Source organism: Syngnathus typhle, linkage group LG12, assembly GCF_033458585.1.
Source record: "Syngnathus typhle isolate RoL2023-S1 ecotype Sweden linkage group LG12, RoL_Styp_1.0, whole genome shotgun sequence".
NCBI lineage: Eukaryota > Metazoa > Chordata > Actinopteri > Syngnathiformes > Syngnathidae > Syngnathus > Syngnathus typhle.
The window spans coordinates 2365946-2654303 of record NC_083749.1 but is presented as its reverse complement, the minus strand read 5'-3'; the positions used below and the strand labels follow the sequence as shown (position 1 = coordinate 2654303).

General features: G+C 41.4%; 6 protein-coding genes and 1 long non-coding RNA gene across 17 annotated transcripts; 3 read left to right on the top strand and 4 right to left on the bottom strand.

Moving 5' to 3' along the window:
- Positions 1-22711: 22711 nt before the first annotated feature.
- LOC133163751 (leucine-rich repeat transmembrane neuronal protein 4) lies at positions 22712-60296 on the bottom strand. The gene is made up of 3 exons (XM_061293967.1): positions 60293-60296; positions 54022-55583; positions 22712-23035 (listed from the first exon to the last, which is right to left on the bottom strand). The coding sequence occupies exons 1-3, from the start codon at positions 60294-60296 to the stop codon at positions 22712-22714; spliced, it is 1890 nt and encodes a 629-aa protein (XP_061149951.1).
- Positions 60297-151310: 91014 nt separating this feature from the next.
- Positions 151311-205811, top strand: rxraa (retinoid X receptor, alpha a). Of its 4 annotated transcripts, none has more exons than XM_061292454.1 (11): positions 151311-152089; positions 162857-162970; positions 183764-184002; positions 191842-191992; positions 192128-192307; positions 194473-194657; positions 198595-198724; positions 200046-200178; positions 201160-201251; positions 202017-202122; positions 202191-205811. In XM_061292454.1, exons 1-11 carry the CDS (start codon positions 152062-152064, stop codon positions 202336-202338), a joined length of 1506 nt encoding a protein of 501 aa, XP_061148438.1. In that variant the 5' UTR covers positions 151311-152061; the 3' UTR covers positions 202339-205811. The 4 variants fall into 4 exon arrangements, with proteins under 4 accessions (XP_061148438.1, XP_061148437.1, XP_061148440.1 ...); XM_061292453.1 differs by having other exon boundaries at positions 191833-191992; XM_061292456.1 differs by having other exon boundaries at positions 151315-152089; positions 194488-194657.
- On the bottom strand, positions 173493-178203 carry LOC133162975 (uncharacterized). The gene is made up of 2 exons (XM_061292458.1): positions 177253-178203; positions 173493-175352 (listed from the first exon to the last, which is right to left on the bottom strand). The coding sequence occupies exons 1-2, from the start codon at positions 177773-177775 to the stop codon at positions 175270-175272; spliced, it is 606 nt and encodes a 201-aa protein (XP_061148442.1). The 5' UTR covers positions 177776-178203; the 3' UTR covers positions 173493-175269.
- Positions 205812-205939: 128 nt separating the features above from the next.
- On the bottom strand, positions 205940-209158 carry wdr5 (WD repeat domain 5). Its single transcript, XM_061292457.1, has 14 exons — positions 208956-209158; positions 208340-208441; positions 208152-208260; positions 208000-208073; positions 207835-207924; positions 207670-207759; positions 207509-207592; positions 207347-207402; positions 207237-207283; positions 207078-207153; positions 206958-206991; positions 206773-206847; positions 206618-206705; positions 205940-206541 (listed from the first exon to the last, which is right to left on the bottom strand). The coding sequence occupies exons 2-14, from the start codon at positions 208412-208414 to the stop codon at positions 206441-206443; spliced, it is 999 nt and encodes a 332-aa protein (XP_061148441.1). The 5' UTR covers positions 208415-208441; positions 208956-209158; the 3' UTR covers positions 205940-206440.
- Positions 209159-213177: 4019 nt separating this feature from the next.
- LOC133163452 (bromodomain-containing protein 2-like) lies at positions 213178-216848 on the top strand. Of its 2 annotated transcripts, none has more exons than XM_061293367.1 (10): positions 213178-213417; positions 213659-213978; positions 214039-214176; positions 214249-214381; positions 214455-214498; positions 214576-214872; positions 215186-215314; positions 215397-215555; positions 215747-216005; positions 216105-216848. In XM_061293367.1, exons 2-10 carry the CDS (start codon positions 213778-213780, stop codon positions 216209-216211), a joined length of 1467 nt encoding a protein of 488 aa, XP_061149351.1. In that variant the 5' UTR covers positions 213178-213417; positions 213659-213777; the 3' UTR covers positions 216212-216848. The 2 variants fall into 2 exon arrangements, with proteins under 2 accessions (XP_061149351.1, XP_061149350.1); XM_061293366.1 differs by having other exon boundaries at positions 213187-213321.
- Positions 216849-219659: 2811 nt separating this feature from the next.
- Positions 219660-288150, top strand: vav2 (vav 2 guanine nucleotide exchange factor). Of its 6 annotated transcripts, XM_061293365.1 has the most exons (29): positions 219660-220764; positions 240172-240288; positions 267605-267663; positions 271216-271284; positions 273309-273414; positions 273937-274035; positions 274711-274779; positions 274981-275081; positions 278341-278440; positions 278929-279024; positions 280261-280329; positions 280407-280493; positions 280904-280989; positions 281051-281183; positions 281441-281455; positions 281867-281976; positions 282053-282154; positions 282696-282784; positions 282861-282874; positions 282971-282989; positions 283123-283250; positions 283399-283470; positions 283544-283605; positions 283829-283945; positions 284072-284159; positions 284238-284361; positions 284795-284881; positions 285290-285444; positions 286332-288150. In XM_061293365.1, exons 1-29 carry the CDS (start codon positions 220561-220563, stop codon positions 286377-286379), a joined length of 2625 nt encoding a protein of 874 aa, XP_061149349.1. In that variant the 5' UTR covers positions 219660-220560; the 3' UTR covers positions 286380-288150. The 6 variants fall into 6 exon arrangements, 5 of the variants coding, with proteins under 5 accessions (XP_061149349.1, XP_061149346.1, XP_061149345.1 ...); XM_061293362.1 differs by lacking the exon at positions 284795-284881 and having other exon boundaries at positions 219661-220764; XM_061293361.1 differs by lacking the exon at positions 284795-284881 and having other exon boundaries at positions 219661-220764; positions 280901-280989.
- On the bottom strand, positions 256202-259961 carry LOC133163931 (uncharacterized). Of its 2 annotated transcripts, XR_009716472.1 has the most exons (5): positions 259424-259961; positions 259287-259331; positions 257695-258899; positions 257519-257600; positions 256202-257422 (listed from the first exon to the last, which is right to left on the bottom strand). It is a non-coding gene; the product is annotated as an uncharacterized LOC133163931 (long non-coding RNA). The 2 variants fall into 2 exon arrangements; XR_009716471.1 differs by having other exon boundaries at positions 257519-258899; positions 259424-259960.
- Positions 288151-288358: the final 208 nt, after the last annotated feature.

Here is a 288358-nt window from a genome sequence, read left to right as displayed (position 1 = left end):
TATTCTCGTATTATCTTTTGAATGGCTCGGTATCAAAGCGGAGACTCAAATAAAAGAATGACACTCACGTCTAAAGTGAAAGCGGTTTCTGTAAGACTCCATTTAGGTCCGGCAGATAAAAATGGTAAACAAAATGTAGGCCGTGCAATGAAAAGAAAGTGCCGGGCTGCACAAAATGTATTCTGTCCTGTCAGGTCACTTCAGATGCATACTTGAAAGAGAAGAGGTCAACGTGACCCAGTTCGTGCTTAAGATGAGCGACTGGAAGCCAAAGCGGATGGAAAAAGTGTCGAGTGGAATAACGAGAGCACAAGGAAAGAACAGGAAGGAAGTTTCTGTGTCTGAACTATAGCAAGACGTACAACTCCTATAGGCTTAAATATTCATTTATGTTATATATGATTTATATTATTTTTTATATATTACATATTTATTTGGATTAAATATATTATTCATATATACATTTATTATATATATATTTATTCGTATATTTGTCTGATTTACTAGATTTGAACTGACTCAAAAGTGAGGCTCAGTCATTTCACCCATTTCACAAAGTGAATTAGCAACAGTTTGTAACACCGGTCAAATCTGTTAGCAAAAAAAAAATGGCTCGGTGCTTCAGCTTTAAGCATGACAACTATGCAAAATAGCCAGAATGGGCTTCAGAAGGAGAAGATAGTTTTCATGCCCAGACTTGAATTCAATTCAGAACAACAAAATGTGTGAGCTGACCTGACCTCCCACTTTGACAGATATGCAGCATGAAAATTGAACAAATCTTGACTTGACAAATATTGATTGCTTTGTGCCCCTAACCTAACAAATTTGGAAGACTGATTGACAGGTGACAAGGACCAGCGAATCGCCAATCAGACCTCTCAGAACATAAATTCCCTGAGGGAGAGTTAGAGTGTTGAAAAAGAGACATCTAAGGCAACCACTGCCTAAATGGTGAGTCTGAATTGATTTAAAAAAGGTCCCTGCATGGATGTCTTCCTTCCAGAAAATTCAAGGTATGCTATGCTGAACATATTTTATTGATTGACTACTCACCACACATTATTCCACCCGTCATGTTTGAAAAGTCCGCAGCTGCTGGGCTGAAAAGTTTTACTTGCAAAAGTAGTAATCAGATGGAAGACTCCCAGAACCAAAGACTCCTGACTGGCAGATTCTGCCGGCCATTTTTATTTTTTTATTTTATGCAATGCATGCAAGGGAACTTTTGAGAGTTTGCAAGAGTGAACAGCAATGGCTGCTGGTTAAGCAAATCATATTCTGATGAATACGTTGGAATCAGTTCTACTTAGCCGCCCTAATTGACAAAGCGTGTTTCTGGTGTTTCACAGCTCACAAGCTTCGGTCTCCCCAGTCGACCCCCCCCCCCCCCTCCCTCGCAAATTAACTGTTATCACGAATTAAGCAAGTGCTTAACATTTAAGACAAATAGTAGCGCTTGGTTTACTTGATGCAATTTCATTAGCACTCATCCAGATGGCATTATTTATGCGCTTGCTTATTTCCTCATTATTTGCATTATTTCACTTGCAGTATCTAACACAACACGATATGCGCGACATGTAAAAGTGCCAGACATTTTCACAGTCATTCTATTATTTATTTAATGAGAAACTCTTGTATGAAAGAAATCCCTGCTATTAAAAGTTTGCGAGAAGAACTTTGCAGAGGGAATATGATTAAAGGATCTGCGCTTATCAAATACGAGGACTGACACCCAAATATGAATTTGGAGGTCTGGATAAAAATGAACTGAGTGGGAAAATACACACATAGAATCCATCAACTCAATTCAATGTTACTTAGACACTCGGAAATTATTAGACCTCATTCGTATTCCGGACCTTCATCTCTTCTAACTCAATTATGGAATTCAAAGACTTGGGAAAGTTTTATAGTGGAGGTATGGAACTTTTGAAAAACAGACCTGTGATAAAGTTGAGCTTACTAGTTAGGTCACAAATCTGAGAAATCTTCCTTCATGTCCTCTTTGATTGATTGTTGTTATTAGCTGCCACCCCCCAAAAAAATTAAAAAGCTACATGTAAAGTTAACTCGCTGTTAGTTGGGAGCAGCGGGAGACCTGCAGTCCTTAATCTGCATAAACAAAGCACGGGGTAATTAATCACTCAAAAGTGGAATTTTACAATGATGCTCTGTCAGGAGTGAAATTTGTTTTGCTTGATTAGCTGGAAGAAACATTTGCACAGAAACACAGTCTTGGAAGTGTATCATCGTCGAAAAACGGGATACAAGTAAGTCGCAAATAACCCGCAGTAACCACGAACAAGTCTGAAATCAAATCTTAAACAAAAATCATTCAGTAAATTAAATCACACAAACTACTGCAGGGAAAGAGCATGTTGAGATCAACTTGATTAACTTACCGGTACTTCCAAATGATGTGGTTAAGAGCGGCTCATAAAAATGATCTGAATAAATAGCTGTCTTATCACTTTTTAATTTAATTTATAAAGTGTGTGACCTGTACATGAACTGATACAAGGTTACAAGTTCTATAATAAAAATATTAACCGTTTAAAATTTTAATTAGTGTGTTTTTGTGATCTGTGTGTGAAAAGAGACCCCTCAGGGCTCCGTCTCGGATCCTTTCAAATTTTGCCCTTTTCGAACGTATCCTGCAGAAAAATAAAACCTACGGGCCAACTTTTGAAGTGAGACACTCAAAAATGATCCCATTTGCCTTGAGCTTATTCAAGAGGTTAGCTTAGAAAGTGTGCCGCTACATGTGCAATATTCTTTGAGAGGCGCTAAGCTAACTTGAGGGGAATACATGTTGAGCAAAGGACAGCCGGGGACAGATTTCATTTGTTAAAAGAGAACAAAGAGCGCTATCTGGCCAGGGGAAATCGATGGGAAAAGAGGTTATTAGCCGCAAGAAGACCCTTGAAACATCGATCATCATCTACATCCACTCCAGGAATGTGGACACTCGAGGGTCAAAGCACTCTATCAATCAAAACCACACAGTGGAAGAAGAGCTGAAATGTTCAAGAAGATTCACTTGAAATGTTCATATATGGTCGGAGGATGTATTTTAATCAAAAATAAACGCAGTGATAAATCAAGAAGCAGATATTATGTGTAAAGATGATAAATGCATTTTGCTCCTTTGGCTTCTTAGACGGCTTATCCTTGTCAGGGTGACAAAGGAACTGAAGCTTTCTTCATGTGAAAGCTGCCGTAAATCCTCGAATCATCATCGGCCAATCGCGGGGTTATCTCGATTCGCGCACTTTGACTCGATGATCCTCTGAGATTTGAATACTCGTAAAACTATCCCGGCTGACTTGCCCGCGACTGACATGACTTAAATACTGTTGCTATAAATACATATCGTCGTCTTAGGAACCGAAAAATGTTGCAGTCATTTTTTAAGGCGCAGATGTATTGAGGTCAGCGTGGTTGTGGAAGATAAATCTATTTGTCTCTTTAATATACAGCAGGCACAAACATTGTCTCGGGTGGATTGGAATGGATTGTGATTAATCTTATTCTAATTTTAAATCATAAAAAATGAATGGAGGATGAATTGGAAGAATACAAATAGAAGATACGGCAAAATAATTCTTGATACTTCTTCGATTGATCCTCATCAGTGGATGAGTCGATCCGAGTCTCAAGCTCAGAACTGAAAATAGCTCCTGAGACGATTTTCGAGTATTACACCAAAAGACCCCAAAAGCTTTCCAATTGCTTCATGGACTTCAATCATTTTTCTAATCCTATATGTCCCTCACGTGTTTGTCTCTGAAAACTAAAATCAATATGTCCCAGCAGATCATCAAAAGTTGCAACCTCTAATTAACTCTCAAGCTCAGGTATGTTATTTTTTTTCCCAGCTTTCTCACATTCTCAGCATTTGATGCTGCTGCTGCAAAAAAAAAAAATCTATAACTCATCCTCTAAATGGAAACCGGCGTGTACAATGCAGTTTAGTGTAGGAGTTTAGCACCGTCCTGCGGCTCTTGGGCTCATCCACTCAATCACAAGTAGGCTAGCGAGCAAAAAAGAAGGCGGAGAGATAAGGAGGAACATGATGGGATGAAAACGTTACAGGCGCATTTCATTTATCCGTTACGTATATGAAAGGCTGCCTTCTGAAAATGAAAGGAGTATGGGAGATAGTGATAAGCGAGGGAAACAAGGGGGATCATTAAAGAGGGGGGAAAAAAATTGTGCAAGGATTCATTAGCATTAGGCAATCTTGATGAATGACTCTAAGGAGCTAGCAAAAGAACAACCCCGCTTTACAAGTGATGCCAGAAGATACTGAAGCAAAACTTGTAATCTGGAGACAAAAGTTTGAGGGGCTTCGTCACGGATGACTTCGTGAAGTCCTTGTCCGATGCACGGTCAATCCATCAGAGGGAGAAGTGTGTCATGGGAATGGGGCGGTACCGGTCACCTTGATCATTGGGTGGAGGTTGGTTTCACGGCACGCTGGATATTAACGCTCCTCCCTGGTTATAGTTCAATAATTCAAAACAGTTGTCTCTAGCCACCTTTACAAATGATTGGTTGGTGAAGGGACTTCTCAAATTCTGGTTGGATCCCCCATCCTGAGTATTGTTTGAGCCGTCTGTGTCTGTGCCTTCGTCGCTGCTAAATATTGTGACCCACATTACTGCAGTGTAATCCATTCTTAGATGATGATGTGGAAAGCCAGCCAAGCGCGGCACTTTAATCAAAGCAAGTGATCCATTTCCTGCTCCATCTATCAGACACACGGGAAAAGTCTGGTTTGGTTAATGTGCCTGCTAAAAACATACCAAGAAATTGGACTCGTTAATTTGTTGCTGTTGCCGCAGCATAAAAGATATTTCAGTTTGCAAGCTTTAGACTCTTCTGTTTTTTTATGGATTCAATATTGACAACAGACTTTTGTCTTATCTGCTGTGTCTTCAATAACCAGCAGTAATCCATTAGCCCGATAGGCTGGTTCTCAGAACGATGCCATCCTGTGACGGATTATTTGGCGCTAACCAGATAGGCATTGGTGGATGAGACCGGGCGAGGACAACAATAATGAAAAGAGGCTTGCTATTGATTTTGGTCTTATCAGACAGGCGGTGTATTTTTTTTTCCCCCTCCATCTTGCCGTGAGTAGCACATTCATTCAGCAGGCATTGCGCTAACTTGATTATTGTTTTTACATTTCATAACAAGGGCACTTTGAGATCTTCCTTGTCTGATTATTATAGTACAAAAAAAATCAATAAATATAAAATAATAATTAAAAATAATGAATAAAATATGATGAAAATACAATAATAAAATCAAATTCCAATAAATGAAAACTAAAAATACAAGAATGAAATAAAATTCCAATAAATGTAAACTAAAAATACAAGAATGAAATAAAATTCCAATCCAATGAAAAATGCACTGTTAATTAAATAATCACACCTGTAACTCCCCCCCCCCCCCCAACTCCAAAACATCACCCGTGCTCCCACCAGTGCTATGATGTCTTCAAACAGTTTTTCCTTGCTCCGATTGAAGGCTCAGATGTGCTACACGTCCTCAGAATGCTTTAAGTTGAACTTCTAAGTCCAGCCTGCAGGTAAGTGGGGTTCCTGCCAGGATCAAAAGCTCTCCTCGGGTGCAGATGGATATGTAATCCAATTTTTTTTTTTTCCTCACCCGCCAACTCTTACGGATCATGTAGTGACCGGTGAGAGGTGAAACAAATGCCGTTGCACTTGATCTCGTCGGTTTCAATAACCAAAGCAGCGAAATGCATCGTGTAATAGATGAATCTTCTTTGAACTCAATTTATGATTTGATTCATGCGGTTTCAATTTGTTTTCTTTCAGAAAAAAAACCCTGATTGTGTTTTCCACGCCACCAATTATGCAAATCAGTGCTTATTAAGTACCACGCCAGTTTCAGTTCAGTTAATTTCATAAACGACCATCTTGGCTTCACCCACTAAGCTACAAGAAAAACTATTTTGTCCATTTCCTTTGCTTTTGGCAAACATCCTCCCCTTTATCGACATACTGCACAAACAAGTTGTCACTCAGGCCAGCAGTCACCACTAATTAGATCGCTCGCCGCCTTCATTTAACATGCACGATGCTTTGTGGTTTACATTTAAATTCTCACCAGATTTCAATAAACCGCCAAACCTCGACTCTAAAGTATATATATATATATATATATATATATATATATATATATATATATATATATATATATATATATATATATATATATATATATATATATACACACACACACACTACCGTTCAAAAGTTTGGGGTCACAAAATTGTTTGGGTGACCCCAAACTTTTGAACGGTAGTGTAAATATTATTATAATAAAATATTATGAATTAAATATTATAAATTACATTTTATATTTGTAGAAAATTATATATAATCTATGAATATAAGTATACATATATATTATAAGATTTTTTTATACAAAAGATTATATATATAATCTATAAATAATTATCTAAATAAATATATACACTACCGTTCAAAAGTTTGGGGTCACCCAAACAATTTTGTGACCCCAAACTTTTGAACGGTAGTGTGTATATATATATATATATATATATATATATATATATATATATATAAATATATATGGGGTGCTAAATTGGTCCATTAAGAAAATGCTGCCGTATTTAACTCACATGAGAGCTCTTAAAGAAAAGTGTCTGTCAGGAAGCCGTGCAAAAGTGATGCTTGATGGCTTCCATTTTTTTTTTTCCCCCCATTCTTCAGGCATCTCCACTAAGTTGGAAGGCCTTTCAACTACCAATTTCTTTATTTATATTTGGCTGGGAAAGGAAGACAGGTCAAGGTGTTCCATTAAATGGTAGCAATTTAGAAAAGTGCTTTTCAGTCGGGGCTTTCTGGTGGCAAGCATAGGCAGCAGTTGAAAAGGAGTCGAGAGCGAGATACCTGCTCCAACAGGGTCACCTTCATCTTGGAACCGGATGAATAGCTGTGTACAGTTTTGTAACTTCAACCGCAACTTTCGGAATCTAACTATGCATTAAAATCAAGGCTGATGTTTTCTTTTATTTCACCAGCAAATCAAAATTAAACTACCGTATTTTCCGGACTATAAGGCGCACCTAAAAACCTAACATTTTCTCAAAAGCCGACAGTGTGCCGGTCCGCCTTATAGTCCGGAAAATACGGTAAAAGCTGTCTTTAGTTTTTTGAGCCCACTTCTCAAGATTCCCTTATTGATTCCTGTTCTTGTCCGCTGTCACTAGGTGAAATGACAAGGGGTATGTCGATGCATCAAAATGTCACCTCCTATTTTGTTACGCCTTAAGTGTCACAGTAAAAGTGTAAGCGAGCGAAGCAATAAAGCGCAAAATAAGAGCAATCAGCAACTTCTAAACAACCGTCTGTCTTGGGAGGTTCAAATCTCTCTCGATGAAATGGAAGCAATTTTTAGACTGAACCTTCACCTCCATACGCACCAAAACCTTTATTGCGCCAATGCGGCTCCCTGGACAACCATCCCCAAGTAAAACATAATTAGAGCACTTGGCTGTTGTCCAGGCTGACCTTTGAGAGCTTGAGAGGACAGAGCAGAAAGAGTATGTTTTCTTTCAACGCAACGGAAATGAAAAAAAAAAAAAAAAAAAAGAAAGGCAGGAAATGTCACCGTTTCTTTTTCCCAAGAAGATTGTTTACTTTTGCCGTCTTAAAAGGCCAGATATCATCGTCATCCATCACCGTTCCGTTATAACCTTTTTTTTTTTCCCCAGGAAGGCAGTTTCTGGATTTGGTGCCGTTGGAACACAATCCTTTATTTAAATTGATTGAGGCCTGTCAATGGAGACTCAATTAATCACTACGGTTGGGCTTCAATAGAAGAGCGAAGATAAATCTAATTGTGTAAGTGGGATTATAGAAGTCTAGGTAATATTAAAATCAATACAAGAATGGGGAAAAAACACCACCACAGCAAAATAGCCTGGTTTCTTGGCTCTATGGCTTTGCATTGCTTCCAAGAAAATCTATTTAAGGACCTCCCGACACATAATAATTCAAAACTCCGGGGATTATTTCCTGCATGCTGCTCTGGCTGATATATACAGTACGGAGGCCTCGCATAGGTCAACATTTTTTCCTTTTTTTTTTCCTTCCCCCTGCTTTAACCACCATCTTGGGAGCAAGTGTAAGCTGTGCAAAATTTACTCAGTCATTTTAGCACCGCTCATTGAAGCCGGTGCCATTTGCCGATAGCGGCTGCCGGTTTGCCGATGAGAGTCGGAGAAGAAAAAAATATATATTGCAGAAAACACTGCGGCAGTAATAGGCAAATATATTAAATGGGAATGCATGGAGACTCTCGCGACAAATGTGAGCCGACTGAGGTAAATGAATTCAAAATAAACACAGATTGGTTGGTTGAGTAATACCTGCATGACGGCACAGCGCCTGCATGAAAACCGGTCAGTTTAGTGATTAACTTTGCGGCGGCGCTCGCAGTTAATCACGACTCGCAGTTAATGCGGAGGTAGGGGCGTGTGATAAATAGCGTAACCGCCAGGTTTGCTTGCATATAAGAACATGGAGGGATAAATTCGAGTACGGTGAGTTGTGCAGAGGAGTTTGTCAAGCTGAGAGGAGGGGAAGGCATTGCAGCAGCAGTGAATCCTCCCACTCAGAGGAGACACCTACAATCTCTCTGATTTAATAGGGGCTGACAGAGAGAAGTTAGACGGAGGCTGGGAAAAAAATAAATAAAAAATAGAAACCCAAAAGGGGACTGTATATTCATACATTAGAGTGAAGGGGGGTGGCAAGTTGGCAGAAACATAAAGGAGAAGAGAGTGAAAGATGGCTGACATCCGTCAGGGATGGAGCAGCCACCTGGACTGACCCAAGCTCAAATCAAACCCAACGACTGTTATGAAAAGGAAAAAAAAAATATGGTGATGCTTTGCTTCAATGTTTTCTCACAAATCTTCAAATTCACCTATGCCCCCCCCCCCCACCTCTTGGTTTCCAACTCTCAAACAGCATTAGGAGGATTAAAATGTAAAAATATAGTAGCATCGAAATGCCAGCTCTTGATGGAAGGTTAACATCAAAACTTTTTTTTTTTATTTCCTTGCTTTTATTTAATAATGTATGCTATTTTATCTCTATACGGCAACCTTGAGTGCCTTGAAAGGCGCCTTACAAATAAAATGTATTATTATTATTAAAACTGTCATATGTCAAATGTCAACGCTAGTACGTTTTTCAAATACATTTTACCATTTGGTTTCTACTAGTGGAAAATGAAGCTTCAAATTTGCTCCGTGAACCAGTTTTATTTTATTGACTCATCTAAAGCACATTTGTAATGCTAATGTTTCAGGTTCTATATTCATGGGTCAAAATATTAAAATAATTATTAATTATTTTTAGTACCCGTTCTCATACACACATTGCATCACCTATGGTTTGCATGCACTGAATAAGCTATTTTGGCCTCTGCCACTTACACCGTCCCTTCTTGTTGCCATCCCTCAATACGTGTTGTCACTGGAGCATGAAGTCAAGGTCCGCCTCCGTCCTCATCCTCTGGTGTCCTGCAGGCATAGCGGCAGTCAACAGACAGCGAAAAGAAGGAAAACGAGGGAGACATTGAACTTATGAAAACAAAAAGCAGTAGCACACAGGGCATCTCGCAATCGCCTAACTTCACGGTGAAAATATTTGTGGTTTTGTTTTAAGGGTGCGATACAGGATAAGGGATTCCAATGTTTGTCTTTCCCTGAGGAGAGAGCAGAGGACTAACAGAATTAGGCATGAATTCCAGCTTGATCTTTTTGGCGTCATGAGCCAGAAAAAAAACTTTGATCTGGATTTCAAAGGGCATAACATTCAGTAGATGCATTACATCTTCCCAATAAACAGGGAAACCAAAAAGTTTGATCTCATAATTGTTTATAAAAATCAATGTGACTTTTAATGATTGTATATGTAACCTGGGATCAATTGTTGATTGGGGCAATTGCCATTCTGCCCCAACAGCGGCCAACTTTGTTTCCGTATTCCACTTTGGTCAATTGTTTATAAAAATCCATATCATCGATGGGACTTTCAATGGTTGTCTGTATATGTGATCGATTTTTGATTGGGGCAATTCCCATTCTGCCCCAACAGTGGCCAATTTTGTTCCCGTTTTCCACTTTCCTCTTGGCGTGCTCTCGCCTGCCCTCGTTTCCACATGGCTTGAATTATTGGCCTGCCGGTTATTTGCTTTCGCCCAACCAGGTGGCAGCTGCTCACACAACATACGGCGCCACCATTCGCCATGCAGCTAACAAGACAGGTTGCGTTTTCCTCCTGTATCATTTCCACCGGAGATATTTCCCCAGACTCCACATCCAACTTCTCCTCCGTCAGCTCTGTGGAGGCTCAGTCTATCGTGCCAAAAGAAACAAGTTTCTGCAACGTTTTTAGTTTCCTAATTTCATGCCTCTGCGCTGCATTCCAGGAACTCAGATGAGCTGGGAAGTTTACCTGGCGCCGGACACGAATAAGTACAAAAGATTCTGTTGTTGTCCCTTTTTGTCTGAATCCTATTCAAACATCCCATGGAAATTGTTTCGTAATCATTCCGCAGAGTTGGCAACTACCAAATACATCAAATTGTTTGCAAACACACTCATTGGCCAGAACAAGAGCACAAACATCCAAGAGCTCAGAGCTGCTCGGCAATTAGGCAATTCACTTTTATACGATGAGTGTCCCAATGGAAAAGACAAACATTTGTCCAAGTGCTGTGTGTTGTCATCTCCGATTCAACTTCGAGTGGTGTTTGGCCAACACGCTTTGACGTGAAGATGCCACGACTTATCCAGTGAGAAAGGAAAATACTGCAGTCTCAATCCTCCCTGGCTCATTTCACATTTAAACAATCTCGACCGGGTTTCTCTAATCCCATCATCGGGGATTAGTGGGTTGCACGGGGGACCATTACAGTATGTAATCTCAATTTTATTGCTGTGAAGTCACTGTTATAGTACATTTATATAATAATTCAAAAAGCCTTCAAACTTATTGCACAAAAAAATATGACAGCAAAAGAATTGAAGATAAACAAAATATTTGTCCCAAATGGGAGGTTTTATAATGTTTCAATAGAAAAAGTGGATTCAGGAAATTAGCCACTTTTATAGCATCTTTTCTAGCAGACTGAAAATATTTTTTTTCTCCTCTGCATGTGAAAGTGAACACAATTTTATCAATATCACAAAAATGAGAAAAATGTAGCTTTTCTCTAATATTCTTTGGCCAAACATTGCTGAATGAGCAATCAGTCACAAGGCTAGTTTGAATTCAATTTATCCTGAGAGCATTTTCACAAATTGCATTTTTCTCTCGCTCTCTCTTTTTTTTTTTTTATATAGCTTCATATATTGCTTTTATGACTAACCCCTAACCTCACAGGCCACCAAGGGCATGGATGTCACTTTGTTTTCTCCTCCATCCAAGGCCACATTGGCTTACATTTGTTGACAAAGTAGTTTTGAGAGGCGATGTTTAAAAAAACAGATGTGTGTGACGCATGCTGTCAATAATTAAAAACAGTTATATATTTTTTATTTAGGGCTACAAAATGCCAGTGACAAGATATTAACAATTAAAAATATATATATTTCAAATCGTCAACACGTGATTACAGTGTGACTCCCGCCCTGCTTCTAACCACGAGTGAAATACATATTGCGCAACTGCTTTGCAATAAATTCAAGGTTAAACGCCCCCCATTTGTGCCTTGCAGGGTACACAAAAACACTTAGCGGCAAAAGCTGCTGGCCTTCCAGAGAGAGAGAAACAGAGAGATGATTTTACCAACTCCTGACTAATCCCGTTCTTGAATTATGATACGCCATAGAAACAAGCATGATACACTCGGTGTAATTCCAGAGGTGACTATATGTCTTGTCATGTTAACGACACAAAGGGCAGTCTCCTCTCTGGCGAAGCACGTAACCTCGGGAATGGTCCCTTAGCTGTGGAGTCATCTCGTGTTAAGTCACCCCAACTTTGGCTTTAGGACTAATGTATTGGATAAACGGCGCTCCGTCTGTCCTGGAGGTAGCGTGAGGTCACGACAATGTCTGGAGAGGCCCCGTGGTCATGTCAACACAATGACTTCAGGCCTTTCTGTTACACTCTGGAAACAGTTGGCTTTCAGGTGCTTCAATTCTTCTTCCTTGTCTCCACCTTCTCATTAAGCAGCCTCCGGGGACAAGCTTCTGGGCAGCTCCTATCTTGGCCCACAATGATAATGTTGATCCTTCAGGCTTACAGCCAAACTCAGAGAACTTTCTATAATTAGAAATACCACCATAGGCAATATCTGCAATCGTACTCCCAACATAGAAATGGGGAAAATAAGGCTGAGCAAAGATAGGAGGGGGATATTCAAGCTTAGTGGTTAGCATCGGGCAAAATCATTTCAGAATAATGAGAACAGATAGATTCTAGCTTTAAGGGGTGTAAGACTATATTGCCGTTTACTTCCACCCCATTATATAGTTCATTTGCCATGTGTCAGCTCGTCGCATAATGACAATTGGCCTGTATGTTGCGGTGTTAGAGTAATAAAAATAAAATAATTCATAATAAAATGTTTTTCTTCACACCATCTCAACTGAATGGCCATTGTACTGCTACGTCTGGTGTGGCCATTTTCTTTAAGATGGATATACTGTGTATTCAACTCTCTCAGCTCATCAGTACAGCACTAATACCGTCGTGTTTTGCAGAGGATAAAGAATATATGATGGTGAGTACTTCCGATGTCACTATTTTTAGCCACCCACATTAGTCAGCGGGAAAAAAAATAGACCAGAAAAACTAATAATGAAGGTCATGAACCGACATTATGCGCACAGGCCTTCTAGGGCACAACAGCAACCGGTTAAATAGAATTTACAATATAGAAAGACAATATTTCAGGGGCAAAAGTCAAGGCTTTGGCAGGAAGGAACCGCATTTCACCGAGTGCTGCGCAACTTTGACAGGTGAACGTGACTGTCAGGGACAAGCAAAGATTGATGGAATCTTTTTCCCCTTGCCTCAGCAGTCTTTGATCTTCGCAGCGTAAGAGAGGAAGTGGGAAAGAAGGCAGAGTGATAGATAGGAATTCATGTTATTTATTTCCCAGAGTTAGTCCATCACACTCCCGCTGAAAGACGCTAAGCGACTGACCCAACAGACCTCCTTCCTTCGCCGGCTTCTTCTTTGTCATTGATGTTAGCTTTGGGGGATTTATATATTGATTTAATAATACTCCATAGACTCAAATATACAAATATCAGGGCGATGTGGACTTATTGTTTACGTCTTTGCTAGGGCTATATTGTCATTGTTTTCCTTCTAAAGTTTCAGTATAGTGTTTATGAATGCTTCGGGGTGGGATTTGCGATGTGTTCATTTTATTGCGAGCCCACAAAATAAAAGTTAGTGTAGCAAAGTGTGCTAGGTGCAATTTGTCACACAAAGTCTTTGACACACTTTGGTGAAGCCAATTTTCAACCTCCAACCTGCACATTATATACCGTATTTTCCGCATTATAAGGGGCACCGGATTATAAAGCGCACTTTCAATGAATGGCTCATTTTAAAACTTTGTCCATACGTAAGGCGCACCGGATTATAGGTGTGCCTTATCGTGCGGAAAATACGGTATTAACAATTATCAATTTCTGCCATAACATTTCCGCAGCATGTTACATGAGAGATTTGTGTCTTTATTTTCAAATCCTTGCCAGGTTAATTCGACGTAAACCCACCAGCTGTGATGAGCTGATCTTTTTTTTTTTTTTTTCCCCCATTCACGTCCTCCAATCCCAACACGCATTATTCACCTCATGTGTGCACCCATAGCGTGTAAGCACCCAGAATTCCCCATAAGGGAGTATTTTGTTGAAATGCAAATGTGCCTCCTCTAATCCATGTTGTTTTGAAAATCCTTCAACTCAACCCAGCACCTCGCTCAACCATCTTTCATCACACGAAACAAAAGCTTTGCACATGATTCGCGGTTGCAAGATTCTTGAAGCACTGCTGGGAAGCAAATTAGATGCCAGGAAAATGGAGTCACCAATAATCAATTTTCCATGCATATTCACACAGTAAGATGCCTTCAAATAAATCAGAATAAAATGTCAAGGCATGCTAAGTCCTTGGGGTAAACAAAGAGTTGATGAAATACAAAAGTTACTTGGAGGAAGGCGGGTCTTGCTTTGGTATACACCAACAGTAGATACAAGATTGAATAAATGCGACTATAATGAAAATGAACTATTCAGCTCTCACTTTTCAAGGCCTCCCTTTCTATTATTACATTTCAATTCATTTGATAGCATTTCAACTTGTCCTCGTCTCCTCTGCACTCTTTTCTCAACATAAATTATAGTACCGTAATTTTCGGACTATAAGTCGCGTTTTTTTTCATAGTTTGGGTGGGGGTGGGGTGGGGGGGACTTATACTCCGGAGCGACTTATATACATATATTTTTTTTTTCACTTTTTTTGGGCATTTTATGGCTGGTGCGACTTATACTCCGGTGCGACTAATAGTCCGAAAATAACGGTATTTGTATGTAGAGAAATGAATATCAAATGAATGAAAATGAATATCTACCGTCATTTGATGAAACTCCTCAACACATTTGTGTCGCTTGTCGAACATTCCGCTTGTTTATAATTCCCTTGCTCGGTTGCCTCATTTATCAAACGGTAACCGCGACCAACAGGACATCATTTAATTTGCTTTAGTTCCAAAGCGACAGAAAACGACACCTTGTTGCTATTTCCCCCGGTGTCCTAACTCAGCAGGTGTTGCTTCATGTTGGCAGCTTCAAAACTTCTGAAAAGAAAAGCGGCAGACAGAAGGCGGCGAAAAAAGAAACACGTTGCACCGATTTGAACTCGTTCCATTCATCCGAGTTCACCGAGGCTTAACAAGAGGGACACCTTTGAGGAATCTTTTAAAACAATCCCGATTGGAAATGACAAGTCTAGTGGCGCGTTCAGGCCTGCAGGGGAGATCAAAGAGTTGGCGCACCATGAGACAAGTCGCTATGGATCGGAAACAAACTGATAGCCTCTCACCTCGATTAATTAACACCTGTTTTGTACTAATTAGCTCAATCCATTGACATAGCAGAAAACTGCATACAATTTACAACGTAGTGTTGGACCCGGAGTGATGTCCCGTGAGTCTGTTTGGTCTTTTGGATTAAATACACAAACAGGTGTTCGACTTGCTCTCACGACAGAATACCAATGTTCAAGTTTGGCGGGGGGGATTAAACGACATTACGACGTACTATTGTTTGTTGATGATTTTTAGCATGACTGGAAATTCCTTTCGAATACACTATTTGTACGATGTGTCCTTTCTGCATCCTTTGCAGCCTGGTCATCCTGGAAGAAGGGTTGCTCCCATCCGTGGTCTCTTCTCAAGGTTTCTCATTTCCCCTAGTTGGAGTTTTGAGTTTTTCCTTGCCCTCCTGGGAGTTTAAGATCAGGGGATGTTTGAGAATATTTGTCACTTTCCACACATCGAGTGTTGTTAGTCATACAAATGTTGACCAGAGGCTGTGATGTACCGAAGTCAAATTCCTTGTTTGGCACGCTCAAATAAACACTCTGGAATCTTGAAACGGATAGTTGGCTTAGAAAAATGCTACTGTCAAGTCCAGCGACAACAACTCCAGGTCGAGAAAGTCAAAATCCGACCACAGTTTGGCTTTAGCCACAAATGCGAAACTAGGTTAAATTCTGGTCAAGAAAACAAAAAACCCAGCCAAAGCTTGGTTTTCGCCACAGGTGCTAAATGAGGTCACAAACTCTGCCAAAATTTGGCTTTAGCCACAGATGGCAAACTTGTTTACTCGGTTGATTAGAAACTGGAAAGGTCTCGACATTCTGGACCAGGATTTGACATCTCTGGATCCACGATCACAGATCACTTAGTGAAAAGAAGTCCCTTCTCACCGACCGTCCGTCAAGAGTTAATATTTATCAAGTAATAGAGATTGACAGAATATTTTCTCAACTGTCCCCTAAAGATTTGGTCTGATCTGTTGTTTCAAGTGATGTTTGAGATAATAAAGTCAAAGGAAAAAGGACAGTCAGTTCTTTTGGTTGATGACAGGCGGTAATTAAGACACTGATTCTGTAATTAAGCAGCGGCAGGTATCTTGCGCATGGAATGCTTAATTTCCTTCCCCGCAGTCAATTTCCTCCCCCTACCTCTTGTACTTTCCTGTGATTGAGGCAGCGTGATACGAAAAAATTCTTGGCACAGGTGATCAACCTTCAAAACCGGCCTCCGCTCCCCCCCAATGTCAAGGAAGCATTGTGTTAAAGCCTCCATGCAGATTGAAATGCGTTCCACCTTCTTTTGAAATCATTTTGTAAAACAAAAAACTCCTTAACGAGGTTCAGTTTGAGTTATGCTGCTTTTTTTTTTTTTTTAAATGATACGGTGAAAACCGGATCTCGTTAGTCTCGAGAGGAGTGACTCAGTTCTTCACAAGTTAGCAAGAGCTTTCATGCAAACAAGAACTTTACCAAAAATAACAGTCGACAAACTTTCAAAGACAAGTTCTTCAATGGAAGCTAAGATCTATTTCTTGCATTGAGCTCATGTATTTCTAGAAAACCCGTTTTTTTTTCCTCCCCCAATGGTAAGATGAGAGGAAACGAAAACATGGACATCAGGAGGACAATTGGGGAAGGGAATTCTTTGGAGATATCTCCAAGATTTTTGCCTTTACTTATAACGTGAACTGTATGCTATTTAATTTTCATCAATATGTAGATGACACTTCACAAAAGAATTCACAATGTTTTACACATCAATGAAACCTGATTTGTCGCTCTCTCAGCCTCGGCCCAAATACCCACGAGAAAAGCAAAAGTGGAACCCCGACAGCCTAGTGACACACTTTCAAATGTTCATCAAAGGGAAAGATTTAAATGTATTAATGATATTAAATGTGCATGCGGCAATTCAGCTCGTAACTATATATTTACAAATTTTGCTTCCGTCATATTCATGTCCTTGAAAGCAGGCTTATTAGCATATCAGACAATTTGAATACAAATTAATGATTAATATAGATATGAGTGGACTGTGTGAATGTCAAGCATAAGAAGGAATAAAGAAATATGAGCCCAGCCTCATTTTAAAGCTGACCCCTGACACGTGGCTTTTAAAAATTCACTTCTCATTGCAATTCAGCAAACTTAATTAGAAATCAAGGTCACACTGCACATATATATACCTTAAAGCAGCTATAGAAGACTCTTGCTTTGTCTTGACGCTAAAGGGCACGGACGGAGACAGGTGGAAAAATGATTGATAACAGTTCATTTAAAAAAAAAAAAAAAAAAAGGGGCTGGTTTGCTGGAGGATTTTGTCAGAGAACTACAATTTTCCAGTGCAAAACAGATTACTAACACCGGGTATAAAAATAAAAAAATAAAAAAATACCAGATTGCGCTCTACTACCGACCAAAATGAAATCATCTGGCAAAATCTTGCTTGCAGGTCTTTTATAGAGAAGCTGATCGCTCAATGAAGCCTGGTGTGCCTTGTCAGCTTGTGGTCGTGCCCACATGCCTGACTTGCCAGGAGGAAAAAAAAAAAAAAAAAAAAAAAGACCTGCCATGCACACAAGAGTAACACAACCATGACAAACTCATTTTACTTTGGAGCCTTTGCCATACGTGCTGCAGAACACGCAAAGGAAGGTCATACAAAAGTTTAACACACAAAGGCTGATATGAAGCGTAAAATGCAAACTATTTTTAAAACATGACTGCTCCTTTTCGGGTCAAACGGGAAGGCACGGTGCAACGTGTCAAAGGAAAGCGCCAAAGGGAAAGCCTCTCTTCGGCCATCCATTGAGAGCAACAAATGTGGAAGAAATGTTCTTTTTATGCCGTATCTGGACTAAAAAAATATGAGATTGAAAAGGCGGCGTAGGTTCTCTGAGGACATCTCAAACGCGAAAACACGTTTGGTTGCCGTCCGATAAAAATCAATTAGTTTTGTTTTTTTATTCAAGTGTGTGAATAATTTAGTTGTGTAACCTGAACAGACGCAAAACAGCAAAGACACACAAACTTCATATTGTTTGGATGTGTTGTTGAGGAGCCCGGGGGCAATAGCTCAGTATGTAGCATAGCACAGTTTGTCATGGAAATAACAACAATTACAGCACGGAATGACAAAAACAAGATTTACCTTCTCTAAAATGGAAAACAGCAAATAAACCCTTGACGCATAAACTCGGGTTGGGAAAATACATAACTGTGAAACACCACATTTTCCATCTCATATGTTTATTTTTTTTTAATCATCATCAAAATTTTTACAAAACATTTTCTGACAATAATTTACTCAAAGAGCCATATGTTTGCACTTGGACCAGATCTCCACAAAAAAAAATGCTTTAGGTCTGAGTACAATAAAAGCAGTAAAAAAAAGTCCAACTGAGAGTGGAAAAAAAACAAAAAGCAAAACAACTACCAAAGAAAACAGTGCAGCACATATTTACACCCTACGGAAATTGACGCTCTGCAGAAATTAGATGGGAGGGAGACAGCGGGGGATTCCGTTGTTTTGCACATTTACAGTAGGAGGCTCGGAAATAAAGGGAAAGTGCTTTAAGCTCGCATGAGAACAAGAACGTCTTCCAATATTGCTTTCTGTCAGCTCCCCTCTGCTTTCCCTTTTCACTGCCACCGCACATCAAATCCAGGAATAAAAATCCCCCTTCTTTAAATTCAAACCTCACCTTCTTGGGTGTTCACATTAAATACAATTAGGGGCGTAAACGGGTTCTGTCAGGCAAATGAAAAAGTGTCTTTTCCCCCCTCGGCAAAGGTTAATGACCACGTCTTGCTGTTCCGTGTGCCCCTTGACATGAGCAATGGCAGAAAAACAGTGTCGGGACAATATGAGTCACAGGTTAAAGACCTCGTGCTAATGTGGAACAGCATCGGAGAATAACAATCAATGGGGAGCGAGCGGGAGTGAGCATGAGTGCTAGTGACGTTGGCCAAAAGGGATGCAGAGATGATGTCGGCACGCTCAGGCCCGTTGTATCGTACATGCAGACGATAGCTATCTGGTAATGGTCGTAATATTCATCAAATACGACAAAAATAAAAAGACTACTGAATTAGAATGAGGGAAAAGACCCCAGGGTGGGGTCAAAGTGAAGCATTGGCTGGTGGATGAGAAAGTAGTGCACAGCAGAGCAGGAAAAGCTGCAAATCCGCATTTGACTCGGAATTAATTTCTCAAATCGATTTATTAGGTAATGGATTAGAAATCACCGAAGCGTCAAAGATTGCCTTCGGTGAGCTCAAATTGATGGGCGCACCAAAAGCTGTAGTACGTTTAAGTATGATTAGAGTGCGTGCACTCCTTTAGTGCAGTAAACATCCACAATAGATGCGAGACTCTCCGCAATTGTTTGGATGTGAGCATGCATCTATTTAAATAGGTTGCAGAATGCAGGCAATTCAACAATAGGCTTCGTTCGCCGTACAGTAGGCGTGCTCAGCCGTGGGCCGACGCCAGGCAGTTTGTAACCTTTAAGTACACTCGGAATAAACCTGTCTGGGTCGTTCAGGGATGTAACAAAAGCTTTCATTGTGACAAAAGAAATGGACTTGCACTTATCCATTTGTCCACCGGAATTTACAGTGTTTCCTGTTTACCCTCTGATCTCGGCTGCTGCGTTTAGTTCTTGCTGGAAAGCGAAGATGAAGAAAAAGATGAGAAAAAAAAAATATATATATATATATATTTTTTTTAAATAAACAAATAAAAAAATATATAAAAAAAGAAAGAAATCCACAGCATGAATGTGGGAAGCCTGCTGTTATATTCCAAACAGCCAACAATTGGACGGAAGAAAATAAAACAAATTGCGGGCTCCAGCACAGATAGCCTTTAACTTCAGCTCCAACATGCATCATTAAGCATGCGGCGCTTTTGCATCCCACTCCTCAATGGTGACCGACATGGACAATAACAAAACAAAATAAAAAAAACAATTACTCTCAGGAAGACTGTGCATTTTCCAACGTCTATGAAGAGAACGGCACGGATGTAGCAATTAAATTTATGTGCAGATACGAGCATACGAACAAGGACGGAATTATTGGTATTCTAGAAGCAAAACACAACAATGGTCACTTAGATCACTTGGCACTGAAAAGAATGGCAATGCATAAAACATGACTAGAAAATAAATAATTAAAAGCACTCATTGCTTTATTTTCAACAATTATTCAACAGAAAGATAGAGAAAAAGAAAGATGGTGCCTTCGAAAGGTTCTTGTTTGGTACCATGGTGTACACTGAACATGGACCAAAGAAAGCTAAGGAGAGAAAAACAATATAAACATTCCTTACCTGTCAGTATATGTTGATTTAATAATCAATTTAGAATTGTCACTGTGTGGATTTTGCATGAATAAAACACTAAGCACCTTAAAATCATTCTTGCATTACTGTCCAATGAAACAAGACAAAAACAAATCCGGGAACTTTAGCCTTGGGGATTTACGGACGCTTTACATGACTTGTTTGCTGGTCAAAACACGACAAAAACTAACCTGGAGAACACTGCAGCCTTTTTTTTTTTTTTTTTTTTAGTTACCATGCTGACGTTTAGCTCAGAACAAAATGCTGGCAAAGCATGGCCGCTGACATTATCGCAGAGCAATTCAAAGTGATACCGCAATTCCAACCACCAAGGTCCAGTATGTGACAAGCGAAGCCAAACAGTGAGCACTACCTTGGAGCAGGTCCTCGAAAACAATCCAGCTCCCAACTATAGACAGCTATGTCCTGCACGGTCAATTTCCACTAACAAGGTATTAGCATGCACAGATAACTCATTAATCAGGTATCTCCAGGTCAAGAGCAAGGCAGACAGTATATACTGCATGGACAAAAATGGACAGAATTGAAAACGGGCCCTTATTCTAAATATATCGCTTTTACAAATTAAACTCCACCAGCACTAAGAAGCAATTGGACTAAGCGCATTTTTAATGCAATGTACTGTACATTATTTTTTTGTTGCCTTGCCAAGTTCTTGTGAATGTTTCGGGGGTTTGTTAAAACGCAAAGGAATGATGTGAAAAAAAAATTGAGTCGCTGCATATGGCCACTGAGATGACACACGGATGGATACATCACAATGGGGCTCTGAAACTTCCTTCCATCGTGTAGCTTTGGGAGATGATTGGATGATGGGAACCACTTTGGGTTTGAATACGGGAGCAAATAGAAAAATATGAATCATTGAAACCAGTTTGAACTTTATAACACATAAGGCTCCTCTTTTTGTTCACGTTGCAGCAGAAAGTCGTATTTTCTTGCCATCTTTAAAAGATTTTCTATTTACATGATAAATAAGTTCTATTTGATTTTCACCTCGGCTATAGAATGTCTTGACATCATCATTGCACACCGCCAAAAAAAAAAAGTGTCTCTTCTGTTCATGACAACCGACGAAAAGAAAAGATAAATAATTACCCAGGTTCTTATCTTGATGACCAGTCCATGTGGAAAATGTTGGTCAAATTTGTTCAGTTAAGCGTTCCGATCCTTTCGGGGTCGATCGTCACTTGCATGTGGAAATAAAAGGATCCCTGTGCATTGCTTGCTTTGAGTCTTTCTGGAAGTCAGTCAATAGCAATGCTTGGCGTCTTTGCCCAAAAGTTTACAGAGAGCCGTGATGTCACACATGGGACAAGAGGGAGATGTCGGGCATTATTCCCAATCCAGCCCAGCGGGTTCGTCCTCAGGCCGAGCCGGCGTCAACGTGATGATTCAACATGTCCCCACGAGGCTTCGCTCTGTAGTGGGCAGCGCTGTCGGGGAGATGATGCTCTCCTGATTTTCCTCATGTGATCCGACGTGATTCCAAATGGGGCAGTGAGAGTGGTCAGTGGACCTCTTCAAGGGTAGAGTATGTACAATACATTATTTTGCTTTTAGTTTTGGTAAATTGTCGAGAATGTGAATTTCTGCCCGTCTTTTAAAAGGATAAGTATGGAGCATGCCCAATTTGCAGTTTAAGGACCGACTCAATTATCTCATCACAATTCCAATTTGTTAGAAACAAAACCTCAGACATTGAGTTAAGTATCTAAGAACGGCCGTTATTAAATACACTTGAAATTTAAGAATGCCCACAATTAATATCCAGTTCAATGGAAAAACAAATCTTTGGTTTGATATGTGTATTGATATTATTAATTAGATCCCAAATCCAAAATTAAAAGTCAAAGCAAATACAGTCGAAATATTTTTATAATCATTTGCTGAATGTAATCACAGTTGAAAAAATAATTTTGTGTGAGCCCTCCTTTCCGTCCCAATACATGCAGAGGCAGAATTTTCCAAAAGCACAACCCAGGTTGTCGAAATAGCGAAATAAATATAAATAAACTTCCGTGTTACATCTCTGCCCGTTCCATAGAAAAAAACAAAATCACCGAACGACATCTGTATTTGCTCAGATTCTGTGTGTTGATACCAAAACATTTCGGCATACTCGTGATCCAAACCCAAGGTCCATAACCAGCTCAGCTGCCCCATTATTTCCAAGTCACAATTCATCACCGGCTCACTAGCGTCCAAATTTAAGCGTGCCGGTGCGCTCGGAGGGAAGTCCGCCGGCGCCCGGACCTTCGGCGGTCGGCCTGAGCGCCGACGGAGGAGGAGAACGAGGCCCCGGTACCGATGGCCCGATGACGGCGGCGGTGGGCACGGCCGGGAGCGCCACTGTCTGTATAGTGCCCCTCTCGCAAGGCCCCAGGTCTTCCAGGCCCTCAAGACCTTGAGGGGGGCCCTCGTAGCCCATGTTTAGCCGCAGGGGTTGGTGGGCTTGGCAGTAGTCTACAATCGGCTGCTCGTATCGGTAGAAGGTCAGAGCGCCCATCTGATGAGGAACCTGTTGCGAGAAGAAAAACGTGTTATTGGAAATTTGAAGAACAGTTTAGACATGTTTGATGTGCTTTTGTGGTTCAAATCTTTCAGCCCAATTGGCAGCATGTGTCATGTCACATCTGGCCACGTGTTTTAGAGTGTCACCTCGCTTTCTCCCCAACCTCAACACCATGCCAAACAAGCACAAGGGACTGTTTTGACAACTCATCTTTGGTAATTTTCCAGCGCATAATAAGCTCTGCTAAAAAAAGAATAAATGAATATATTGTACCAGGCAAAGGTGGCAGATGACCTGGATAAGAAAAAAAACAAATAAGCGCACACAGGCAACAAAAATCAGCGAAAGATCCACCACATGGATTTTAAAAAATACCCTACCGTATTTTCCACACTATAAGGCGCACCGGATTATAAGGCGCACCTTCAATGAATGGCCCATTTAAAAACTTTGTCCATATATAAGATATATACATTTGGCCCGCCGGCCGGACTTTGGACACACCTGCTGTAGTGGCTCAATATTGGTCCATATATAAGGCGCACCTGATAATAAGGCGTACTGTCGGCTTTTGAGAAAATCTGAGGTTTTTAGGTGCGCCTTATAGTGCAGCAAATACGGTACATGACCCGAATCTCAGGGAGCACTGAAACTAAATCTAAATTGGAGTAGGAATGCAGTAGCAAGACAATAAATAAAATCATTCGAGACAGTTCTAGGAACTCACCAAAAAAAAAATAACTTGTATCCTCAATCATGCTGATTATGCCGACATGATGCAGTTGGTTCAGGAATTACCCCGGACCACTGCTCTCTATACCAAAGCCTTCGCAGGAAGCATCTGCAACATTAGGTCTGTTTTAAATAAAAACGGTTACTCCTAGCCTCAAGCTCGAGCATAACATGATTATCTCAAGTCGTGCCGCACTATATTCTACAATTGTGCAACACTGCAGTGATATAATGTTATAAAACAGCCACCGCGAGCTAGTGTCTGGTTGGCTTTTAAGAAGGATAGCAGACCTCGTCTTTCTGTCAAGCGAGAATCTCCGTAACCATCACCTCTCTTGCTTCCTCAACCTCCTTCTTCCTCCTGAAATGATCTCCATTAAGTCAGGCTGACTCATTACATTATAGCCACTCAGTGGATTACTCCCATGATTTTGCTCTCAGTTTAAACCCTTCACCAACTTGGCCTCACCGGCCACGCCGCCACCTCAGCTGCCGTTGCACGCACGTACGTCGTGGTCCACTTCAACCTCGCTCACGGCTCCTTGCCCAGTGCATTGAATTAATTAACTGATATTAACTCCAAAGCGTCTCGGTGGACGCTATCAAAGTGCCAGGTCATTAATTCGCCCTTGTGGGGAATAAGTCCAAAAAATGGCTACAATGGCTCATACTGTAAATATATTTTCAAAGTAGAGCGTCATGAAAGTTATAATTGTTCTGTCCTTGTCCTTTAAGCATGAAGATTTTTTTATATCGGATGTGGAAATGAATGTTGAGTTCAAAGTTCAATGGCTCCTTTCACAAATTCATAGTTACACAGGGCAAAATATTGAAAAAATATTTTTTCCAGAAGTCATCGTTTTTGCGTCAAACTTCCCACACGGACTTAGCTGCATTATGTATGAGAGAATTGTTTGGGCGAGTTTTTCGATTGCTTATTGCGCACGTCGCGCTTGCGAGTCATTTCCATAAAGGCGCAAAAATAACGGAGCCACACGCGCTGCAACGCCGTATGCATATTTGCATATTTTGATCTTTTGGATGCTCGCCACCAATATCTGAGCTTCTGCTTACAATGACTGGCAACCCGCCTCCACCTGGATCCTGCCTCTGTATGCATTTGGTGACCTTCAGTCCCAAAGCTCTGAAACAATCGGTCTCAAAGGCATCCAACTATATTTATACAGTAATGTATAGTCATCTATATTTTCTGTCAGGGAATATTTTGTTGGTAAATATTAGCAAGACTAGAGTGGATAACAATAAGCGCCAATTACATGCTGGGCTTCAAGATAATGCAAACGGGAAGAGTGCCTGAATTTAAAACGCTAGTTCAACATCTATCAAGACATTTCAGTTTGCAGAAACAAAAAACAACAAGCCGTCGATGCTGTCGAGATAGACGAGGTATCCAAGAGTTTAGTCACGGACTAAAGTGTAAGCTAAAAGGATGTTGCGACCCTCCCTGACCTTGCTGACTATAAACGGAAAGCTGTCGATGTTCATATTCATGTTGATCCTCGTGCAGCCAGCCTACAACAGCCTTTTTGTCTGGTGAGTTATCGGAGCTGACTTTGTATACAAACCTAGTAGGAAGTAGGAATTTCATCCAATTAAAAAAAAAAATCTATAATATTCATGATACACATGAGTCATGTAAGGGTCTTCTGATTTTTATTCTCATGGCAACTTCTAAAAGCCAGGCTTAATGCGCTGCTTCCAGAAATGGCAACAGAGTGTGTGAGTAATGAGCGTGACCCGAAATCAACTGTGGTTCAACAATGAGAACATCAGTTCCACACTAATCATGAATATTGGGGGGGATGGAGTGCGTCTGGAAAGGCAACCAGAGGCTTTTAAAAGCTGTAACTAATAAGATGCACTATGTTGGAAGGAGTTGGGTAGCAGCCAAAAGTGATACGCAGAACCTCTTTCCGCTCTCCTTAAAAATATTCAGACACAGATGTCCTTTCTTTATGATATCGACATTTGCCTTTGCAAACAAACTACCACAAGTGTGCCAAAGCAGGATTGGGCATTCAATCATGAATTCCATCAGTCCGTCCGTCCGTCCATCTATCCATCCATCCATCCGTCCGTCCGTCCATCCATCCATCCATCCATCCATCCATCCATCCATCCATCCATCCATCCGTCCGTCCGTCCGTCCGTCCACCCATCCTTCCATTACGTCACCTTCATGACTAATAGACTAATCAATTGGCTCCGATTCGCAACTCCCCTAATTTTGAATCGAGCTTAATTTGCACTTTGCATGTCCAGCATCGTTTCAATTACCGATTGGCTTTATCAAGAGTAAAAAAAAAAAAAAAAAAACACGCACACACAAGCAAACAGCTCGGGCCGATGTATCATCATGAGTCGCATTAAGGCAAGTTGCCATGCATGCTTTTCTGAAAATGTGCACCGAACGCAAAGCAGCTTCAAACACCGACAAGCAAATTGCAGGACCCATAGCAGTGAAGGAACCTTGTTTGATGCCTGTTTACTAAATGTTAATTAAAAAACGCCTGGATCCTCAAATCCCCGATAAATATTTCATCATCAGTTATTGTAATGGAGCAACGTTATTTAGATTGCCTTCGGTGAAAATGCCAATCAGCACCACTTGTTTATGATACTCTGATATTTTTGATTCCAATTTAGAATATGCAACAACTACAAAGGTCACCATGCCTCGTCTTCAAATTAAGCATGTACATTTAGATTAAATTCCTAATCCATGTAGCTAAAATGATATGCAAGACCTAGCATGAAAAACTTGATTACCTCCGCCAAGATTTTTTTTTGTTTAGGCTTGTCAGTTTGATTAATTAAATAGTCCCATAGGAAAAGGTGTGGCCAATTTTCACTCTGTCCAATTCAATTGTTGAGATTTCTTTTTTTCCTGAATAAGTTTATCTATTCATCCATCTGTTCCTTCCCCGCTAAACAATCTTTTGATGCCGGGAAATTAATGTATTCATTCAGAAAAGGCACATAGCAGCTCAGAAACACTTGGGCACAGCAGGGCTTTGAGCTAAATGGTGTTTTCCCCGTGTAAATGTCTCTCTTTGACAATTGCAATACATTCTTTTTAGCAGGTTGAGGGGAAACACATGCTGTGCCTTGTATCTAGCTAGACGCAATCGCTCTTGCGACACTTTTAAATGATTTCACCTGTACGGAACAGATCACTGGGTTACTGCATTTCTTTTTTTTTTTTTTTAATAATTCTGAAAAAATTGACATTAGCATTGCAGTTGCATATACATTGGACCGAGTCCTGCAATGATCCATTTCATGAATTGAGTTCTCCAAGGAAAAATCAGCTCCGTAAATTTGAATTGAACAAAAACACACTTTCGGTCCTTGTAGGAATCAGCTTCTTATCAAACTCCAGATTATTGTCAACACAACATATCGCGTTGCGATGTCACAATGTAACTGTTGTCGCGTGTCAATAAACAATACAACAGCAAGATCGAGAAAGAAAAGGAGAGAAATGAAAAGACCGTCTTTCACTCCTCTGACGATTCCGATCGTTCACTTCCTGTGTGTCATTGTAGATAGGAAAGCAGCTCTGGGCTCTTTCCTTTTGACTGAATATCTCCCAAGGTAATTGCTCTTTCTACTTTACTTTCAAAGCCATGTCAGTCTCGCTGAGCTAAATGACAGCCTGGTAGTAAGTGAATTATGGATGGGGGGGGGAGATTCACAAAGCCTTTTCTTGTCGTGCTTGTCTGGTTACATGGTCATGTACAGGTCATCAAGGCAAAAATATGTGGCCACGAGATGAGTTAAGGCTTGGCTGGTGGAGTGGTCGCGTCTCAAAGCATCCCGAGTGTGGTGAACCAACTCAGATAGAGGGAGAGGGAGTTTTTTTCCCCTCTATTTTATGCACATATTAATGAGGTCTTGCCAAGAACGTGCAACGGATGTCTCATTAAAATGAAAAAAGTGAGGTGACGGTGTCTTGGTAGCTTGTGTAACACTGGTGGCACATTCTTGTGGATTTTTGCTGACAGCCACCGACATTGGAGAGGGGCCAAAATACAACAAATAGAAACGGGTTTAAAATATTCTATGTAAGTAGTGCGTATCTGCACGCGAGCTTCCCTTGAGGGTAGGTAGAAAATCAATTCTTTTCGTTTGCTTGCTCAGAGCGGCAATGCGCCACGGAAAAAAAAAAATAATGGTCACAAAGTGCAGGCGGGGAAAAAAGCTGTTAAGAATGGTTTTTTTTTGTTTCCTTGGCAGAGGTATGCACGCTTAAGTGTCATGACGTGATTGGTTGTCTGCCAGGGGAAAATCACCTCATTAAAATTCTACTGTCATGTGACTGTCAAAATAGCTTCACAATAGAATCCAAGAAAATTTAGGTGCACTCCAAAAAATTGGATCCCACACTAAGTAGCAGCAGTCGCGTTGGAGTTGTTCAATTTATTTTTTTTTTTTTCAGTATTACGCTTAGACTTATGTCATAATGAGTCTGACGGGAGCGAATTGGATGTCATCGAGTCTTAAGATTATAATTTAATCTTCAGGTAGGTGCCCAATTTTTGGTTGCACCACACCCACAAAAAAAAAAAAAAGATTGACGGTGGCAGGGAGAGCGACGAGAAAGTCGCTGCCAGTCGAAGAATTGAGGCAGAACTGCTTTTGTATTTCAGAGGCTAAATTATGCCGTGTTTGGCATTTCACACATTGTCAACAATCATTTCTGACCAACAAAAAATGCTTCAAATATTTTCATTTCCAATCTTTTATACAGTAGCCTACCACACACAAGTTTGGACGCGCCTTCTCTCCTAAACACAAAAAAAAGCCTTTCATACTTTTCACCCCACGAAACGTCTCTCACATTTTTACACAAAGCTTCCATCAAATCAAATTTTACATGGAGGACTTTTTCAATCTCTTTTTGTGAGTCTCTCCCCAATGCAGCAAAGAAATGCACAGGTCTAATGAATCAAAATGTCACGCCCGCCAAGAAAAGACGAAAGAAAATCTCCACTCAGGGATGTCAGTGATTCTCACGCTCAGCCTTTACTGTAGGAATTTCACTTTCCTCAAGTAAATTGGCCCGGTGATTTATTTCACCCCTGACATCCTTTCGTCGGAATCTGGGTATCTGCTCTTTGGAAGGCGATGACAGGACTATTGTTAGGGGGGCGGCCGTCATGAAAAGCTATTCTCATGTCACGTTTGCTCTCTTTTTCTCCCTTCTCGCTCCTTATTTCTGCTAAAAATCCCATCCAAAGATGATAGCATCCATTTAAAGGCCAAGTCCATTTCACCCTTTTAACTCATTCACTGCCTTGACGTCTATAACCATCAATGGCACTGAATGGCTTCATTTCAATATTCTATTTGACTGTATTCCAAATCCAGTCAAACTGAATCATTAATTCCTGATAAAAATGCACATTGTGACAAATGACGAAAAAAAATTTGACACTGTCAATCAATCCTTAGGTACAATCATTCCCTATGAAGTCTTTTATCCGTTCATATTCATCATTCCGTTTGTGAAGCTTCTCTCCATCATACTTCTTATTTTAGTAGCGACGCCCAAAGCGCGCCTCAAGACAAAAGCGCGGCAAATACTTTGGTGACAAACATCAAGTCAAACTGCCACGACGCGCTCGCTTTAAATTGTCAGCCGAGACCGACAACAGACTACAAACGCAACTTTTTGCGGATTGGATAAAAGATATGATTATATACAGACGAGGCACGGTGACCCGTTGTCGGCTCCGTCGGCCTTGCGGAGACTCAAAGCTAAACGCAACCATTACAGCACATTTCCGTTCCGCCTCTTTGTTCATCCCTGCTGCTTTTTGCTAGATAACACAGATGTGACCGTGTGGGTGGAGACATGTGGAGAAAATAACACGAGAGTGAACACATGACAGTATTTGCGTGTCATATAAGAACCGCCTAATCCTAAAAGGACAATGGGCAAAACGTCGGAATAGGTTTGTAGTCTGAATTGTGTGCATCATAAGAGAAAAAACACCTACGCTGCAATACCAATTAAATAAACGCATAATTAATCAAAGTTGAATAAAAGTGAGCGCTTTATATGTCAACAAGCAATTATATAAGCGGCAACAATAAAAAACAGTTCGGTTGAGTACACGAGTCACTGCACTGGAGGGCACCCTGAGATCACTTCCTTTGTGCCAAATAATGCCGGGTGAGGCGAAAAAATATTTCAAGGATCGTGGTAAGATCTTGATATCTTGCCTCTTCTCTAGCAGAAAGAAAGATCCAAACTAAAGCAAACACAAAAGGTAATTGAAAGAGCTTCATTGGAGTGCTTTCAATCTGGAAATGTTCTTACAAAAATGGTTTATAGAGTAGAAATATTGGTCAATTCTTTGAAAAATAAAAATAAGTGGAAGCATTATTTATGAATTTAGTGATTTATTTGGAGACAACAATATGCATATTTGTGTCTGAATCAATCTTTGGCTTTATTCGTGAGCTGGCTTTCAGGGAAGAGATGAGGACGAGAAGATAAGAGCCAAATTCCTAACTGGATTGGAAAGAAAACGTAAACACAATCTCCTCCAATTTGACTATCAACCGGAGCAACATGTCTGGGAGAGAGTGGTCCTAATTACGCTCCAAATGAACATTGACTCTTTCCTAATGGAATTAATAAGCTAGACCATATTTGTGCATTTTAGCCCTTTCGTGTTAAAGTTGCAAATCATTTAGATTTCATTTTGTTTTTTTTATTTAGATTAGAGGGTTAGTGACTTTTTTTGTCTTCGAGTTCAGAAGGCAGATCGTTAAAAAACAACTTGCTCTCCCTGGATGACTCAGCCGAGCCAACTCTACTGACCTTATTTTTACCTTTTTCTTTTGGATGACCGTTATTAGCAGCCTGATGAGTTGGGTAGTGAATTGTATCTTCTAGAAGACAAAAAAACAACAACAATCGGTATACTAATGGTGGAATTTTTTTCAAGCCTTGGGGGAGTATGAGATGAGCATGTCTGGCTCTCAGATGGAGGTTACAGCTTTAGACCTTGTGTAATATGTTAGGTAAAGACAATTACCAAGGACGATATGAACTAAGTTGGGGTGGACTCTCGTGAATGGATGATTTTCTTTTCTTTAAAGCTTATGTTACATAATTAGAGTCATTTGATTTAAAATAGGTTCAAGCAAAAAGTAAAAGGACAGTGGGTTTAGGGTGGTGTGTGCTGGAACAAGAACTGCACTGTCAGAATGTTAATGAGCCGAGGGATACGAGTAGGCGTTGCAATCTGTTGACTTCTGCTGCTGTCACTGTAAATTGTTCTGAGAAACGAACCAGAGGGAGAGAATGAGCAACAGTATAAGCGAGTGTGAGTGCTGTGGGCTGTGGATGTGAGGATGAAGGACAGATTGAAATATTCCATTTATTCTCGTGGGAATTTGCTAGGAAATCATAAAAAGAGAAATGAAGTCTTACATTAGTTATTAAACCGTTTTTTTTCTTTTTTTTTGCTGCGACTGCTCTTGAGTATTTTCTGTGTACAAACACGAAGAACAATAGTGACCGTTCTAGTTTTTCAATCTTTGTTCCCATTCGGTCCAACTAAATTTCCTATAATTCATCTCAGGACAAAGTGAAGAGATATTCTGGGGGCTCCTTCAGATGCAGCTCATGCAAGAATGCCAAATCATCTTTGACTAGACTCAAGTCAAGCTTAACAAAAGTCATCATTAAAGTTGCATAATGTCTCCTGACTGGCAACGACAGTAACTCATGACATCTGCCTTCGTTTTCCATGTTGGCTGTCACAAGCAATTACCGACTGTTGCGAACCGTAATCACTTGAAAGATGGATTGTGCTGGATTTTAAAGAACGTTTCAAATTGAAATCTTAGTTCTTCTCATCACCCGTAAAGTCCTTAATGGTCAGGCACTGTTACATCTAAAAAAGAATGTGTTTTAAATGAACCCATTGGACACGATAAACCCAATTCCAACCATATCAACACCGCTAATACAATTACCTTCTACGCTAATGCTAATTAAACCCAAGCCAGAGAATCAAAACCAAATGTGCTGGCTTTGGAAATATACTGAACGGAATTCATTCAGATAACGCTCATAAGGAAACGACGCCATTGCCTGAAATACCCGTCATTCGGCATTCCGTGATCATAATTATGGTCTGGCATCCAAGAAGTACTCAAGAATGACGGTGTTGGGATTCTGGCCCAAAAATCCCAACACTAGTTTGTCTGTGATGTGATTGGAAAGCGAGCTATGTTTGCGTTTTGCAGGTCCTCGTGTCGTAATTATCCGTCACAGCAAGTGTTACGGATCGAGCGTCCTTTGCGAGTTACATATCCTCTTTAACCAAATGATTTTGTAATTGGTTATTTGTTTCCGCGGTGGTGAGAACAGCTGCATGCAATTTGGCGATGTTAACCACGCGCCTGTGACACCCCCCAAATAGCAACTTCTTCAAATACCAATCTTGGAATCAATCAACTAGCGCCTCTTCTCCTCTGAAGTGACTCTCCAGGTATTTTTTTTGCCAGATGTCTTATTTGGATTTCATATCCCAGAGCAACGAGTGTGTATCTGATTACCGGCGGTGCACAAACTTTCAATTCCTCCTCCATTTCCTGAGAACGGGGTTTCATAGGGGAGCCTTGCAATGCTGATAAAAGTCACTCAGTTCCTTATTTGCTGAATTGCAGGGGCAGAGAAGCCTTGTAAAGGCGATGATAGCTTCATCTGTACAACAGAAGATGTGAGACCCTTCAGCTTTAGCCTGTTGACCGGCGGAAATTGGACATACACTACCGTTCAAAAGTTTGGGGTCACAAAATTGTTTGGGTGACCCCAAACTTTTGAACGGTAGTGTAAATATTATTATATTAAAATATTACATTTTATATTTGTATAAGATTATATATAATCTATGAATATAAGTATACATATATATTATACGATTTTTTACACAAAATTTATATATATATAATCTATAAATAATTATCTAAATAAATATATATACATATATAATAGATACAATATATTGAACGGTAGTGTACGTGAGTTTTGAAAAAAAAAACTTAAAGTGGGCACACAGCTGAATTTCAAGGATATATTTGGGGGGTAAAATACAAATCCCTTTTTAATGATTTTTTTTAATGCTTTATTATTATTTATTTTGAGAATGAATTACCTGCAGCAGCAATTAAGAACAGTTTAGCCTGATTAAAATGTATTACCATGATTGATGAATTGTGACATAGGAGCGTCAGCATCATGTCATTATGTTAATTCTACAAAACACAACTAAAAATTACATTCTAGCAAAGTCAAGAGAAACACAGGAACCGGTTCCATCGGGGCAAAACCGGAATTTGAGGGGGGGAAAAAAAAGCAGTCAGATTAAAGGGTGGAGCTGAGTAAAAGAAACCCATCAGTGGCGGTTGTTAAGAGAGCAAAAATTGTGGCTTGCTGTCACAAACAGTGATTTGACCATATACTCGTAGTATATAATTGTGTCATCCCGTAGTTGAGCCGCAGTTAAGAAGATTCACGGGCCAATACGCAAGCACTGCAGGAAAGTGCTGTGCTAAGATTGCGAGGGCCATCTCAAGGAAGAAAACAATCACCATTTTTTTTCCTGGCAATATGACACATCTTTAGGGCAATGTAGCACTTGTCATTACTCATCGGAACAGGCGAGCTCAAGAGCTTGTGCTGGAACACCAAAACGGGAAGATCATTAAACGCAGCATTGGAAACAAATAGATCAATGACAATTCCAGAAAGCCTTTTGGTGCAGATGACGACGGCGAGTCAAACTATCAATTTCAAAGTGGATCATTTGTTTATTTACTCTGAATCAACTCGAATCCGTGAGGCGAGGGGGAGGAGGGCTGACTTCTACTTTCTTGGAAGGAATTTTCAAACATTTCAGCCTAAATCTATTTTTTCGTGCTTCTCACACACACACACACAAACAATGGGGTCACAAGGCTGATTGCCTATTGTCCACTCATGAAAGGCTCGCCACCTGGCTCCCGCTCACCTTCAATCGAGTTCATTATAGCGCCTGTGCACTCGTCCAGCTGCTGCTTAACACCCGAGAGATGGATCTGTCTCACGGTCCGAAACCTTTCACCTTGTTTTGCCGCAAAATGACCCCGGGACTTTGTCCGGACACTAACTGCCCCTGTCACTTGTCTCGGTTTGCTCCCCGAAGGCTTCAAATAGCATCCCGTCGATGGCCATTCCTCGTAATCTGAGGATCTAGAGCTGTCCTTCTGTAAATTGAATGCTGCGAGATTTAAACCGATTCCCTCTCTAATGCATCCCCTGTTAAAGATTACGGAGGCATGTAACAGCCTTTGAGTGGTCTGTTTTTTTTTTTTATCATGGTTAAATCAGTCAGCCAGGATGATTTGCATTAAAGACAGAAGGGATTTTTCACGTCGGAATTTGTACGAGGTGTCAAGAGCTTTTTCCCCCGAACTCGTAAACAGACCAGCCATCCACACCACATGCAATAAAAGTAGCATGGTAGTAAATAAACATTAAACAGACAGCTAGTAGCACTTAGATCGCTTCTACGCAAGATTGCAATATATTAATTTGTGATTAAAGGGTAGCTCAATAATGGGATACCGTATCAAGGCGCATGATTGATTTTTGAGAAATTTAAAGCATTTTAATTGCACAAAAAAAATATGACGGGATAAGTGATCATCGGAGCCCGGTACAGTCGAGGTGTGGAATAGCGTGCTAGCGCCAAGTCATATTAGCACGCTTGAGTTCTCCCCCATTTGTATTATTTTTTCCCTGTAAAAACACACCTACACCAAAAGTCGCCCTCTGTCTTCATCTATTTTAAAGAGAGCCACAAAACACTAAAATATTAACACAGTCCTTTCTAGCAAACCCACACACAGAACTTCCCACAGGACGTTACATTAGCCGAGCAACTTTACCTTCCCCCTTGTGCTCAAATTGCCGAAAAGTAAAATCGTGATCATTAGCCGACTCACATGAGGCTCATTACGCAAAGACAAAAGATGCATTGAGTTCAGCCAGACTAGTTTAACAAGGTATTCTCTGGAAGGGCAACCACCAAACCATAATTCAGATAAATGTGCGAGCGTGTGTGAAAGGCAACCGATATTATGTGTCCCTTTCTCTTTTCCCCGAGGAGGTGACACGGTTGCAATTGTAATTCCACTCTAATTTCCTGTGTTGCGGCAGTAACTGCAGACTTGTCACTCACGCCGAAAAGAGAATAGGCCTGTCAATCAACCGGCGACCTATTACCGGAGCCTGAAAAGGCATTTTTAGCATATCTACATTTTAACACACTGTCCAACTGCAGATATTTAGATTAGTGAGATGTAATACGAGAGAAAGCGAATCAGCGGAAAGGTGAAAACAACCCTAGCGACAGGCCAAAACAATTCCACTTCACGTGGTTACCGGGGGGACGAAATTGAAAGGGAAGTTTCCTCAGAGGAGCCAACGGATGCATATTGTGCAGTTGATAGCCGGTGTCAAGCCTACAAATACATCGGATGTTGTTTCCGCCCCGAAAAAAAAAAGCTGGCAGTAGGAAAAATACACGTAATACAAGGTGACTTGAGCAGGGTGAGCAATGTGACGGGTAGATTGCGAGGCACCGGGGGTGCTCGCTTCCCAGCTGTGTGCCTCAAACCAAGCAGAGCTCTAACCAGAATACAATCCATCATGCAGTCAGCCACAAGTATGACACGACAGGCAAAGCCGTTCCAGTCAAGGCAGGAAAATACAAAACAGAAAACTGGACCAGAAAACCCCCAAAAATTCTGACAAGAGCAGCTATGAACAACATTGCTACTGACTGACACGGTTGAGGAAAGAAACTCCTCGTTTGTCATCAGGAAGAAGTAAAAGTTTCAGTGGATTTGGGATTTGGAGTATCTCCCCGACTGCCCAACTTTTAATTTCCCCGTGTCAATCTATCTCTGTCTTAACATCTCCCCGACTCTGCACTTTCTGGCACGGGGAGCAAAAAGGGCTCCACAGGGGGGCTCACTATTAATTGAATTGAGTCAGCTATGTCCACTTTAATTCATTAAATTCCGCTGTCAATACCCATTGGGCAATTCCAATAATGCATCCAGATGAGTCTCGGCCGATACATGAGGTGTCCTGTGGAAGGACCAAAGCAAAAATGAAATGTGTGGGTGAGGGGGCGGAGCATAAGGGTGAATTAACACCCAAGACATGAACGAGACACGTCTTGCGTCATCATAAAGACACGGTCATTGACTCTGTCGAGCCAAGAATGTAAGTCTATCAATAGATTGTGACAGATTATTAATTGCAACTGGAATGGAATCTCAGGGAGGTGGAGGGCTGGGAGGGTTCAACAGCAACATAAAGAATAATGCAAAGCTGATCCGACTGGATTTATCTTCCATCGTGGCGTTGCGCTGTTTCATCTTGCTTTAAAAGCCAAGTGCTATCGCCAGCAATGTGATTCCCTTTCAAAAAGAAAAAAGAAAAATTGAATGGACGTGGAATGCAATCATATTACACACTTGTCAGCTTAAAAGGTCAACATATCAGTTTGTGCCCTTCGGCATTTGCAAGCTAGTCCAGTAAAGAAAACATATATGCGTTGCATATTTAAAAAGTATACACGTATGGATTTTCAATACGCAGAGGGAAAAAAAAACAAAAAACGATCCGAGTGAAATATAAATTTGACAATCTGGAACTTTTGTTGTTGCGCTACTGCGAGGGTGGCGGCGGCAATCAAACGAGTGCATCACAGCATGGGAGCATCTTCCTTCGCTTTGAAAACATCAGATCGATAGCAACAGCGAGCGGCATGCATGCGCGTGTGTATACATGAATATTATGGACTGAAAGGCTTTTATCAAAACTACTAAGTATGAGTCAATCGTTGAGCTAACCCAGCGAGAAACGTGTGTCTCGATGAAAGCAGCCGGCTCCCTCTAGTGGTGCACTGAAGTATCCCTTCATTTGTAAGACCAAAGCCACTGCTAACATCAATATTCAGTACAATACATATCTATATATTTTAAATAATATAATTTTGACGATTACTTGGGTTTTATATGCTCCTATTTTAACGTTGGCCACAATTGTAGCATTTCTTTCTGCTTTTGATTCGTCTCTGGATGACATCCATGAAGCCCCGCAGTGTTTGACTGTCCCTGCACGTGCTTGCGCTTACCTCCCACTCTAAGCTACGAGTTTAACATCGGCTCGTGGAGGCTCGCTTCTGTTCGCTTAACTCACCCGGCCTACTTTTGGAAAGAAAAGGACGGTTTCCCCTTTCTGAAATTCTTTCCATCAATCATTACAGCTGAGACAGAAGAGAGGAATGCAATGATACCTTGGCATTACCTCAGAGCCCTACCAAGCATTTTGTTAAAATTGCTTTGGAGTCCTGTTGTGATTGCATCCTAGATACGATTGGCCCTTGCTTTGTGTCTGGCGATCAGTTTGACTTGTTTGCTATGTGGACATTTAGAAGTCAAAAATGTTTTCATGGCCAGGAAATGTTTGACAAATTGCAGAAGATAAATAGTTTAAAATTTCGCAATTGATGGGAACTGAATCGCAGGTGAGTCTTATCACTATTAAAAATCGAAAAATGATTTACGTTCACAGAAAAACTGATTTTTTTTTTCAAAATGGGTTAACCCCATTGGTGATTTTATGCAACGTGCACACATGACCATCTAAAATTTCCAGTCCTGGCCTGAGTACACTGGTTGCATACATGCTCAACCATCTATGTGTGTGTATGTGTGTGTCCGTGTGTTTGGCCTCCCCAGGGGGATGAAACAGTGGTATTCAGCAGCCCTTATTAAAATGCAAGTCTGACCTAAAAGAGTTCAGAAAAGCACACGGGCAGCTGTCCTTGATTTTCTCATCACCTTCCAACCCCTACACACACACACACAACCCTCGTTCACATTCACCCTGCCGTTAAATCACACACGCGCGTCTCTCAAGTCTCTCGCGACGGGCTAAGATCCGATGAACTCGGCTGTTTTCTCTCGCTCTTGTTCGCTTTGTCGGTCTTTTCCTCAGTACAAGATAGTCTTATCAGTTGAGAGGGCAGACTACTCAAATCCTTACCTGCTTAATTTATATTTTATGAAAGAGTAATCTTCTGAGTTTTGAAAATCTTACTGGATTGAGGTTTGTGCAGACATTTCAGACGTACATGATTTTTTTTTTTTTTTGAGGGAGGGGCAATTATTATCAATCAAGGCAGTCCTCAAATTGATGCCATTTATAATATTTATAAATGATGTACAGATAGATCCCGTTTGGTGACATCTACAAAACATATGGAGCTCACACTTGATCTGCATTCCCGACCGGCTCGAGAAGACAAGTGCTACTAAAGCACCGCATCCTCAGACAGAGAGCTCACCTTCAGAGCCTAATGAACACGCTGAAACTCAATGAATTTTAATTTGCCATTATATTGAGACAAGGGATAAAAGCTTGTGAATTTATTAGGGAGGAAATTGAAACGTCTTGATTTTCAGCACAATCTCCATTAAGAAAAGAAAAGGGAAAAAAATAATTAGCTTTGAAGCTGTAATCTCCACCTTAATGGATGTCGAGGTGCTTGGAGGGGTGTCTTTGCTCATCTTCTCAGTTTCTCTCATGCTTCTCCGAATTGGCCAGAGTAACAGACACGCAAAACTCAAACAATATTGAGTAAACAAAGTATGTACTGGCGTTCGGTTGTCTTTATAAAAAAATAATGCATGAAAAAAAAAAATGGAGTTACATAATAGCTCTAGACTAAATCAATGTTTTAATAATTAATTTATTTTAAAAAAAAATCTAATTTATTTTGGCTAAATTTGTCATGCTAATAGTGTTATATATATATATATATATAAATGTATTTTGTGTCTTGGAATCTATTCACATGTTACTGAGTTGATTTAGTCATATTAAATTAAATAAGCAAGAATGATCCCAATACATGAACCATTTCTACTCCGTATTTACACTCCAGCCGGGCCTTGTCTGTGAGCGTACTCGTGCAACGTAGCGTGAATATAATTAACAACCGGCCTAGTAATTTCATCCGACATCTCTCATACCATTCCTCCAACGTAGGTGGTTGTAAAACTGGGCCGCAGCAGGACATTTTTAGAAACCACCCTGTTAACGCACCGCTTCATGGAAGTCTTTGAAGCGCGGGACTGTGGAGTGTCTACTGTGGGTTAGCGAGGGAGAAATCCTCATCTTGTGTTGATGGTGCGAGCTAATTTCCTCTGTGTTGATGAGATACTCAGCTGACACACCCACATATGCTTCACGTATAAGAAGACCCCAGTGGGCACAGTTATTCATTCATCCCAGTATTGCCACCACATACGCGTCTTGGGTGTGATACATGAACACTGACACCTACTCTGTCAGTAAAAGCCTGGGAGGAGTGGAGATATGAGGAAAATCACATCTTAAAGGACAAAACAAAAACACGGGCAAGAATTGGCGTGAGACCCTAATCTGTTTAGGACTGGTGGCAAATATAAAGTCGAAAGCAATATTCTGCACAAAAAAATGTTTTCCTATTGAGCTATTGATAAACAGATGGTGGTTGCTATCATGCACAGTTCCAATCTGCTCGTCAGAAGTTATTAGATGCTTTGTCGCTCAAGGACACGTCCGCATACAGTTTGTGGGCACTGACAAAAAGAAAACACTTGTATGACTCAACTGCTTGTAAACTCGGATCATGTTTGACTTTATGAAAATTGAGTTAACACCTGCGGACGATTCATTTGGACACCGAATTCTTCTGGCATGAATAATATTCCCGTGGAGAAATCATTTCCAAAACACTGACTCACATTCAATTGACGATAAAAGAATCGAAATGACCAGAGATGAAATCCACAGGAACAGCACAGAGACGAATAAAAAAGTGGATCGATTCTAAATATCAGTCACCCCTGTTTATGTGTAACTGACACGAGAAATCCCCACACGTGCGGGACAAACCAACCTCTCTCGCTTCAAAAACACCCAGCCTTGTTTCTGTGGCAACTCATTTGCGAAGCATCAAGGCTGAACACCGAGCATCATGAAACAAGTGGAGCCTGATGTTGGTAAATAGCTGCAAATTGACGGCCCGGTGGATGTAAAGGAGGATGGACTAATAAACCAGAGAGAGGAGGAGGAGGGTGGGGATGGGTACTGGCAGTCCCGATGCACCACGGGTTGTATAAATGTAGACACACGCTCAAGGCAAAGCACACTATCCTAGCAAACTTTGCACCCGTCTTTGATTTATCTCAGTGGGGGTTGAGCCTGCGTGTCATGAAGCTCCACCTATATCTCATCCGCCTACTCTTCTTTCCTTCCCATCACTTGCGAGTCCTCCCACACACAGCTAGCCATCATTCCACTGGTAAACATTTCATCAGCGCTCAAGGAGAGCCTTAAAACACAGCCGCGTGAGGAATCCACCATACGTGTTTTACAGTAAGACGACACGAATTTTAGGGTTGGGAGTATTTAAAAGGGAGTATTTCCAAAGCGCTTCCTGGAGGGAAAGAGGAGAAAAATCAAAAAGAGTTCTATGGTTTTCCTGTTGCCTAGATACAAGCTCGATTCATCTCCCTGTTGGGGAGCTAATGTTTTATTTGAAACATTGACACAATTCATCGCATAAACTTTACAGTTGGCGAGCTTCGGCCCTGCCATTATCTCCGAGCACGTCGCAGGAAAAAAAAACAACAACACAAAAAAAACATTAGAAACACACATTTGTGGTGGAAATGAGACTAACGAGGCTCTAATTTGCAGAGATGAGGCTTTGTTTGTGTACCAGTGTCTGGTTTCTTCCAAATGGTTTGTCATGTGTTCACACGGATTAGCATGGCCTCTCCAAATCGCTCGGCGGTAAACATTTCGAAAGAAGAACACACTGTGTGTGTCAAGTTTAGATTTCTCATTAGCAACCCTTAAAGATTTACATCCGATTAAAAAATAGCTCCAACTGTTCATTTACTGACTTGTTTACCTCAAACCATTAAAAAGAAATCTAATAAAGGTTCATTTTGAGAGTTTCCAAAGGCAGACACGATGAGTCAGCACAAATTTGTTTTCCTCTAAGGTTTTTTTTTTCCCCCTGACAATAAAATCAGACGGAAAAAATAATTTTGGTGGGTGAAATTATGTGGAAGTCGAGAGAAATGTCATATGTCAAACATTATCTGGTGGTAAAGTCTCGGAATTACTTTTGGACAGCTTGTCGATGGTGGAGTCGGAGCTGCGCCGAACAACAGTCGCGCATATCATCCATTCATCCGTCTGTCCATCGCTCTGTCCGTTGTTCAAATTGAGGACTGCAGATGTATAAATCTTGCGGCTTCATACATTTGCTTACATAGCCTCGCATCTACTGAAGCAGAAAATTGGATGTTCAAGCCAAGTTCCTTGTTGCGTACTTTAACTTTTTTTTTTTCCGCGGCTTTCCGTTGAATGGAGGGGACTGACTTCCTGCTCTTCAGCTTTGGAGAGTTGACGAGGACACTTTTACGGTCCGTCGAGCCGTCACCTTTCGGTGAATACGTCAGCACTCAGGTTGAATGACAAATACGCTCATTTGCATTTCAGATTCTCTTGCTGTTCATAGAAAAAAAAAAAAACTACAAGGTGTCTCCGCCTGCAAAATCAATTTCAAATGCAATGCTGTGATCATGTCAATAAATGTCGTTTCTCACATGGGGGCGGCTTACGTCGAATCGATAAGATGACCTCGGTGACGGCATTTTGTATCTGCTGCAAATTAAAATGGATACTACCTTAGGATGAGTATTGTCAGCTATGGTCGAGACATTTTCTTTTTTAAATGAACAAATAATTAGAACAAATACCGTATTTCAGCTGCTGTGCTAAAGAAAAAGACCATCAAGTCCCGTTGTGTCACTGCAGGTATGCACCGCTTTGGAATCAATAACTCAGCTAGCAAAAGCTTTATTTAGGAGACCCCCCTCAGCTTTGTCTTATTCCAAGCAGGGAGCACGGAGTGAAGCTCTTCCACTCCGAGGTAAGACAAATGTCCAACTGTATGGACGAAGCCTGAGCATGAATCGATTACAGAAGAGAATCGGCAAACGCTGAATCAAATTTTTCAGACAACGCTAACTGGCGCTAACGTAGAAACAACGGTATACGAAAAAATTACCCGGATGGAAACGAGAATTCCATCAAACTCATGGATGTCTTCCAAACTAGAAATCCACAAAATTTCTAAATTGTTGTTAAAATTCAGGTAGGGTGAGTTATCGCCACCGACCGACCAAGGGTAGAGTCAATTAATCTTGTCTGTCCCCTCTCTGAAAACACTGCCAATCGCTCTCCCAAGTGTCGATCAATAAAGATATCTGTCAGTCAAGTTGATGATTAGGTGTCCCAGAATGTCCGGCGGTGGCTCGTGGCATCGTGAATTCTCGGAGATGTTAAATAAGAGCGTCTGGGTTGATGTTCTGCCTTAGCCAGAAACCCCCCCCCCGTCCCTGTTCCTGCTCCCCCGCTGTCTACTCCGATCCTCATTTACAGTCAGCTCGAGTTGTCCTGATGTGATCCATCTTATCCCGCCCTGACACGGGCCTCCGTGCTTCTGTCTGCCTTGTGTCCGACTCTCCCAGAGCAGGATTTGGTGGGTGATACTTGGTGAGTGGAGCAAAGCAGCATCATCAGCAACATCCTCGGTCGTAGAAGACAACCATAAACGGGGACAACCCCCAGCCGCCCCGAAAACTGTGCCAGTTTCCAAGGCTCGCTTGTTTCGGGGGCGTAAACTGGGAGAAATCCAAACATGAAGAGTTACTTTGCATATGCTAGGATTTGCTTTTCTTTGAAGAATATTTAGCTTTAGGAAAAACCATGATGCATACTTAAACAGACATCCCCTCCAGCTTTACACATCTTCCTATTTTTGGGAGTGTTTGTTCAACTGACTAAAATGTTCGTATTCCACAAACATGTATGTAAGAATGTGAGGCGGACATGGTCACGATGCAGTCGGTAACAAGTTTTGGAAAAAACTAAATTTTTGCCTGACAAATGATCTAGAAATTCTCTAAAAAATGAGTAACCACCAAATAAGGAGAATAATGTGCCAAACAAATTACCGTATTTCCCAATGTATGGGACAAATTTCCATTTTTAGACAAATAAACCAGGACAGCAAATAAGTCAAACTTTCAGTTCCACGCCAAAAAACAAGGCACTCCTGATTATAAGGCACACTTTCAATTTTTGAACAAAAATTATATCTGTGATTTTTGGTCCGATAAATACGGTAGCGAAAGAATTAGCGACCAGAATAAATAAAACAAACTGCCCCCTGTTTGCTCAATTGCTCCGTGCAAGAAATGTGTTTCATAAGAAATTAGACTTGACTTCCTTCTTGTATTATTAACGGCATATTCAAGTAGTGTCAAAAAGTCAGCCAAAAAAGCCTTAAGAGCTACTGATTAATATTGGAGTGATCTTTACAAATACATATTTTACAGTGTGACCCTGGACATCGTGTGTCTCATGTCTTAAAAAAAAATACAGACACGTGCATTTGTGCGTCTCAAATGAATAAAACATACGTTCCTAATCAAAACTTAATCATAAGGGATAAGCACATTAATTAAAATGAATAATATATTATGAATGTAAATCAGGATTGAGTTTTAGCTCAAGGATAATAAAAGGCAGATCCAATATATGACAATCGTTAATCGGTGATTGATATGTTGCGTCAGAACAGACACTGATGACAAGTGAATCTGTCAGACCTGTGTTCTGGTTAGCATCACTCCTATCCAACTTAATCCGACAAGTACGTGTTTTCATTTCCTCCTCCGTGTAGCTTCATCATCAAGCATGAAGATTCCGATTTGGTCTAAACATGCAGATTCGTTCATTTTTCTTCATTTTAGTGCTTTTCGGATGACTTTTATGCCGCAATGTGATTTGATGTTCACACCCGCTTGGATCCCGCGGTAAATCGTTTCCTCAACAACTACTTTTGAAAGAAGTTAAAACCTGTATTTCCCCTTGCCCTGTTCGGGGAGCTTAGCCAAGATAGAACGTGACAGGGAATCCTAACAAGCTCAGAGGTTTAGAGTGAGATATGGCCACAGAAAAGTGCTCCCACCTGGGGACTCAAATCTTCAATGACAGTCTGCTGACTCTTTTTTCAGGCTGGAAACAACTGGCCAGCATGTTCCATTTTCATGTTTGAATGCTGACTAATAAGCATAATAAATTAGACTGTGTGGCATCTCTTGTCCAACTAAAATTTTTACCAGATGGAAAGGGAACAAGGACATTCCATTGTTTGAATACCGTATTTTCCGCCCTATAAGGCGCACCTAAAAACCTACATTTTTCTCAAAAACCAACAGTGCGCCTTATAGCCCGGTGCGCCTTATATATGGACCAAATTCCTAAATTTAAACTGGCCCAAAGCATTGTGTCATGAAATCAATCATAAGTGGCCCGCTGAAGACTATGAATCATGACTCAAAAAGACTATGGATCATTATTTTATGATTATAAAGTAATTTGTTTCCGTCTGAAGTTGAAATAAAAAAGATAAAATGGAGAATGATTTGATTTGGATTAAAAATCTGACATGATGCATGAATGGTGCGCCTTATAGTCCGGTGCGCCTTATATAAGGATAACGTTTTAAAATGGGCCATTCATTGAAGGTGCGCCTTATAGTCCGGTGCGCCTTATAGGCCGGAAAATACGGTATATATATATATATATATATATATATATATATATATATATATATATATATATATATAAATGTTTGAATAAATATATATATATGTATAGTATACACTATATTCCTATATATAAATAGAAATAAATAAAGTAAAAAAAATGAATAATATATATAAAAAATATATATACATACTATATACTACATACATATGTTGTTGTTTTTTTATTTACCAGGAGGCTCATTAGACAAACATCAGGTTTGAGTCAGAAACAGGGAGTATTCACCTCCATGGCGCTTGAGGGGTGTCTGACGTCTTTGCCGTCCACCTCGTGCCTAGTTAATGGCCACGTGTGGTCATTACAGCCCACCAATGAGTCATTGCCACTCTGGCCTCGGCTCCTTCGGGGGCTACCCGTGCGGGTTCATCTACAACGGCGCTGGCGTCAAAATCACTGCTGCTGTTGCTTACTGTGGCAGTTGTTATTGATGTTTACTCTGTTTCGCTGCACGAAAATAAGATAGTGACCCACTAGTATGCCTGCAGTCATGCAAGGTGTTGTTTATATTCCAACTAGATAGGTCAAACACGCACAGAAAATAGGGTATCTAATGGAGGATCCTCTCAGGTTGTTTCTTCCTGCAGAGTATATCCTTTTCATTCGGGTTCAATCCTATCCCTCTTACTCCAAATAACTTCTATTCAATCTATATCTGTCTCTCTACACTCCTGGGAGTATAACAGCCCATCCCTGTGCCCAGCTGTGGATTATATCACGATGGGTAAACTCATAGTTGTGTTCCATCAGTCTTGAGAAAGGTGGGCCGCTTAATCAAAAAACTCATTCCTCATGTGAGAGCCAATGCACTGAAGGTGAATTCCTGCCTGTCCCTGGTTGAGGATATGTGGCTGCAGCTACTGCAGGATGTCTGATAAAAAAAAAAAAAAAAAAAAGTCCTAGCTAAAGAAAGAAGCACAACCTAAAAAGAAATGATAATTTATCTACTGGCAGTCTGAGCTTACAGTGACTTCATCTTGAGGTGGACGGCTCAATGTAGGACATTTCTACATTTTTTTTTATCACATAGGTGTGCCAGTCCCCATCTTCATTTTCGGGATCCTATCCGCTGTTATTCACCGGGCACTAATGAGTTTACGAGAAGGATGGTGTGTTTCACCACCCGCCTCCCCACCCTCTGCAGGTCCCAGCAGGCTCTCTCAAACTATAAAGCCTTGCCACCTCCCTGTGGTTTTGGTTATTACACCACCCATCAAGAGAACGAATGAAGAGGAATACCAATTAGTCGAGAGAGCGTGGACAACAAAGATGCCATTACGACGCAATCATTTACACGTGTGAGGACAAAGCTAGGTGTCAATTTCTAAAGGAGTCAAACATTTGCAGACGGAGTTAAGAACTACAAATCAATTAGCTACGGGTGGTTGGCTGAGCAAAATCCTGACTTGGAATAAAACTGATTCCATTTGACAGGAACCTTTCCTTAGTTGTCTAATCTTTGTCTAATCGTTGGCTAAGCTTTTCATAATTTCTGACATCATTTCTGATGAGGCATCAATCATACTTGGTCAAATTCAAAGCTTTGGGAGAGTCCAAGACTGGAATGGATGATTGGAATCAGGTATGCTGCAGCAGGTTAAACCTGGAAAACAGCCAGGACCTCAGCTCCATAGGACCGGACTTCCCTACCCCTGTTTTAGACAGCTCATTATCTGGATCAGATTGTATGACCTCCACGACAGTACAATGCCTCGTTCTAAAGGGAGATGGACAAAACTGAGAAAAGGAGAACTAAAGACTTTTCATGATTTTCTTAGAAGAAGCGGGCAGTTGCCATTGTGCTAGGTTTTATCATCCAGACAACAATTTGTCTCTCCGGGGGAACTCGCCCTTCCAAACTAGCGTCTGCCTTTTCACCCGTAGCGGGCAAACACAGAATCATCTATTTGCTTGCTTGTTCGGCCTTTTGCTCCGTCTTACCCTGACTTCCCCTTCTCGTTTCGAGGAATGAAGTCACTGACAGGCAGATGGGCCGATGGGGATCGACTGAGTTCCCCAGGCTGAAAGCTAATTGGGAGAGGCTGAGAAAAGATGTCGGCGCTACGAATACTCCTGACATGATAGTAAAATCGATGCACATTGTATATTTGTATCATGCTGTGTTGAGGGAGAAGATTCTGGCTTTGGATCTGCTCGGATTTATTAAAAAGGCTTTTGTTTGTTTTTCTGAAATGTCCCTCTGGCCAAACCTAAACTTTTGAGTGATAGTGAAGTTCCTGTGGTTTCTGGGTTTTTTAAGAAGTGTATGATGAAATGAAGAAATGTATATTATGATTTGGAACAAAGTAATTTAAGTGGATTGCACAGTTGCTTATTTACAATACGTGGCTCAACTATTTAAGACTCTGCTTTGATAAATGATATTTTCTAAGATGAAGAAAAACAGAATATCCTTTGGTTTATCACTCTTCGGAAAATAAACCCGAGGCGGGAACTGGGTGCTCCCAACTTTCGACATGATTATTTAGCTAGCAATTACAATACCTCATTAAATGGATTTACCTAATGAAGAGCATTAATCCTGAGTAGAATTAGAACAAAAACATAAACTGTAATCACACCAAACTTTCAGACTTCTCATTTATCAGTGCGAGCCGCAAATGCCCCGTGTTTCAAGAACTAAATAATGGCATCCATTTTTACTGTCTGGTGAAAAAGCAGGCTCTAAACACACTGTAGGTTCTCTCCACTCGTGCAGGTGTGACTTTGCTAGTTCATAACTAAATGTCCTTGGACATGCCTGTGGAAGGAATCTTGATGTGATGACACTGACGGATGGACATGGTTATAACTAGCACCCAAAGTAAATACATCTGGGACAGGATGGTGGCATTGAGTCAGTACCTGTGGCTCAATACCAGGAATCAGATGGATAAGGGAGTTAGAGAGCCGTGGTCCTGAATACAGCCCATCTAAAGTTCTCAAAATGAAAGATGGTGGCACGAAACATAATTGTTCCTCCTGAAAATCAGAAGGTCTTAGGGGGGACTTTCTCTCACCGCAAGGAACTGATTGGCCTCATCACTTTCCAGCAGTGCGTGCAAGAAAAAAAGCCTTCCGATTCTCGTGATACTCCTCGGGCCTTCCCGAGTCAGTCCTGATTGTGTCAAAGGCAACAATACCAACCACAACATCACCTTGTATTGTGTTTTATGGGAGATGTTTTTTTTCCCCCCGAATATCCAATAATTGTATTATTCATAGCCTAATCACACATAAATCAAGAAGCGGATACATTCTCAGTTGCCGTGGAAACAGCATGTCCTGATGACATTAGCCTCTCCGTGTGACGGGTTCTTCTTTTGGAGAGACAAGTGACATGAAAAGTGGACTATTCTCATCCCTACCAGTCAGCCATCATACACAAACCCGGCCCATCACTTTCACTTGGCAACATCGGAAGGCAAAGCTTCACGATGACTCGTTTTTACACACAGGAAAAAAACACAAACAGTGAGGTTGAGTTGTTTATAGTGCTCAGGCAGCTTCCTCTTGGGTTCTGATGTCCCAGAAAGCCAAACACAGCGGGAGATTAGTGGTTTGACATGTTTTTCCTTCCGTACTCGGTAGAGGGGGGGCATGCAAATGTTGTGAATGATGCTGAATGGCGGATTCCAAAGTTATGGATTTAAAAGTTTGATAAAGACTTGTTTTCTTTGCTGTCTGCCTCGGAGGGAGGAGAAGTGTGATATAAAAGATGGATGACAGACAGACAGCTAGACGATAGATAATCAGCGGCATTAATATTTTCTGCATCTCGGAGTGACGTACGAGTCGGGCTATCAGTTCAAGTGTCAACTTGTAGATATGAACCAAACTATCTACGAAAACTAGGTCATGCAAATCAGACCGACCAGGCTTACAGGAAAGAAAAATATAGATATTTCTGGCATCATAAGATGGATTGTGATAGTTGTGAAGAAAAGTTACAAGGGCTGTGAATCACTGCAGGAGACACGAGACGTGGGTGAATAAAGTGGGGTAGACTCAACAGATTTACAGTTCCAGATATATCTACAAACTGCACTGTGGCGCTGAGTCAGCAAGAAGTCAACAACGGTGCATTGCTTTTCAAATCTTCCAGATATAACACTCGCATATTGCTGGGATCCCCTCAAAGGAGAGTAAGAAGTAGTTGTAGATAACACCACGCGGGATTTACATCCAGAGGTTGCGAATCCACTAGACCTGGATTCTCCATTTCTGATTGCATCTGACACCCGATTAAAGAAGCTTGGACTCTCTCTGGTCTCTGAAGGTGATTGATTGGTGGTGAGCCAGTTTACACTGGTTCGACAATTTCTGCAGTACCTGATTGATACAGTCCAGATGAAACCATAATGACTGCTAATCTAGATAGAGACTTACAAGCATGTATCTGTCCTAAATTATTTTTTTGTGTTTCAGAGGCTTGGTGGGTTTTGCCTCCGATGGGGAATCGGTATCGATTCCCAATCGATGGCTTTAAAAGTACAGCTGCGACAGATAGCTAGCGCTCTGTCGGACGACTCATCTCCTGTTGCTTCTGTTAACATTAAGTACGCACTTTTATTTGTTAAACCTTGCACAATTGGTCTTGAGTCAATTTGCTGGGATCCACATAAACAGCTTAACCGTTCTTGACAGCCTCAATTGTATAGTGAAGGCAATCACATCTTTGGATTGACATTTGGCACCCTAATACAGAGTGACGGTTAGTTAGCATGAATGGTAAAATATTACCAACGCATCTGCATAAACCAATCGGGTACAACACTAGGAATTGAATCATCACCTCTAATAAACATATTCAACAGATTACTGAACACTGAAGGGAGGATTTATTGCGAGGTGGTCGTGTTGTAGAGCATTAGTTTTTATCTTGGCACACCTAATAAATTGGCAAGGGAAGCGTATAGGATGGGGGTGGTGAGGGGGAGACGGATGACGAGAAAATTCAATGGAGATAGTCGTGAATGCAAGCTGACCTTGATATACTGTACTAAAAAATCTAATCAACTTTAAAGATTAAATCCGCGGAATGGAAGAAAATACAAAGATTACTCTCGCTGGCTAATTAGCAGATATGTGAGGAAACAGCAATGATTAGACTATTGTATTTTTGTATACAAAATGGTGTAGCAATAAAGTGCCTCGGAGTCATCAGCACAAGCAATGTTGGATTCTTTTGGATTCTGGGATGTTTTCAAAGCATTGCTTTTAACGTATACTCTACATTCATTTCACACCTGAGATTAAGATTTCCAGTGATCACCTGCATTGTGAGACACAGCACGTACATCTCGACAGACGATACGGTTCAGGCAGTCTCTGTTCCCTGCAGCTGGACTTTTGTTTGGTTCTTTTCATGGCAACACGGGCAATGGTGAAGACAAGCTCAGGCGCAGCAGCTTGCGCTTTGCTTATCAGCTCGCAACATATTGTCAGCATTTGGTCCAATCCAAAAAAGATGGCAAAACGTACAGGGAAAGCTCAAAATGAGGAAATATGACAGGAGGGAGAATGTTTAAAAAAAGTGTCATGATGGAAGAGTAACGAATTAAGAAGAGTTGTTGTTAAATACATTTGCAGTCTTTCTGTCTGTCATACTCCCACTGAGCAGATTTAAACCAAAACCGACCCTCGACAGTGTGCCCGTTTATTGTTCCACATATTTTACATTCATTCATTGGAATGTGTGTTTTACTATCACTCCAAGCCACCATGGGGCTGTACTGTAATTGCTCATTTCAAGCACAAACACAACGAGATGCTTGAGTGCAATTCATAGACACACATGCCACAATTATAGGTTGCATTGTGCATTTAAAAAAAAAAAAATTAATATGTACAAGGGGGCTACCTGCATTGCAGTTTCACCGGCGTGCATAAATCCCGATGTACTTGGGCTGTTGCATTCATCAGGCAATAATATAATGTTCATGTCAGCCACAACCCCTCCCATCAAGAATAAATTTGCAACTTCCCTGTAAGTGTCCTTCACCTAAATCCTTGGCCCTGTCTGGGGGGGAAACTGAAAAACGATGTGCTGAATATTTATTCTTAGTCTTGACGTTGATGAACTGAAATAGAAAGTTTGTCAGGTAGGAACGAAGCAAAATTGAAAAAGCTGCTTCTACCAATTGTGACCTGATGAACGGGCCAGCCTGCAGCATGTCATCGATTCTGAGGGAGAATCACGAGTATTCCTATCTTCTCTCCTAGTGCAACTTTATGATTATCCAAATAAATTTATTATTTGCTGCAAAGACATTTAAAGGTAGTCGATAAATCAGGTGGACGATGCCTCTCAGGTTAGCGAGGGGACTCTTACGGTCAAACTATCAATTCTTCTTCAACTTGGACATCATTCTTGGTCCACTTACCCATTCCTTTTTTCTCACCCCTCCCCAACCTTATCTGATTCAATTTATAATATAATGCCCCCGAAGGTGAATTAATTCACAGTCGAAAAGACAACCAGATTAACAGCCACCAATTTAATAGCACTCAAGCATACATGTAGCGAGAAGATTATTCTGCCTTCATCAACCGTAATGGTCAGAGGTTCCAAACATCAATATGCTAACCCGAAGCGTGTTACGCTAATGTTGATTGATGCGTTATTTTCGCGATAGAGGATAAATTGACTTGATGGTCCTTTTTACCATAATTGCCGCATTCTTACAATTGTGCCTCAACAATCCAAATTGTTAAATCCTCCAAATGCTCTGTAGTTAATCCATTATTGCAAAATTAAAAAAAAGGGGGGGGGGTCGATTTTGGATTCATTCTCCATTTGGGGAAGTTAAATGCTACGCAGCACAAAGATATCCTATCAACCGCATAACGTTTCAAAAAGCCTGAAACGGCTCTTACTCTATAGTCTATGGGATGATTTTCTATTACGTATTAAAAAATCCTTTAATTTAAATAGATAGCGGTGAGTATCACTCTTTAAAATAAAAAAAAAATGGAGCCATGACTAATCACAGAATGGACAGCCGTCAATGGGCAATGACCTGTGAACTGATGCCTGCCAGTCAGGCTGTCAAATCCGACTGGCTGCTTCATTTCTGGAGCCTTCTGTCTGGCCCTCTTGTCCGCCTGTCGACTGCTCCGTCCCACTGAAATGGCTTCTCAATCCCCACATGGGCAGCAACCACTTGCCGATCCCATATGCTTTAACCAGCTTGTATGTCAATTCCGCTTGTTAAAGTCGACGCTGACCTATACGTGGCAATAAACTCTTCTTGATTAGTTTGTCTATTTTTAAACTGAGCTGAGTAATATTTACAGTGCCGTGTTCTGTATTGGGAATCTTGGTACATGATTAAATTTGGGTTACTAATTTGGGTGTAATATCCTAAAATTTGGTTTTCTTCAAAGCCGTGTTGGTCAGTTATCAAACATTTTGTTCACCGTAAACTCAACTGCGGCTTTCTTGAGCCAATCTGTCCAATGTTTCTGTCTAACAAGATTTGAGAAGCAGCAGCAGCAAAGGAAGCAATTTGCTATATGTCAAACAGGCGAGAGACGTACCAAACGCAACTAGTATTGCATTGGAGTGAATTAAATGTACCGTCATTTTCGGACTATAAGTCGCGGTTTTTTTCATAGTTTGGGGGGGGGGGTGGGCGACTTATACTCAGGAGCGATTCATATACATGTGTTTTTTTTTCACTTTTTTGGGCATTTTATGGCTGGTGCGACTTATAGTCCGAAATTTACGGTATTAGAGTTGCAACCAGAGTAAATAATAAATCAATTAAAAAGTAAAAAAATCGTTTTGCATTGTGCAAGGGGGGGGCAAAAACAGCAATCTTTTCCGAGTTTAATTGCAGTATTGGAGCGCTAACATCCTCATTAAGCATGGATCAAAGTGTGAGGTGCAGAAAGCAGTGGCATGGAACCAGAGTGTGAAACTGATAGGATTAGTGTACGGGAGCAATGTTCTCCCGAGCAAAGAGCATGTTTGATGTCTCCCACATGGCTAATTGAAGACCAACGGATCCAACTTGAGGGAGTTCATCTCCAAGAAAATACAGACAGCTTTCTTGCCCTTGCCTACCTTCCCATATATATAACATTATTCTGTTTTGATTGAGAGCCTGTATGAAAACGTCATTAATGGAGCTGTGTATTAAATCCACAGGAGCTGAACATCTGGCAGAGGTACACAGCGATGGAATAATAGAACAGTCTCAGAGTGAAAAGATACAAATGATCCCTTTTGTTAAACCCAAATTCATTCCAAGAGGGCTTGAAAATGGACAAAAGATGTAAAGGTCAGGTGAGTCAGGCTTCAACTCAGAATGAAAGGTTAGATCAAAGACAACAGAAATAAGGAACTCAGAAGAGATGAACAGATTGAAACCCATCCAGCCACAAGGCCCATGCAGAGACATAAAGGCTGTGAGGTGGGCGAGCATGTGCCGCCGAATGATTTATGTCTGTAAAGGGGCAACTAAATGTAGAAACAAGATCAGAGCACATTTTGAAATGAACTGTGGACTTTGCCGACTGCTGACTGATAGTTACTGTCTGCACTCCAAAACAGTAATAGATGAATCAGTGAGACAGATAAAGCTAGACATTCAAAAATAAAATCAAGTGGAACCTCATGTTTATGCATTCAATTACTTCCTGGGTTGGCTCAGGATCAAACAATGAACTATTCAGAAGTGGCCTTGGATGAGCTCACCCTGAGACAGAGCCCGCAGTTGAAACAACTTTCAGGCGGCTAGAGAGGTTCGCTCTCTTCAAAATGCATGTACGTATTTGCAGTGCATTCTACAACATGTACCGTATTTTCCGCAGTATAAGGCGCACCGGATTATAAAGCGCACCTTTAATGAATGGCCCATTTTAAAACTTTGTCCATATATAAGATATATACATTTGGCCCACGGGCCGGACTTTCGACATACCTGCTGTAGTGGTTCAATATTGCTCTATATATAAGGCGCACCTGATTATAAGGCGCACTTACGGCTTTTGAGAAAATTGGAGGTTTTTAGGGGCGCCTTATAGTGCGGAAAATACGGTAATAGTACGGCAAAAAAACAGCACACAGCACATAAAGAGGACATGAATAGGAAATCTGCTAAATGTATCCTTTTTTTTTTTTTTAAGTATTCTATGTGGAACAGCTTGAGCACAACTTACATAAGGTTTCACAATAAATTGTCTAAAACTATTGCAAGGGTACCCAAATCCAGTCCTTTCTAGTCTGTTTCAGATGTTTTATCTAAAATAAGGGCGATTGAGGACCAGACTTGTGCACCTCTGAACTAATCTTGTCTGTAGCTCAGTTTAGGAATTAAACACTCAATGTAGAGTAAATAATTACCTCTGGTGGTTTCCCTGTGGACAGAGTTTTGTTTAGGAGGAGCGGCGGTGGTGCGGGTCATACCTCACATTCTCGGGAGCCTGAGATGGTGTAAGTGCAGGTTCCGGTCCCATTGACAAGCACATCCATGGCTTCTGAATTGTTGGGTTTATAGTCCACATAGTACTCCTGCAGGGGAGAGCTCAAGGTGCGCTCGGTTTCCTTTGACTTCTTGCGCCGCTTACGGGCCGTCGAGGAGTTCTCCTGCAGTTGCTTGACGCTGCTGGGGTAGCGTTTCCACGACACGTAGATCACGAGTAGGATCATCGCAACGGAGAGAAAAAGGGCGACACTTCCTGCAACGATCTTGTGAAAGGACACGGGCTCCAAATCTTGATCTGGAGGTAGTGCCACTGACTGGGTCACCGCTGATGAAGTCGGACCCCTGATAGAGCCTTCAGCTCTCTTTCCGGAGCGAGTAGGTGAAACCAGAATTGCCGGGTGATGTTCGGGCTGCGCGGAGATGTTGGATGGAGTGGGTGGAATGCTCGCGGTGAGCATCGTCACTTGGTTCAGTTGACACACCCCGAAACCTTCGACGGCATCCATCACTTTCTCACCTTGGGCTTTCTTTGGGGAGGCGCAGATCATAGTGGTTTCCTTTGCGCCCCTGAATTTTCGCAGCCAAGAAACCAAAGGACAAATGGCTGGACCGCAGTCCCAAACATTTCCAGCCAAGCTAATTGTAGTGACAGAGACCCAGGCATCGACCACCTCTTGGGACACATTGGTCAACTTGTTGGAGTCCAAATTGAGGGTTTGCAGGTTGGGTAAATACTGGTAAATAGCAGCATCTAATTCTGACAGATCATTCCCAGATAAATCAAGTTTTTGGACCGACGCCCAAATCCAGGTTAGGCCTTGGCTCATGGAGCGAATGCGATTCCACTGTAGGTAAAGTGATCGCAAATTGTAGAGACGGGGGAAGTGTGAAAAATTGATCTTTGAGAATTGGTTATGTTCCAGGTGTAACTCGGTGAGCTTGACTAGGCCGGAGAGTGCATTCCGACTGATACTGCGCAAGCGGTTGTAACCCAGATCAATAAACTCGAGATTTCTGCAGTCTTGGAAGAGACGCAGCGGAAGGATCTTTAGGGAATTGGAACGTACGTGAAGACTGAGAAGCTTCCGTAGTCCTTGAAATTGCCCCGGCTGCAACACTTCCAGTTTGTTGTACGACAGATCAAGGTTGCGCAAATTGGGTACGGGATGGAATGTGGTGTTGAGAAGGGAAGTGATCTTGTTGGAGCTCAAGATCAGTTCTTTTAGCCTGCGAACTCCCTGGAACGCCATCCCATCCACAGTTGTGATGTAATTATGGTCTAAGTAAAGCCAGATGAGGTGGTTCAAGCCGACAAACTGGCCGGCCCGAAGGTTGACGAGGCTGTTGTACCTCAACGACAGGCCTTCGCAACCGCCCGACAGGTTCTTGGGGACATCGCGAAATGCACTCGACTCACAGTACACAATTTTTCCATCGCAGCGGCAGCTTTTCGGGCATGGACGCTCTGTTTGAGCCGGACTTGCTGCTAGCCACACCTGCATCAGCAGTTGGAGTATTATCCAACGACGTTGCAGAGCAGAGCCTGAAAGCCAGAAAAAAAAAAAAGAAAGTCAAGCAGATAAGCTACAGCAGAGAAAATTAAAAACATATCAACATCGCTGCTACCCTTCAAATGATTTGAAGGAATAAATCACTCTGCCTTGACCACTTTAGCCAGTGTCAGCTACCTGCAAATATATCTGTATGGCTGACATTCACTGCTTGTGAGAAATCCTTTCCTCACTTAATCCACTCAGTGGTGATTACTTTATCACATTTTGTGTGGTGCCACTCTCTCAAACCTAATCCCACAATTTCCTCTTCTCTCTAGACCCGGACGGGGCATCACAGGGTGTGACACTGTTTTTGTTTCTCGTATATAGACGAATTGAAATAGTCACACCCCATTACCGTTATTGTGGTTTTTGTTGCAAACTGAGAAAAATAAGTTTTGTTGGAATTCATCTGTGAGAATAGCGCGCTAATGAACAACAATGAAGGAATCCAATTTACCGTATTTTCCCAACGATACGGAACACTTTAAATGCTTTAATTTTCTCAAAATTTAGCACCTTATATATGGATGTCAATCTCAAATTGAATAAAGTTTAACTCCTTTGCTGTACTGGTTTGTTTCCATTCATGTGCAGTCATACGCCTCCTAACCTGATATAGACTGAAAAATACGGTAAATGAAAACAAATGCTGACAAAAGAATGTTTGCACGTGTAGTGAGAACCACCCGTTGGATGGAACGCTTGCTTTAAAATTAAGAAATAAAAATCCTGTTCAGCGGAATGGTGTCATACCACTTGACGTTCAAAGACGAGACAGTCATTTACATTCAAAGTGTTCCTCTTTACAGAGCCGCTAATGATTTCTCATTAAAATATATTGATTTCCCCTTGAGAAGGTGGTGCGGTGTTACAGTGTGTGCTAGTATAGCCTTTCCTACCATTAACAAAGGGTGATATGAATGGTGCATACCGTTTAACTGCTTTACAAAAGTTAATACGGGAGGTTGGCGGACATGATAACTCGCTAAAAAAAAAAAAAAATGGCTCCCGTTGTTGCCGACCTCACCTGAACTTGTATTCTTTATGTCTACATTGATACTTGTAGTTGACGTAGAGAGCGATCATGGCTTCGGCATAATTTCCTTCGGATTTGTCAATTCTCGAAAATAGTATAGCCGAGGGGCATGATTGGACATATGCTTTCTAACGTAGCCATTTAATTTCTTGCCAAGCATCTGTGTATCCCATATGTATATTGGAAGTGTGTGTGTCAGAGTACAACACAAAAACACACATTACTTTCACAAAAATCTTTCATCATCCCTCGCAGATGGAGCCAACGGTTGTATAGACATCATCAACCCGTGATGCTTTTTAAAATACGACGGTAAGATACGGAGATCCCGTGTGTATTGTTGTAACGTTAATTGTAATACACGAGTATGACTGCGGGAACGCGTGCGTGGGCCGTTCGACATTTTCGATTCCAATTTCGATTTAAATCCCACGAGCTGCCTTGCATTTCCCATGAGAACATCAGGCCTGTTCTATTGGATGTGACTGCCTCCTTATTCATTCAGCTCGCACCACTCTCACTGAAACCTGATGTGGTTAATGAGTGGTCTGTACGCGAATGCCTTCTCTAATGGCAGTCAGCAAGGTGCAAAAGTCACCCTTCCGAGGTGTCTCTATTACCCTTTTACCTAATGTGCTATTCTCCTAAAGCTTTGTTCTTCTCCTGTGCCTACAATACGCACCTTTGTTAGATCCAACTAACAATCATGCGACATCTCCTGAACCCGCACTGGAAATTTTGACCAAATTGGTCCTTTTATATTTTGCTCGGTTTCAAAAGACAGAGAGGTACCACGTATTACTCTCCAATTATCTTTGGGGTGATGGCAAGGCCTGGCAAGTTAGACCTCTGATATAAAACAATTGCCCGCCATGCCCTTGAATTGGTAACGCTTTACCAGCGAGGATATTTTTGGTGAACACACACACACACACACAAAGAAGGCGAGTGTGTTTTGCTTTTCAATCTTGTCTGATTCCTGATTTCCCTTGATAGCAACAGCTCCATGCAGGTGAAGCGATAATAAGAGTGAGCATAACAAAAATAACCGGCCCCCGCGTTTTGCTCTCTGTCCCCGTCGGAACTCGCTTTTGACAAACAAACTTTAGGATTTGAATTACTGCAGCAATTCACAAAGCACCATTTGGCATGTTCCGTATCTGCAAACTTCTTAGGCTTTGAAAACGTACGTGAAGATAAAATCTTTATAGTGGAGAAAATGCTTTACATGACTAACAAACCACCAATTATGGCGTAAAATAGAAGTAAGACAACATTCATTAGTAATACTCTGATGTGAGCTGAACATGGGAGTCGTGCCAGTGAGTCAATTAGCTTTAGCCTTCCTCTGTGAAGCTAAGGGACATATACAGTGGAGGCTATGGAGGACGCATAAGGAGTGAAAATAAAAATATATTTAAGATTTCATATCAGGGCTGTGTTGGCCATTGAGAATTTCAGGAAGATTTTTTTTTCATATCTGGAATAGACGCACAATCCAAACAAGACAATGGAGTCAATTACAAGTCGTCAGCAGCATTTCTCGAGCTCGATGGACAAGTCGAGAAAAAGAACGACAAAAGCTACAACTCCAAACAATGACCTGTATGACGGAGATTGTGTTTGACATTTATGTCAAAACAGCTGGTTTGTAAACAAATGACATTGATGTTAGGATGCTTGAAAGTTCAGGTCAGGTTTGAGGATTATAGAAGGTTGCTTTTGATGTCGACTACTCGGGCAGTCGACCTGCTCTGTAAAGTGCTTGATCTTCACTGTCATGTTAAGCTGTCATGTTAGGGCATGTCGTATCATGTTGAGTAGTTTAGTCGTAATGTAGCGTTCAGGGGAAGCCAAAGAAATAAAAATCCTATGTGTCATTGTAGTTTTTATTTCATCTCACATGATTATGGAATCCGCGTTATAATGCATCACATTTAGTTTGATCATCATCAAGCTACTTCAGATTTGAATTCAACAAGCAGGAAGTAGAAGAGATATACACAGAATCAAACTAAGTTTGTCTCCATGGGAATCTACATAATGTGCAGGTGAGTGACTTTTCTTTGCAGAGAGAAAACGTCAAACGGGCCAATTGCCGTGTGGGACCCAAACAAAACGACTGTCGTTAAATTTAAGAATATGTTGGAACTTGGAGCTGTTATTATCTGAAAGGCAAATTATGGGCTTAGTGAGGTTGATGGGATCACTGGGCTTTAATATCAGGCACAACCGGGTATCGTTGGAACCATATTGTAACGCTCAGTGACCTGCGATCGATTCCCTTCTGAATTTGTGCATATCAAAAACCCGATATTGCTCTCAAGGGCCCGAGTGACCCTTGCCCTTGCACGTGACATTTTGTGAACGCTGCCTTTTGGAGGCGGAGGAGCCGCCAGAAGGTCATCTGCTATCTACCGCTGAGCTATTTTGACCTTGCTTGCAAAAAATGAAAATTATAAACCAACACCATTACCGGAAGATTTGGTTTCTGTATTTTTTATGAAGCATGCTCTCATCCTGACATACTATTTAATGAACAAAAGCCAGGTAACCACCCTATAGGCTTACTTTCTTCGCACGTAAATTGCATTTGAGTCGCACAGCGCAGTCTGGCGTGCATGCGGCTGTTTCTTATATTGATGCGGTGCAGAAACCCACCGTGGGTCAATATATCACACTGCCTCACAATTAATGGCATAGCAGTAGCAGTGAACTTGATCATCTGTACAGACTACTGGTTTCCAATGGCTGGCGGGGAGATTAGACTACCACTGATAATACTACCGGGTAGGCAAATGATGGATAACGAGGACTAATTATACAGTGGAAAATGTGTGTGTGTGTGTGCAGAATATATTATGAAAACGAGAATCCGAGTGAGGGTGAGTGTGTGGTCATATGCGCACACGAGGAAACCAGGAGAGCAATAACAAAGCAGAACTCTCAATTCTAATAATGTAGCGTAGCTTATGTACAAATATTGTACTGATCATTTAGTGACTTATTTTTTTCAAGTCATGCCATTACCACTTGCAGACACTTGCATAGTCCGTGTTCAAATTTGCACCGTGCCAACAAATATCAAAGTTTGGGATCATCGACAACTGGTTAGTATCATTTTATTTCGACCAGATTAAGGACACTCGATAGGTTTAGCGAGAGCTACGCTTTTAGAACATTGACAGGCTTCCAACATTGATGTGATTAGCATTCCTGTGACTCCCTGAGCATGTCAGCGAGCCAGCCATTCAAATTGGTCAAGAGAAAATTAAAATGGAGATGAAAAAAAACATACTAATTTGCAATGCACACCATTCAGGCTACTGTCATTGACTGCACAGGCTTGCAAATTACAAATGAAGTCCCTTTAGTCTGTAATAAACCTTACAGCCAAATGGGGGTGGAGGGGGGAGGGAGGGAAGGAAGGAAGGGGGGGGGGGAGGTGTGAGCACTGCAGCGCTGCCACTGAAAATTAATGCACAGGATTCAGCACTGATTCCTAAAGCCTCTCAAATACGTTTTTGACAGTGTGTTCCGAAAAACCTTTTTGGTGCGACTTAATTAGTTTCTCGTTACAATGCATTGTAATTGAAGAAGATATTGGCGTGCACCTTGCAAGAATATAAACAATGTTAATTATAAAAGCGAGCCACTTACCCATATCCGCGTTATCTGTCAAGTCCAGTTACTGGATTCGGATCCGCATGTCCACTAACAGGTATAGCGTCCTAATTCTCAAACCGGGTCTGAGCGCACCTGCTCCCCGCTTCTCCTTGATGCGCAGTCCGGTTCAAATGAGCATTTAAACCGCGGTACAATTAGCTCCGCTCGATATATTTTGATATAATCCACATTCAAAAATCAACGTCCGTGCTTTTACTGCAAAAACAGCAGCCGTGTCTAAGTTGAAGCCAAAAAGAAATGCCCACTGCAGCAGGCGCAGTCCCATCCAAGTGGACCGTGGCGATCTCTTCACGCACCTGAAGATTCATCACGAACCCCCGTCGGAGAGCTTCCCAATTAACGTGATATTCTTCGATTTTCCACCCCCAATAAAAAAAAAGAAGGAAAAAAAGCAGCACTTAGATTCCTCTCCCGTGCAGGGCAAAATCTCGGTGTCGTCTGACCGGAGGGATGCTCAGTCTGGACCACCCATGGCGCACAGCGCAAAGTAACGCTGCCCTCCGCACAAGTCAATGCAAAAAAATAATCCAAATATCCACCTTATGTTTTCCCCCTCATCCACGTGCCTTCTTCGCACAAGCAGTTCAATCGGCGTGACGCTGTTGTTAATGCGCGCGTCTGCACCCCCAAGCAACTTTAACCAGGCAGAATCCGAATGCCCTCTTCTGGCGACTCGGCAACCCACGCGCACGTCCGCTTAAAGTGCGTCCGAATAAAGATTAGCACGACGAAAATCTACAAGACGATTAACCGTCAAAAAAAATAAACACATGGGATTCACTTTTAATATTTTTCCCAGGAGGGTGGGGCTGGGGTATTCAAATATTATCCATCTAATCAGATGCGTTGCATCCGTTTGTTTTGTTTTTTTAACTGTTTTGCATCTATGACAAGAAAGCTCATCTTTTGCGTTAACTCGCTTAAATAAATAAATATTATTTTTGTTTTCAGGCTATCACGTGGCGTGCGTCTGCAGCGCTCAAAGCAGAGAAAGAGCTCAGCACCACTTGCATAGTCAGAGTGTCAGGGTGCAAAAAATATATTTAAAAAAAAATGTTTACAGATTTGCACAGAGTGCTGTTAAACAAAATCCATTCCAAACGACATCCCGATAACATTTCCTCGGTGTTCTTCACTATCACGGTGCTAACCTGAAGATACAGATTAGCAAATATTTGATTATTATTTATAAATTCTTATTATCCAACCACAAGGGCCCCCATACTTATGAGCCAAAAAGTTAAGATATTAAAAGTCTGCTTCCAAGTCAAGTTCATAGAGACGGAATCCAACAGGAGAATGTTCTCCTCTGTTGTCATGACGACATATAAGTCTCTCTCCGTCTAGGAATCATTTATCTACCAAGAGAAGGTTTCCATTGGTAACAGAATTGCTGCAGTTTTGGATAAGTTGTTGCATAGTTTCCATACCTGATTTTTGCCCATTGATTGGGTCAAAAATAATAAAACCTCATTACTTTCCTACATACATCAATGAATGATAATTCTGCAGCTCGGGGGAAATCCTCTGCAAAACATATGCATTTAATGATCTTATATTATTCATAAGCAGCCGTAATAGTCGACAAAGTCAATCACCGCTTCACCTTTTGATAAGTCAATCACCTATTCGGATAGATAAACATTTTGTGGTTGGCTGTTTTCACCTCGCAGCCATTAATCACCGTTGGGCGTCTGTCGCTCGGAGTAGCCAATAAAATGCAGCCGGGACCCGCAGCATCTTCCCTCTTGTAAAAAAAAAAAAAACTCAACGTCTTGCATCGTCCCTCAGCTTTAGATTCTCTTCATGCAATTTGGCTGATGACTGTACTTCTGGATGCGGTTCAACAAGCAGAGGCCAATCTGCTGACAGCGCTGAAACAATTAATATCCTGTGAAGTTATGGTGAGGCAGCCAGTGCCAGACCACAGGCAACAGCTTGCATTTTCTTTTGAAAAAATAAAAAAAGAAAAAAAGATAACTGTGTCTTTTACACTCATTTCTTCGCTCAACCAGTGAACAGCCCTCTGGTCTCTTATGACTGTCATATGGCCACATGGAACGTAATGAGAGTCTTGGCTAGTATGACATTTTTATTATCTGTTGGATCTCAACATGGGTTTATAGTCGCTATTTTTTTAGTGTTGAAAAAAAAAATCTCCTATCTTTGTCATTTCCAAGTTAGTTTTCTTCATAATGGATTTTATCCCGTTTTTTTTTTTTTGATGGTCACAGCAGTTCTTCTGCAAAGCTGTTCCAGAGTGTCGTGTGCAATTTGTAGAGGTTACCAGTGTCAAAGCCAGATGAAAAACAGCATAAACAACATAAATATGGATGACATGCCTGTGGATGGCATTGTAACCCAAGACTCTGCACAGCCCCCCCCTCACAGAAAAAAAAAAAGATGATACTCTCCAAAGACATTTTCAGACTCTTTAGCATGAGTGACAGCTCGTTGTTGTCCTTCCTGTGTTTACTTTACACTGGGGCTTGTCCAATATAGTGTTCTTTCCCTTTTTCATTTCTTCTCATCTTTAAGCCTGGCAGAATAATCTTAACCTGCCTTGAGGCTTTTCATTTTCAGGCAATTTCCTGACACCGAGCTTTCCGAGTGCATGTATGGATGTGAATTGTCAAAATAGACCGCTCACTGCTTTTTTTTTTTTCTACATATTTTTTAAAAAGAATGCAGATATGCAAATAATGCCTCGCCCACATACAAAGTCTAAAATTGAATTCTTCCATTGTTTCCCTTAACCTCTATCACAATCAAGCTAGCTAAGATGTTTAGAACGTGAAGGTTAACGGATCTTAGTTGGACACAAACAAGTGTGTGATACTTTTTTTTAAAAGGAACCAAAATCACCGAACACCGATTTAACGAGATTATATAAGCACAAAATTAACTGACTTGAGTGTGATAGGAATAAAAGATTGGCCTTATGTGACGGCAGCTGAGCACGACACGTTAGACGGGATGATGTCTCATTACTGTAGCGAAGACCGATTTTCGGCTCGAGAAGTGCCAAACAGATGAACTGCCCCAGGATTAGTGCCTCTTAAGATCTCAGTTCTGTATGTTGTCCAACATTGGCAGGCGATGTTCCCTCATGCGATCATGTCACTCGGTGGTCCAATTGCTGTGTTACACTCATTGTAGCTTTCATTAAAACAGTAATAGCTACAATTTGACAAGAAGAAAAAAAAAAACGTGGCTAGGCCGTCAAAACAGCGGAATGAGAAATCAGGCACAAATGTGTTTGGACGGATGACCAAGAAAAAAAGTGGACAACTGTTAGTAGAGCAGTGCCAAAGCATCTCGAGCTGCATGATGGTCCAAGTCGTGAAGATGTCTGAATAAGTTTCATCTTGGTTGTCTATCAAAGCAAGAAGGAACTCCAATAAGATTTCTCCAATGTTTGCTACATGCGCTTGGCTAAGATGAGAGAACTAAGAGGTAGGCATCTGTGTATGGCAGTGCCTTGCCATCTGCCAACTGCCCATGGGGTCTCGAGCGGACAGAAGCTCACATGGGGGATGCACGGAGTCCCCCAGTTCAGGTCAGAAATTGAACACAAATTATTGCTGTCTCAGGTCAGATATTTAACATAATTTACGGTTTTAATTTTATACAAATGATTGCTCTGTCAGCTAAGAAAATCAATTTCGAATAGTAATAATAATAATAAAAAGCATGAGGCAAATGTGAGGAAACGAGTAAAGGCTCCCGAGGATCTCACCATTTAATAGAGATTTATATAATATGATATGATAAGGGTCCATAAAACAACAGATCAATGAGGTCAAATGACTGCACTTTCTTATCTGCTTCGCTTTTACCTTTTTCTGCTGCCTACTCCCATTTTATTAAATCTAAAATGAGATTAGGCCAAGTGATTGGTTGAAGATTATCATCAAATGCAATCACGCTTGTCAGCTCACATTGTGTTCTGACAGAAGGGAAGCATCTTCAAGGACATTGCATATGGACTGTTTTGACGTATATAGCGCTGTTGTATTTTATAAACCATAATTAATAAATAATTTCTTAATTGTCCTCCAAAACGGTGAATTTAATGACAAACCTTTGGCCGGCTTTTGGAGCTTCGGACCAAAGTAATTCCCTCATGTTAATTTTTCATTCACCGTTCTTTGTTTTTGTGACCTTTGTAAAATGTTCACAGTGAATATACAAGTACGTCTCTAGTTTCCCCCCATCGTCCATTTTCTAGGGGCCTTCGGGACCGGTAGCTTGAGGCTTGTAACTTTTTTAAAGAGCATTCACCTGTGAAAAAGTCAGAGGCATCCAAGGTTGGAGCCAGAAGGCATAAGGGTAGATACAAACACACATGAACACACTTCTGCACGTACACGCATCGCCATGCACAGTTTATTGCATCATTTATTTATTTTAAAGATTTATGAGCATCCCCTACCTTTTCCGTATTATAAACACTTCATATTAGGGCTATCAAATATTTTTTGATTGTTGTCAAGTCCTTGCATAACATACAAAAAAAAGTATATATACCGTATTTTCCGCACTATAAGGCGCACCGAATTATAATTATAAGGCGTACCTTCAATGAATGGCCCATTTTAAAACTTTGTCCATATATAAGTCCATATACTATATATATATATATATCAAGGCTCTGGAGAGAGTCTCTCATGTGACTCGGCATGTTTAGTCAACTACTCAACTTGTTCCATGCCCATTGCTGCCTCTTTTCACCAGTATCTGTTACTTATTTGACTATTTTCCTTCATCCTGCTCTATCTGGCTTTATCGTCCCCCTATTTTTGGCATCTCACATTCCAGGCACGTTGGTCTCAGCACAATGTAAATTATTCAGCCTGGCTTGCCAGGGGCTGGGAGCGAATCATAAATCGCAGATGGTCCCAGGCTATTTCATACGAGCGACCGTGGCTAAACAGCAATGCTCAGAATCATTTGAAAGCCACACAAATATAGGATTTCATTACTCGTACCTTCGTCAGACGGCATTTCATTTCTGTTGTATTCAAATGTGCACTGTGGGCTTGCAGCTTGAGACAAATCCAATACCGCTGACATTTGGCAGTGCCTCGAAGAAAAAGAAAATTGAGTTCAATTAAGTTCCGCAAAAGGTGTACATATATATATATAAAATATAAAATGCTCGAAGGACGCTAATCTGGTGTTTTGGTGTTTGGCGCAGATGCTAGAGCAAGGAAGAGCTCAGTAGGACAGCGTCCACGTTTTGTGAGGCAGTTTGCTGTTTAATTACACACTGTGGGAGTCACCTTCTGAAGACCTCTAAGTCCACAAGCTTCAGCCGAGGACACGAGGTTGAGGTTTCCGCTGTGCACAAAGAAGGTTTGGGAACACACGCAGATGTTGAGTCAAACAAATGCTCATTAGTATTTGAGTGATATAGCAAACATTGTTTGTGGAGGTTTAGATGATAAATGAATGGTCATTTTATTCAGGAATCAAAAACATGTATTTAATGAGAATTTGTTACAAAAATGGATGGATTTTTTCATGCCGAAGGAATAAGAAACAACATCAGTATTCCAGAGAAATACTTCAACGTGTACAGTATGTTTTGCTGACCTGGATCCAGATGCATTTTCACCATGTAAACAACTTTCATTGGGGTGAAGAAAGTGCAGAATTCTCCCCTCTTCTCTCCATCCACCGATCAATATCCAATCATGCATCCAGAGTGTGGCTATACGACAAAAGAAAGAAAAAAAAAAAGTCAACAAAAATCCGTTGGAACTGAAACAGACTGAGTTACAGTTATGTCCAAGCGGGGGAAAAAAATATATATTTCTATATATTTTAAATGTTAAAAGAATTAGTAAATTAATAAAATGATTTTAAATTGTTAATATATTTATTTAATATTGTTTAATATTTTAATATACTGGACCCTCGACTAGTACCGTAATTTTCGGACTATAAGTCGTGTTTCTTTTCATAGTTTGGGTGGGGGGGGGCGACTTATACTCAGGAGCGACTTATATACATATATATGTTTTTTTTTCACTTTTTTGGGCATTTTATGGCTGGTGCGACTTATACTCCGGTGCGACTTATAGTCCGAAAATTACGGTATGTCTTTACAAATCTGTTAGAACTGAAACAGACTGAGTTACAGTTATGACCAAGCGAGAAAATTTTAAATATTTTTATATATTTTAAATGTTAGAATAATTAATAAATGAATACAGTAATTTTAAAATGTTAATATATTTATTTCATATTTTTTAAGATTTTAATATACTGGACCCTCGACTGTCTTTACAAATATTTGAATATTACCGAGTTAAGTCAAACAATTAGCATTCAATCAAAGTCGCAGTTAGGGAGTTCCAACTTTCTGTCATTCAAAACTGCCCAACACAAAACAATTCCAAAGTGTCAATTCCGTAATAATCCAGACCAACATGCAATAGGTAACGTAACGCCTCCATTTACAACGCGGATTCTTTTAACGTGGATAAGAGGTCTTGAACAACAGCTTTCCACATAAATCCCATCTTGATGGGTTTGCCTCTGTGAAAGTCGGGAGGAAAAAAAACAAAAAAGATAATCTCCGTGTCTCTATGCCGCATAAAGTATGGAGGGATGGGGTGAGGAAAAAGGGGAGAATAAACATTGAAAATGAGAGCGTGAGAAGAAAATAGGCTGAGAGAGCGATTCAATTCTTGCCTTCCTCTCAGTGTCAGTGGGTTCTACTGTATTTGCAATTGTGTGCCTCTTTCAAAGGCCATGCGGTGTTTGTGTGTGCATGCTGATGATTTTGACAGCCGAGCTGTATCAGCAGAAACAAAGCCGATGAATTACAATGCTTTAAGATGCCCGCTGCAACTTTTGGCTGATAATATCTTGGCTGGGCTTCCATAAAAATAAAAAGCCACTTCACTTCAACATCCATCCATCTGATTACCGTATTTCCCGGACTATAAGGTGCACCTAAAACCTTAAATTTTCTCAAAAGCTGAGAGTGCGCCTTATAGTCCGGTGCCAAATATATGGACCAAATTCCTAAATTTAAACTGGCCCAAAGCATTGTGTCATGAAATCAATCATAAGTGGCCCGCTGAAGACTATGAATCAAAAGGACAATGCATCATTATTTTGTGATTATAAAGTTAATTTGTTGCGTCTGAAGTTGAAGTAAAAAAGATAAAATGGAGAATGATTTGATTTGGATTAAAAATCTGACATGATGCATTAATGGTGCGCCTTATAGTCCGGTGCGCCTTATAGTCCGGAAAATCCGGTATATATTGATATTTTTAAAAAAAGGATTTGCGTGACAAAAATACGCTAACCTATATTTTGCATCATGCTCATTAGCCAATTTGTTTCCTGAAATGCAAAACCTGGCCATCCAATAAAACTTAATCTCTGAGACTAAAAGTAGGGTTAAGAGCCCGCTGAGCCAATCCTTGTTGTGGCGATCACAACGTTGCAAGTCACCCAATAATACGCTTTAATGAGATTCGGACCAGCTTAAAGCTGAAGCGAAGCTCTCGCAGTTAGTGTTGCTTACTCCTTTCATCCAGCTGAGCTGACTAATGTGTTGATGAGGAAGCATGAATAGCACCGAGGCTTAATTTGGATTTAAATATGTTTAAAAATGGACCTTCCCAAAGTTATTTTTGGATTGCATTGAGAACGTGATACCATTTCCACCTGGCTTCTTAAAGCAGGATAAATACACCTGCCGGCCTCTTTCCATGGATGCTATCTTAACATTCATTTTCATTAAGTGCTGTCAGAAGCAGGCTGGAGACTAATCACCTCCCCTGAGTGGTGACCCGCTTATGGCACAGGTAAGGGTTAAAGGAAAAACCTTAGATGTAACAGCACAACAAGCACTTTAGAAAATGGATGGAATCAAATCAAATCATTCGACCATCTCCTTTTTTATGTATTATTTGATTAATTATCATTAAAAGAGAAATTTACAGCACAGCGTCCACAACTATTTGTTTGGCCTTGAGTTCTACCTTCGACTGAGTATGTTGTTTTGTTTTTTATGTATTTTTTTAAATGATTGAAAACTGCGACCCCGTCCAGTTTCTTCATAATTGAATTTGAATATCTTCCAAAGGACAGTTCACATGATGCCAATGATTCAAAATGAAACCGCCGCGACACAGTTATGCAAGTTTATTTTCTAAAAGGAAACTGCTGGACATTAAACCTGATAGAAAAGATAATCCACCGACTGGAAATGAAATAAGGTCCGGCTGTTTGCTTTCCAGCTACACATGATATTCTATTCAAACACGGACTGTTTAAAATCACCAAAATCCGACAGGCCCGTGACCAGAAGATTTATGGAGCGAGAACAGAGAGCCTTGTCGAGCGATAACGGAAAGTTCATATTTGAATGTGATGAATTTTAAACATGCCTAGCTCAATATTTTTCTTAACAATTAACATTTTAGGGACTTGGAAGTGTCTTTGAAAGTGCTGATCATGAATGCAAACAGGTACTTAATACATCGCATCTGCGTACTGAATTTTTTAGACGAGCACCTCCGTATTTCAGTGTAATGGCCTCTGTATATTATTATTATTTTTTAAACACACAAAGAAAAGCCGAAGAGAGAGAGAGAGAGAGAGAGAGAGAGCAAGAAATGCTCAAGAAGCCAGTGAGGGGCAAGCAAGCAGCAGCTGTTTCACACCCAAGAGGGTAAACAGCATTTGTAGGGCATGAAATTGATTCAAAGCTTTTTGATGGGGAAATAGAGGAAAAGGAAGAAGTAAGAAACACTTATCCAAAGCCACACCGGCTCAAAGTTCATTCCCAGCGACGGTAATTGAAACGGGGAGAAGCCTATAGAAGACATCTATGTCGCCCCCAAGACTGTTTAATGGAGAAATAAGGTGCTCCCAGCAGGCATCGCACATCTGACACCACGCCGGAGGCAAACTGCGTGTCAGAACAGATCAAATGGGAAATTTCCAGACTTATACTAAAGTGGCACTCCGGAAAAAAAAAAAAAATCTAATCAGAGGAAAAGCATATCGCGCCCAAGCCTGACTTGGAATGTCCCAACATTTATGGAAGCCACCCTCTGTGCCAAAAGTAGTTTGAAAAATATTACTTTGCAATGTTCACCCAAGCAACTCATCGAAATGTACTGTACGTTCTTTTTGCCCTCTCACCTTGTGTGGCTCTTAAAAGAAATGCTGTGCAAAAGCAGTTTCCTTAAGTAAAAAAATGTCTCGGGCAGGAAGATTCTGAGCATGCCAAACATGCATTCGCACACACATACACACACGGTTGCGTTGTAAATCATTGGCCTCTCTCTGGACTATTAAGATATGGAAAGCTCCACATGGAATTTATACAATCAATCTATTTTACTGTTCTTTGGTCTCAGCACTGCCATCAGGTTTGTTCTTTAAGTGCCTTATCTGTTAAATGCAGCTGGAATGGGCCATGTATTCAGCTACTAATATGAATATGGCCATAGAATGACTATAAGTCAACATCGTGTTTACCGCATATGAATTGTAAGCTCACGCTTAATGGTGTCATTTTTTTTCAATTAATACATAACACTTGTCGTTGATAATAGAAGCATAGTAATCGTATTTATTTTCAAAAAGAAGACTTGAAAGTACCGTAATTTTCGGACTATAAGTCGCACTGGAGTATAAGTCGCACCAGCCATAAAAAGCCCAAAAAAGTGAAAAAAAAACATATATATGTATATAAGTCGCTCCTGAGTATAAGTCGCCCCCCCACCCAAACTATAAAAAAAACACGACTATAGTCCGAAAATTACGGTAAACAAAAGTTTTCACGGTGCCAGTTTATTGTGCCGAGTCGTCACATTCCGACGTTCTACTAACTCAGAGGAAGCTTCAGCTTAGTGATAGCGCCGATGAATTGTAAATTTTCTGATCCCGCACTTTCTCAAATTAGCTGAATAAATAGAAGCGCACAGAAGCGAGCGTTGCATGTCAATGAGTCGTCTAGACGCTGCAAAGATCGCTTTTAATGCGTCTTAATGTATTACGATTTTTCTTTTCTTGCGATGGAAAAACACTTTGGGATTTGTTTGGTGCAAAAACTGTAAATGCATTTTGCAAATATGATACGTTCTCTGCATGTTTTTCCATTTTAACAAGTATTGCTGCAATTCTAACCTTGGAAATAAAAATCTTTACAAATATGACAGTTCACAACTGTATCCCCGTGGTTCATGTGATGGCTGGTGTGAGTGTAAAGAGGAATATCCATTCACCGCACCTCGTGCCCCATGACTCAACGACGTCCAGTGTCAAGACGTTCCCTTCCGGGCCCGATGTCAACAGCAGATACGGGGGAATGGATGTGACATGCCAGCATCATACACCTCCCACTCCCACTCTGCCATCGTATCCATTCCTATGCATAATGCACACTACTGGATGCCATGTTTTTATGCTGGCCGAGAAATTGTTTTTTTTCCATAAGCAGTCTCGGATATTTCTCCTTGCAATTTCAATCTCAGCTTCTCAAATGGATGTTTTATTGTGACGAAGCACAAAACAATACGTGCCAGCACTAAAGCCTGTCCTAGTTACATTTGCCAAAAAATGTAATCCCCCCCTTCCAATGCTGATGCATGCTAGTGGGTTTCCATTTTCAACTCCTAAGCTTCGCTGATAGCATTTTCCTGTTTCAGTGTTATAATGTAATATGACAACAATTATTGGTGTTGCCAACAATTGTCCGAAGACTAATACATTCCCGTCTATTCAATAGTTGCAGTGCACTGCAACTTGTTCTGTCAAATGAGGCCACTGTCGTTGTGAATATAAATGCAACCGCCGCCTACCAGTAGCAGGCCTTGACACCAGACACTTCACAAGTAGCAGATAACCTGACGTGAACTTTGAGCCAAGACTCCATATGTGAACCGTAAACCCGCTCCACTGCACTAATGATCTCTTCCGAACCACAGCACGGGTAGACGGTCAAGTCCAAATAGCTCGATAAAAAGTGTCGACAGTCTTGACGTTAACGATGTCTGACAAAGAACATGCAGTCTTAGGTGGAATAGTTTTGCTCATCAATGTAGCCATGACGATGCATGTGATGTGCGTGGGTGGACTGTGTGTTAGCGGCGGCGATGCCTGGTGGTACTGCTCAGACATGCTGAGGCTACACAGAAATTATTCATTATATTATATTATATTATATTATATTATATTATATTATATTATATTATATTATATTATATTATATTATATTATATTATATTATATTATATTATATTATATTATATTATATTATATTATATTATATTATATTATATTATATTATATTATATTATATTATATTATATTATATTATATTATATTATATTATATTATATTATATACATTTATTTCATATTATATTATATTATATTATATTATATTATATTATATTATATTATATTATATTATATTATATTATATTATATTATATTATATTATATTATATTATATTATATTATATTATATTATATTATATTATATTATATTATATTATATTATATTATATTATATTATATTATATTATATTATATTATATTATATTATATTGAATTATATTGAATTATATTTTTTGTTATTTCTTTCAGTCAAATAATAAAATACATAATAAAAAATATATATGTATATTCGACAGTATTTCCACTCCGTAACTTTTTGGACTCTTGAGTTTGCAGCTTTGCAAATTAAAGCCAGAATTGAATGCAATAAAGTGAAATTTGACTAACAAATAAAGGCAATGGTGAGCTTCATTTCTAATTGGCTTTGCAGCCAAAGTGCTTCCGCCGCTGTTGTACTTAGACCAACCAAAGACATTAAAGTCCCTAAATGGAGAAGGATGGGAGAGTTGTTCGTGTGTATTAAGTCTGCTTGGCTTGATTCGCAGAATTGTGCTCCGCAGCAGCCTGCAGGAATGGTGTGGCATGAAGCTGAGTCAATGTGAAATGTGGGCACAAGCTGTGGGCGAGATCCGCTTCCTCTTCCTCCATTGAGCTGACAGGCGGACGGGAAGGCCTCCGCACGCCAGGCCGTCACTAACTCAAGATGGCAGCTACAGTCAGAAGAGCTGGCATCCAATGATAACGTGTCTGAGGAGGTCATTGCTGGTGACAAGAGAGCAAAACATCTGTTTGTAGGAGCTATGAGAATACCTTGTCGACTTTTCTGCATGATGGACCTTTGTCTGGTGACATCAGAATGTAACTTTGTGACCTTCTTGCCTCGGGAACCGCATCGAAAAGATTGATGAGTTCCAACTTTTGACATCAGCTCTGAAGCCAAAATTAACAACCGAGTCATTTTAAAGTAAGACAGGCTGGAGACCTGTGCAGACTTGTGCAGCACCAAGCTGTCTTTTGTATTAAAGCGGCGATCCTGCCAACTGTTCTACCCCGTTCTCAAAAGGTTACCGTTCATACCATGTGATCCTCGTGATTACGTATTGCCAATTGGGAGTAAAACCTGTGAGTCGTCACGCTGCCTTTCAGCAAATTAGAGAAAACCGACTGAATAAATTCATGAAAATAAATTAAAAACAAATAAATATGAAAATATATAAAAAAAATTCAAATATGAATAAAAATAACTCTGGTAGTGCAAATGCAATACATTAGCTTTTTTTTTAAAACTCCCAAGTACTTTTCAACAAAAATGAGCTTGGCTCAAATTTGAATTCCATTAAAGCAAAACGTGTTTGAAATTAGCCATTCAAGAAAATTGGACGCAGGATTTGAAGTCAGAACATCCAATTTCCAGGAGCGCGCCATGGCGATGGAAAGCAACGGGAGGTCTGAGAAAGAAAAAAGCCCGAGACACGGCGTATGTGCTCAGCGGGGATAATCTTCCTCTTCTTTCCTCGTTTTTGATTCCTGCTCGTTCTCTCAGTCAAATGCGTGCCTTCCACTTTGCTCTACAGACAATCATAAAAGGAGGAGGAGGCCAGACGGCAACAGTTTTATCAGTGTTGTGCTGACTTGACTGAACTCTGCCTCTGAGGCTGATGAGGAGGAATGGCCTAGCGTAGGACCTGACCGGGTGCATCCATAGCTGTCATCATCTGAATCCAGGACTGCTGACTCAGCTTCTTCGGCCCCCCTACATGGATAGGAAATGACCTGTCTGCGCTTGTCTGACACCCTCTCAGTCTACAGCGGAACCACTCAGCCTGGCAAAAACAAAACCAAGCTCAAGACCTGTCAGCAAAGCTTGATTTATGCTCTCGAATATAATGTGGGCTATGAGTCTTGCTTTATACCCAGACACATTCATGTTTATGAAAGCGGCCTTAAGAGAATAGCTGAAGAATATTTAAATAGATGTAAAAATGAAATATGCTGACGCTATTTCAAGGCATAAAAGTGCTGCGGTCCAACTTCCAGCATTTTGAAAGCACCCTTTAAAAGATCAATGTTGATATTGACAAAAGCTTTTGTAGGCCTTTTGCAATCGGACTACAAAATTGCTTCCAGTCTACTCGATCAGAGCTCCATTGATCTTCAAATGTTGTCATGGCTTCCCTTCATTGCATGCTTAATGTGCCTGAAGTCGTTTACTTTAAAAAATATATATATATAAATAGATATTTTACATAAAAAAAATTAAAATAAAATAAATAAAAAATATATTATATCATATAAAATATATAGAATAAAATATGGATATCTATATATTTATTTATTATAACCACTGCTCTTATACCAGCACTCCAATTTGCTTCCTGCCTGCTTTAGCCTTGACTTCTCTATAGCCAAACCTCTTAGCAGCTTAGAAGGTTTAGCATTTCACGTGGGTGTTATCCAAAGCTCCACCTACTTATCCGAATTACAGCCACACACCTAAAGTTCATCTCCAATTGAGCATGGCATACATAAATAGGAATGCTGCATTGAAAAATTGCGAGTGCTTTTTTTTTTTTGTTTAAGGAAACCCTTTTCAAATATTTACCATCATTCATATTAATATTCACTACAGCTTTATGTTAGTTGAGTGGTGTTCTTTTCTCAGAAAACAGAACTGCTGAGGATTCTCGGAATATGGAATGGCTTTGTGAAAACGACAAGGCTGGGATTTATTGTCTATTGCAGAGAAAAGAACAGCACATGCTCAAAAAATGAATAGCGTTCGAGAAGTGGAGAGGTCTGCAACAAAAGGTGGTGAACGACAAAATGTGGGTGGCAACATTTCAATGAAAGCAAAACCAAGTGCAAATCCTTCCTCCCCACCTCCTCACTTTGAAAGAAAAACAAAATGAGACACTTTATTCTAAAGATGGAGTAACTGCCTCAACTATCACCTAATGATCTAACAGAGTAGCGATGCCAAGATTCAGTCTGAACGGAACTTGGACTGAATGATTTTTACGTAGGTATGGAAATGTTGAAGTGCCAACTTGGAGTGAAAGTGTTTGATTAGTGAATACGATTCAAAAGTACGTATTTGTAGGCTAACTGCTACGAGCATAGCATTTTTCCCCTCTCATATTGAGCTATATATTCAAAAATGTATTATTTTATCATGTCTGCAGTCTAGTTTTGAGCACATCAGGTTTTTGAGATTTTTTTGGGGGGGGGGGGGGTAAGTTTGACCTAAACAAATTTAACAACCAGTTACCAAACCTAACCCTTAATTCATAAATATAACTAAATATATTATTGCATATAATATAAAATAATATATAGAATATATTATTATTACACATTATATTATAGAGACGATGTGACATTATCTAGAAAAAAATATTGGTATATTTGTTTAAAAAGAAAACATTGACCAATAATAAGACTGCATGCAAATTGCTCTACAGAGTCAACATTTTTCTGTGCCAGATCATCTTGAATATTAAACCATCAAAACAAAGTAGCTGTGAGCTTCTGATTCACAAGCTACTGCAGTGCAGCAATGAGTCACATCTGCTCTGACCGTCACCATCCCGCCAACTGCAAACCCTTGATGCAGGACAAGAACAACACATCCCCATCACGCCACGTTGTGTTATATATTGAGAGGTAGAAAACAAATAAAATCATTCCCCTATTAGGCTTAAGATAAAAACCGTCCCCTGAATTCATAATAATAAGTACTCAGGCCCTTCAAGCGTCGCTAATGGTGCGAGATAAAAGTGACTCCTGAAAACTTTGCATGCTCATACATCGATTCACGTCGACTTTTTGATCCATAGTGCCTTCATCTCATCAGTAGGGCTGCGCCTGTGGAAGCCTGCGCTTCCATCTGGTGTGGGCCTCCGAGCTGGCTGCTACCTTGGAGCCGCGGGGTAAAAGAAGACAGGTGGCAAGCTTATTCGCTTCTATCATCTTCTCTGTGTGTATATGTGTGTGTATATGAATTTTTGAATGTATATGGTGTGTTTGAGAACTTCCAGGCCTGCTTTCATACAAGACGTACGCCATTTTTTTTCTTCCCCTGAAGCATAATGCAGTTCCCAGCCTTGATGCTCTCCTGGAGAGAATCCTTAGGGATCCTTTGTAGCTCCATCGTCATGGCTATCTTGATGTCATCTTTAAAAACCTTGATGATGACTTTGAGGAAAAACGGGGGAAATGGAAAAAAAAAAAAAAAATCAAACTGAGACAGTTTGGGTGAGTAGATAGGTTGATCCAGCGCAGCAGTTTCTGCTTGATATGAAACTGTGAGTTGCACAGGACGTTGTGAGCTGCTGGGTTGTCCCAATATGATGTCCTGTCACAATTTTCGCCTCTTCTCATTCATTGAAGCAAAATTGATACGAAAGGATTTTTTTGGAGGATGAAAGCAAAAAAAAGTAGCTTGGTTTTGATGATCTCAAACATTCATGTTTTTTTCTCAAGGTGTGCCTTCTAATCATTTGCACCTTTATGTATAAAAGTTGAATGACTTATTTCCTGTGCTGATTTGTTTTCCCTTCTGGAACCCGATTGCATCGTATATCTGGAAATCTCCAAAAAACAGACCCGTTCACTGAGACTGCACCTTATAACCCGGAAAATACGGTACTGTATGGCTTTTATAAAAAGAGTCTTGTAACTTTCCAGACACACGTCATATTTCTTTCTTTGTCCGCAAAATGACGTGTTGAACTTCCGCCTAGACTCTTGGGAAGGTTAAACTAGTTCAAGCACCTCAGAAAGTGCTCACGAGAAGCCTGTGTAGCCTTATTTGCCTGGCCTATTTGCTGTATATTGTTTGCAGTTGCAAACAGACTGCATGATTAGGCGGGGGGGAAAGAAAAAAAAAAGATCCTGATTAAAATGGCATAGTTCAGCCAGACTCTGCCTGGAAAAATGCATCGTTGAAGTTTAGATGAGAGGTGCAACGAATATTCAGCGTATGAAGTGACTGCAGCGAAATTCAGGACTATGATTTATGAATCATTTGATTGCCGTTTGAGTATGCTATCCATATTTATGGCCAGCTGACAGCGCTCCTTAACGTCTGTATATTCAGCACAAACGTAAATCAGATCCCGTCATGTTATTGAACATTGACAGTATGAAAAGCCAAAGGCGGAAACCTGCACAAAAAGAAATGACAAATAATCGGGCCCTTTTGAAATTGTTACGTCATTTTCAAAATTTGTATTTTAACTGTATCGTTGAAGTTAAACTGCCTCAAAATGAGTCAGACTATTCTCAACGTGACAGATGTTCTTATTCGTACGATTTCTTTCCTCTTGGCATCTGGGAGGACGTCGGGTAAGGGTGGACAGAGTTGTGAAGGTCTGAAGTCACAGTGGAAGGGAAAGGAGCAGATGGTAAGAATTTACAGTTTATTTCGGGAGAGTTGGGTCTTTACGGCTCATATACTGACTTAATTATGATACAGCGGGGAGAGTGAACTCCTGCAAGAGGGATTTAAAGAGACAGGGAAATCTTCATGAAGGAGAAAGCAGAACCAAATGAGGGCCAAAATCGACTATTAGCACGTTCCATCTTATGGCCATGTTGGACTTAAGTCGTAAGAAGCACAAATCAGACCTAAATCTGAAATCTGCTTTACAACATTCCAGGCTTGGTCCTCAATATAATGCAAATGAAAAGGTGTTATTGGATTTAACTCAAGGCTACACTAAAGCGCTCCTGTCTCTTGTATCTTTGTTTTGTTTTTACCAGACACTTGAGGCAGGAGGCAATAAATACACCAATCTTGTTTTATCCGGGCGATGTATTATTGCTTTAAAGGGTAAGTACCTTGTTCCATCAGTTCTCCAAGCTGCCCGACGGGGAAGCAAAAAGAAAGAGATGCTGTGAGGAAAAGGCCAGATGCTTGCAGCTGGCAAAACTTTGTACTCTCATGCACACACGCAAATGCAATTAGCACCTCAGATGGCCCGTTTGATCATAACCTGGTCCCCTTGGTGTTTTCGTGACGGCGACTCATCTTTTATCCCTCCCTCTCCACCCAGCTTTGCTCCACAGCCAATCTGTGTGGAAATTTTCTTCACCGTGTAGTAAATTCAATATTGATACTAGAAATATCGACTGCAAAAATGTTCAATGATAAATATATTACAAATAACTCCAAGACCCTAGAAATAAATTGAGTTGGCAATTTCCTAATCTAGCGCCATCCTTCTGTTCTAGCTGCACCAAAATATCCAGTTAAGTGTCCTGAACAGGTGTGCTGCAAGAAGCTCCGCCCACCAATGATGGCCAAGGTAATTTCACAAACAAAAAATGTCAGAGTAGATAGAGAACAGCGTTTAGACTCTTTCTTGGTGAAGACATCCGAAAGCCACTCCATTGCCTCAAGGTAAGTCTGTTCTTGACACTAGACCCCCCCCCCCCCCCCCCTGCCCGCCCCTCCTTTTTTATCCTCCAGTCAGTGACTCATAGGAACATAAAAAATATGCTATTTGGTTTGCCAGTGGGCACAATCAGAGATGGTACACAGAGGATCCCTAAATTTCCCCCTCCCCAACACAAAGTGGAGTGCACATAGTGTGGCCTCTGGTCTCTCTCGCCTCTCCAATTTAAGATGAGCTAAATCTGCTGAGCCAGTCTGCCCAAAACAATTACCAACAATAAAACAAAAGTGGCTGCTCAAGGGGGAGAAAAATGGGAAAGTGAAAATAGAAGATACCAAAGAACGCTTGATTATAAAAGATGAAATTCGATGATTTGATTGATTAAAAGAAAATGTTTGGTGGAGGCTTCTAATATTTGCTCGCTCTGAAAAGGTTTGTAGAACACGCAAAATAATTTTAAGTTATTAGTGATTGACTTGACATTTCGTCAACTGCTTATTTAAACCAACAGCGCCATCTACGGGAATAAAAATATATAGATGGTTCGTCAAACACATTTGAAGCTTCAATAGGTACTGAAACAGTTTGACAAGAGCCTTTGAAAGTTTAGAGGTCAAATTTAGTTCACATGCAAAAGTTTTAGTCCATTACCCGGTTATTATGAAACCATTTTGCATTCTTGACAAATAATTAGTGTAGTTGCACTGACCAAAGCCGACTTCACTTTTGAATGCAACACATAATGATGACTACATTAGCTGTGCACACAAAAGTCTCATCTAATGACTAGTCAAACAACGTAATTTGGTGTTTCATTTGATTAGGTCAAAATGAATCATTAGCCGCTGTAAATATCACCAAATAAAATGTGACAAAAGAATGACTCTCCCTTGAGACGAATATGCCACATAATGGCTCGATGATATTTTGCGCCGCTCAAATCTCAGCTATTAGTCAACATGTATCCCAGTGAGCGGCACTTTGGTTCATTAAAATGTGGTTTCAAAGCTAATGGGCAAGATTTTGCTGAGGAGGGGTGTGTAACACCCTCATTTGGCCAGCCTACTTGAAGCAGGTAAAAAAAAAAAATTGCGTAGTTAACCTAATTAGAAGTGCACAAATGTTTATTTTCATGATCATTATAACTGATTGTGGTACCTTCATTCAAAACATCATTAACAGGGGACCACTTGAATATGCATATATATGTATTGATTTATTTTTAACTTTATTTATTTATCTATTTATTTATATATATATATATTAATTTTTGATTTATACACTACCGTTCGAAAGTTTGGCGTCACAAAATTGTTTGGGTGACCCCTAACATTTGAACGGTAGTGTATATATTTATTTAGATAATTATTTATAGATTATATATATAATCTTCTGTGTAAAAAATCTTATAATATATATGTATATATATGTAAAATATTATATATTTTACAAATATAAAATATAATTTATAATATTTAATTCATAATATTTTATTGTAATAATATTTACACTACCGTTGAAAAGTTTGGGGTCACCCAAACAATTTTGTGACCCCAAACTTTTGAACGGTAGTGTATATACACACCCATGTAGATATATATGTATATAGTGTAATTTAGTAGAAGGCTGTGTTCCCGTGTTTTCCTTTTCATTTCTGTACACTATATATAATTTGTGTCACGTACTACTGGCAATTGTCAGTGAGCATTCATTTTTTGTACCCCATCCCTCCTAACACATCATTATTAAGCAGCAGGAGGAGGAGGACTAGTGTGAGAGTGACTCCATGCGGGCATCACTGCTTTATTCAGGTCATACCATATTATGCACAAAGGATGAGTTTTTTATCTGCAGTTACAGTTATCTACATTTTAACCTTGTCGGCGTTCTATGATGATGGATGAAAGAGAGAAGATGTTGGCAGCGTAGACTGAAGTTTTGCAGTTTGACAAAGCATTTACAAACTTATACAAAAGCAGTGTCACAAAGTAAGACGCTTTCAATGAAGAGAAAAGCCGATTTATGACGGGAAAGTCTTCAGCTCAAAAAAGCTAATATTTGCAGGGAAGCCAAAAAAAAAAAAAACGCCGAACACGGCAATAATAAATTCTGTATTAATGCTCAAATAAACAAAAAGCACTTGTCACGAAACAATGTCAAGGAACAAAAAAAAAAAAAACAATAAAGGCATGCTGAGAGTGACCCAGAAGAATTGGCGAGCAAGACCAGACAGAGCAGGTTTGTGTGAGCGTAGATGATGAAATACCAAATATTAATTTACATGCTAATACGGTTCATCAGATATGAAATGAGTTTGGGGGTTTTGAGTGACATCGGTGTATTAGAAAGGACTCATAATAGTCAACATATATATTTTTTTTTTTACTCATTTGGGATTAAGAATTCTTATTTTTAATCAATGCAAGATAATTACTTTGATAAAAGATGCCTCGTAATCACCACTGCTGTGTTAGCTTTGAATTTCCCCCAAACACATTTTACGTGTCAATCTGATATGTTCTTGGAATTTTACAAAAAATGGGCAAAAACAAAACGAACTATATGGCTTGCTACTTGCCATCTGGCAGAGGTGGCCAGTAAATTAGGTTTCAAAATCATTTACCTCGACCATTAATCAGGGTCATGAAACCAAAATGCAAAAATAAACATTCAAGCTAACGAATCGTTTTGGTGGCCGTCACTGCAGAAAATTTTACTTGACAAAAATGTCCTTCTCACAAATTATTTTTTGTTGAATAAGCATTCCAGCAAAGACATGCCGAGATATTATCGCAAACTGAACTCCAGATAAATAAACGGTTAGGTGCGTGACATCACATCTTATCTTCATAAACCTTCAACTTTTACACCGCCCCTCTTCCAGTGTCTATTTTATTTCCCCACAATATCAACCGTACAAATACACCGTATAAGGAATTACCAAACGATATATTACACGTTGGATTTTTGCAACGGTACGGAGGCGTGAACGTCACAGAGTACATCAATCTGCATCTGCAGTGACAGTGATTTCCCCTGACACTCCCACAATACACTGCGGAAAGGAAAGCATTTGATTAGCAAAATCTTGGCAGCTCCATGCACTTGAATTTCATTCCAAAGGAAGAAAAAGGAGTAAGAGACGAGAAAATGAAGGCTGGGCTTTCTTGTGTTTGCATGTGTGGAAATCCTCTAATCCCACTATAAACAGCAGCCGCTTGTTTGCTCGATCTGAAACATAGCATACATGTTGACATTGTCAAAAATAAATGTTTAAATGCGGGGCTAAGTTTTGTCTCGATAGAAATGACATAAAAGTAAAGGTGAGAAATGTTTTGTTTCGTTTGGCTCTCAAGACTTCCCGTGTGAAGTGCAACGTTCTTTTAAACGACTGTGATAAAAAGTAATTATCCACATCAAGGCTCGATTGAAGTGTCGGCCAGTGGTGCAGCTGTTCCACATGTAAAAGAAGAAGTCAAGCAACAAAGCGTTTGCCCGTACGCCGACGTTCGCTCATCCGAGTCTGGCTCGGTGACATCGGTTTAAGTGGGGCGCCCGTATTTTCCTTGTCTCGGGCGATCTCGTCTTGTCTCACCGGGGTCACGCTCAAGTGAGATTGCTATGAGACGTAATCGCTCCAATGGTCTGGGTCAGAGGTCTCCAAACCTGGAGGATGGCTTCTTCACACCTGAATCAAATGATCAGCTCATTTCAGATGACGGACATATTATCAATGTTGACGGGACCGTGCGGAAATAAAGAACCCGTCTCGGCTCGACAACGGGACAGGTCAACCTCGCAGCGAAGATTTATTTTGTGAGTCGAAAGGATACCCAGTGGAGCGGAGCTTTGCGAGAAGGTCCCTTGCAGATCCCCCCCCGAAGCTCCCGCATGCTTGATATAAGGCCACGCTATCGCCATGACAACTGCTTATTAAAATCCACTGCATTTATCCTTATTTTTCCTCCTCTTATTTCTGCGTCCCTCCTTGTATTTTCTCCTGTGCTACATTTCTCACACACCTGGAGAGAGGATACTTCAAGATGACACAAATTCGCCAAAGACGCTCCAGGCAAGGTTTTTCATCAGTCGGCCATTTCTCGTTTTAGCTCCAGTCTACCTGTGTAATTATTGCAGTTTTAGATTCTCTTCCGTGTAAGTCATTTGAAAATCTGCTTTGAACTAGTGATTGGAAAACGAAGCTTCGAATTTGCTTCATGAACCAGTTTCTGGGTTCCTCAGGTTGATGACATCGCAGTAGTTAGAAATCATGTATGCACTGAAATATTAAATTTGAACTAGAACTCGTTAAAGCCTTCTGCAGTAATGAAGGTCAATTCAATTGGACAAATACAACAGTGACGAAAAGAGCGGTCGGTATAAAACACGTGTGATTTTGTGGGAGAAACAGGGGGGGGGGGGGGGGTAGTGTGTATATGTGTGTGTGTAGAGTTGGGCGCGAAGTGACTTTGCAATGATTAATGTCCCGAGTCTCCACTCTGTGAGTGGGAGATAATACAGAAGGCTGTGGCCTTTGTGTTTCTCGCTTGTGTTAATACCTGCACCTATCAGGAGATTTTAATAGGGCTAGAATCACATTTGCTCGGCTGTGTTCGCCAAAAGACTATACTGAGAGTCTCTCACCAAATGGGACATTGAAGAAAGAACTCATGCTTTTAGGAAATAAAAAAATCCACATTGTAGTCATCCGCTGGAATTGTTGCATTGGGTGAAAAATCATAGAAAAGAATTGGCTTTCAAAACTGGTGCCACAAAACTCAGACATCATGACAAATGGTGAGAAGGCCAAGGTGAGAAAAGGTGGGAGGGAGTGGCAGTTTTTCAAAATGGTCCTGGTGAAAAGACAGCAGCCGAGCTTTGTACAGAAACGCCAAGGTACAAATGTTCCCTTTTCCGAGTGGTGGATATTTAAACGACCGGTGATTTGCATAAAGCGCCGCTAAGTGAGATCTAATAGTGTTGTTGTGTTGCTTACTGGATTAAAGCAATGCGGGACAAACCAAATTGTCTTCTGCTTTCTCGGAATCCTGATTAACGAGAAGAAACTTTGGGATGCTTCATCTTCGGGCAGTTATAATGTTTAGTTTGACGAATGAAAAGAAGTAAAAACACTTGACTGCACTCCGTTTGAGGTGATGCCTGACACGGGCGGAATATTGATTGATTCTAGATTTGTCGCTTTTTATTTGAAGCCTCAATGGACAATGAGATACGTTGAATGGTATTAAAAAAAATTGTGAGGTGGACCAATAGAGGCAGGCAATGATGTGGAAGGGGGAACCCAGAAAAAGTCTTCTTCAGACGATGCTAATAGAATCCCACGTTGTGAATGATTAGATGAGACAGTAACCAAATGAGAATTCCACATTGATCCCGACACACAAAGGCCTTTCGGGACAAAAGACAGATGGAGGAATAGAACTTGCAAGAAGAAAAAGGGAGGGAATTTAAAAAGTCACTGGAAAGAAGCTTGTGAAAGGCAAGGCTTATAAGCCCTTGTCACGGACTCCCCGTAGACGTAACCTCATTTTCATATACGACTAATTTAATCAAGGTGACTTCTCCTTCATGGATCTCTTAGGACAAGGCGAGAATTTGTCTTACGCCCACGAGTCAAGTCGAACTGAGCGGACTGACGCCAATGTAAAGTCTTTCCCGAGGATCCCGACTTTCAATTTATTTATTAACGCCTGTGCTGGAAATCATAAGCGTGAATAGATTCCAAGGCTTTCTCTGCCAATTGTCAATTTCTCGACACTCTGATGGAGTCTCACCGCAAGGGACCTTATTAGCTGATGGGTCACTAAACATACTGGCCCTCAAACTGAAAATACTCCTGTACCCACGCCAGAACGTGTCTTGATTAATTAACGGCGGAAACCAAGTCCGGCTGCCACGGGGTACGACGGGGACAATGAAAGAGATCATTAGCGCTCTGTCGACTGATGTTTCCTCTGATACCACATCAAAACTATTCCTCACACTGAGATTGCACCGGGCCCTCTGGACTGGCAAAGCTCTCGATGAATAATTACAGGTTAAAACGCGGCTATTCCGAATCAAACATATCTCGATACGTACCATCTGCTCGCCGCGCAATTTACGAGCGTTATAGTGTGGAAAAATACGATGGGTGATGACAAGCTTTTGTGCACATGATTTCTCCCCATGAACATTACAGGAGGAGCAACATGGAGAACATTTGCCGTTGTTGTTCTCATTACAACTCTGACGGGCAACTGGCGTTTGACGATTTGTTTCAATGACTCGTTCCCGCCCCATTTGATTTCCTCTGAGTGCTGTGCAGAAGGAAATCACACCTATTTTTCTCCTGATTATTGATATTATTATCTGTGATGACACTGCCAGTAAAAATTACAGTCCTTGTGCGGTAAGGTTGTATAGCGTGTAAAGGTAGCCACACAAACAACTCGAGGTTCTGACAAACGGTGCGACAGAATGATCTGCGATATTTAGTTGATGCGTTGAAATTCTGGGAAGCATCCCTCCGAGCCTTTCATTAATGCCTCAGTTATATTGTGTGCCATTAAAACGTCGAAAACCGACAAGAGTCATTTATACTCTTGAGTTGTGGACTTACCGTAATTTTCGGACTTTAAGTCGCACCGGAGTATAAGTCGCACCAGCCATAAAATGCCCAAAAAAGTGGAAAAAAAAACATTTAAATGTATATAAGTCGCTCCTGAGTATAAGTCGCCCCCCCACCCAAACTATGAAAAAAAATGCGACTTATAGTCCGAAAATTATGGTACATCACAGTGCAACCAAATTACTAAAAGCTTTTTATTTTTTTTTATTTTGGGAAGGTACCACTACGTGTTTGTCATTTCTTTGCATTCCGATACGTTTGTCAAAATTTCTAGCTGCAAACCGATCCGCCTCAGGAGTCGGAATAGTAAAAGAGAGCCTGCATGTATGTATGAACTACCTGCTGAGTAACCGGTGAAGCGGTAAAAACCTCCCGAGGTCAATACTCGCGGAGAGGTGAGTCATTTGAGATTCCGAAACGTAAGCGTGCTGTTGAAAAGTTCACGCGTATCCTCGGTGTGTTCCCGAGGGGAAGAGGATGGAGGTCTTTAGGGGTATTCTCCGTGCAATGCTTAGCTTCTCACATCCCAGCAGGTAGATGTTGTATAAACATGTGTTAGACCGCAGGGAAGGCAAAGAATGAAACTGGGGATAGAGAAGATGGAACCCTTTCGTTATGCTGAGGGGCGGAGTTTGTAGATGAACGAATGACACAAGACACTAAACGATGCACTGCAATCCAACGATGTCAGCGACCACCCGGCTCGTCGTCATTCCATGCGCGACTCCTCTGGGTGGTGATGGGGAACTGGGACAGTCTGCTAAAAGGCAACATAATCAATCAAAGCATGCGGGCTGACATTCAACACAACACAGCATTTCTGCAGGGAAATCATTTTGGAAGGATTGTCCTTTCATTTTGCACTTCAAATATTCGTCAGTTACGGTCAATCTGTACGTTCAATTTCCTCACAATATATATGTGGGTCAGCAAATATTATCACGAATATTTATTTATATTTATATTTATATTTATATTTATATTTATATTTATATTTATATTTATATTTATATTTATATTTATATTTATATTTATATTTATATTTATATTTATATTTATATTTATATTTATATTTATATTTATATTTATTTATATTGACTTGTATTTATTTATATTTATTTATAGCTGATAGGAAACAAAGTTAAAACATGGGAAAACAGTTGGATGGGCAGAGCTGTCTTGCTTTGCTTTGGTATATCACACTAGATCTTCTTTAGCCGCGGACTCGACTCGACTCACAGCTGTTAGGAGCAGCAGCAGGCCCCCGAGGCAGAACACGTGTTTCTATCTGATGTCGGTTTGTCTGGTGTCAGCGGGACCGGGCTTTGCTTTTCCCAACAGCACCCTCACCTCTAAGCTGGCAGCATCTTTGGAGATGTAGGATTTTAACACATGAGAAAAACTATAAGGCAGAAGGTGTTTCTGCACTCTGATTTCTTCTTCATCCATTTCTATCCATTGTTTGTTTTCTTTGTTCTTTTGGCCTGTCCTCTCTGAAACCTTCTTCTTTATGGCTGTATTTCCAATAACTATCCATCATGATACAAATAACCAAAGAAGGACTATATCGAGAAACCCTGTTCACCATGAACGTATTTAAAAACAAAAGGTTTGTCCAAGGTTTTTAATAATGAAGAATAAAAAAATTTAAAAAACTGAGAAAATTAACATACTGGAGTCACAAAAAAATGATACGGGATGCAGAAAAAGGCTTATAAGGTTTCATCTTCTTTATATACGGTACTGTGGGTTGTTGGCTGTGAGTCACATCATCCTTTAAACGCAATCTTCAGCAATGACAGCACGAAGGAACAAAGAGTCACGTACAGGCTTGAAAGAAGAGAAAAAGCCCTTAATGGCTGCCATCCTTGTAGTGCACGCTCATCAGACTGCCTTTTGTGGTTCCCTTCGAGGAGCTTTATGGTTCAGAGATGTCATCAATTTCCGTCCACCTCGTGTCTGCCCGGGTGCTTTGCGAAACCTCCTTTAGTCTGCCTGTAAACAGCCTAACAAATATGGAATGATCGAATGGGGTTTATCATTATGATCTCCCTGCAATGTCATGCCGAGGTGTGCTTTACACCGCAAGTCCATTAGCAGTAAATCAAAGGGAACGCAATTATACAAAATATACGGAAATGTGGACAACGTTTAGACGGAATAGCAAGACCAGTGCGGCTTACCCAATGAAGGTAAAAAAAAAAAAAATTATATGTGGGGTTTTAGCCAAAAATTGTTGCAATATCTCAATGTTATTAAGACGGAATACCATTTACAGTTTGACACACTTGATTTGAAGGCCACATGAAATATCGGTGGGCCAGATCTGGCCCACGGGCCTTGGGTTTGACACCAACAGATACACCCAAATGCCAGAAGTATCGCATGAAGCCAGAGAAAGATACAAATATGTAATTAAAGCAGAATATTCCAAATGAAAATAAAGATGTAGATGCAGCCGCTTAAATAATACCCGCACAGAATGAGATGATGACCAATGAAGGAGAGAATTTGCTTTCCAAGTCAAGAATCGTCGTGTTCAATCCGAGTCTGAACCTTGAGCTTCTTTGGTGTCCATGCGTGGCTGAACCTGAGGACTAATGATGAGACTTGAGGATTGGAAACTCCCACGGCTATCCGTGTCCCTTTTATTAAGATGCGGCCAGCAGAGAAATCCAGTTGGGTGTGGAGCTGATAGGATAAGCATCTCTCCCTAGAGGAACTTTTATCTGTGGCTGAGAGCCACTGTGCGCTACTAAATTTTAATTACCATGAGCACAAAAGTACCACCATATAAAATTACACCTGTTTTCTACCAAGTAAGATCCATCCAAGAAAATACCGACATTTTCCGATTTTCTTTTCCCACCTCAAAGCTACCATATAATTGGGTCAGTGCTATAATCTCGGTCAATTCAGCCGCTCTCTAAACTTGAAGTATGACTCCCATTAGGCGCAGTTCTGCTCCCTGAGGCCACAGAGGACACAGGGAAAGTAATTACGAGACATAATGTTATTAATTACTCTGAGCGCTCATGCTTCTGTTGGCATTCGAATGTTTGTGGATGAACCTCTCAAAGGCAACGCCACAAAGACCAAGTAACTCACTCATCTATGTCATTGGACTGAAGGTAATCTTGTGCTGCAATTGGAGAAACTTTTTTTCATTTGCGAGTGCGGGAAGGGAAATATACCCGTACAAATTTCACTGAGTAAAGGAAAAAAAATAACATGAAGAGAGGAGGTGGTCGGACTGCACGGTGTGAATCAATTTGGGGAAGAAAAAAGGAAATTAGATTGAATGTAATTATTATTACAGCAATCATTACTCGTGCTGACGTGTAATGAGACCCTCGCGTGTCTGTGTTTTCTCATTACGGGGTGTGAAAACTCCCGCCTCCACATTGTTTTCCCCGGGATCTCCTCCTACTTGCAGTTTATAAATACCTCAAATAGGACACAAATAGCAGCGTATAATCTCATTACGCTAGTGATAATGCCAAAAGACGTATCTGGAATAATGCAGGGGTCAGAAAAATAAAAGTTCATAAAAATGATGAAGCATTTTACGATTCACAGTGCAAGTGTCCAAACCCGACAAATAGTTTGCATGTCTTGTTTATCAGGATACGACAATATGAAATTCTTGTTTGGTATTTGTTATATGCTACGGGTGCCAAAAATCAGTTTGGGTTATAAGGTCAAAGAAAACAAAATATGTATTTGCTCATCTGGAGGGTAAACAGATTTAGCGACTCAGCAATACATTTTTCAATGAAAGTATCTTCACGTAAATAATATACGGTGCAATAAAATAAAATGTTTCAAAATATTTAAGAGTCGAAATGTTTTTATTTATTGTGTGTTTTCTGACATAATAAACAACAAGACCAATGCTACAGTCGCATTCACAATAGAATGATTATGCTATAAAAAGCCCCCAATGACATTTATTATTGCTTTGGCTCTATGTGAAGAGCCAAGTAGAGGCTGTTAAAATGCCACTGCAAGTTAAATTTGCACTAGACTTTTTTTTTTTTCCATGCTCCACTGATACTGTTTCAAAATAAATAAGTTTGACTTACTACCAAAATCTGAATCACTATTATTGATGTCTGCTAGCAAGATGCTGAGCAATAACTGAATATTCTAGATTTATAGATAAAAGTATGTTATAAAAGTATTTTGTTTAATTTGGATTTTTTACTTGATAGACATCTCTGGACGGTGAAGAAAAAATACGCCAAAAATGAGTGTAATAAAAAACGGGCAATACGTACTCTGTTCCGTGCCGTTTTATAATGTGTCCGCACTTTCTTGGCAGCTGCGGCAAATTTAATTAAAGCTAAAGGGAAAGTCGTTTTATGAAATGTTTGATGAATGATAAAGGGCTCTAAGTGTTTTCTGTTGGTTACGACGCTGCGTTAACGATGCTCAAATGCGCTTCTGTAATATGAGCCGTGGAAATGGCTTCGCGTTGTTAACGCTTGTATAAGTGGGAAGTTGCTCAATCCGAACTTCAATGCAAGCCTGAATGCAGTTGAAGAATTCAGGTGCTGCATGCCATCGTCTGCGGAGCAATAATTGATAACAGGAACAATAAACGTGTCCGGTTGATCGGCGTGATCGGCATAAAATCCATACCGACGATAAAGACGACGAGGGTAATTTCCAAAAGACCCTATTTGAAGCTAAAAGAGAGAAACGACAATAAGCCAAAGCTTAAATGGCCTCCCGCTCGAGGATTTCTTGCCCTCAGCAGTTATGATGCATTCACTTACTTACCTGAACAGGAACATTTTCTTTCATCTGTTACAGGATATCAGTGAGACACATCTTGAGTCATTTGAAGTAGTGTTACCAGAGGGACACGCCGCTGGGCCGGCACAGCCGGCTTATTTGATTTAGCGACTTTTATGTCAGCTGTGACAATCCACTCTATGCTTCATGTCTAGTTGCAAGTACAGGAACAGGGACAGGAAATAAGAACATCGTAGTCTGATCCCTTCCAGCTATGAATGGCGTGCTGCCTTTTCTGTGGTGATGACTAACAGACTTATTTTACGATGTGGGCAGTCGTCGGCAAACCGGAACACCCAGACGGACCACAAACCGGCACAGGTACGAAGAACCTGCTCGAACTTATTTACTCATTTTTATTAATGTGAAAATACTCTGGAGCAGAAAATCGAATCATTTCAGAGACTTTTTTTTTTTCCCCTCCCCACAGCGTTTAGTCGTCTACTGAAGAATTACAGCGTCGCAAATTCTATTTTGATGAAATTGCAAGGCTATACGACTGCAAGGTCAGTTAGGCAATTAAAAGAAGCTGTTAGGGTGCTCCCTCTCATTTCCATTTGTTACATAACACGGCCCATTTCACAGCCATCATGAACCTCCGGTGTCAATACTGACTGCATATTCATAAATAAAAGTCTGGGCCAGCATTTCTTGGGGCCATTTTCATTTTTTGCTCTTGAAGGGGGAGGGGTGATACACTCTGAGGTCAGACCTTCTCTCCAGCCTTGAGCCTCACTCCCTGACAGGTTTACTCAGACAAAGGGCCAAGGTGGGAGTGAAACGCTCTCCGTGCAAGCCAATTAGAGCTTGTTTATTTTTCTCAGCAGTCTAATAAATGTCACTTTCAAGTTTTAATGGCTTGGAAATAGAGCTTGATTAAAATGCACCTCGGTGGTGCGACTGGATATCAAATCCAACCGCATTGTGTAGAATAGCAAAGCATTGTTACGGGTGCTTATCATAATAATAGGAACATTTATAACACCCCACTGACCTCAGTGTTCAACAGCCACCATGAGGCAGCGGAGAACATGGCACTTGAAGGAGCTCTCATACTGAAATATTTAGTCAAAAGCAGTGAACATTTCAACAAGCGGAACAGGGAATATTGAAGCCTGTTCACATCCCCGGGTGCTAAATAGAAGTTATTTCTCAAGGCACCCTTGGCACCTGATCCAAATAAAAGAGGCTCTATTTTTCAGGATGTGGAAGAACTCCCATACGGTAATAGGCTGGAAGAAGAAAGGTACCTGTAATCGTTACACAAACCCACTCCGAGTGAAAAGAAGAAAAAAAAAATCGGTAATGGAATATTCATTGCCGACTATAAATATGTATGTTATTGTCTTTGTATCAGTGACATTTGCAAATGTCAGTGTGAGAACGTAATTATTGAAATGATTGTCCAGCTTCTGGCAATGCCCCACGGTTCAGTTTAAAATTGTTTTTTGCTCACCTAGCATAAAAAGAAGGCAAACTGGACTGCTGGTTGTAACACCCATGGTGAGAAGGCCCAATTACCAGTCTTGCCGCCTGAGCTACGGGAAGACTAACAACCCATGTTCAAAGATCAGCAGCAGAGATCTCACTGATAAAAGGAGCCAAGCAGATTGAGAAGTCTGATTGAAAGTTTAATCTTCAACTCTGCAGCTGTGGGCAAAAAGAATGGCTCAGCGTGGTCATTATATTGAGATGAAATCCTAGTCCAGGTAAATTGAGTTGTTTAATTGGGTAATCCTTTCAAAAAAAAAAAAGTGTCCATAACAATTCACTTCTGATGTGCTGCCTGCAAAATGAAACCATTTAACTATACACTATACAGCAATGACCTTAAAGTCAGATTGAGGGCACGGCTGAATGCTTAATTAGGCAGTTAGTGTTGGCACGCTTAATAATAGAGATCGCAGGGGCAGACAATTTGCAGCCATTTCGGCAGCGAAGCTCACCGCCGCAGCCAAATGGCTTTCTGTCGTGAAGAATGGAACGACTGGCTGGAACACGAGGCCTGCCGCTGCATCGTCACTATGCTAACTGCTCTCCCGTTAGAATCACCTATAGCTCAAGACGATTTCTTTTGGGCTATTGACAGCATTCCCTTGTGGTCAGTGAACGTTTGTTTCGTGGATGTTTTTTTTCAGGATTCACACACAATTTCCTCAGAAATTGTCCTTGTCTTTTTATTTTCATTTTTATTTTCTATATTATTATTATTTATTTTTAATTAGTTTTATTCATATATATATATATATATATATATATATATATACTATTATTATCCTCCTACTCTCCTTGTCTATTTATTTTTATTTTCTTTATAATTATTAGTATTATTTTTTGTTATTATTATTATTTATTTTTATATATTTATTATTTTTATTATCCTACTTTTACTTCTCAGGTCTGTCTTAACTTTTGCTATTTTATATTTATGTAGGTTTTTCAAATCACCCAAGTCTGCTGTCTGGAACATTTGTATAAGGGCTTTTATGTGTTGCATAGTTAGTGCTTAAGTATTGGTGTTCTCCACAGCCTGTGTCACTGTTATGTGAAGGGTCCCAGCGAGCCCCTCATGCTCAGCTCTCCGGTCGCAGTAATGAGAGGGCATAATTACTGATCACACTTTGCAAACGGAACAGAAGGGGAATAGAGTTGTCGAATAAAGCCAATGTTCCTCCTACACACGGCTGCACGGCAACAAAGCCACGGAGAGCGGATTTCCACAAAGTTTTGCTCCCGTGAGGCTCAATTCATGCATAGCAATCAAAAGGTATGCATTTAATTAAATTTGTAATTTGTGGGTGGTTCAATATTTCTCTTATTTTTTGCCAAGCCTTTTTATATTCAAGTAATCTTGGCGTCAACCTGAAATAATTCCTGTCTGCCTGATATAAATAGTATCTCCTCCGGGTTTATCTGTGCTTGTTGCACTCAAGTTGATCATTTACCGTTAAAGTAGTAAATGAGGTCAAATGCTAAATCAGGATTAAGATGTTTTACCTGCTTTGGAATTGAATTAAATTGGATTTTTAAGAAGAATTATATGCATTATATCATCAGGTGTGCTGTTGGAAATTTTAAAATCTCACTATATTGGTTCAAAAATAATGATTTCACATTTATCTACCGTAATTTTTGGACTATAAGTCGCGGTTTTTTTCATAGTTTGGGTGGGGGGGGGGACTTATACTCAGAAGCGACTTATATACATACATATATATGTTTTTTTTTTTCACTTTTTTGGGCATTTTATGGCTGGTGCGACTTATACTCCGGTGCGACTTATAGTCCGAAAATGACGGTATTTATTGTGCACAAAATACAATCATCAATCAATCTGTCACTTCTGTGAGTGTCCTGAGATTTTGTCCTAACGAGGGTTGTAATCACGCCATGCACCGAACCAGGCGATTCAACTAACGAAGACGAACGTCTGATGACAAACCAAACAGACTTCTCATCGTCTCCTCTGAGGCTCCAGTCGCAGTCTTCATCACAGCGCTCTACCACGACACATCCCATGCTCGCCATTTCCGGACTTTGAACTACAACATCTAACTTTGCATATCTGCTCTATTTTAGCCGGACCAATTATTTCACTGAGCTATTTCACAGCGGTTCAACTTCGAGGAACGAACAGTTTCTGAATCAAGCCCACGATGCGAAGATTGTAAATCATACTCGTTTTGTGTCTCATTATGATAAAAATCCACAAAACCTTGAGGCTGTTTGGGGATATAATTACTGAATTCTTCTCTACATAAAATAAGGGGTGGGGTGATACGGATTAAATATGCTTTAAAAAAAAATTACATAATCATGCAAAATGTCTATCCTAGTATTTACGTTTCACAATACCAAAGTTGATTTTAAGAACGACGTTTCCAGTTCTGGGAAGTACAAAGTGTAGCTTCAAACAAATTTCCCTACGTCTGCAAGTAAATGAGGCAACGGGGAAATGAAGCCTGCCAATAGCGCTGCTGGAGTCGCAGCTGTTCAAAGTGAGAAGAGTGCAAAACAGTTCAGACGCTCAGGATGCCGGGATACTCGCTCTGATTACACATTGGTGCCTTTGTAATTACCACTCTCAACAAAGATTAAGTAGTCGCCTACTGCACCAAACCTAATAAACGAGGCCAGATAGGACGCGGCGACTGCAATTAGTGGCCATCTTGAAGACACCGAAGGTTACATCCGAGTGAGCGAGACAGAGATTGGGGGGTAGTCTGATACGCCCAAGGGCGGTTTGACCCTGAGCGCTTTTCTGATTGAGCGGGCAGCTCCAGTCGGAGAGTCCTGCTGTGGCCCTCGCGGGCATGCGAGCGTCTTCATCACTTCTCCGTGGGTCGGGTAGGGCATCGCTCTGCCGTGATGGATGAGATGGAGGTGGGGGGTAAACAGCAACAGGGGTGACAAAAGCATGTGTCCCATCAGCGCACCGCTGGCCGGGGCAGAGGGATAGAAGAAAAGTAGGTGATGCCTCCACTAGGACCAGGACGGGGGCGTTTTATAAAGGTCTCCCGCTCAGGGCCAAATACTCAATTAGCCGATCGGACCGAGTGCTTCGTCTCAGTCTGTCTTCATTACGTCGGAGTACAGTGTTTGTCCTCAACACGCAAGTGCAGGTGTTGTCATCAAGGTTGAACGGCGGACATTGAAATTCCTGTTAGCACCAAGCGTCTGTAATGTTGAAGGAAATGAAAGTTTCATAAGAGGAAATTCTTATGGTGATTTGGAATCGGTTGGCAATTTACTTGGCATTCCTTCAGGCAGGGAGAGCAACATTTAACTGCCTCGCAGTCTGAAATGAATTCATTCCGATTAAATAATTCCAGGTTTTCATTCCGAGGCTATTTCACTGCTAGTTATGATTATTAAATTTGCCGGCTGTACGATAAACCTGCCAGGTCACACAATGTGTGAATACAATTGTATGGCCGACTATGCTGTATGTCTCAATTTAATCTCATACCTATTTTGCATTCATCTAAATGATCTATATTGCATTTCTCACCAATCACTTCAAATGTGTGCTATATCAGATTATGGAGGGTATCGTTGATTATAAGGCGCATAAACACAAAGCTGCTCGACATGCCCGGAAACAAAGAATTGGAGGTGTCATACCAAATCGAGGAGATTTGTTCACGATGATGTTAACTTGAAACTACAATTTATTTGTGAAGATGCAATATCCCGGTTACTCAAATCCCGGCAAACGCGAGCACCACCTCGTTTCACCTTTTATTTTTGCACTGTTGTGAACCAGCAGTGGCAATAATTGGCAGCGCCATATCTTCAGCTTCAGAGAAGGAAGAAAGAGTGAGAAAATCTGCATTGCTATAAAAACACATCTTGCCCTCATTTTGGTTTGAGGAAAATCATTGCGAAGGATTCTCGTTATGGCTCCTTGTTTTTTTTTTTTGTAAAGAACATCGCTCATCATCAAGTGTAACTCTTCATGCATGGATCACACAGTTAAACAAGAGCCGCATTTTATTGCTGGAGCATATTTGGTTCAAACTGGGGTGACAAACGTGATTTAGTATAAAACCAAGTATGGCGTGACGCATATTACAATTTGACCAAGTGAGTTGCTTGTGCTCCTTGCGGAAACAATGTCCACTGGAAAAAAAAATGTGCAGAGTCTCACTTAAATAATACAACATATCGATTGGCCCGAAGGAAGGTTATTTCTTTATGTATTTGTCCAGACTCGACCTTGTGGCGTGAGTAAGCTTCTTGCCAAAAGCGGGCACACCGCTCAGCTACTCTTGCTTCAGTTCTACAGCACAAAGAGTCAGCAATTTATTTGACCTTTTTCTATAGTAGATTTATTTATTTGTTTTTATTATTAATAGTATTATTATTATTACTCTACTCTTCAATTCTACAGCACAAAGAGTCAGCAATTTATTTGACCTGTTCCTATAGTTGATTTATTTATTTATTTTTATTATTAGTAGTATTATTTATGTCTTTATTTATTTATTTTTTTATTTATTTGACCTTTTTCTATAGTAGATTTATTTATTTATTTGTTTTTATTATTATTATTATTTATGTTTTTTTTGGGGGGGGGGTTTTCGGGGGGGGGGGGGGGGGAATTAAGGACTCAAGTAACCCAATCCTACAGTCACTTGAAAAAACCTTGTCTTGCAACATAATCGGAACTGCCTTCAGATTTCAGACAACCCCGTTTTCAAGACATCACTCTTCTATCTTAAAAAAGACTTGAACCTGCGTGTGAAACATTGTCATTAATATAGATGTCATGTTAATCCGCCCGAGGGTACCAAAAGTGTTCGGCGGCGTCGGCGCAGATATATCACGATGACTGGTGCAGATCTGTCGGGAAGATTCCCTCATTATATATTGTGAGCCCGATGAACAGTTTAATTGCCGCATCCGGGGGAGCAATAGCTAACTTCTGTCACCAAGTGCTCACCCACTTGTATTATATGTAACGGCTCGACCGTACCTGCTGCCATTCTCTCATTTATAATTCAGGGTATTAATATTGCTCCTGGCTAACTCTTGGGAACCTGACAAGCAGTGTAATGGACTTCTCGTTCAAAGTCTGCCACTGGAATATTAATAGGTGCAGAATAAATTCAAAGAGACCAGCATAACAATCGGAACATTTTTATTTTTTATTTTTTTTTTTGCTTAAAAATCCCTCAGCCCACATAGAAATAGAAATAGAAAATTATTACCGTAATTTTCGGACTATAAGTCGCGGTTTTTTTCTTAGTTTGGGGGGGGGGGGGGCGACTTATACTCAGGAGCGACTTATAGTCCGGAAATTACGGTATGTCTGGTATTCTAAAGTGGTGCATTTCCAAGGCTGTTTTGGACTAAAAACAGAACTTTAGAAAACTTGCTTTGCTCTTGCAGATTTGTAGAATCCAAAGGAGGTGCGTGTTCTTCCCTTTTATCGAAAGGTTAATTACAATCAGTGTCAAGATTTAGGTCAACTTGAAATTTGCCGTGTGACATATCGCAATTGGACAATCTATTCTTCTCCTTTGAGATATTACATTAAAGCAGACACAATTGCTTACCTGAGCATCAGTCGGTTCTTCTTTACTATAATGACACAATTTATGGAGCCGTCGGCCGGGATGGTCCAAAAAAAAAAGCTTCCAGCACGATCATATATCATATCAAGCCCCAAAGCGTTGTCAAGTGGACTCTCGGGAAGTTTGAAGATGATGCTTGACTTTTTATATCTTCCAGATCCAGCCGCACCTTCTTCCCAGCAGTCATTACAGTGTCCTTCACAACATGACTGCTATCGAGAGACCACGCGGAGGTCAAGCGTACTTTAAATCATACATTCGTGTTATTGACATGCTTTGAAAAGTGATTTCCCTCATCCACGTAGACCCCGCTCGAACTTTTTTCATTGCGGTATTTATAAACTTGTAAAAAGTAAACAAAAACTGAAAACTAGCTAGGAACGCAAAAGCTTTGTATTTCTAACCATAATGAACTCACAGAGGAATAAAAACAAATTGGAGCAACCAAATGAAAGACCTTGACTTGCCTCTCAGAAGATAAAAAGAACACAAGCACAATCTTTGTGAATCACATAGGTAAGTCTACCTGCCCCACTAAGAATGTACCAACCCTAGTATGAAATATTACGTTTTCACACCATATCATCTATTTATCGTGTTCACAAGCTCTTTCCCGATCGTTTTGCGCTAGAAGGATAATGATGATATTGCACAGGGCGAGCTCCAGAGCCACAATAGCATATCCTTCCCGACAAAGAGCATCTGGCATGCCATCATTAGTCAATGTTCCAGTCCTTTTGGACCACAGACTCCCTTTCGGGGTAACTGAGTCATGGACTGCCTGATGTCGAATCAATCTATAAAGTATGATGATCCTAAATTAAATGGCGAGTAAATTGAGATATAATTGAACGGAGCAAACTAATCCACAGAGAGATAAATTCAGAATGGGCAGCTACTGGATTTACAGCAACCAAAAATAAATATCTATTTGGGTTTGGGGACCTTTCACAATGTAAACAAGATGCTCATTTAGGAAGCAGAGCAAGGCCATCGGTTCAATTAGGTCAGTGGCTAGACGGAAGATTGAAATAAGAGATTGGGTCGCAATCAATGGTCCCTCTTTCCTGTGTCCTTTTATCCAGACATGTTAATGGTGTTTCGAGGGAGACTTGAGCATTAGTTACCTTGTTAAAGACTCGCCCGCTCTGATTTATTTCGAGTCAGACCAAGTTGCAGAAAGAAAAAAAAAAAATGATTCAGTCAGTTCACTTCTCACTACAGGTTTTAAATGACTAATGGTGGAATAACACAAGCATGGCAAAGGTTAATTTCAATTTTAATTTGTGTTCAATGGTTTCTTTGAAGTCATTCATGAAAGGAAATTAAAATAAAAATTCATTTTCTTTTCTACAGTGGATAGAGTCGCTTGGATGAAAACATGACAATGAAGCCCTCCGCCCACTTGGGTTCAACAAAACCGTCCTCGACAGGGTGGACCGAATGATTGATATGCTCGCAGAAAGGCCAACGTGTCAGCGCTGAAGCGGGTCACAGAGGAAGATCAAAGAACTTCATGTGGGTAAGTCAGGTTAGCTCGTCGTTGTTTCGATGCCCTCTGCTCTCCCTGCAGGCACGGGGAAAACATTTTTTTCATCCTTCTCACTGTCACTCATGTTAGAGTTGGAGTCAAATTGAATAGATCAAGTAAATTGAACTTAAATATCTTGAATACCTTTTTTATACATAATATTTAATAATTTATCATAAATTTTGGGATGAAAATTTCTTATATTGGATTTTTTTATACTGTATTTTCCGTAGTATAAGACGCACCTAAAAACCTCAAATTTTCTCAAAAGCCGACAGTGCGCCTTATAATCAGGTGCGCCTTATATATGGACCAATATTGAGCCACTACAGCAGGCATGTCGAAAGTCCGGCCCGCGGGCCAAATGTGGACAAAGTTTTGAAATGGGCCATTCATTGAAGGTGCGCCTTATAATCCGGTGCGCCTTATAGTGCGGAAAATACGGTAATCGGAAAATGACGCATTGAAACATGCACGTATAATGGCAATCCTGCTTAGCCCAGTCAGTCGGTCTTAATGAACAGCATAAAACGGTAAGGCAGCACATATGTTCTGCCCAGTTGTAAAACCCCGACGATCAATCGCTAGACAAGAGGACTTTCGTTTATCTTGTCATCAGCAGAGTAGATTCACTTCAAAAACAGTTTAAATGCTCATCGGGTGTGAAAATAATACACGCTCTACGAGCCACAAAATCTGCGTTTAAATTTATTTTATGCACAACATATATTTTCCACATCCATCGGCCATGCTGCGTGGCAATCGAATTTGAAAAAAAATGACTAATCGCTACTTTGATGAACAGAAGATTCATTGATGTATCAACAACTACTGACGATACACCAATTAAGTACAAAACAAACAATAGGAAGAGAACAAACAAAGCATTTCCCGTCCTTACAAGCATGTCCGTAATCTTCTACAATGTGCTTGAACATCTCTTTTCAATGTTGCAGCTCTTGTGGGAGTTCCACTCCCCGAGCTTCATCTTAATGAGAGCGCTAATCATCCAATGCAACGGGCCAGGGAGGGAGAGCGAACGCCTTATGTTTCCTCCAGCGGCTGGATGTGAAAATAATGATTCATTAGCTCAGGAGAAGAGAAGGCTCTGGAATTAAATCAATATTTTGGTTGGAGCACCTGCTCAAGAGCCTACTAAACGCAAGGAGGTCATCTTTGGTTTGCCATTGTGTTTTTTACTGATGACGGAAGTTGAAAAGTTCTCGTTAAATCAAATGATCATCTATTATTATGATTATCATCCTCATCAATAGAATGCCTATTCCAAATAGAACGGTAAGTACAGAGGAGATTGGATACTAATCTGCCGGAGGTATTACGAGAACAATACATTCATTTTGGGCTTCAATTTACGAGAATAAATCCTTCCGCACTCGCGTTCTGACTCGGCTAACCTGCCGGTGAATCTTCCACTCATGTTCGTGACAGCTTATTGCCTATTTCCGAGACAACCGAGAGCGACTGTTCTCGAGTACCTCCTGCCATGTGCTCGTTGATTGATTCGGAGCAGGTTATTCCCGTCACCATGACGACCCAAACGGTTCCATTCCAGGTAGCGATTGTGTTGCAGGTGCCTTTGGAATCAACATCAATTTGCAATCAGCCATCTGCGAGTCATCTGACTTCATGTTGTTTGTAATTAAAATATTATCTGGGTGGGTGAATTATTACAGCTGTTTCGGAAACAAAGTCTGAAAAGAGCCTCATCTACTTTTTTTTTAAAAACGATTACCGTAATTTTCGGACTACAAGTCGCACCGGAGTACAAGTCGCACCAGCCATAAAATGCCCAAAAAGTGAAAAAAAACATATATATGTATATAAGTCGCTCCTGAGTATAAGTCGCCCCCCCACCCAAACTATGAAAAAAACTGCGACTTAAAGTCCGAAATTTACGGTATATCGAAACACACCTTAAATGGAAGACTTGCTTGAGCTGTACTGAATCATTCGAACCAGCTCATTAAAAAGATTCATTGACCAGATGTTTTTTCCAGATCCAAGATAAAAAGATCTTGACAATGTCACATTAAAATTGATTTATTATTTAGTAAATCATAACATTCAACTGCACCAAAAAAGGGGGCGGGCCTTAATGGAAGTCTTACCTTAAGGGTGATTCTTGCATATTTCCAAAGCATATGCAAAACTGATGAGATGCCCTCGAGGCTGCCGCCGCACGGATGAGTGACACTTTTTTACGAGGGTGTACATGTGCGACTGCCGCCGCCTGTGGTGGAATAGCTTATTAACTGGCAGTGAAGCTGTCGGTGACTGACACAACATGGAGGACACGGGAGACACGCCGTCCACTCAATCACACCTCGGAAAGGAAAATAATCCTGGCAGAAGCGTCTCATGCTTGCTTTAAAGGACTTTGAAGAATAATTGTCCTGGCAAAAAGGACACTCGAGAACAAAATCAACAAGTCGGATGGAAGGTGAAAGGAACAAGGGTTTGTTCAGATAAGCGCTTTGAAATGTAACATGAGTAACTACAGAGAAAGACGCTTAATGCCATGTGACGGCTATCGAGACGCACTTCCTTTTTTTCATGCCGTAAGATCCTTGGGTATTAATCGGAGTCGACATTGCCAATTCAAGGATTTCCTGTGTGGGTTGCGGTCGGATCTGTGACTATATATGAAAGAGAAAGACATCAATGAAGGAAATTCGTCACTACTCGCCCACACCCCGTGGCCTACCAAGTCACAGGTAGATGGAAGTCATGCGGATAAAAAAGGGCCAGATCTGCTATCAACTAGTTGATAGCCTCTGGGAAAGCAAAAGTTGTTTTGAAGATCAAACTCAACAAGTTGCAGAGATGAACACCCACATCTCAAAGAAAGAAAACTGTTTTTAGTTTGGTTTTGATTTGGATTTTGGTTTATTTGTTGTGTCTCTTTTGCCAGTGTTATGTTTTCCTTGTGTTCCTTTTTTTTATGCATGGCTCATTATTCCTCATTTTTTCAACCAATTGTCATTAGCCCCGCCCCTTGCGTCTTCCAATCAGCTCCCTCGGCCAATTGTGTCTTGTCCAGGTGCCACCTTTCTATTCAGTCTTTAGCAGGCCATTGTGCTGTGACATGCTGTAACTGCAATTTAATCAAGTTTCAAGCTGTCATCCGCAACTTTCCAGTGAGTATTTTAATTTTCGCTTCACATTTTAGGACCACAGGCAGAGCCGTCGCATAGCTCAACAGATGCACCGATGCTTAGCTGTGGAAAGGGCAAACTTTAAGGATCACCAGATGCAACATTTGCCACCACACTCGCTTTGCATCACAATGCCATGCATGCAAAGCAAATTAGGTTTCTCACATTCTGCAGTTAGTCTGGTTTAACTATTTTGAAATGTCACAAAATAATATCCAATGTTAAACAATCCATTTTGCGATGTCGACTTCCAAGATGCTCTAATTCCAAGACATCCGAGACACGATGTATCCAAGACACAATGTATCCACTGACGAATGTTTTTGCATGGAGATAGAGACAGAGCGATCCTCTCGTTCTGTCAAATCCTCAAGTTGCAGTGGCTCAATGGAAGCTGCTGCTGCTGAATAAATGACATATGACAGCTTGCTCGGGGTTTGCCAAATGGAGCTTTAAGGACAAGAGCATGAGGAGTAAAGGTTGCCAAATAAACCCCACACATGCCCTGAATTTTGTTCATGAGTTGGATAAAAAAAGGAAAAAAAAGTCAAACCCAAGACGGTGTATTTTGTTTATTTATTTATTTTTTCAAAAATCAACAGTGCGCCTAGTAATCGTTATTGTTGGACAATTCCAACTGTGATTTTGTTGGCCAAATCTCTTAAAAAAAATAATAATAAAATTAAAAAAAAAAAAATTACAACAGACCCAAAATGGAGTTGTCAGTTTTGAAAAAGCAAGTTTTCAAAGTCAAAGTCAAAAGTCAAAGTCAGCTTTATTGTCAATCTCTCCACATGTCACAACACACAAAGAGACCGACATTTTAGGAGACTTTGAGTGACAAGCCATGCATGGGGATAAAAAATCACTCCTGAATACAATCTGAAGCAATTTTAAGCAACTAATGGGTGCATTTGCAGTCTTCATTCCAGTGTGTTTCTCTCCCTGCAAAAGCACCTCGACATTTACATCAGGAGTTTCAAGGAGATAAATAATGGGCTTGTTTATTTGTTTCACTTTTTAGAACGGCAGCAGGTTGTTTGCTCCTCGGTGCTGGACGGCTTCTCTGTTAATAGGCTGGAAATAGCTTCCAGAATGTGGCTGTGCGAGTGTGTGCGTGGAGTTCATTAAAATACAACGATAAGATCATCATAACTTACGTACTCAACAAGGTTTTTTCGTGTTTCCTCCGGGCTCGGTGCAGATGATGCCACTTTTGTTAAAAACAAAACATAAGGGTGATGATAACACAAGGCCTTGACATAATGGCAGAAAAATATCTTGAACACAAAACATGTAAACAAAAAACTCTTATTATTAAAAGTAAATCTCCAAAATCTATTAATGGGCCGTAATGAGTTGTACTAATTTTTCCGGGAGAGTTTTTGTGGCATCTCTGATGTCCAGCTTGTGAGAATTGTGTTTAATTGGCCTTTTCTTAATCTTAAATGGGTTGTCCACTATATTTCATCTTTTTATGTTTCAAGCTTAATTTGACACTATGAAAAACAACAAGCAGTTACGCATGACGGCAAGGCAATATTTTGCCACTGTTTATTCACATTTCTGCTGTGTAGGCGATATTCTGTAATTAAACTTTTTAATGGCCAAATGTTTTTGCAGCACTTCAGAGTGAGCTGTTTATTTATAGCGGTGGAACTAATGACACTAAATGAAATAGTTTTATAGACTCAAATACAATTACTACTTCCAGTATGTAAGGCACATGGTAGGTAGATGGATTTAATGAGCAATAAGTATATAAAAAAAAATGTATAAGCTGTGCAGGAATGCAAAATTAATCCTCCCTTCCACATTAAAAAATATATATTGTCAGAGAGGGAAGCAAACACTTTAATTTGACTTTGATTTGTGCTTGTGATTTGATGATTTGCGTTTAACTGAGATTATGTCTGTGGCAATTTTTGGAGTAAACAACTCTGCACCTTGTGAAAAGAAAAAAAAATAGTTTTATTGAACTGTTTGTGGGTATTGTGGCTGAGACCCACACAGAAGAACTCTGGTTCCCTCCAGATAAATCTGACAGGTAAAAAGGAAAGGACACCAAAAGAGGCCAGCGTGCTGCACATCTCCACGACAACTAGCGTCCTTATCAGCCCGTTCCAGCTCGTCCATAAAGCTTGCGCAACCTTGCTCCTCCTGAATTTGAACAGATTAGAATAAAATTGAATACAAACTAAAAAGATTTTCTGCGGACATTTTTCAATTTGCATTTAAATGACTTTTTTCCGTCTTCTTCAAAAGTTTATCTTTCGTCTAAACTGACTTTAAAAAAAAAAAAAAAGTACAACTGGTTCATGAAGCAAATTTGAAGCTCCATTATGTCGTGAATAAAATTTCAGAACAGAAACAATCTAACGGGCGGAAGAGTGGTTAGATAATGCTATATTTTTTATGTGTATGGGGAAAATGGAAGCATTTTTATGATCCTATTAAATATGAAAGCTTCTGCAAGATATGATTACTTTAAACTCTGTCTAAAGTATATTGAGTGTCTATACTTTGAGCAAAGTTCCTTGTCACAGCAGCTCATTTGTTAATTTTAGTGTTTCTCCATGAAAGGGAAAATTGAAAAGGTATGAGAAGGTTATTGCAGTCGTTTGCTTTTATACCGCCGTAATTTCATTTTGCATACATTTAATTGGCCGTTGAGTAGAACAATCAAAAAGAGATTTGCTTGAGTTGAAAAACTACTTAAAAAAAAAATAAATACAACTGAATAAACATTGACATTCATTGACCTGTGCCTATTAACACTGTGTTTGGCTTTTCAGGGATGGCTAATCCAATTTGGGAACCGGCGCAAAAAGAGAGGATGTCGTTAACATTGCATAGGTGAGCAGTCAAATGAGATTGGACTTTTTTTTTTTTTAATGTCATTGAATAGCAGCACTGTTTTGCTGCTTTTTATTTTATATGTAAATTAAGCACGTATCTCGACGTAAATAGCGGTCATTTAAGGAACATAATATGTTGTTTTTTGTCGACAAGTCATTGAGTCTCTAAGAAGCACGCGGTTTGTGGTGCATGAAGCCAAGTCCGAAGATAAACAGAACGGTTCCGCGTGGTGACACCTGCAAGCCCGGATAATGCCAGTCCAGATTGGAATCTTTGACTCAAATCCCCGTCGGAAGCGAGAGCGTCTCTCTGACTGTGCTTGAAATTTGTCCAAGTTGCAGGTGTCTGCTCATGATACTGCCATCAGAGGAAAGGGAACAAAGATAAAATTAACAATTCCCCACAGTTTGATGGACCCGTCAACTCCGCCAATGGCCGCCACTTTGACAAGCGCGATACAGTGTTGCATTTCTTTCAAAAGTATTTTATGATCTCGCCGTAAATGCTTGCCGTTGGCGGGGGGAGGGTAGCGTCATAAAAAAGTTGTTTCCTGCGTCCTTCATTATCTCCCTATTACAAAAGACATCATTTGGAGCGTTGCCGTTGATCTTTATTGACCTTGTCGTCAAGCCAGAATCGTTGCCTTGTTTTATTTAGTAGCAGAATAGAACATAACGCTGAGAAGGGATTGAAACTACTGAGGATGAAGTCAGAATTTGTAATACAGTATCATTTTGACACCACAACAAAAGCTTGACATGAAAAAAACAAAAACCTTAGAGGTAGACTCGCTTTTGTTTTCGCCACAAGACTTTAGCAAAGGGGATGGCAAAGTCACAGGAGATTTACGAGGCAATGTTCAGCGCTCTTTAAGAGGATGCATACGGGAGTGTGCTTAATGATTTATTACCTCATGACATTGTGGAAATCAAAATGGATTTTAGAAACTGCTCAACTCTTAACTCCAGACCTGGAGGAATGTGATTTATGGAAGTGACACACTGTGCTCCTCCGTGGGCCTTTGCAAGCATGTGTGAAACTGCATTTTGGCCCCATTAAGCATACTCATGTTATGTACAGTTAGTGTCACGCCTTGTTGCCTATTTATTTTGCATGAATGTGCATTTATTCATTCTGTCACTTTTGCAGACGCTGCATTATGTAAAACATAAGGCTGTCTATGTGACTGGAGTTGCAACATTTGTTTTCCTGACGGTTGATGCAAGTTTTTCTTTCGACTTTTGGCCGAATATGAAAAAGGTCATAATGAAGATGTTAATTGCATGAATCTAAAAAATCCCAGTGAAATTTGCTTTTTTTTCCCCCCTAAGACACACGCTGAGCCTTACTACACGTTCGCTGTCGGCATCGCTGCACCTGCTGCTGTGATGAATATTGTTCTCGCAGGTCACTGACCTCACATAATGCTCGGAAACGGGCCGCACCTGAACCGATCCGCCGAAATGAGCGCCGACACCTGTGAAGACGGCCAACCTGAGCACATTGTACTAAAATCACAAAAGTTGCTGTAGACTGAGTCATATTTTTCCCAAGGGAACAGAGCTGGGAGAAGCAATCGTGCACGAAAGCCCATTTTTTCTTACGTGGAAACAAAAGTTTGAACTTTGCTCTTTTACTGGGGTGAAAGCGGGGCAAACCCGGAAAGAACAAACCTCAGAGGCAAAACTGTCAATTTAAAAGGACAAATTGAGGAGTAAAGGATAGATGAGCATTAGCATTCTTGTTTATGTCAATAATTATGAATTCCATAGGCACTTCTAGAAGATACATTGGCCTTGACTGCACCTCGTACTTAATTTGTAACATGCATCTATAATTGATATTTTCTCTCATCGTCTCCTCTTGTAATGCCTCCAGCGCTTTTTCGCCATTCTCAGGTGATTTTTATGTATGCACACTTACTCATGGTGCAAAGTATGAGTTTTTCCTGCTACCTCTGTTTGCAATAGTGTAACTCGCCTGGAAAAGTGAAAGCATCCCCATGAGTCATTGTTTCTGAATGTGTTTCATCTAAAAATGCCTCGCAGGAATTGATGTGTGTGTGCACTTTAGCTGGAAATTAACTAATGACTTTTTGTTAAATAGCCTCCAAATGTCCCTGGCAAATTTATTAATGAAGTAATTAAACATAAGGCATGACTCAAGTGAGATATTCTGTTTCGGTCTCTTGTTGTTCTCTTTGCGCCACTTCATATATTATTCAACAAAAAAAAGCTTTTTCCCAGCTATATTTCCAGAAAACACTCTTGTTTTTACTTTTCCAGGGTCAACCCATTAGGAAGGGCATTAGCCCTACGACTCTATTTCAAAATAAACTACATTACGTGGCATTCCCAACAAGGGATGGTTCAGTTCTGTTTAAAAATAGCAACCTTGAGAAATAGTTACACGCTATAAGGCGGGTCGGTCACACCATTTGTGTGAAGTACGGAGGTAAATGCTAGCGTCAGCATGACATTGTTTTTTTTTTACTGCCTAATTGTACCAAACTAAAGTCATTAATTCATGTATCATTTTTTTCAAGGTTTTTTTCCAGATACTGTAACTGCACAGAAAATGCAATTTCAAACAGCTAGCTGCAAATTAAGCATACTGTGCCGTGACAAACAGTTTGACATCCATCCAATTTTCTATACATCTTTTACATTATATTTCCTTTTACTTTACTCGATGCATCTTTTTGAATGTTTTTTCAAACTGTATAGTCAATTTGAGTCAGGGAAATGTCAAAGTGATTTATACATGTTTACTCTCCAATGCATCTTTCATCTGCCCACACATACTGACTCACTCTCATCCAGTCCCTCTTGGCAGAGCTCCGCCAGTTAACTGGGCTTGTAAATCATGTGTAGAGATTCAATGGAGAAAAGCTTGTCACCGACGGCGCTTACCTGACTCAGCATCTTTATAACTGTCCTCCAGGCAGAAGGCACCACGGGAAACATGTTGAAGGGGTCAGGGAGTGAGTTTTAAAGAGGACGATCAGATAACTAATTGTATTTCTTTGTGGATGCGAGGTTAGAAGAAGAGAAGGAGTCATCATAGAACTTTCTTGGAATAGTTTTCAAACAATTACACTGGCATTGGAAGGATTAGCCAAGGCCGCTCAGATGAGGCAATTATTTTCTGCATTTTCCGCCATCCCCCCCATAGATGATATACTTGCCCCCCCCCCCCCCCCCCCGGCCCCCCCAAAGAAAAAAAAAATCCTAGCTCCGCCTGTGATCTTAGTTGAGTTCTTATTAAAAAAAAAAAAAAAAACTAACAATCTGAACATTTTGGTCCTCTGAGGTGTTTCAGCCATTTTTATCCAGTTGAATAATTTACGACCACTGATTTGAAAGATTTATATTTTGACGTACATTTTGCTCACCCACGCAGGAATTTCCTTTGCTACGCTTTTTCAGGCCATAGTTACTGCCTCATCTCATCCAAATGAGCTTCGCTGGTAGTATTGTGAGACAGAGTTGAGATGAGGGCATTGGGGAGGCTCCACTATGCTTTCCCTCTTTTTTTTTTTTGAAAACCACAATGCCAGCTTCTTCATTTTTACTGAAATCTAAAAAAGTGCTCGTTTCTGCATTGATAACAATTAGAGGTATCTTTCTGTGACTCATCCTCATCACTCGTAAAAATCAACGCCATCCCACGCTTAGTCAAGTCACCTTTTGTATTATTCACTCGCGCCCACTTCATCATCTTGTGAATATAAGACTCAAAGTAGTTTCAAGATGAAATTTATTGCTTATGATGCAAGCAAGATGCCAAGGCTCTGCACTGGCCCCTCCCTTTAATTTGCAGCCCTTTGGCTAATGGCCCTGCTGCATATTGTCACAATTCCAATACATTATTTACAAAAAGCATGCATATTAAAGCGTTGTATTCCTTCCAGTTGTATGTCTTCCTTAGTTTGATCAACACTATAATTTGTATCAAAAAGAAAACTTCTCATTCACAAAACCTGCAGATATGAATGACTGAAAGATTAAATTGTCAATTAAGAGAAAATATTACAATAATGATGGTCATCAAACAAGCATAAACAACTTAATAAAACTACCGTTTTTTTCCGTGTATAGTGCGCAAAATTTAACGAATTTATTGTCCTAAAATCTGGGGTGCGCATTATACATGGGTACAAAAAATGTTTGATTTTTTTTTTTTAAATTTTTTTTTTTTTTTTTAGAAAACAAAACCAACAACAGGACTGACCGACAAAGTCGTGGAACAAAAAGACAGGGTGACATTACCAAAGACAGGAACAGAAAGCAAACAGACATCATGACAGTAACACATGCAATGATCCGACGGTGAGCGAGGGGCAGACAGGACTTAAATACAAAACACGTTACATCGATTGAGGTGACACAGGAAGAGAGGGGCGACGCGAACAGAAACTATGGCAACCTAGACACATAGCAAAACTGGGGACGAGACGTGACAAATGTCCCTCGAAATGAAACTTGAAATCACCAAGTTTTGGTTTCCAAGGGTGTTTTTATTCCTCTTCAACGTCTCTCCCATACAGAGCCGCCTTTTTCACGTCCGCACGCCTCTTTCCCGTGCGCGCACGGAGCGCGGTGGTGCGTTTATGGGCAGTCGGAGAAATCAACGCCAACAAAAAAGATTACATCCAGCCTAGTTAAGACCATACCAAAGACTATAAAAATGGGACCCATTGCCTCCCTGCGTGTGTGACGATCATTGGGACTTAAAAAAAAAAAAAAAATCATAAAAAAAAATTCATAAAAATTGGGTGCGTATTATACATGGGTACAGGCTTTTTTTCAGCATCAGCATGCCATTTTTAGGGTGCGTATTATACATGGGGGCGCACTATACACGGAAAAAAACGGTAATATAATGTTCCACAATAGTTTTCATGAACGCTGATGGGTTTTTGTTTTGCCAGATCTGTGCAGCGTGCCTCCTCGGCGGACATTATATCACAAATGCATATTTAAAACGACCATGAAGCAATTCACACCAACACCGCCGCACATGTCCACGGGCTACACTTGACATTACCATTGCGGCGTGCAATTATGTTACAGAAATTGAATTTTCAGACAACGGACAAAGTCAGCATTTGGTTTGAATGGTTTTGAAAAGGTGAATTTTAATTTACTCGTAAACATGTTGCATATTTTGGCAATTGATAACGAGTTTTATGTTCTGCTATTGTGTTCATTTGTTCTTTTCTAAACGGTGCCAGGTGGTACCGAGCTGCTTATTGTGGTACCAAAATTAAATGATCCCACAAAAGTTTAGAAGTCCCTGACACAAATCAAAGGCCCCTGAAAATGAAGAAAAAAAGAAATTAATAAATATATTAATATGAATTAATAATTATAATAAAAAATATTAATTAAAATAATAATTAGAATATAAAAAAAAAAAAAATTAAAAACTCACACATTGTTTAAAGACATCATAATAACGAGATAGGTCATAAAAAGTGTCAAGCCGGAGGTTGTACAGCTCAAGCTTTAGAAAAGAAGCTTGTATGTGATGTTGCTCTCTGCCGCGTACTGCGCTGTTGCATAAATATGCAAAAAAGCTTTGTTTCAAAACTCTAGGGACCAGCATGTATTCATGTACAAAATGTACTCATCAATCTGCTGTTAAATACCCCATCTTTCACTTTTTCTTTCTTGAAATTTCCCGAGCTCAGCGGGAAACAAAATTGCAAGGAAGCCAGCGAGACACTTTCCAAAAAAGAACATATCAATCGTAATTGAAAGTAGGTGAGATCAAGCATGTGACAGCGATGGCTTGTCCGGGTTTTCGAAATTCCTCTGGGTACGCTAACTGTGGCGGTGGAGGTGAATGTGGCCGGTGATCTGTGAAGTGTGACACACCTTTCCCTCTGAGTTGGCGGTCTCAGGACAGAGCGTCACCCTTGGGACTCTGACAACCAGCAGCATATTCATTTTTGGGATAATTTATGGTTAATATCATTTGGATGTTCTGTTACCTCCCATGAGGCCACATCCATACCTGAAAGCCACAGTTTCCTCCTGTGAGCCCGCAGCTAAGTATCATTTCCTGTCTTGACATGAAGATGCATGTTTGCACGACTCCGAAGGTGGCGAGACTGTCACTCATGCTAATGCCGGCAGACATTTGTGTGTGTGTGTCTCTTAGTCATTTCCTGTGTGCTGAAGCATTCAGACATCGGCAGCTGTCCACTCTACTTTCAGTCCCTGAAGATCCGAAAGGGCCTGACGTTGTACCACCTAAACACGGAAACCTTTTTTTTTCCTTCCACCCCACTTCTGGGCTTTTCTTTGATTCAAGCTAAGAGGGAATGGAAGAAAAAAGATTCCACCTGCAGAAGGTCATGGAGAATACCCCGGCAATCACTCAGATGTGATCAAATGTTCACCGTGGCATAACTGATGACTCGTGTAATTGACATTGTATAACTAATCTTTCAGATCCCCCTCGGTAGCTGATAGTTTGTCGGAGCTGAACCAAAGACCTTAGAAATTTGCAATATTAGAAGAGGTGACCTGCGGCTCATCTCTTTCAAAGAGGGGGAGTGACACTTAAAATTCATGGGGACTATCAGTGTCATCTTGTTCAGTTAAGTTTCTCTCTAATTTGCCAATGTGATAAGAGAAATTGAAAATGATTTCGGTGATTATTTTACCATCTGCAATGTTCAATAAAGAAAGGTCAAAAAACTATATTATATTTAAAATTAAAAAAAATATGTATAAAATAAAAGATAAATTAGAAATATATATATATAAATTAAAATAAATATATATTTATATATAAAACTGTTTGCCCTTCATCAAAATTCATGCGTGAGAGAAGCCAAACCCAAAACAGTTGCATTCTTTGTACCAGCATTGACATTTTCAGATCCACTTTAACCCACAAAAAATGTCTATTCCAGGCCATCTTTAGCACCATGTTATAAATTCTTAGGCAAGCTCCAGACATAAACACTGTAGAGAAGGCCATTGTTCCCTATTACAAAGATTGTGTTGTTTCAAAGAGATAAGATGCAGCAAATTGATTTTTGTATATATATATATATGAAAAATGCAACACCCTGAGAAGCACTTAAGTATGTACAGTGGTCCACTGTTTTCTCCACTATTAATATTCCGTGTGTATCGCAAGTACTTCAGACTGTGGTAAAGTGTAAAAGGCACTTTTCACTGAAAGCTGCTTTAATGAGTGAGCATGTGAGAACATTTATCAGCATGCAGTCTTCGATCGCTAACAGACCATTATGGTTGCTCTGGTCATTTTAGGGCTGGGTCCCATAGTGAATATTACTTTTTATTAGAACACCAAGTGATACATTGTGAAGGGCTGAATCATAAATATCAGCTGGATATTACTGGGATCAGATGGGATTCTGCAACTGGGTCTAAATATCGTATGGAAAACCAGCTCTTGTTTGAGAAAGATTTTTTTGGGCATGCACTCAATTTTATCAGAGTGCTGGAAATTTTGTAGTCCTAATGAAGATATCCCAACCATTTCAAATGGTTCTTCCAAGGGGTTCAATCTTCCCCCTGTCTCATAATTAAGTCAGTATATGAGCCATAACGACTGAACTCTCCTGAAATAAAGCATTTCGAATTTCTCTACCATCTGTTCATTTGCTGCTCTGCTGCCGCCTCCTCGCATCGCAACTATCATATGGATTGTCCGTCTGGGCGATGGAATTTATAAGTATACGCTGAAAAAGATGTTTGACACATTTGCAATTTACTATAATTTGTGCTATCGTATTTTATTATGACAAAATGTTTGACAAGGAGACCTGCTTTTATAATCAATCTTATAATTTGTCATGTCATGTTTTTATTTTCAAATGCAAAGGTACCGTGATTAAAATATCTGGTTAAATGTTTTTTTCTTTATCAAACATCACAGACAAAAGTTTTACGATAAACTCCTGTTCTTTGATGTCAATTGAGTGGTGTGCCTCAAGGATCAATTTTAAGTCCAGTTTATATCAGCTCCCAAACAAAGCTATTTAAAACAATAAATTCAGTTAACTCCAAGTGGTTCATTATTTTTTTTCAACCATATATTGTACAAAATTGGAATTTTACGTGTAACTGCAAAAGTAATTTAGAAATGTGTACGTGTTTTCATACAACCATGTACAACACTGACTTTGGCTTTTCTTAACACCCTTGGGATCCAAAGAAGCTTTTACCCAAAGGTCATGTCAAATAGCATGTTCTTGTAGAAACCTTACCTTAGCCCATGAGAATTCTTTTCCGGATGTTCAAAGTCAGGAAGTGCTGAGAAAGATTCAGTTTGCACTACCTCACTGAAGAAGTGACACCAAAGAAGAAAAAAAACATCAGCAACTTATAAAAATCGTTTTTTAAACGAAGCATCTGAAGACTTAAATGCGCATATTAAAGCAAAGAGAGCAGGACAGTTTTTACAAGCCGTGATGTGCTACATAAACTCAATGTTTCATCATTTATTTAAAAAAAAAAAAAAAACCACTCCAAAGAACTTCAAAGCTCTGAAAAAAACGACCAATCTTGTTGTACATGTACAAGCCTGTTAAATGGTCTGGCAAAATTTTCTCCTTCAGTTGAATCAAATTAACTTTTAAACATCCGACACGAGCGTATATGTCCGGAATCGATGCATTTTTTTCTCCTTTGTTTAAATAAATAAAAATAAGCAGATCCCCGTGTGCAAGCGTTTGGATACTTCTGCATTAAAACACGCCTCATAAAGTTCAAGGCCTCGGAGCGCAACGGAAATAGTTTCAAATTTACCACAGTCACAGGCAAGGTAGCTCATTTAGCCTCTCATCCCTCGGAGCCAGTTATGACTCAGGCACAGTGTAAACTGTAACCTCCCTCAATTTGCACAGATGCTTCTGGCTTATTGCTTCATTATATCCATCCCGCTTGTAAACGGCAGCAAACTAGAATCGTGCTTTTATTTTAACATACATTATCATCACTGAAAGCGCAACCTGTTTATATAAATGGCTTCCTTTTTTTTCTTTTCCTGTGTGTCGCCGTGAAATCATTTATCTGGACTTAATTCGCTTCATTAGGCACGCCTGCACAGTCACACGAGAGACAATAATGCTCGGGTTTGACTGACTGACTTATTGTAAAAAATAAAATGAAATAAAAAATTCACTTATTTATTCATTGCACATGACAGCAATTTTGGTAAAGAGTTGAGCAAGAGCTTTCACGGGCCACATAAAATGATGTGATGGGCCAGATCTGGCCCCAGAGCCTTGAGTTTGACACCTGTGATCTAGAAGATATAGAAAAAGGCCAAAATATACAACAGAATCTATTATTAAATTATTCTCATTAAATTCTATTAGTAATGACAAATCTCAACAGTCTTAAAATAGCGGTTGATGTCATAGCTTCATCTCTGACATTTTGTGACTCCATGTCTTGCTCTTGCAACGTTCTGGTCTCTCAAATGAGTGGAAATAACCAAAATAGCCTCAAAAGGTCTTTCCAGCGAAGAGATCAACTGTTCTTATCATGCAATCATCTTGAAAAGGGGATCAGATATTCGTCACTGACGGTCCTTTTAGATGCACACGTCAGGGCCTGAACTGCTCAAACCGCCTTTTGCTTCAGAAAGTTGACAGCCTTCACAAATTCACTCTTAAAAACTTTATTTTCAGTAGAAGTTTTTTTTTTAGGCGCAAACAAATCAACGTGGATCTGGGAGTGTCGATGGCACGGGTGACTTTTCTTTGGCTTCCGCTCAACCGTGGATGCTATTTTTGCTGCTCACTCTTGCGTTTGCACAAGAACTCCATAAAGCAATGCTACTGAAATATTTTTGGACTCAACATTCTATTTAATGTCTTGCTCTAGATAGCAAACAGGATATTTTATGCAAATCCATGCCGACATTTGTTCGGTTCTAATATTCTAATTCACTTTTCTTCAGAACCGAATAGCATAAGGCTGATAATGGTCTAGTGTGGTTGTTATTAATTATGCATAATATTCCACTTTGCAGTAGTATCTGACTTTAATTTGGATTTTCTTAAAAAAAGAGAGAGCCAGACTGCCAGCGGCGCAAGAGAAAATAGGCCCGCAGGAGTAATTACCAGTCTCCTTGCCTGAAGAAAATTCAATCGGAGAGGTTTTGAGTGGATAATAAAATAGGTTGAGTTATAGTTTTAACATCTAAATTCGTCACGATTTCTTTGATGATAAGAATTCCTCCACTCTGAATCTCCGCTGTCAACCACTCAAAACAGTTTGTCCGTTTTAAAATACCTGTTTTCGTTCCGTTGCACTGTCTGTCAAATGCCACGAGAGTTTACCATCTGACATATTGTGTAGTTATTCTAATGTGTATGCGGGTCACCAGTCATGTATTTCTCTAAAGCACCAATCGGCTCACTTATTCAGCATTCTGTCAGAGAGCCGCACGGCAAAATTCAATTTACTGCTCCGCATAGCTGGCTAAGGGCAAAGAATGTCGCCTTGGCTGTTGCTTATAAATATGGATTTGGCAGGCACTGACTCCTATCACAGGGCTTTTGGAAAGCTCTGATTTACGGTAAAAGCGATTGTCGCGTGTTTAACCCAGATAGCGGTGGACAAAATATTTAAAAACAAATATATATATATTTTTATATTTTTATATATATATATATATTATATTATTATCATTGTTATTATATTATATTGTAATAAAAAAGAAAATATTAAAAATGTCATTTATATATATATATATATATATATATATATATATATATAACCCTAATATATATATATATATATATATATGTATATGTATATGTATATGTATATGTATATGTATATGTATATGTATATATATATATACATACACATAAAAAAAAAAAAAAAAATTATAATATATTATATATATATATATATATTAGGGTTATATATTATATGGCAAATATAAAGCTATGCAGTTCACCGGGTGAAAATAAACACAAGGTGCATTTCCAGCCTCGGCTGTAAGCTTATCAGCATACATCGTTTCTCCGGCACTGGTATTTCTTTGAAATGTCGGCAAAAGTGCAGCGACTTCTATTTTGCTGCCTTCTGATTAATGATGTGCACCAAGATGCTTTGCTTGTAGAGGGACTTGTTTGTTCCGCATTGTTCGGCCGAGAGCTGAGAAGAAATAATGCATTATCACCTGAATAACTTCCCCTCTTCTATTCTAGAATTTAGAGCGTTCCAAATAAAACAGGTCCAATATCTGCAGGTTGGATTATTCATTCCCTTTTTATTAAGGTGACTGGGGCTCATTTTCTGAACAACTGAGGATGATATGGCTCTGACATGATGAGGGTTCACTTGTTTAAGACAAATCTGCCTATAAAAGATTAATAAATGGATGAGGAGCCTAGATTTAGTGCTTAGATTTGACATTTAGTATGAATGAAAAGTTGATTCGCTTTTCGTGTATGAGGCCCCCGTGTCTCAGATTCCGGATATAACTAATGAGAACAAAATTAACCGTCAGAAGGTTTGCGACTTTTTTATTTCTGGTCTTCTTTCCCATTTAGAAAATTGTACTAGCATGACTTTACAAAGTTGCAGTGCATATTGTAACAGGAGGTTAAAAGCCTTGTTGACGATGGAGTCGCGGCATCGCTTGTATCACACAAATTAATCTTAAAGTGCAATTGGGAGTCCATTTACGCTCCAATTTTACAGTACGGCTCCAAATGACGCCATTTGAACGTCTGAGGATTTGGGTTTGTGATAAATGTGATTTGTTTTGCTTCTTTTCTATATCTACACTGAACTGCTTTAGGCAGATGACCTCTCATAAAATCCTAATTAAGGTAATGTGCGAATGAGCGGCGGAGCCTTTGCATGCTGATGGTGATAAATGAGCGTCCCCTCCTCGAGACACCAAAGGTGAAAGTTGCCTTTGAGTTCAGGTGGCCCAGTGTGCCTTATTATCCCGCAGACAATGACGGCGGCGTCTGCGAAAAGCAATAATGAGCAAGCAAACGCTTTGCTTTGTAGCCAAACCACAACAGCGCCTTTTTCATGTTCAGCTACACAGCGAGACATCGACTTAACAAAAAAGCCATTTGGAAAATGTATTCCCTTCGAGCCGAAAGGGTAATTTTTTTTCTCCATTTGCGGAGAATAAGACAATCAAGTTTGGCATGTGAGCTGTAATTCACGTGGAACAGCACGTCTGTTTATATCAAAGCCGTCTGATTTGAATGAATCTCCGATAGCCCGCCACTTTAATTTAACAATCCGGAATCAAAAGCAAGAAAATGTGAAGCTTCCATCGCTGGCTTAGTGAGGACTGTCTAGGTTTTAGATCATTGAAGTCCATCAACACAGGACAGTTTATTTCAAAACATCTATCATGCACAATTTCGTTTCAATTTGACCCGGGATGGATTTGAGCTCGCCCTTTGCCTGATTGAATAGTCACCATGCTGAGCGGGCTAGATCAGCTGGAGTGTGTGATCAGAAAGCTCGACAGCGGGTCCGTCTTTTAATTTAGTTATTTTGCTTCACTACATGTTTTGTTTATACTTCCAGATTTTGGTCTGTGAGACTTAATGTGGATCGTATCTATGTCTGCTTCCTATCCCTGACAGTGGAGTGAGATTTGTTACTTTATAATCTATTTTTCTCTGGCAACAGATAAGATTATAATCTCGTTTGCCTTTTGAGCCCAATGTTTGAAATCGGTTCCTTTGGTGATCGGAATACGTCAAAAGAAGACTGTTAGCCAGGCCACCATATGACATCAGACACCCAAGTCTCTGTTTTAAGAGTTAGATTGGAAATGCTTTCGTTAATAAGATAACAAACACACAAGGAAAAAAAATGTCTGTCTTTGAAAGGCTACAAACTTGAATGCAATATGAAATCATATTTTTCGGACTATAGCGTGCCTTTAAAGAATATCAAAGGATGTTCAATTGAAGTTTAATGACTTATTTTCTGTCCTGCTTTCTTTCACGTAACTCCTTCACTGCCAGCCTAGTTAAAATAAAACTTGGACGTCTTTATCCGTCAATGGTAGTGAACGGGTTAATGCGCTTTATATATGGAAATTTCCCCAAACAGACCTGTTCATTGAGACGGCACCTTCTATACTGTATTCATCTCTTTAAATAATTCTCATTTGCAATGCCAAACGCATCCTTACCGTTTTCATGGGTGCAATAAAGTTTGCGCGAAATCCTTACTGACAAACGATCACATAGCGCTTTATATGGCTCCCCATTCTATCACTTTGTGTCATCATGCCTTTCATCCCCCTCCACCAAAGAACCATCAGCCATGACAGATCATTGTTTCTTGGGAGGCAAGAAAACGTCTGTCAACCTCACTGTTCTTTCTCCTGCCCCTCATCTTTGTTCACTTATAATTAACTGAGCTTTTGCATGGCTGCATTTCAAAAAGGCCATTGGAGCAAAACAGCCCCGGCTCGCTTTCAACTCAATCTTTCATCTGAATTGTAGAATTTTAACAATCAATGCATAATCAAATTGCCAGACGGCAAGGATAAAATTCAACAATGGATCAATTATAAGAACATTGAGTTATGTAACTTGAGCTCCAAGATGTAGGGCTAATTGATAAGTGTCTTGTGAATCCTTAAAAAGCCTTGAAAGGCATTGAAAATAAATCTAAAATCACTACTCCACAATTGCAGTAAAGAAATAAACGTGGAGGTGAGCATATCTTCATTAACGTCATGAGACAACGCCAGATTGCATTTTATTACATATTTACTTCCTTTTTTTGTCAGCACTCGTTAAATAATCCGCCAGGGTAGCCATGAATAATTAATTGTGGTAGATCTCCCGTTTACCATAAATAAGCAAATACTAAGTAAGCTTCATTTCATGGGACTACCCGCATTAGTGTCGATGTTAATTGCGCAGACTAAACAGACATGATAAAATGGAATTTGAATAAAAATTGAAAATCCAGACTTTTGGGGATATGCTTTTGGAATAATAAAAGTCAGCATCTCCTTCAAAGCACACACGGAAGGTCATACAGCTCAAGCCTCGACACGCATTTGTCGTAAAAAGCCGCTCGTTCTGTGCCATTTATTTTCTGACTCAGCACTTTTACTTCTTCTCCGAGTGACATTTGCATTTTCCAACGTTTACCTCGAAACTATTACAAGAGTTTCCATATGACAGACGCTTGAGGTTTGTCCTCCGAAAAAATGACACCAACTGTCAGTGATGGAATTGCATAGGTGATAATTGACGTTCGTGTCATGTCGCCGGGGATTTCGTGTCAAGATCAGTGCCCTGGCTTTTTTGCGTTAGGTCGCACAAAGTGGAAATGGAGATTACCCTGACTCAGCATTTTCTTAATGTAGTCTCCACCCAAGCTACGAGACTAAATACGTTTGACCTTTGTCTGTCTCCTCCGTAAAGGTCACTCGTCAGCACTTTCCAGGTCAAGTTCACAATTTCCGAGATGGCTTTCCCGTGTCGAAATAAGAGCTCGATTCGTTTGGAATGATGTCACGATTCGACCAATCACCTTTCATCGATTAAAATTCCGTCTTTAATCGTTGTTTGCTGTTTATTCCTTCTTTTAAATTTGAAATCTGAGGAATATACATGGACTCTGTTCCAACTGTCACTTTCCACTCAGCAGGTGGAGAGCTTTCATAGATCTTTGACTCTTCAAAAGGCGGCATCCTACAAAATGATGAGACGAGTCAGCCTTGATTTATCAAAAAGCTGAGCGAGGAAAGGCATCTAACATATTTGTTTCTCTAACTCCAAAATTGCACGTGGTCGTCGATATGAGATCTTCGTACTGTGTGCTTTCCATTCACCTGTCATATTTATTCAGTGCACTACAAATCATTTCAAACCACGATTGATCTCATCGAGTCTGTATGCCTTTCAGATTAGTCAGACTAACATCAGATGCTTCCTCTTGCGTTTGTTTTTTGACTCATAACCGACCTCCAGTCGCTTCAAATCTGGCTGCGAGTCATCATTTGAAATTTTCAAAGGTTCTGGACAAGAAACAAAAACAAGCCGGATTTTCAGGCTCCAATTACACATCTTGTCTTTGTCTCAGTGTTTGCCAGACAAACTATATATAGTGCTTTCGTGCCGTACGTCTTTTAGTGGATTCTGGATTTGTGTGTTCTTGCATGAAAAAAAAGAAACATCTAACAATCCCAAAGGTGTCAAGCCCCATCTTCTTGTCCGCTCTGCTACGAGCGAGGCCCATGCTATCATCGCACGGTCTATCTTCGGAGTTCACATAGCGGGCTAGCCTGGAGAAGGCCGATAAAGAAAAATGAGTTCAATTTCGTCCATCTGAGAAAGTGTGCTTGTTAGAGCGGAGAATCCATTCCCCTTTCTCCGGGACCTTTGATCTGGGATTACACAGGACGAGCCACGATGAAGGCTCCACGTTTGGCCCGAGAGCGCTCATGGCCGAGCCGCCCGAGGTAGTCGTACGCTCTGATGTGAAGCTGAGGAGTAAGCGTACAGGCTCAAAAGTGGATTATTACAAGGCCGGCAATTTTTCAATCAGTCGAGTTGAAGCGAGAAGTGCCTCATCCAAACTTGCCTTGAAGCGCAGAGAATGAAGAAGCTCTCTTTTGAAATGTACCTATGAAGTCCATTGGGTGTTACATTTTATTTTAATTGCCTTTTTTGGAGGGGCTTTGGCCGAGGCTGTTGTTGATATCTTGCAAGTTGTTTCAAGCAAAAAATGCGGACCGTGTATATTTAAAGGTAATATCAAGTTTTTGTGCATGATGAACAAATTCAAGTAGATGACTAATGAGCGCTGCAAGACTATCGATACAGATGGATGACTTCAGACGGGCGAGAAAAGTGATGACAAACGGCAAAAGACCGAAAGATACAACTTAAAAATACTATTTTCAGTTTCTGCATTGAAGTGGAGATGCCCTGTAATAATTTTTTCAAGTAGCCCCAAATACTGAGGAGGCGAGGATTAGTAGCTGACATTCCCAGTTCCCAGTAGCTGTTGTGAGTCAGTTTAGCAATTAGCATTCCCACGACTTGGAATTATTTTTGCTGTAAAAATTAAAATGCGAGTTCTTATTATTATTATTATAATTATTTTTATTATTATCATCATTATTATTATTTAACAAGTTCCAACACTGATAAGCCATTTCAAATGGCAAAGTTTGTCATATTTTAAAAGACATATTGCTAGCAGTGACATCCACTAGCCAGCTGCTCCGTTTGCCTTACCATACTAATATTTTTATTTTTTTTCCCACAGATATTTTCCATTGATTCACTATTTTGCACAGTAACGGCCTAAAACCGCCACGAATTTCAAATCTCCACAGAGAAAAGTCACTTTCATAAGGCTTTTTTCTTATTGCTTAGCAACTGGATAGCAGACATAGGTCTAAAACCACTTCAAACTGTATACATCATTTATTTATCGGCTTCTCTCCGGCCCCTGTCTTGTTTCCTCTTTGCTTCCTCTTTTTGGATTAATGTTGTGATCTTAGCATTATAAATGGGCTTTCTGGCAGAGCTTGTATTAGATTTGTTTCGATGAGATTCATTCCAGCCCCTAACTCTGGTCCCTGCTTATGTGGCTTGTTTTCTTGATGAATGCACGCTGCCCTGTCAACAACCATTTGCAAAACCTCTTCTCATAAATACATCTACAGATGAAGAGAAAAATCCTCCCGCATTGGATGGAACATGTGACCTTTTTGCAATGACACCAGACGCAAGTTTGATCAATTTAGACATGTTAGAATTCAATACAATGTTGATTTAATGTGATTTAAAAAAGCAAAGTAGACTTTTATTTGTGTATCTCAACCCAATCTTTGAGTCTAATTTTATTTTATTGGGCTAAGCGATATTATTAGCAACTACAGTGGTCACGGTATCTGTTGTCATTTTTAGAGGTGGGGTTGTAATAAATACATGAAATAATTTTCATTTAATTTTAGATCAGGGCTTGAAAAGGAATCCTTTGTAGTCACAAAGCAAAATAGATTTTAAAACTAAAAATATTCCTACTGACGTGTAGGTGTGTCTGTGCTGTTCCGAAAGATAAAGAACAAAATAATCACCGACGCGGCGTGACAGCTTGACAGCTTGAGCTGAATGGAACGCAACAATACTTAACATTACTTAACAAAATACGGGTACATCTACTGTACAAGACACAAGCGGCTCCATAATTGCTCCAGCGCCCATGTTGACAGGCTTCGTCAAGCGCTCGGCGAGAAAATGAGGTTCAAAAGCTCAACAAAACACTTTATTCCAACATCTTGCTTCCTTTCAAATCAAGCCACTTGTTTTTCTAACATCACCGAGCAAATAAGGTTGTCGAATGTCACCAAATGAACTGCTAGTTGTAAAAAAAGAAAAGGCGTTTAATGCGAACAAATTCCCGAATCAAAGAAAACAGTAAGACTCAAAATTGCATCCTGTTGTTTTTTTTTTTCCTCTTCCACCGCTGAACCCGAGAGACGACGGCATTATCTTACTCAAACACAAAGCGATGCAAGCAACAGAGCGGGCTTTCTATTCTATGGTCTGTCTGTTTTAATGTTGGCAGATAACCTTAAGTTGGGAATTTATAGCTTTGCAGAGGCAAAACAAGCATGCGGTCATGGCGTTGTGATTCAATCAAACTCACACAGCGTTGAACATCTAAATGATGACAATGCACTTTAATTTGGAACCAAAAAACCCCCGCTTTGTGTTTTGTAGCCTGAAGGGGCTTGAGCCATGCAGCGAAAACATCAAAACAAAATGAAATTGCCACGCAAACAACTGGAAAATTCTGGCCCCGGTATCCGATGTCAATCAGTCAAGACCGAGCTGGGAATAAAAGTGCCGGAAAACTTTCTAACTGCAGACATGAAATGATGCGCTATTGTTCCATTTTCAAAATTAAATGTCGCAATCGGTTATCCCCAAAGACACGGTTGGATCGTTGACCCATTGCCGGGAGAAAAAAAACCTCGAGACGGGATTGCACTGCTGCCTCTGAGTGTATTTGTGTTTTCCCAGTGTGGAGGACGGAAAAATGGGAGGTCAGTCATCAACGTATGAAAAGCTAGCCAAAGCCAGCCAGACAAGCGTGGTGAAAGCCTCAGAGAGTAAACGGAGTCAAGGTCTGTTACGGGTCTCGTCTCCCTTGGCCAAAGTCATGAGGCTGCCAGAGAGCGAGAGGTGTGCAAAGGCGATTTCTTTTTCGGCGCTATCAAACCCAATTGGCTGGGCTTGGAGGGACAGCTGCTCCCTTGCAAAGTGCTTGACACATTGATGGATAATAATGACTGGATGTAACCGTTGGATGCTAATAGCAACCAGAGAGCAAATATGGCATGAATGACGCCATCCATCTCCCTTGAAAATTCCCCCAAGCGTAATGGTCATACCGTATATTTGTGTGGTGGAAATCTAACGCCAACCTCAACAATGTATTGGGGATTTTATGAACTGAGTGTGTGGTCTCTCTGGACCCCTTTTTTTTTTTTTTTTTCTAAACGCAACAAAAATGCAGAATTAAATCACTCTGGGGAATTGATAAATGATGCTCTCTTGATTTAATTTGTATGGTAAGCAAAAGCCTTCCCCCAACTAAAGTGTCATATCAATTATGTCCTAACGTGCGGACACGGTGATAAATAACCGTATCGGTTGGCCTTTCACTTGAGGGCTTTGGGGTTTGCCGTCGATGATGAAATATGAAAATGAGTGATTGCCCAATGCTAACAGGTAAATGTGTGCGTGCGGACATGATGAGTGTTGTGTCACTAAGGTGGCCTGTTTCTATTAACCCTTACCTGTGCCACCAACTCTCTGGGGAGGTGATTATTCTCCAGCCTGGCTAATGGTCCTTAGTGACAGCACTTAATGAAAATTAATGGCCCGCTCAAAAGACACTGCGCACACAAATACAGAGACTTCTCCCTTCATCGATGCACATTATTGCTATAGCTAAAATAGCATCCGCCGTCGAAAAAAAACATAATCTACCCAATGCTTGAATATGACATTTGGTTTGGTGAAGTCGAGCAGATTTGGTACAGTCGATGTAATGTATAAATGTATGTATATGACTATTTGTGTATATGTATGTATACATACCTATATGCTGTAATTTTCGGACTATAAGACGCACTGGACTATAAGCCGCACCAGCTAAAACTCAAAATTTGCGAAAGAAGTACAAAATTTACGGTACGTACATATACTTTTACTTAGTTCAGTAGATTTGTATGTTTAATGTGAAGTATCATAAAATAACAACGTTCAATACACTTCATTATTCGCACCTCTTTTTTTTGTAGATTCTTGCTGTGGGGGATTTGTCTAATATTAGTGATCAAATTAGCCCATTTGTGTCTTCTCATCAGCGAGATGACATGATATTGGGTTAATTGCAAAATGGCACTCGCATCCGATTCTTAGCGTAGGGGGCAAAGGTGACGGGGGGGAGCATTAGCTCACGTGAGGCACGTTAATAAAAGCAACGCGGGGGTCGTAATCGTTTTTGGATTCGGCTGTCGGTGCACTGTACGATTTGTCACGAGTGTGCATAAAAGGAAGCGTGTTGTAAAGTTTCACAGTGTCAAGTGTTGAACGTACACAATTCTATTATTAGATTTTTACTATACAATCAAGGGAAGGGCGAAGAGGTTGCCCGATTATGAATGTGTGACATTCACAATGCAATCAAAGGACATTAATAATGCAGTTAAATCGGATGGCTGTGTACACCTGCTGTGCTAAAGCGGTCTAAGGCCGAGATAAGAGCAAATATGACTCCTTGTTGACTCTTGCAGTTTCAGCTGCAACCCTCCGCCGCTCTCCATGACCCCCCCCCCCCCCCCCCCCCGCGCCCGATGTGTTCCAACACTTTTAATCCGCCTCACACACTCTGCCCTTCTGTCTGACCTCCAACCCGCATTCCTCTTTCAGTCCCTCTGACACCCCAATTCGTTCCGTTCAATCGCATGGAGGCAACACGTGCGGCAAGAGTGCCATCTCGGGTTATGACGTGATTTTCTACTCGCCCATCATTTTCACCATGTGTCTGAAGATGGGGTTTGCAAGCCCCTGGAGAGTCTGGGGAAGAAAAAAAAAAGTTGTGTAATGAACCTACACTGCCACCTACTGTCCACTGGGATTTGACTATATTTCAGAAAAGACAGAACAACAGTGCCGCCTGCAGTTAAAAAAAATCCTTATTATTCGGGGGGGGGGGGGGGGGGTTGTTTTAACCTCTGGTTGGTTTAAATTGATTACAAAATTTCGTGCTTGAGATAAACGTTTCTCACATTTCAGATGTATTTTATGGAGAGAACCAATGATTACTAAAAAAAAAAAAAAAAATCTTAATTTGCAATCATCCTACATCTGACCTGACGGTCTTCTGTTCAGCATTTTCGTCTCCATCAGACTGATTTGATGTCGACATGAATTTGTGCCAGACAGAGGAGATGCCAATAATAATTGGATGGATAATGGAGACTATATTGGCATTCAACCACAACGCAATTTTTTGACCTCCACTTGTTTATTACAGATAAATTATGTTCTGGTTGAATAATCAATTGGCTTTGTTTTGCGTTATAAATTCATTCAGCGCGCATGCCAATCAATATTGCAGTAAATTCCTCCCGGTTACTGTTATGAAATATCAAATAGGCTCTTTGTCTCCTGAAATGTCATTTTTTCCTGGTAGTTTTATTCCAAGTGTCTATTTAAAAAAAAAACCTAGATGTATATTTTTTATATATATTATACTAATGTATTAAATAATAATACTGGATAATTAAACAGAATTATTGAAGATCAGAGACATTTTGCAGATAAATCCACAAGAGGTCACTAGTCACTCATCGGTGAAGCTGAACTTGAGCAGCTCCAACGCAGACACGATTCCTTGCTAAAAGTTCAGTGACGTCATTTTTTTTTTTTTTATAATTGCCACTGGGGCCACACATTGGACCCCATACTTCTGATGTACGACTGATTTTAATTATGGAAGAAATATATGCATACTATTTTCACAAAGCTGCCTCTATTTTGCTTTGTGTGTGTTTATGTGAGCGTTTCCAAAATTGTAAGCCCGGTTTTCTGTCTCCTCAATTAGTTCTGGCCTGATGATGGACTCTGTCTCCTTTTTCTTTTTTTTTCTTTTTACGCACCAGATAAGAAGAGGACGAGAGAAAGTTGCTATCAGAGTCAGAGACAGGCGAGAAAGAAAGGAGGAGTGATAAATAGGGGCCTCATTAATGTTTTATTTATTTATGTAAGAAGCAGAGGGGTAAGCTGATAGGCAGCGTCTGCTCGCTGAACAAAGAACAGACGGCTTTCAGAGAGACAAGCAACAGTTACATAAATTCCAGGGACACGTGGAAAGTGCTATTTGGAGCATGCTGTGAAAAAAAAAAATGGAATTGTTGTGGAGTAATTATTCATCTTTTTCATTTCCAACACGGCGCAGCGAGATCTTACTTTGCTACGCTCATTCTCACAGTCTCCATTTGGCTGCCCCCGCCCCACTTTTTGGAGCCTGGCTGCGAGTCTGTGGCACCACACTTACAAGTGACAGCTTAATACAGCTGGAAAAATTGCTGCTTCTGTGGACTGGGCATAGTGGGGGTGGAATTTTTAATGGCTCTCTCCTTTTTCGGGCCTTGGCTCTTCTGCATTCTGTCTTAGTCTGAATCTGTCAAATTTGCTTCAGTTTTGATGTTTGAAAGAAAAGTTGTTTGGGGGGATTGTTTTCTTGGCAAAAAGTTGGAGCTGTGAGTCAAACTTTCAAATTTGGAGTTGTTTGTAGGGATGGGCAAATGAAGCTTCAAATGTGCTTCATGAACCTCTTTTTTTTTTTTACAGTTTGACTACCTGCAGGTGTTGCATATTTTTCTTTACGTATTTTATATCAACTTTCCAAATGACTCGTGTGCATGCATGTGTTGTGTGAGATCTCTGAACAAGAGAAGCACATGTGAATTCATGCACTCTCACACTTGGCTCTTTCATTGTGCGCCGCTTGCGTCATTGAGATTTTACAAACCCTTCACTTTACTTTCCACATTAGAGCCCGCGGCCAGAAGCGAGCTACAGTGAAAGCCTTTTAATTAAGCCAAGTCACTGTGTGACATACTGACTCATGGGTGCGTTCATTTAATGACTTCAAAATGATTCTAAACTACTCTTATCTTTTGAAGGGGCTTCTACAGATAAACAAGTTCAACTCGCATACATTTCCATTTCCAGCCTTGATTTTCAGAGCTCTGTAACCACGGTAACTGTATGATGCTACCATGGTAGCAAGGTGCACCAGCAGTGCATGTTAAGATCAGCAAAATGTCAGCATTAACTTTCCTCCCGGCAATTATTAACTATCACTCCATATATTGTTTGGAAGGGAGGGGGTAACATTTCCAGCAAAATCATTTTTTTATATTTCACAAATGATGCATGCTAATAATATAAGGCTTCCAACATCACAGCAAAAGACCAGAAGGAAGCAGCACGTAGCAATCCGGGGGGGTCGCCGTCTTATCTCAGCAGTCCATATCCGTCGAGTTGCGCTCGGGGAGAGCCTGTTCGTCTTGCGGCAGGCTGCAGGCTGTGGGGGTTGAACCTGAGGTGGCAGCTCGCCAGAAACTCCAGGTTCAAGTTTAGGCCCCGTGACCCGAAAATGATAAGGTGAGGAGGTTACGCAAGGGCCAGGAAGCCGTTGTTGTTATAAATTCCAATTATTTGGTTATTTAAGTCGAGCGGGGAGCCTCCCCTCTTTACTGCACTCGGGGGTCTGCACACCATCATCCCATTAAGCAAATGTGGAGCGAGCCAGACAACAGGCCAACACATGTGGTTCATGCGGAAGAGCGGGGCGGATGCGTGGAACGTTCTTCGGGATAATCTCGGACTTTTTACAGACAACATTGTTGGCCAAATTAAGAGCCATGATCTTCATTGTAGGTTAAAAAGGACACAGTCCAGGTTCTTGGTGAAGCAACTTCCTGAAATCCATTATCCTGAAAAATGAGCATTTAAAACGCAAATCCATTTTCTTATCTACGTAGATTTATTCCATTTGGTAATTGGCAGCAGCTCGGCGAAGTCTCATCGTTTCATGAGAGCGACGTATACCGTCAAAGGATTTTCAGTGACGCGCATCCCGCTATGGCGCCTCACCCCGCGTTTGTTTTCCAGTGAGACGAGGACTCATTAGCACCTAAAAGTGGAAACCTAAGATGAAATACAAACTACTGTATTGTATATGTGAAGATGATTGTCATGTGCATATACTGCACTGTACAACAAACACTTATTGATGTACAAACGTCAATTCCCAAGTGTTTAGATGTGAGGGAGTAACTTTTTGCCCTGACTTTTTGTCTCCCATCATATAAAATCTCACATTTCAACACCCAGCAAGCCTCTTTTGTAAACAGAAATGTAACAGGCTGACAAAGCTCCCCAAGTGAGACCTCGTTCCAAAAGGGAAATTTATATTTAACGCGGAATCCACTACGAAGTGATTGCGTATAATTATAATGTCCTCATAGGTTTTTTTGGGTCCTTTTTTTTTTTTTTTGACATATTCTCTCCAAAAAAAACCTCAGCAAGTAGTGTGGAAAAAAACACGAGAAGACAACAATTCTATTCATTTTCTTTTTAAAGGAATTAGAATTTGAAAAGAGAGCTTTATTTGTGAAAATTGCAAACAGCAAACGGGAAACGGTCATTTTCAAATATGAACGGTTCCAGGAATCAGTCCTGGTTCCAATCAATCCTCCAGACTTGAGGTCCAAACCGAGCGGGGAATAAACACTATTATCAGCGTTTCCACTATCCATTTTTATTTTAAGGTAAAATGACAAATTATGACTAAGATTTATTTTTTTGCCACATCAAAGTATTTATTTACATACTGTAAGTTTTGCTGCCTACTCTGGGAAGATTTATGACGGATGCTTTTTTACATCTGGAAAACACGTTTATCTGTGTGCTTTTCGAGCAGCCACAAACCAAGCTATTCTACTTTCAATGTAATTTCCAAGGCCACATTATAAAATGGCTCTCTTGTTGGAAGCGCATGCATTTTTTTTTTTTTTTTTATGTACCGCTGCTTTCTGGACACAATGTTCCTTTTTATACAATTTCCGTGAGCCTGCCAATACCTCAGAAACCAGCTTCTTTCATTTACATGCCTGAGGTCGATGCTAACCGTAGCAAGCGAAGACATAGTCGAAATAGGAGTTTACAGAAAAGTAACATTTCACACAACTCAATAATGATTCAAGTGTTTGATTTGTGAGGCTGGAGAGCTACTGTAAGCCCGACTCCATTTTGATTCTGACCACATCCCATCATGGCGATTCTGAATCAATGATGACATTGTCTACATAACTCACATGCACTAATAAATGGAAAAGAAGCAAATATCACTTCATCATGTCTATTGCACCTTGTTTATTTACTTTTAGTTTATTTTTATTATTATGGTGTGTTTCATGTTGCACCGTCGGGTTGGTCCCATCAGCACAGTGTGGTGTTTCAAGACACACCTCCCCGTGGAAGACCCTCTCAGGATTTCTGGGAATGCTAATTATTCGTGCCTCTACCCTAGCAACATTGCAGGATGCCAGAACCCCCCCCCCCCCCCTCCTTACTCATTTTAATATCTCAGCTATTTCATTCTCTAAAACAATAACAAATATTTACTATGGGGTTGGTTTGGGGTGTCGAGGGAGAGCCAACAGAGATGTATCGAAAAATCTGAAATTCATTTTGTTTCCACATGAAAAAGCACACTTCATATTTGTAGGTGTGCATGGCTATTTAAAATGATTTTTTTCTGTTGTGGAATTTTGATAATTACATTGTTTCTAATTATTTTAATTTTTATTCATCAGTCCATTTTCTGTCTATTACAAATGTCCCTGATTCAGGTGCAACTTTGACTGTATTAAAAACAATTATTAGCAGCAAAGTAAAAGGAAAATCAAAATAATTGAATGAACAGTCTGATATAAGCGACAAAAAAAGATTCGACAAGACTGAGATTCTCCTCCTCACTTGTCTGTGGGGCTATTTAGACAAACAGCTCACTGGTGATGGATTATGAGATTTCAGATGTAATTTCCAAAAGAGGAAGTGCCCCTAGTTATGGATATGCCGTCATCGCTTTTATTAATAGAGATCACCGATTCATCGGCAGCAGTTTGCCTTTCACAAAGCCTGCATTTGTTCCAAGCATATCCGCCCAGACATAAAAAAAAAAAATGTGGTTCTATAAGAGAATTAGAAAAATGCTAATCTCTTCACAGAGCTGAGTTTGCATGCTCTGTAAAACCAACATTTGTTTATCATTTTGCCAAGTGCATAAGAACTCACAGAAATTTCACTTTGTGTGTCTTGGCATGAAGGAATTGACAATAAAGCTGACTCTCTGAAATGTTACAATTTAATCAGAATCGTCTTGTCTTCTCATTTTGTGGACAAGCTGACAGTGAACAAAAAATGGCAGAAGACATTAGCGATGGTATCTTTTCAGCCTAATAGTGATGACGTCATCACTCTTTCTAGAAACAGATTATTCTTTGAGCCTGTTGTTCACTCAGGGCACAGATGATTACAGAAAGTGCTACAATTTGTGTGGAGTCTAAGGTCAAGGCCGATTCATGCAATGTTTGAATCGAACAACACTCCCAGTTTTTTATGCGGGACAAAACGCCGATATGCACTTTTGTGTTGCAGGCTCACCGATTTATCTCTGTATTTTTGTTTTAGACTCATTTCTGAGCCCCACCCACTGACGATCAGCATACAGCACAGACTATTTGAGGTCCGGATGAGGACCATTATCCAGTTAGCCTTGGCTTGGCTACATCCATCTCCTGCAAGAGGCACGTCATGACCAAGTGAAGGTGATGATGTTATGAATGAAGCCGAGCGGCGACACAAGGTGGCCACTCCGTCACTCAGGGCGAATGTTGACAGGGTCGATCTGCCGAGAAGGAGACGAGCCTTGGTGATCTGGGCGAAGCCCTTGAGAATGCACGCAAGGTTAGTCTGAAGGATGAGTGACGCTTATGGAAAAATGTCCATATTAAGTAACCAATGAACAAGATGCCATTGTGAGGCTGAAATGAACTGTCAAGTTCTTGCAAGGCATGAGTCAGTATTTCTTGACAGGTCCTCACTCGGGTCACATTTCACACACTAACTATAAATGTGGCGTGGTAATTAGCATGTACGAGGAGACAACATGCAGCAAGAGAAAATCTTTATGGAGTTTGTTGCTTGATCGTGGTGACTGGAACGTAGGAGTGTATATTTATTTTATTGCTTCTCTAGCCACATGAGACTAGGACGAGTTAAATTTGCGATTTAACAGCAACAGGCCTGCTTTAAAAAAAAACAAAAAAAAACGGCATGTCCTAAAGATAGAAACTCATCTGGATCAAGATGGCAGGCAGTTTGAACTGAAAACTATATACTTTGGTCATGTACCGTATTTTCCGCACTATAAGGTGCACCTAAAAACCTCCAATTTTCTCAAAAGCTGATATTTTATAATCCGGTGTGCCTTATATGTGGACAAAGATTTAAAATTGGCCATTCATTGAAGGTGCGCCTTATAATCCGGTGCGCCTTATAGTGCGGAAAATACGGTGTATATACACTTTTGCTATTGCACAAGTGGGGACACAACTGGGTAAAATGAAAAAGGAGACGTTATTAGTTGACAGAATGGAAAAGGGTGGGGCTGTTAACGACTCAAAACAGGTGGAGGGAAATGACAAGGCAGACGGATCTATTCATTAGCTTGAAATGATCTGAAACAATACAACGATTAATACACATTTTATTTATTCATCCAAGGTGAGTGACTCTGTTGCCTTTGTTCATCCCTTCTGGGTAAGGTGTCCCAGCAGAGGATGACTGATTGGAATTCCACGTCCATATACATCACATCCTTGTCCACTCAGCAACCAATGGATAAATCACTCCGTCTGGTTCGTCCCTCAGCAGGCCCCAGAAAGCCTTTAATAACAGGCCCAAGTTGCCTGCAGTGCCGGCCCTTGATTGTTTTGAGTGAAAACAGATGCGGCCGCTCACTTTGTACACTGATGGAGTTTGTGAAACACACCGCAGCCACAAGGCCCTGGCAGCCATCTTGTCTTCTCGTACAACATCCGGCATTGACGGGAGGCCATATGCTCCCCACGCTCTCTCTTTTTATATTCCGCCACTTCCCAATCGGTGCATTGCAAAGTAAAAAAAATCAAACACGGTGGTAACAGGCTTCATTCTCCAGCCTTGTAAAGTGTACTTGAGAGACCGGGTGAACACATTGGTGCCCCGAGGCCCTTATGAAATAAAACACCATACCCTTGATGTTAGCCAACAACAGCGGCCATGTTTATTACATCTGACCATCTGGGGCTCGCACGTGCATTTCTGCTAGATTCAGACGAGCAGCTTGTTAGCTTCACTTGGTTCTGAGACTAGCAAGAACGATATTTTATTACGATTGAATAAGTGGACCAAGATTGCAGTCCTTATTCGGAGAACTATTCTTTCCTTTATTCACTGGTTGCACATGTGCTGTGTGCCCCAAGCGGTAATGGGGCTCCTCTTTTGGTAGCTAAGCAGCCATCATTTTAAAAGTAGTGGAGGATTCAGGAGCAGGGAAACTTTCACATGTAAATAATCCAACTTTTAAACTCTGCTATGAACGAAACCTATCAATATAAGGATGGGGGTGGGAGCCCCCCCACCCCTGCCTTAACTACGCCCCTGGCTCCAGGCCAAACGTTTTAATTAAACCAGGATGGACCCCTTCACCCAAGCCTGCTCAGCCTGCCAAACACAGACTTGTCTACTCACAACCAGCATTTCTTTTCATTCTATTCTTGCCTAATTTGTCTGTCCCGACATGCCTTTCTTATTTCCGCTGAAATCCATAAGCAGTCAGTCCCACCCAGAGAGAGCTTTCTGATGAGTCAGATAGGAAATACTGTATTTATTTGCCCTGTGTATAACCTTTGGGTCGAACTGGAGGTGAGGATGTGCGGATGTGGGCGGCATAGGTGTGGAAATATGAAGACTGCCCATTTATGAGATAGCATGATGTAACCTCGTACTCGGTGGAATGAAATGCTGAAGGAATTTAAAAGTAAATATTCATGAGCCGTATGTAACAAAGACTGCACACAACTCCGACCTTACTCGACTAACACGTGTGAGGCGTCCAGGCAGGTCCAACAATTTTATGGACCACTTAAAATATGTCTGGAGTCGTGAACGCCGAGACAGATACATCAATCACACTTTTAAATAGGACAAAATACGATCAGAATGATTCATTTCATCGCTTCGGATTGTTGCTTTAAACTCGCAATGTTTATAAAAATGACACTTAATGAGAATGTGGCCATATTATTAGCTGGCCGCTAAGCCAAGGTTCGATTTGAGGATAGCGTGAAAATTGTGTGATTATGTCACGTTCATTAAATATAATTGGTTAGCACAAAATAATATAACCTTAGCTTTTGAGTGCCAAGGCTTTTTTATTTTTATTTGAATACATAAATTGTAGCACATACCTTCTCACTTGAATATAGAAAATAACTGAAAATGAGCTGTGCGACAATGAACATGAGTGGCAAAAAGGCATTATGAACTCCCTGAATTGGCCCATTACAGTTCAGGGACTCAATGCTAGCCCTGAGATGTCCAAATATCAAATAGCTTCATAGAGATGCCCATGGCCTCATGTCAGTGTGGATGTGATGGAATGATGTTATGGATCTCAAATGATGTCCCCATGAGACTTCACATGTCCCCGGGTGTGGGTCATGATGTGGAAAGACTCTTAAAAAAAATCGTTATAATCAGTAAGAGGAAAAAAAATAAAAATAGAAATGGTGTTTTGGTTACCTGCGTGTGAAGCCCTGATAATATTCATGTGAAATCCTGTTCTTGAATGATGCCCATCAAAACACAAATATGAAACAAAAGTGGTGTTGAAAATTGATTGTGCTCGAGGCTAGCACAAGCATGAGAATGTCCTGTTTCGTTGGACAATCTTTGGATTGACTGCAATCCAATGAAAGAAAGCCAGGATTTCCTACAGTCTAGAATGGCGACCTCTCAACAGATTGATCTGCGACAAGGGACTATCCATTCTTCATAAATGAACTGAGCAGAAAGTAAAGATTTTGGTGTCGGACAAAAATGTAGGGGAGACGTTGTTTTGCTCTCGAGGGGCAGTATCTATAGACAGATAAAACATAAATCATCACCCCCCCCCCCACCCCTTATGGGCTCTTTTTGTTGGGATGTCAGCATCTGTGGCCGGCATTTCTTAGTACGACACCATTTTTTTTTTACCATAAGGGACATTAGAATATAAGTCTTAGTGAGCAGGTCTATTTTTGGAAATTTAAGGTGCACTGGGTTTTTAGAAAATTAAAGGATTTTATAGTCAGAAAAAAAACATACCGTAATTTTCGGACTATAAGTCGCGGTTTTTTTCATAGTTTGGGTGGAGGGGCGACTTATACTCAGGAGCGACTTATGTACATATATATGTTTTTCTTTCACTTTTTTGGGCATTTTATGGCTGGTGCGATTTATACTCCGGTGCGATTTATAGTCCAAAAATTACGGTAATTATTTGTTGATTTCTGTAGATTAAATGCTGATATTGTTTTATTAGAGGCTTCATATTTATCAAGAGACCAAATGAGACAGTTTCATGGTGATGGGGAAAATGAAGCGTCAAAATTGCTTCGCGAACCAATTGTATTTTTTTTAATCCTCTAGATGGCACTGTCGGGTATACGTACAACATAAAATACTATTATCTGACATGTCAAAATTGTTTCTCCTTGAAAGGCAACTTGTAAAAGTGTTCATGGTAGGAGTTCTTGATCATCTTGAACGTCTTTATAATGTAACACATTTTAACCGCCAAACTGGACGCTTTTGATAAACGAGTTGTCAACAACTGCGACACCAAGCACTCCACTTCCCCTTACTCACTCCTCAGTGGAGTTTACTGTTAACAGCAGTGTGCTGCACTAACGCACTTTGTCAGGAGGCCATGCGGTATTGATTTCAAGAGTGTGTGACAATAATGGGATTTGACAGCTCACCGTGTCGACCCAAGACTGGAGCCTGCTCCGACTTGGGTTTGCAAGGGTCCGGGGTCACGTCGGCGAAGGCGCGTGTCCCCCTTAGTGTGCATGAACGCTCTCAGATGGCAGCGATGTGGCTACAAGGGGACGGAAGATAAATATGACCTCTGTCTTTAAATGCGAGATTGCGCAATACACCTACCAACAGGCGCCATGCTGGATTTGTTGTTGATTTTATATTTACCGTATCTTGAAGCATTTGAAACCACAAGAAAATTGTTTTTGTTGTCCCTAGTCACAGCCCTGTACGCATTTTCAGAAAACTGGTTGAAGTAGCTTCTACGTATTCCACACAAACAAAAGTCAAAACATCGCCTCCTCGCTGATGGAACATCCGTTACTCTGAAAATAAACCTCGGTAAACACTTTTAATGGGAAATACGGTCAACGTTTGGATTACAGGCAATCATGACAAACACACAGCCCAGAAGTTAATTGCTTTTGACATGAGTAAATGCTTTTGACTTCAGGCTTATTGTGGTCATTCCGATCCTGGAATATAAAAACGGGAAAATTTTCCGCCAGCGTTTCGGGCGCTGTGGCACGACAAAGATTAGTAACAGTAGATCTCGCAAAACTTACCTAATAATTACGGCTGTACCGTCGTGCCAATGTTAGTAAACACACAAGCGTGACCTCATATGATGTCTGAATCATTATTTGTCATACTTTGGCATCATCGAATTTTAATTGTGGCTGATAAGGTGAGAGTTTAATTGCAGAGAGAGGATTTATTTTTTTCTCAGAACAGTGAGTTGTTAGTTCTAATTTATGACGTGCTTTTATGGAGTAGTTGATGTCATATAAATAAATAAGGAACTGCCCCCGCCTCTGCCCTCCCTCTTAATATTTTGACGTGTGCTATCCAAGGCTCCGGCTAATGAGCTGCACTGAATGAGAGCTTTCATCCAATCCACTTGAAACACACTGTACGTAGTGTTTTCGCCCGTTAAGACTCACACAGCATGACTGACTCCATAATGATCTCCAAATGTGTTTTGTGTGATTGCTGACCTGCAGACTCGACCCCCCCCCCCTCCCACTTCCACCAATTCCAGCCTATAAAAAGTAATTTGACTTTTTCTGCTGTAACGAGCTCATTTTTTTTACAGCTCTTTTATGTATTTTATAAAACAGAAACATGTTTTGATCCCTATAACACGGAGTAAATCTTAAAGTCCAGTCACCACAAGTAAAGAAAATAGACACAATTGAATTAGTTGAATTTAAAAGTCATTACATTAAATAATACGTTTCCCGACGCTGATATCGAAGGATTATTTTGCAAGGTTAAGCAAGCCGAAGAAGTTGAAAGGCTGTGCGTTATCAAGGAAAAAAAAAAAAAAAGACATTTATTCAGCTTTGTGGTGAGGTCTTTTGGGTAATCCACTGGTTCTTTCAGATGGTTTAGCATCAAAAGTACTGTAAGGGGATTTTCTCAGCCAAGAGAACACTTAATCCGAACATATCGAGAGCACCAAATTTGGAGATGGAGGATGGTCACTATGCAGGGTGGATCGGCCGCAACAAGTTGTGAACATCATTCATTGAATTTTTCTACGCATGTTTTCTCTTCCTCAAAGTTCTTCTCTTTGGTTGACCATCTGCAAAACGGGACACATGAGCAGTTCAGCTCAGCTCGATCCGGCCCCAAGTGGTGCTCTCAGGTGATCCGCCTGAGCCGGATCTGTTTACAAGGCGAGCAGCTGCTGTGGAAGGTTTTGGCCTTATTTCGAAAGTACAAGGCGGGTTACGGTTACAGACGTTGAGGCCGGAGTGAAGAGAAGGGGCAACTCGGAGGCCGGACGGCCATGTTGCACTCCTGCTGTGAGTTCACGTAGAGGTCCGCCGCAGCTGTGAGTCTCAAGGGAATATATCGGAGAGGAGAAGGTCTCGTGTCGTTTGCAATCTGATCGCAAAGCCACGAATGGTGGCATGAATTTTTCACAATTTCCAGATTATCAGTATTTGGCATTGTATGCTTGAATTGTAAACCAAAAGATTATATTTCTTTAGCGGAGGAAAAAAAAAAAGCAGTCTTAGTTTGAAGATAAATAAACTCGTTTAAAAGCTTTTGGATTAGCTGTGAAAAAGGCATTGACGCAAAAAGATGAATTCAAAGCGTGACGCATTGCCGCAGATTTGAAGAAAATTTTGCGACGTTTCGTCATCGTGGTATGTTTGTAATCCACTTGAAATATCGAGTTGCCGCAGTTCTACTTTCTTCTCTCCGAGACTTTGGCTCTTTAATTTCAGATTAAGTTAAACCCACCTAAATTCTACAAATCTTCACATACAGACACGGGACGCTGTATTACAGCATTTCCATTTTATTTAATTGGATTTGCACCAGACAAAGTCTGCAGTCTGCTTCTTTTCGCCTCGGCTGCGCGGAAAAATGCCAAGCAGATTTCTGCCGGAATATTCCGTAATCTTTATTACGCTCAGCCGTGGTCATGTGACAAAGAGCAGTTTGAACTAAAAACAAAATACAAAATAGCCCAACGCAAACATCTCATAGCAGTCCAAAATAAATCCATCGAAGCTTCTAAAACGATATTTCCTCAGCTTTGTTCAGCGTACGACCCAACGCCAGATCTTTCGATAAAGTCGAACATGTGTATCTAACTTTTCAACCACCCTGCCTATTCTTGTCTCCACCGGTTAGAATGTCCCGGTAACACGATCCTGTCTAAATATTTGTCCGACATAACTGCAGGCCCATTCGGCTGATCCTGCGGCTACAATGGCTCCTTATCCCGACCAAGTAACCCAACACTCCCCCCCGGCCGAGTCATTATTGACGGCCGAGTAAGTGTTACTGTTAGGAACCAATTACTCCGCCATTAAAGTTAGATGAGCTGGTGCAGCTTCATGCTTATCAACGCTGTTTCTGTTTGTTAGCTCTTCCTCTCATTGACCACCTTGTAAGATAGTGGGCGAGGTGAGAATGACAACTGGCAGGGAAAACGTCTTTTGTCAAGAGGTCAAGATAAGGTGACCGATGTGTGACATTGGTAAATCCGGTGAACCGATAAACCTAACCCAGATTGTTGAAGAGAAGAAATTAAGAGCGGGAAATTACGTTGGAAGGTGTGTTTGCAAGTCTTAAGAACCTGATATCATTTCAGCACAACACAATATTAATTAATTCAGTGTCAACATTAACACTCGGCTATTTCCGACAGAATAAAACCAATTTGTAAGATCAAAAGTGCAAAGCGAAGTGCTCGTAGAAGAGTTTGTGACGAGGCAAAATGATGCGTCATTATGATCAAATACAGCATAGGACAAAGTAATGACTGAAATGAAAAAGCCGTGATTACATTTTCAATGTACTCGTCAAGTGAATCTAGAAATTGGAATGCAGCCAGAGAGCCTTTGTGATCTTTCCAACGCCTTAAACAAAACGTAAATATAGGATAAATGTCAACGGACGAGGTCGATTGAGTTCAAAGATGAACAAAATGGTGGACGAGAATAAAACGAGCGTGTTTTACAGACCGAGATGGCCAGCTTTGCGGCAGGGCGCATCCTTAAGAATATGATAAAAGGGAAGCAGGCCTTTTCCTCCTCAAGACAAATGTTTTCCGTGGCACATCCTGTCTGATTAGCGAGACGAGCGCCTCTTTCCCCTTACCGCAAAACAATCGCGAACACGTTTAAAGGTTGAACAGCACGTTGTTAAAATATTCTCCATTTCGCCAAAGTGGAAAGCACCTTGTATAATTTATAACGATCCGTTAGCACGCACTCCATCATGAAATTGTCATGAGACGAGGCTTTGCCGCTTTGTATTGCCTGATCGCGGCTGATTTATCTCAGTGTCCTACCTGGTGAGTCAAAAATAAAACTTCAATTGGCCGCACTGTGGAATGCTCCCCAAGTGGCGGAACAATGCTGCTAAGCTGTCAAATCTTCTTTCTTCTGGTGGCAGATACGGAGGAGATGCATTATCTGAGTGTCCGGCGAAAGTGGGTTGGGGGTGAGTTGCTGGTTGAAGTTTATGGAGATTTATGGCTCCTTCCGTAGGTCCTTAATTGCCTCCTCCTCTGCGGGTAGTCCTGGGAGGCCCGCGGTGAGCCGTGACCAGCGCCGGGGCTCCTGCAGGTGGGCTCACCAAACTGCTGTTTATTCAGACTTGTTATGGAGACAAATGGACAACTGGACTTGCTGTGGAGTACCGCAAAACCGCAGGACGTGAAAAGAGCCGAGGGACATCTGGTCAACTGCGAGGGTCCAACACTTCAACTTGGCCTTCAGAGGGTTTGGGGGGGTTACTGATTTCAATTAAATATTATGAGCCACCTGAAATTCTTCTGATTTTAACAAGCAGCAAATGCCGACTCATTCATTTAGCCATTAGTGTCTAGTTTTTCCATCCAAGCTTATGCAACACAAGTTGAGTGGTCATTAGAAGATTAACTTCTGCTATTATCGCACTGGAATCAGATCAGACTAGCACGTGATGAATACATGAAATAGGGACGTGAACCATCTGGATACTTTTTCCAAATGTGCCCTAATTGCTGCTACTTGATTATTTTCTTCCTGTCATCCTATTAGACCCATTTCTTGAGTGACTCACCACCGATTGTGGAATTGAGTTTTGTATTGACATATTTTGGAGTTGATTTGAAATGCGATCTCTCGGCTTGACAGGAACCGAGCGCGGCGCTTTCCGAGCTGTCTGGGGAAACCCCCCTGCCTTCCCCCCGTTTCTCGCTTTAATGAAGAACAGAGGAGAGGATATCACGCTCTCAATCAGCCACTTCACATATGTTTTGACCAATCTTCACTCATGTGCTCAAGGCGGAGAGCTCAGGGGAGATTGCGCCGCGAAGCCTTATCGGAATTCCTCGGTCGGAGGTAGTCAACAAAAGCACATGGCCGATGGCTGACGAGTGACGCCTTTGACACACACGGGCGACACCTCCCTATTTGACCATGGGGAGCTGGATTGTTTACCAGATTATGATCTGCTGCTGTAATGCATCAGGAAGCCGATTGAAAACGGCTTTGCTGCCGAACCGTGACAACGGGGGGCTTGATTGACACCTTTTGTGATTTGCACAATTTTTTCAATTCTCAAGCCAAATTTTGGTTCCAGTACATCCCCACGAGACACTTAAGGAGTGTATTCAGTTCAACTGGTGTTCAGTATGTAAGTCCTTCAAATTTTTAGATATCATGTGAGGACAACAGGAAGCTAGCCAGCTAAGTCGTTTGTTTTTTTTGTTTTTGCACTTATCCCCAGAAACGGAAAGTGCTGTGGAAAATGTGACCTCTAAAAATAGAAACCTGCAAACAAATTAAATGATTGACGTTTTTCTCTCATGTGACATTCCAACAAATCGAAAAGCTCACGGACGACAATTTAGCACGTCGTGTGAAATTTCCAGGAGGAAAAATGAAGCGAAACCAATACCTCCTGCACTCTGCATGACTGCATGCCGTTGTGCAATAGACTTTTGGACTTCTCTTGCCAACTTGTTTCACACATCCTGAATACGGTACGCTGCGAGAGCCTGACATTGCTATTTGGACTCTTAGCGCTAAAGACGGAAAAAGAACAAACAAAATAATATTATTGTATGAATAGCATTGTTTGATATCATTTCAACAAGATTTACATTTTTGACAGGTATTCCCCGAATAGTGGGATGGTCAGGAAAGAGGTCAAACAAACCTGAGTCAACAAGTGCCTATTCAACCCAAAACAAATTCTCGTAGCTCACACTGACAATAGCCAACGAGTGATGTCACCTCAAGCGACAAAACACTTGAGCCTATTTGGGATGTGATTACACTCCCTTAAACAAGCCAAGCGTCAAATCGTCTTATCTGTGGCTCACTTTTCTCTTCTGCTATGTTTAATCAACAATTTACCCGCGCGGCTTTGTCTCATCTTCTTTTTTATTCCCCCGTAGCAAGTCTTTGTTGCTTTGAAACTTGTTTTTGACTTCAAAAGAAATATGAGCGTCTTCAGGATTCAAGGTCTTTATTTGGTTTTATTAAATAAAGGAAAAAATAAATAATGAAATAGCAATCAAATTTTTACCTTGAGAGACATCTTTAAAAAGTTCATGTGAGAAAAACAAATCCGTAAATAATCGTTATAAATAAAATAGTTTTGAAAGTTGATCAAATCAAATGGAGTTGATCTGAAACCAATTTTCAAGTAAGCATTGTAGTTCATCAGTCATAGAAACTCCTGGACACATATTTTCTCAACATAACTGGACTACCTGGAATTCCAATTGAATAAATAATGCAGCCTTGAAAAATCAGAGAAGAAGAACACAGTAGCAAAAGTGTTGCCATTGCACATTTAACATTTCACTTGATTGTGTTTGAATAGCAAGCTTTTGTGTAACTTTTACGCAAGGCAACGTAAACACGACGGCTCCTCAGGAAACACAGCTGGGGGGGGGGGGGGGGTTTCCGTACGACTGTTGTCGAGCCCACATGACCTTGACACTTATTTTTGTGACCTTATGAAGAAAGAACACAGTGTCAAGAACTTGACAGAGCAGTGAAGAGCAACATTTTTACCATGAAAAAAAAAACAACCTCTCCGTGTATATTAGTAATTCTCTTTGGACTTTTTGAAAGTAAACATCATCACGTCACCTACCCCAAGGAATCTCTTTCTTCTGTTTGCATTTGTTTTTTTACCAGGACTTTCATGCCTCCAGCCCGATTTTCCCCCTTCTTTCATTTTGGGTGATCATGTAATATTTATATTCGATAAACAAAACAAAATAACAAAACAAATTCAAGACTCCACCCCCGGGGTGGAGAATCGCACAGTTTAAATGAAAATACAATTACCATGCTTCACACTTTTTGTTTGCGGCGTTTTGCTAAGCCTTAGTTGGCCCCGTATCTTGCGTTCTGTCAGACGAAATGACACCAGTCCCCGTGTGACTGCACCGCAGGTCTTACAATCACCCAACATTGTAAATCAAGCTCAGGAACGGTGACGACTCTTGTCAGCAAATCCCACTCAGCTCTGGCGTGTGTCTATTATGTCTGAACTATGTCTCGCTTCAGAATTTAAATGATTTCATTCAGGGCAAAGACTTTTTCCGTGCGTCCGGGAGGAGCTGTCGTGGCTTGTAAGAGTTTACGAGAGATATTGCGGACTGAATGTGAATAGTATCAAATCAAAGACTCCGGGGAAGGTTATAAAATAACCATGGGGCTTTAAACTATCTTTAAAGCATGTAAACAAGAAGGCAGGAGGGGGGGGGGGGGGGTGGAAATCAAACATATCTATCTATTCACTGCGCATGGATTGCCCTGAATTTTGCAGACGGTCAATGCGTGGCCATGTTTATAAACTGCATTGCGCCCGTTTCACAACACTCATTAATTGCTCATATTTATTGGTCTACTTTTGGGGGAGAGGAAAAATAAATCAAAGATTTTCATTTTCCAAAGCATACCGTTCAAAATTTTACAGCAAATAGAGTGCGGCAAAATATACCGTCAAACCGTTACATAACCTGAATATAAACTTCTAATCTGCACAAACAGAGCTTCAGACCAGCGACTGTTTTCATAGTAGTTTGAAATCTGGAGGGAGGAAGTTCCACACCATGCTAATAATCGGGTTTTCCTGAGTGGATGACAACTCCTGATAAGGTTTAGAAAAGCAGCGTGGTCAATCCACTTGAAAATATTGCGTCGTATAATATCCACAAAACATTTATTGGTACATATCCAGTTTGAGCTGAGCCACGTGCTGCCATGTGTTTCTGCTTATTGTCTTTCTGTTATCGTCCATAAACGTGGTGCTGATAGCATCGCTGGGACGATAATTCAAGTCTGCGGGTATCCACACGGAGATAAGACTTTAGGGATCAGTTGATGGTATGAATCAATGTCGTCTTTACTATTGCGACATATCAAATGTCGATTAATGTTGAGTCAAGGTACTGCGTACCATCACTAATCAGAAAACACTAATCATCCAGTGGCGGAGCTAGGTTTTTTTTTCTTTTGGGGGGGCCATGGGGTCAAGGTGGGGTTCGCTAAAGGAAAAAAATGGGAAACCCAAAGAATTCTTCAGAAAACGCTGATTATTACTCATCACATGTTCTTTACGGGAAACATGGAGGAATGCGGAAAACAATTCCCAGAAATTAACCCACAAGTTAATTAGCTGGTTTAGCATCTGGGGGGGGCAAACATATTTCCAGGGAGGCAGTAAGAACTGTTTCGTTATTGAGAAGTCTATTTCGGACAGCAGCGCTGAACCGGCGCAGTCAGGTCCCACTTTCCTCGACAGCCCCTTTACCTCCTCGTCAACTGTTACATCTTGTTTCCATCAGCTTACGGTGCTCGTCGGAGTGAAAACGAGAGGGAGGAGGAGGGGAGCGACTGCAAAGGGGAGGATGGGCAGAGGAATCCTTTCTCAGCGCCTGGAGCTGTGACTGCAAGAGAAGAAACTGTTACGCTACCTTCACAGAACCCCCAAGACTGAGGAAGGCATTTTTTTATCTCTTAGTCCTCTGGGACCTCAGAATGCAATATAAGCTTCTTTTTTTTTTTTTTTTTTATAATCGAGAAATAAAGCAACAACATATGGGAAAAAAAATGCGGGTGTGTTAAAGAAAAACAACCAGTTAGGTCTAGGTGTGGAAAATGTATGTTTGTGCAATCCAAGATGGGAATTGAGCAGGAGCCAAAACCACAACAACAACAAAAAACAAAGTGTCCTAGATGCTACCGGATCCGGGTTATAATATATATATATATTTTTTTTAAAAACACGGTATGTAAGTAAAATGGGATACCGCCTGCGTTCATCATGTCGTCATCCCAGATGGCGAATGTAAAAACATAGCGGCTGCGTGTTGGCCATTTGCTCAGCCATTTGCGTGGCCATTATACAACTGTACAGCCAACAACACACTCACCACCTTTCACTCTCTCACAACTACAAAAAAAAAATCCAAATTTCAAAATAAATTTCCACCCAGCCATGGTGTAAGATTTACAAACGCCATTTCAGACTCGGTTGATGACAGGGTGCCGTCTCTCCTCGTTTATCGGTAAGACAAATGGACAGCAGCCGTTGGGCGCGGACAGGACCAGGGTCATCCATCTTGGGCGTAATTATGCACAAAGTCCCCGATGTGTCATGTTGTTAGCATTTCCAACTGTGCGAGGAGTAGTAAAATGTCCACTCTTCTATTATGCTTACTTTTCCAAACCCAGCAGGAAGGTGATTTGTTTTGCTTAAGTCCGACAGATGAGGGGATATATTACCTGGAATTACATGAGCTGCGTTGATCTCCATATATATCAATATGCCTTTTATGATAGCGGACAAAAAACAACAACCGGACCGCTCATATTTTATTTGAGTTATGCACAAATATTAGCATGAGTTTCCCGCTTGTCAAAACTTCCCAGTGTGCAGCCTGCTACATTTTCTTTTCTCCTTGGTTGAAAAATGATCTATTTTCGGGGAGGCCCCTTTTGCGTATGTGACATTAGGATTTTACTAGGCGCCTTGTCTGTGCTTTATTCACTGGCACCCGTTTTCATGGTCAATTTTATGTCCGCTGTCATACTTTTAAGGGATTTTCCATATGTTGGAAGTGTGATTTTGGGTGGCGTCACTCGGCGTGAAACTGGATGGAAAATATCACTCTGCTTCGTGGTGAGTGCATTAACATTCAAAGGCCCAAGTGGAAATGTTGCAAAGTATAAGTGAGGGGGGGTCATATAGGGTCCATTTTCTTTTTGCCTCCATGTTGAGCCATATTTAGAAAGATGCAGAGAGGGGGGGGGGGGGGGGGTGTTCAGTTGAGTTGTGTGCTCAATTCGAAGGTGGAAAACGTGATTAGTTTTTCTCCAAGTCTTTATGCATACAATATTGTTCCTTTCCTCTGTATTGCAGCTAAGCTTCTTTTCTCTTTTCCCGTCGAAAAACAAAGGAGTGAATTATCACGGGGAAGAAAATAGGCAAGCTTGTCTTCCATTTACGTTGAAACTGGAGGATTTAATGTATTTTTTTTTTTTAAATAATAGATGGATGAAATCGGAATTTATAGTATTAAGTGGCTCTATCTAGTTGAGAATCTTACCAGGAATTTGCATTTGGTATGCACTAAAGAAATGAAGGGATAAATTATGCAGATGTTAGTACAGCAAAAAAAAAACATTATCTTCAAGAATATATCATTTTTGCATATTTTGATTTTATTATTTCTAAACAAAAGCTTGAAAAACAATTCAGTTTGTTTACACACCAGGTAAGCACGAGTGTTTTTTAAAAAAAAAGTATTTTGTGGCCTCCCTTGATGCATCCTCAATTCAGGGTCTGAGATTTTTTTATTTTTTTCTGAATTAAATATTCTCTCTCATCCTTGGTGTTGAGCTATAAGCGCTTCAGGTTGGGTGGGGGAGGAATGAGAGAATGAGTGTGCTCATTTCCTTTGCCTCTCTAGGAAACTGGATATATTTAGAAATATGCACATTAAAGAACAAAACCCCCCTCACTAAAGCCATGAAGAGATAAAAAATATAAATATATATTTTAGACTGAATCCCATGCCTGATAAATCATGTTATGGAGGGAAAATAACAACTAGGGTAGGGGACTCAGGAACGATAAGCAGATGGAACCCTTCGTCCATAACTGTTGAAATACTTACGTCAACGTGTGCAGATGGTCCGATTTGTAACTTGTTTTGTCATCTTAAAAAATATTTCAGTCTGTCCTTTTTGTGGATGCCAAGGAAAGAATTAAGTTTCTGAGACTCTGAAAATTTTTTGCTGAGGCAGGAGTTGGCGAGTCAGAACCGCCGTTGGCGTCATTAGCAGTGAGTGGGGCGACGCGACCCAAAGCAGCCTTGGGCCGCTCATCTGTACTTGTCACCCTCTCGCCGGATTCATTAGTCACTGTCCAGATGACGGGACCTCTTGTAAAGGATATTTCACCCCATGTGGAGAGCCAAGTGTCTTCGTAAATAGGCTGCTGACCTCCAGAGTGCCTCCGGTCTGGAGGGGGCAGGGTGGAGAGTGGACAGAGATGGGCAACGGAGGGGCATAGTCGGGTCTTGTCTTTCTTGGGAATCCTGGGAGCTGACCCGCCCCTGACCCCCTTCGTACAATGGAGTTAGGCGATGTATCGGTGACCCCGCGATGAAGTATATCCAGGAGTGATGTACTGAGTTGGCTGGTTGTTGTTTTGGGGCAATGGAGGAGGTGGAATAAAACGGAGTGGGTTCTTGGCAGCGTTTTGATGCTATGTAAATGACAACAACGCTGTCAGAATGGAGCTAACTGTCCAACAAGCCTTCATGTGACGGCTGAATCCACTTTGATGTTGACGTTTTTTGCCTGGATCGTCACAGTTTGATGTTCATTTAATGCAACGCTGCGGAGTTGCATTCACTAACGTTAAATTAGATACACTTTGATGATTAGACGGAATCAGAAGCTTTGGACTAAAAAGGGATTTGAAATATTAACCTTATTTTGATTGTATTAGAGAGTTTGGCATTGGAGTTTTCCACCTACGCAACTTTCATGCAAATATGGCGTCTAATTAAAAAAGTGTCTCAAGAGTGCGGGGTTGGTCTTATTGCAAAATAATAAAAGGGGCTCCACCAGTAAAGCTGCACCATGTAATCCGAGGTAGAAATGGGCCGGTAAATCTCTGATTGTCTTGCACTTTAGCTGCAAATAGCTCTCTCTCGTTCGTGTGCCCTTTTGTACTCCTCGCAAACTGTGTTCAATCGCATTATTATTACAGAGAAAATCATTCGTATTAAGCCTCTCGCGCTGTCATTTGCATCGCAATTGGAGCTGTGGGCTGTCAAGCAAGCGTGGTAGGACATAAGATCCATGTGAAATGAGATTTGCATAAAGAGTGTTGCTCTTGTCATTTATTTATTTTCTTCCACACAAAAAAACATCAATAAAACAAGCCAAACGTCTGCTGACTCGGTCCCGGAGGCTGCGTCAGACAGGTGTTGCTCAAGGAGTTCGTCGTTGATATGACTATTAATAATGACCTCGGCAAGTTTTCAGACACAAGGGGGGGGGGGGGGGAGATATTGCTTTCTTTCCAATGTTGTCAGAAGAGCCCATGAGGAGCATGTTGTATGTAATACCAAGAGATTCTTTTTTTTTTCTGGCTCATTCAATGCCCGCCCAGTCAAAATGGATCTTTGACATCTATAGCCGTCAATGGTGCTGAACGATTTAGTAATCCTGGCCTGTTTTAAAATGATCACTGCGGTCGATTCAATGCCTCTGAGGTGAGCAGGGAAGTGTTTATACCCAGGAGCAGGTCGGTTAGGGTTAGGGTTAGGGTTATAACCCTAACCTATAGGGTTAGGTAAGTGTTTAGACCCTGGAGCAGGTCTGTTTTTGAAGGCAAAGGATAGTGGTAGAAGGGTGTGTAGACGGAGAGGAAGAGGGTTCATCACATTTGCAACAGGACAGGCTTCCCCCTTGAAGTCGGAGACAGTGGTAGGAAGCGTCCAGATTTATGACGCTTCGTAGTCGGCTATTGTATCCGCCTTCACCATGGCGGTTGACCAGCAGACAGACAGAGGGGGAGTGTGAGACGGATCGTAAATCACATGGAGAGTGTGGCTCAGACATACACACAAACACGTCCAGCCTTATGCTAGCAGGACACGTGAGAAGGAAGGGCGGGTTGATGACTGGATAGAAAGTTTGGGATTGTTTGGAAATGAAAATGGCTGTTATTTGAAAGCCAGTTAATTGCAGGAGACAAGCAAACCAAATATTTGGAATCAATTATTCTTGATGAACTTCCGACTGTCACCCCTTGTTCCAAAGTGAGGAAATCACAAGACTCCTCTTCACTCTCATGTTCCTCCCCGTGAAATGACTCTCCCTGTCTCTTTCAAGCACCATTAAGTCCATTTCCCTCAGAGGTAATCAGGGGATCGCTTAACGTGCAACCTTGCACACGTTTGCACCGGGCGGAATCATTTAAGCGGCGCATCCTCGCTTTCATTCATGTGTTTGCCAGAGGTTATTCCAACCCCCCCCCCCCCCCCCCAGGGTTGTGCCCGCTTGGACTCTGACCTGATTGAATCACGCATCCTTGCCGTGACTACGAGTGCCCCCTCTTGCTAAATGTGTACAGTGTGAACACAAGGCCTCAGTGGGCAATGTTTACTTAGCTGAAGTTCAACAGTGGTGCGCTCCCTCACTTATGTACCGTATTTTCACGACTATAAGGCGCAACGGACTATAAGGCGCACCTTCAATGAATGGCCCATTTTAAAACTCTGTCCTTATATAAGGGGCACCGGACTATAAGGCGCACCATTAATACCTCATGTCAGATTTTAAATCCAAATCAAATCATTCTCCATTTTATCTTTTTTATTTTAACTTCAGACGTAACAAATGACTTTATAATCGCAAAATAATGATCTATAGTCTTTTTGATTCATGATTCATAGTCTTCAGCGGGCCACTTATGATTGATTTCATGACACGATGCTTCGGGCCAGTTTCAATTTAGGAATTTGGTCCATATATAAGGCGCACCGGAGAAAATCGTAGGTTTTTAGGTGCGCCTTATAGTCCGGAAAATAGGGTACTGTATGTGGCAGGACATCACATGTTCTGCATCATACAGGAACTCGGATCACGTAGGAATCGTGTATGATTATATTTCCTGCAGTGATTATCATTTGCTAGTTAAAATCGATCCATGACGTCTATAGGCGTGATTGGTAGTGATGCGGAATAACATTTCGTTTGCATTGTATTTCCTCATTTTGCTGCTTGAGTTTAGGGGAAAATAATAGTTTTTTGGCACGTTAGCATACAATCCTGCTTATTTCTGGATGTAGCGTGCTGGACTTTGGGCGAGAGATGCGATAAACCAAGGACTGGACACCAGCCAATCGCAGTCAACAATCACAGTTGAATAAACACACATTATATATTTTTGAAACTTTTTTTTAACTTTTCAACCTTGGAGTTGGTCCGCTGTTCATGAGTTCAACATATTTCATCAGCAAACATAGAAAAGAGTTGGAGCGTTATTTTAGCTTTATTTATGAGTAGAGGAGTCAAAACACTACTTTAATGGTACGTCAACATGAATTTGTTCAATAGTTTATTTTTTTTAAAATATAGAGACAGATTGTTTATGTTTTATATTCCTCACCATTTATCACCAACCAAAAAACATTTCACCTCTTTCAACACAAATAATTCACCATCCTTGTCTGTTGGCATCAGCAATTCCATCATGATGCAATAATACCCGACTCACTTGTAAGTCAAAATATACTCTGCAAGGATGGCGATTCTCGCCTTGGCGATAAAAGCGCCGTCTTCCAAGTACTGATGAGATTTATTGCACTGTCTCTTCAAATGTAGCCAATTTCACTTTAATACCATATTAAAGAATGATGCATGTCTTTGTCTCGCTAGTCCCCGCTCTGAAGCCAGCGTACGCTCCTGATACCCGCTGATGTAATGTTCAATATTGATAAGTCGTGAAAACGCTTTTTCCAGTCGTTTTGGTTGAAACCGCTACATTTGTGCTTCTGTTGGGTCGCCTCTTCCTGCCTCTGTGTCCGTCCGTCTCTAATGTCCAGTGTGTCTTCCGCAAGGGAAGTTGCCTCAGTGTTATCCACAGACAAAAGCCCTGACCCAGGGGTTAAGGAATGTGAACCCAGCGTTGTGACGATCAAGACTTTCCCTCGGGGCGGACATTGCTGAACACCTCAGCAAACACCCGAATGATCTCACATGATTGTATGCTCCTCGGCACACTTGACCTGCAATTTTAAATGATCTCCATGTTTGCATGGTGATAATAAAGGCAGTGAACTCATTCATTGCCAGTTCAGCACATATTCATATTTGACGTCTATTCTCGTCAATGGCGGTGAATGAGTTAAATATTGGATTTGTTTTTAAGGGACTTTTTTGTAATTAAAAAAATTAATATAATTTTGCAACCAATCCCTAATGAACCAAATTTGTTTTGGTTACTTTTATGGAGCTGGAATAAAAAATATTGGGACTATCGTTTTAGTTTGGTCAAATTAATTAATTATTACTTAAATTTGTGTGTTTTTTTTTATTACCGTATTTTCCGCACTATAAGGCGCACCTAAAAACCTCAGATTTTCTCAAAATCCAACAGTGCGCCTTATAATCAGGTGCGCCTTATATATGGACCAATATTGAGCCACTACAGCAGGCGTGTCCCAAGTCCGGCCCGCGGGCCAAATGTATATATCTTATATGTGGACAACGTTTTAAAATGGGTCATTCATTGAAGGTGTGCCTTATAATCCGGTGCGCCTTATATCTGGACAACGTTTTAAAATGGGTCATTCATTGAAGGTGCGCCTTATAATCCGGTGCGCCTTATAGTCCGGAAAATTCGGTATATTTTTTGTTTTGACATCCAAAAGCCAAAACTTTCGACTGATAATCAAGACATTAGTTTCAGCTTTTAAAGTCTCTCATGTGTTTTGCTGTACATTCCTCCGGATGGGAAACCATTGTCATTGCCACCAAAACGCCCATAATCACTTTTACGGATGAGCTTGTCATGAATGCTCAAAGTACAAAGGAGACCAAAAGGCCCTTGTCTCATTTATCACCCACTTTAAGAGAGGCAGAGAGAAGAGGGGGGGGGGGGGGTGCTGTCAAAGCAACCATAGCAGAGTTAACCGTAACAGTGGTGGTCTCTCGTCCCCCGAGGCTCAAGCCCAAGTGGAGGAATAAGACGAGAGGAAACGGCGTAAAAGATAAAATGCAATAAGACTTAAACACAGACAGGAGACCTCGGTTAGAAGGGTGTTGTGGAGCACCAAAACATCCCCTGGAGAATTTATGGCTGGAGGTGAAAGGTCAGGGCGCTATTAATCATCACGCACGATGAGGATTAAATAGCTCGGGCTAGCGGGTCGATGAGAGAACCTGTTTTGAAAAAAATGGTTGCGTCTGTCTTCTATTACAGAGTGGAGAGCCCCCGAGGCTACGCAGCGGAGAAGTTTGGCCCCTCCCACCCGACTCTAATGAGCATTTGTGTCACTTGACATCACATTGCAAACATTGCGGCACCTTTAAAAATCTCAAGATGGATGAAGGGAAAAGGCTTCCAAGAGTTTTACAAAATGACACTCACCTTGAATGAGGTTTTAAAATATTTTTTCAAACAACCTTCTTTTGATCTTCGGAGTGCCGTGCGTTGCATTAATTATGTATCACGCCTCAGTACAAACTTAACAGCAGCATGCTCATCATAAGGAATGGCGGATGGCTGGAGGAGGCACGTGGACGCCCTACATTGCTTCTGCGTGCACAGCAGAGGCGGTTTTAGTCTTGGAGGGGGGGGGGGGGGCACAGTTTACAAATTGTAATCCTCGGATTCAATAAGTGTTTTTATTGTCTGGGGGCAAACCGACAGGAGATGCCGGTCGAGATGGACGGTGTTTAAATTAGGAGGAAAGCTGTCGTGGTGGGAATGTATGGAGGGAGCAGAACAATGCGAGTTAAGTGGTGGAGAGTTGGCAGTGGTGTAATGCAGGAAGATTTATGCAAAGTCAACATGCTGCTTCTTGTTGAGGGTTTTGCCGAGGGGAGGGGGCGGGAGGTTGTGTGCATCTGCCCAAACTTTTTTGAGCATCCAGAATAAATTCATAGATATTTATGCCGTGTTAGCAGATTAGCGAGTTAATGAATGTAGAGACTGGATTTCCCCGAGGTAAAAAAAAAAATAGAACGATTCGCCTCATCGAGTACAATCGGATCTGCAAATTCGGATGCCTCTCAATGGAAAATCGATTAAAACAAATCGTCACTTGATTCGACCTGCTCGGATTCCGATCGGTCGTTCGGGACAATCCGGACTTTTTTTTTTTTTTAAACGAACTTCTCGATGGTTAAAATTATTCTGCTGTCTTAATTGTAAATGAGAAACTGAAAAAAAGAGAACAAATCCATCATTACACAAGTTCTCTATTGGATTAAAGTCTCCAAGAACCTCCAACAGGACTCCCTGAGGGACACCTTCTCCAAGTCCACAAAGAACATGCAGAATCTCCACACAAAGATTCCAACATGCAGGAACATCTCAACTTAGATGCAGCGAGCCCACAACTTTAGTTCAACAGATGTGTGACCAGGTTAAAATAACACCAGATAGGCAGTGAGAAGAAGAAATAGCTGCTGGAAGTCTTTGCGTTGTTTGGAAACCTTAAACTGCAGTGGAATTGTTTTAATCTCAACAGTAAAATGCATTTCCCTCCCACCCTGAAACATTTTCACTCTTTTTACCCGATTTAAGGGTTCACGCAAAGGCTTCGCATGGCGTCGCTGCAGTGTGATGCGGGTCTGTAGGAGTACCCCCTGCGTGGGTCCCTTTGCAGTGCAGATCCAGTAGTTGGACTTGTGTCGAGAACACGCGAGGCAGAAGAGAGGAGTACAGCGGCGGGGTGAGCAAGTCGAGGTAGAAACGCAACATCGCACGAGACTATTTGACTTTTGCAGCCATCAACTGGAAGAGGAGCACGGAGAGCAACAACAACAACACCTGGCGTGGTGGACTCGAGCCGCCGGTGGAAAAAGTCCCGAACGACCGTCTCAGCTGGCATGAGCTAACCGAACCCACCAGACAGAAATGGAAACCAAACCGTTCTTGTCATTGGGTGAGTTTGGAAATTGCATTGTTTATTTTGCAAATGCATGCTGTTATCTTTTATTTTGATTTATTAATGGGGGGGTTTGCTTGAAATCTTGTCCCCCCCCCTTGTCGTGTGTTCGTTGCTCGCTTTTTTTTTCCCTCCTCACTCGCTCTTTTTTTATGACAGCGAGTTGCCAAGCGCGTCCGCACGCCTTGAACTCGAGCATGACCGTTGTTGTTTTTTCTTCTGGAAATGTGAAATGTGTATTTTGCGGGGCAAAATAAAAAAAAAAAAAGACAGAGTCGCTCTCCAATGCTGATGACATTCCGCTTTGAGTGACAGAGTCGCTCGGGATAAGATGTGCGCGCTTCTCGCGTGCGCTTCTTGGATGAAGTTTATTTATATATCAAAAAGAAAACAATTGATATTCTCGCACTTTAATTATTAGGACAGAAATTAAGATTCATGGCAAAGCTTTGTGTTTTAGTCACTATGATAACACCCAAGAGTTTTTAACTCAGTGGGCAGGGTACGCTTTTAATTTTGGGTTCTGTGTTACGTAACACTACGCTTGCGTGTTTTCTAAAAAAAGAAGAAAAAAATCCGATAATTTTGGGATTTTTTAAAAAAAATATTTAAACATTACCCAGGTTATAATCAAATTATTTTTAAAAACTGTTTTGTGCGACTTAAAGTTGCTTCACCCTTAGGTCAGAGATTCTGTGTGGAAAGGGATATTGCATTATTCATTTTTTTAAATCGTGCGGGACGGCTTTGACAGTTTATCATGCAGTGTTGTGGAAGAGCCCAGCAGGGGACTAGAGTTAAGAATTAGCTTTAAACTCTACAAGTATCCAAGCTGATTTGAATGCATCGTCCCCGTAGAAGTCAAATCCTACAACCGTTCAAATATTAAAATAAATCAAGTATCGCATCAGTGTCTTTGAAGGATTCCTCGCTTCCACGCATTGCATTGTAAATCATTAAAGCCGTATGCTACTGTACGCTTGTCAAAGTGACCCTTGTCCCCTGAAGAGGTGATGCAGCAAAACGCTCGCGTGTTACAGCTCGACATGTATAATCAGTCCCCTGTCCGCGTCACGGACATTCACGGGACTTGTGGGACTCGGGGCGGCCTTCTTCAGTTACGCTCCCCCCCCCTTATTTTGCTTTATTGTAGGGACATTGTATCTAGTGTCTACACAGAACGGAAAAGGACTTAATTTATCAAAGTAGTCCATCTGTATGCCTGTCAGCATATCGAAGTGGAGTCTAAAAGCAAGCTGAGGTTGATGCCATTATTAACGTGATGGCGCTCATATTTTCCCTCAAGATACATCACATGCTGTGTCAGCAGTTTTCCCGTGCTTATCCGCCTGCGCTAATATCGCCATTTCTATTTCAACTTGGTCCATCAAAGGTCCCACTTGGTGGGGTCTGATTTGTTAATTAGCAGCTATCTTCTAAGTCCTTGGGAGTATTGATTAGCAGCTCATTTGGTTATTATCTGTCACGCGGCATTAGCGGATTCTGACGTTTTGAAATGGCAAGTTCACAAATATCAAGTCTGAGAGTTTTTTTTTTTTCAAGGCTCTCCTGCAAGTTCCTTTAAAAAAATTAATGGAAATGTAAATGAACAGTGGAAAAAAAATGACATTTGCGTACAAATGCATTCGCCAAATTTCTCCCGGATTCAAACGACTCGAAAATGCTCAAGGTCACCTCCACTGTCACGATACCAATCAGCCTTATCCTTCGCCAGTGCCAAACAAAACACTTTCTTACCAAACAGCAGTCAATTGGGAGCTTTGTCCTGTCCCCGCTTCCCCATAAACTTCTTTTATTACTTACTAATGAGGCTTTTAGTCTGCAATCAAATTCCCCTCGACAGTATTAGCTACTGTGTATGATGCTATTTTACTTTTTTTTTTTTCGGCTGAGGCATACAAACACTCAGACATGCATGACCCCCCCAGAAAAACCAATGAAGTTCATAGTCTTTGATGGGAAAGTGAGATTTGTGTGTGTGTGACATTCCTTTTTTGGCTGTAACTCAGGAACAAAGGTAATAGTGGGAGAGGGTGTCCGTCTTCCGGGAGGGGTGTGTGTTAGTGTGTGTTGCATGGAATTACAGCGCCCAAAGCATTTGGCCAAGTTTGTCTTTTATTGCCGTCCAGTTTTGTGTTCCTGATGTGATGCCTTCGTCTCCCCCGCCCCCTCCCCTTTTGAGAGAACAGGGCTGCAGCTGTCATTTTTATTGGGGCGGGCGAGGAGGGGGGGGGGCCGGTTTATAGCAAGACTTAATGGTTTAAAGTGACAGCTCTCTCCTGAAACCCCTACGTCTGAATTTCACCCGTGAGGCTTTCGATTTCAATGAAGAAAAAAAAAAAAAAAAGACAATGCGCCCACTTCGATTAGGCACTCGTCGCTTTGCTTAGCGGTCGAACGAGAGTCGGTGATGCAGAATCACTGACGGACTCAAAAGCTCGTTAATTATTTGTGCAAAAAAAAAAAGTTGGCCTTCACAGGAGGTCTTTATTGATAATACTTGCGGTGAACTTTGCACCTCAAACTTTAACCTTTGCTCCCCATCTGTTCTATCATGTCGGGAATTTGCCTTTAGCGTCGTGCCTGTTGTTTAAAGCGCTTCAAGACTTTAAAAAGTTTAGCTTCATCTTCTTTTGGACCTCTGATTTCCATATTTTTATTTGTCACGGGTGTTGTGGAAATCAAGAGGCAATCAATCATTTTTAAGTCATTGATGATGTCGTTGTTGCTCCTATGAGTGAAACCTTGCTGCTGTTTTTTTTTTTTTTTCACCCAGCACCAAGTTTATTCACACGGTCAAAATTGTTGGTACCTTTCCGGTAAAGGGAAAAAAAAAAACACTGTGGTCTCGGAGTCTGACAAGGCTGGAATTTCCCAAAATGTATGTACTGTATAGACAAGCCAGAGAGCTTCTGGGAGAATGTCCAGATGTGACAGAAGTTGAATTGTTCCTGTTAGCTCAGTCAACAAATGAAGCATGCAAGGAGTGTGAATCTTAGCGATGGGGAAAATGAAGCTTCATATGTGCTTCATGAACCAGTTGTATTTTTTGACTCTCCTAGAGGGCGCTCTCAATGCTTTCACCAGTCATCCGAGGACGATGAGGTTTTTATTTCTCGCCTCCTCGAAAGTCTGCATGCCTCGTCTTCGCACTGTCGGTATTCAGGGTGCGTCCGGCCGATCTTTTGAAGTCGAAGCACAGTCTCTGTGGGAATTTGACCGGATCACACCCGTAATTCGCATTGAGAGGAAGGTCATCTCGCCCTCCTCTCGTCTCTCTTCCTGGAAGATGAGCCAAAGCGACAAGGGACATCAAGCACATACGTGAGAAAGAAGTGTAAAAAGCAAATGCACAATATGATCTAGTTGTGTTGTGACATTCAAATGCTGCCAAGAAAGCATCAAATCAGTAGCTGTCAGAAGCCTCTCCTCTTTTCTACTCCTCCACATTCCTCATCTTGGCATATTTTAGATAATAAAAACAAGTGTCTAATCTCCCTCTTGGATTGCGTGGATGTGTGAAGACGACTTCTGTTTCTTGCCTTCCGGAATCACGTTTGAAGCCTTTCTTGGTCGAATGACTTCATATCAAGTGACATCTAAATAATATAGCTTGCCAGTTATATTGAAAATGTTCATGTTCTGTATATCGATCTATTCTTAGTATATTGATTTTTCTTTATGGTATGCTAACAGCTAGGCTAGCTTTGAAGCTAATGTCTTTTTTTATTCAAACCTTGCCAATACCTGCTTTAAAAAAAAAAAATCCAACAGCTGAAAAGTATCACATTGCATTTGTATGTTTTAAGTGTACAGTAAATCACGATGGTTCTCGTTTCTTGCGCGGAATTCACCGCCGCGTTCAGCAAAAATGTTTCAAACCATCTTTCGACACAGAGATCACGTTTCCACATCAGTGCTCGCCTCGTTTGTTGTTCAGACCGCTGTGTATCTCATTTCAGCCTGATCTTTATTCTCTTGCAAAGTGTTCTTCAACTTCTCACAACGCCGCGGTGGGACAACCTTATTGCTGAAACAAAAACCTATTTGTGTATTTCTCAAATTGCCAAGCGAAAAAAAACCTGAGCTAACAAAGTTTCCTTATGTAGTCTGTTCCGACGCTTAGTCCGAAAACCTGATGAACTGTTTTTTTGACGCCTGCTGGTCTAACATGTTCTTACATCCGCCCAGACTGTGTTACCCTATAGACTCAACACACACCTACACATATGCACACACAAACATAGACACACAGTCTGAGCGGTGATCCAGAGGTTTTTTTTTTTGTCACCTATGGTTAGACACCTTGCCAAGGACGCCTGGTTTTAGGAATGTTCTCCAGCTCAGGAAGGTGCAAGGGTGCTAACGCTGCAAGGGGCGGAGCAAGAAAAACACTAGCATCATTGCAACTTGGTTTTAAAAGATGAATAGACTGCTACTGTACATGTATGTAGATGGCACCTGTGTGATAAGTTCTGGAGCTTGCATGCATGTCGTGACGTTATGCTTGTGTATGTGGAGCAGCTGAGAACCAGAATACGCTGTCTGGAAGAGGCAAGGTCGGGAGGTTGTGGCTGGGTCACGCTCCGTGGGAGCGCGGCAGCCTCTCCAGACATGACAGCAAAGAGGCCGAGGAGGAAAGCGAGATTGCGAACGGAAGTCAGAAGCTGTTGTTATTCAGCTTCCCTCGGTACTTAATTCATTGACTGGCCGCGGCCAACGTTACATGGGAGGTAATTGTTGTGAAGAGTAATACGAGTCACCTCATCAGCTGAGCGCGTATTACGTTGCCGCTCCTTAAAATAGGATCCTTGTGCATGCTAAGTTGCTCTGGGGGGCTATTATAGTCTTGAGTTCAAATCAGAGAAATGAAGGAAGGAGGGGTTAGTGTGTTGGTGAAAGGAAAGGAAGGAATAAATGGGATGGACACATCTGGATTTCCTCAGCGCAATATTTGTGCAGCATCTGGAACAATTCCCTGGAATTTTGAGGGTCCCCTCCTTTCAGTTATGTTTTTTCCTTTGCACCCCGCACCCCTCCAATCCGGTTTTCTTCAAAGTCTTGCACCTTGATCCCCGCAAGCACGTAAATATTCACGTTGAAATGCATGTTGGGCCAATGCAGACTTTATAGTGACTCAAATTGGACCCATGTGACCAACTCCAGCCAGGGCCCGGCTAATTAAGTGGCACTGGGGTGTGAATTTAGACCTTTTCCAGACATGGGCTTAGCACCAGCCCTCATAAAAATGGAGGGGGAGACTTGAAGAATTCCCCACCTTCCACAGAAAGTAAACCCTTGCTTGAAAAACACTTCTGGTGCCGTTCTTCAAAATCCACTAACCTGTCAGATATTTATTTTTAAGACTAGTGCGAAATTATATTAACAGCTTATTTGACCAAGGCGAAAATGCCAAGGCACGGGAGAACCTCAGCCGTGAGATCACAGGAGCACTTCTCTCTCCCCTCGCCGCCTGCTCATTAGCGATGAAGATTTCGACAAGCTCCGAGCACCTCCCGCCTTACCTGGGTGAAGCCCCTCAGGAGCTCCCTGGTGTTGCTGATGGGCAAGTAGCTTTGAGTGAAAGCCAAAGCGAGAGAGCATCGAGGTACATGCTAATGCGAGCGGTGAGATCAAAAGGAGATGTCTGATGGTCTCCCGCTGATCTGACGTTTACTGACGACGGGGCCCCTCAGGGAACCGTCGTGCCCGCTGCTTGGGTAGAGGGCACTGATCAGACATGATGGAGGAGATAGAAATGCAGATTGGCTTTGAAACTGTCTTCTCTGTTGTCTAAGTCCACAGATGTGGGCCCTGCACCAATGTGCAATATTTCCCTTGCGCCTTCAGTTTATTGTGTGACCTCACTCTCGCTCATCCACTTGACCAGCTGTGTATCTCTCTGATCCAATTTAGCATTGTTGTTTTGGACCATATATTTTGAGTGGCGCACCATTGTTGAGCTCTAAAACGATCTGACAGTTTGTCTCGCTTGGTCAGTAATTGTTATTTGAGTTAAGAGATTTGAGCCCTCCAGGCAGCGTTTGTATTTTTGGATCTGCCCTATGCGGCAATGGCTCAGTGCCTCTCGCAGCATTGGCAGGTAAATACGCAGTGATGTCATCGGTGACATTTCGATGGAAGGAGTCTGCAAGATGTGACCTGAAAAATGGACTAACCTCTTGACTCCGAGTCCATGGCAGTGAAATGATTGCATTGAACTTGAATCAGATTTGAATTTTCGGAAGCCAGATGCGCATTGTGGCCAAAAAATTGACCTTTTATGTAACTTTGCTCACGATACTGGATGACTCTACTGTTGTTTGGGTTAGCTAGCCAGCTAGCTCACTGTCTCGCTAGCATTCACTGTCTTTCTGCACATTAAGGGAAACAAACCAGGGAATTAAATGAATTACATTTTTTCGCATTTCGACATACTACATAAGGCGCACCTGATTATAAGATGCATTGTTGATTTTTTTAGAAAATTAAAGAATTTTAAGCGCGCCTCGTAGTTGGAAAAATACGTTATAAGCCCCTAAAAATGGAACATCCTCCTTTTTTAACATTTTACTCTCCTACGCGTAGGAAAATGGAGAGAATATTTTCCGCTTGTTATAATCTTCTGTTTTGAGGCTGTCTCACACTCAGTGTTCACTCCTGTTATGATCTTTTTCACGCTAAGGCTTTTGCTTTGTTTCACGTCTCAGAGGCAATGGCTCATTCTAGTCTTTAATACTCCCGTTTTTTGTGCTCACTGAAAAGCCGTACATCCCACCAGAATACGGTAAAGCATCACACTAGTTATATTGAGCCTCATCCCCCGCGGAAGAGAAATAATTTATAAAATGAAATCTACATTTGTTGTGTAAATGACCACATGCTGTAGGATATTTAATCCCGCCTGCAGTCGATCCCAGTCATGTGACTTGACCTAGTTTTGTTTGCCTCCCTCTGCCTGTCTCTCGTTTCGTTCTCTTCCTGGCCCTTTCACTTTTTTAAACTGATTTCTTTCTCCATATGCCGTCCCTACGTTTTTCGGCATGTTCCGTATTATTACGACTGTAATGCTTTGGTTTCAGAATCGATGTTGTCGCACTGCTAAGTACTCCCGATCTTACCTCGTCGGTTTTCTGCTGACTTTCATGTTTTCGGTGTCATGCCCTTCCCTTGACTTGCGGGTCAATCCATCATTCAACCTACCATAAAAACTTGTTGCTTTAAAATACCTGCTACATTCCTTTGCCGGTCAGACATTTCAGCTATGGATTTTTCGAAAAAAAACAAATCTGATATTGCTCTTTTTTTAAATAACGTGCCGTACATTGACTTGGCTAGGTTTTACTGCAAGAGAAGCTGTGAAAACTCGGTCAAACAGGTTTCTTGGCAAAGTCTGGTTAGATGACGTGCTGACCCCTCGGAATGTGTGGTATGTGTTCATTCTTGACGAGCACACATTTCTGGAGTCATACTGTAACCTACAGAAAATCTGAACTGTCTGTGAAAATGAAAACAATAATTTAGCACATTTTATGATTATGGCTCTCCAGGCTACTTTTTGGACGGATTGTTTTGATTTTTTTTTTTTGTTAACTATCAGCCATTTTTATTCTGGACTTTGAATATAAGTGAAGCAGCCAAGTTGGAACCCAACATACTGTGTATTTATTTTACCGTGACATTAAAATACCTTCATTGAGTTTTAAGATTTGACGCCTTTGACAAGATGATTACAATATTTTTCTCTAATGGAGCTTTACACGTTGGAACCCTCTTAGTCCCTATTCGGAGTTAATGCATTCATATTAAAGGCAATTGTAGCCACAGAGCAGGTTCATATACTCTTTCTTATCCGGCTGCTGATGTGACTCATACTCGATTTTTTGCGTATTTGATTGTTTTTGCTTTCAGTGAAGGTTGATGCAAAACAGGTGCAGCGCCAGATGTTTGTGTTTCATGTTTTAAATTATGTACCGCTTCTATCACGTATGATTCTTACTGCCGTGATGTGCGTGTCATCATGTTTGACCGTTATTTATTTAATTTTTTTATAGTCGACAATCTGGATTTTCTCATTTTTTAAAACATGAAGTAATTCAAATCTGAATTTATGATAGAAACTTGGACAAAGTTTGATTATTTGAGAATATTAACGAAAACGTTCAGAATGGGTCAACGATGTTGCGCATGTTGGATTAGGCATGAATCAAATTTGATTGGTGAATCTGGGTCGGATTTTTTGAACATATTCTACCAAGGCAAGATTGAAGAATATGGGCAGCACTGCAGGTTCTTCGTTGTGTTGTTCTTGGGTCTGTTGTATTTATTTACATTTTCAACATGTGTTATTCTGAGATGTTCTGTGCTAAAGTAGCAGTGGGGGGGGGGGGTTAATGAATGGCAGAATATGTTCTCCTGCAGAGATGCTAACTTGGGCGTGCAGAGCCCATTTAGCGAGCGTGCTCCCGAACCATCTGGTGGGAATGAGGCAGATGAATCGGGCACAGGTCGCAAAAGCATTTTCACCTCAGAGCATCTCGACACCAATGTGTTCCATCTCAGTGAGTCGAGCTTTATTTTCAAACATGATTCGCTGGAGGTAATTCTCTTTGATCGCTTCATAACGTCCTCTATGATGAAGGCCGAAACTAATTGCAATGCATATTTCAAGAGAAAATATGACTTTTGATGCTGGTTTGAATCACTTTGAATGGAAGATGATTATAAGAAAATGTTGGAAAAATATCCAATGGCCATCCATTAGATGAAGACTTGACAAGATATTTTCTCGACGAGGAACCGCCCTTGATTTCAACATTCTTGTCTGTTCCCGAATCAAAGCAGCTTCTTTGTGCCCGTGCAGCTTTTTCGGGAGTCCAATCACCCAAATTTGATTAGAGTCGTTTGCCTGAGCGCCGGCGGGCCCGCCGAGTCGCCCCCTCGTCGGTTTATTCGCCCCCGAGAAAGGTTGTGATGTGCGGAAGCAGACTTTGAACTGACCCATTTTGTTTCTTCCCCTCTGACCTCGTTTGGCAGACTCTTTGGGTTTCTCTTCCTGCAACGTATACCCTCATCTACCCACGATGAAATTTTCTTAGTGATGAACGCGGAGGGTAAATAATTTTGCCGTCTGCTTAGCGTGTATTGTATTTTTTAAGCTGCTCTGCTCAGTAATAACAGTCCTCAGGCTGAGGTTTAATGGGTGGTGTTCGGTTTTCTGCGGAAAGTTTGCCACCCCACGGCAACTGCCAATTCCGTTACTTTGTATCTTTCAATGACTCAAAGCCAGCATTGTAGAGAAGTTGGAGCAGAAACGTGATTGTGGTCGTTTCAAAAGTGTCACACCTTAACTCTTGCAAGACCGTCACAAAAATAGTAAGTCATTCAATTAATATTTTTAGGTTTTAATTGCCAGAGCAGATTTCAACAACAGGAACAAATGTGAAGAGAAACGCAATCTTGAAAGTGATTTGTTTTTGTCTGAAGATGACAATTGTGTCTTCAAACCAAGGTCTGGGCATCTGCTTTTCTTTATTATGTCTTGTCTATATCTTTATATCTTATATCTTCTCCCAATTCAACCACAGGAGAGTGTGATATGCCCTAAATTTTTTACGACACAATTTTTCAAATGACTTTAAAGTAACTTGATGCGCCTTATAGTCCGAAAAATACGGTACTTTAAAGAGTTTTGCCTGGCTGAAAAACTGTTTTTTTGTGTGTAGTTGCAAACACAAAGTAAAATAAAAGACCATTGAAAACATTTTATTTCTATTTTATTTCCCAAACTTGTCAGGGTTGCTTCCGAGTAAAATCGATTGCGTAAGTGTGGGAGAACGCTCGAGTCTCTTGTACAGGACACACAAAAGGAAGGGCAAACTGTTTTTTCCACAGGTTGTCTCATCACAAAGAGGCTCGCTATGGAATCTCTACCATGTCCAATGACATTTGAGTTGAAAACTGTGGCGATTGATGGCTCTGCTGTCCTTCTGAGCCCGACCGGGATATGTTTACCCTTAAGTCCATATAGCAACGTTTTTTTTTATTGCACCTCAGAGATACATTAAGGCTCCGGTGAACTTTGACCTTGGGTTTGATCCCCCTTGGCAACATGGAAGAACAATCACTACAAGAGCAAAGCTGCCATACCTTAAATGCCTCAGTGTACTGGATTTCATTGAAAGAAAGTCTTGTAAAATCTGAAACCAATTTCACTGATGTGTTCATGATAAATAATTATTGACACAATGTACATTCATGTCAAATCTATGAATATGCAGATCCTAGAACTTGTCCCTGGAAGTTTCTATCATGCAGTTCTAACAGGATCTTCTTTGCTTAGAAATGAAATACAAAAAAAAAAAACGATCAAGAGTTCTGTGATCATGGTCGTGCTGATGCGTCTAATGATCCCATGCCATGAAGCTCTTTTAATGACTGGATGTGTAGCAACCATACCGATCTTGACAGCTACTTGAACATTTTCTCACCTGTTGCAGCGATAGCGTTCATGACAGAGCTGTGATTTAGATAAGATTTAATGCACGGGCGGTACTTTACCCGCTAAACCGGTGATGACAGCCGGAGCTGAACCGGCACGAACATGTTGAAGACAGCGCATCTCTTTTATCATTTAGCTCAAGGCTTGCAGAGTAATGCCCTGTACTTACTGTAATTTACGATACACATGTGGAATGCTTTTTGTGTGTGTAATAATCATCGTTTTTTTTTTGTTTTCCGCAGGGTTCCTGAAGCCCCAGTGCTCGTTAGCTCCTCCGATGCAGCGAGGCCGCTCGAACGAAGCATGTTCTTGTTTCAGCGGTATGTGTTCCCTGCATCAGCGACGCCTGTCCTCAGGTAAAGATGTCCATCCCCACCAACCTGTTCTACCTGTGTGTTGGTTCGATAAAATAGAGGACAAAGCGCTCGGTGAATAAAAAAATAAGGAATGACCTTAAAATGTGTTGATTGGGGATAAATTGGCCAGCAGAAAATAAATGTAATGTATTTGTCAACATAAAAATTTATATTTTTTGCATTTTTAAAGCATAGTATAATTCATATAATATTAATATAATTATAAATATTATAAAATAATTGTAAAAGTAATAATCATATAATTAATTTTAAAATATGATATAATTGTTTTCTTCAATTAAAAGTATTATATATATAAATAATATATAAATACTGAAGATACGATCTGCATTTATCACTTTTAAAATCAGATAATATAAGATGATAAAATCAACTTTTACATGGGTGTTTGAGGCTGGAAGTGGAAAAGTATTGCGTGTTTCTCCTGCCCGAAAGGTTTACCTTGGGGCCGTTTTGGAGACAGCACCGTGCTTGCTTGGCATGATTTACGGCGTGTTTACATGCGAAGGCCTCGTGATTGACGCGCTAACAGAGGTGCTCTGAAAACGGTCTCGTCCTGAATGCACTTCACTCATCACGATCGCCGTGCTCGCTCTGACATCATGGCAAACAGAAATGTCTGTTTTGCATCTAGTCATTGAGGACGTTCCAGCTTTGAACATAGTTATTGCCGACGCATTCATCACTCGTGAAGTCATGCAATGTCCTGTGACTCGCCGTGTCAATATCTTGCATATCATGTAAGCGCTGTCATTTTTCTTATGTCATCGTTATCTCATCTGTTGACAAGCCCAGTAGATGAAAAATGGGATAGCCAACATCCATAATATGTCGAAGCTAATCCCTGAAGCGTTTAGACATGTTTCCATTCTACAAGTGGCTAAAACCACTTGTAGAATATCGACTCGGGACATCCCCAATTGCAGACAGCATTTTTCATTTACCAAAATTGCTCTTTGACTCCATATAAAGCTTTTTCCTATTGCTAGAAATGCAAATGTGAACCCTGAGCGAACCAGAGCAAACGTGCGCACTTTATATCTTTCTCACTTTGATCTGGACCAGGCTCCTGAATTACAAATGCGAAGCCTGAAAAGTCAAGAGGATATTTGATTTCTCTTTTTCACGACAGCTGCTTGCTACTGGACAAGTTTGAGCATGATCAGTGAAGAGTTCACTTCCCAGCCCGAGCTTTGTCTTTGTTTTCTATTTCTACATTCGGAGCGATTGCTACATTTTTTTCTTGGCCATGTTAAATACGTTTCGGGGGATTCTCATTGAGAAACCGCTCGTAAAGAAAGTGAGGTGAACCCCTCCGTTAGCCAAACTTTATCGAGCCTGTAATAATCACGGGTCTAATTATGGAAAGTGTTTCTATCAATTTGAGTTTGAGTGATTGGGCTCCAATCTCAACATTTCACTGGCCCCGTTTTAACCACAATGACAAGCTGCTGCGAGAGGCGTGTAGCGGTAAGCTAGCAGGAGGTTTCTGGGAAGGATCGCTCTCGCCCCGAGAGCCGGATTCGGCGGTGATACGCTGAACTCCGGGCCGCACACTGATGTGGCTAAGCTCTGGTTTCAGAGGTTTGACATTATTTTGGCGCTTCAAAAACAAACTTACTGGAAAGGAACCGTGAGAAAAAAAAAAACCCGCGCGGGATTTCGCACTACACGGGGATCGCCGGTTATCGAATGATCCTGCCAGAAAAATGAATCAATTCCTTTCTGGAGTTTGTGTCGAATGAGGTGAGCGAGAGGGATGGCGTCAAAGAAAGGACAATAAAAACAGGGCTTCTTGAAAGCGCTCACAATGCGGGCCTTGTACTCCGATCGGGTCTGTCCTCATCGAGCTGAGTGGAGGAATGGAAAAGATTATCCGCAGGAATGTCTGGGGTGCCCTCAAACAGAGCGGGCCGCACGAGCGGCCAATAGGAAAGAGGCCCGCAGAGCGGCAGGCTAATTTTTTCCTGATGAACTCAGCCGCCTGCTTCACAATGCAGTCTGATTGCCAGGGCTGAATTCACATATGGTCCCTGTTTGGAGTGTCCGACTGACAGACTCAATCCTGCCTGGAGAGAAAAGGGGGTGGGACTTTGGTTGGGTGGACATGATTATTACCGGCTCCTCTTTTTTGCCTTCATTAGCCTTGGAGGTGGAGTGTTCACTATTCAGGTTTCTTCTCGTTCCTCTTTGTTTGCGTTGAATAAGTAACAATTACGCAGCGCGTTCATGTTTCCAGCAGAGCCGCTTTGTTTCAAATCTTCCCAATTATTTCGGATCTCATATTTATCGAGGACCAGACACAAATGAATTTCAAGTGAGGCATAGCCTCCGTTGTGGAGAGCCTTTCGAAGTGTGTTTTTGTAGACCTTGCGGTCCACACAGCAGGGTTTGAGAGAGCAGAGCTCGGGGAAGGTGGTTGGGAGTCCAAGAGAGGCTTGCATGTGGGGGGGAAGGATTGCATGAAGTTAAAGCGGCCCCCATCTTCTCATATTTCCCATCGCGGGGTCCTCCGGAGGTGAGGGGGGTCACCGAGAGGGGCCTCGTTAGCCTCAACGTACTCCGTGCGCTCTAATTGGCTAGCCTGAGTCAATGCTCCCTGGTTACTTCCTGTTAGGTCAGAAGCCAGAGGGGCCAGAGAGTGCTTGGCTGCAGATTATGGGCCCGATCATCAGCACAGCAAAAACTGTTTTGATACAAAAGCCCCAACTATCATATCTCATTCTTTTAATGAGCGGGAGCTGACTTGAGACCAAGGGGACTGAGATTTGGCACAACAGCTGCCAAAATGTACTGTTTTGATTAGCTGTGTATATATTATATTCGTATTACTCAGCAGACGTTGAGGAAAACTCCAGTCGCGCTCGTTGCTTTGTGCTATCCAACAGGGAGTGAAAGAATCTCCATAATCTTCGTCCATTTGTTTGATTCCCCCTTGTGTGTCGGGTCCCGGTGGCCACGGTTGACCCTATGCTAACAGCTAGTGTACATCTGCAGAGGTGAAGGTCTCAGAGCGATGGCTATCGTCCACGGCGGGTCACTAGAAATCATAGCGACTAAGCCTTTGATAACTCCCTGAGCCTCTAATCCCCCTGCAGCAGCATCACAATGAAATGCTATCTCATTGTTGCAGCGCAAATCCAGAGCGAGGGCCGAGGGCAGTAGACAGCAACGGACAGACGGTGCATCGGTAATAGACAGATCTGCTTAATTTAGAGTATGTCATCATTTTAGTGTGTCTCTAAGTTGAACCTGACCCTTTTTACAGAGTTTTACAGTGAAGCGCTTACATCTGGAGGGGGGATTTTGCTGCTGCATTTTTTATCCACATAAATTAAAAATGTTCTTATTCTTCAAGTCCCACGTTGGCTAACGCAGAACAATATGCTCATGGCTGCAAAGTGTGTGATGCTCCTGAACTCTATGAGCTAATTAGATGAAAATGTAGCCGACGTCTGGATGATTTCACGTTCGCTGACAGTTGATAGAACAATGACGGTTACACGCTGTGCTTCGAGTCTTGCTTTCAGGACTTGAACGCAAGTGCCGTGTTTATATATCCGTGAGGGCGACTAAGTGTTGAAGGGCAGGAGGCTCCTCGAACCACGGATAAACATTGGAGCATAAGCTGGTTACTGTTAGAAAAGAGCAGTTAGGTCAGCTTTGCTAAACTGGATAGCATAAGTCCGCACACCCCTGATCAAGCTAGGTTTCATCATTTGTTGCTAGCTAGCTGGCAGGTTCAGATCACCTGACCCTTTGCGTCTCTCTCCGTCCCACAGGACGAGAAGCCAGAGAAGAAGTGAGGAGGGGGCTACTCTTTGTGTATTTTGACACTAAAGTGGTTTGACATACTTGGCATTATAGCTGGCTGAGCAGCAGGGTTAGGGTGATGAAGGGCAACAGAGTGCTTGATCAGAATGTCACAGAAAATGCTCTCGACCGGAAGTCAGAAAGGTAGCTAGCTTCCACCTCTGCGCCCACAGAAGGACAAACAAGGAATTTGCCCGCTCAAGGTCGAAAGGTGTGATATTTGAATGTGTGTGTGAGATATTGTTGGGTGACAGAGTACCGCGCTCAGACTGTCACATGTCCCTGCTGCACAGCAACAGGCCCACCCAAGTGTGTTAATGCAGCCTAGCACGCACCGTACAAATGAGCAAAGTGTTTGCATCCCCCACTTGGTTTCTCCACAGAGAGCTCCGAGCCGAGGTGCACAGCGGAGCGGTGCTAAGGTAGCGGCTAATGGAAATATCTTGTTGTAACTCTGTGGAGGAGATTGGGGCTGTGGTGGGAACTCAAATTAAAGCCCAAAACATGAGTGAAAATTCGTATTAATCGTCCTGCAACGAAATGGAACTAGGTCATAGTCAACGCAAGAATACCTGAGGCGTCGCTTTGGGAATTGTCGCAAAGAGTCGACCTTTTGAGTAAATGGAAATGCGGGATGGTGTAAAGGCTGTGTTAAAAGCCGCGCAGGCGCCTCTGGGACATGGCGTCATAACTCCATGGCAGTCATTGACATTGAGCTAATTGACTCGTGTCGTCGTCGTACACCGACGGTGACATGACTTCCAAATGAGGTTAGGGAAAGGATGAGTGATGGAGAGAGGAGGGGCTGAGTACAATGAGGGATGACGGTGAATAGGCCCAGAGCCGAATGTTAAAACTAACGCTTTGAATTCGATCTATCCATAATCTTTGTTTAGCTAAAGTCGGAGTAGTGCGGTGATTTTTTTTCCCCCCGACGATTGATCAGTTATGACTTGTCCACCTTTGCCTTGAAACTTTTCCAGGGAGTGGTAAAAGATAAATTGGAGAGTGTTGCACAAAATATTATAAAACCATCTAGTATATGTGGGACAATAAGGAGGTTCATTCTAGAAACAAAGAAAATCATTTCCATCACATTTTCTGCTGCAATTTGAAGTATAAAAGTGGGCAATGTGTCCTTCAAATAAAATATTCTTGTTTCAAATTGTTTTCCTCCTTTGTTTATAGCAATTTTGAAACGTTTTTCACGAGCGTACATGTAGTCTAAGATTTGCTTTATTTCTAATACCAAACACATAATTGCAAGGCTTAAACACTACAGCAATGATTAATTTTCTTCTCCAGATAATGTGAAATTAATTACTTCATCTCGGGAAAAAAAAATCCTCATAACATTTGTCAATAATTCCAAATAAATTACCATTTGAAATGTTCAGTAATTAAAGAGGTCGCGAGGGGTTAGGCAGAGTTCACGCACCTCGGCAATCATCTCTTTTCAACCACCAACGTTACATTTTCAAGCCTTAAGATCGGTCCAAACTTCGTAAAGCTCACACGTTAGGTCAAACGTTTCCAACACGTCGATACGGCCAGTTTAATATTCTCTTTGACTTTGGCAGCAACCGAAAGGGAGTATTGATTTGAGCAGGGATTGCCAATTAATTTTCCAAAGAGGCCATGCGAGAAACTGGAACAGTTGGCAGTCGTTAACGACATGCTAACCTCAATCGTGTCCCATACTAAGATAAGAAAATAAAATTTCCAGCCTCGGCATGATTGAAATCCTCCCAACGACTTGTTTAGTTGTCTTAGCTTGGCATTTGTTTTCTTAAGTTCGACTTTCATAGGCGTAAAGGAAAAGAAAGTAAGCAGTAACTGCTGCCTGTAACTTCAGTTTCTAACGAGCACGTATTTGTGATTATTTAACAACCCTCCCCGCCATCTGCTCGGTGTATTGGGATACACAAGCAGGGCACGTGTGTCTGAGCTCGATGATTACACAAGAGCCGACTTACTTTTGCGTTGGCTGACACTGATGCGCCGCCAATTCCATTATTCAAACTTAGCTCGTTAGTTGAAAACAAGAAGCAAAACAAGCAGACGGATAGTCACATGTACGATATAAAAAGGAGGAAATCACAGACTCTTTGTGTGTACCTGCTGAGATCGCATAAGTCATTAATAGAAAAACGTGTACAGATGTTTTTAACTCATTCACTACCATTGACGAGTATAGACGTCAAAGATCCGTTTTAATAATGTGATTGCCTCGGTGTTGAACAAAAAAACGATGACATTAGCACACGAGTCTTTCCTTTTGCTCCCAGTGGTAGAACAACGGCTTTAAAAGACTTTTGTTATTTGACTGCGTGTTATCACTTATATGGTTCACATTATCTGAGAAAGTTTGACTTTGTCCACTTTGAACGGATTGTAAAATGTCAGCTGAACTTATATTTATCTGTGTATTACCTCATGTGTTGGATCAGCAGAATTCAGGTACAGATTACTTCATCGACAATCCGACTCGGTGCGGACTGTGCACGTTTTCCTTTCGCGCGATTTGATTTTCCGAATACAAGTCGCACTTAAAATCCTTAAGTGTGAGGTTGTTTAATTGCACAAACGGGGTTTGTGTGCATTTGATGGGCAGGAGGTATTTAGAGTGGGAGTGGGCGAGTGATGCGATTGTTAATCCGACCGACCGAAAGTTGGCAGAAAAGTAAACAATAGGCTTAGGCACATTATCCTTTGCAGGACTTGCATCATTACTTGCCATGTTTACATTCCGCTGTGATGGAAGCTATATGCTGCATCTTAAGGTTCAATTTGTCATACGCTGACTTAATTAAAACCAAGCTAATTAGTATTCATTCAGTAGATAGGCCAGACTACACGAATGCCACGAAGATATAAAAGGCACTTGAGTGACACTCAAGTTATTCATCATTATTAAACAAATGTATTACTGGTATTAAAGGCAACTGAACAAATGTGGGGAAATAATTCCTTCCGTGGATGAGCACAAGAGAAGGAGGGAGCTCTCCTCTAATTGGAATATTTATAGAAAATATCCTTGAAAGAGGCACTAAATTTGGAGCTGTGGCTTCGGGCTGTGTGTAACATCGCTCTTGTTTTATCTTTAATAGGGGGCATGAGTTGACACAATTTGCAAATTCCCCCTCCATTCACTGTACATACTTTGCATGATACAAAAATATTTCTGACCAGTCAGCTGCTTGAGAGTGTTTCATATTCCATAGACTCAACTTTTGAACATTCAAATGCTCATAATTCAAATTGACTTTGAAATACAAGCTGCCGCTGATAAATGACAAGGAACTTTTTCACCGAATGCTTTGACCCGGGACCCCGCTGTAATGTTTTCCCAGCTCCCGATGTCATTTCTGTGAGGGTTGCTTAATGTGACAGACTGTTTCCTTCCCTCGGTACACTTTGAATTGCAGGGCAATTTCTTAGTCAAACGCACGGGTTGCTAATGATCTGTCAAAGCATCAACCGTGCGCCACATCTGTGTCCACCTTTTGTCCTGCGCCGTATCCGTGTTACTTTGTAATATTTCTCTCTATTTATTTTATTTATTTTATTTATTTTATTTATTTTATTTATTTTATTTATTTTATTTATTTTATTCTACTCCCCTTTATTTTTTATTTGTTATTTAATTGTTTTATTTGTTTAGTTATTTTATATTAATACTTTTTTTATTTATCAAAAGTTTCTGTGGTCACAATGATTGATCATTCAGCCTGTCTTGTTGACACAGCGTCCGCCTGTCATTGCCCAATGGAGACGTTGACCTTTCACGCACAGGGCAGCTCACCCTTTTTACCTCACATTAGTGCGGGGGCCGACGACTCAATTGGAGCCAATCACGCGGCAAATTTTGTTGACGGTAGCAGAAAAAAAAATACTCAGGTCTGTGCGAGTGGTAGAAAACGCGATGTTTTCCTCTGATGATTCCGTCCATATAGTTTCATCGCCCCTGGCCAAGGGCTTATTTATTGAGGCGTCCATGTGTGGAAGACAGAGACTTCCTTGTGCAGTCACCATCTCATGAATCAAGCGGTCTGGTGATCTTGTGACCTGCCGGTCCTTCTACTCTGTAGTGGAGTTCAAAGGTTGACCCTCGATCTTTTCCCAAATATGCTGTTGAACCGCAAAGAGGATAGGTGGAAGATGGCCCTCCATGACTGGAATTCTACTAGGCCATCAAATTAGTTTAATCGGAGGTACTACAGTTTATTTACTGTATATTTGCCTTTTCAACGCATTGGTGGCAGCTTAGTGAACAATCGTTACTGCCGTGGATTTTCCCTGACAGCGTAAATAAACAGATCCAAACAAATCCAGCTAACTGAAAATATCATCCGAAATCTTCTTCAATTGGCCGTGATTCATTCCATGATTGCTGTCCGAACTCTGCATTGTGTTATTGCGTCAGATCTCACGCCTGGTTGATAACCCGAGTCGATGTCGCATTCGAAGCTCAGCCATCGGAAAGGGGTTAATCTTCCCCACCATGTGATTCCTCTTTTTCGATTATCTCCAATCACAGCAGATGACAACCGTTTGACCGGGTGACCCCCCCCCCCCCCCTGCCAGCTAGTGCTATTCACAAGTGGAATAAATTGTAGCCCCCCCCTTTATACGCTTTTACGCTTGACTTTCAAAGACCATAACGATGACGTCGGATGTCATTTGTTGCTAAGCTGTCAAGCGGCATGAAGATTCTAAATAAAATGGAGCTGACCTTCCATCAGCGGGCTGTCCGTCAGGTTGTGCTCAAGTACCCCTCTTGTCTATTTTTCTCATAGCACTATCCCGAGGTATACGGAGGAAAGGGAAGAAGGGAACGCACCAATAAAGAAGAGCCGAGATATTCCACAGGGGATTGTGGGAACCCGCTGATAAAGGCTTGCATCTTAATCCATCCTTAGGCCCGTCTTACTGAGTACGATGAGCTTTTTATGTGATCATTAAGGGTGTGTGCGTTCGCCACGGACACTTTAGGTATACATTATATATTTGTTATTGTTTCGCCTTTAACACCTTGAATCTTCTATTCCAAGGGTCCTGGAGATCTTCAAATAACTCTATGAATAATAGAATAATAAATAAAAATATTACCGTATTTTCACGATTATAAGCCGCGGATAAAAGTCTTGGATTTTCTTCAAAATGTCATGAGTACGGCACAGGTGTCAAATACAAGGCCCGGGGGCCAGATACGGCCCGCCACATCATTTTAATTCGTGTCTTATTACTAGAATTGCAAATTGTCTTCACTGTTAATAATATTTTTTTTTCTTTTGAAATATTTGACTGTTATTTGTCAGTTTATTTCGTAGCTTTTACTGTATATAATATGAAGTGCTCATACATTTATTTGGGTTGACAGTCATAATGGCCCTCCGAAAGAAATGGGTTTGACACCCCTGCAGTACGGTATAATATAAATAAATAATCCTAAATAGCAAAGAAATAACACAGAAGTCTTCCCTCAACTAACAAGACACTTAACAATCAGCTCATTAGGACTTGTTTAATGGATCGTAAGTGTATTAAGAGCGCTAATTAATGCGAATCGGTTCTCCCTCTTAGGTTGAGCTCTCACTCCAGGCTTATGCGTTCAGCTCTTTCGCTCCTCCTCTGGCTTTAGCGGAATTTGGCTGATGCGCGCCGAGGGGGAGGATGGGAGGGAGACTCTCATCTTGTTTCAGTGCTTTATGAGTCTGACGTGTATGTGGGTAATTGCGGTTATAGGTGATTAAACTCACCGTGGCCTTCAGGAAGCATCGGCAGCTATCAGTCAAGTCCCGGCGCAACGGCCTGCTTCATCTTGCTAGAACTCCCCGGCCGTATTCCATCCGTAGCGCTCAATATTTGATATTTAACGGTGAAATCGGTTCTGTTCTTAATTGTGTTTGTTATCAAAGTGGAAAGATGTGTGGGTTGTGTGTGTGGGTGGATAAAGGTTGAGACTGGATTGTGGAATCATTTGATCATTCCATTCGGTATATGTTAATGCATTCATGCGTAATTTGTGCATACATTTGCAAGTTATGTTTGCATGTATGCTAGCGTGCTATTTATACCGCAAAGAAGGGAAGCCCGTGGGCCTGTTGCTTCCTGGTCTAATTGGCGTGTTAATCATGTTTTTTTGTGAGTGGGATATCAACGTGTGTTTGGAAAAGATCCGTGACTTATCTCCAGAGGCAATGTGTGACCGTGGGAGTCCAGTTCTGAACTGACACTCCCAGAGCGTAGCTGAGAAGACACAGACATGATTTTGAGCTGGAAAATATTTCTTCTTGTGTGGCATGGACGAACAATGCCGGTTAAATGCGTATTATTTTCAACGCTCTTTCATTTGGTTTTGTAATTAAAAAAAAATGATGGATTGTAGTGGAAAAATCCAAGTCTATGTTCCTTTTGAAAATGCTCGCTGGACGACGGCGTGTATTCGTTGGACGGCCGCCAGTGCAAATGAAACAGAAGGGAAGTCAGCAGACTGGCCGTCTTCTGTTGACTGCTGTTAAGATTGACCCTGTCAGGTCAGCTGTCGAGGTGGCACGTTACGCCCTCCCTTCTGTTATTTTTTTACAGTTTGAGCCAGCTAAGCGTCGGGCATCGTTAGCTTGAGAGTCGTCTGTTATGTTTATTCTCTTACATAACCTTTGTAAAGAGCACAGATTCACGTTACTTTTGTTAGCGTGTTTTTATTTCCTGAACAAGCCTCATCACAATGATATTCATCCGCTGACCAATCACACCTCCACACCGCACGGAGAAGGGCAACAAAAAGTAGAGCATACCAAACAATGCAATATGCAAACGAGAAACAACACTTCCAAGTCAATACATAACAATTCCTCTCTTCCAGCTTTGATGCACCAATAATCATCAAATAAAAAAAATATAAGTACTATGTTTCTATGTGCTATTAAGTGTATACTTTTCTTTTTAGAGGCATTTCAAAATTCACAACAATTTTCAACATCAAATATTAACAACTTTTTTTTTTTTTTCTTTTAAAGAACATTTGTTTCCTTTCAACATTTATAAATCAAGTCTGTCTGGTGGTTTGCGAACCCTCTCAGGATATCTGCGTCCAGGAGGATCAGGTAGGTTTGTCATTGGTTTGTGTATGTCCATTATCTCCGGTGTGGACATGTTTTCCTCAGGTGTGATGTCAGAGGCTGGAGTACTGTCCTTAGGGTTTTGTGGGACAGTAGGTGTGGTAGTTTGAGTAGCGGCATTTCCAGGTGATGCGTCCAAAAGTTGATCAACATGTCTGCGCCAGACGACATTAGGCTCAACACTCACTGTATATGAGAGTGGTCCAGTTTGTGTCAAAATTTCCGCATGTTGCCACTTGTCGCCTTGGTTACGATAGTCTCTTGCCAATACTTTTTGTCCGATGTCAAATGATCTTAGTTTCCTTTGTAACTGAGTTGGTGAACATTGTCTGTTTGAAACATGTTCTCGGATGTCAGGTTTCAGGAGATCTAAACGAGATCTTAGGTTTCTTCCCATGAACAACATTGCAGGTGACTGTCCAGTAGTAGTATGTGGAGTGTTTCTGTAGGCTAGCAGAAAGTTGGCGATTTTCTGCTGTAGTGGAACTTCCTCCCTCCTACTGGCTTTCATCGACTGTTTGAAAGTTTGTACAAAACGTTCAGCAAGTCCATTCGTCGCAGGGTGGTGAGGAGCAGAAGTAAGGTGTTTTATTCCGTTGCTTTTCAGGAAGATCTGAAACTCCTCACTAGTAAACTGGGTACCATTGTCACTTACAAGCTGAAGAGGGTATCCTGTACGTGCAAAAAGCATCTGTAACTGGTTCACTGTTACAGTTGTAGTTGCTTTCTTTACAGTGAAAACCTCGGGCCATTTCGAATGAGCGTCGACCACAATAAGGAACATGTGATCCATGAAAGGTCCAGCATAGTCAATGTGAACGCGTTGCCATGGGGCAACAGGCCATTCCCAAGTGTGGACAGGGGCAATCTGAGGTGAGCGCTGAGTCTGGTGACATCCTCTGCATGTTTTGACCAGAGTTTCAATTTGGTTGTCAAGGCCAGGCCACCACACATAACTTCTAGCAAGACTCTTCATCTTAACTACCCCCATGTGCCCATCATGCAGCGAGTTTAGAACTTTGGATCGCAGTTTGGGAGGTACAACAACGCGTGACCCCCACAGGACACATCCTTGGGACACAGTAAGTTGGTCTTTTCTGGTGAAATAGTCCTTAAGTTCAGTATCTGCATGCATTGGCCAGCCATTAACAGTTAAGTCATACACTCGAGATAGCAGAGGGTCGTTTCTTGTTTCTTTGCTTATTTGAGCGCAAGTCACCGGAAGTGGTTCCATTTGCAGCATGTGAAGATTTAAAGCAGGATCAGTAGCCTTCTCTGTCAGTGGTTGAGGAAGGCGAGAGAGACCATCTGCATTTCCGTGTAGTTTCGTCCCTTTATAGTCTATGGTATAGGTGTGTGCTCCAAGAAAGAGAGCCCAACGTTGTAAACGAGCGGCAGCCATAGCAGGAACACCTTTCTTTGGACTGAAAATGGAAACAAGAGGCTGGTGATCTGTAATCAGCATGAAGTGTTTTCCATACAGGTATTGGTTAAACTTCTTAACACCCCACACTAAGCTTAAAGCTTCTCTGTCAATCTGTGCATAATTACGCTCTGCTGGTGATAAAGAGCGTGATGCAAAGGCAATGGGGCGTTCAGAGCCATCAGTCATTTTGTGAGATAGAACTGCACCAATGCCATAAGGTGAAGCGTCACAGGCTAGACATAGGGGAAGCTTTGGATCAAAGTGTGTGAGCACCTTGTCTGAAATAATGAGTTCCTTTGCCTTTGTAAATGCCTGTTCACAGTCTTTAGTCCAGTCCCACTTTGCCTTTTGGTGCAGTAGTGCATTCAGTGGGTGCAGCACAGTGGAAAGGTTTGGCAAAAACTTGTGATAATAGTTAACAAGGCCAAGAAATGAGCGTAACTGGCTGACATTTTCTGGTTGTGGAGATTTTACTACAGCTTCAATTTTGTCTTGCGTTTTGTGAAGTCCGTGCTTGTCTATTTTGTGTCCACAATACTCAATGGACTCCTTGAAAAACTCACATTTCTTTTTGTTTGCTTTTAGACCATATTCTTCCAGTTTTGTTAGAACTGCATTCAAGTTTTGCAAGTGTGAATCTTTGTCCCAACCAGTAACAATAATATCATCCAAGTAACATTGAGTACCTGGGATTCCTTGTAGCACTTGGTCCATTGCACGTTGCCATATCGCAGGGGCACTTGTAATACCAAATACAAGCCGGTTGTATTGGTATAGTCCTTTGTGAGTATTTATGGTGAGGTACTTGCGTGAACTTTCATCCATTTCCATCTGTAGATATGCTTGTGCGAGGTCAATCTTTGTGAAGTGCTCACCATTTGCTAGAGATGCAAAAATGTCATCGATGCGAGGGAGTGGATACTGGTCTGCATGCATGACAGGGTTAACAGTTACTTTGAAATCACCACAAATGCGCACTTTGTCTGAAGATTTCTTGGCAACAGGTACGATTGGTGTAGCCCACTCAGACCAGTCCACTTTGGATACTATTCCTTGATCCATGAGATTTTGCAGCTCAGCTTCAACTTTTGGGCGTAGCGCATATGGAACAGGGCGTGCTTTATGAAACTTTGCTTTTGCACCTTCTTCCAGCTCGAGACGTGCTTTGATGTGTTTCATTGTTCCTATGCCTTCGCTGAACACATGTGCATGTTTATCCAGTATCTCAGTTAACTTCATGTCTGTGAGCTGTTTGGAGGCTATGTGCATGGACTTTATTTCATGCCAGTTAAGCTTGATTTGTCGTAGCCATCTACGACCAAATAGTGGTACACCTCCCTCTTTAAGGACGAACAGCTCAAGATTGCACTTTTGGTTTCTGTATTTCACTTTCACTTTGAGTTTTCCCAGTGGTGCAACCTTTTCTCCTGTGTATGTCTTCAGTTTTACACTGGTGCGTGACAGTTTAGTGTCTGGGAACATTTTCTTGTAGTCGTTGAATGATATGATCGACAGTGCTGACCCTGTGTCCAGTTCCATTTTTAATGGCACTCCATTAATTTTTGGTGTCAGCCAAATCACATCACCGTCATTCTCTTCTGTAGCACACAGCCCTAAACAAGCCAATTCTTCCTCACTTGAACTGTCAGAATCTGTCTGTGCTACTTTGTGCAATTTTTGTCCTTTTCTTATATTGTGTTTATCTTTTGCATTACTGTACTTTGATTTACACATCTTCTGTATGTGCCCTCTTCTATCACATTGTCGGCAGTCTTTATCCTTAAACCAACACTCTGCGGGGTCATGTGACTGTTTACCGCATCTGAAACAGGGCTTTGCTTTGGTATTATGCCGTTTGGTGTGCAGTTTAAACACAGAGCTTGTGGCTGCGTTTTTACCTTGAAGCTCCGTCGCATCCCTTGCTGCTGTCTCCGCTGAAACAGCTATTTCCACTGCTCGTTGCAAGGTGAGTTTGTCCTCCGTCAAAAGCCGTTTCTGAATGCTCTCGTTGTGCAGCCCGCACACGAACCTGTCCCTCAGAGCATCTGAAAGTCCGTCTCTGAACTGACAGTGTTCGGCCAGTTTCCTCAGTTCTGCGATGTACTCTGACACCGTCTCCGTCCTTGACTGGTTTCTCTTGTGAAATCTAAAGCGCTCAGCAATCACCAATGGAGCTGGGTTTAGATGACTTTTCATTATCTGCATTATTTCATCAAATGTTTTGTCTGCCGGTTTAGCTGGGGCGACCAGGCTACGGAGTAAGTTATACATTTTGGCGCCCATGACACTGAGTAGGACAGCTACTTTTCTTTCGTCCTGTATCTCATTAGCTAGGCAGTACTGCTCAACTCTTTCCACATAAGTTGTCCAGTCTTCTACCGAACTGTCAAATATGTCCATATTTCCCAAGATTCCGGACATTTTTTTCACTATTCTTGGCGTCCGTTCACTTTTACCTTGGTCCTGAGCGACACCCGTCCTCACCTCCGGCTTGCTTGATCAGAGCAGAATTCGGGGCGAGCAGACGAAACTTACGTCCACACAACCAAGTCCATGAAGCACTATTCACTTGTGTCCGGTCCACCTCCGCATTTGTAGGGTCCTTTTTAAGTCTCGTCGCCAATTTTGTTATGTTTATTCTCTTACATAACCTTTGTAAAGAGCACAGATTCACGTTACTTTTGTTAGCGTGTTTTTATTTCCTGAACAAGCCTCATCACAATGATATTCATCCGCTGACCAATCACACCTCCACACCGCACGGAGAAGGGCAACAAAAAGTAGAGCATACCAAACAATGCAATATGCAAACGAGAAACAACACTTCCAAGTCAATACATAACATCGTCCTAGCGAAACTAGCGCGAAGCAATGAACAACGCTTGTGTCTTTCCATGCCAGTCATAACACCTTCTTTATTTGGTCGCTGTCGGATTGCCAATCCCAACACATAATTCACCGACATCCAACCCACGGGAGGCCAAGCTAAAATATATATATATGGATTTTATCGTCGATAAACGGACTTTCCCGAAAATGACTTTCCCAGCTCAACTGTCAAAGCAAAGTTGCATCATCGGAAAAATGTTCTTCACCCTTTGACAGCACCGAGGGATGTTTGTTCAACGTTCAAGAATGATTTCTGCTTTTGTTGCCTTTTACGGCTTTTTCGTATTTGGATTGTAATCAAGATTGCATCTGCGAGGTCCTTCGATATTCTGGACAATTTGTATTGCAAGAATAGTTGTCATAGAAAATTATATCAATACAAAGTGTGTTTGTGTTGTCGGGGCTGTCTGAACAAGTTAGTCCCGTCCCCCCGCAGAACTGATTGTTCCGTAATAAAAAAATAATCGGAGAGGGGTGAACATAGGCCAGGTAGCTGATGCCAGTATTCTCGCTCGAACATGAAAGATTCATGCTTGGAACTGGGAATATTCCCATCTCTTGGGAGTTCCTCTGAGAATGCAACCGGAAGGATGTGGGAATAAATGGAGAAGTAGGAACAGATGAGAACGGGAGAATGGGAAAATGAAATGTGGGAGAGATGAAAGACGGTCGCCTCTCATCTTCACGGATTTGGCGGGTCCACGCAGAGGTCTGCTCGTACTTACTATTCTTTTGTTGACCACCTTCATGGTTGACTCGTTTTTTTGTGCTATGTATTAATTTATTTTCAAAACATATCTCAAGCTCCCCTGAGGAACTGCAATTCTATTGATGCAACAGAGACCCATGTCCATGTTTGATCTGGCACCTGACTCAAAATCAAATACTTTAAATGCAACCCCGGCCGCGACGTTTCGGAGAAGCTCGTTTGTCGTACCGGTTTTGGATACCGCACCTTATAAGACGGTGGAGCAGTTCATGAAAATGCAACTTCAGAAACTTTCTGGGGCTGGAACGATGTGTCTACGTGCTGCAGGAAGAGGCCAGGGATACTCACGTACACGCCTCGGTCAGGAAGTCGCACGTACGAATCGATGCGTGTAGGAGGGAGTACAGTATGTCGTGTGTGTTGAGTGTACTTTGGATCAAGTTATCGACCCACAGCGAGCAAGCACGTCTCCCTTGATTCCACTAAAGACTCAATATACCAACCATTGGCCCATCGTAAACAGATCCTGTATATATGATCGTGGAGTTACAAAATATTTTATTTAATGCAGTAAAAGACGATTCCTGTCTGGATTCCTTTGATTCCTGTATTCTAGCCGCAACCTGAGACTTACCATTTATCAGCCCACATTTAATTTGATCAAATCAAGCTGTCAACTATCTGATAGCAACAAAAGGTGACTGCCAGATCAGATTTCGCGCAACTGCTGTTATCTCGCCGTGTTTAGGCTACGTATATTTTTGATCGAAAAAAACTCAAGCGTGTTGGCAGTATGAGAGTCCGATAAGGGGCGTGGGTGGTAATTTTCGTCTTGAAGAGGAAGCTTGATGAATCATAGCTTCCTGACTACCGCTGTGATGTGGACTGGTACAGATGCGTCACTCACAAATATATTTTATATAGAAATGTAATTCCACAAATAGATCATTTCTTCAATCATTGTTGACATGAAACAAGTCCTCAAAAAGAACAGAAGGGACATCTGTTGGAAATGTAATCCCCCTGACGTCTGCTCCACAGGCCACAGAGAAAATTATTACTCTCCTGTCTTCTCGTTGATGAAAATACTATTGTCCATTTGATGTTTCCATTATAAACTGCTGCCCAAAGGACTGCCGGTGTTGCTCGTTCTTTGATCCGGTTGTTCTTTATTTTTATATTGCATCTTTTTCTCAGTAGTGATGCTGCTCCAAGTCGGATGAGGTATAATAGATGTACTAGTTCTTTTCAGTGACGCATATCTGGAGTACAAATTAGACACAGCGGGTGATTCGGTATGGACAAATTTACTGCTGTGAGGCCGTTTCGGGCTGATGCCTCACGTCATATTCTCCAAATCAATCTCACCTTCTGTTCTGAAAATCTTTCTTTAAATAGCTTCAGAATAATGTTTCATAAAAATGCATAGCCTCTTAAAATTCATTCTACCAACTTAGGTTAAAGGTCATTCAAAGTCAAAGTCTGCTTTATTGTCAATTTCTCACACGTCAAGACACACAAAGAGACCGAAATTGCGTTTCCTACTATCCCACGGTGACAAGACATATTACATATTATAAATATATATATATTATATTGGTCCACGGACAAACAAAACATTCAAGTAAATAATACAAAAAGTAAAAACAAGAAGGCACATACAGTGAATAAATAAGAGCAGTGAATAAATAATAAATAAATAAATAAATAAATAAATATTTAAGAGTTCTATTCTCCGTAGTATTTATTATTAAAAAGAAATTGTTCAAACTTGCCTTGCTCCGAGTTCCGCGGCTAGAGACAGGTAAAACACTTCACGGCTGAAGAGAACAATTAGGCCATATCAGCAGACTGGAGTGCCGGCACTCGTCAAAGTGTTTGCAATAGCGGCCGGAGTTGGCATCCAGCCACGGCCAACCTCCTCAGACACTCAAAAGTCACCCAGGGTAAGAGCCTGTGCTTTCACCCATAACGTTTTTGGGCGATGGATGAGAATTAAGGGTGGGGAATAAAAGTCTACTGGGAGAGAGAAAACACTAATAAGGAGGGCGAGGGGAAGATTTAAGTCTTTAATGAGGGTCGACTGGAGTTATATCAACACGGTGTATCCGATGATTACGGCCCACCTAGTGCAAAATTACGGGTGGCCTGTTTTCGGTTCTTTTCTGCCATTTTGTCGACAGTTGTTTCTACGTTGGAGTCTGCAAGTTGGATCATGGATGTCAGCAGATAGGGGCGTCAAAAGCAACCGAAAAAGGGTGTGAATACTTTTGATTGGAGCTGTCAAGGCTCAGCTGTAGTTTTCGCCAGTCTGTGCGATTGCAACGTGTCTTGACAGGAACTCAAAGTTTGCGAATGTTGGAATGTGAGGATCTTGTTTTTTCCCATCTACAAAAGGCACTTACTCATTCTTGGGTTACCATGCGCCATAAGGTGGGATGCCATGCGAAGAAAGCACCTGCCGTATATTTCCGACAAAATTCCAGCCATATCGAGGTTTGATGAATTCAACTGTAGAGGTCCAATCTTTTTATTTTGAGATAACGTAGCGTGACATTGACTGAACAGTGAACCACGGGGCTCCACGGAAGACTGAATGAGATATCAGCTCTCTGTTGTCATGGTGATATAGATATCAGCATAAAGACTCCCCCAAAATGAAGTAGCGACTCCCGTGTTATTTTGGGCTGCGGGTTTTACGCAACCGTCTGACTCGCTTGGGATTTTTGTTGAATTTCTCGCCGCTTTCCTTTTTACCGACTCTGAAGACTTGCGGGGAAATGCTAATGACGAGCGTCTTATCCTCAGTCTGCTGTGGAGCTCTGTGTATTTCAAAACTGACTCACCTGTCTCTCCTAAAAGTACTTGTGAAAAAATATATATACTTGGTACCTTGAATCAAGAGGAAAATAAAAACAAACAACCACTTTTTGACCAGGAACCAAAGCCATTAATCGTCTTTTTTTCCATACCCGTTGCCTCCCACCCAAAAATACGGTAAAAAAGACGGGGAAAAAAAGAGAAGAGAATTCTGTCAGTTTCATGGAATGAATATAAAAACTCTATTTCGCCTGCACTAACTTGAGTCACCAAACTTCAAACTTCCAAAAGTTGACAACTCTCTTCTTTCAAAAAAAAACTGCAAATGAAGAGAGCTTTTTTTTTTTCTTGCCCATTAGCAGCTTTCAACTGTAAAAATCTCAACCATCAACAAAACACAACTGTGCTGCGAGTGTTTCATCATAATAGCACATGGCGTAATTCCGAAGGCGGCTTTTATCCCCCCGCAACATGCCGTATCTCTCAATCATCCATTCATACAAAACATCCAAGACCGCAACAGCAGGACACAAATTGGCAAATTTCCTCTGCACATTCACGCCAAACAACAGAGGATAAGAACGATGAGACGAAGAAGTATTGTTTGGGAAGAGAAGGGACGATAGGATAGAGTACGGAGGCGGTAAACAAAAAATAATCTGCTATTGGCTGCAGGAGAGATGGCGGACTAATTTGTTTATTTCTGTTACATCAGTTGACAGGCTTGAACAACGTCCATTTGATATTGTCCCCTTTTTAAATACATTTGTGTGCGTTGGCATCCACGCCAGCGTTCTCGTCTCAGATGCTCTAACAACTTCCAAAAACGTCATTTGAGGATACTTTCCTAGCCTTTTCTCTGACCTTCCATTCTCTCGTGTGAAAGCAGGAAATGAAGAGAACACTTTCCCCCCCCTTGCTCTAATCTCGCTCTGGCAGGCGAGAATTAGCAAGCTAACACACACGCGCGCGTTTGTTTTTGACTGTCGGACATTTTCTTGCGAACATCATTTGATTCATGTGAATGTAGTAAATGGCCTATCAGAAGATGTTGTCATAAATGTTCCATTTTCATCCAAGAGGGTTGGAGGGGATAGTCGGGAATGAATGAGACAGAACAAGATCTACCTTGCAATAGAATTGGAAACTGGCTGGGAATGGAAGTTCCTCCCCAAAGCTTCCCTCGCACCCCCTGCCGAGACCGACAATGGCAGATTGGCAACTCTAATACCGCAGCTCTTTTTATCTGCTGGAATTAAAACCCCAATTGGAAAGGGCTTGTGGGAATTGCTGGCTCATGAAGAGCTCTTTTATTTATTTGTTTATTTTTACGGGAATTATGTGTGTGGGCGCGTTTTAGGGGGAAAAATGTAATTGGAGGAAAAGAAGCCTGAGGGGTATCAGTCAAAGGATTATACACTGAACTAATACAGCCTGATGCAGAGCTGTTGTTTGGCCTTTATTAAGAAGGATGTGTGTTTGTTTTCAAAAGGATGAGGCCTGTGTGTGTATGTGTGTATGTGCTGCTCACAGGAAGTGCTCAAGAGGCAAGCAGGATGTGCAGGAAAATGTTTGGCTGAGTTGAGTTGGCAGCCGGCGAGCTGCGCTGAGAAAGGCACAACACAGTGACGCAAAGATTTTTTTTTTTTTTTGCAAAATGCCCTTGTAAGAAAAAAAAAAGTTGACATGTTCATGCAAGTTAGAAACATTTTGGAATGAGAGACATAACCGCAGAGAACAACAGGATAAATGTGTTTATACTGTAAACTTATACTGGTAACTGTCAGATCTGGCACGCCTGTTGATACGTTGATCGGAAAAAAAACACTTTTCGTAAATAGTCATACTGTGATGTCAAAGAACGATAAATACTCTTATTTCTGTGTGGGAGCAAGTTAGACCCGATGTTGGTGTTTTTGCAAATGAGGCTTGCGCCGCTGTGGGAGTGGTCAGAACACCACACTCAAAATATATTATTTCCTCCTGAACAGACTCATCGGGTCACATGGGCTCCTCACCCCTGGGCTCGCCCACCTCCCATCGAGGGATGCACCATTCGTTGCTCAGTCCCACGAGCATGGGGCCGTCCGGGTCTCTCCACTCTCCCATCAGCACGTTGAGCTCGCCCATGAACGGCCTGACCTCGCCCTTCTCCGTCATCAGCTCGCCCATGGGCCCCCACTCCATGACCTCGCCCGGCATGGGTTACGGTCCCAGCGTCAGCCCCCAGGTGAGGCCAGTAACAGATTCCGAGCCAGGTTGCTTGTATTTTATTATTTGTCTGGCTTATTATTGAAAGACTATAATTTTTGTCACGCTGGGAAAAAAATTATGAAACCGCAGCTAGCCTCTTAATTTATCGCTACAAATTGCATTGACGCGTCTCAGAAGTGCAAATTGCCGACTGTGACGCCCACATAATGCTCCTAAGTAGGCCCCATCGGGCGGAGGCTCTGCTTTGACCCCGTGACGCGGTTAATCGAGGCCCATTCAACTGGGATTCCGCCGTATTTTAGCTCTGTCACTCTTCCGGCGTATCCGAGGCGCATTTGCCGCTATCCCGCTGCACGCATTGCCTCTATCCTTTCAATCTTCTTCACTTCTATCTGCGGTAGCTTTTTTTTTTCCTCTCTTCATCTATTTTGCATCATCTTCCTCCTTCTGTCATTTTTGTTCATCACGAGTTTCTTTAGAATTAACGCACGCATACATACTTGCCTATACGACGAGGGCACACACACACACGCGGTCTCTCGCTCTCACACACACATAAGTAAGACATCAAAGTCTGCAGTGGCCCAATTTCCGCCTTGAGCCATATCTCAAATTGAAAGTTTCTTTTAAAATGCAGTTGCTGCTCTTTTTGTGGTCGCTAATAATTGTGTAACGTGAAACTATTTGGATGGACTGTATTCATGCCATTGTCTGGGCTTATCGCTGCCTTCTGAGCTAAAACTAGCGTCTACTACGGTTACGCGCGAAAGGCGACCAATTTTTTTAATTGCTCGAAAGGCATAGCGAGACTTTCAAATGCATTTTAATACTTTTGAACTAATTTTGTCGCTAACCATTCATTGTAAGTTGAAAACATCCATATACAACATACCGTAATTTTCGGACTATAAGTCGCACCGGAGTATAAGTCGCACCAGCCATAAAATGCCCAAAAAAGTGAAAAAAAACATATATGTATATAAGTCGCTCCTGAGTATAAGTCGCCCCCCCACCCAAACTATGAAAAAAAACGCGATTTATAGTCCGAAAATTACGGTAGGTGACAAACTCATGGCCCGGGGGCTAGATAAGCCCCGCCACATCATTTTAGGTGGCCCGCAAAGACAGATTGTGCATCGAATTCATATGTCAATTCAAAAATGTCTAATTGTTTTCTCTTTTAAAAATAATTATTACATTGTTTTGAATCATTTTTATTTTTAAATATTCGATTTCAACATCCATCCATTTTCTGTACCACTTAGTCCCCAATGGGGTCACGGGCGTGCTGGAGCCTATCCCAGCCGTCATCGGGCAGTAGGCGGGGGACACCCTGAACCGGTTGCCAGCCAATCGCAGTGCACACAGAGACAAACAACCATTTGCACTCGCACTCACACTTAGGGACAATTTGGAGTGCTCAATCGGCCTACCAAGCATGTTTTTGGGATGTGGGAGGAAACCGGAGCGCCCGGAGAAATCCCACGCGGGCCCGGGGAGAACATGGAAACTCCACACAGGGAGGGCCGGAGGTGGAATCGAACCCGCACCCTCCTAACTGTGAGGCGGACGTGCTACCCAAGTGCGCCACCGAGCCGCCTTCGATTTCAACATTTCATTTTTAAATATTTGAACAGTTTTTATTACTCTGTTTTGAAAAGTAGTTATTTATCAGTTTGTTGTGTAGCCAATACTATATATACACTATGAGACGTTCGTACATTTATTTGGCTTGACAATTTTAATGGCCCTTTGAGCCAAACCATGACTACGATGCGGCCCGCGACAAAAATAAGTTTGACACCCCTGATATACAGTACATTATTTGTCCTGCCACACTTCAGGGAAGTCTGTAATTAAAATGTTCAATGATGTTATTGCACAAATACGCACGCATTTATTAGCATGTATTGAAATTCTGCAAAGTCCTCTCTCTATCTGACACAATACCCGATGTCTGATGTTTGATGACTTGAGCCTTTAATCCGTGAATGTTTGCATAGCTTCGACTACACTGTTGCATTTTGAGGGCGGGGAACGTCAACGCGACTGTGAGAATGTCACTCGGAGGGTTGCGATGGCGGCACGCTGTCTCTGGTCACGCACTGCCACGCCGCATGAATTGCGTCAGGCGATGGCTGCAATTTGATCAAAACACTCGCCAGACGATTCTTTTGTGAGTTAACTGAAAAGTCACAGATAAGGGGTCTGTCGTTTTTCCATAAGCACAAACCCACATACCACCAGTTCTCATGAGAATTTTTGTAGGCTCGCTTGAGAAAACCAACACATCGTATTTGACAGAGAACAAAAGAACAATCGCAATGTTGTGTCGGAATCTCACATGATTGGTCACAAGATTCGGTATTGATAAATATATGTCGTCCCTTTTTTTTCCCGCACACAAATACAATACTCGCTTGTCTACCCGATGTGTAATTTAACGAGCTTTAATCTGGCTTTCCTGCAAAGATGAGCAGCAATGACAACATGATGAAAGCAACGGGAAGGGATGACTAAACTCCCATTACGACTCGCTTCTTGTGTTCTCTCAAAGCACAAACCACATGTTGAGAGAAAGACCTTCAACATCAGCCAGTTCTTACATCAATGCAAAGAAAATCGTACTTATTTTCTCGTGTACCCAATAGACAGAAACACAGATGTACTTTGTTCATTTCAGCTCTTTTTTTTTTTTTTTTTAGCCGGGCAGTTGTCGACCTGGTCAGAAAAGACTGTATCAGCATTGTAGATGTACAATGTCGCTGGATATCCTGTCGTAGGGGGAGACGCCAGAACACAGCCCATTAAGCAAGTGGTCAGTTTTTTTTGGGGGGAGTTTCGTTCGCTGGCAGTACCCCGTGTCCCTTCATTAAAGACATTCGAACTGTCAAAGCATCTGGAAGACATTATTAAGCATGGAACGTAATGATAGTTAACTACACGTGTCAAGAAAAGGTGGACCTTTAAATCTTTGCCAATTTCATAGTTTGCTCGACCGTATTTTTTCAACTATAAGGTGCACTTGGGATGGATGTCGAATTGTAGTGGAATAAAATTTCGTGTACTGTTTTTTTCCCCTTACGTCATTTGTGCAAATTTGCAAAAATTAAAAAATAGCGTTGTATAATCCTGCATATTATAATCCGGAAAATACAAGTATATGACTTAAATAATAATGTTTGTGAATAGTCTAATAAATAACAGACCATGCCGTGACTTTAAAAATAAAAAAAAAACATCCAAAAAGTGTTCCTGCAGTCAAGCACAGAAAGGGCCCTCATTTGCCGATGGTGTAAATGTTTTACAAGAAACGGCGCTCGCGCCAAATGAGTTATAAATGAGCAGCCACGGTGATGTCATGCAGCACTTTTTGAATATGTCATGTTTTCGCAAGGGTCGCTTGGCAACTGAAACACAACATGTCGGACAGAAAGCGTTAAGTGGCAGCGAGCGAGAGACAGCAAATGACAGAGAGGTGGGGGGGGGGGGAGCTTCCTGTGTGGGAGTCATAAAGGTCCATTCCCTGTCTTTGATGGTCCTTGCTGCAGTCACTCTGCATGACATCATGGTTGCGAGGCTCTATTGGCTGCACAAAGGGGCTCTGTCTTGGCTCCCTGGAGAACAGTTAAGACTCTCTAATGTCAATCAAGACCCAAATGGATGAGGGGACAAGAGTTTTCACAGCCAAAGTTGTTTCCAGGTGGCAATTAAAAGCAGCTCGCATCACACCCCCAACCAAAGCTAGGTTAACAAAGTCCCACTAGCAATACTGCAAAGTATTTTGAAGTTGTATTTGGAGCATACTTGCATATTTTATAGAATTGGAATGTTTTTTTTCTCTTGCTCTGCTCCCATTTTCTGGTGTTTACTCCAGCTGTTTGCTGTTAAGGCAAACGCAATGCTTAAAACAAATCCAACTTGGAAGGCATCCATGGAGAAACTTTTGTAGAGGAGGTGTTGCTTTGATGAGTTGAAGCCAAATACATAAAAGACCTAAGAAGTAGATTTCGGGGATAAGAACGTATATTGAACTTAAAAAACTCTTGAGAGCCATTTTTATTCATCATACCAATTTAGGAATGTCAATGACATCCACTTTCTTTCTGCTCTTGGAGCTTTTTTACTTTGTGTCTTTCTAACTTGTTTGGGAATTTGAGCAAGCTGCTATAAAAAAATGAGGTTTAAGTTGCAGAATTTCTAATGCAAAAAATAGAAAATGTGGGGTAGTATATATTTATCCAACCCTAATTCATACATATCCTGATTGACATTGTTATAGAGACTTAGAATTCAGGATCTTAATCATCATCACCGTGGGCCTAAAACAGAACCGAGGGGAACTCCACATTTAATTTGGTGGTTTTTAGAGGAACATGTATCCGTACTTACTGAGAAACATCTGTCTTTATGCCTCCGATTCAAACTGGGTATTTTATGTCAGTTTACAAGTTTATGAAGGCGTTTAACAGCCGGGAGATTAATCGTTCTTTGAAAAGATTGATTCCATCATTTTATCACTCATTTTGACAAAAACTTGTCAATGTCAGCTTTGTGTCAACTCGTTTGCCAAAAGCTGCAATTTACGATGCATATACGCCCTGGCATCACGAAAAGACTTGCTTCCTCTCATTTCTATTTTTCACTTTTTCAAAACAGAATAGAGCGAAACACTTATTTATTTATTCATCTCTATATTTTTGCCAGCGGTGCTTGAGTTATCTGGCGTGGCCCAGCATGGGGTAAATTTGAGCAACCTCCGAGCTGTCTAGTCTGCTTCTCCTAAATATTATTCATGGGGAGTGTATAGACGGGAATATTTTATTTATATGACCAAAGTATTTGCAGATGTTCTCCACAGTCCGTCAGCACGCACACGCCGGCCATGCTTTCACCCGCCGTGTCGCTTGATTTGTTCTTATTTGTGAAGCATGCATTGTTCAAACAGGTGTTTCTCAAACATATGAGAGTGTAATTGATCCCAAAGGTTGTCTTCTAGCGAACGGCTTACCCCGAAGGCCACAGAAGCGCGAGCCCATTAACACTCTCCTCTGTGAAACCCGAGCCTCCATTTCTGCTGATTCGTGTCCAGATTAGACTGAAAAGCACACACGCTAATTAGGGAGAAGAAAGTTCTCCGTCAATCCAGCGGATATTTTGCTGGGTATTTCAGGTAAGTTGTTTTTAGAAGGAAGTGGCCCGAGTGTGAAAGGTGACACAGGGTTATCACGAGGTTTTGTCATGACCTCATCCCCGTCCTCACCTCTGTGAAGGCAGCTGTCAACAGGAGATTTCAAATCCTGTCCACTTCCTCTTAACATTCTTCCACACGTTGTGTCAAATTCCTTACTTTTTATAACGACGTTGTGGAAATTTTCACAAATCCAAAGAGAAACTTTCCTCTTATTACTAGAACGTCGGAGATGGTTACGGTAGCCTAATAGCGTGGAGATAACTTTCCGCAAGTTTCAAAAAAGGTGCCCTTGAACTGGAAAGCAACTGGAGTTCCACAAGAGAGTTTACGTATTGAAGCGCGCTACGCCCGGATTTGATGTTTGCTTTTGAAGTGTCTTTCTGAGCAAAGTCTGTGCTCGGAATCAAACTAAGCCCCTCTTAAGCGGAGGCCTCAACTGTCTCCAGTCTTTTCCCTTTTCTCCTATGCTCACTCCAGGGATGGATCTTTTCATTTTTTTTTTTCAGCAACGTGTTTTCCTTGGCATACTAATTGTTTGTAGGACCGACTCAGCCCAATGATTATTGCCCGTATTACCAAGGCGTTATTGTCAGTTTTCAGGAGTCTATCTCATATTCCATCTCGGCTGAATGATATTAACAATATTGCCGCATTCTATAAATTTTCCACCAACAATTATACATAAACAGCCAATATACCAGCCAAATGTTCTCCTCCCATTACGTAACACATGAAACTTATTCATCTGGGGTAATACATCCACTCATGTACTGCAGGGAGTCCTACGTCCTACATTTCCAGTCCTTGAGATTAAATGCCCCTAATTTGTTTATCTCGCTAAGTCTGTAAAAGTTTCAAAGTAAGCATTTCAACCCCTCCAACATAACTCCGCCCCTCCCTCCCAGATGAATACAATATGAGATCGTCAAGGGATTTCCTAAGATGATAATAATGTACACACAGCTGGCATACCTTTCTGTGTGGGGTCAAATGTATATGTTCAGAGAGCATGTCTTCTATTTCTGAGCTACTTTAATCCCCCCAGATTTGACTCCATCACCGTGGAGAGAGAAAGTGGTCCTAGCCAGCCCGCCCCGCAGCAGTTAGCAGCACTGTTGCGATTGAGTTGCAAGTTGACTGAAAATAGACTGTGAATGGAAGAGTCTTTTCTGTCAGGCGGCAGGGGGGTTTTGATAGAAACCATCCCAGTCGAGGAGACGGCTCTGTTAGTGCTGCGGGGCAAAAGACTAGACACAAGCGTTCAAGTGAGGTAAGATCGTGCGTGCCGTTCTGCAACTAGTTTTCGTGAGCGGCCGACCGTCGGCGACGAGCGTTGGGCTAAAGTGAATGGCATCGCAAGGCCGCACATATTGTATCCCTGGTAACCAGTCACTATTTTTCTTATTTATTTATGAATTTATTTATTTTTACTTGTTTATTTCCACACCCAAAGACTGACAAAAGTTTCTCAGTTCTCTTTGGCTCGCCACAAAATAGACATGAAGTAACTTGGACTCTTTGACGTCAATGCGGTTGTGTCATTGAATTCAACATGCCTTGCAGCGAAAAAAAAAAAGTCCTTACAGTGACTTTGTTTTGTATGCAGAGGCAGCTCGTGTTGTCACACATGACCAGATTTGAAATGAACACATTTTGAAATTATTAATGAAAGTGTTTAATTTGGAGAGTCATCTCCTGCGTACGTGTATTTTTTAAGTGTTCAACCTTTGAACCGACTGAACCAGCCAAATATCGAACCCCACATGAGCTTTTAATTCTCTAGTCCAACTGGAGTTCCCAGGACACCACACATGTCATGCTGAATTCTGTAAAATAGAGTCTAAAAAGTTGCAGAGGTCCTCTGGAATTTTCCATTTGATCCTGACGGTAAAGCATCTGGCTTGGAATATGTAAATGTACAACGACACGCTACATTATGGCTTCCAGCAAGAATGGCAGTGCTGCTTTTTTTTTTCTTCTTTCTTTCTAACTCTGAAGTTGAGTTAAGTGAAGAACTGAAAAATGTGAAATATGATGCCAGGAGCGAGTCCTGTTTATGTCTAGACTTGTGCATCAATTTTGATGCTTTCTTCAGCTTTTACTGCTTTGGGTGTTGTGTCTAGAGTTTCTCATTCATAGAAATTGTGAAAACCATTTGACATTTCTTTAGTGCAAAGGATATATTTTGTATATTTTATTTGTAGAGAAACTACAGCACATTACAATCCACGTCTGCTTTATTTTTCCTCCCACATAAAAATGTTCGCTCTCTTAAATTGCTTGACTTTAGTCATGTTTTTTTCTCCTGCAGTGTTGCTTAATAGTGGGCTGCAGTAGCTTCTGTTCCGCTCGGAACATTTTGTGTTTTAGGATAATTTCAGTGCTCCCGCTAAGATTTATCTTCCCCGAAACAGAGTGGAGCTCGTTAAAGTAATTAGCCTAGCCTTCTTTACGCTTTTTGCAAAAGGCAAACAGGGGTCACCTTCACAAGAGACAATGAAGTAGAATATAAACTCGCAGATTCTACCAGTCCATTTTGTGCACACGAAAAAAAAATCGAAGCTACCTTATGTTCCGTCATCTAATTACCCAAAAGCTCGTGTTGATATCAATTTTATGTTGACCTGTTGCTGTGTGTGTTTGTGTATGTTGATGTTCCAGCTGAACTCGCCGATGAACTCGGTTAGCAGCACGGAGGACATCAAGCCCCCGCTGGGCCTTAACGGGGTGATGAAAGTGCCCGCTCAACCCTCTGGCACGGCGCTGTCGCTCACCAAACACATCTGTGCCATCTGCGGGGATCGCTCCTCAGGTAAGACGCTTGAGGTGTATCATTATACACGTTGCGAATTGCACGTTCGCCTACTCTAGAAGATTCCACCCGCTGTCTGCAACAGCGTCAGAAAAGTATCAGGACTGTCGATGAGTTGCTCCATGGCTTTCTCAGGTAAACACTACGGCGTGTACAGCTGTGAAGGCTGCAAAGGTTTCTTCAAAAGGACGGTGCGCAAGGACCTCACCTACACGTGTCGTGACAACAAGGATTGCGTCATTGACAAACGCCAGAGGAACCGCTGCCAATACTGCCGCTACCAAAAGTGTTTAGCCATGGGCATGAAGAGAGAAGGTAAAGCACATACCGTTGAGGATAGTCACTCTTAATAACTTATTTTAAACAATGTGCATGGGTTTTTTTTTTTGGACTAAAAGATGGACCAGATTACAAGGTGCAGTCTCGGTGAACACCAGTTCATACACTAAGGCGCACCTGATTATAAGACGCCATGTTGATTTTTGAGAAAATAATAATATTGTAGGTGCCCCGTATCAGAAAAATACGGTAAAAAAAAAAAGATTGATGGTCCAAGGAATTATTGCAACATAATAATTAAAATTATATTTATAATTATTATTATAAAATGCTATTTGAATTTTCTCAGGAACTTATAAAAGGCACTTTATGCTAATCACATTTATCTCGTTTGCCACAATCTGTTGAACATTATGGCTCCATTCGAAAATATCCTACTTCAAGCAATACTTTAGGGAAAATAAGGATTTCTGCTTTTACAACCCAAAAGAAGCTCATCCTTACTGAAAATGGAAAGTCTGTACTGAGTTTATGAGAATCGACTGTCCTGAGGGAGAGATGTTATGTTGATCGGAGATATGGAAACAGAAAAGGAGGCGTGTGAACTTCTTGTATTACATCTTCCGACTGTTTGCAATCGCAGCCCTGCTGATTCTTAGAAGCTAGAAAATTGTTTGGAACAGCTGGCAGAACAATGTGTACCAGCTTTTCACCGATACAACACATATACTAATGCGTGCGTTTATGTCCGAAAATCGCCGAAATTGATTGAAGCTAAGAAGCTGTGCGTAATTCCTGCTAATGTTCCCGGAGTTCCTTCTTGTGTGTATTCGGAATTGAATTCATAGCTCACCGGTTATGAAAGAATCCAGTAAATATAAAGGAGATTTTTTTTTTCGTGCTCACAGACACAAAGGTGTGAATTTTAACACTTCGCGAGAGTGTTAAAAGTATTAGCGCTGTCGGCAGTTCTGCTCAGAGCTGCTTCTCACTCTGAACGCACCGATCACCCTCACGATTATGGCCGACGATCTCCCCGAATACGCATATAGACCGGGTCAGCAACACCTATGGGCAATGATGTTGAAGGGTGTTAACCGAGAGCATATGTTTGCATGTGTGTGTACCTGAGAGCGCCACTTCAACACCTTTTGAGTTTGTCTTGACCTTTACTTGGCCTCCTCTCCACCACCGAAGGACTCTCTCAAGGATATTATCGTTTAGTATCACTCGGGGTGCCGCCTAAGCCGCCCACTACACCCCGAGGGTAGTAGTTGCAGAACAAGGCGCTAGTAGCCCGAAAGGCCAAGCGAAGCCGCAGAAAGACGAACGGGATTATATCAATTTATACTCCTGCAGTCAGGGGAGAAAAAAGGGGAGGGCGGGGGGTAGAGTAAAGTTAACATGATTTCAGCCCTCTTCACCCCTCTGTGACTCCAACACAAGTATTTTACCCTTGGGCTGACCTCCACCGCCAGACAGCAGATCTTCTAAAGTGGGGCCCCTTTCCTTCTTTTCCTCCTCCACTGCTTCATTCTGAAAATTCATCGTGTCGCTTTTCCAGGTGTGAAACGTCACAATGACGCAAAATGAAAACCCGAAATACATTTTAAAATAGCCCCTATTTTTTTTTAACGTGGTATTTTGACTCAAGTTAATTATACTCTGCCCCCCCAAAAAAAAAATCGCACACACTTATGCCTCTTTTCCTCTCCGTTCAAGGGTGGAGTTGTGGTTTTTTTTTTTTTGCCTTAGCCGCAGTGAGTCTCGGTGTCTGCTGAGCACACAAACCATTTCCTGTGTCTCCTCGCCAAGCCAATCAGATGACAGAACCACGACAGTTATGCACTCACTTCAAAAAAATAAAAAATAGTCCTCATTGATTTGTGTTATACTGAAACTGAGACTGCTTGGCGACCGCACGTCACTGACAGAACCTACATTGTTATTGTGTCTAGAAATGATTTGGAGGAGAGCATGAAAAGGCTTTTGAGCATGTGTGCAAAATGTAAAGCGTCGGAGAAATTATTGATCCCTGGCAATTGTCAAAGAATCCAAAAATAATAATAAATAATCAAAAAAATCAAATATAATTTAAAAAAAAATCAATAAAACTGATATATTCTGAGACTGAAACCCTCAACGTATTTCTACTTTGAATTATGGATAACCTAATAAACGGCAGTAGTGACCGGAACCAGTGTTGTTACATGCAGCCGTTCAGGAGGAGCGCCAGCGAGCCAAGGAAAAGAATGAGAACGAGGTGGAGTCCACAAGCTGCGCCAACGAGGACATGCCCGTGGAGAAGATCCTGGAAGCCGAGCAGGCGGTGGAACCCAAAACCGAAACCTACATCGACACCAACCTCGGGGTTCCGTCCAACTCGGTGAGTTTTGAAACAAATCGTCACTATTGGTGAATGATCACCGTAACGATATTGACTTATTTATAATTGTCTGGTGGACTCACATGGTGGCCTTGACTTAAAATCCAGAATTTCCAGATGATATTATCTTTTTGTTCCGTTTGAAAGAAAGTTGGCTCCTATTTGGAGTTCCTTTGACAAGGACTGCTTGTGATCAGGAGGGTTCACCTTGCACGATGTTCGTTAGCCTCGATTGTGGTATCTTCTCCGCAACAGCTGGTCACGTCTTTGACACAGCGGAGACGAATAGTGATGAATAATGCAACAAGCAGACTGTTCTTGAAAGCATCCTCGCATAGTCTGGACTTTCTCAGGAATTCTGCTGGAGCATGAGAAACACGGGAGCTGGGAGTGAAGGAGGGAGGGAAGGTGAGGCTGAAGAAGAAGCTGGGGCAAGAGTGCCGGAGCGCAGAAGGGGGGGGGGGGGGGGGGGGGTTCTTGTGGGACTCGTCTGCTTCAGGGGAGGAGGGAATTGTCCTGTGAAGTGAAAGTGGAGATGTGAAGGCTGTTATGTGAGTAAATGGAGCTATTTTCAGAGGCTGGATAGACGTGGAGAAGATGAGCGTTGACATTCGGGTGTCGGCGCGGACACTCTGACTCACTCGTTAGCTTAGTGTGGCCTTTTTTTTCGAGCGACATTAGAAGTTCCCTTGGCAAGGTTGTTGTTTTGCTCTTTATTTGTAGGTTGATTACTATTATTTATTATTGCTGGTAAATATAATAAAGTAGTTCATAAAATCTACAAGAGTCAAATTGTCATGATTCTGTTTGGGTGATTTTTTTTTTCCTACCTGATCTCACCTTGCTGGCGTTAACCAATCAGCTCGCTCGGCTACTCGTGTCTCGTCCAGGTGATCCTTGTTGTCTCCTCAGGTGACTTGTATTTAGCTCACTGCTTTTCCTCACTTCTGGTTGGATCTTTGCTTGTTTTGGTGTTCATGTCAGGTCCACCTTTTGGTTTTTGGACTCGTTTGTTTTGAATTTTTGAGAGCCTATCCCAAACTAAAACCTACTTAGACGTAAAACTACCTATCAGTCTTTTCATCCTATAAAGAAAAATGACTTCACAGTCTTGGCGATTGAGCCTCCGTTGTATTTCATATTTCATATTCCATCAAAATATATTCGTACGTTGCTTTCTGCATGACATGACAGCAAAAAAAAAGAAAAACCTTCAAGGCTGTGCCGTACTTCAACTCAGGGATGACAATTTTGCCTAACAGGCCACTTAAATAAAAGTCGACCTGAGCTGTTAGCAAAATAACCTCGCAGGTTGTACTTCTCTTCTCTCCCCCCCCCCCCCCCCCCGCAAGGCCTCCATTGAGAAGCACTGCCCCGTGTTGTAATTAATCACAAGGCCTGAGACGTGAGTGCGTAAGCATGAATGGACCACCAGCACCACCAGCGCCACCGTCTAATGGCCTGGGTCAGTCCAAACTGAATCGAGTGTGTTTATCTCATCTCATGCTGACCTAGAACAGAAGTTAAACATGCGTTAGTAATGCGTGTCCAGTCAGATAAGGAGAAGCCTCTTCTCAAGATGGACGGGGAGGCTTTAGTCATCTAATCCTGCAGGTGTTTTGTTGTCGCTTATCCCTCCGTAAAAAATATATAATCAAGCAGTGTTGTGTTTATTTGAATGATAATTAACTGATGACTCATTCCCCACGCTTGACGTACGAGTCTCCAAAAAGTGGGACACTTGGGTAATTTATTTCCAAGCTGATGTATGAGCCTCCAATTTTCTCCCTCTTATCACGCTCTTATTGGCTAGCAAAAGCTGAATCATGAAAAATTGAAAGGAAAATCTTTCTCCTCAAGCGAGGATATTTTTATAAACGTGCACGGCCTCGCGTGCTGGTTATACATTTTTTTTTCATGAATTAAAACTTCACATATTGTTTGACTCTTGCAATGGGCAGATTGTGAAAATGAAGACTTCTCTGAGGTTTTTCCTTCCGTCCTAAATGCCGCTTTAAGATTTGATGCGCGAGGATTGCCGCGGGAAAACCTCCGCTGTCATCTCCACGAACAGAGTCAAAGAAAGCGGGTCAGTGTAAACAGATAGTCGTGCAACATTCATGAAGCTCGCCTCGACAACTATCAACCAGTATCAAGACTCGTGACGGTCACCTTCTTTTTTTTTTCCCCATTGAATACTTATGAGAGGATGAACATCTCACGATATGCGTCAAGCCCAACTACATCTCCCAAGGATCCGACGCTGCAATATTCATGAGTCGTCTCTTCGCTTTGTGTCTGCTCGCTTTTATTTTTTTTCTTCGCTTGTTCCCAATGTGCGATACCGAGCAGTCGGTGTGAGTTTCACACCGAAGGGAAGGAAAGGGAACACGGAGGACAGACGGAGATGTCTCTCTGGTCTGTGTGTTATAAAAGGAAGACGTGAGCGGAGCGACGCTCGCTTTCTCCTTCATCCCGAACTAATCTCCTCTTGAGAGGTGCGGCTGATGGTTTGGATCCTCCGAGCTTTATAGAATCGATCAACGGGCTTTGGAGGAAAGAAACCGGGCAGGTTCTGCCGATTATGTTGGAGTTCACACGGGGATACTTCCAACTTAAGCGTATTTACCTCATTGTTTTGTTTACAGAGGTTTGGCGTTTGAGGATGGAAGGAGATTACACATTAGAGATTGGGCAAAGGAGTTTGGGATTGTCGGGTGGATTTACATTTTAGTTAGCTGGCACGGGTTCCGTGTTGTGTTGCAATCCCGGCACTGTATTATACGCTCGCTGTGGAGCAAAGAACAAAGATGGTGTCAGTTTTGGAACTTCTGATGATATCAGATCATATGAAAGTTCCAAACTTCACGTCCCTGGTAAACAAAAATAAACCGACACAAGATGTTTGACCTTTGTGTACTTCCAGTTGTTGAGTTGAACAAATTCCAGTTGCTTTCAAAATCACTGAACGCTAGCCAAGTATGAAGAGTATTATTGTTCGGATTTTTGCTTATGTCAGCATATTGAAAATATCCCGTAAATGGCGGGAGTATATAAAAGGACGCATAAATGTGTTCCACAGTTAATTTGGCTTCTTAAATCGAAGCCTCATGTCTTAAATTGACTGTGTTCCGGTATAAAAGCAAAATCATAAAAACGGTCATTATCCAATAAGTTCCCAACAGAACTTTATTTCCCGCATTTTTGTTTCGCGTTTAACGAGTTCATGTCCCAGTTCAGAAACGAAAAACGTTTCCTCGCCACCATGTGAATCTCATTTCTGTTCATTATTTGAAAAAAAATACATAATTACGGTTTATTTTCATGTGACTATGTTGAATTTAATGAAAAAATATTACCGCACATTTTTCATGAGTGGGACACTCCCAAAGTAAATCGAGGTAACGTACTTGGAAAAAATTGCCGCGTTCATCTCCGTGTTCCTTTTTCCAAGTTTTTTTCCCCCGCTCATCTCTGATTGGCTCTAATGACATAAAATCAATAGATGCTTGACTCATGCGGGCAATTCATAGAAAAACTAGCCAGTGTTTGTATTTTATCGGCAAAATGCACCAGGTAGTGAGATTCCGAGAAACGGCTGGTTTTATTTTCCGTATCTATCCAATTTTCCACTACTCATATGTTGACATTATCAATATGTAAAGGATGGATAAAAAGAGAGGCGCCGTGACCAAAGCAGTGATGGGGTCACATTAAAGATGCTCAGCCCTGTTGTGAAATGTCACCTTGGGCCTCTTGAGCTCCATTCACCGTCCCTTCAGCTGCACATAAAAAAATTTGGGGGGGATTTTTTTTTGCATGCAGTGTTGCAGGTTTTTCTTTTTTATTATTATTTTATTTTTTTGCTTGCAGTATTCATATGAGCTTTTTTTTTTTTTAAATTAACTCAGGTACTTTTGTCTTTCTTTCCTTGCAGCCTAATGACCCGGTGACAAATATCTGTCAAGCTGCAGACAAGCAGCTCTTCACGTTGGTCGAGTGGGCCAAGAGGATTCCTCACTTCTCAGAACTGCCGCTTGACGACCAGGTCATCCTCCTACGAGCAGGTGTGTTTCAGAATCCACTCAAATTCCCACCAACTTATCCGCACTGATAATTGTTAGTCTTCCATTGAAAAATAAAAACAGATGACACCGTCTGTTGTTAATAGAGGCAAGTCTCGGGAGAGATATTTTGCATCAATGAGAGTCTTGCGTAAATGGTTTCCGTTTGACCACAGAAAGATTCCTCAGGAAGTCTCAAGAAGTCAACTCGATTCATAAGAACAATCTGTGTTTCGATTACAGAAGGAGAAAAAAAAGTTTGAGGAGACTTCAGTTGTTCAGTTTGGAATACTTTTGATTTTATGAAACAGAAACTACATTTATCACAAAAAAATATTTCTACCCGTCCAACAAAAACAATGAAAATGCTTTTGATGGCGAAATAACAAATCGTCCATTTTATAATTAGCAGTAGTAGTATTTAAGAGTGTGTGGACATGTCGGCCATTATTTCTCACAGCTAACGCCGCACAAAGATGAAATGAGCATGTGTCCCGATACTTTTGTCACTCATCATAGCCACGTGTTGCTCTCGCTGTCCTGTGAATGGCGCCTTTCCGATATCGCCGACGATCATCCAAGGAGGCCTTTTTTTTTAAAACGGTGTGACTCGTCTGTCATGTCGTCCCCATTCAGCGACATCACACGCGGGAGGGTCTTTCGGGGTCCCCCAACACATCGGCTGCCTGTCGCTCCAAATTACCCCATTATATTCCTAATCCACCTTGAGGAAAAGAAAAGCTATTACACACCCGCCGAATCAAAACGCATCCTCCCATCGCTCTTTTATGCCACACACACGGCCGAGTGATGGAAAGACGTCATTGGAGGGGAGCGAGCGAGACGTTATTCCGGCGAGCTCGTCTCCCTTCAGCTCTCAGGTTTTCTATAAATAACAGCTTTAGTTCTGCCGTATCGCTGATAAAAAGAAAACCCCTCGTACCCGACTCAACTCCGGCGGGGAGAAGAGGCGAGTGTTGCCGGGCAGAAGTGTTAAAGGAGCCCCATCGCTCAACCATGGCCAAGCCATGTGTGTGTGTTGAGCCCCTGCTTTGGCGCGTCAAGCCAGTTGTCTTGATCGTGTTGGCAGCCGCGCTTCATCCCTTTTACACGCCTGTCTCCTCCCAAAGTATGAATCCAATGTCTTGGTAATAACCCGATGGCGGCGCTTGAGAACCCCGAGCGCTTTTACCACGCCGCTTAATTGAATCATTGCGGTGCCCGCCCTTTGTTGTCACTTTGATTTAGCCTGCTAGCCCTGTGAACTTTTGTACCGGGATTTGCTTGTTTTCACACTTTTTTTTTTTTTGCATCCGTGCCGCAGGTTGGAACGAACTGCTCATCGCGTCGTTTTCGCACCGTTCCATCGCCGTTAAAGACGGGATTCTGTTGGCCACCGGGCTGCACGTACACCGGAACAGCGCCCACAGCGCTGGAGTGGGAGCCATCTTTGACAGGTCGGTGGGGATTCTGCTATCGATTGAAGCATATTTCACTCGGCTGTTTGAGACGTGCGTCCCGATACGGATTTTTTTTTGAGCCTCAAAACTGTCAAGCTGAATATTCCCAAGTAGCATTTACTCAACTCAACTCTTCGACTCCCGTATTTTCCAGACTATAAAGCGCACCGGACTATAAGCCGCACCGTCAATGAATGGCCCATTTTAAAACTTTGTCCTTGTATAAGGCGCAGTTTAAATTTAGGAATTTGGCCCGGATATAAAGCGCACCGGACTATAAGGCGCACTGTCGGCTTTTGAGAAAATTTTAGGTTTTTAAGTGCGCCTTATAGTCCAGAAAATATGGTAACCCATATAAGGAGCAGCTGAGTCATGCCGGCATCTCAACAATGATACCCGATACTAAATATTCCAAGCAGATTATCGTTTATAAATATTTACCGCACCTCTTGTCTTGGAATTTGATTGTGTGAGCACATCTAATGAGGTGGCCCGTCATGAGTGCCCGTGTTTTCATCCCGGCAGTTGGATTAATAACTTTGTTGGAGTCATCCGTCAATATCATTGCCAGTCACCGCCTCGGGATGTATCGCATCCTTGGAATGAGTGAGGCGTACTTAAAGATACACACAGCTGATCATGTTTATTTATCTAAAGCTCACTCTCTCTCTCGCTCTATCTCTCTCGTTCTCTTTTGAATGAGACGGATTATTACGAAGCATCTGGGTCTTGTAGCAAATTGAATGACAATGATCTCGGAGTCACAATCGACTCGTCAGAAAGAGCGTGTGGAGGGAGGCGAGGAGTGCCAGCGACTGAATGTCTAGTGATGTCACCCGCTAGCACACATAAACAGAAGGGGGGGGGTTGCTGTGACAGACAATTAACATGCATCCATGGTTTTGAGAGTCATGATGGGGAATGAGAGATGCAAACTCATTCCATCGCCACCTTTTTGTTTTTTTATATCTTGTCCAGAGTGCTCACGGAGCTGGTGTCTAAAATGCGGGATATGCAGATGGATAAGACAGAACTGGGGTGCCTTCGAGCTATCGTCCTTTTCAACCCAGGTAAACTACCCGTGAGCTTTTTCAATCTTTTAATCCTTGCTTTGATGTCATTATATGACACACTTTATTGAGTTTGATTTGATCTTATTTTGTCTTTCTTTTATTTTTTTATTTAGTTTTTCATTAATTTAGAGAATTTCATTTTCTATTCTAGTTCCTTGTGTGATGAAATTTCTTTTTTTTTGTTGTCACACATCGCAATTCTATTCTTCCATCTTTCCGACCCGGGTTCCGTGTTTTGTGCTTCGTTACAAACGAACACCGCCGTCTTGCCAAAGCAAGGCATTAAAGCAAAGCGCCAACACGACCCAGTGTGGGATCCTCCATCCCTCCACACCAGACACACTGATCCTCTGTCTTCCACTTTTGTTTGCGACTCCGCCGAGCCCGCCGGCCCCGCTTCGCTCCTTTGCCCGAGTCCTTGTTAATTAGAGTTCACCGGATTGTTCTGACGGCGAAAAAAAAGGGAGAGCTTCATTCTCACTGCGTGTCATCTTGAGTTCAGCCATTAGTGGGTAAAACGTCTTTTTGTTCAACTCGATTGTTCATCAACAATGTCGTTAAAGAGGAGCGCTAATTGCGCAGAAAGCAAACATATACGCGCCGGTCCGTGAAAGGCCGCGAGGTTAAAGTGCAACTTGTTGCCTCTCGTGAATTCCCACCCTGCATTTGTGCACAGAGGTGAGAAATATCCATCACAAATAATAAAGTTTATTTTTAGCACCATCTCTCACTTGCAGCTGTCTATTTTTTTTTTTTGCCCAGACTCCAAAGGTCTATCGAACCCAAGTGAGGTGGAAGCTCTCCGAGAAAAGGTCTACGCATCTTTAGAGGCCTACTGCAAACACAAGTACCCCGAGCAGCCCGGCAGGTAACAATTCCAAAATGGTTTCAATTGATCACTCGGGTCTGTAACTTAACGACTCGGCTGTGCGGCAGATTCGCCAAGCTGCTGCTGAGGTTACCGGCGCTGCGCTCCATCGGCCTCAAGTGTCTGGAACACTTGTTCTTCTTCAAGCTCATAGGCGACACGCCCATCGACACGTTCCTCATGGAAATGCTGGAAGCGCCGCATCAAATGACATAATAGCGGAGAGGACGGCGCTCGTCATCTGCCTCCTCTTTGTTTCCCAGCAGGGTCCTGTTTTTTTTTATTTTATTAAATGTCCCACCTTGACTGAGACACATCATGTGATGGTGAAGATTCGACACCCCCCCCCCCCCCCGTTACGGAAACAACAATTTCATTATGGGTGTGTTTTTATACCTTGTAAAGAATTTTCAATCAGAACTATATCTCAGAAGAGCACGCGGTGGAGAGAAGACAAAAGCAATGTACTGAGCCATTATTAGCATTTTCCCAGCATCTTGACGAGATGATTGAGCATCTTCACACATTAAAAAAAAAAAACTTTCAGGGTGGGTGCACACAAAAACATGGTGTGGACGTCATGTTGAGACCCTCAGCCTGGTGAGCAGGACAATCTTACAGACACTCGGAGCTTTTTTGGAAAAAAAACAAACCTCCCCGACTGGACTCAACACGTCTTGCACTAGTTGTTTCAAGAAAAAAAAAAAAAAAGGAGAGGGGTGGGGGGGGTGTCAGCTTTCCGGGATGTGGAACTTAACAGGTGTGCTACAAAGACTGCAAGTGTTCACGAACCTCAGGTGTCCTGGCCCAGTTCCAAACCGATCCAACCATGTCTTACTGTATCAACAACACTGTGCAAAAACATCGTCGGCCAGGGCAACGTTTACCAATCAGCCTAAGCAGGAACAATCTTTGGATCCATCTTGGGAGTGGGCGGGAAGGGGCGGGGCTTATGTCATGTACGTACAATCTGCACGGTTGTTTGTGCACACAGGAAGAAGCCAAGGCATTCTGCCTTTTTTTTTTTTTTTTTTTGTATGGCGTATGAACTTTGCAAGGTAGCAAGTGTCACCTTTGTTCATTTCACCAGCCCCCCCCCCCCCCCCCCCCCATCATTGATGTGAATTCCGACCTCTCAACACTGCAGCTGTTAGCTTCTCAAGATCACCTCATCTCTTTCTACGCAGGAAGTTACAACCAGAAACAGTATTTACATGTTTGTTTTATTTTTTGGGGGGGTTCCATTTCAGATCAGCACGATTACCTCAGTTTGTTGAGCCTCCTCATCCGGGCTCGCCCCGCTGACATCATCCATAGAAAGAGAAGCGCTTGTCATTGCAGCCGAGCGCTCGCTTTGTTTGTTTGTTTGTTTGTTTGTTACTTTGCACTTAACCTCGTGACAGAGCCGATGTCAACACATTTGACCTCCGGGGTGGGAATCTGGCCCGTGGCCCAATCAGGACGGTCCCACTTATTTTCCCCCCTCTCTGTCTCGGCATCATTGGTCCACGATGAAATATGAAATCCATATGTCCGCTCATATTTTGCTGTTGCAGTGGCGTTCATTTTGCCCGCGCCGTTTGGCTTGATGGAAAGTTGACCATGCAAATATTTTGCTCTCCTCACTCATTTTTGGCTTTACGTTTTTTTTTTTTGTATATACAGTATCTATAGATAATGGAGTCAAGGAAACATGTTGAATATGAGAGTGGAAAAAAGAACACTAGAATATCTTCTTTTTTTTTCATCTGCATGTTCTTTCTTTCATAAGCACTTTGAAGCAGTCAGGACCTGAGCACTGTGTTGTGTTAATACCTTGGAGGTGTAACAGAGTCCGGGGTTTTGCCACGAGAATAACGATCTATTAACTTTTCAGATAGTTTTCTTTGATTATAAAAACTTCAATCCACATTCTGATCTTCAGGTTAATGAGCTTCACGCTAATCGCATTTGCTCTAAAAAAAAAAAAACATTATGGGAGGGAGAAAATGATCAAATCATAATTATAGTTTTTTCATTTAAATTTTAAATTAAGCTTTTTATTTTTATTTTATTGTCAACATGGCCCAAATACTCCCAAAGAAAAAAAGCAATTAACGGTCCATAATGATTCTTGTGGCAACCTGAAGACTCTGCTACGCTCTGACCAGGACACCGATGACGTCATGTTTGGTTTGGTTTCAGTCTGTTTTGTTGTTGTTGGTCCCGAAGGAAGTTCTGGACACATGCGTGTAAAACTCTTTTGTTTAAGGTCCACTTTCACAGAAGGCCTTCAGCAGGGTAAAAAAAATCGGGTCGGGTTACAACCCCCTTTAAAAAGCAAGCCTCTCAAAAAGCCTGTTAAAACGACAGGCGAGCTTTTGGCGTCCTCTAGCGGAAAATGTCTGCACTGCAACATTACGTTTTTAATTCCTTTTTTTTTTTTTATTCCCCCATCTTTTCAGAGGCGGCACTTTCTCACAGGGTTTATGTGGCACAGTTTGTGCTTGCTATTGCCAAAAAGGGAGAGAGAGAGTAAGAGAAAAGAGCAATAACTATTCATGACTTATTGGCATGTCTCTGCAAGCAAGGTGGCCTGTATTATTATTAATATTAATACTAATAACTATCCAGGTGACAGTATTGACTGCCAGTGTGAGCTCAGTTTACAGAACAGTATTTATATAATAATTATGCATACATAAGAATAGTTTGTATATTGAAAAAAAATCCATTTTTAGGGGAGGAGTCTTGCAGCTTTCGAGTCCGAATTTTTAGCCGCTAATTTCCCAGACATAATTTAGAATGGGGGGGTGGGGGGATTGCTCTTTGATGACTGTGATGGTTGACACATGCAGGTCTTGTAAGCCATAAAAAAATGTGTGTAAAACCGCCCCCAACAAGAAATCAAACATGACATCAAATGATAACCTTCATAGACACTTCATAATGTAAAAAAACTATATTTTGTTAATATGTATATGTGTATATATTTATAAATAAATATATCAGCAGATCTGTTCCTTGAGTATTTCCAGCAGCAAGAGTGAGAGAGGAGTCTTTCAGACCAAAATGATTCCACGAGTTTTCTGGTGTTTTTATGCGATTATCAAGGAAGGGCAATTTTATGCATAAGAAAAAAGAAAAAAAACAACCAGCAGAATCCCAGTAGCCCAAAATGTGTACGATTAAAAACAAAAACCAGCTTTTCAGATTAATGGGACCTCTAAACTGTACAAAAAAAAAGATGGTTAGGGTGTCAGGATGTGACCCTCCTCAAAATGTTTTTTGCTTGGCAATTGTATGTACAAAAAAGTGATCAGGAAAAAAAAGCTGACCTTGTGACACAATCACTGCTTTGTTTGGTGCTGACAGTAAACAATTCAAAACAATGTAAAAGTTTTAAAAAAAACTTGAAGATCTATTTTTGTAGAAAAGTCCATTTTATCCCTTGCTTCTGTAATTGTTTTTGTCCCGTTCTTCTTGTGGGCTGATGTTTACGCGGACAATAATGTTGCGGAGGAGCCAGCACCTTGCTAAGAAACTGTGGCTTTCGACTTATCGCCGCCGAGTGGCAAACTGTCCCGTCATACTTTTTGTGTCGACTTTTAAGATGAAATGTTTGTCATCTGTTCTTTGTGTGTTGTCCAATGAAATTTCATGGACAGAGAAACAAAAAAAATGGATTAAAAAAAAAACATCAAAGTCAACACTGCTGCTGGATTTTTCTCAATACAACTTCCATAGCGCCCCTAGTGTTCTAACTGAGACACTACACAACTTAATTAGCAGATGTTTCAATGACAGTAGTCATGAAAAAAAAGAAAAACAAGGAATGTAATGCATTGGTAACTTGTTTATTAGAAAAAACAAAGTCAAGGTTGACATCACTAGACAAGAACAATTACATAAAAGGCAAAAAATTCCAACCTTTTATTTTGTTTCACAGAACATAAATGATTTGTCGTGAACTGTGTTGATATCCAGGTTAGAAGTTCTGCCCAATAATTCTGAAACACTAGAAATGGTGAAATTAATTTGTTCCACAGGTCATCCATTTGGCTTAACGACAAATTGTGTGTGCGGGCGGAGGGGATGTCAGGACACGAAACCACGTAGAATGAAGAAATTACATGTCGCGCAGAACAAATTGCCAAACTGATTTTTTTCGTTGTTGCTTCACCAAGGGGATTTATTTGTCGCATCACTTTTAAAGTTCCTTCCCTGGAAGTTCTGCATCCAGCAGAAGCTCACTAGTGGGAAGAAAAAGTCCTTTTTCCATATATAAAAAAAAAAAATAGAAAAAAAAAAGTTAAAAGGAGAAATATGAAATGGAGCTTTAACAATCGCTTTTCCAAAGCTTGATGGTTTTGTCGTTTTCTAGAGCTGCTGATGCTATGATGTTCTCTGTCGGGTGGCAGCCGGTCGAAATGACCACGTCTGGAATTTTGGGGAAAAACCAGGTAAAATTTTAGAAACAAAGCATTTTGATATTCTTGGAAAGATGAAGCGGTACCCGTGTGGCCTTGCAGTTTCTGCACGATCTCCTTCGTCTGCAGGTTCCAGATGTACACCATGTTGTCCTCAGAGCCCGACACGATCCACTGCGAGAGAGCGCGTTTTAGTCTCGCCCAACGAGAACAAGAAAAAAACGGTCCCGTTTCATTTCACCTTTCCACCTGTGACCGAGAAGTTGGCAAACACGCAGTACTTCTCGTTTTTATGGCCCGTGTACGTCTTCAAGCACTGCAGGAGTTGAAGCCAAGCAGAAGAACAATTCAGCGGCGGCGACGCGAATGACACAAAGTCGGCCGACTGAATTTATTACAGGAAAAAAAGATAAAAAACAACCCCACCTTTCCTTTGCTGTAGTCCCACAGCTTCAGTGTGCTGAGGGTCAAAATACAAAGTTCAACGATTCGCAAAGAAAAATTGCGTAAATAATAAATTGAAAAGGGAATAGATTGGCTACTCACTTATCCAACGTCGCCGCCAAGATATATTTCCCATTGGGGGAAAACTTGACAAAGGACACGGGAGGGTTGTCGTCATCTAACATCAACAACACGAGTCAACGCTTGCAGCAATTGTGACGTTTAACCCCCAAAAATAAATTGCTCCGCCCTCGTTTGTACCTATTAGTGTCTTTAAGCACTGCCCGGATGCTGTGTCCCAAATTCGGCTGGAGACAAAAGACAAAGTCATACGGTACGTAATTCTGAATTCAAATGTTTTTCATTCTTACCAGAGTCCATCATAACTGCTGGACACAATCAGGGAGCCGTCTCTGTTGAAATGGACCTAAAAGCAGAGATACAGGTAGTAATTATTTTTTTTCTCTCTCCTTCTTGACTGAGCACAGAGAGGAGCGGTGAGTAGTGACACACAAACTTGTCGAGGTCCTTACAGCAGAGACGGGGTCCGAATGAGCGGGCAATGTTTTCAAACACTTGCCAGTCTTCACGTCCCATATTCGCACGCTCTCATCAAACTGGGGAAAGGTTCAAATAAATTAAGCAGTAATTCCTTCACTTCCTGGTCCTTAAAAAAAAAAAAACGTGTACTCACTGATCCCGACACGATGAGATTGGACTGCGGGTTGAAATTACAGCAGAACACGTAGTTGCTGTGACCTTTCAGAGTCTTTAAGCATTTTCCCTGTGGACACAGAAAGGGAAAATTATTACTGCCCCCCCCCAATCCAGAACACTGGATAGAGGCCTGAGAATTTACCGAGCTAACGTCCCATATCTTCAAGGTCTTATCGTCGGACGCAGACACCAGGAGGTTCGAGTCGGACGACCAGGCCACGTCGGAGATGCCCTGTGGAGTCGGAGGTGAATATGATCACGTTAAGCAACTTCTGTGTAATTTGAGTTATGTCACTGACCAACTTACGAGTTTGTGTCCCGATATGGTTTTCTCAAATTTGCCGTCGTAAGCTCCCCAGATTTTGATGAGTTTATCAGCAGCTGCAAAGAGAAAGAAAGAGGGTTTGTTTTAGGGAGAGTGTGAATAGTGAGGAGCTTGAAAATGGCGGGAGAACTTACAGGAGCTGGCCAGCCACTCTCCACTAGGACTGAACTTGACAGAGGAGACGGCTTTAGTGTGACCTGCGAGTGTGAACTTCAGTCCGTAATTGGGCTTGACGGGAGTGGACTGCAAAAGAATGCAAAATAGATAAACGGCGAATATAAAGACAATAATACAGTCGGGTTATTTTTTTAATTCAGCCAACCTTATTCTGAGAAGATGTCGACGTCCCCACAGGAGGTTTTGTGTCAGTCTCCGGCTTCTTGTCTTCTGTTGCCATGGCAATGGAGCGAGCATCAACTGTGCACTGTCAGTAGTGTGGAGCGGCGGCATTTGTCATAAAAACAAAAACAAGAATTACTCACTCAAGATAATGCGGTGGAAAATGTCACGAAAAGTACAATTAGGACTGATTTTCCCAATACACAGTGCCATCTAGTGGAGTAAAAAAAATGGTTCATGAAGCAAAATGTGCTTTATTTGATCATCATTATTTAAAACTGCCTCATTGTTATTGATGATCAAATTTATCTGTCAAGTTTTGGATGGAAACGGAGATACCAGCAAAGATCTGCAAAGGTACCCTCAGCTCGTATAGTCAAGCTGACAGGCTATGCTAACGCAACAGTCTCACTAAAATACTACTCGGCGTTTTGCACGTAAACAACAATTTTGAGACCTTGAAGAGTTCTGAATTTATAATTAGATGCAAGAGCTGCAAGTGGTGATGTAGCCGACTACTGCTGTTGACAAACTGAGTTAGCCAATATGGAGGGGGCCCTCATTGAACACAATGAGGCGTCGTGCAAATCGATACTCACCGGGATTTAACGGAGTTTAGGTGTCCGATTGCTGCTCTTTATAAAGCACCGCTCAGACTATGTGCATTTATATTAGAGTTAGGACAATTGGGGAGAGTCGAATTGGTTCGCCGCTAGATGATTGCTAGCAAAATCTGCGGGGGAAAGCGGGGAATGTGCTACTGCAGCGTTGCCTACAGCGCATGCGCGAAAACCTCATGAGCTACGGAATGCCAGGAGGGACAGAAAGGTGTTAAACGCGTTCAAAGAGTTGCATAAATAATATGAGTAAATATTTATTATTGTGTGAATTCTTCTATTGCTTTAATGTGTGCTTTATACAGTAACTATTAGTTTTACAAATATTATTATAAAATTGTCTACATAAAACTCAGTTTTATCACAACATTTGAAATCAGTTTAAATCATAGGTGGACTGTAATTTATCAACATCTGATCAAAACATTTCTCTTTTTGCATAATTAAAAGTGGCAGTAACAACTGTTTTCCAGCCTGTTGCATGTCATCACAAGTTTCCTCGTTTAAGTAAATGAGGGGAGTTGAGTGCTGGCCTTACTGGAAGTAAAAGGCAAAATTCAGAGGGCAAAAAAGTCAAAAGTATTTTTTTAAAGTCTGATCCAAAACCCTAATAAAATATGAACAAGATCCATCCACCGTTTCCAACGTTTTTATTCATTTTTTTGTTCATTGTGCCTTTGTCATAATCATGGCGTGTTACACAAACAGTGGCTCAGGTTAACAATTGACAAACATCCTATTTAGCTACTAATTACTGTTTTACATGAACATTGTACAGATGCACATGTTGCTACAAAGACGCCAAGACCCGCATTAGCGTGACGAGCTTGCTAATGTTTAGCCTGTTTTGAATCAATAAGTTCCATTCACTTTGTGAATATCTGGCATCCCACGGGGATACATCTTGTTTTTGGGGTGTGTGCATAATATGGCTAGCAGTTTTGTTTGGAATGTCCTCACACACTTCCATCTTATGTTTCATTATTCTTGTTCTTGTTGTAACTGGTGTTCTAATCAAAAACAATACCATAAAATACTAAAACATATTTTTTTTCTTTTTTTTTTTACACATTTAAATGTTTGTGAATGGAATTATTTACATATTTTAAATAAATACTGATACAAAAGGGCTGCCTGCAGCACCAGCAACCATAATCAGGGAGCATCAAAAGTTGACTAGGCACACCCCAGCATATGTAAGACTTTGTCAGCAATACGGATTTTTTCAGACTCGTCGCTGGTTTGAGGAGTTGGAGCTTCACCTGGAGAATCTGGATCTGGACCAAGAAAAAAAAACTCGAACGAATTCCATTTTTACTTTGAGTGATTTGTGAATTTCCCACCTGCAATACTGGTGGCTGTGACGCTGCGTCTCCTCCTCTTATTACCCTGGAGACAAATTAATTCTGACCTTTTGTCTACGACTAGCGAATTTGAAAAGTTGGAGGTGGGGCTCACATAGTTGTCACTGCTGGACCACTCTGGATACATCTGGGAATGGAGTTTTTTCTCAGCATCAGCAATTTTATAATATTTAGCCTGTCCCTCATCAGTCAGCAACTTCCACTGCGGACATAAAAAAAAAAAAATGTACTGAATAATTATGCTCATAAATATATTTGGAAAGGTGGCAAGCAAGCTCACCATGTGGCCCAGGACAGTATTGACAGAAGCGCTGTCTTTTAAATTCATCTGTGCTTTTACATGTTGTCTCTGCTCCTTCAGGAAACACATGAAGGCGTTGGGTGGTTTCTTCACGTATGGCTGGTCCGCATCCCGTACGCGCCGGCGCCTTCGTTTTCTTCTAATGACCAGAATTTTTTATTTTTTTCATTTGTTTGACACGAATGGGCGCTAAGGTAACAACCAATCCCGGCTCAGGAAAGCAACCGCGATGTCATTTTAAGTCGACAAACAAAATGGCCGCACCGAGATGATAAGTCTTACTTTGTGCCCGTCATCGGGGGTGCAGTGAAGACAGGAGGGCCAGCAATGTGATAGACCATCGCACCATTCCTATGGAGACAAACAATTGAACACGTGGGGTGGGGGACACATTTTGGATTTGCTTTGATGGCGTCTGTCCGATTGAAAAGTCGCACAAATGAAAGGCATCTTACTTGGAGTTGGAGCTCACTGGACCAGCGTAGACCGAAGGGCCTGTCATCTGAAACATGTCTCCTCCATTTCTGTATTGATTTATGTGTGTTGTTTAAAACATGATTTGAATAGCTTTTAAGGATTTCCATGTGACTTACAGCATTCCAGGAGGACACCAGTTGGAGCTTTCCGGAAGCGGCCGTCCGGGCACAGAGAGGTTCTGGTTGTGCAAATACAGAAAAATATTCGTCAACACGCCGTGTAACAGCAGTTCAGGCGGGATACGCTTTTCCAGCGGAATTCCTAGCAATTATTTCCCCTATCTGAAAACTATATAAAAGGTAAAAATGGCACAAGCGTTTGCGATCAGCTTCACGAGGGCTACTTACTATCTTGTTGGAACTCACCTGAGGGCCACCTGCCTGACTTTTGAGGTCAAACGCGTGCATGCCGTACGGGTTTGAGTGCGGTCCTGCCATCATCTGACCTGGCTGCACAAAAGCTGAACTGGGCGGGATGCACCCACCGTAGCCTCTGCTGTGACCAGTGACCAACTGGCAATGTGTGTCAAACCTGAGCCACGAAGGCACAGGAGGTGGACAGCTTGCCGTGGTACACACCATGCTGCTGACCACCTCCAGGACAGTGGAAACAACTTCCTCCCACTTGAGTTCTGATATAACTTTCTCAAATTCTGCCCTGAGCTGCTCCATACTGTCAGAACTAGATCCTTCTGACCCTACTCCTCGCCCTCTTGAAGAACGACAACGGCTGAAGACTACTGGGCCCCTGTGACACACATTAACGGGAAGCTGCTTTTCAGACATTTTGGAGGGTCACATCGTAGATCACAGATAATGGTGTGCTTGTGTTACTCAAAGACAATAAGCATTATTAGGACAGATCATGGCGGTTATGAAATGGCGATGATGGAAATGAAAATGGCAGCCTTGCCCTTCATAGAGCAAAGAACCAGATGTGGTAACTTTAAAAAATAATTGAAGACAAAATGGACACTATATCATAAAATGGTTGAACCATGCCTGCCCAAAGGCCATCAGATAATCATTATTATTAATAAACGTTTTTATAAAACATTTTTTAAAAAGCTACGTTGTGTTCATTCTAGTCGACCGGAATATTTACGTGCCGTTGTGGCAGTCGGAGGTTCTGACGCACCTCGATTCAAACGCAACAAATGACAGGATTTGACTTTAATAATTTATCTAAAGCTTTATCTAACCCATATGAGAAAAAAAAATTCCAGGTTCAATGGCCTGACGTGGGATCAAGGTTAAGTACAGTAAGAACTCTCCAGAAATCGCGTTGCTTGGATACAGAGCCAACGGTGATCTGCGCCTGTTGAAATTAAGTCGTGGGAAATGAAATGAAATTCTTAATTATTGATGCGGTGTGAAATTTGTGTAAATTGTGACGGTTTAAACGCTGACATTTTTTTTTTTAACTTGGCTGTCAGCGATATGACCACTTCAAAGACGTTATGAAAAGTTGCGCTACTTACAACTGTAATCAACGGCGCATCATTTTCTTCCAATTCGAAGATGTCCCCAATGTGTCTCAGTTTCTCTGCATGAGAGGATTTGTGGGATCTCGGCCCACAAGCGACTTTTGTGTATAGTGCTCCTAAAATGAGACACCGGATAGAACCAAAACTCATATGAAAGCCTAACTAACGTATCATATAGGAATATGCGTTGCGGGGCAACCACACGACGGGGATTTCCGCTTCCTGTTTTTTATTATTTTTTTATTTTTATTATCTTTTTTTTACAATGCAACATAATATATATTCTTTTGTGTAGCGCTTTCACATTTTCAATATTGCTCCATCTTGATTTCAACGTATTAATAGATCATATCAATCCTTTCTAAGATGCGTTTTGCGTGTTGGGGTCGCGTGATATGAGGTAATGACAAAAATTGAAGCGTTTTAAAAAATAAAAGTGTGTATCGGACACTTTATATGTGCTCTAAAATCGTATCAGGTCAAATTGTTGCATTCAAAGCTAAGGGGAAAAGGTGTGGGGTGTATTGAGCCTCCGAGACTAAAGGGGGCGCTATGATACTTTTAATGTTTAACGGCTGCAGCTATTTGTCGCTGTTTTGGCCAAACACGAAACTATCCCTGTCGCAATTATCAAGTATATTCAGACATTAATAATTATTTTAAACGACTATGCCCGTTGTTCCTTTAACGATTTAACTGCTTCCCCATCCTGCCTTCAAGGTAATGCTATGAAAAAAGGTTTCGTTTTACTTTGAAAGTGAAAGTGACTTTCCCAGTAAACGCGAGATATGCGTGTCGTGATGTGCAGGTATGCAGGTAGGCCCTTTCGCAATGTTTACTACTGACGACATGCAATTCATTTTTAAATGACAAATCAAAAACGTTTTGGTGCACTGTAGCCAACCCATGCTAACACTGCTATTAAAGTACCTATTATGTGGTTTCGAATGGCTTTGATTTTTTTTTTTTACGTGAATTAGTAAATAATTGTACAGATGGCTGTTGATTTTTACTCATCAGTCACATTGCCTTAATTTTATTTTTTTTATTCCTCTAGGTTTTACTGTGTAAACAACAATGCAAGAAATGGCTGCAGGTTTCTTTTTCCATACTAAAGACAGCACTTGTGCGATTCTCAGAGGATAATACAGACTGGCATTATCTGATCTTCCACTCATGATCATGGCATCGGACACTGAGCCACTTGCACCGCGAGTGGAGAACCCCCCGCCGCCCGAGGTCACCAATGTCAACAAGTTAGGGCGAAGAACCAACCAGCTTCAGTTCTTGCGGAGTGTAGTGGTGAAGGCTGTGTGGAAGCACCATTTTGCCTGGCCTTTTTACCATCCTGTCGATGCTGTGGCTCTGAAATTGCCAGTGAGTACTGTGCACAGTAACTTTCCAATTGTTTTTTCCTCATACTTCCTATAAATTTAGGATTATCATACCATCATAACCAACGCTATGGATTTGGGAACCATCAAACAAAGACTCGAGAACAATTACTATTGGAGTGCCACTGAATGTTTGCAGGACTTCAACACCATGTTCACCAATTGCTACGTTTATAACAAGGTGAGTGGAACACTCACAGAACATCAATGCCTTTGACTGCCCTCAGACACGCCCTTACTCCGCTCCATCTAGCCCACAGATGATATAGTGCTGATGGCTCTCAGCTTGGAAAAGATTTATTTGCAAAAAGTTGCACAGATGCCTCAGAAAGAAGTCGAGCTGGTGTCTCATCCAGCCAAAGGGAAAAGTAAAAAAAAAAGTTCAGGTAATGGAGGCCTCAGATTAGTAGTATGGGAGGAGATTTTACTTGACAAAAGTATTTTGATGTATGCCCACAGGTGGACTGGAGGCCCTGCAGACAAATTCTTCACAGGCCAACACCGTACGTCTTCTTGATTCTACACCATGCTTGCTTGCATCATGAGAAATTAACCGTATTGTTTCATTTCACCAATAAAGAAGAAAAGCCTGAAGAAGCGGAGCCATTCGACCGAATTGAACGACTCACCAGAGAGCAAGAGAAGACGGCAAATCACCGAGCTTTCCAGCCTCTTTTTTACCAGTGAAAAAGAGTTAACGCTTCAAGACGGGCTGAGCAAACAACTGCGATGCTGCAAGGAGATTCTGAAGGAAATGCTCTCCAAGAAGCACGCGGCCTACGCTTGGCCTTTCTACAAGCCTGTGGACGTTGAAGCATTGCAGCTGCACGACTATCGTGACATCATCAAGTGCCCAATGGATCTTAGTACTGTCAAGGTAATAAGTCACGTATTTGCTTTTTCCTATCATCGAATGGCGCTTTCGATTTCAGCAAAGGCTGTCTTGTCATCTCTCACGTTGCATCACTCATTACTTCATTGCATTAGCGACGGGGAAAATTAAGCTTCATATGTGCTTCATGAAGCAGTTGTATTTTTTTTCATGATGCTTCTAGATGTCACTCTTAGTTTAAACAAAGAAAATACAAGTCATCATGTGTTCAGCCCAAACTTGAGATTGCCATCTAGAGGAGAACAAAAATACAACTGCTTCAAGAAGCACATTTGAAGCTTCATTTTCCTATCACTAGGCAAAACTGAACAGACGAGAGTACCCAGATGCGAAAAGATTTGCTGCGGACGTCAGGTTAATTTTCTCCAACTGTTACACGTACAACCCGCCGTACCATGACGTTGTCGCCCTGGCCAAGAAGCTTCAGGTACTCTCGGGAAAATATCCCACAGTACAACCCCACAACCTTTTCTGTACGTCTTTGATTCCCTGGTTCCCCTTTGCTTTAGAGCGTGTTTGAGAGGAAATTTGCTGCCATTCTAGACGAGCCCATCAGGAGCACTTCGCAGGTGGCCCACAGTCCGGTTCTGGGTGGGCTGACCACAGTCTCGTCCACTTTGGATAAATCGGATGAACAAGGCTCACAATTTGTTGAGTTCCAACAACAGGTCTAGTATATATTTTTTTTCCTCCTCTTGATGAAAGTGCACTGACTAATGAACAGTGCCATCTAGAGGATTTAGAAAATACATACTGGTTCGTGAAGCAAATTTGAAGCTTCATTATCGCTGCATATTGTTGAGCAACTTTAATACGTGTCTACCGTGCCCTGTAACTCCGAATCTGTTTGATGCAAAAGAATGGAGGTGGCGACTACGACGAAGAGTCCCCGCAACTGACGTACAACGAGAAGCACCAGCTGAGTCTGGACATAAACAGACTATCGGGCATAAAGCTGGGCCAGGTGGTACGCATCATTCAGAAACGGGAGCCGTGGGTGTGCGACGCCAACCCTGACGAGATGGAGATCGACTTTGAGATTCTGAAACCGTCGACTTTGCGCGCACTGCAGCAATACGTGCGTTGTTGTCTGTACAAGAAGTTCAAGAGATTTCAGAGTAAGTGAATGATGGTTTTGATCGGGGCCCATGTCAAGATTTTTTTTTTTTTTTTGAAATGCAAATCAGTAACTGCTTGAATCTTATTCCCATTAACAGAGAAGAGGTGTCAAGTCGGAGCTTTTCAAATGGAAAGCAGCAGCAGCTCCTCAGATTCCGACGTCAACAGTTCTTTGGAATCCAGTTCAGAAAATACTGACGTGTGAAAGCGACCCCCTCCCATCCTTTGACGTCTCCAGATTACATACGGTACACTCCTAAGGCCAAGTCCTTACCTTTCATTTTTTTTATATCGTGAATCTTTTTTCTGAAATAGAGCTTGCGTTTCCAAAACAGCCACACTTGTATTCTCAAAGAAACCTAAATGTAGGCTGACAAAGAAAACAACAGGCCACCTCAGCAGACCAAACTGCAAAGTCACTCGCTGCTCTGAAATCTGATGATGACACTGAATTCCTTTTTTATTACGCTTCGATATTATCGCATTTCGATGTTGCACTTCATGCTTAACTTGTTTTCCCCAAAGCCTTAAGATACCCAAAGTATAAAATACTGGGTCTGACTTGAATGTGACGTCAATTATTCATTTAGGCCATATGTGCTGTCCATAGCTGACCCACCCGTTCAGTTATCGACGTTAAGTAGAGTTGTTCAGCAATGCCACACTACATGTTACTTTTCACGACTTGTATATAACCTATGTTTGGTTACCTGTGATCTTGTTTACTCATGCAATAATTTTAATTTTTTATTTTATTATTTTTCTATTGGTCCGACTTGCCTGCATTTGTTCATATGTGCCTTCTTCAGATTACCGCAAAAATTAAAGACAATACTTAAAAATTTTAGTATTTATTAATAATATTATGATTGTTATTATTAAGACTACTAGTTTGTCTCGTTTGCTTTCTGAGCTAAACCAATGCGAGGAATAAGTGCTCAAACTGAGATGCGCTTCTGGAGTCAGCCACAGTGTGGCAGTACAGCACCAACTTTCGCAGTTATCCACCTGAAACTCAAAAATTGCAGGCAGTATATATATTTTCTCAAATTTTTATTGTTTCATATGACTATAGTTGCCAACCGTGTTGGAATTTGAAAAACATGGATTACCCTTTTAAATTGGAATTATGTATGTGATACCTGTGCAAAATCTTTAATCAGATATGGCTTTATTTTTGCCTTTGTACTTCTATGACTTCTTTTAAAAATGTTCAAAAGTCCAAATTAGCCATTAAGTGTGTCAACTGTCACGACTTCCAACACAAGAGCTTGGATTGCATTCATCATTGACTCCTTTGCAGTCAGACTATGGGCCGCATTCCCTTCATGCATCAACCACACAAACACAACCTCGAGGGCATGATTGATCAGTGCCACAACTGCAATGACAAGTCGTCATTACGGGACCAGTGAGCATCAGTCACAGACCATGAGGTTAATACTAAAAAGACCACACGCGTGCAACTTCACACTTTTGCTTTTCTACTGCCTCCCGTTTAGGGCGAGGGGAAAGTATAAATTCACTTCATGTGGTTTGCCAATGTCAATTTTATGACAAGACGTGTTGGGCGTGCTTGATGGCGCGTTTGTTCAACAATTGATCTAATTACGCATACTTTTTTTGGGAATACTTAATCATCCACATAGTTGATGACACATCTGATTAATCTATCTTTGAACCATTCGTCATCTGGTAGAAAATTGCTGAGCATGAACTCTTGCAGCACAGAATCTCATTCATATACGTTACCGTCAAAAGATTCAAATCAGCAACATTTGTTATGTTTGCATGAATAAAATTGGATTTTATTTACTTCTACATCACTCTACAAAGACCGATAATGATGTTTATTATTTATTTATTTACTTACCGTAATTTTCGGACTATAAGTCGCACCGGAGTACAAGTTGCACCAGCCATAAAATGCGCAAAAAAGTGAAAAAAAAACATATATGTGTATATAAGTCGCTCCTGAGTATAGGTCATAATTATGAAGAAAAAAAAAACGTGATTTATAGTCCGAAAATTACGGTACTTAGTAACTGGGACCAGTGCTGATGACATCACTCTCAGTAGAGTTGCTAAAATGATATTCCGAATTTCAGGCATATGTCACATCTTGAAAACATCTTGGTTTATGATTTTATAAAACCATAATCTATGGATCGGGGGTATAAAAGATACAGTATAGCTCATCTCAATGTTTAATAGAGTGCCACCTAGAGGAGAGAAAAAACCGAACGGGTTTATGAAGCTTCATTTTGTTTATGATTCAAAGAAAAAGAAACACAAGCAAAAAAAAAGGGTCCATCACAAATGTAGCTGCAACTTTCAAGGCCAGGAGGTTTCCGTTTGGCTGTGACTTGCTAAATGGTCCGACATTTGTGCCGATCCTTGCATTTGTATCATTTGCACTAACAGCTGTTGCTCCGGTAATAGGGCACGTTTAATTACAGCACAAATATGACTCACAGTAAATGATGATGAAGAATAAAAGAGCCAACGCAAAGCAACACAAGTCACAGACGACAGTAAAAAAGAAAATTGCACGAAAGCGACCTACCCTGTCCATTGACATTCCCCAAACATTGCTCATAAATTATTGCAACCCAGCACGGGTTTCTCGCTCACGGCCTCGTGCGACTTTCTATATCCTTCCATAATGCTTCAGCTATGTGGAAGACAATAATATGTTTGACCATGAATGAGGCACTGTCCCTATAAAAATGTGTTAGTTGAAGACTCATGACCTGAAGGCCTGGCTTAATAAATGCTTAAGGGCGCAACTAGCTCGTCAAGAACAGAAAAAGGGAAGAAATATGCCGCTTTGAATATTTCATTTCCGCCTCATCATAACATAGCGTTAGAGAATAACAATGCAAATAAATGTAGAATGGGGATTTTGTTTTATGACGTTCCACAAATATGCAGAAGAAATGCAAAATAATGAGGACATTAGGATTTTTAAGAGGACCTTCAAGGCCTTTGAGTAGGGCAATAAAATTATAGCGCACAAGTCCCTAGTGTAATGTTTTGGATAAGAGAAAGCTCTCACGTGACACATTTGCTGTTGCCCACAGCTTTTTTTTTTTGGAGAATATTTGCATAAAAAGTCAAGGGATGGCAAGTGAGTGCATCCTTGATTGTCTGGTTATTGAATTGTCCTCAACTTGACTGGCAGAATATTTCTCAGCCAGACTTAAACAAGCAAAAGGCTTCCCGTCAAAATAGGCAAGCGTTTTTATGCCGCTAGGAAATAAACTCATCCGATGCATTACGTCCCAGAGGAAATCTGCAGGTGGGAGGAAGCATGATGGCCTTTGGGTTGATAAATTAATGAGGCGTGACAAAAAAGGCTTGAACGGCGTACGTGTGACATGTTGATGTTCGTGGCAATCATGTTCTTAATTGTCCGCATGACAGCCGCATTAACAAGAGCGAGCGGGAAAGATGATAAATAATTTCCAAACAAAAATCATTTTACAAAAAGTAGATTACTAAATCATATTTGTAAGTAAACAATCTTACCCCGACTGCATTTCAAATTATGAATGGGAAGAGCATGAAACCCTGCCCATGCAGTGCTCAAACTCTACCACAAGGAGGCGTGCCATGAAGCGCCGCTTTAAAAAAAAAAAAAGGGAGAAAAAAAAGAAAGAAAGAAAAACATGGGCAGATTCGAAATGCACACATCCGTGCACGGCGTGTGTCGGTTCTCTAACAAACTGTCAACACCATCCTGACGCGTGATCCGAAGTGAAGTGCCGGCGGCACGCACAAGCTCGTGAGACCTACGGGTCAAGAGCGCACGCTTTGTCCTGCCGTTTGTGTCGCTCTCCACGGGAGTTTGGGGATTTGAACATCTCTGAGGGGAAACGTGGAGCGAGAATCGAGACACACAAGAGGAGAACGGACTTGCGATCACAGCAGAGCAAAAGGAAGGAGATCCGATCGTTGCTTTTCATGCACCGAGCAACGTCACGCAAACCGGATAAAGTCATTGTTTCAGTCCCGCTTGGATGTTTCCGCTGGAGCCGAGCATGATTTGGAGTGTGCTCCTCGAACAGGATGGTCGTGAGGTCCAAGTATTTCTTTTTTCTTAGCGTGATCCCTCCTTAGATGAATTCGGCTTCCTCGCTTTGACCCAGCAACTAAATAAGTGCGCGTTTTTTTTTGTGTGTGTTGCTCTCCATGACAAATCAGCTGTTTTGTTTGGCAGCACGCGGACTTTTTTTTTATTAGGGGACGTTTTCATCCTTTACCTGGAGAACTTTTTTTAACGATGAAGAGGAGAAAAATCCCACGCTTGTTTTGCAGTGACATCGCCGCCGTGTAGTGAAGTGGACCCACAAGGGTGGCGTTATTCCAGCTTTTATTTGCATCTCCACTGACTGGATCAAATGGCTGACCTGCGCCCACCACAACAAAAAGTTATGAATTCGCCTGACGGTGAATGAGAAACAAGAAGCACGATTTGTGGACTCGTTTTGCGTTCGTGACATTTTGAGCGTATTTGCAGTGGAGTAGAGGGGAAAAAGAAAAACGGAAGACATGGAGGAATGGAGGCAATGCGGACGATGGCTGATCGACTGCAAGGTTCTGCCCCAGAACCACCGGGTCGTGTGGCCCTCAGCTGCCGTGTTCGATCTAGCGCAAGCCTTGCGTGACGGGGTGCTCCTGTGCCAGATGTTGCACAATCTCTCCCCTGGATCCGTGGACCTGAAGGAGATCAATTTCAGACCTCAGATGTCACAGGTGAGTCTGTAAGCACCACGTGATGTCTCTTGCACAATATCATACAAGTGTGATTTGCACATTATAAACTATTGCGCAATTCACACTCCTCCACGCAAAGCAAGTCCAATTTGGACTTTTCAATGTCATAACACACCCACTTCTTTGGCCGCAGTCCAAATGACAGAGCTGCACCCCTAACTGTGCAGATCCGAGCTTAAAATACACACAGGGTCATTCGAGTTATGCGTTGAAAAGAGAAAACGTCTCACCCTTGCACTCTTTTACTGTTTTGCGCGCATCTGCGTGGATATTTTTATAGTACGTGATGGAAAACACCTTCATGTTAGCTGTGTGTGTGTAAGTGCAAGTAAATAGGAGCATCTTGAGATAGAAGTGTTTCCTTTTTAGATATAAATGGCTTTCTTGGAGGAGCAGATGGGTGTGGCGTGTTTGAGTCAACTCAGGGGAAGATGCTGGAGAGCCAGCACTGTGTGGGTGTGATAACATGACAACAATTTTCTAATGTTGGAATTTGCACTTTGATACCAAGTGTGTCTTGGTGCTGTTCTGAAAATATAAAAATCAGCCTTATTTTGAGGTATCGAGACTTTATGGAAAGTGCCAATACCAGTCACCGATACTCGAAGCAAAACAAATGTGACCATGCATCAGCAAATTATCATCTGCATCAGAAAGAAAAACATTTTGCTGGATTTTTTTTTGCTCTCATATTGAAGATCCTGCTTAAAAATATTCTCGCTTACTTTTTATCAAAATGCAATCTTTAATTTATATTTTAAAAATAGCTGCAGTCATTCTATGACCTTCACAAAAACTACATAAAGCCAGTTTTATTTTATTTTTTTCTCCAGTGTTCCCTTTCTGCTTCATCTGAATTACGTTACCGCAGCCAGCGTGAGGAAGTATTGGCTTCCAAAGGAAGTTCATTCGACCACAGTGGTAGAAGGAGAATGGCAGCCATTCACCTCTTGTCTCAAATAGTACTGAACCAATTTGCACAAGTCCATTCGTGTTCCTTGAGCAGTTCTATCCCAAGCTCCTAATTATTGGACTTCCAGGTTGCTAGCTTTGCCTGCTATCTTTCTCTTGTTATCCACGATTAGCCTCAACTTATCTGATCCACAAAGCTTTGGACTGCTTTAATTACAAGGCGAGCGAGAGGTCGAGCTGGCATACTTTGATCCTCCCACTAATCCCACGATGAGGAGATGCAGCCACAGCAAGGGGGGGTGGACTTCGGTGACAAATTGGTTCAGCAAAAATCTGGCAGCTCAACAGAAGCACATCGTGATTTATCGTAAAGGAAAAAGGTCAAAGCGTGAGTTTTGACACAGCCGAACGAAGAAGAGGTCAGGCGTAGCTTCGGCTTTATTTCTTCTCCGTGCAAGCTTTTTTTTTTTTTTAAAGTGCATGGTAGATAGATATTTGCAATTGTGAATTCCAGGGACTGAAAAGCAAATTGTCCATTCATGCATCACTCAAAGTGAAGGACCATTGTGATATTCATGACGCTAATCGTGAGCAGTGAGCCGCACATCAACGTGTCTGAAATCCAAAGCGACTGAAGGTGATGTCTCGTAATAATAGCCAGCAAATTCAATAACTCGTATATCCGAACGAATCTCCGAAACGAAAAACTCGCAGCCGAGACGGACTGCTAAATCCCCGGATTGCGTTCTACCAGGCAGCGTTAATCTTCCCCTCAAGGTTTTACGTGGATTCCTAATGAGCTCTGATTTTTTTTGGAGATGCATCATAACTCCAAGTAGTTCTCATTGTCTGAAACCCGAAGCCCTTGGAGGCCTTCTTCATATTCCACCGGTTCTTTCTCATCCTTTTTTCCCCCCCCTCTGTTAGCTAGGTAGTTGCAAAACCCTTTGGGACGATCCTAGCTTTTGTTTCTGCTCCTGCACACTCGCTCGCGTGTAGTAAGAACGTTGTCACCGTGCCTGCCACAGGGCACCGAGTTATACGCTAGAATTGAGATCCTACATTTAAATTTCTCTTAAATGTCACATTTGATTAACCGTCACACTTTGAAGGCCATCAAGCTCCACAAAACAAAATAGACCACCCGGTCTTGTCTAAAATATCTATTAGGGAATGGGGAGGTCCATACTGTAGACCCCCCCGTGGGGTAATTTAATCTCAGCCTTTGGTGGACTGTTGACCACTTGACCCAAGCGCTCGCCGGATGCAGGTAATACCGCTAATGGACCTTGTTAGGGACACTTCCTGGAGGGAGCAGCTGGGACCGTGTCACCAGAGGCTAATGGGATTGACGGGAAGAGAACAAAACGAAGCTCGAGCTTTCTAAACCTTTTATGTGAGGAAATTCACTTCCCGAATCTTTAAATTCTTCCATCGATGTGTTGATCTTTCATACCTGTCGTGTTTTTGTTCTTGGGGTGACAAAATGGATGTCCCGCTGTTGATTCCCACTTGACCTGGAAGTAAAACTAAAGATGCTCTCAGGATCAAGCGAGTCGGGACAAACTGGGAAGTCAAGAGCTACTTGGATCTTTTTATGTTATTTTCCGCAAAGTACAAGTGAAGCTCTGCTGAGAAGTGACAACATCTTGACGAGTGTGCACTCGTGGACAAGTGCTTGCTTGCGTGCGTGATATGAATCGAGTCTTATCACGTCTTTCGTCGTCTTTCCATTAAAACGATAAAAGCTGCTGTTATTGACACAAATAAACACGCTGAGTTTGCACTATTCATTCTTTGGCTAATAGCTCAAAGTTATCTTCAGGTCAAGAGGTACCAGGATTAATTTAATCGAGAACTAATCGACGATCTGATCAATCGCCTCGTGTTTTAATAATCGAGTAATCGTTCGGAGACATTGTTTGAACTGAAGATTGTCGAAATCCGTGTGTGGAAAGCAATTGTTGCTGTCATGCTGAAGTTGCCAGTGGGCGGAGCTTAGAAGTTTGGACACAAAATGTCTCGATTTAGTAGACTGAAAAGGACAAGTGAACAAATCCCAGATTTGCTGCCACATCTCTTTTCGCCAATTTACAAAGAAGCTAGCGCTAATGTTTTCGAACTTTTTAAGCTTCTCGATCGTGTTGGAGGCATTTTGTGGCAGATCTTCAATTTCACCCCTGCAAAGGAATTCCAATTGGAAGAAGCTTCTTCTTCTTTTTTTTTTTTTAAATTTCACTAGCCGAAGGAGTCGCGGAGCCTTATGAGCGCCATCTGATTTTTGAAGAGGCTCCATCTGCATGGTGGTTGTTTGGGCTGATTAGCATGGGCACGGAGAGCTGGAGTGCCTCCGTCGTTGCGGAGCCAGCCACGCTCTGCTGGGCGCCATCACCAAATGAAAAAGTTGTGACCAGCCAGATGGCAGAATATCTCCCCTGCAGTTCCTCTTGTGCCAGACAACAGAAGATTGTTTTATTTCTTCTCTAGTCATTATTTTTGCTCTTAATTTACCGTAATTTTCTGACTATAAATCGCACCGGAGTATAAGTCGCACCAGCCATAAAATGCCCCAAAAAGTGAAAAAAAACATATATATGTATATAAGTCGCTCCTGAGTATAAGTCGCCCCCCCACCCAAACTATGAAAAATAAACGCGACTTATAGTCCGAAAATTACGGTACTGATCAGTTTTTTTTCAAGCAAATATTTTTTTTTTGAAGTGAAGATCATTTTAAGTAATGGCACAAAGTCGATGCAGAATTTGTCTTCGCGGGCCACGTAAAATGATGTGGCGGGCCGTATCTGGGCCCCCGGGCCTTAAGTTTGATACCTATGAGCTAAACCAACTGGAACAGATTAAGATCTGGACTTTACTTCCGAGGAGACGCGAAGCAGTTCCCATCCCCCTGTGGACACCTCCTACCTCAGCGCTACCGACACACACACAAAAATGCTCAACCTCTTCCGGGCAGGAAAGATAAGCAACTTCATGTTTTCTCTTTTCCAAAGGAAACAGATAATATGTACTCCTATGACGCACGGGAGCAAACTTGGGAGTCTTGTTTGTGTGTTTGTTTGGAGCTGGAGCTTTTCGGGTCTTTGCCACGGAATGGAGAAGCACAGATATCTTTTTTTTGCTGACGCGTATTGATCATATCACATAATTGGCTGTGGAAGGACACACGGGTTGGGTTGCACTGTTAGGCTCGCTCTAAAAAAAAAAAAAAAAAAAAAAGACCACTTGGTTATTGATCGCTCTGTCTCTTGCTAATCAAACGTACAAAGTGGAACAGTGTAATGTGCGGATGCAGAGGGCGGGAGAGGTCATTTCCTGATGGCCCAGCTTTTGCTCCCCCGCTAGCTCTGAGATGTTGTCTTGGTCAAATTCTTCACGGTTGTTTTTTTATTTTTTTTTCCCCCTTCCTTATCGGGTTTGTTTTAGGGGTAAACAAAAGCCGGTCGGATCTGTTGGGTAAAATTCTTGTCACAGGTCTGCTTCATAGCTTCAATGTAATTTATTTATCTTGGAATATTAGAAAGCGGTCGAGGCTGACATTCCACACACCAGGTACCAGGATTACCTTGATTTTATAAAGTCAAGGTTCAATAATTACCGGCTGTTACCGGTAACTCGTATTTGGAAGGAGAAAACAAGCCGAGTGGAAACGGAGCAGAGATGGAAAGAGTGCCGAGTGTGCGTTTTGTAGTAACCCCGAAATTATATTTGTAGAGTTGTTTAGTCTGCTGCCTCGGCGCTGTGTGAGGGCCCGTCTTTCACGGCACGCCTCGTTCCTGACGATTCTACCGTCTCGGTTTGTGCGGGGAAAACCATTTTTATTAGATATTCGTTTCACTCAGCGTAGCTGTCAAAAACGCATTTGTGTCAGTAAGCTGCTCTTGGTGTAGCTAGTAAAAAAATAAAATAAAAAAAAATAAAAGGGAAGTGGAGTGGGTTTTATTTTTACGATGCAACTGTTTATTTTCCACAGTTGTGGTTTTGATTGATGATCTTCTTGAAATGTGATTTCTTCTCGATGCCCGGTGAGAGTCAAGCCAGGGCATTTCTCAGAAGCTAAGAAAAAAAAAATCCCATTAGGCTCGCCACTAGTTTTGTGTTCGCATTGTAAAAGTAACAGGGTGTAAAGAGAATGTGGTTAAACTATTCCGATTTATTGGTCAAGGCTCCTGGGGAATTCTAAAGACGGAAAAAAAGGCTACTGAATCTGATTGCGACGAAGCTTTTAGCGGGTTTTACCGGTGAAATTGAGCATGTCTCACACTATGTCTGGTTCTCCGCAACTACTTAGCTCCATTAGCAGACAAATGTTTAACTACACAACACCATGAGAACCAGAAAGATTTATTGACGTTTACTAACCTGACGCACACAAACCTGGCTAACCGCGCTGTTAACCACATTAGCTAGCCGGACCAAGTTGAGGCAATTAAAAGGCACGGTGTCTAATAAAACTCATCAATTTGAGAAATGAGTCAATACACAGTACCGTAATTTTCGCACTATAAGTCGCATTTTTTTTCATCGTTTGGGTGAGGGGGGGGCGACTTATACTCAGGAGCGACTTGTATACATATATATGTTTTTTTTCACTTTTTTGGGCATTTTATGGCTGGTGCGACTTATACTCCGGTGCGACTAATAGTCCAAAAATTACGGTAAATAAGTTTCAATTGTATTGTTATTTTGTGCCTTTAAGGTTCTCAAAATCCTTTAACACACTCTTTTATTCAACTACTAATGATTAGTCAGCAGATTAGCCACACTCAGCCCGGTTGAATTTGGTGTCGTAATACTGAATTGCACTTAAAGTGATACACGTGACCTATTAAATTGAATAGATGAATATCAAAGTAAAAAAAGTATAATCATAAGCAACTGATCAAGTTCCCCCAAATCCATATTTTTCTTATATTTCACTTCCTGCCTCCAAAGAGTTTCATAATCTTCTCCTCAGCCGTCTTGCCGCACTCGACCAGACAACAAGAAACATCTGGACGTAGAACAGAGAGTTCCAAACACACCCTTCCTTCCCCACCTTGAGCAAGTCCACCACCTTTTGGCCGGGACACCCCTGCTGTTATTCTTGCAAACTAAGCACAAGTTTGACATTCTTCTCATGGCTTAGCTCATTTCGGAGAAATCTGCGTGCGGCTTTCTTTTCGTTGTGGTTTTGCTCTCACTAAGTGTTATTTTGTTTCTCCTGAGGGGGGGCTCAACGTGAGCTTAACATGCCAGACGAGACACCTTCGCAAATGTTATGTTACTAATGGACACACTGACATGTTTTTTTTGTCTGCCTACCTAAAAGGTTATTTTTTCTTCTTCAATATAACTCGACCTTGACGGAGGAGTGTAGGTGGAGTGACATTTTTCCCTGACCGCTCCCCTCAGAGTTGATGAACTGCTATTGTCACCGTCATTCATCTTTCTCGATTTCTGCTTTACACTCGAAAGCAGCTTTCAAGAAAAACGTAAAAACTACAAGGGTGAAACATTCATTTGTATTCCGCTCACATTCCGCGTTTGTTTTGTAGCTTTCCAACCCCCCTTTCTAATCTTTGTATGGAATTAGGTGATGGTTGCTATCTCTACGAACAAACTCCGTCCACAATGCCAAATTTTTAATTAGCCCGCAACATGCCTCGACTTTCATTTTCTCTGTTTACGTCCGGAGACATTTTTGTTCTGCCACCACTGATAGCGCCGCAAATTGAAAGTAAACCTTCCCTAATGTCTCGCAGTGCCCGGCCAATATTGTGTGTTTAATTGGCAAAACTAATTCATATTTCTACGCCCCAGTGCATTTTAACATAACATCGATAACCGTCTTTTCATTTACATTTATAGATTTATAGCCCCGCCCCCTCCCCACAAAATCATTCAGTCAATCGACTTTAAGGAAAATAAAACAACAACGAGCGTTGTTTTCCTTACTGCTCAAAGGCGTGTACAAACGCGAGAAACCGTGGTCATGTTATCCTCGCTCCCCAAGGAAGGCCGCTCCAAGGAGGGTGAGGAGGTGTCAGCCCGCATCTCTGAGATCAGTCCGGAATCTGGAGGTGGGGCGTGAAGTGTTCCAAGGCGATGACAATGAGAGATCGCTCATGGAGGAACTCTATGAGAGCAGACAGCTGGACGTCACGGGCCTCGGGCCGCTTGTACTCCTGCTGACACCGCTGTCGCCTCTGTTTGCTCATCCATTAATTAGAGTCGACCTGGTTCCTTTTTCCTATCTGTAAGAGCAAAAATTACTTAAATATATCACCTGCTGAGTACTAAATGATATCTGGGGAGAATTTGAATGCTTGATGATTTTTTTTCGGGCGATAAAGCACAATTAAAATGAATTTTTATGCCACCCCTCCTTTTTTTTTTTTAGATTTAAGATTTTAGTCACAGCCAGGTTCAACGCACCTTCAAAATAAGCAACCTGTAATCCAATGCAGGAATAGAAAATGCAAATGTATGTTCCATCGGGCGGATTAAACGCAAAAAGTGTGTGGGAAGACAACATACTTTAATGCCGCCGTAACCTTGAAGTGCTTCCTTCTAATTAAAACAATAAGACTTGGGAAACAGACATCATTGGCATAACTTCCTCGACAGCAGCTTATAAAAAAAAACAGAATAGCAGAATAAAAGAGAACATTTCTATTTTCCCAGCCAATTAATGACATGTTCCCCTCTTGCCTCAGGACAAACGGGAACACAATAATGAGGAAAACAATCGCACAAAATGTGATGAGAATTCCTCACCATTTGTTTAACAAGGCACCTGTTTAACTGGATTAAGTTTGCACGTTGCGCAAACTTTCCCGTTGTAACCTACTTAAAACTTTTAGCTTGGTTTTGTTTCTAAAATGGCGCGTTTTCAACAGCTGCTTCCCCGAAGAGAAAGTTGTCTCCTGAACAGCTTAAGCCATCACGACGGCATCTGCCTCTTGAATTATTCACATCTTTGAGATCATTGGCTCTGTACAATATGTCAACAGTAAAAATAGACTCTCTTCTTTGCAGTTTTATCTATAGCTCAACCATAATTTATTGATTTCTTCTTTCTCAGAAAGCCTTTGTGATAATCCCCCATAATACTGGATTTGTTGTAATAATAATAAAATACAAATTAAAATAGTTTTACATTATCGCGTAAGATTGTCGCGAAATAAATTGAATTTATGTTTATAATAGAAAATTGCTTTAAAGCGAATTTATTTAATTGGTTTGTCAGGCGCTGGAAAAATAATAAGCGAATTTTTCCACTCCATTCTGCCTAGTTTGCATGTGGGTGAGGTGAAGAGCTAGTTTTAAACATAATGAATATTGATTGATAACTGTCTGGGACCCAATGATTGATGATCTGTCCCTTGAATCACTTAAGTGACTATTTGCTATGGAAATTTGACACTCGGTCGGACTGTGAGCTATTTACACTCAATTCTCATTTATCAGTTGCAGATAAATAATGCAAAAGAAAATTAGTCAGCGGCGGCCTCATGCAGAGCATGGTGTGATAAATGCGGAGTGAATTACTCCGCTTGGGTTCAATGTGAAGATCAATGACCAACTCGCAACTCGGCATCTTCAGCTCCAAGTCAATGTAAAAGGAGCTTAATCATGAACCTCAACACATTTACAGTTGCTCTTCATGAACTCCCATTTGTGTTTGCATTCAGTCTGTGGTTAGCATGCGCACACATTAGCTATCTTACCGTAAATTCCGGACTATAAGCCGCGACTTTTTTCCAAAATTTTGAACCCTGCGGCTTATAGTCAGGTGCGGCTTATATAAGGATTTTTTTCGTGATTTTTGTGATGACTTGATCACTTTTATACACTGGGGTATCTTGAAGAAAAAAAATAACAAGAAAAATACTATTTTGAAACACTACTATGGCTGCTGCTTATTCTGGCTGTGTTGCTTGTGACTATTATGAGCTTTAGTAGGAATGCACGCTAGGTGAACTGCGTCAAAGGCCTCTAAACCCTTCATCACAGGCAATGTTTAGAAAGACATGTTAAAGTATGTTATAAAAACTTTAAAAAGGCTTTCTGTGAACGGTCTGTCTTTGTAAAAAAACGCGTGTGCACGTGCGGCTTATAGTCCGGTGCGGCTTATATAAGAAAATAACTAAAATATCCCCCAATTTTAGCTGGTGCGGCTTATAGTCCGATGCGGCTTATAGTCCGGAATTTACGGTACTTTTTTTGTAGCGTGTTTTAATATACGACAATCAAACATTGTCAAGATGTAATAATCGGTTAGCTGCTTTAAAAAGCACGCCCTGGACATTTTTTCTTGTAAATCGTCGGAGTATTTCTCTCCAAACCATTGTCGCGTTCTGATGGATGGTTTGTAGGACTCAAGCTAACAGTGTGATTGGTTAGCGCTGGTCGAAGGGATGCGAACAGGCGGATCACGGCATTATTACTGCACAGGAATTGATCGGAGGGCCCGAGCAGGACGATCCAGCTCTCAGTTTAATGAATAATTTAAATGTGAATGATGACTCAGCACTAGTACATGTGTTTACTCTGCTATAAATAAATACGGTGAAAAAAAACACACAAAATAATAACATGTTTTTGTTTAAGGTGTGATGCGTCAAAATGACTAATGTCTTTTGGATTAATGTTCGGTGTGCTCTTCTTTTTTCTGCGTCACGTACAAAATTTAAGGGCAACGGCAAAAAGTATTTTTATAGTTTGCCCTGATATTCTTCCACTTTATGACCAACACGTTTCATCTGATCTGCTGCATGAGTGTTTTTCTTCCTGAGGAGTGTCCATGTGTTCGAACACAACCTAAACGACATAATGTGGAAATCATGATGGAGGCAGCTCGATTTTGGTCACCCTCCAACTATAACAGTTCACAGTCTTGTGTAAATAAAAATTTTGGAGAGTCTTTCTGGGGAATTCCCCCCCCCTTGTTCATTACGACGTCAGAAGTCAGTGATGTTGGAAGATTTGACTCAAAATCAAGTTTCGCTTTCTTCTCTCTCTTCAAACAGCTCTCTCTGTGAACTCTAAATTACGAAGCTTCCGCTGTCTGTGCGACAGAGTGGCTGCTGTGAATTAATGCAAAGAAATTTAATGTTTAAGTCGGAGGAAGACTATTGTTAAGCAAAAAGGGATCCGTGCAAATATTTTATGGGCAAGTGTGTAGAGCTATGGAAATGATCAGACGGATTCGCGGTCGTATATAAGTATTGGAATATAAAGTCTCGAACCACGAGGTGAGGTCATGTTTTGTAGCAGCCCGATACAATTGAACTCATTTGACCCAGTTAAAAACGAATCTTTGCTGTTTATTTCTGTCAATGGCAGCGAATAAGTTAATAGAAGCCAGATTGTAGCTATTGTTACGGAAGGCGTAAATAGCCGCTTTACGAAGTTGCTGACTGTTCCTGTAGTGCTGCGCGGACACAAAGGAAGTCTGGATAGAATGTTGTTTATTAGAAGGGCAGGGAGGTCTTTTCTTCCTCAGTCAAAGAGCACAAGGAAATCCCATAAATGACTTCATGTCTTGGCCTCTGATGGTGAAATGCAGTGTGAACATTAAAGCATGGCTGCAAAAAAGCTTGCATTGGCATATTCGCTCTGGGAAAGCCCCCATCTGCAGCTGAGGGCACTGGAAAAGTCTGATTCGGATTATTTACTTCAGGGATCCGCACATATGTGTAACATATATATATATATATACATATATATATATATATATATATATATATATATATATATATATATATATATATATATATATATATATATATATATATATATATATATATATATATATATATATATATATTATTTGTATTTATTTATATATATATTATTTGTATTTATTTATATATATATTATTTGTATTTATTTATTATTACTATTTTTGATTATTCTTAATTTAATTTTTTAATTATTTTTAAATTTTTGTCAATTTTTTTTAATGTATTTGCGAGTACGTATTTTTGAGCACATTCCAAACATATTTGCAATTAAGTACAGCTTACCTTGTAATAGAAAGATCCGGAATGACTGCAAGGTAAGTCAGTAGGACTCGCTCTGTATTTGTTCTGTGCACTGATGAGATCAGGGAGTTCACGCTGACAGTTTTGCGTCTTTAAATTGAGGTTACCATACAAGCAGTCACGCTCCGAGCAGACTACTCCAGCGACCGTCACCGTGGCGACGACACTCGCCGTGTTTACAATTAGCATTTGCTGCATCTGAGCGATCTGCAGCACAGTGTGATGTGGACCACATTGACGTTAAGAACACAAAGCTGAAGCTTACATTTGTTCTTCCAGGGCGTGGCCTCTTTATTATCACATCTCTCCAGTGCACCTCTGAGACTTGATCGTCACCATATCTCTTGCTTCACGTGGGCCTGAGCCAATGTGGGGGTTTTGTGCCAGGTTCTTTGCATCATCAAAATCCCGCACGATTACCACGCCTCGCTTATCTGCTCGTTTGCATGGTCCGAGGACAGAGCCCGCTTTGTGCCGCATCGACTGGTTGCCGCTGGAGAGGCTTTTTGGTGCAGATGACAAGAGTAGGACAAATTATTTCAACGCCACAGGGAGGAGGAAAAAACAGTTTTTTATCTGGAGCTGGTTGATAATGTGGATTGTTTGGGTTTGAGTTGGTTGCTCTTGCTGGTGATCCACCAACTTGTCAATATGTGCACCGATAACAGTGATTGCAGCCCTCGGCTTCGATCTATTGCTATTGATCGACCCGTTTGAATAGACACACAACAGTCGACGTGTTTATTTAAACCAACTGAATCTGAATCCTAAATATTTTCATTCTCTCAATTCAATGACCGAGCGGCTCGACACCGCCCCACCTAACCCTGACCGTGTCTAATCTTTGCCGATTGTTGCTTCTGACTGAAGCAGTCTAACCCAGAGAGCCGAGTCACGGCAGTGCAGCCGGCAATTTAAATTTTAATTGGCTAGATTTATCTTCACCGTCCAGTGTGACAGGCTGATAAGTAGACTTGATAGCAAAGAGTCTGTTCTATAAAGCTCGGCAAAATCCAGATATCTGGGGAGCGACCGCTCGAAAGAGTGGAATGGATTGATGGCAACATCGCACAAACATGCACAGTCAAGGTTTAAGTGCAGAGCTTACCTCGAAGGTTTTACGAATCGATTCGACTTTTTGAGACGCTGTCATCATTTTATCCTTCCGGGTCTGTTCAAAGCGTACTAAGGGGTCGGTGATGGACTCCAAAGCCCACCCAGCACATATCTTATTTAATTTCCGTAGCCCTAAGTTCCATCTGTTAATGCCCTTTTCCTAACAGCCATCGAGATTCACTTTCAAGCAAAATTGCATCATCAAAATGCAATGAAAGTGTAATTGAATAATTATCTTATGGGACACAGCGGCTTAATGTGTAATTTCCCACCGTAAATGCTGTGCCACCATGCTGTTTTGTAATATCGCCACGGTACCCAGGAGCCACTGTTCAAAACAGCGCCGAATATAAAACAACCTACCACCGAGAATATGAGCAATGCCTGAGTCAAGCTCAAAAATCCCAAACATATGTCCAAAATATGAACTGGCAATGCTTATTTGCTGGGAGATTAAAAAAAAAGTTGGCAGACTCAATCCTGTAACTTAAACTGCAGCCACCCAAGGCGATTAGTCTGCAAGTTTTCCGCTCCACGGCCACATCTGAGTCTCACTTTCATCCAGCCTCCTCCTGCTCTCCCTCCAGACCTTCTATGTTAGTCTACTTTAGTGTCTTCACCTAAGTGGACATTGCTCGGCCTTAATGTTTCACTCCCTGCCGCGTGATAGATGGACGGACAGTAGGATCTGCCTAATAATCTTTTGCCTCCTGTAGAGGGAAAGCATTTGTAATAGCCAGGCCCTCTTATTACTAGCGCAACACCTTTATGAGCAAATCTAAAATCCCGCTGTTAAGCGGTGCCGACACAACTACTTGTTTTACCAAAAGTCCCTGTAGTAGTTTTGCTCTCAATGTTCCAGTCGTTCTGTGCTCCACCTAAGAAAAATGGATTTTTCAATTGACCCGATCGGAAATGATAACTCCTTCACTGCCATTGACGGCTATAGACGTCAAAGATTCATTTTTGGGGTGAGTGAGCCTGATCCTTAACCTGAATTGTTGATTTCTTTCTAATTACCGTAATTTTCGGACTGTAAATCGCGTTTTTTTTTCATAGTTTGGGTGGGGGGCGACTTATACTCAGGAGCGACTTGTATACATTTTTACATTGTATACATTACTTGGTTTTTCTTTTCACTTTTTTGGGCATTTTATGGCTGGTGCGACTTATACTCCGGTGCGATTCATAGTCCGAAAATTACGGTACCTTTTGATTTAAATACCAGGCAGACACTCAGTCCAAGTCGTAGTAAATGTCAGGACTGACATTTCCTTGCCTGAACTTGTTCGTTTTGGCAAAGTTCCAGCTTCCTTTGAGGAATTTGCACTCTCGTAGCACATTCTTTGTCAATAGCTATTTTGGTACGTTGCTTATTTTGTCAGCTACATACGGCCTGTGGCGGTCTTGCTTCATTCATACCAAGCGACATCAGAGCCAAGCGAGACGAGACAAAACCTCTTTGTGCAGCCTTTGCCTACTACAGCGAGACCATTATTCCGAAATAAAGCACCGATCTGGATTGCAGAATCCCTTTCAATTCACACAAAACTTCTCCACATTTGCTCCGGACTTTTTACGATGTCGTTTTTATGTCGACGCAAATGTCATGGACCTCGGCTTTGAACTGTAGAGGTGATCATTTGCCAGTATTCTACCTCAGGTTCTGCTCCATTAACTATCACACCGAGAACTATAAAGCGAGCTTTGTGTTGGGCATACCAGCTCAGCTCACCTGAGTATACGTTCGCCTGCTCTATCGACCATTCTATTGAGTCATTAAAGAATCCCGTTGCCTTCGGGGCTGCATGTTGCAGGGATTGTATCCAAGTCAAGTGTGTAGCTTTTATTTGCATTTTCTTCCAGTCAGCGTGTTAACTTTCACCATAAGGTTTTTATTTTTGCCGGGTTGGAATTCAAAGAAACGCCTCAAGGATGCCGAGCATGACGGCTGATGTCATGATTAATGGTCGTCCTTGAGGATGCCTTGTTTGTGATATGATAGCGTGCATTATCTTAACCTGCGAGGCGCCGGCATGTTAATTAATTACCCTTTCCAGATGAGGAGATTGCTTCATCTCACATCTTATAGGCTTTATAGGCTAACGGCTTTATTAGCGCCACGTGGGGTTGTCATTTTTTTTTTTTTTTTTATGGCACTGCTGTTTATTGCAACCTGTTTTTACATCATTGTAGTCCGGTCGGCCTTTTTTTGTTTCCTGGTTGAAATCCGGACATGTCACTTCTAAATTCTCGTTGGAAAGGTTTAGGAGGGTACGATGACAGATGATACATACCACGAGGCAAAATATGATAACCTCCAGTATTCATCACCCAATGTCTGCTAGTTTATAACCTCCATTTGATGACTTTAGTGTCACGCTCACTCTTAGTAGTGATAAACTTCTCGGAAATATCACCTTCATAAAGACGATAATGTGCTTTCAAATAACGGCCAAGGCTTCTTTCATTGGTCACCAATCTCCACTTTGTTATTCAGCAGCCGTGTCGAGTCCCCTGAATGCCCCCCCCCACCCTCCATCTTTTTTTTTTTGCCATCTGCTTTGAAATTAATGGCCACGTTGGAAAGTAGGCTAAATCCAGAGTGACAGCTTTTTTTCAGCCTCCTATTTTTAAAGAGCTGCTGCAGGCACAAATCCAAGTGTGTGGGAGAAAGAAGGGGAGAGGAGAAAAGGTCCATCAAACTGTTTTCGCCTCTTTGAGTCTCACCTCTGCCCTACGGGATGATCTGGCAATCATATCTCAGAGCTTCGCTTGGCTGCTGATGTCGGCGTTTTGGGATCTTCTGCTGGAGAGTGTTTGAATTTATTTCAGATCGTAGACACTGGATTAAATGATGGAGTTATTTCAGCAAATAATTCCAGTTCAGAAATTTGGTCGGCAGTATCTACTATCTATCTCTAAGCCCAATTTTCTGATGCTGTTTTTGTACTGCAAGGGCCTTTTAGCTTGACTGAGCAACAACTCTCTTCTTTTGCAATACTCCCCACTGTTGCCATCTCCCACCATCCCGCCCGCCCTCCCTCTCAAGGTGGATTACTGGCAGAAAGTGGACGTTTGATCCCGGCCTTCGCTCTATATCCGCCTGACAAAGCTCTCAGTATCTCTTTTTTTTGTTTTTGTTATCCAGGCGCCTCTGTTCTACGCTTTTACTGTCTTTTAAAAAAAGATAAGCTTTTGTACCGCTTGATGTCGAGGTCTCGCCGAGTTGAGCCCAGGCGGTTGAAGGGTCACAAGTGAGAAGTTAATTCAGGTTCGCCGGGATTGAATGTTGGACGATCACAGTTTGTAAATATAGAAGGATGCGAGGACAGCATTTTAGGGGGCATATAAAATGATATTGCGAACCAAAACCAGCCCACAGGCCTTATGTTTAACACCAATGCCATATAGCTTTCATGATGTATTATATAGTGTAGCTAGAAAGTTTGAATGCCAGGTAGGTCTTGCTTCTAAAATGGCCTACAATGCCCCAAAGCCTCCAACCGTTATGAGCATGCCATAAAAATGACGAAGCTGTCCCGACCGACTCCAAGAACCCTGTTTTAATCATGAGCGAGTACATTTCTTCATAAAACCTTGAAATATATCAACACAGGATGTAATACCGCATCCTTAGGCGTGTTGTACAACTTGCTTCCATTTTTTTTCTGTCTGACTTCATCTGCTGTAGTTTTGTTGCGGTTTTAAGTTAATCGTATTTGTCAAGGATGATGCTTGAATAAGTCTGGAGCTTCAGTTGTACAAGTTTCCAATTAATGCTGGAAAATGAAATTATTTATCTTGGCCACGGTAATGTAATTAGAAAAGAGATGTCGATTTTTTTTTTTTTCTTTATATGTGATGATTGAATGTTCATCCGAGCTGCAGCGATGCTGATTAAAGCGGCCCCCAGTGCAAGTTGGGTAATTAATCGTCTGCTCTCCGTGTTAATAGCATTAGTCACCTTGGAGATAATCACGGCCATCAAGAGCTCAGAGCTGTACATAATGGCTCCTTAAAACAAAGGTAAAGCAACCTGTGCTAATAATGTACTCATTGGTCCTCTTGGCATTTGAGCTTTGGATCAGAATTTTGCTTACATTAGCTAATGGGCCAAGTGGGAGTGTCACGATCTGTGTCTTTGCTTTCGGTTTCATGTTACGTGTCGACCCGGTCCATTGTGTCCAATCAGCCCTCTCGGGGATTTAGCACAAAAAAAATATTTGTGTAGGGAAATCCCCAAGGGTTATCAGTCAAGGAGCTAACTCATGCTTGACTCGTACGTGTGTCACCACCACGCTATGCCCAGTTGCGATCTTTGTCCTCGTAATGTCTCCCGTGCATATTTGCTCTTGAAGGATTTATGTGGAGAAAAGTGAGCAGTAACATTTCACATGAGAGGATTGCCAAGTTTAACCGGCGAGGGGAAGACACTAGGGAAAAAGATGAATGTAGTCTTCGACTCTGTTGTCTGATGCCATAAATTACCTGGTCATTGATCCATGGCTGTCCCTGCGGACCTTCCTACATTCATCAAGCCTTCGGTGTAGGATGGACCCGAGTGGGAATTTCTCACTTTAGTCGTGGAAGCCTGTTGCTTGGATACACCGATTTGTATAAGCGTGGATGGTAGCTGGGGATCGGGGTGGCGTGGGGGTGGGGTGGGCATTATGCACATGCACAGCAGCTTTCGTCTGAGCTGTTTTATGACCTCGAATCATTTGTAAAATGGTTTTGGATCACCTCCATGAATGTCAAACAAGTTATTGCCAAGAAGCAGATTCGCAGACCAAACAGTTCCAACCATATTCAAACACGCTTGAATTGAACTCTTCTGCTGTAGTTAATCGTATTGAATATTTCCTTTTTCCACCTTTGTCATTAACTCCTTTTTCTTTTTGTCCCTCGTTGCATTATTTAAAATCTAATTGCACAGCCAAAGTAAAGAGTCTTAATCTAGATGTGGTCGATTTTGGTGGGGTAATTAATTCGATCTAAATGTTCACTCTCAACCCTCGGCTCAGCACTAATGGCGGCCATTTAAAGTCATCGTTCATACTGCAAATACAGATCTACTCTGTTCTCAAACAAAGATTTAATTATCTGAGCCGCAGTCGGGGATCTGTATCTTGAAGACGTAAAGTTTCACAAAGCTTTTCTCTCCCAAGAAGTTTTTGTTTTTAGCTACAACCCAATATGCGCATCTGACTTGCTTTACATTTATTTTCTTCGCGTGACCCGAGAAAAGGTGAAAGTGGACCTAATTTAATCATGTAGTCATCACAGTGTTCAACACCTTTGGAGTTCATCCTCTCAGATGACTTCTTCTGTAATGGAGATTAACCCCACCAAAAAAAATGCTAGTGTCCTATTTACAGGGCATATTTTAACACCTCGCTAATGAGCTGGTTGGTCTTTGTCTTCTGCCTGTTGTACAAGACTTAAAAGTGTGGTCGATCCTCGGCTGCTTACAGGCTTTTAGGGCTAATAGGATAAGATTAACACATTTGCATGCTTTGCTATGAATTATTCATGCATGGTCTCCTCCAATTTGCCGGAGCGTGGCCTTTTCTCTTTACGGACTTCAGGATCTGGCTGACCTGGAAGCAGGTTGGGCGGGGTTTGATCGTCTCACTCAGTCACTTTTGGGAGTAGCTGTGTGTTTTTGTGTCAGTTTAAGGATAAACAGATTTTTTTGTTGTTGTTGTCCCAGACTGCTTCTATTTTTTGACTTCTGCTGCAGCAGTCTGTTTTGTGGTATCAATTGTCGTGAAGGTGGCTGACAGGTGGGTGTCTCTGAAGACGTTTTTTTTTTTTTCTTGTGAGGAGTGTCATTTTTTTCAAGCAGCCATTTAAAAGAAAATCTTCTCATGCTTGATATCGGCTCCCATGGCAACATTCTACCATCTGTACTTTTCTGTCTTTGTTTGGATTCACCATAGAAACAGGTAAAAATAAAAAGGCCACAAAACGAGTTAATAATCTAAAAAGCCAAAAAAGAATCAAACACCTGCTCACTTTTCTAATTTGCAATTGAATTTTATTGTAACACGTAAAAACCACGAATGGCTGTTTTACAATGTGGCTCCAAACCAAAAAGTGCTCGCGACTGGATTAATGGACTAAATTTAAATAGTATTGCAGCCGTGATCCAATCTGTAGTTTCCAAACCTAAAAAGTCTCCGCTGATTTTATAGTGTCTTGAGGCGCTTTCAACTTCTTTTACAATATAATGTACCTTCTCGCTTGCCCACAGTTTTTCCCACATTTTTTTTTCCCTTCCCGCCAGTCAGATCATCGCAATTCTCCCGGCTGCTTTTCTGCTCTTATCTCTAAACATGCATTAGAATGTCAGACACATTATTCTTCTCTTCAGCAAACGTGCTGGAACAACCCCCCCACTGCAGGTGAGGATTCACAGACTCGATAACCTTTGCCACTGAACCGCAAATGTCAGTCCCGACCAATCACGTTTCTTTTTAGCGGCGTAAGGGGCGGATCTCTCGTGGTGTCTTCACCCGTGACACTGGCACTGAGCAGACGTGCACACTTGAATGAGAATGAGTCAGCGAGTCTCTCAGGTGTGGCCCGCTAAAATCCGGCAAAATCCCGGAATCCAGATCTGGTATCAGATGAAAGCGGCGCTTTAGCTCGACTTGCTTATGTTCCTCGGTTCAAACTATGAAAGCTAATTAGTTCAGCAGGCTGACAAGTAACATGTCTCGCTTGGTCAATTGGAGCAACAGGAAGCCTTGCATCTCATTAAGCTTGCCGGAGAACATTGTGTATTTTCTCAACGCTTGATGCTCCGGAGCATACTTCAGCTGGTGCAATGGTTGCCATCTGAAAGGCATGCGGGTACTAAACCCAGCATGAGGCGTGATGACCAAAGCTGCTCGTGGCCTTACTCATTGAATCCAAGTGCAAACTTCAGGAATGTGTTTAGATGAAACTTTCGGCAGTCTAGGAGGAAGCATTTTGTTTTTTCATTAGTTGGTTTGCCCTGAAGTTCATAACAATAATATATAGCATAGCATAGCATAGCATAGCATAGCATAGCATAGCATAGCATAACATAACATAACAGGATAACATAACAGAACATAACAGAACATAACAGAACATAACAGAACATAACATAACAGGATAACATAACAGGATAACATAACATAACAGGATAACATAACATAACAGGATAACATAACATAACAGGATAACATAACATAACAGGATAACATAAAAAAAAAAGGAATGACACAACAGCAAATCACACGAAGCAATTAATCCGAATTGTCTGTCTTTTCTAGTTCCTTTGTCTGAAGAACATCCGGACATTCCTCAAGATCTGCCATGACAAATTTGCCCTGCGGAACAGTGAGCTGTTTGACCCTTTCGACCTCTTTGATGTCAGAGACTTTGGCAAGGTGAGTGCATTTTTTAACGTTTACGTATCCAGATGCTTGCGCGAGACATGCTAGGACGCAATTCTCTCGCTGTTTGTATTTGGTTTGCAACATTCATATTTTCGGTTCTAGTTAAAGCAAAGATTGTGATGCTAAATCGATTTTGACGACTGATTATTATGTTTCCCGTGCGGTAAGAAAGTTAATTCAGTCTCGTGTCAGACGAGGCTCTACAAATTTGGATCCCACTCCTCCAGAGGTGCCTTCTCCATAAAGATTGCACCGTGATTAATTACAAGCACAAAGCTCTTATCTCCTCATTTCAGTGAGTTGTCTAATATGATAGAACATTTCCATCCCGGCGTGACGAAAAGCCTGATAAATAAACTGGGAGAGAAAGAAAAAGCAGACAAGGACTCTTGGCAGTTTGTAGATAAACCGCAAGACGATGCTTGGCAGTCAATGAGCTCACAGTGAATGGTATTAAAATCAAGGAGCAGTCAGAATCAATCACATCGGGCTTCCGTACGTCAATTTGGAAATTGCTTTTGTTTGGTCTCGCTGGTGGCGGGCTCGTCTCACCATTGATTTTTCATTAAAGCCAAACATCGCATTTTCATATATCGAACTGAGTAGATCCCGACTAATGCGACTTACATTTAAATTGAGGAAATGACTCGGAGAGAATGTTAAAATCGGGCTGTTTGTCTTTCGTTACCTTCTCTGGCAAGAAATGTGTCTTTTACAAACACATCCATGTTTAAGTTCTATATATTCTGGATTTTCCTGATCTGGAATGAAGTTATGCAAGCAGGACTGTGAGGAGAAGACGCAATGATGGCTTTAAAGCAGAATCATCTCCAAACAATAATCAGCCAGCTCTGGTTGCCCTTTTTAATACTTCAACAGTGGGTGTCAGAGTTCACATCTCCTGATCTCTGTTCACCATCTTTTCCTCTAATGATGACTAGATTTGGGTCAACTTGCAATTGCCGATTCCCGTGGGATCAAATGGGAGCCTTCTCGGACCCCTAACGAGCGAATATTTGTCTGGTATCACCTTGTTACGTTTTCTGCATCCTAAGCCAGCCCCCATCATTACAAATTCATTATGACATCATTAAACCAATGAAATGCAGCGTATTACAGTAGACCCCAGAGAACCTTTTTATTTAAACACCCCCCTTTCATCCAAACCCAGCCGCCTCGTTTCCCGTTCTCCCAACCAATTTTAATTAGCCACCGAAGGAACATTGCTGTCATTTACATGAACACGGCAATCAGTTTATTTGGCTGTTGCCGTGATTAGCATAATTAGCCTTGCACCTGTTAGCCATCTATCAACAGTTTGGTAATTTTATTCTGGAACCCGGAGAGGGGAGGTAACTTCCTGTCAGAGTTCCCGCCTTAGTTAAAGAGTGCAATATTTGGAAATTTTCATTTTGAGACTTGATTGTGAAGGTCCGTTCAAGTGTAGAAAGGTGAATAATAATTCAATATGCGCCAATAAAATTAAATAAAATTAAATAAAATTAAATAAAATTAAATAAAATTAAATAAAATTAAATAAATACATTCACTTGAAGGTCATTTTCTTCCAAATCAGCACGAGTATGTTGGGAAAAAATCCACCAAATAACTTCCCCATTCATCTCTTCTTCATCATCACTTGATCTCCACTACTCCTCACTCATTCATCTCACACCCATTCCGAGTCGGGCTAACACAAAGCTCGAGGCAGGGAAAGCCACCACCATGCGAGGCGACTGAGATTGCCATTGCTTGGAGATCTTTGATTACTCCTTCTGCTTCTCCTAATCGTTTCCAAACCGAACCTCGCTCCTTTCATTTCCGTCCTGTTCTCTGTGGCAACAAAAAAACTACGCATCCCTATCCAGCACGGCCAACGTCTGGAACGTACCACTCGCACTACGACGGGAATCTCATCAGACCAACTAAATCTTCATTAGCTACTGGGAAGACATCCTTCCAGCGCCAGCAGACACTTTAGTGTCGGCTTACTCTGCCCTCTTACGTCCATCAGGACCCCCGACTGCAAGTTCTTCCTAGACATGATCAATAATTCATTCCAAATGCCACAGTACTGATGATAATTCATTTGACATGAATTATAAATGGCGACTTCCTCTCCCTTCTGTGCTTATACTACCCCCCCCCCCCCCCTCTCTTCTGTCTCTATCTCCCATGACCTCATTATCCCCACAGCTTGTTACGGCAATTCATGTCGACACAGGTGGTTGCTGAGCAATCCGTCGGATTCTCAGATTTGCTGGTTGAGATACGATGCTTGGAGTCTCGCAATTGTCGCGATCGAATTAAACAAAAGTCACAGTGTCGGATGTTTGTGAGCAGAGAAGTGGAAATAACCACCCAAGTCCATCGGATCATTGAGCGCACCGTCAGGGCTGCCATTAAATGTGTTCATGGAGATGGGGCACATCTCAATGCTGGAGGTAGGCAGATGGACACACGTACACAACCCGCCACCTCTCGCGCTAAGCCACGGGCCATCAAGCCTCGGCTGGAGTCGATGAAAGGGCTGTAAAATGGAAATTAAACTGAACGGATGACGTGATATTCTCATTACTGGCGGAAAGCATTATAGAACGTTGAAGCTTTTAGAGAAGGATGACGGACGGAGTTTAGTTCTGATCCCCAAATGTTTTAGTCATTGATCATTTGATTTCAATGTTCCACAATGCAATTAGCATTGTGCTCCTCCCGCCCCGTGGAGCGTTGCGCTTGACGTAATGTAATTCAATTATCAATAAAAGCCGGCAGTCAGGCTCCTTATTAGGTTATTAACACCCCCCCTGCAGTGGACACATAATTGAGGTCCTCCTCCGTGCTCCTCGTCATTAATTTCCCCACGTGTTGAGCAGTAGAGCGGACTACCTAATGTGTGGCTAAAGTTCAAACTTTCCCCATTTGAAGTACTAATTAGCATTTGTAAACATCACCTCAGAAAACTAATAAAGGATGAAGAGACATCGGTTTTGACACTTGCGTGACTGACTAAGATATGACCTAATTATTTTGGAGCAGGTGCTCCACCACAACAATAGGGACCGATTGAGAAGCCTTGGGCATTTTTTCCTCTGATGCCTCCCCTGGTGAGGTTCTGCGGCACCAACCACGAGCAAACAAGACGGGAAACAATCAAGGACATATTGCATTTAGTCTTCTTTTTCTTTGCATGTTATTTATTTATTCCATGTTAATTTATATATTTATTATTCATTAACCAAAATATTATCAGACTATTAAAAATTAAATTAATTATAATTAATTATATTAAATTAAAAAATATATAATATGTTAAAGAAAATGTTATTTATTAGTTCTTACCAAAATATTATCAGACTATTCTGAATTAAAAAAAAATAATAATGGGAAAAATAATACGTTCAAGAATAAAAGAATGTAGATTAAGATAATCAACGCACAACGGGTGGGAACATTTTGTTAATTTGGGAGTTTAGTGACTGATTCTATCTGACAGTTTCCACAACCTCTGACTGTGTGTGTGCATGTGTGTGTGGGCCTTACACGCTGCGCTGTCAGCCAAAATTGCCAGTCGAGGTTGGCCGAGTAGCCATACCTGCTCATCATCCCGCTGCTCCAGCCTCACCCTGGACAAAGCAACATCCAGCCCCTCCTGCCAGAAACGGCATTATGGAGATCAGGCTAAAAGATTGACACAGAGGGGAAGAGAGGAGGGGGGATGGACCAAGACAGGCTCAATGATAGCGGCGAGCGTTCAGGGAAGGCAAATTAGTTTCCCGCTGGATCCTCCCTCAAAGCAGCCAGATGTGAGGAGAAAAAAGGAGGAGTCAAATAGAAACGACAAGCAAATCAAGCATGAAGATGTACACGAGTGTTCCTAATAATCGGGCGTGCTTTAGTCTCTGAAATATCTAAGAAGAGTGACAGAACCCTTACATCTCCAGCAATGAAGAGGCTCTTCGCTTGGGCACACGCCAGCCGCCCTTTGTGATGAAAGAGCGTGCCTAGCTCGCTAAATGCCACGCACAGCACGCCTACGCTCACTTTTCCCATCAGAGGATTTGCTATACCGTAATTTTCGGACTATAAGTCGCGTTTTTTTTCATAGTTTGGGGGGCGACTTATACTCAGGAGCGACTTATATACATATATATGTTTTTTTTCACGTTTTTGGGCATTTTATGGCTGGTGCGATTTATACTCCGGTGCGATTTATAGTCCGAAAATTACGGTACATCCACTTTTGTGGTTCATGTATCATTTTGTACTTTTCTAATCATATTGACCCTCTCATATGTTCACAGCAACTTCAAAAAAAAAATCCCAAAAGTCTTTTTTTTTTCAAATCATTAGCCCAGAATACAAAACTTTGAGGTCAGACCATTACAGGACTTAAAATAACTCTGGTTGTGGTTGTGCTCCAGTTTCCTCTCCAAAAGGGAAACATTGTTAACTTCGGCCTTGCCCCGGTTCAGCAAAAGGCGGCAAGCTGTGAACAACATTACCGACCGAGTAAACCGCCCGCACCTGCAGAAATGCGCCAAGACGGACAACCGAGGGTGTTTAGCCGACCGGCGCACACACACACATACACACAGTGCATACTTTGTTAGTCTGCTTGCACACTCGGGCTTTCCTGGTACAGCATGTTTCCACCCTGTCGAGAACAGTGCGGCGGTTGTGCGTGTGGTTTTTAAAACTGCCCAGACGTCCGCACGCACACGCGCACACACTCATCACACTGGATCGCTTTCATGACGGTGGAAGCGGCCGTTCGCAAGAGACAGCGACGGCCACAGACATTGGGCAGCGCCGCTTGTTTGCGGTCGTTTGGAAAATGTGGAGGAACGCTTGTAATAGACTGTAATTAGCGGGGAATTGATAAATTAGCAACTGTGTTTGCTCTCTTTGGAAATGATAACGTGTCGCTTCGCATGTCATTCATGTTTGGGGAATGTGTATTTATTTCGCCGTTGTGTGGCGCAGTGTATGTTACTGGAAAAACCTCAAAATAGTTATTTCGAGGCCCGAATTTTCTCCTACGAAATTCATCGCGGTGACCTTCGTGACGACAACCAAAGACAGCAGTGTCTAAATCTCAGCTTCCCTTCTTCTACCCCGGGCTCCCGACCTTAAAAACAACTTTTTGTATTACTGTGAGATAAATAATCCAATAAGCGTAGCACCCCACGGCCATGCACACAACAAATGCACCCGGAAAGTTCTCAAAGTCACACGAGATGTGCGATTGCTCACCAAGCTGCCGTCTGAGAACCTTTTTTTTTTTTTTCCGTCATGTCATGTAAGAAGACTAAAGCTCTCAAGGGGAGAGGATGTTCTGTTGTGACTTATTTACAAGTTCTATTATTATTGTTATTTTTTTGATGTCACACGAGAGCTAAACAGGATGTTGCCCTTCCTGCAGGATGGGGGACGGCCGGCATCCTATTTATACTCCTGTCCTGTATTTGCCTCCTTTTGGGAAGGAACATTTTAATCTCGTTGGAGCCCTTTGCCATCCCTCCGTTTTAAGGTCAAATGCTTCTCTGCCTTGCTGGATGTTTTTGGCATCGTCTGGGTTAGCAAAGCCCTCCCCCGGTTCTCGTCTGCAGTTGCATAATGACTCACAAATGGTTGTCCGTTTTGTCCGAAGGCTGTTTTTCTTGCCGCGCGTGAATCGGAACGCATCACATCATCCAAACATTCCTGAACGGTAGCTTCAATCTCACTCAAAACGGAACCGTCAGAGATTAGAAATTGCCAATCCGCAGTTTAATTGTGTAGAGGAAAAAATGGAGCTTCCTTCCTCTCAAATGCTGAGTTGCAATATTTGCGGCTGTTGTTTGATTTAAAATCATCTGACGCATCAAAAAACAACACAAAAGAGAGAGTACGTCATGCCCAGAAGTGGATTTATGAAACACCAGAAAGCGAGGCGATCCCAGTCCGATGCATTATTAATACGCGCCCTACCTAATTTCCACTAATCTGGTTTGAATTAGCCAGGTACACACGGGGGTCGATTTTGTCTCATAAATTGCAATGCTAATGACGTGGCTGAAAAGGCTTTTTTTTTATAATGGCAGATTTAATAAAGATATTTCACAGGGAATCATTTATCAGTCCATGACAGGCAGGCAGCAATTCTTTTTTTTTTTTTTATACGGTCTCTCCTACATAAACTACACAGACACAAAGCGGCTCGATTGGCCCGGGCCACATCAGTGCTCGATCCACAGCGATACAACTTTATCTGCCGCAGCACATTAGCTCAACTCGGTTGCTGTGAAAGGAGGGAGACAAAATTGGTGCGGAGAAAGGCAGCCTCCATTTACATCAAGCTAATTTTTGGCACTGTGGGCAGTCATGAGGAAAAAAAAAATCATTGAATTTTTTTATTATTACTCTGACAGATTACTGATAAGACCTGACAGCACAAATGATTTGACTGTAGCAGATCTCATGAAGGGACTCAGGCGTCACTTACGCAACAGCCCATTAATATTTGCTGGGTAAGAGTCCTTCCAAAATCTAGTTTTATGTTATTGATGGAGTTATTTGCTAGATTATTGTATCACAATAAAAGCAGTACTATCATATTTATATGTTTTTATATTATATTTATATATTTTTATATATTTTTTATATATTTTTTATTGATATGTTATTTATTCTATATTTATATATAGAATATTTCCTATTATGCAAATGTAACACAATCTATAAATAAATATAACACAATAAAGAAATATGGATGCCAGAAGGGTGAATTATTTCTTTGTTGCTGTATTCAAAATCATAATAAAAAAAAATGACTAAATGATTACTCCAGCAACCCATTTACGTGTCAATATTGTTTGGTGGTAGAATAAACTTTCAATAATTGGGACGGAATAAGAGTATATATTATTATCTTTCGACAAAATATTGTACCAGATGTTTTCTCATGTGTTCCAGCAAATGCTTATTTTGGTTTTGGTAATGGCTCTCATTATTGTGACGCTCAACAACAATTTCAGTGCTTATGTGTTTGTCCATTCATCCGTCCATTCATCTCTAAAACCACTTATCCCTTGAAAGGCCATGGGAAGGGGGGTGGGCTGTCCCAGCTGACAGTGGGCAAGAAAAAGGGGAACCTTGTAGGCAAATTGCCCGGCAAATGTAGAGGTAATAGAGGCAAACACACACACACACATGGACACACACATACATAAAACCTGTCCCAGCTGGGGTCTGAAATAAGACCACATCAAGACAAAAATTTGAATTTGCCTCCAACGCGACATGGAATGATTCGAACGCTCCGTGATTCAGAGGTCAAAGATCGCATTAAAGTCATCTTTGAATGTCGACTTTGAAGCGACCGTCTTCATCATGCCTGGGGACGCCTTTGTTGTCTCTGCCGTGACTTCATCTTACCAGAGCAGTCACATTATCCTTTGTTCGCCTCATCTGTCCGTCTAATAATACTGCTCCCAGGGGACATGGCTACCCAGTGTCGTTTTCTTCCCCTAATACACCTCCCCCATACCATCTCGTCCTGGAAGTCAGGATTTAATGAAGACTTTGGCTGCCATCATTGACCTCTCCTACTGCCAGAATCTGCTCTTTGTTACTTTGTTTATCCCCGTCTTTGATGAAGCTAACTGCAGTTCTGGAATATAGTCTCAGGGAGTTCAATCCCAAACCACAGAAGGAACATCTGCCTTTACAAAAAAAATAAAACCCACAAGTTTTCAACCTTTCCATCTTTTTTTATGTCCAGCCACATTATTGGATACTGGGCAAAGCTTATTGGCGAACGAAAAACATCCAATATCCGACTGTTTGTTTGTTTGTAGCTATCTGGGTGGTGCGTTTTATGTGTAAGCTAATGGTGGCTATCCTGCTGTCAAGCTAATGCTCTGTAATTGGCCTTCTAATTCTGGAGGATAATGAGGCTGAGAACGGTGGCAAAGGCTATGCCGTTAAGACTCGCCTTTAGACTGTTAGCGTACATAGATGTAATCACAGGATGGCAGGTAGACCCCTTTTAATGAGACCGAAAAAGGATTTGCTGTCACAAAGCCGTTACGGTGATAATTGTTCGTTAATTACCTGAACAGATTTCTCCTGGAAGATACTTGCTGCAGTCAGCGGTGGTCATAATGTAGTTTTCTGATGCATTGCAGTGTCTCAGGAATTTATTTTTTGACCCATTCTGCTTATGAAGTCCGTCATTTAAATATTGATTCGATCATACGCCTTGGGGATCTTTGCGATGACAAATATAGGCCGGGTCTTTTCTGGTCTGCGTGCGTGACGATTTAGGATTGTGTGCGAGCGGATGTTTGTGTCCGCCGTCCTCCTCCCGGCAAAGATGAATAGAAATATCCTCCTGTGAAGTAATAACCTCGGGCTTAACCTCAGCACAGTGGCAGCATTTTGTTTTTGTTTATTTTATATCTGTCCTCCAGAAAGGGATTCGCCATCCGTGCAGGACTATAAAGTGTAAATCAATGACGGGCTTTAATTCGAAGCCTCGAGAAAAGACGTGATCATTTTTGTTTCGTGCTATGAAAGCGGGCCATCTGGCTCGAAAGGTCGAAACATGAACGGATGAATGGTGTTGCCGTTGGTTTCAAAATGACTGTTTTGAGTTGAATCACGGTATAATGGAACTCTTATCTCAAGGCGTTTATATTTTGCATTTTAGGACCACAACAGCATTATATAGTTTTTCAACGAAATAATGCCGACATCACGATGTGCTCAAAAGTGTTACGATCATAAAATTCTAATTGCTGCAAGCGAAACTTGCTCGCAGTGTCTGTAGAGAGAGAAATCCAAGCAGCTTTTATGGCTTCCATCGCTTACCCGTCGCCATTCTGATTGGTTTCGACACTTCAATAACCTTGTAAATAGACGATGAGAATGTGGCCAATTAGGCTAATACAGCCATAAAACAAATATTGCTCAACATGGGCAGGCGCATAAACAAATACAAACATGACCCGCTTAAAGTGTTTTGCGAGCCTTATTTGTATTTAATCAGCGAGACGATTTGTATGCGTGCACCCGTGATCACAGATTGTGTCTTAGCGAATGTTGCGATAATTGCGTTAGTTTAGTCATCGGTAAATCCCCAGATTAAGATGCGAACCATTAAAATATCACGTGTTTGAGGAGATTACGTAGTTTGAGCCTCCGACATTATTCCGACTTCTAATTAACGCCACGTTTTGAAACGAAAAGACGGTTCAGGGTGATTTATCGATTTAGCGTCTTTCGGGTATTCAGATCTGGAGTTTAGAAGGGCAGAATTGACAAGTTCAAGTTTATTATATGAAATATTCATAGCGGCTGGTTTATTTGATGCTAAAACTTTGAGACACACAGCAACAATTTAATGGCCTGATTCCTCTTATTATGCTGCTAGTTGTATTTTTTATTTTTATGACTTGCCTTTGCCATCTGATATCGGTGCAACTAACAGTCTGCAGCCGATCAATCTCTTTAAGGCCCCTTCAGGGCAGCTTCTCGACAAAGCTTCTCAGTCTTTATCTCATTCCCACCACAAATGAAGGCCATATTTTCAACCACTGGAAAATGGATTGAAGGGGGAACATTTTTGATCTGTAATGAAAGCGGAGGTGGCGGGCTGGATGTTATCTCACGCTGTGAACAAAAGCGCTTGTGACTGCCGCAGTACGGCCCGGTCATTAATGCAAGCTAATAAGAGAAGAGGACTCAACGTGACTGGAGAGAAATAAGGCCGAGTCGTGTTTTGATGCACGCCTCATTATCTCCCCTGACGTTGTTCTAAATGGTGTCTATGTGGATCAGCGCTTCTTTAATATCACTCAGGACAGGTTTTGTGCAAAGGTATTAAGAGATTAGCATGATGCAGCCCACTTTGATTTATCCGTCACTTCTAATACTTTGATGAAAGTAGGAAAATCTGGATTATCTTTTCTAGTCTCGTCTGTGCCCTTGTTTGATTTTTTAAAAATTTAATCATAAGAAAAATGCGTGGGAAGTTAAAAAAATATATACTAATATTCAGATTTTTTTAATCAAATTACACTTTGGATTTTTATTATTGAATTGCCCTTTTTTTAATTGAACAATTATGTTTTTGAAATAATAATGAAATCTATTGGGAAAGTTTAGGGGGAAAAGAAAGCCTATTTTGATTAATATGCTGTAATTTAATTTCGTCTTCCCTACCCAGTTCAGATAAGAAGGACTTTTAAGCTTTTGGTATATATCGGAGATAATTAAAAAAATGTGAGTTGAGTTTTACTGGAGCGCTTTTGAGTCACTGACGTCAGCCACGGCGAGGTTAATGCGGCATGGCGTCATCTCTCAGCAGACAAAACACATCAGGATGATTCATGAGAAAGCTGGAGGTCAGCCAATGGATGGTGGTGAGTCAAGAAAACTAAAAATCCCCAGATGCTAAACTTTTTTCATTTTATTTCGATGAGGTATACAAATCAATTTCCTTATTACCCCTTTAAATGTTGTCAAACGGTTTACATGCCGTTGCTGTGGTCGCACATAAAACCTAAAAACCTTGTAAATTGAGGGACATGCTTCATTTCCCGCATGAAATTCACGCCCGACTATAAATAGGAACTGGTTGTTCCTATTAAATCGACAGTGAATGTGTCAACTCTAGAATGCTTGCAAATTAGAAGAGCGCGCCAGTCAATGCAAATGGACGGAATTAAAATCAGCCGAGCAAGATAGTTATGGTCTGTTAAATTCTATGATTAATTTGATCGCTGTTTTGCCTCATCCCATTCTCGAGCCACCAAGACCTAAAAGTCAAGCTTCTATTTACAACAGTTAAATCCCATGCACGTTTTCTTTTTATATCATATTTAACGACAGATATCATCATGGTTGATTTTATGATGTACCAAATGAATCTGTATGGATTTGGACTTTGTAATCAGTGGCGGAGCTAGGATTTTTCTCCCTTGGGGGGCCATGGGGTGGCAAAGAGTATCTCTTACCCCCCTCCCCCCAAAAAAGCAGAAAAAAAACCCCAAAGTTGATTTTTTTTTTTTTTAAGAATAACAACAATTTGAAATCAATTTTTTTTGGTTTCTATTATGTTTCCAGACAATCTACATTTGAATATTTCAAGAGGGGGCAGTGCCCTCGCAGCCCCTCCTCTAACGCCGCCACTGTATGTCATACCGTAATTTTCGGACTATAAGTCGCACCGGAGTATAAGTCGCACCAGCCATAAAATGCCCAAAAAAGTGAAAAAAAAAACATATATATGTATATAAGTCGCTCCTGAGTATAAGTCGCCCCCCCACCCAAACTATGAAAAAACACGCGACTTATAGTCCGAAAATTACGGTATTTCTATTGTCTAGGATCTTAATAGATTGTGCTAATGCACCCAATGGAGTCATTGACGACTTCATATAATACCGCAGCACATTTGTTGACTCTACAAAACACATTTGTTGACTTCAACTTATGCTGGGATCGAATCACGGCGAAGCTTTCCTATTTGCGGTGTTAAATTGCGCTGCCAGTGAATGTGTGCTCATTTGAATCCTGTTCACACTTCTCTCTCTCTCACCCATTTTCTCACCTGCCTTCCAATATCACACATCCTTCCTTCCGTAGCGTAATGAGGAAGCTCATTATGGACAAACAAGCCGATGCTCCTCAGAATAAGCAACAAGGGCGGCTCCATTGTTCGGCTAAGTGCGCAAACAGCGGCTGAATATTTTATTGATTCCACAAGTCTGTTGATCTCCCTCGTTTACTTGAGTCATTAATGTCGTGTGTGTGTTAAACAAAGCTCGCTGTTCAATGAGTTCATCTTAAATATGTATATATATATATTTTTTTTTCCTTCGCCCTCTCTAAGGCTCGTTTTGCTAATGAAGGTTGTATGTCTAATATAATTAACGACAGCACTTATGTGATCAGACAAAATGCGGTTTGATGAATTACATCTTGGCTCTGGACGGCGCCTGGGAAACGGATCAACATTATGTCACTGCGGAACGAAGCAGACACACACTGGCCCATCTCAACATTGCAAGCTTTTTAAAGCTCAAAAAGTGTAAAATGACATCTTTACGCCGCCGTGTTGGGAATAGTAATACGGCATCGTATGAGCTAGTCAACCAGCGCCTGAAAATAAAATAGCTTCCCTTTTCCCTCTCTCCTCCCTTCGGGAGAACAGGCATCTTTATCTCACACGAAGCGACACCTTCCATATTCCATCACTAAATTTCTCCCTCTCGCTATGGGAGGGAGAATGAAAATGATAAGGTATAAATATCAAATGTATGTCAGGTACTGTGGAGCTTCCTAAAGGGATTCTTCCCCCAGCCAGAGCTTCCGAGACTGAAAAAGAGGAGTCCAGTGAAAAGTGATAAGAGGAAATGATGTAACATCCATCACTCTGTTACGCAGCCCACTTGTATGGCCGTGATTTATGCCGACTCTGCGAAACGGTAGACATAAACATTGCATCAATAAATAGAACCTTGCCTGCCCTCTTTTTTTTTTTTTGTGAAATCAATTTTTGAATATAGATGGAATGACATTGTTGTGTCTTTTGTCTCATATCTGTTTACACTGTTTTGGGAATTCACAAGTTCGGATGTCTTTAGGCTCTTGCAAGCTCATTCAGCTCAGTCAACCGTAGGCAATACGACAAAGCAGTCTTGTCCCTCGATGGATTCCCTGAGGCACGCCCGTAAGGCGCACAAGCGTGTGTATGTGTGTGTGTAACTAAGTGGATCACCGTGTCATTTGGTTGCACACGAGATCATTTACACTCTTTTAAGGGTGACTTGAGCTCATCGCGTTGACATCGTGGCAACACAAATATCGGGTAACTCCTGTGCGAAAAGCCCTTCCGGACAAATGAGTCAAGTTTTTATTTTGATTTTTTTTTCCTCATTAGTAGACCGCCAGTTGTGGAAAATGAACTAGATATACCCGAGGGCCTTAATGAAATCTTATATAATACTAGAATATGTCTAAATTATTCAGCTCAAGAGCACATTGGAGACCATGTTATTTGATATTTTGTAATGCTAATTAATTAATTAATATTCTCTGGTAAATATCTTGACTATAAATGGCTTATTTGTAGTTTGTAGTGTTTCTCTACGGCTTAGGTCCGTCTCCTCTTGTTGTTATGCCTCTGGACCCTCGTGATGTCCGTGAGATCAGATAAGACTCCAATCTCTCACCCAAAGTGAGTGGCAGTGAAGAGAAAGCAGCCATTTCTCTTATCAAAATGAAGAAGTAGCCTCACAATAAATAAGATAGAGCCTCGCCCGCTATCAGCAAAGTCATGGAAAAGCTTGATCGTTTGATTGAACCTCGCTCGGTCAGTCGTGGCTTAATGTCTATGTTCTTGTGCATCCCAAATGGGTTGAAACAATTACAACTATTTTCCCAAGGGAAATAAAAAAGACTTGTGTCGTTGACCGAAGGCGATGGCGGCTGAATCACAGTCTTCAGGGATTTGTCATGTCAACCCCCCTCCCCTTCGTGAAAGAAGCCAGGATTCGCCAAGACAGATAGAAAAAAAGATGGACATAGGCCAGACGAGCCTTTGGGGCAGTTTGGATCGCCTCTCACCCGCTACCCACGCAGATGTCATGACCCGTACATAAAATGTCTTGAAGGTTTCTGATTTGATTGTGTGCACACCGTGCGGGTAGTTTTGGTAAATCCAGAACGATTGCAAACACCAGAGGCGTTTAATTGAGATGGGTCCAAGTTAATGTCCAGGCAGATGGATTTACTTTTCCTGCAAATCAATTTAGTCCAAGCTTCAAATTGAAGATGGATGGAGTCATTTGAAGATCACAAAAAAGGACAGCTATGCACTTCATTTTCGGAAACTATGGATTCAATCGCAACACTGACACTTTGGCTTTTTTTTCTGACTCCCAGGTCCAAATCCCAGACACTTTAAATCCATCCGTCTTGATTTAATGAAGTCTGATGACATCTTTTTCAGTACCAGAGCGATTCACATAGACTGGATTTGGATTTGTCCCAGGACCATGAAGGCATTCACACTCACATCTCCAGCCAATTTAGAATTTCCAGTTCACATAGCATGTTATTATAAAATCCAACACTTTTTGTGATAAATCTGATGTCTTTCCTTTCTCCGGAATGGAATTGTTTCCAGAATGATGTATTTAGTTTGAAGCTCAGCTGCTCCTGAGCACGGCAGTTGTTTGAACGGATCTCGGGTTTATTACTTTTGCAATTGCTTCCTTTCCCAAGAATGAAATCTTTTCCAACAGTGTCGATATCGCAATTGATCGTTTTCTGATAGTCACTCCTTTGAATGGATAGCTCATGTTTGTTGAATTGCATTTTAGTCTCAATTCAATGAAGGGATTTCGCGGTGGGATGAAAATAATCCCCGGCCTTTCATTTTTGTCCGACAGGGACATTTACATTGTAATAATGAACCCGCCGTATTTTATGTAAGATGACAGACGATGGAAAAAAAAGACGAGAAATAGTCCTGAAAATGCCCATCCTGAGATTTTTTGGAGTCAGCACCACCATTCCCTCTTTAATTCCCTTCACCTCATCTCTGTTTGACCAATTTGATCTTTTCAAACAGAAATGTGGCTCAGTGTTTTTTCTGGGCAAACGTTTCATTCCGCAGGTGCCAAATCTTGTGTACTTTTGATTCATTTATCTTTCAGGCATTACAACGTTGAGCCGTATTTTTGGTCTCGTGTCGCGCTTCCCGTATGGCCTGAGGGTAAATTCTATGAAGTTGAGGTCGTCCTTTCATTAAGCACGCCTCTGCAACTCCTCAAGCTGCAGTCACCATTTGGAGAACATAAGTCGAGAGGTTTCTGCAGCTTCGGGCTCCAATAGACGTGGAATGTGCTCCAGTGGAGCACACAATAAACCGAATGTCTGTTATTTAAAGTGGTTTACATGATAAGGATATGTTCTGTTCGAATTTGTCGGATACGGAGTTAATATGCTTGAGCGGCTGGATTTGTACAAAAGGCGGATTAGACTTGATTTATTGTAGTTGCTCTCTTGATTAGCCGTGTTTGTAATGCCATTGTCTTCCTCCCTGGCGCAGATGTCTTTTTTTTTTCTCACCGCAATTTGGCGCCTTAGCGGGAATGCCAATTGGTACAGCTGGCATCAGTCCCGTGACAGGATCCGTAGCCGCTGCCTTAGCCACCCACATGTGAAGGGAAACGTTCCGATACAAATACACACCATAGTAGGAAGGGAGGGAGAATCTCGGCAGCTGTTAAAAAAAAAAAAAAAACACGTTTGTCAGTGCTTACGTTTGCTGCCAAGCTTGCAGACGGTGGCGTACACTAATTCAAAGAATTTATCTTATTGCACATGTGTCAAACTCAAGGCCCGAGGGCCAGATACGGCCCGCCACATCATTTTATGTGGCCCGCGAAGACAAATTGTGCATCAAATTCATATGTCAATATTAAAATGACTTTTAGAAAATAGATCTATTGCTAGCAATTTATATTAGCATTCATATTTTAAAAATAGGCTAACAGTTTTTCTTAGTCTCTGTTTTGAAAACTAGTTATTCATCTAGTCATTGACTCGTTTGTTGAGTACCGTACATTCGAGACATTCAGACATTTATTTGGGTTGGCAATTTCAATGGCCCTTCGAAGGAAACCACGACTATGATGCGGCCCGCGACAAAAATACGTTGGCCGTCGCGGGATGTCTCTTCAGGAAGCGCCAAGGCTGCAGGCGTGAGCTGCCGAGTCCTCGGACATGCCAAATATGTGAAGCTCCTCGAAGGCTTTCCAGAACCGCAGCACGCTTAAGAGTCACAACAAGCCCGTCTTGTATTCTCTGACGTGTGTTTGTTTGGAAAAAGTGCATTTAGAAACAGCTGTCATAGTAAAATCTTTTATTTGCTGTTTTGGATGCTCGTGTACAAAGCTTGTGGCTCCTTTGAACATAGAAGAAAACTTTTGGGCAAGTCAGATGTACACAGATGCAAAAATAAACAGGGCCAGCTAAAAAGACCAAAACCTTAGACTAGTTTTGAAGTGGTCTTCTGTGAACCCCGATATAAATCCTCAAACATCTGGTGAATGACCTGAAACAACCACGTTGGAGAAGGCACAGCTGTAACAGTTTGCTAATTAAAAGGGGCCCCGAAGATGTTCCGAGAGGTACACCAGGCTTTTTTGAAAGTTGCATGACTCTTTAAGTGTGCAACAAAATATTGGATTAACGTCATCCTTGTTATTTTAATAGGGGCCCTGAAGACGTTCCGAGAGGTACACCAAGCTCTTTGAAAGTTAGATGACTCTTTAAGTGTGCAACAAAATATCGAAATGACATCATCCTTGTTATTTTAATCATTGTCTTGGGCCACACAAAAAAAGTCTGAATGAAGCAACAGATCTTTTTTTTCTCTATTAGCACTCGGTCATTATAAAGCCCCAGCGGTTCTCAACTGTCTTCCTATTAAAGCACAAACTTTCAATCCTGTGATGCCATCGCCGAGGGGCAGTTGGCTGTGCATTGTGGCTTTCTCAAAGGACCAGAAATGTCACGCAGCAAGAAAAACAGCCGCCATTTCTCCCTTGACGATTTCACTGCAGATTCTCCACTTCTCCAAGCTTCAGTAAGCTTTGCGGGGAGGGGCCGCCAAGAACCCCAAAACCTTTTACGTGCATCTAACGAGTCCCCTCATTTACCAGAACCAATAACTGTCGTTATCTAAACTTCAACAGGTTTACCTTAGCTATCGAGTGAGGAAATGACATTAGAGGTGATAGCAAAACCTCTTTGGTACATTCAAGGTTCCTCAAGCAAATCCTTCCGTCTTCCACTCCTTCTCAGGTGCATTTAAATTAATGTCCCGTTAAATGAAAAGTGAGACCAAAGATATGCATCGTCATCACGTCCTTGACCGTGGCAGATCTGCGTGTCATTGAAACAACCTCATTATTCCCATCAGTAGTCAATGAAGGGAATTATGAACGAAGCAAAAATGTTCCCAGTGGTGCCAATATGGCACCTTTGACTGAAAAACATTTTGATAACCCAATTTGGTCTTTTTTTATGAGATATTATGATTTCCCATGGCTGTATGACAGCTTTTCTGAAAAAAAAAAGGCAGAGTAAATCACATTATTGTAATGGTGCCTCCGGCTTTCCAGGCGTGTTCGATCCTTCAAAGTAAAACTGAGCAAATTACCTTCGATCCCTCGGAGGTGCCGCATGTGTTGCTCTTCCAGAATTTAAAATCAACTCTCATGAATGCGAAAGGTGTTCAAATACTAGGAAAAGAAAAATGGATGATGGGGGAGGAACAAAAACTGCATCCCAAACAGGGCGCACATTTAATCAAAACTATCAGATACTGTAATTTACCTGATAGGCCATTAATAAGCAGTGGCTGGATTCTCTTTTGTTGTTGCTTTAGCTGACCGCTGCTCATTACTGGAAGTGCATTTACGCCGAATGAGAGACGACTCCCCACCCCCGAACCGGCTCATGTCACGTATATCGCAAAGACGCCTTCTTTAGCTTTTTTTTATGTCTCTTGCATTATTCATCGCTGAGTGAATGGCTTCGTCACAATCTTGGCGACCTTGGTCCGCCACTCTGCCGCGTAGATGGCCTGCTGGAAAAATAACAAATAAAAAGCGCAGTCCGGTTTTCTATTTTTAAATATGATGGACCACATTTTGCTTAAAACGTGTTGCCTTCTTTTTTTCTGTATATCGTGACAAGTACTAAGAGGTTCTATGTCATGAAGGTTACAATTCCTCATAGAATCTATGAGGAATTGTAACCTTCATATTTTCCCTTCCTCTGGCAAAACTATTCCTTAAAAAATATCCCCATTCCGATGACAAAGAACTACTTTCATCTTCTTAAATTCACGGTGGGTTTCATTATGCAGCATCGCTATAATAAAACATTATTTATGTGCCGACGGATCTTTGGCTATCCGACGTAAACAGCAGAAACAACGTGGCGCAGTTCCAAGTGTCAATTTCATACTCGAGTTGTAATGCAGCAGATTTCAGAGCTATGCGGCTAGCTTGTAATGAGATGACGTTTTTGCGAGTTCTCAAGGCATATTTAATTGAGTTATTTTTTCATATTTTTTCATTATTTCTTTTCTTTTATATGCATTATTCATTTCTTTACTTATTTCTTCTGTTTATTTATTGATTGATTATTTTTTTCAATTTTATTTTTATGATTTCTTTCTTGACTTATTTATTCTGTTTCGATATTTATCTTTACCTGTGTCCATGCATGCAATGTAGAGCAGGTGCAAAAATCATGCATGCTTGGTTTGCTCTGAGGTATTTCTGTGGACATTGACTGAAAAGCCCGATGATAGTCTTTGATTCAAGTGGCCGCCAACACTCCTCGGTAGACAACACCGCTTGTCAGATTCTTCCACGTCTGGGTTCAACGTTATTGGGAGTGTCATTGTCTCTTTGTTTGAGCCCAGGAGTGTGTGAAGAATTGTTGTTTCGCACACATGCGTTTGTTGTTGTCGTCTCGCGTTGATGTGCTCCATTTCAGACGGCCGCTTGATTTCTTTTCTCATGACTTTGCTGCAATATCAAAGCGCAGGTGTTCACATTTGATGACATCGGATGAGAACACGACATTGTTTTGTTGTCTTGTTTGCAGACAACTAAGAAATACATCAAGGTTACAAAAACGGGGTCAGTGTTGCAAACCTCTTTATCGCATTTAAAAAAAGAAAATAGCCGCTTTCAAGTGGGAATTGCGTTGCCCCGGCCGAGCAGAATCGACTGGATGGAAAAGAGCATTAAACCCGAAAGGTGGTTCTCAGACAACATAATGGATTTTGCTAGTATGAAGATCTAATCAAGCAATATGGTCAGACTTGTATTTGAAGAGGCATAATGCATTTTGAAAGCGTTTTCCCAAACGTTGGGTTCATTCGGAGGACAGGATAAAAACAACATGCTCACCTGAGATGCATCGTATTACCCCGGGGCGCCTTTGCAAGCGAGCTTCTGAATTTGAGGCAAAATGTAAACATTGCAAACAGGATTTCCTTCTCAAAAGCCGAAATTAACAATATCATTCCACCTTGACTCTATCTTACCTCCATCTGTGGAACCGTCTTGAAGTATTGATGTGGAACCACTAAGGACCATCTTTTTTCTCTCCATTCTTTTTTTCTCGGTCTGTGCCAAAAAAAAAAAAATCCTTATTTGAGCTCTTTCGTGCTTCTCTGCCAATCTCCCCGCATGCCGCCCCTCGGTGAGTTGCGGGGCTCCATAATGAGCCTCTGTCTGTTCAAGTTGACATAGAGAGCTGTTTGAGGCCGTGATGTGCCGCCGGTGAAGGGCTCGGCGCTCCCCGCAGATGTCTGGGTGAAGAATAGAGGCATTCCTCGCTCAAAATATAACCCACTGCTGTGGGGGATGGGAAAGGTTCTGACCTTCTTCAATGAAGTTCTGTTGCCTGGACATCACACGTTTGTGTGTTTTTTTTTTCTAAGTTGGACCTCCATTAAAATGAAAATACCTGAGGGTACTTTCCTATTTGAGATGAATTTGAAACTCAATTTGAATGATTTTATTATAATCTGCCCCACCGTTCGGTCGAGAGTAAATCAGGACAAGTATGACGGGCTAGCTGTTGGGAAATCTCGCCGATCTTTTTGCAAGTGTGCACGCATACGTCATAGAGCAGGGATTGAGTGCAAACACATGTTGAGAAGTGAAAGGAGCAAGATGAGCAAGACTCCGCTTACTTAATGTAAAATATGCTCGAGTGGATTTTGTTTGCACATCAAAACACACTCAGCTAAACCTGGATTTTTGTTTTTTTACTTATGATGGAAACAAAACATTTCTTGTCACAGATGAGTGTGATTTTAAAAATGTTTTTTTAAATTCTTTTAAAACATTTAGAATTGAACATTTTTTTTTGAAAATTTTAAAAATCTTCGAATCATTTAAACGGAGCTCAAGAAATAACGCTACCGATTGTCAAAATGAGCTGATCTGAAGTGATAGCAATTGGAGTACCGTACTTTTTGGACTATAAGGCGTACTTAAAATCATTCATCCATTTTTTGTACCACTTTTCCCCACGTGGGTTATTTTCTCAAAAAATTACCAATACACCTTATAATCAGGTGCTCATTCGCGTCTTCTGTGCTGTATATATTCCCAAAATTCATTCAGACCGAGTCTTATAGTCTGAAAAAATATGCTATCATTGGCTATGTTTTAAAAATATTCCGTCTTTTCAGAGTCATTAACAAAACAAAAAATGGCATCAGTTCCCCTCAGTAACACGCTGGCAAGTGTAGAGATATTCCCTCTCATGTGAGAGAATTATTCACAAGTAAAAAGCACAGTTCTAGCTACCTAACTCTCAAGCCTTGGTCCAATCAGCATGCATTATTCTTTTTTTTTTTCCCCTCCGTCTGTTCGTTCTTTTGAGCGCAGTGGTGGCATCGCCCGGAGCGCCTAGCGCATCACGTCGAGTATACAGGCCACACATTTTCCTTGATCTCATTCGCACTTGTTTCCATGCATGCTGTTAACGGCGTTTTTTTTTTCTAAGTCAGGGACAGTGGAAACAGTTAGAAAATGAAAGCCGGGGAAGGGGGAGGTTGGCTCTAACATCATACACGCACTGTCGCCATATTGGCCATGACGAAAGGTTAACAAACAAGCCGACCTTTGAAGAAAAAAAAAAGTTCGCACTTGTAATCAGAAATTGAGCGGAAAATCGGCTATTTGAACCACATGTTGCGTAAATATAAACGTTCCGACAGCCCACCCCATGAGCGTAATGTACACAATATGTAAGTAGTCCCCCCCCCCTCCTCTGCAGCAAAATGGATCGTCTCCCCTCTGTGAGGATAATTACCGTAATTTTCGGACTATAAGTCTCGGTTTTTTTTTCATAGTTTGGGTTGGGAGGCGACTTATACTCAGGAGCGACTTATATACATATATATGTTTTTTTCACTTTTTGGGGCATTCTATGGCTGGTACGACATACTCCGGTGCGACTTATAGTCCGAAAATTACGGTATAAAACAAATTAAGTCTGATATGATGATCTTCCAAAATCACGCAACAGCATCCCTTTTGTTTTTCGTCTCACATTTGCAACAGTCTCGGCTGTTGTTATTTTTCGTCCCGCTAGCAAAGTTACAGCTGCGCGGATTTATCCGGGGTTTATTCGTGACTTTCTTTGTACGACACGATTGCGAATGTTTCCCAGCCGATTGATAACAAGCGTAAAGCTTATTCTGTCAGTTGAATAGAACATTCACCTCAAAAGCCTTTGCTCTCCAACATGCACACACATCCAGACACACACCGCAGGCTTGATCTTCAGCCCCATGCTGAGTACCCCCCCCCCCCCCCTCCAACCCCCCCCCCCCCCCCTCATGATGTGATCCAGTCAGAGTTCCTTCCTTTGGATGCCTCCATTCCATTTTGGAAGTGAAAGGTTACCGTCAGGTAACTCCCATTTTTTTAAACCGTCACTAGTTTTTCATTTTTTTTCGGGATATGTTTATATTTCTGCTATCCAATAATCAAACCACATTTCAAAAGTCTTTAAAATGAAAATACTTGGCAGGAGCTTGGTGTAGAAACGCCTGGAGCATACACACGGGATGTGTCGTGTACGTCACGCCCCGCCTTGATCCAAGAGATGAAGTTGAATTTTGTGTTTCTCTCTCCGTCTCCTTCCTACCGAAGGCTTATTCACACTTTGTCTGTGTCAGCGACGTGTTAGATGGGGGAGAAATGTCACCAACGCCCCTCATCCATCTCAGCTTTTGGATGCATTTTAGTCTTGGCTCACTTTAATCCCAAAAGCTTGTTTTGGTTTCCAGTCTTTCAAATGTTCTAGCTTTACTGATTTATGTGTGATTCTATTTATTATGATGTGTCGTTAGTGCAAAAAATTAGAATGCATGTAGCATATTATGACGCCTTTTCTCATTACGGTAATTCATAAAATGCGGACGTGATGAATATTTTAAAAGCACAGCGAGAATGAGCAGGATCTGTTCTCTTATTGACTGCCTCACCCTTGTTTGTATTATATTTGATGTTTTACCTCGCCGTCTCGATTGTGTTGTTGTGTTTCGCCGTGATTTATTTGCACTATAAATATGTATGCGATCTTAAAAAAATTATGAGCGGTTCTTGGATTTGATTCATTTATATATCCGGGAACTGCAGTCGGTCGGATTAGAACGCGCTGGCGGGTTCGTTTGCCAGAAATAATACTCCTCCATTGTAATCGGCGGAGGGAAAGTGTCTATGAAAATGGACACGGATAAGCTTTACACTCTGGGGAGACTTGAAGTCAGAATTTGGGGCTCATTCCGAGTCGATGTTTTCTCGTGTTGATTATCCCGATGATTTAGGAGTGAACATGAGGTTGAGGTTTAAAGTCATTATTGCTTGAGAGCAACTTGGTGACTCCCTCAAGACTTTGCCATTAGTGGTGCTACATGTGCAGTAGTGGGAACGGAATTGATCTCCATTAAAAGCGCCTTATCTTTATTAGCGGCAGGCGATTTTACGAAGTGGCGAAAAGTATGGACAAATAGTTTCATTACCAACATTAAAAGGGCTGGCATTGCAATTTACATCACACTTTAACGTTTTAGTGTGTATTCAATATTTGTGACTGTTGTGTTTGAGTTCCCGGACCAGATAAATAGCTTTTAATGAATGAATAAATTGTACTGTAATTAATTAAGCATCAAGCGACTAATATGTTAATTGAGTTCAATTTTTCCTCAAATTAATCTTCTTTAAATTAAGTCAAATTAAATCAAATTAAATCAAATTAAATCAAATCAAATCAAATCAAATTAAATCAAATAAAGTTAAGTAAAATAAAATAAAATAAAAGAAATACATCTTTACAATACACAATAATACAATATATTAACCAGAATGTCATTTTTAGACTACTGGGCACACAGAAGGTATTCTGGTAAAAAAAAAAACATGTCCTCTCCATGAACACAAACTAGCCGTGTTATCACCCGACAAGGTGACAAATTGGCATTTTGTCAAATGTATTAAGTCTTTAAAACACAAAAAGTTTTTTTGTGATTTGGGGATTTATGTTTCCCCATCCCCTTATCTTCTCCAGCAGAGACTTGTGGGCAGAACACCTCCCCCTCCCAAAAAAGGCCAACTGGATTACGCCTTTTGGTTAATCCAATTTATTCTCTCAATCCTCTCGCTTGGACATTGGTGGCCAGCTGGCTAAGGTGCCTTGACGTGATAAGGACATTGAAGTTCATAAGTAATAGCCTCATCAAAACACTTGTCCCACGTTATAAGAAATCCAGTTTGCCCTTTATCACTTTAACCTCCTTTGACCCTTGTCTCGCCACACCACCAACATCTTTTTCTTAGGTATCAACTCTAATGGACACATCGGAAATCCTTTTCGAAATACATCTTGCCGCTTTGGATTTTAGCTGCTGTACCAGTGGACTGATTTACACCATTTCATAATTGATGATTATTGCTGTAAATTGAGTTAAATAGGCTAAGTAGTATAATTGCACACATTTTGCTTGTAGTGACAGCAGTTTTTTTTTCTGTCGCTTGTCTCCAACTGGCAAAGAGAAGCTGTATGAATAGCTAATGGTTTGGCTGAAAGCAACCAGCTGTCTGCTGTGAGCTGCACGTGCTTTATGGAAACCTCTGCAGTTGCGGAAGATTTTAGATTACATACTAATGCTTGTGAGGAAACCAAAAAATGAGGTTTGGGTTCTTTCTGTCACGATTTAGTCAAGGTAACCCTGTGAAAGGCGTCTTGGCGGCTTGACATCGCATCTCCTACTGGTTTGTCAGCTGTCACTGTGATTGAATCACCTTCGTGAGCAAACTCTTGAACATCAAGCGAGCTGTAACTTGAACAATTTAGCCATGCGTATTAAATCGCTGCATACAAATTTTGATTTTTATTCTTTTTTTTTAAATCTAATTGAAATTGATTTTATTATTATCTTAAATAAAATAAATATAATATAAATATAATAATAAAATAACATTTTAAATTTTATTTTATTTTATTATGCTTATCGTATGGATGTTTTTCGAGCGTTAATGTGGTTGAACGGCTTTTCATTTTCTCTTCACGCTGACCTTTGCGTGTGCTGATACCGTCATGGCCGAACGCCATGTGTTCCACATACGTGTTTATGTCCGATGACTGCGCGTGAAACGAAGCAGGTCACGGACACGGCCGCAGCACATCGCCAGATGTCGTGTGGGCCGATACGATCTATGCAGGACTATTTACACAAATTAGGCACGGCTGCCTCGAAGATCGAATCGATGTTCAAGGTCCTACGGCTAAACAAGCCTCGGATTGAGCCCCAGCACTTAATCACATCAATAATTCATAGAACTAGTTGGAGGAAGTATGCCCAAAGTCATCTTCTTGATGTGAACAAACCAGTTGTGTCTTTAATTTTTAAGTGTGGACTGAGTGCCCTCTGTAGGCTAACATTCATTTCATGTGGCACTGATGCGAAATGGAGTCTTGAGATTCACATCAGACCTTTTTGGCCTTTGGGCCAGACTGAGAGCTTTTCCTGCTGTAATCAAACGGACGGAAGGTCTGCTCGGATGGGATTTAGCGGCAAGTGCCAATCTGACTGCAATCAGGATTTACGCAGGCCCAAGCTCCTGATGGCATTCGGCAACTTTTAACACGACCCGACGATTGGAGACTAATCAATTTAGGATTAGTCAGAGAGTTGCTGAGACCAAAGTAAAAAAGAAACAAGAGGGTTTGGAAAAGCCAAAAGTCCCAAAGGCGGTGGGACACAAAAACACATGAGCTTGAGCGCTGTCTGTCGATTATTTATGTTGGGCATGCGGGGTTCCGACCCGGCCATCTGTTCTCAGCTTTATTTTTCCTCTTTTGCCGTATTCTACTTTGGCACGCAAGAGCGATGCAAAGTGTGAAAACTTGATGAATATATCACGCTATCAAGACGTGAGCTGTTGGAAGAGAAAGCCAATGTGGGAAATCTCTTCCAACACACGCATTGATTTGTGCTGCAAGTGCCAAGACTTAAAAAAAAAAATGGTGGCTATGACGGACTCCTCTGCTCAGATTTCTGGATTGAAATCAGATATAATTACATGTCTTTGCCCTCTGACCTGATTTGGCAAAAAATCAGCCCACCACAACTTCATTTTCAAGTCAGACATATTTGCTTTCACTTTGCGTATGACTTTAATTATACACCGGGTCAAATATGGGTGAGGGAGAATTTCAACGGGGTTAGCTCAAATATTCTGGGCTCCGTTGTGTCCTTTTCTATATTCCTCGAGGGGTAAAAGAAGCTTTAGTTTCTGGCTAGCTATGGCGTTAAGACCCCCCGGAGAGAATGAGATGAGAGGGAAATTAATAACGTGTAAAGACTCCCAGGCTTTGAGTGAAGCTAAGGATCAGGGAAAAAAAAGGATGTGTATATTCGAGGTGGGGAGGATCAAAAAATCGCAAAAAGAAATATATCAATTGATTGGATAAGTGAAATTGTGATTTGAATGGATTTTTCCTGCTAATATGTGGAAGTCACCCAAACATGCTGGATGTTGGCACGCTTGAGTCTTGTCCCCACGGACGAGGGACTCTTTGGCCCCTGCTCTGACCTCTCTGGAGCTACGCCAGGAGATTCCGGGCCCAGCTGTGGTTAGCTTGATCTGATCACCTGCCTGTCCGTCTCATTTAAATTCTTTGTGGAATCCCTGTCTGTCCCATCCAAGTTTTTAGTTTTGTTTCAACAAAGAAAGTAGTCAAATGAATAAAGCAAGAGTGGTTGAGATAACAATTGTCTCCTTTTGGTTGAGGAGGCATCTGGCATTGCCACGCTGTTGTAAGCCGAAACACACCCGAGAGTGCTTAATGAGGTGTCGGGGGCAGGCTTTCTGATCTGGAGCGTCCGTGCGTGTTTGTGTGTGTGTGTGTGTGTGTGTTTAGTGGTGATTCCCCGGTAGTCCTAAAGTTTGGCATCTCTGGAGCGTGCAAGAACGCCATCTGTAGTCCTCAACCATAAAAGAGCTCTTGCATGAAATTTAAAGGCAGCACTCAATCACCTGAAATGAACATGAACATTTTCCAGCGTGTACTAAATTACTTGGAGCAATTAAGCACAAACTAACCAAGAATGCACCAATTAAAAAAAAAAGTGATTGAGACAAATATACAGGATTAGCTGGTAGTTTATTATTGCACAAGATTGCATGCAGTAGTTCATCATCAATACTACATTTGGTCCCCTGACAGAGAAATCTCATAAAAACTTGACTAAAGTAAGTTACATCAATATAATAAAGCAATAAATGTGACAATCAACAGAGTGTAAAAGTCTCAAATCTACAAATCAACCCCCTCTGGATTACAACCTGTGCAATTGAATGATCCCCAGAATGAATTAATTATGATTTATAGTTTGCGCTGAATTAGAAATGGAGAGGCAGCCCTGATGTTTCACAGAAAATATTATTTTTTTTTTAGTCAAACTGAAGTTTTTTTGTTACCATCCCTGAGGAATGACTATACAAGGATAATTCATCCATCCATCCATCCATTTTCTGTACCGCTTAGTCCCCACTGGGGTCGCGGGCGTGCTGGAGCCTATCCCAGCCGTCATCGGGCAGTAGGCGGGGGACACCCTGAACCGGTTGCCAGCCAATCGCAGGGCACACAGAGACAAACAACCATTTGCACTCGCACTCACACCTAGGGACAATTTGGAGTGTTCAATCGGCCTACCAAGCATGTTTTTGGGATGTGGGAGGAAACCGGAGTGCCCGGAGAAAACCCACGCGGGCCCGGGGAGAACATGCAAACTCCACACAGGGAGGGCCGGAGGTGGAATCGAACCCGCACCCTCCTAACTGTGAGGCGGACGTGCTACCCAAGTGCGCCACCGAGCCGCCCAGGATAATTCATAATAATGCAATTATGTGTCAGTCCAAATGATCTTTTGTGATTTTTGTGCCGCACTGCAATTTCTCAATTGATTGATTCACTCGCGGAACATAACGTCTTGTTCTGAATGAGGCTGTTATGAGCTTTCGCAATATTGCCCTTTTTTTTCTGCAAGATCATCAAAGGCGAGAGAGCAACGATGAGAAAAGAAACATCTATGATATGCTGCAATGTATTGCCCAATGAAAATGTTTTGTTTTGATTCTTACTGTATTTTTTCAATCGAGTTCAGTATTTGTGATGTATCGTCTTTTTTTTTTCCCAGGTCATCTCCACTCTGTCGAGGATCTCCCATCACAGTATTGCACAAATCAAAGGCATCAGGTAAATTTAATTTTGAACTCATCATTTAGCGTTTGACTTCAACGATTTTCCGCCAGGCAAACTATTTCGATGCTTCCATCTTTCACAAAAAAAAAACAACCTGAGGTGCAAATTAATCACTACGGCTGCTCTTTTAGAAGTAATTAACACCTAAGGCTTGTTCGTACTTCCCAAAAAAATTCTTTGTTCATTTCCACCTGTGATTGCAACAGTGCTGAAGTGTCTGAGTCAAGCGACTCCAATGTATGCCGGCACCATTATTCTCATACAATAAAAGAAACGGAGAAAATCATTCACCCTTCTTTCATCAGGCCTAAAATGGGCTTCTGATCCCTCTTCATTTTCTCAAACAGCTCAGCAGCTCCGGCACGGCATAAAAAGCCATTTTATCCGTTCTGAGTAATGAGTTGATGGCGCGCACCCATTAGGAGCCACGGCAGGAAATGAAGGGAGTGACATCGAAAGTGAGCTCAGGTCTCCCTCACGCTATTAATAAACATCTTTGCTGTGAGCTGATGAAATTGATGACCGCAGCGGAAACTTAACTTAACTTTAATCCTGAGCTATGTTAAATTTTAGCAATTCACCTTCAATTAATTTGTAAATTAGTTTTAAAGGTGAAAATTCTCTAGATGCTCGTCGGGTATTATTATCACAAGCGTTATGAGTCTGAATAGAGTGTTAGGTATCTTAGTAATTACTCTTAAACAAAAACAAAAATTCTCTTTAACCCAGACCTGGGATGTTTGCTAATCTAGCCCGCGGGCTCCATCGAGCCAGTTCAGTCTCTTGGCACTCACAAAGTCATTATGAAAAGTAAAAGCAAGGGTGATGGTATTTTTTTGAAAGTGGATTCAAATAAAATGGCCGCCCAAGCAAGAAAATGTCGCCTTCACGTTCTCCGGCTACCTAAGCTGGGGAGGTTTCTGGTCCGATAATTGCCCATGTTGTCTCAAATAATGCTTACAGAAAGCACATCAGGCACTTCATCGATCTTTAAAGTGACCAAAGAGCCGGTGGCTACCTTAAATCTCCCTGTATCAATGCCAAAGACCCGTCCATCGACATTCTGTCCGGGTCCATTGATCTCACCTTTGAGGTGGGCTCAGTGCGACGTGGCCTTGGTAGTTCATGTGTCTGTCACCGTCTCGGTGAGGAAGGCTTCCTGTTAACCGTCTTAGATTTTATTTTTTTTAAAGAACCAGCTACATGTTCATCCATTGGCAGCATAACTATTTTCCGCCATGTTGCTTTCAAAATGTAACATTAGCTAATTCTACAAGAACCGTTCTTCCAAACCATGACATAAAAAGTACTTCAATAGGAAAGGTGACTTTGAAGGAAACTAGCAGCCCGTATTTAAAAGCCCGGAAAGGACAGGGAATAAGTAGCAACGTGTGCAAGCTGTGGCTTGAGCTTTAGTGATTTATTGAGCGTAGCAGAAGCAAAGTTGCATCCAGGGACACCCAGCTTCTTCCGTGGTCTCCTATTTGAGCCGAATTCCCATCTAATAACTACACCGCTGTTCTCCTCTCTGACAGCGGCTGATCAATGGCTACGGCTCAGCGCGCCGGTGTCCTGCACACGCGTGCCGACAATTCCCTTTATGCCGGAATTTACCGTATGGACTGAGGAAAATTCAACATGGCTAGGGGTTTGTTAAATTTATGGGACTAATCAAAAAGGGCTCAACAGTAGGACAACAATGCTGACAAAAGTTCGCATGGTTGGATTTGTTTATTTTCACTGCACAAATCTCTTTAAGGAGGCCGTCTATAACCTGATCAATACATGTATTGGGTACAACAAAACAACGGGCATTTACTGTCGCTTGACTTTTCTTCGGAAGAGTAGCGCACGTGAAGACTACAACTAGCCGCCTTGCCAATAATGGCGGGGAATAGTCAGGAGACAAGGTGTTAGAGGAGATCTGATGAAATTATAAACATAGTCCAATGGCACCTTGTTGCACCATTTAGGAGAAATGAAAACAGCAGCATTAGAGAGTGCTTGGCTCCGCAAAACAACACTGAGGTGATAGATGCAAGGCCGCGGCCCCACAAACTACAATGTAATTAAATTTTGCCCTGCGGGACTCCATTAATAACTTATAATATAGTGTGCATTTCATTGGAGGGGGTCGTCAAATGTGGGTGGGTTATTGCGCTCGGGAGGAAGAGCCCCGGTGCTAGCTTGCGCTCATAACGCTAGTGATGAGAGTTGCATAAATCCCGTGAAGTTTTGGCGTCGGATTTTCTCAACTCGGGTTTCGAACCGCATTCAGGAACTGATTTCGAGATTGGCTTGCTTAATTCTCGAGAGTGCGTGTGATAAATGACAGCGATGGCTGACCTTTGGCTAGCTGGCTGAGTGCTCATTAGCTTGATAGCTGTCACTCTGCTCATGTGGAGAATATATTTATATTTTTAAAATGATGAAAGATTGTGAGCTGATCCAAGACCTGCAATGTCAAGTGCTTTTCTGGAAGAACAAAGCACAACGCGATAAAAATGATCCAATAATGAATTTGGTTTAATTACCTTATAAAGATGGAGGCATGTTTACACAATAACACTTGCAGTGATCCCCTGTTGTGTAAATCCACAAATCGCAAAGGCAACCCGGCGTTGTCGGATATTAACAATTTCCGATAAAACAGCGGGTCCCTCTTGCTGCCATTGTCGTATTTCCTTCAAAAAAGTCATACGGTTAGCTAACAATAGAATTGGTTTCACATTTAAAGAGTTTATTGGAGAATATGTGTAATTGCATTGTCGTGCTTTTCTTTATGGTTTAATTGAATAAGCCCCCAAGCAAGAAAAAAATAAACATTGAGTTTCTGCTGATAGAATTCTAATAGTCTATCATTAAGACATTTAAAGCTACTAATTTAGACTTTTGTGGTAACCTTATAAAGTCCACACGTTAGATAGTTGGCATTTCAGTTTCACACGGGCGGTTCACATTATCACCTTAATGATTTTGATCGTCTTAAATTACTCCCGACATTGAAGTAATAGCTTCTGATCTGTAGCAATCTGTTCAAATCAAAAGCAACCGCGATGTAATCATGCACTTGAGAATGTTTGGAGAGAGCACACATCTTTCAAATTCCAAATAAAGTCCCTGCGTTTAATGAGCTAATCGCAAGTCGTTTGGTTTTATGTACCGTCACTTCCGAGTCGTCCTTTTATAGTCGGTGTGTCAACAAGAAGGTGAATCGTATGATTCACGGTAGCACGTTTACGGTTTGCTTTTATTGTCGGCTGTACGACTCGCGGAGCCGTAAGAGTTGACGGATGATCCGTGGGAATCTCCAGTTTCCTTCTAATGTTTTGCCTCTGAGAGTCCTTGAAATGTCCAGAAGACATTCGTCAGTGTTGCAAAAAAAAGGATGTTTCGTCTCCTCACATCCAGTTTCAGTTCCAAGTTGGCTCTGGCGAGATCTTGGCTGACGTATTTTGGAAATGTTTTTTTTTTTATGATTGATGGCTTCTTCTCTGAAAGTGTGATGCACATGGGAGTGACAACCTACTACCGTTTGCTTTTCAGACCTTTCCCCACAGAAGACACAGCCTTGAATGAGGACGATGTGTACCGGAGTCTTGAGGAACTGGCGGAGTAAGTTGGCATTCCGACACACACACGCAAATATGTCGCACATGATAAAGTGACTCCTGTTCACGATCTGGAGAAACTCTCAGTCGCTCTGCCCGTTGCCATGGCGACACCAGCAATATTCCTGCCCTGGCTGCTTTTTATAACGTGGATGTGTGGGTGAATCGTACTCCCATTTGACAGTGTTTCTTTGGGTGACAACTGGGATTGAATGAAGAATATTTAGTTCTAAAAATATTTGAATATTTAGCTGTGACATCTCATGGCGAGAACGGGAGGAGGAAATGGATGGATGTTCTATACGGAGCAGAAACGGCAGCCAAGCAGGTTAATATGGGATTAGAGTGCAGTTAATGTGAATAACGAGCAGTAAAAAAAAATGGTGAAGAAATACAAATTTGAATTATTTTTTTTTAGAAAGATGTGATCCATGTTCACAAACTCAAGGCCACCATCTGATCTTATTGACTTAATTATGCGGCTCTGCTCCACAGCTGCTCTTGACCTTTTGGAAAGACCAAGTATGCATTTTGTTTCATCAATCGACGCACACATCAGCAGGTCACGGGCAGAACACAGTCGGACACGTTTGGCGCTTCGGTTGTGCTTGCTGTAAGGCAACATTCAAAAATGTATTAATTAGCGTGACATATGGTTTCAAAGAAGTGGAATGAGATGGAGGATAATGGTGAGGAATAATCATCCATTTTAGTGACATAATACTCCTCGAGAGTCTCTTAAAGGAGAAAAAGAGGAAAAGTCAAGGCATATGGTTTCATTATAAAACAACAGCTTGCACAGAATATGATCATAAAAGCTCAGTGGCATCATTGGGAAGATGATAAATGATCTGACAGAATGTTTTTTAATTCATCTGCAGTGCCGGTCTTAATGCCCCAAAATCTGACAAGAAAATAATTTTAATTTAGAGGGAAAACGTCCAAAAATTAAAACAAATTGGTCATTCAGTGTTAAGTGAAATATTTGTTTTTATAATTGTTCAAAAATACTTTTTCGATTTTTTTTAATTGGAATACTTTATTCGGGGGAATATTGCTCAGTAACTGTGCCATGCTGAGATGTTCAACCACCACCACCTGACCAAAATCCACCGTCTGCGTGTCGCCAAGGCCGTCGAGCTACTTGGCTGATTGCGTGCAAACACCCAGCGCACCCTGTGGCTTGTCGCCGTGGTAATCAGACCGAAAATGTAACCTAATTCATGAGTGCTTAGGTTTTCCTTCCTTTCCTGACGTACCGTGATGCATACAAATGCTCATGCATGCACGACAATATGACAATGTATCTCTCTATCATTTCATCTGGCAAAGGCACACGCATAGATATTATGCAGGAACAGTGTTTGGAATAATCAAAACAGATTTACTGCTATTCATGTTATGTTTCGTAATTTGAACGAAGACATTGAAATCTTTTTAAGGTACTTTTTGTACACACTGTACAGACCACCCGTTTTTATTATTACTCATGAGGAAAGCTCAATTGATTGGAGCTCGTCTGACTCTCCTCGGTTTTTATATCTGTACTTAATTCTGTACTTCTTATTCAATTCTCTTGTTTCTCGGAATGCCCCACCATGTCACACAAGAGTCTCAGCGGAGGTTTGTGTAATTCCAGAGTTCACGGAGAAGACAGTCGGGGACAGCGTTATTCCCCCCCCCCCTCATGCTACCTTCTCAGTATTCAACAGCGCCTTCTTTCCATAATGAAGCAAGCGGAAGCACATTACTTTGAGTGAACCGAGCAACCTCAATTAAAAAACTTCAAACGGGCCCTGCGTGAGCGTGAAAACAAAGCTGAATATTTGATTGAAAGGCTTTTTTTTCATCTTTTTTTTTCATGACCCTTTTCACACATTCGGTGAACTCAGGGATTATTGTACCCGCAAAGGCAGAGAGCATATGTTCATCATATCATTTTTATTCATGTAGAAATGTACATTGAATATTAAGAACTAAAAAACAGCAGCATTTGCGTGCTAAGAAAGTCCAACTTTTGTTCTCCAGTGAGCACGACGTGGGCGAGGATGACGTCTACGACTGCGTCCCGTGCGAGGACGATGGCGACGATATCTACGAGGACATCATTAAGGTGGAAGTACGACAACCCATGGTGAGGCCTGGACGCCTTCCATCTTTTTTTGTCATTTATCGCCGCTCTGTTTTGAATTTTTGGATTGATTTGCCTTCCTCATGCTGCAGATCAGATACATGCAGGTGAGTGGCGCTGCGTTTTGCGATCAATCCCGGCCGGCATCAAAGCCAACCCGGCGAGGCACCGTCCTCCCCCCGCGGAAAAAGCAAAAAAGACGTCCCTCAAGGATGACGTGCCAATTAGTGGCGGAATTGAATGTACACGGCAGCTGCTCCAAAACGTTGACTCAGTCCCCGTGGGAGAAAATGTGACATCAGGGGATGACTACAACACCATAAACAAATTGATCATTTTAGATATCATTTGCATTGACGAAAAAATGTCAATATCGTACATTTTATTCAATTTATGTCATTATCGTGCCTCATTTCCCCCACGAATTATTCCCACAGCCCTTCCCTGTCATGTAGCATGCTAAAACCAGTTGCTATTGATCATCCTTTAATAACGATAAAATAACTTCTTTTCTGTGCGTTGTAGAAAATGGGCATGACAGAAGACGACAAGCGGAATTGCTGCTTAGTAGAGATCCAGGAGACCGAAGCCAAGTATTATAAGACGCTAGAAGATATCGAGAAGGTGAGGAATGAGTGCATTTTTTTTTTTTTTTTTTTTTAACGAACCTCGGACCTCAATGTGACGTGCATTTCCGTCAGTGTCTTGTGTGGGCTTGTTCGCAGCATTGAGGTGTCTGGTATTGTCAGCTTTGTTGGGGAGCACAAATGTCACAGGAAGGGATCAATAGTGGTTATTACGCAATCGGCCTCCGTGTGAGAAACTGATCCTTCGGGTTTTGACATCACACAGTGACACTCAAAATCACAATAGACACACTTGAAAAGATTTTTCCAGTCAGTTCATGATGTTTCATCACACATCACGACCCCATTTTGGAAATCAGCATTGCTGACGCGTCGGTTCTCGCTCGCGTTGACAGGTTTCATTTGCAAGGTGATGGAGAGAAACAAATCACGATCCCGACTAATTTCATTAAACAAAATGTGTATCCTGAGTTTCCAGCATCTCAACGGCACGAGAATAAATGAGACTAAGCACCCCTCCTTATGATCACAGGACTCGTTAAGCTTAATTGAGTTGGGGTTAATAAAGCCTTCCGCACTTTGTTAGCATTAGCATGAAGGAATGTGACAGGTTGAAAAGTGTACAACGTGCAGGTTTACTTTTTGGAGTGCAATTAAAACTGCATTTGTTTGTAAATATACCGTACACTGTATTTTTTTTTTCTTATTAAAGAACTACATGATCCCATTGAGGCAAATTGTGAGTCCGCAAGACATGGAGGCCATCTTTGTCAACCTTGAGGTCAGTAAACATGCTACATTGCATTATTGTTATCCCGTGATTGCATTTTCAAATGGCACCATCCTATCATGAGCAAGGTATTTTTAGAACAGGCCCGCGGGGCGACCCGCGGTGGTCGACCAGGTGCCTGCGAGCAAAAACAAGTTGTTGTTGCTTTCCTAAGTGACACACAACTTTGAAAAGCTCTTTTTTTTTCCTCAGGATGTGATCAAAGTACATTTTGCTCTGCTTCGAGCCATCGACCTCAACATGGTCACCGGAGGAAACGGTTTGGGGAAGATCTTCCTCGACTTCAAAGAACGGTTAGTAAATGTTTGATTTCTACCGATGGTGATGATCGATTCTGCACCCGTTCATGATGTGCTTCTTTTTTTTTTTTTTTATTTCGAGAGCAAGCCCCCACTGCTTGTTGCATAGCATATTTAATATTATTTTTGTTTATTACATTATTTATATTTATTTGTTACCGTATTTTCCGCCCTATAAGGCGCACCTAAAAACCTAGATTTTTCTCAAAAACCAACAGTGCGCCTTATAGCCCAGTGCGCCTTATATATGGACCAAATTCCTAAATTTAAACTGGCCCAAAGCATTGTGTCATGAAATCAATCATAAGTGGCCCGCTGAAGACTATGAATCATGACTTAAAAAGACTATGGATCATTATTTTATGATTATAAAGTAATTTGTTTCCGTCTGAAGTTGAAATAAAAAAGATAAAATGGAGAATGATTTGATTTGGATTAAAAATCTGACATGATGCATTAAGGCTGCGCCTTATAGTCCGGTGCGCCTTATATAAGGATAAAGTTTTAAAATGGGCCATTCATTGAAGGTGCGCCTTATAGTCCGGTGCGCCTTATAGGCCGGAAAATACGGTAATTTTATTATTATTTTTATTTTATTAAAAAATATTTTTATTAGAGCCTTATTTATTTGCTCCAAACACTTTTAGTCCAGCTTCCATTCATAAACAAATTCCGCAACGGCGTTTATATTTCCATTTAGTGACATTCTCCAAAATGCGACACGGGGTTATTTTGAGAAAAGAGTCCATTAGATTTGCAGATTTTCTGCGTCACGAGCTTTGACTGGGCCGTCGTGATTGACACGTGAACCCGCCTCATTATGAGGCCGCCGCCGTCTTGTCTCTCCGCCGCCGTAAACAACGGTGACCAGGGGATTCCAACTCCCCCGTCAGACATCCGGCTAGTGTTCGCGAGGACCTATCCGGCTAATTAATTTGCTTATCTATGCTTGTAAGTCCCAATGACCTTTCCAACAATGTGCTCGATTCATTTTTCCTCTCGTGTTGGCACGAAAGATGAAAAGCCCCTTTTTTTCTTATTTGTCATCGAGCTGAATGCCACGTTGAAAATGTCAGCGGTTCATCACGACCGCGGTTCAATTCTTAACCGAACGGAATGGAAAGAGGCGGCTCGAGAAAGTAAATGGCCGTCTAAGCACCCTCGTGTCGATATCCTCATCTGCGACATTCCCGGGCTCATTTCCGAAGTAATCTGCCGCCCTGATTTCCTCGCGCCGCCTAATCACGACGACGCCATGAGGCTCCTCCAAAGAGCATCTGAACACCACTTACTCCATTTCCCGTGAGTTGAACGGAGGTGAGACGCTCCCAATGCCGCGTGTCAGAGAGGATTAGCCGCCATTACAACTTGTCACTTGTGGTTTGCCGTGTGATTTCCTTCAGTGCTTCGCCTCTGGACCAAATTGGGAAGTCCAACATTTCCATTACGAGACATCCGAGGCCAAACTAACATGTTGAATTCTTTGAAACCTTTACAATATGACTTTGTCGCTTTTTAGAGACTGCAAACGATGAGTGGTTACCTCCTACTGTGCGGTTTGCTCAGACTTGGTGTCAAGTGGAGCGTATGTGATGGACTAATTATGGACTGGGCCAAGGAGAGTCTTGCATGGCGCAATGTGCTTATTAGCCCTCTGGCATCCATGTGTGGAAGTACCCAGCTTCTGACGCCAATGAAAGGACTGTTATTAAATTGGAACTATAGTCGCCCCCTTCCCTAACACTGCTTGAAGCCTTCATGGTTTTATTTTGTTGGAATTTGTTCCAGCAGACTTTCACCAGTGCTTTTTATTGACACTATGGATTTATCTATTGATGCTTTTCAACCTGCTCCAGAATCAATGCTTAGTTCATTTTTTGTCACCATGACGACGAGTAGCGCTAACGCTACTTGTTTTGTATTTTCACTCATGGAGTCAGCACTTCATAACAAAACCACCCAATAATATTTGTCAATCAGTGTTTTCATTATGGTTCAAATTCGGAACACTGCGATTTCAGCACAGCTCGCCACTGTACCGTATTTTCCGGACTATAAGGCGCACCGGCTATAAGGCGCACCTTCAATGAATGGCCCATTTTAAAACTTTGTCCTTATATAAGGCATCATGTCAAATTTTTAATCTAAATCAAATCATTCTCCATTTTATCTTTTTTATTTCAACTTCAGACGCAACAAGTTACTTTATAATCACAAAATAATGATCCATAGTCTTTTTGATTCATGATTCATAGTCTTCAGCGGGCCACCTATGATTGATTTCATGACACAATGCTTCGGGCCAGTTTAAATTTAGGAATTTGATCCATATATAAGGCGCACCGGACTATAAGGCGCACTGTCTGCTTTTGAGAAAATTCTAGTTTTTTAGGTGCGCCTTATAGTCCGGAAAATAAGGTAGTTTCCCAACCCGCAGCCGCTCTCAGATCTTCGAGAGTCTCGATTCCACTTCGAGTTTGCCGTGTTAGATTATCATGCCAGGGTGCCAACGCTGCGATCCTTGCCAGCGGCCTACTTTCCACTCAGCGAGCGAGTAGAATGTGTCTCACGTGCTGAGGGGGGGAACGCCCATGTCGAGCTGACATTGAGCTCCCCCGTGGTTGAACCTCTACATCTATGTCAGCGTTCCATTATGAAATCTAATGAACGTGGCCTTCATATCCTCACCGCTCAAAATTAGCTAATATTCTTTTTCTCCTCCTCACATCCCGATAAGAGCAAGAGAATCAAGGGCCGGCTTCTATTGGCCCTCAGTCATTCCATTTTATTGGCAAGACCCCTCCAAATATTGCCCCGGGATTCAAATGTAGTCATTACTTATTCATGTTATTCACAATTCAGTCCAAATTATAATACATTTATTCACATATTCATTCATCCGCTCCCCGTTGTGGGAAATTGCTCCTTGGCTCACATTTTGTCGTAAATCTTAAAATGAACGTGTAAGACATTGTCTTAACGACTGCGGCGATAATTGCTTTCAAGTCGATTCCGGGCCGTCTGTTTTGTCTTGAGTGTTTCCACAAAAAGATATTTATCCCTCCTGACAATTTAAAGATTAAAATTTCCTGCCATATGTTGTGTCAGGTTTTAAGCGGATTCCGTCACTTTATTTCTCAGTCTACTTGATTTCGTTCAAATCTGTAACCCCGCAATTGTTTTGCGATTGAACATTTTGTGCTTTGTAGCAATTATCAAAGCACAACCAAAAACTCATTGATTGTCTCTTCAGGTTATTAATCTATGGCCAATACTGCAGCCACATGGAGAACGCCCAGAAGACACTGGATGAACTAATAGCGACACGGGAAGATGTCAAGATCAAAGTCGAGGTAATCACCTCTACCAATTATAAATAGCGCAAAAAAGCAAATAGGTGAGTTTTATTAGATTTAAATAAAAATCTGTGAATTCACAGAAAGGCACAGGAAGCCTCTTTGTACGGTGATCCAAACACTTCTCACAATAAAGCCGTTTAAAGACGAATAAGCCTCGCCTGTTACCGCAGAGTTATGGAAGCTTGAAAACACACAAGCCGCTATGAAGGGAGCCTTAAAGGCCCACTGTTTCGTTTGGAAACACGCCATTTGTTTTTTGTCAAAGGAACCTCTATGTTAGCTTGCATTTATGCCACAAATAGTTGGGAAATGTTTTTGTACGCTCAAAAAAGAAACCGACTTCATTGTTGCAAATGGAATTTCCGAAGCGTTGCTACTACGGCAACCGAGTCGCATAAATTGTTAATGCGTGTCTCTTAATTGGCTAGGAATTACAACATTTATGTCACGAGTAATAATAAACTGTTGTTGCTGCTTTACAGGAATGTACGATGAAAGTCCAGGAGGGCAAATTCAAGCTGCAGGATCTTCTGGTGGTTCCTATGCAGAGGGTACTCAAGTATCACTTACTGCTAAAGGTAGGTAGGAGAATGAAGCTTCAAATTGCTTCATGAATCAGTCCTGTTTTTGAACCAGCGCTGACTTACCGTAATTTTCGGACTATAAGTCGCACTGGAGTATAAGTCGCACCAGCCATAAAATGCCCAAAAAAGTGAAAAGAAAACATATATATGGATATAAGTCGCTCCTGAGTATAAGTCGCCCCCCCACCCAAACTATGGAAAAAAAACGCAACTTATAGTCAGAAAATTACGGTAGATATTTCATCCGATTTCAGCAGCTTTTAAGATTGCGTAAGTAGTTCTAATCACATCAGGTATTTGCAGAAATCCAGGATTTTGTGTTACGCGGACACCGAGCAATATTTCAGCCTTGGCAGGACTGAATGTTGTTGGTTACTGAATGATTCATGATTTTCTTTTTTTATTCATCCCAATAAATATTTGTATGAGCATCAGGTGGGATTCTCCCCTTGAAGTGTGCCGGCTTGGAATTTATATTTGATGAAAGAAATAACGGATTATTCGAGACATGTGTTCCATCACATTAGAGTTCGTGACGTGACAAAGTGGCAAAGTGCTAAGCTGATAGAAGGTCCAGGCAGTTCTGGGACTTCTCTATCAGTGTGAATAGAACCCCCCCGCAATTCTGGGTTGCAGCCAGGCACTAAGGTCAAATCAAGCGTGAACTAATTCGATTAAGCTCAGCCCATTTCACCGCTCTTCGTCGCTTTTCAGGAAGGCGTCGTACATACAAGTTTATTGCTTGTTGTGTGTCCGGCCGCGAGACACAAGCAACATTTTTTTTTATTTTTTCTGTCATGGCTCAAATACACAAAGTTATATAAAATAGAAAAAGACCGTATTTACCTTTACAATTTGAGTTTGTTGTGACTTTATGACCTCCGTTTTGAATATTTTGCCCATCATCTCCTTTCCCCACTCGCAATGATTTATGGGTCCAAATCTCATTGCAGCTCGACGGCATTTCATACATCATTGCAGCATTTAATTACTTCCCTCTCGGTGGAAGAGAAAAAAAGCAATTGCAGAACATAAAGATGCGGAATGTTTGTCTGTGGGAGGCAATAGTTGTGGTTCTCTTGTTACTGCAATTTCGCAACTGGAGTCTTCTTACAACTGACTCTAATGTCTTCCTTTTTTTTTTTTTTTTATGTATTGTCTTTGGCCCGGTTCTTGGTTTCAGCTAATATACTTAATGTTAATGATTTTGTTGCTTTTTTTCCTTCACAGGAACTTCTGAGTCACTCGACGGACCGACCAGAGAGGCAACAATTAAAGGAGGCACTGGAGGCTATGCAGGTTTGTGTTACAAATATTTGGAATTGATTTTAAATGTGAATTTTTTATTTATTGTTTGTGTGTGTGTGTGCTGTCAGGACTTGGCCATGTACATCAATGAGGTCAAGCGGGACAACGAGACACTGAAGAAAATAAGTGAATTCCAAAGTTCGATAGAAAATCTTGTAAGTATTTTCGCTTGGTCATCAGTACACTGCTTTAAATTAAGGAGTTGGCAAGTCAGAGGGCTTTTGGGTCAATCTTGAACAGAGTGTCATGGAGAAAATACAACAACTGTTTCATGAAGCACATTTGAAGCTTCGTTTGCCCATCACTAGTTTTAATCAACAAATTATTTCAACCTTTTTTTTGTGCAATGTTAGAGGCATAAAAAAAAAATCCACAAATTAATGCCCTTGGGTAATTTTTTTCTGTACTTCTGTTAAATGTACAATACAAGGATGGAGAAGTATATTTTCTTACCATCTATTTGGATTCTCAGCGAGCTTCCCTGTGCTTCTGAATTATTTATAGTCTCTCATTAGTGATAACAATCAGTGAATTGACCCCGACTATGTGTGTGTGACCTAAGCAGCAGGTGAAGCTGGAAGAGTACGGAAGGCCAAAGATAGACGGCGAGCTGAAGGTCTGCTCCATCGTCAACCGTACCAAACAAGACCGGTGAGTCTCAACAACGCCGAAGGAAAAAAACGATCGTAGATTGACTAACGTGTATTTCCAGGTATATATTCCTGTTTGATAAAGTGGTGATTGTCTGCAAGAGGAAAGGTTATAGCTACGAGCTCAAAGAGATTATCGAACTGCACTTGTATAAAATGTCCGATGACCCCATGAACAACAGAGACATGAAAAAGGTAAAAAGTCTCGTTTACAATTTTGATAACGGTAATCATGACGGCCTTAGTAGTTGGAAGAAAAACTTGGACGTGCTCATCCATGCTTGAGAAATCATGTAAAGGCAACAAATGGTCATGATTCATAAAAATGTCAATCGGAGCATATGGCAGCCAGTCTAACGTGGCTTTTTTTTTGTTTTTAATCTGCATGTGTTTCCATGTCGCATGTGTAACTGGGTCTTTTTATGGTGTCTTTCTTTTTGCATGCTTACCAGTCAAGTGGAAAAATGGTAAGCGCAAGTGCCTCTTTCATTGAACTCATTGTTTCACGATGGTGCTGGTGTTTATTTTTGGGTGTCATGTGGCAAATGCACGCATCTTACCGTAATTTTCGGACTATAAGTCGCGTTTTTTTTTTTATAGTTTGGGTGGGGGGGGGGGTTGACTTATACTCAGGAGCGACTTATATACATATATATGGTTTTTTTTTTCACTTTTTTGGGCATTTTATGGCTGGTGCGACTTATACTCCAGTGCGACTTGAAGTCCGAAAATTACGGTACTCTCAAGCATTGCTTAAGCATGTACAACATCACATAGTTATGAATAAATGAGTTAAGTGGGACTGTTTTATTTCATCTGGCCTTTGCTCGGATTCACATCGTTGCCATCTTCTACTAACTCGTGTTTTTTTTCTTCAGTGGTCTTATGGATTCTACCTGATCCACCTGCAAGGGAAGCAGGGCTTCCAGTTCTTTTGTAAAACAGAAGACACAAAGAGGAAATGGATGGAGCAGTTTGAAATGGCCATGTGAGTTTGAGCGCATCGTGCATTTATTCTTAATGACCTCAATCGATGAAATCATTGGCTGCTATTTCCCTCACAGGTCCAACATCAAACCGGAGAGAGCGACGGCTAACCAGCATAACTTCCAAATGCACACGTTTGATAAGAACACAAATTGTCGAGCCTGCAAGATGCTACTGAGGTAACAAACGAAGCGAGGCGATCCTTTAAGAGTGTTTTCTTGTTTTTGCATTTCATCCAATTTCCATGATCCAAAGCCAGACGTGAAATAAATCCAGCTTCGACAATTTGGGGGAATGAAGCACAATGTGTGACGTGTTTGCTTCACTGAGGCTGACAGCTATATTTTTAAACATGGAGGATTACCCGTGTCATGGAATCAATGTGTCCGCCTCTACCACACCAGACTGAGCAATGCAGAGTTGGCTTGGATAAACTCCACTTTGTGTATTGACCCACAAATTTCATGGCCGGCCTGACCTGGATTCGCAGCCAGTCGAAAAGGCTTGCGCCAATATTCTGGGCTACCTGCTACATGCTAATTACTCGTGGGGCACAAAATGACAATGTGTGATGAAATACAGCATGTTCTTTAAGATCTATATTTTTATTGAAAATGTGTCACAGTTTTACTGTAAACATTTTTTTAGCCCCGCAGGGAAATTGTTGTTACATAAGGTTCATTTGGACATGATGTGTGTGTCTGTGTGTGTATCCGTTAGGGGCATCTTCTATCAGGGTTACTTTTGCTCTCGGTGTGGAACAGGAGCACATAAAGAGTGTCTGGAAGTCATCACCATCTGCAAAATCAGTAAGATATTATTATTATTATGATTATTTTTATTATCCTCTCTGACTTCCTCTTCCGTTTCTTTGATTGATTTCAGATCCTCTTGACTTGGTGAGTAGATGGAAATACTATACAGTTATGCATAGTGGAAATTAGCCATAAAGACTCTTGAGTAATTATCTTGTTCATTTTTTTTATCATTTGCAGGAACCTGGAATATCCTCTGGTAAGTGCTCTCATTCACTGCTGTGGAAGCATAGCTCTTTACTGCCATCTTGTGGTAGGAGTTATTTCCTTAACATGTTCAACCCTTCTATTCTGGGTTTATTTGGAAATTGAATTATTTTATTTTTTTCCAGGCCCCAAGATGGTAGCAGTGAGAAACTACCACGGTACACCAGCACCCCCGGGGAAGACAGCTCTGTCCTTTCAAACGGGAGACTACATCGAGCTGCTGAAGGGGGATCCTGACACCGCGTGGTGGGAGGTAAAGCAGACACGTTGCTGTATTATTTTCACAAAATGACTGACAGCATCCTTTTCATAGTTGAAGGTATAATTAATAATCATCTTCAGAGGTTCATCGAGTTCATTCTGCGGTTTTATATAACACATTCAATTATCTTGTCTCTCAGGGAAGATTGATCCAAACGCAAAAGAATGGCTTCTTCCCCAGTTCCTGCGTGAAACCGTACCTCGACCCAAAGGTGAGACCACCGTGTTCAGCAAGAGGTGAACTTTTACATTTTGGACGACTTGACCGTGTTGTATTCGTGACAGCCCTTCCAGTCGATATCCAGCAGGCAGTCGTCAAGGGACGCCGACTACTACGGCTATCCATGGTAAGGCCCGAAACATTTTCTTCTTCTTTTTTTTCCGCAATCTCAATGAACAGGGCTGTGCGTTCTGTCGTATCCTTAATCCTGTCAGCTCCATTGGCGTCGACAAGCTTTGACGAACTATTTGACGGCTCCTGTCTAAAGTTGAATTGCGACGCGACCGCTTGATGTCGCGCGAGTCGTGACACGAAATGACTCGGCTTTTATTCTCTGCTCCTGCCGATAGGTTTGCGGGAAATATGGAACGCCAGCAAGCTGACAACCTCTTAAAATCCCACAGCAGCGGGACCTACCTCATCAGGGAGCGGACAGCTGAAGCTGAGAGGTTCGCCATCAGCATCAAGTAAGTTCGATTTCATCAAGAGGGAGAAAATTAGCAATTTGATGGCTTTTGTCAAACACGCTCGTGATCAAGTCGTTCACTCAATCAGAAGAAGAATCACAACGGGCTTGTCGTTCCGCCTCGCAGATTTAACGATGAAGTGAAACACATTAAAGTCATTGAGAAAGACAGCTGGATTCACATCACCGAGGCCAAGAAGTTCGAGAGCCTTCTGGTAAATACCCAACGGTGAAGATACACAGCGTGATGATTCCAAACAAAGGCTGCATTGATTTGTTGTGCTGGCCAACAGGAGCTCGTGGAGTATTATCAGTCCCATTCACTCAAAGAGAGTTTCAAGCTGCTAGATACCACCTTGCGATATCCCTACAAGGCGAGGGAGCGTTCGTTGACGCGGAGCAGCTCCCGCTCGCCAGGTATGGTCTTCTGAATTCTGCCATGCACTTCAAAGCGGGTTAAAAACACATTTGTAGGTTAGTTGTCGTTGTTTTAGCCCTCCTTCCACAGTTTGACTTTGTGATGGGCAAACGAAGCTTCAAATGCGCTTCATGAAACAGTTGTGTTTTTTCATTCCTCTAGATGGCACTGTTGGTTTGAACAGAGGTTGAAAAAAATAATCAAAAGCTTTCAGCTCAATATTTAACTGAGACCGCCATCCAGAGGAGTGAGAAAGTACGACTGGTTCGTGAAGCACATTTGAAGCTTCGTTTGCCCCAGCACTATCACGTGTGCTTTAGACGCATCGAATTTCCCCTGCTTTTTTGGCCTTCAGCACTGCTTGCACTTCAACACATTTCCCAACTTTATTTCCTTGTTTTGTTTTCTTCCCACTTTCTTTCTTCCTCTTAGCAGCCACCTGCGCCTCCTACAACTTCTCCTTCCTCAGTCCGCAGGGCCTGAATTTCTCCTCTCAGAGCTCGGCTCCTTTTTGGTCAGGTACCGGCTTGCTTCTGATTCTCGCCTCTTTTTATCTCGCCTCGAGTTGTCGCTTGTCCCGAAAGGCGTTACTTCTGCTACTTTGCTTTTGTTCATTTTATTACTCAGACTTCAGTCTTCCCTGGGTGTGGTATTCCCTCATTAATTCAAGGAAAGAAAACCAATTTCCTCTCCTGTGATGAAACAATTTACTGTTGGGCTACATTGGGTCACACTGGACACTGAACTTTTTTTTTCCCGTTCATATTCAGTACGAATAATTAGTGCCTCCAAGTGCAAGTCTGAACTTTCACCTGCCAGCCAGAGATGGTCTTATTTAAAATTCATAAATAATAGCTTAGCGTGCTACTTACAAACTCAAGTGTCATGTGGTGTTGATCTGTGTTTTATCTGTGTGACATTTTTCAGTGTTTACACCTCGCGTTGTGAGTACAGCCGTGGCCAGGTATAACTTTGCAGCACGAGACATGAGAGAACTGTCTCTGCGAGAAGGAGACGTTGTCAAAATATACAGCAAAATCGGAGGGGACCAAGGATGGTGGAAAGGCGAGGCCAATGGACGGGTGAGTAAACTGCTGGAGTTTTTATCTTTTTTATTCCGTATATATGAATTGTTTAAATAAATCAATCATTATTATTATTATTATGTTTGCATCACATCTTCATCTTGTTGATTCACGTATATATATGAATTGTTTGAATTAAAGAATCTTAAAATATTATTATTATTTTTGCACCACAGTATGTTGTATGTTGTAACATTTTTACGTGACTAAAACCGGTGGGGACTATAGAGTATATTTTTCAGGTTCGCACTCGGGGCGTGACCCTGACAAATCTGTCACTGTGCATTCTCCCATAGTGTTTTTATTTTTTTTCCATTTTGCCTTGATTTACATTATGGGTTGCATGCGCTATTTATCTTAGTCATCATTTCTATTGTAGTAAATGGCACTTAGCGCCCTCTGGTGGCCGGGTGGGGCTCAGTTCTTCCTGCCCCGAATCCATGATCATCACTAAATGCATTCAAGCAACAAGAGAAATATTTGGTCGATTTTTAGCCTTTAATTAGTAATGGCTTGTCCGAGATTCCTTCCCAGTTGCGTTTCCATGGTCAAACATCACTAAATAATGAAATAACGATTTACTTCTGTGCTGTTTTTTTGGAACATCCACACGGTGTTCAATATTCAACTTCACTCACGCAACAAGTAAGAAAACTTTGTTGCTTAGCAACAGCTCAAGTAGTGCTCCACGTGAAGCCATAAAAGAAGACTGATGAGGCTGCTCCAGCCGAGCATGGAGTGTTCTGAAAATAATGCAAATATCTTCCTATGCATGGGCGGTTGCATTCTGATGAGTTCATCGTTCATCGCGAGATCAGAAAGAGATGATCGATGTGTCTATCAGCGTCATTTGTCCAGTATGAATTTTTTTTTTTGGTTTTCAGATTGGGTGGTTTCCCTCAACCTATGTGGATGAAGAAGGAGTCCAGTAAGGGCTGGATCTTGCCCACCTGGTACCCCTTTAAAAAAATAAATACAAAAAAAAAAATCAGGAAACATCTTTAAATGTATCTATCTGCTGATCTCAGAGGAAAACGCCTCATTCACTCTCCAGGAAAGAAACTTTTTTTTTTTTTTTTGTCATTGTCGATGCTTCTGCTGGATCGCAAGCACCTTGCCAACCCCCCGTCTTCAAGTTTGCCTCGGCTTTGCTCGTTTCAAGGGATCCCTCGTTTATTCCTGTACGGATAAGAGCGGAATCGCAAAAACAGACTGTGGATAGCTTTACTCTGGAAAAAAAAGAAGAAGAAAAAAAACTTGCGGACCTCTGCGAGGTGGAATAATTGTACAGTATAGATAATTTATTGAATAGAGATTATTATCATGACTGTGGTTACTTGTGGGGGATTTCGCAACAGCAGAGAAATCTGCAAAGAAAACGAGGAGAGAGAAAAACAAGATGCTCTTTTTCTTTTCACATTGACAGATTTTGCCTTAGTTGTCATGGTGATGCCTTGTGGGTTGACTCCAGTGGAAGGAAAAAGACTTTGTTGACTGGCTTGGCTTCTCATGCATGCATGTGTCCGTCCGTGCGCAGCCCACACAAACACCAATGTACAGTTCGGTGCCTTTCAAAGACTGCTTCCAACCTCAACATCAGCCGCTAAACGACATTTGTCATCGATAAAAGGACAAATTGTGCACATGCAAATGGGGAAGAAGAAAAATTGAACCCGAGAATGGACGGTAGTTGAGTCACTGAATGCAACTAAGGGGAAGAAATTCACAGAGTCGTACTTTTTTTCTTTATAGTAAACAATCACAGCTCACATCAGTTTTATTATCAGTTTCATCAACAGGATATGAAAGGGAAACAACTTGGGAAAACGAAGCTTCAAATGTGCTTCATGAACCAGTTGTAGTTTTGGATTTCTCCAGATGGCGCTGTTGGTTTATACAAAGAGGATTAAAAAATACCGAGTGCCATCTAGATGAGTCAAAAAATACACCAACTGGTTCATGAAGCACATTTGAAGCTTCGTTTTCCTATCTGTAGTAACAAAACTTCACTACTCCAGCTAATATTGGTATTTTTTTAACCCAACTGAACCGATCGCCAACTTTGGCCGCTTTTTTTTTTTACTGTCTGCATGGAATTTTATTTCCGTCGTATGCTGCCTTATGGATTTTTTTATGGATGATCAGGTGACCAGATGTGTTTCCTCCTGGTTGTCACATGTGAAAATCCTCTTTGGTCGGTGCTGTGTCAACTGAGAATTAAACTGCCATAAAAAAGTACGTGTGGATGACTAAGCGTGTATGTGTGTGTGGGTGCATTTGTGTACTAATCATCTGTAATCTGCACACACTCGGAAAATTGCGGGGGTGTGATACAGTGCCGAGTGTTTCAGTTTAACTCTGGTGATTGTTTGGCACTCTATGCATAGATTTACGATCGTGTAGAGTGTGAGTGACATTTCCTTGCCGCTGTCCCCAGGTATCGCATGGTTTTATACTTGCACCACATCATCATATTTATTGACATCTTATTTCTGCAATTGTGTCCATTTCATCACTAAGAACATTTTCAGGTTGTCTTGATTCAGCCCCTGGACAAGAAGAGCCCGACGCATGTAGCTATTGATATTTCAACTCCTCTCAGTACATTCTGGAAAAAAAAAAAATATCTGTACGTCATTGTGCACATTTTTGGTTGAATGGTTTCTAAATGAGGTCTATGATGGAATAAATATTTCAAATTTATACACATCATATTTTGTCATGTTTGGCCTCGCGTGTCTCTGAATTTGTTTTTCATGCTGGTTTCGAAAATGTCTTTCTTTCATCAAATTGATCATCAAAATGACTCAATTTGTGACTAAATTGCTTTAGTATAAATTATTTTTTTCTTTTGTTTTTGCTGTCTTTATATTTGATAATTACCATTACATGTAGCCTGAAGCATTTTGTG

What these genes read in the sequence shown, in the direction of transcription:
- vav2 (XM_061293365.1), top strand. Translation starts at nt 220,561, where the DNA reads ATGGAGGAATGGAGGCAATGCGGACGATGGCTGATCGACTGCAAGGTT. An exon ending in AGTATCACTTACTGCTAAAG is followed by an intron (nt 279,025 to 280,260) that starts GTAGGTAGGAGA and finishes TTTCCTTCACAG; the next exon opens with GAACTTCTGAGTCACTCGAC. An exon ending in GAGCAGTTTGAAATGGCCAT is followed by an intron (nt 281,977 to 282,052) that starts GTGAGTTTGAGC and finishes TTTCCCTCACAG; the next exon opens with GTCCAACATCAAACCGGAGA.
- LOC133162975 (XM_061292458.1), bottom strand. Translation starts at nt 177,775, where the DNA reads ATGTCCGGAATCTTGGGAAATATGGACATATTTGACAGTTCGGTAGAA. An exon ending in GGATGCGACGGAGCTTCAAG is followed by an intron (nt 175,353 to 177,252) that starts GTAAAAACGCAG and finishes TTCCATTTTCAG; the next exon opens with TCCAAAGAAAGGTGTTCCTG.
- LOC133163751 (XM_061293967.1), bottom strand. An exon ending in CAGGCTCCCGAGAATGTGAG is followed by an intron (nt 23,036 to 54,021) that starts GTATGACCCGCA and finishes TTCTCGCAACAG; the next exon opens with GTTCCTCATCAGATGGGCGC.
- LOC133163452 (XM_061293367.1), top strand. Translation starts at nt 213,778, where the DNA reads ATGATCATGGCATCGGACACTGAGCCACTTGCACCGCGAGTGGAGAAC. An exon ending in ATTGCTACGTTTATAACAAG is followed by an intron (nt 214,177 to 214,248) that starts GTGAGTGGAACA and finishes CGCTCCATCTAG; the next exon opens with CCCACAGATGATATAGTGCT. An exon ending in CCCTGGCCAAGAAGCTTCAG is followed by an intron (nt 215,315 to 215,396) that starts GTACTCTCGGGA and finishes CCTTTGCTTTAG; the next exon opens with AGCGTGTTTGAGAGGAAATT.
- wdr5 (XM_061292457.1), bottom strand. Translation starts at nt 208,414, where the DNA reads ATGGCAACAGAAGACAAGAAGCCGGAGACTGACACAAAACCTCCTGTG. An exon ending in AGATATGGGACGTTAGCTCG is followed by an intron (nt 207,760 to 207,834) that starts GTAAATTCTCAG and finishes CTGTGTCCACAG; the next exon opens with GGAAAATGCTTAAAGACTCT. An exon ending in GTGCTTAAAGACACTAATAG is followed by an intron (nt 207,154 to 207,236) that starts GTACAAACGAGG and finishes TGTTGATGTTAG; the next exon opens with ATGACGACAACCCTCCCGTG.
- rxraa (XM_061292453.1), top strand. Translation starts at nt 152,062, where the DNA reads ATGGAAACCAAACCGTTCTTGTCATTGG. An exon ending in CTGCGGGGATCGCTCCTCAG is followed by an intron (nt 191,993 to 192,127) that starts GTAAGACGCTTG and finishes TGGCTTTCTCAG; the next exon opens with GTAAACACTACGGCGTGTAC. An exon ending in GTGGGAGCCATCTTTGACAG is followed by an intron (nt 200,179 to 201,159) that starts GTCGGTGGGGAT and finishes TATCTTGTCCAG; the next exon opens with AGTGCTCACGGAGCTGGTGT.